This window comes from Hypomesus nipponensis, chromosome 27, assembly GCF_054491055.1.
Source record: "Hypomesus nipponensis isolate SF chromosome 27, ASM5449105v1, whole genome shotgun sequence".
Classification (NCBI taxonomy): Eukaryota; Metazoa; Chordata; class Actinopteri; order Osmeriformes; family Osmeridae; genus Hypomesus; species Hypomesus nipponensis.
The window spans coordinates 10,537,532-10,752,723 of record NC_140387.1 but is presented as its reverse complement, the minus strand read 5'-3'; the positions used below and the strand labels follow the sequence as shown (position 1 = coordinate 10,752,723).

Sequence of the window (215,192 nt, the reverse complement as noted above, 5' to 3'; positions counted from 1 at the left end):
ACCATTCTGTCAAAGGTTGTTCTGACTTTCAACAAAAGACCTTAGGGAAAGAATTAGGGAATAGTAGGCTACCTTGATGTAAACATTTAATCCCTAGAGATTAGTGTTTCCACAGACACAAACGTCTTGAGAGATTAGGTGAGAGATTTGGGATTTGTCACAGATAGTGTCTTATCCTGGTGGGAATAGAGCTGGTGAACTGTGTAAAAGTGATTTACCTCCTTTTTGCACTGGATTTTCTTTTTGCATGATATGACTGTACAACTGTGTCCAAGAGCACTTGCAATGGAATTGGAGAAGGTTATAGATTTGGCATTGTAACACTGTATGAAAAAGACCTTCTAAGACGCCAAAACTAAAATCACATTCAGCAAACCATTTTCCTGGTCACAATATTTTGGAAAAATGTTATGACCATCACTTACAACAGAGGTATTCCGGAATGCCAAAGTCTATCCCAAGGTTGTAACGGATTTAGTAATACAGATTTACAGACTTAGTTAAATCAGAGATAAATTGAAAGAGTGGTGGTTGAGATAGCTTTAAGAGGCTGTCAGCAGTTATAGAATGAAACATTTTAGAAGTGTGGGTTGCTTGTTAGTAAACATATTTTGACGTTGGTGTTTCCATTTCTTAATGGCACATGGTTGTGTATGTGTTCTCGTGGAGTACTTAACCAAATTATTTATTGATTAAAGAACATGCCTGTCTGAGGTTTAATCACGCTAATGTCATAGGGCATGTGGACGTCCCCAGAAATATTTACAGAATTGATGCATATCTCAAATAAATGGGTGCATTGTATACAATAAAGTACATCATACATTTGATCCGAAGGATAGATATTGACCTTTTATCACGTGACCACTGTTCATGAAGGAACCGTGTGAATGATGTTGAGGATACTGATAATATTGAGGATACTCATTTCAACACCTCTCAGTGACAGCAATTATGCAACACATTTTCATTGACTTTTCACAGCAGAAATTAGGTCAGCTGTAGCTGGTGGTTTGGGTTTTGGCACATTGCCATTTTGGCAAGTGGATTTCGATTTAAGGGCTAGAGGTCACTGCATTTCTGTTTAAAAAAAGATATCAAACTAAAAAAGTCTGAAATGTCTTTGTCAGCAGCAGCTCCCATCAGTATTTGTAAAGGTTATTCAGCAAAACAAGTTATTCAGTTAATGTTTTAACCTGCATGCTGTGAGAGAAGGTAGGAGAGACATTGTAAGAACCAACATGGCTGACAGTGAGAGGAGACAGCTGAAGTGGAAGTGTCATGTGTGGCCACGGAGGGACGTGCCAGATCAATGCAAGCCAGACCCGGGTAGGTTGTGTAGCTGAGCTGTGGCTCTCTAGCAGGTGGAAGGCAGTTTTGGAAGGATGGCCTCCAGGCATAAAGGCACCCTACTCATATGCAGCTGCCCAGGCTGAAGCTGTTGTGGTTGGGTGCAGGATATGTTACGGCCTGAGGCTGTCATGCCATGAGTTGAGGGCTGGGCAGAGGGGGTTTGAATGATGAACCACTATAGTATGTACCATCAGGCCCCCCTACAATTATATCTTGAATCACAACAGAGAATCTAATTTAAATTGAGAACAAGGCCTTGAAGCAATGGGAGAGGAGCTGCAAAGGGGTAACCCTAACCCCCCAAAAGGCAATACCGTATTTCTTTGAATAAACGCTGCAGCGTTTATTAAATAACGTTCATTTTTGGTGCAGCGTTTATTCGAGGAAATACGGTATGTGGATTAAGATGAGGATTATGATTTACATACATAAAACATAAACGTTTGGCAAGGGAACTATTAATAAATTGGCTGCTAATGGCTTTAATCCTTTTTGCCCTATATTTACCTGAAATTCAACGTTTAGATACCCCTTTACAGCCTGTTTTGCAGTAATCCAGGATTAGACTATTGGACTATGTTCAAATGTTTTTTTAATTCACAGTAATGTTATTGTTCTATTGTTCTGTAACAGGAGTTCCAATTGTGTTCTTATTACAGATGTAACAGGAACAACAATAACTTATTTATCCTTGTGATTATGAAATGTAATTACAGAATGAAATAGTTTAAACGTTTTTTTTTTTTTTTACAACTGAACCAATATCACCACTTAACATTTAACACATTTCCGATTGAACTATTACTAAATATATGTTGTACTTTTTGTATTTATGAAAAAGGCTGAAAACGATATGATACTAAATTCTCTCACATGTATGTGTAGACTGAGTATGCAACTCCGCCCCCTCATGTAGTGGCTCACTCTAGCAAACAGCGGGCTTCAGTTGGACCATGCTTGCTTTTTCCATCACAGTATAGTCATCTTAAATGTTAATTCTAATCTGCTCTCGCCCTTTGAAGCTTTCGTATTATCTTGACCTTTACCAAAATGAGGACCCACCTAGTCTCTGGACAGAGTTCTTTTACTATTTCAGTTGTTTGTGGAATTTTTGCGTCCTTTTCCATCTCTCCGTATGTAGGTTTCTGTGGGCTGACATGTAGCCCCTCTCTCATGGCTCCGGTGCAGGAGTTAGTGCACCAGTCGACAGTAGTGTTTGAGGGAAAGCTCCATGAAGAGGGGCGAAAACTTCGAAATCAACGCGCTCGTTCGAAAAGGAACGAAAGCGAGGTCCAGATAATAGAAAAACAAGTACATTTTCCGACAGAATCGGTGTCAAACAGGACTTCAGAGTCGGAACGTTACCAGTTTAGGATAAAGGTCCACCAGATTTGGGAAATGAAAGCAGCTGGACTCGAGAAGAATTCTATTGTTTATATTGTGTTGAACAGAAGAGAGAACTGTTTGGCGTTGTTGAACAAAGAGACTAGGTATATTTTCTTCCTGGAACCCACAAATGACACCTTCATTTTCAACGCGAGGTTCCCACCTGTCGAGACGCGCCGAGCGGTTCGAAGGGATGTCAGCAAAGTGCTCTGCAAGGATTGTGGTAAGTGGAAGACTGAACTTTCTTGCGCAGTGTCAAACGGTGTCCTACTGTCACGGTAATGTCTGTCTCAGAGCTTAATACACGTGGCCATGCACCATAGTCTTCTCAATACCACACATACAGTATAGCCTACATATATCCGTTCAAAAAGAAAACGTTGATATCTGTTAACAACTGTTTACATAGACGTATGACAACCTAATGTCGACTGAGTTCTAAAAACACGTAGGCGTGAAGAAAATAGTTAGTGCTGCTAGTATCTTGTTTGCGTCATAACAGTTCAATCAGTAATTGGAATGTAGCCATGAACAATCTGTGTTGTTAAAGGCTTTCCCTAGCAATGATGTCACTCGCTTGTAAATGCGTAGATTAGGTGTGAATTGACTGTGACCGTCCGGCTCACCCTGACGTCCGTGGGAGCTATCTTCTGCTGTGGTGCTGAATTTGATTGTTGAGAAATACTTGCATTGCAGTAGTTTGTTTGTTGACTGCATCTAGTTTGAATTTTTTCCTATAAAATAGCCGATAATTAACTATGATAAAGACATGTCAGAGGTCTTCTCGTTATTCCTTAATCACACGTTAGTTCACTTATTCTTTTTCAAGTAAACAACTTTACACAGCTCATCTTTTACACATACTGTACTGTATATTGCCATGACACAGGAATGATAGACATTTGAGAGTATGGTTGAGATATAATCCTTTTGGGTTGGCAGCATACCCAGGGGACATGCACTAATGTCATCAGATTCACATGGATTACCCAAATCTCTTGCGGAGAAAATGCACTCACTATTCATGAATTTGGCAGTCATTCGTAATACAACATTATCAAGAAGCTAGTGAATGAAACAAATCCACTTCTCTTGTAATATTTCACAATAATGTCTGAGCCTCGCTCCAAATGCTTTTGTGAGATCTAAATATTATTTATTAATTGATTATATCAGTCAATATATGCCGTCCTTTATAAAAAAATGTTTTGCATCCCTTTCTCAAAATATATTAACTCACCCTTTTTTTGATTGGGCATTCTTTGTTTGGATTTGGACCTGGTTCTTTGCTGCCAAATCAAATCCCTAATTTCAAAATAGGATATTGCTTCATGCTGTATGAGCACACAAATAATGCTGTAAGGAGCTTTTTGGGGTCCATAATGTTCAATGTTGCTTTTTTTTTCCCTCTCCTAGAATCATTACAATTGCTCAAAAATACACAAGGGTATGGTCTAAAGCAGGGGTTCCCAATCCTGGTCCTCGGGCCTCCCTGTCCTGCCTGTTTTAGATGTTTCCCTGCTCCAACACACCTGATTCCAATGAATGGGTCGTTATCTAGTTATGCAGAAACATGCTAACGACTACTCATTTGAATCAGGTGTGTTGGAACAAGGAAACATCTAACACATGCAGGGCAGGGAGGCCCGAGGACCAGGATTGGGAACCCTTGGTCTAAAGCATTCCTATCAGAGTACCATTCATTTTGTTGTAGCTTTATTACTGGAGGAGTGACTCTTTGCATTTGAGGTTCATTCAAGGTGCGGGACAGTAATGTAGTTAATCTTGAGAAGCAGAATAAACCTACCAATCTTGTGTCTACCCCAGACTTATAACCCCTTGTCTAATGGACAGTCGATTAACTGTAAATCTTTTTAGAATACATTTATATGGTTTATATGACCAGACATGGGCAATGAGGCAATTAGATACATTTATTAATTAGTCAAGTTAAAGTGTGGTAATTCAGTAAATGGTTCCTATAGCTCACAAAGCCCCATCAACCCCACCACTGTAGCACTTCCAGGGTCAGTGCTCCTCATGCATTTACTTTGAGGGACGGATCTACCTCCTCCATCTTGAGCCAGCCTGGGGGTAGGTGTTATACCGATGATGTGAGTGGTCATACCGGACAGAAGGGACAGAAGTCACTTTAGGTACTAATAGGTTTTTGGGTGGAGAGAGTTTGTAATGAAACAACCTCTTGTTCCAAGCCTGGTCAGAAAAATTAAAAAGGGAGGGAATAACATAGGATGGCTTCAAGAAATAAGTGTTGTCTCCTTTAGCTGACTTCAAGTCTGCATGTTTCATTCCATATTTCAAATTGTTTTTCAAAAAAAGAGTGGTGGATAGAAACATATCAAACATATGGGCTACCTGTGTTTTGAGGCAGAACATTTTTTTCGATGTAAGGATCAACATGAAAACCTAATGTTATATGTTTATAGAACGAAACTGGGATGGAAAAACACTTTGTAATGGCAGTCTCAGACTACAAAAGGCTCAGATAAAAAACTCATTGTGTTGATCAGCGTCCAATGTTTTTGTTGGTGTTGTTGTTTTTTTTTTGTTGAAAAAGGCATACAAATGAGGTCTTATTGCATCTTCTGGGACTGAATAGTTCAGTGAAAGTGACGAAGGTTCAGAAGGTTTTTACATAATTAGCATAATTAATATGGTTTCGTTTTTTATGGTTAAATAATGTTTGTGAACTGAATAATCTTAGTGACCAGTAACTCCCTTGGAACTAACAAAAACTAACATTTCATTTTATATATCATTTTATTAGACTGATAATAGGATAATTCTTCTGTAACTCTGTAAATATAACTCTACCCCTGGGTGGCATGCTTTCTTACATAAAGGTAAGGTAAACTATTTTAGCATTACAATATAGTTTAAATTATGTTCCTTCAAACAATGTGGGAAAATAGGAATCTCGTTGTTTAGTCAGCGGCAATAATATCACAGGCTTAGAAAATATTGTGCTACATTATAGCTGTTGTTTATTACAGACTTTTGATAGATTGACTTTGCAATAAACCTGTCAACTTCTCACATAATTATGGAAGACATTCCATGTGAACATTTAACCTCTGCATGGGTATAAAGGCTATAAAATGTATGTTTACCTGTGATGTGTGATTGTCTGCTGTTCTGAATTTACATTTAATGTATTTCAACACATAATTCTTAACATTTTATTATAAACTCACAAACCTAATGTGACAAAAAAACAAACAAGATCCTACGTAGAGATGATCATAGACAGTTATAATTTGGGTTCAGAGACAGGAAGTAAGAAGCTTTTGTACTCAACTCAAATGTGGGATTTGTTTTTACGCTATCGATAACAGTTTCCGTAGACAGTTATAATCCAATGTTCTTGGCTAGATTATCCAACATTTACAGAGCACAGTACATCAGGGACGAGGATGGACAAGGCCACATTACCTTGGCGAGATATGCACATGAAGGAAATTAATAATGTGAGTGTTTCCAATCCAATATATTATTTTAGAAATGGGTTTGGATCATATTTTTAAGATCATTGATGAGATCATCTTTTTGTAGATGATCCCAATTTGTTAAAATGAATGATACATTGCTTTTATGATGCGCACATAACTAGATGATGTGGAGGTTGAAAAGTACTTTTGAGAATTTCAATGGTGATCTGAGAAATATTGGTATCAATGCCGCTGAGAAGAACTGTCATTATTAGCTGCATCACGGGCACTACTGTCAGCGTCTATCGTTTGAGTTTAAAATGTTCAACCTGAGTGAGAAATTCACATGACGCTGTGTTGCAAAAGCTTATCGATGTTGAGACGTCACTGATGTTTTAGAAGAAATGGAGGGCAAGATTATTGTAGCTGTCTGGGCATCTTCTGCTATATGACATTACTTTATATTAGTGGTGGGCATAGATTAATTTTATTAATCTCACTGTAATCTTGGCGTTAATCTAGATTAATCTAGATTAAAATGGCTCATTTGAATTCCGCCGAAGGCATTCAGAATATGTGTGCTACCCAAATAATGACTAAAAGTAAGTCTTTGAGGGCGGGTTCTCAAGCCAGGTGGCGCATTTAGACCAGGGGCTTATCTCCAAAATACATCCCAAACTGCTTGAGAAAGATGTTTTACTATGATAATTGGTGATGAAAATCAATTATGTTCAATAAGATGTAGCCTACTTGTCTTTATTAACTGTTTATTAGATTAGTTAGCTTGGCTGATAGAGCTGTGCTGACAGGCTTGCCTCGGTTGCACTCAAACATCGTAGTTTGACGACGCATCTTCCGCATTAGCTAAGGGATGCTTTGCGTTTAGGTGGTATTTGAGACTGGAAGAACTCCTACATTAAACTAATTACGCAAAAAAATACATTTTCCCTGAAGCAAACCAGGCGGCTTTATAGCTGCATCCATGTTAGCACGTCACGTTTGATGTGATAATTTCATACTCAAGGCATACACACAGGTTCGAAGACTCGTTCTCGCCCCCTACAGTGCAATTCGGCTAGGTATACATCCGCGCTAAAATATCAAGGTGAAAGTTATCATGGCTTGCGTATTATAGACCCAGCTCCCAACCCAACTTTGAGAATAGATTAACGGTGATATTTTTTTAACGCCCGATAAGAGTCTCACATTAACGCAGCACGTTAACGCCAATAACGGCCCAACACTAATTTATATTTGTTTATAGTAGTCATTTTGGACATGGTTGACGCAGAAAAAAAACGTTAGCTCTTCCTACGTTTCTGAAGCACAAATAAACACAAATGTTCCCGCGGTCCATTTGCTTTCCTTACGGTATGAACACAGCCTGACTCAGCAACTGCATCACAGGCACTGTGCACTGTCTATAGTTCCAGGAATCTGTGTCTGACAGGAATCTTAATCACTGACAACTTGCATCATGGGCACTGGGCACTAGTTTGGAAACCATTGTACATTACATTTGAAAAACTCTGTTATATGAGAACTATTTGGATCCCTTGCTTAACCTTAACTTAGTTCTGTTATGTAATCGTTACATATCTGGCACACAAGCCAGATATGTAAACACACCTTGTATTTGAAACACACATTTCAAATACAGGAACTGGTTACATTACAAAATCTTTAATCCTGTGCACCATGGTTTAGGCAGGAGGATTCAGTATAGTATTTACTTGATACTTTATTGCACACGATAAAATACATGATTGTAATACTTGATTTGGCATAATGGTTGTGCTTGCATCGGCTCCCTGCCGCACCCAACGGAGACACCGTCTCGAGCAGCGACGCATTCCCACCTATGAAAGGAACACAGAACCAAGGGTGGAGGACGGGTAGGCGGAGGCAGCAGGATGACTGACGTCTGTGTTGCACTGCAATGCATATGCCGGGATACCCTGCTATATACTCCGTCCTATTAGGAAGGTGTTCCCTGCAGTGTGATATGACGCGTTGCTAGTGACGCGCTTTATCTCGCGTCCCCTGTATGAACCAGCTCTGCATGTTTTTATGTGGACAGTTTTCCTGATGGACATGCCTTCAGTCTTTTGTTATTTTACACTACTGTACCACAATGTCCTATTAATTTATGGTATATAAAGAATGTATTTTATATACATTTTATTTTAACTACTTTTTGCCGTATTATTATTTATTTTTTTGCCGTATTTTTATTATATTTAAATGATAATCTGTTGATTTGGGATACATTTTAAGGATGCAATATTATTGTAGGCAAATAAGGCAAATGTAGAGGTAACATGTTTTGGCCTACTTTATTGCTTTAGTCTGTGCCCTATTCTGCTTATTAGAGGGCTTAAGCTGTGGAAAGGTATACATCTACACTCCATACTTATCTGGGAATAGTAGCTTCTGCGTAGTTAGCTAAAATATGTAAATATGTAAGTGTTAAAGTCTGAAATGTCCATACTGGTAAAATGCCTTTTTACCCTGAGAATAGTAGAAAATAGAATGTTTTGTAGTATTTCATTTGTCACTCAAATAAGTTCTGTGATTTTTGGAAACGGAAGTGGCAATTTGCCGAAAAGAAAAATTCAGATTAAAACCAATGAGCTATGTATTTTTGAATTGATTCATGAAAAGTCCCTGTGTTGATGTGGATCAGATTAAATGTTTAAACTTGGAACTATGAAGAATGGTGCTCATCCAAAACATTTAGCCAGTGAAGCCATAACAAAAGAGGGGAGCAGATGAACATCTTTGTCAGAGTTGATACGCAGGGGTGTAATGCTGGAAAGGTCCTGCATGTGATGCGTGAGAGATCATTATACAACCCAGGGTCACATTTTTGCTCTACACAAGGTTCTTTATGAGAAGAAATATTTCACACCAATTACTCCCACAAAGTGCACCTGTCAGGGTGTTGAACTAGGGACTGAGGAGCTCTAATAAGGAGATATTTTACTACTCTCCTTGTCAGTGTTCCGTAAGGTACTTGACTTTTTATCATTCTAATGGTACTGCTATTAAAAAATGGAAACTTCTTGTAAGTTGCCATGGCATTATTCTGACAGCCATAAAGTTACAATGTAGAACTGGCCACAACAATTGTTTGTCACCTTATCGTTTTTTTTCTTTTCGTCATTAGGCACTGAATTTAAGAGACTTGGTGTGTTTTGAAGAAAGTACATTATTTGGTAAGGTGACTTAACACAAACAGGTTTTGACAGTTTTTATTCCAAACGCTAGTAAAGTCACTGGTCATCTTCTGAGGAAGCCACTCATAAAAGGGCCTGTCAAAGCTCCTCAGCCATGTAGAACTCTGTCTGTAACCCTTAACTGTAGGGAACTCTGAGCTTTAACTCTGGGCTGTAGGGAAATCTGAGCTATATCTCTGTACTGTAGAGAACTCTGAGTTTAACTCTGGACTTTAATTCTGGACAGCAGCTCAGAACAGAGGACGTTCTGTACTTTGAGGAGCTGACAGTTGAAACAGCATCGAGACACCTGTCCATCTTTGGCACATGCAGATTGCCTGATGATTTCTTCAGCTGTGCACAAGAAACCAGCTTGGTGTTCCCCTTTGCTTTTTACGCCAAGATATTGAGCAACTTTTCAGCCAGGAAGAGAGAAAAGCATAGTCAGGATGATTGATTAAAGACACAAACAGTGACCTTAAACCTCACCACTGGATTACAATGACTGTACATTTGCAAAATGATCTTGCCGGACTGATACAGTTGTCTGTAGGTGTGCCTGAGATACACCCTTAGTGAGGGTATGCAAAGCACATCTAGTTTATTGTCTAATGATCAGGTGACAAGACTTTTGTCAGACCATGACAGTCATCAGACCAGAACGCTGACTAAAGAAACATGCAAGGCTTTGGAAGTGAAATGTGCAGCACTAGTGTTACTTGACTGGTAACCCGTTCAGTCAGGATGTCTTTGTACATTACTGGAACATCTGTCATCCCTTTTGCATTTTTCAAGTTTTCACCTCATCGTTAGGAGTAGGAAAACCAGGAGAGGTATCATGTACAGTTGTATTTCCCCCAACTCTTCTTCCAAGCAGGAGGGCCCAACAGATAATCTGGGAGGTAAACCTCCTGACCTTGAGGGGAATTTGTATTAGCTCCGGCACACCCCTTGGCAGCTGCGCCACATGTACAGGGTAGGACGCTTGCCTTTTGTTTTTCAAAGCACTCAACATAAAACATGAACGAAGCTGGCAGACACACGCACAGCAGCTGGCTAAGAGATCAAAGCCATGCCAAACATACTGCAGATGTATTTTTCTTGTATTCATTGTTTTCTCAAAGGAATATGGTGGGGGGTGAGGTTAGCTGCAGATTAGTGGTGTCTTGTGCATGTGAAAAGTGTTTGAGTGTGTGAGTCAGTGCATCACAACATTTTTACTAATTTGGTTGGGTACAAATCCATTAGGTGATTGTGTGGGGAAATTTAACTCAACAAATAAACTAGTTATTAATAACGGTATTTCTATATTAAAGAATATATTGCTAAGGGAAACTATCAATTTATATTGGATTTAAGGCAAAAGCCAATAACAGTCAGGATAATCGAAGAGGGTGTCATAGTCTCGCTGTTCCTCAGTATGGATGACACAAGTTTCTTTTGTGCTATGGTAAGCCCATGTTTCACACAGTCTATCTGGGCTCAGTTCTCTGATCCTGTGTCACCAGGGAGTTCCTCTTTTCCTGGCTACTACTCTGCAGTAGAGGGAAACCCAGTCAGGGGTTTTGAGAGAGCTGCCAGGAGTTCTGGGGCAGGGGAGGGGGTGCTGCTCCCTCTTTGTGCTCACTCAGCGTGCTTAGTGATGAAGGTCCAGCTACCTTCTGCAGCACCCACCACCACCAATGGTGCATTTGATTGAAAATGTAAGTGTGCGTGTGCTGGTTGAGTTGTAATACATTTACATTTATTCATTTAGCAGACGCTTTTATCCAAAGCGACTTCCAAGAGAGCTTTACATAGGTCACTGATAGTAACAACAAGATAGCCCCAAAAACATTGCGGGTAGCCAAAACATGAAGCACACATTGTGAACAACCAAAATAAGTGCCAAAGGGAAGAACCATAAGAGCATGTAGTTAAACAAGTTACAATTAAACAACATGGATCGCTGTAAGTGCAAGTGTACCTGTAGAAAAGCATGCAACAGTAAAAAAGATTTCACAGCGAGTACAACAATTTAAATCAGTTACCACTAACCAACAAGAGCAACAGTCTAAGCAAGAGTCATTGTGATCCACGAGGAAACTAGTATTGGGTTCAGCAAACCACTCCTAAGTACCGTTGTACTCCCGGAACAAGTGCGTCTTGAGCCTTCTCTTGAAGGTGGAGAGACAGTCTGTGTCTCTGATAGAGGTGGGGAGTTGATTCCACCACTGGGGGGCCAGACAGGAGAAGAGCTTGTGTTTGGACCGGGCGGTCTTAAGCAGTGGGACCACCAGGCGGTTGTCTGAAGACTGTAGGTGGTGGGTGGGGGTGTAAGGCTGCAGGAGAGACTTGATGTAGTCGGGTGCAGTCCCGTTCACTGCTCGGAAGGTCAGTACCAGGGTGTTGAATCTGATGCGGGCCGTGATGGGTAGCCAGTGTAGGGAGATGAGGAGCGGGGCAACGGGGGAGCGTCTGGGTAGATTGTAGACCAGGCATGCCGCTGCGTTCTGAATTCTCTGAAGAGGGCGGGTTGCGTATGCTGGGAGACCGGCGAGCAGCGAGTTGCCAGTCCAACTTGGAGAGGACAAGTGCTTGGACTTGCAGCTGGGTGGAGTGCTCAGACAGGTATCTCCCGATCTTCCGGATGTTGTAGAGGGTGAATCTATACGACCGGGAGACTGCAGCAATGTGGGCTGTGAGGGAGAGCTCGTCATCCATGGTAACCCCAAGGTTCCTGGCAGAGGATGAAGGGGTCACCTTTGCAGATCTAAGGGTGATTGAGAGATTTTGGGAGATGGAGGGTTTGGCCGGGATGATGTGAAGTTCTGTTTTGGCAAGATTCCGCTAGAGGTGTTGCTTGGTCATCCAGGCGGAGATATCTGTGAGGCAGGCCTCAATCCTAGCTGAGATCCCCGGATCGGTCTGGGGGAATGACAGGTACAGCTGCGTGTCGTCAGCATAGCAGTGGTTGGAGAAGCCATGGGAGGTGATGATTGGTCCAAGTGAGGTGGTGTACGGAGAGAAGAGGAGGGGTCCAAGGACGGAGCCCTGTGGGACACCCGTGGAGAGCTGGCGAGGGCCTGACAGTTTGCCTCCCCAGGAGACCTGGTAGGATCTTCCCGACAGGTAAGATGAGATCCACTGGAGGGCAGTGCCAGTGATGCCCATCTCAGAAAGTCTGGAGAGCAGGATCTGGTGGTTAACCGTATCAAACGCTGCAGAAAGGTCCAGCAGAATGACGACGGATGACTTTGAAGCCGCTCTGGCAGACTGGAGGGCAGTGGTGACTGACAGGAGGGCAGTCTCTGTGGAGTGGCCAGTCTTGAAGCCTGATTGGTTGGGGTCAAGTAGGTTGTTCTGAGAGAGAAAGTTTGACAGTTGGGTAGATACAGCACGTTCAATTGTTTTTGAAAAGAAGGGTAACAATGATACTGGTCTCTAGTTCTGGAGGACGGCAGGGTTAAGGGAGGGTTTTTTGAGTAGAGGGGTAACTCTGGCCTGTTTGAAGGCAGAGGGGAAGGTGCCAGAGGTAAGAGAGGAGTTTAGGACATGGAGAAGAAAAGTTATGATGGAGGGGGAGATTGGTTGAAAGAGAGGGGAAGGCATAAGATCAAGGGGACAGGAGGTGGGGCGATGAGAGAGAATGAGGTCAGAGACCTCTGCCTTGGACAGGGGAGAGAAAGAGTTTAGACATTTAGTTGGGTCAGTCATGGAAGGTGGGAGGGTAGGAAAGGTGGATTTAGGGAACCGACTGCTAATGTCGGCAACTTTTTTCTCAAAGAAGGAGGAGAAGTCGTCTGCTGTCAGGGTGGGGGGTGGGGGAGGTGGGTTAAGAAGGATGGAGAAGGTAGAGAAAAGTTTGTGGGGGTTTGAAGCACAGTTAATTTGTTCAGAAAGTAGTGGGTTTTAGCACCAGTTATGTGAGCAGAGAAGGATTTAAGGAGGGAGTGATACTTATCAAGGTGCAGACCGTCTTTGGACTTGCGCCATCTCCTCTCAGCTACCGGAAGGATGGCCCGATCTTCACGTATAACATCCGTAAGCCACGGGCAGGAGGGAGAAGATCGTGCAGGCCTGGTTGACAGGGGACAGAGAGAGTCAAGTGATGCAGTTAAATTGGTTAGCAGGGTGTTGGTGGCAGTGTTAGTGGGGTGGGACGAGAACTCGTCAATGGGAGGGAGAGAGGCTGTTACAATAGAGGAGAAATGGGAGGGGGAAAGGGAGCGGAGGTTGCGCCAGAAAGTTACGAGGGGAAGGGAGGTAGCAGGAGTTGGAGGGAGAGAGTGTAATACTGTATTTACATTTGGCCTTGTGTTCTAGTGACAACAAATATTTTCACTTTATATAATATATACAGTATACAGGTTGATAGGGATCACTTACTGATAGTATTATTGATAATAACACTCAATACAGTAAATCTCAGTATACCAAATATCTGGCTTTAAGTGTGTGGCTTTGTGTTCACCAAAAGTAGATCATAAAATATGTGGCAACACTTTATAAGGTTACATTAACAATAATGGAACTAAATAGCAATACCTTAAAGTCCCCCAACATGATTAATTTAAAATAGTTTTCCCCCCATAAAAATAATTTAAAAACTCATAAAAGTGTCTGGAAGCACATTTACTCTTTCTTCCTCATTGACAAATTCTGAATTATATGATTATACAAATGCATGGCCCAAAACCGCTGCATGCACTAGGTTGACCAGTGAAAGAGCAGACGAGTGGTTAGATATATGACGAGTGATTGGCTCGAATTTGTGACTACAAAAATCTCATTTACATTGGACTGTTTCTATCACAGAAAGTGCACAGCAGACTTCCACCTTCAGTAGAGGATTGTGAACAAACCTCGCTGGTGACCAACTTTGCACCGATACAATTCAGTTTAGTCAAGGTCAGACATTTTAGGGCACATAAATATAAGAAACAAAAAAAAAATCTGTGCACCGGGGATCTTTAATTAAAAACATTGTAGGTACATAGGAATGTAATGAAATGTTATTAAGTTTTAGCTGTTGTGTTACCAATCCACATCCATTTACTCCTGTATAGCCCAACCTACCACATACCAAATTTCACTTTTGAAATAGCTTTTACTGCTCAACTATAATGAAGTGTTGATACATAGCAGTACCTACGGAACTACAATGTTAATAGGTATTGCTATGTTGCATAGTAGTTAATGTAACCTAATATAAAGTATTGCCCAATCTGTGACAGTATGCGGTCAAGTAAGGACCTCTCGCTTTTCATTCTTTCACTGTGCATAGTTTCAGATAACAGAATGAATGGCAATGGTGGTAGACTTTATTGTACCAAATGTCTCATCAGCGTGCAAAACCACATCCTTCAATGTTTCTAACATGGCAGTATCTCCACTACCTGCTGTCTCTTTTCACACTCTCCCCCCTATTTTGACGATCTGAAACGCAAGTATCAAAACGCAAAGCGCAAGGAACTTTGTGGGCGTGACTTCAGCTTGGTTGTTATTTTGCCGGCGGGATAAATGACTTTGCGCAAATCTAAAAAGGGTTGGTCTGAAGTAGCTACATTACTAATGGGTGTGGTTTGGGCGTAACGTGCAATAAACCAATCAGAGCATCATCTCACATTCCCTTCAAGAGCAGCGCTTGTTCCATAGCGAATTGCTATTATAACGGCGGATTTGCCAGGCGCACGCCAGAGGTTCACAGCCGAGGAGATCGACGTTGTCGTCAGGGCCGTAAAAGATAGAGAAGTGACATTGTATGAGAAAGGCAGAGCAGTTTTCTCATTGCACTAAATTGCCCACTTATGCTACTCATTCAAATTATTATTCTTATTTTTACATATATTTAATTTTTTTAAATTGTTATATTTTAAAATAGTTTAGTTCTTAGAATTAGTTTAAGTAATGTACTTAATTTATACCAGCATATGTTTATTGTTTGCACCTTCCTACCACAGCAAATCGCGTATTTGTGTAACATAAGCTTCATGGCGAATAAACCGAATTCTGATTCTGATGGGCATGGGAGAAGAAACCTAACCAAATTAGCTTCGGTTAAACAGTCATGGGAGGAAATTGCTACCGTTGTTACAAATGAAGTTCACATACATAGAAATTTCTTATGAAAATATTTTATATAATCATTGAAGAAATGTAACACGCCATAAATCAAAACAAAGTAACTTAGCTTCGCAGAAAGAAGACCCTGGCTTCGCCAGCAGTGCGCACGGACCAAGCTTGCCCCCTTAAAATAGCATCTGAATATTACGCCATTGACTTTAAACCACGTTTTTCCCGGTCAGTGGCGGAATTGTTTTTCGGAAACTGCAAAATAGCACCAGGGAACGTTTGCGCCGGAACACGCCTCCTTTTTCGCTGAACCGCCCACGGGAGCGCAAAGTCATTTCGACGTGCGTCTGTGGAGGGAAAAGTCGGCTTTGCGTCGAGTGCAAACTTGGAATGACACTTGCGTTGTTGACTAAGTCAATTGCGCTGGGTGCAAGATAGGGCCCTCTGACTCCGTATAAGATGTCATGTTCTCGATATCAGAGATTTAGAAATGGCCATTTATCACTCAGAGTAGGGCTTTATTCCTGACTCCGTTCATGTTAATATTTTTAAAAAGTGATTTAAAAAGGCTGTCAGTTAACCAGATATTCGTGCGGGCCCGAAACGCTGCCCCCTCATTTACTACACACTAAATGTTAACAAATATATTTTTTAGACTGCTACACATGTTATACATCATTGGAAAGCTACGATTATTGTGTTTCCATTTAAATAAACCAATTCAAGATTAACTCGCAACAGCAAGTACCGTCAACGTTTTTGTCCGGTGACCGTCCAGTTACCTTCTAAAGCCAACTAGGTCTGTGCGTCCTGCCCCCCCCCCCCCACACACACACACACACACACTCGTTCTTAACCAATATCTCAAACTGGCTTCGTCTGGCTCTGATATAAGCTTGTTAGCCTTGTAGCTTAGCGCTAGCTGTAAATGGCAATACCCCATTTGTTATGTTTTGGTGGAGCCTTCAAAATAAAAGTCGATTGCGCAATATGGTTGACAGAATCAGTGCCAATCCTGGGAATCAGATAAAGCACTCCAATGTGTTCAAGCTTCAGTTTTTGTGTTTCAGTAATACTAATGTGGGATTTAGCTATTATATATGATAGTTCTAAGTACCACCTTTCATTAGAGATAACAATTATACCTTTTTATCCTAAGAATTTGACCTTGGTTACAAGGGTCATTCTGGAGTCTCCAAAAGGCCCTTTTAGAAAACGCCTGGATGTAATCTTATAAAAACGTGTCAAATATGAATATATTGTGGTATTATGTTTGACTTTTGATTTGAATTGGGTAAGGCTTCAACCTGTGGTCCAATTCTGTCTTCCACCTATAGGCCTCTTCAGGCCTCTGTTTACAAAACAAAATCTAGGCGGACTTAGAAACTTTCAATTTCATTGTGTTCAAGCCTCTATTACTCAACACCAGTAGGACTGACAGGGGTCCTAGTCTCTTTCAAAAGAGACCATTTACATGCATGTACTCCAAATGGTTCAAGAACAGCTTTTAATTTACTTTGGGCATGCTGTTTAGGCGTTTTTAGGCACATTTAACAGTCTCCCAGAAAAGGTTAACAGGGCCCAAAATAGAAGACTCAACAGTGCTAAATTGTATTCGTATTACTGTATTAGTTTCATCAGATAATTTAAAAGTAGTCAGTATATCCCGAATCAGAAACTGATTCAATATGCAGGTGCACTACTGTGAACAGATTCTCTTTTTTATGATGAATTGGCCAGGTCATTTACAAATAGATGTTGTCAATTTATGGTCTACAAATTGTTTCTGGCCTTACCTCAGATTACGTTTGGTAATCAACAGCACTGGTAGGAATCAAAGTGTCATGCAACAGTTACCAAAAGGTTAATGACACATAAATAAATGGTCTGTTTTTTCATAGACCACGTTTGACATATCAGTGCAATGTTAAATCCCAAAGGGATTGAATTGCCCTTAATTTGATCCCAGCTGAATATGAAATCCACAGTTCATTTAACCTTAAAATCAGGCTCATTCCTTCAAATTGGGGGGTATGTGTGGGCATTTCATGCTGTGACCATGTTTCCAGGTCAACGGCCATCATCTGGAGGCAGTTAAGTGTGCGTTCTATCTCCAAGAGGCAGATGGCTCCTGACAAAGGTTGAAATACAAACCCCTCCATGTAGAGCAATCACAATGTATTTCACGATGCATTTGTCAATGTAAGGCAAGGTATGTCCAGGAATAGCATGAGCAGGAAACACCAAAGTTTGATTCAATGTTACAAGGCACATGCTCGTTGTTCAGGTTATAGAAAGTTACTTAGTAACAAGATCAATTCCTTGGTCCTTACTGTTATGTTGCTAATTCATTGCCAGTGCACTTTACAGTTGTCTTCCTCTGGTGTCATCCACAGCTCCCTTTGACAGTCAGCCATTATTTTTGCCATCCCAGACCCTCATCTAGGCAGGAGGGTTGTTAAGTTCTCTGACAGCCTTGGGGCCTAAGCTTTCTATGCTGCCAAAGTGGACTGGAGAATATTCTCAACTGCTTTGAAGTACTCAAAACTGTTTGCTTATTAATTAACTAGCGTGCAGTGCAGAAGCGTGTACTCTTCATTACTGTTTCCTGTCTGGGCATTACGCAGTAGTTTTGATGGGATGGAATGACTAATGTTACTGCAATGCAACAATAAGTTGTTTTGCCTGGCCTTCATGTGTTAGATAACATTGTTTGTGTATAATATGCAGTGTTGAATTCATATGAATAGGTCACCCTCTAGTGGAAGTCTAGTCTTATATTCACCATGTGCTACTGATAAGGATTACACTGGATCACACAAACAGACAATCTAGTTACGCTTTTGTTTTGTTTAATATGTTTTTTTTGTTTGTTTCATTGCCGTTTCATTGCCGTCTTCTAGTTCACTTGAATTTACTGTCAGAACAGGCTAGTCGGTACTTAAGACTCCTTAAGATTTCACTCAATGTCTTATTGTTGAACTGAGCTTATGACATGAATGTGGCACCTCAATTCACAAATTACAATTTGTTCTGATGTGCCCTGGAATATGGGTAAGATTTTGATAGGATCCAGCTGTTGAAGACTTTTCTCTAATACCCAATTGCTCTGAAAGTGCCAAGTCAATTAAAGGAATTGTTAAGATTAGTTCTAGACAAGTTAAAGACAAAATCAATGTATTTATTACACATATATAAGGTGCAGGTGTATGTTACACTCAAGTTGGGTATCACAGAAGACTGGACAATGAATACAGAAAATCAAGAGAGTATATGGTATCACAATATGGGAGGACACAAAATGATTAACATAGCCTTTGCAGGCACTGAAATAGGACACTGTATGCTAGATAGCTTTTGATTAGGTCTTTAGATAGGGCTCCCAGAAATTGCCTTGTCATTCCTTCTATTTTCCTCGTTCAAAGTTGCATGGCATTATCCACTTTGGAAATATTGTGACCTCTGACTTGCCTTAGTGACACAGGCCTTTCTATAGTCACACCTTACAAAGACCCAACTTATGGCTATGCAGGCATAATTAAACAGAATAATATCATTTTATCAATGATACAAGAAACATAATTAATAGATCGGCATATTTCTCTCCTGGACATAACCAAAGGTTATGTTCTCATGAGCTTAATATTGCAAGGTATAGATCAAACATAGTTTATTATATTCAGAATTTTTTTTACAGTATAGAAATAGGAGTCAGTCACCAGGGAGTCAGGGTCAGAGCTGTTAGGGAATCGGGCTAGTAATCTGAAGGTCGCCAGTTCGATTTGCGTTTAAAAAAAAATGACATTGTGTCCTTGGGCAAGGCACTTCACCCTACTTGCCTCGGGGGGAATGTCCCTGTACTTACTGTAAGTCGCTCTGGATAAGAGCGTCTGCTAAATGACTAAATATAAATATATAATATAAATATAAATAATAGAGTAATAATTTTCTTTAATTGTTGTTAACTGATCAGTGGTTTAAGGACAGACCTCTTCACTGTCTAAACAAAACTTAACTAACTCTATTATCATACCAGTATGCCTGTCATTGATTAGTTTTGAAAGAGTTACTAACTTTAAACTCCTAGACCACATACAACTAAATTATTATAAATGATGGTTATTATATTTTCATTGAGAAACAGTACATAGCTCTTTTGGCTACAGCAGTATTTCACCAGCAGATTGCTTGAGACTTTTACTAATCATTTAAAAAGTGTTATCTTTTGGAATAAAGGTTTGGAAGTAGAGATTTAGGTGATAACATACAATTGACTGTGAGCTGTCTTGTATGGAAAAAAGGTTTATCAAATGTAGACATATTGCACTTAACATTAATAGTACACAAGTGAGGCAGATTCTGTTATTTTCATAGACGTAATGCATATGTAATTTCCACATTCACAAACTCTTCAACAAAGTAAGCAAATTTGCAAAGTAACCGCTTCAAAATGGTTTTAGGACTTAAAGCACTTCAAATCTGTTTACAAGTTTGAAACTATTCAATTGCCACCCAACAAGAGGGATCTTCCTGTTCTAAAGAGGTTTTTCTCTGACTCAGTGCACTCCCCACATTCAGTAATAATTTAGTTTACTATTCCAAAATGCAAACTCAGTTGGTAGTTATGTTGCTTTTATATAAAACAAAATTCAGTTCTAATTGAATTTGTTTTCTTGAACTGGAGTTAGTCAAAATCTTTGACAGCTTTACCTCCCTTACAATAAAACGGATGTATGGATGGTTACACAATCAACTATGTTACGTAAGGCAACTGGCCCTTCTTGTTGTTTACTAGGGGTTTTCTATTAATGTCATCCTTTGTAAACGACAAAGGATTCTTGGATGAAGGCAATATAGTTCAATTGACCTGTGGTCACAGTGATGCTTCAAGAACACCTCACAGTCACCTCAGTCATCATGTAGCTGTTGCCAGCCGGCAGCTTACTACCCTACAGGAATAAAGTGGATGATTGGTGGACAATAGAGGGTGTTGGTTCCTCCATTCTGCATGGCACTAGGTATTCTGCATTCAGCATGGAACTAGGCTCAGTGTCAATGGCTGTTCAAAGAGGTGGTAGTACTAACTCCAGGATGCGTGAGTGCACTAGCATTGATGTATACCCCAGGGGTTACTAGTAGGACCTACTTATTTTACCTCTAAGGTTTATACAAAAGCATGGTGTTTACAGTAGAAGCAGTGTAATCCTATTTTACATAGCTGGATGCTTTCCTCATTGAGTGAACCAGCACTGCCAGGGAAACTTGCCACCATTAGCAAGGCTTTGATGTGGCTTTTAGGCTTATTATCCAGGACCACCCTGCACCAAATGTGAGAATGATTTTATTCACCATATCGATTTCAGCTCTCCATTAGAGACAAACACCCCAAGTGAATCTATTAGCATGATGACATTTTGCTGTCTGAAAATGTTGGGTACCACATGGTGCTAACAAAGGTTTTGTATCCACTGACAGCTTTTCAGCAGTTGTAGTACATGTTGATAATGGGTCATGACCAAATTCTGTGGATATCCCGACAATACAACAGCAGGAAGTTAAATCAGGAGTTCTCATACTGTAAGTCTTGCATGTTACTTCATTACTATGCAGCGGAATACAGTACTGCATCAAACCATTGCACTGGATAACTTTGTTCCAAAATCTAAACTAGAGAGGGTACAATTTATGGGGAAATTGTGAGGTGTGCTTGCATCCTTTGCAGATGGGTCCAATTTTTTACTTACATGTTAAGTAATATCATTTTAATAAGTATGCATACTTATTATTTATGAAGATTGCGTAAATTAAAAAGCTTTGTTGCTGCTCATTTACACTTTACACCAAAATAATAAGAGTGATAGAAGGTAGTATAATAATAATAAGAGTGATATAGGTGTAGAATGAGATTCTTATTATACCCTGCAAAAGGGAACGGTGATAGGCTGGTGGTGGCAGCCTCACATAGTTGAAACAGTTGTATGAAAACGAAGAATTTGCAATCCTGTGTAAAAATGTATAAGTCCTATTTGACTTAAACTTCCCCTTAAGTTTTTCCCTTTTAGTGATATTTTTCAGCATAAAAATTGCATTCAGTCATTAATCAAGAACCCACTTTGAAACAAGCTGATTCTAACAACATTGTCACTTGCAGTATCTCAGCCGGAATATCAACATTATCATCTGCAAACTGAAAATATGCCTTCAAAAACGTAAAAAAGCTTGACATTTATTTAGGGAAAACTGGCTAATATAACAAGTTTACTGGAAGCAATCCTTGACAGTAACAACATCCCTGGTCTGAAGACTCGGCACTCATGTGACTGGTTATCCGCTCTGTAAGTAGGGAAAAGCGCATTCAACTTTGACAGCTTCTCTAAAACTCCCTACCTATCAACCTCTCTCAATCCTGGTCATTGATCCAGGTCCTTGGGCCCACTGTAGCCTTGCATGTTTTTAGGCGTTTATCTGCTCCAAATGACTGGGTTGTCAAATCAAAAGTTGGAAGCAAGATACCACTAATGTGTGTCCTTTGTGCACCTCCCCCCACCTGTCATTGAAGGTCAGTCACTGCTGCTGTTGCTAGCCAGCCTTCAAATAAAAATGTTAGTGAAACAAAAAGAAAATGCCACGCAGCAGATAGAAAATTGAGAAAAACAAAGATCACTATCCATTACAATATCTATAAAGATGCATTAACCACTACAACAAAACCAAGGAAGGAAATAATATTTTTCCAACATTATTACAGAAAATGCCAGAAATTCCAGAGTTCTTTTCTCCACCATTGACCAGCTGCTAAACATTGTCCCTGCCCCCTCCCTCTTTCCTCAGCAGTTACATGTGAAGAGCTTGCTCTGTTCTTCAAGAACAAAATAACTTGGATCAGAGCTAGTATCATTACTAGTGGAGGTGAAACTGACATCAGTAGATCCTGCAACATAACCATGAGCACATTTACATGTATCACACTAAGTGAACTTTCCAAAATGGTCAGCGAATGTAACTCCACAACCTCAGATATTGATCCAATACCCACAACATTCTTTAAGCAAGTGTTTGATGGTGTCTCAGGTCCGGTGCTAAAGATTATAAACACATCCCTTAGAACTGCCATTTTCCCAGATGCCTTCAAAACAGCTGTTGTAAAGCCCCTATTGAAGAAACCCAAATTGGATAACAGTATACTAGCAAATTACAGACTAGGCTTTGGGACAAAGGTTAAGAAACGGTTGACATTTCAAGGTGAAATTGCATGAAATTGTGCATGGTATTTCAGAATGTCATCTTGTTTAACTAAACAGATAATCAAAAGGATGACAGGCCAAAAGATAATGGCTGGATTCCAACCTACTACCTTATACTTTACAGGTCACCATCCCAGCCCATTGAGCCATTCTCAGTGTTGAATAGTGTCATGTTCAGTAAGTGTATTAAAAAGTATGCTGTTTCTCCTGTGGTAAGCGTTGTTAGATTCAGCCAAATTTGAAACTGCTTGTACATTTCCTATGAGAATGGGACAACGGGATGACTGGGTTGCTGCTGTAAAGAATAACTTACTTAAAAAAAAAAAAGGTTTAAAGGTTGTTTGGAGTGCCATAACTTGTCATGGAAGGGAATTTCAAATCATTCCTAGTATCAGTGGGGATGTGTTCTGGCTTAGGTTACTGAAATGAATTTGTGCAACAGACAAGGGATCCACCTGAACAATCAATTTACTTCATTAGAGATAACCATTAGAGACCACTTAGATAACCACTTTTCTGACGAAGGTAACCTTTGCTTACCAGCACAACATCTCAGCCAAATGAGATAACCATTACCCTTTGCTTACCAGCACAACATCTCAGCCAAATGAGCCATTCTCAGGCATGGAATACACAAAGTTCAACAACTGGATAATTAAAAAAACTGTTTCTCCAAAAGCGAGCATTGTCAGAAAAGGTCCAACTTCAAAAAGCTGTAATTCAGTCATATTTTGACATATCAAGGTGATTGATATGTCAAAATGGCGATGATTACATGACATGCTCATGTTGACATTATGAAAGTTTCGTCTCCATACATTAAACCGTCGCAGAGACAAGGCCTCACGTCCGCTTTGGTGTGCTCTTTGTCAAAATTGTTTGCACGTTATTTGTGAACGGTTTGACTTATCGATAAAATTCTAAAGATGGGGTGGAAATGCCATCACTTCCCTTTAGGAATCGTAAATATAGCTGCAAGCAGCAATGAAGGGGCCAAGCAGAATTCAATATGGAAATTCAGTAGCTAAAGAAGCAAAGCAAAACTTTTCATAAAAACATTCATGTCATTTTGAGACAAAATGCACTGGCTAGATGTAGCAGCATTATATCTACAAAGCACAATAAATCTGACTTTCTTGAGTATAGATGCCCTGAGAATTAAACATTATCGTTAGCATTATGATTATACTGCTAGACAGCTACTGTGGCATACTTGGCTTCGCTAAACACATAATCAGAGATCACTTCATGCTTGACGTCTGAGACTGGATTTGATCCTAGGACCTTACATTGCAAAGGAGCCCGTCTTATCCCAGTGAGATATTCTCGCTGATAGTAAATGCAGTGTTCGGTTACTTTATAAAGAAAAGAAAGAAAAGGAACGCTTCTGTTGCGAGCGTTGTCAGATTTGACCCAAGTATAAACAGATGTAAGTCAGTCATATTTTGACATGTCACGGTGATTGTGGTAGGAAGATGATTAGATGACATGCTTGTGATGACATTCTCAAAGATTTTTCATCGGCATGGTCTGAAGATTATCTGATTTTCATGAATATCGGAGCAACGGCCTAGGAGAAGCAAATGACGGAAAAACCTTGGGGATGACAATGACGCCATAGGGTTCAGTCGAATCGTCTGCATCTACGGAATCCAATGAAACCTCACTTAAGAAAAACGGTCTCATGGTTCAATACTTGTGGGCGTAAACACACCTCCAACTTTGACGCCTTGCTGGCGCTATAGTGCTTCAGGGACTGACATGAACGATAATCAGGAGACCGTTCCAAATCAATGTGCCAAATTTCAAAACTTTGCACCAATCGGTTCTATGGGCCAATCGGTTCTATGACAATTAAATGTTATTGTTACTATTATGATTATACTGCTTGAAAGGTACTTTGGCATACATGGCTTCGCTAAACAGACAATCCAGTGTCACCACATGCTTGATGACTGTGGCTGGATTTGATCCTACGACCTTGCCTTTCAAAAGAGCACGTCTTATCCCAGTGAGCTATTCTCACTGCTGGCAAATCCTGTGTTTGGTTACTTTATAAAAAAATGGAAGCCGTTTCTCCCGTGGCGAGCTTTGACCCAAGACTAAACTACTGTAATTCAGTCATAGCCAACAGGACCACATCATCCGCAAAAAGCAGCAACCCGATCCTGAGGTCACCAAACCGGACCCCCTCAACGCCCGGCTGCGCCTAGAAATTCTGTCCATATAAGTAATGAACAGAATCGGTGACAAAGGGCAACCCTGGCGGAGTCCAACCCTCACCGGAAACAAGTTCAACTTACTACCGGCAATGCGGACCAAACTCTGGCACCGGTCGTACAGGGACCGGACAGCCCCGATCAGGGAATCCGGTACCCCGTACTCTCGGAGCACCCCCCACATGAGCCCCCGAGGGACACGGTTAAACGCCTTTTCTAAATCCACAAAACATGTATAGACTGGTTGGGCGAACTCCCATGTACCCTCCAGGACTCCGCGGAGGGTATAGACCTGGTCCACTGTTCCACGGCCAGGACGAAAACCACATTGCTCCTCCTGAATCAGAGGTTTGACAATCCGACGGACCCTCCTCTCCAGGACCCCTGAATAGACTTTCCCAGGGAAGCTGAGGAGTGTGACCCCCCTAAAGTTGGAGCACACCCTCCGGTCCCCCTTTTTAAAGAGGGGAACCACCACCCCGGTCTGCCAGTCCAGAGGCACTGTCCCCGATGTCCACGCGATGTTGCAGAGTCGTGTCAACCAAGACAGCCTTACAACATCCAGAGCCTGAAGGAACTCCGGGCGAACCTCATCCACCCCAGGGGCCCTGCCACCGCGGAGCTTTTCAACCACCTCGGCGACCTCAGCCCCAGAGATAGAAGGGCCCCCCCCGATGTCCTCAGACTCTGCCTCCACGTCGGAAAGCGTGTGGGTGGAATTAAGGAGGTCTTTGAAGTATTCCTTCCACCGATCCAGGACGTCCCCCGTCGAGGTCAGCAGCGCACCATCCCCACCGTATACAGTGTTGACAGAGCACTGCTTCCCCCTCCTGAGTCACCGGATGGTGGTCCAGAACCTTTTTGTCCGTTCGGAAGTCATTCTCCATGGCCTCGCTGAACTCCTCCCATGCCCGGGTTTTTGCCTCTGCGACCGCCAAAGTCCACGTGCGACAGGAGCAGCATCCACCGGATGACGACAGGACTTTGGTAGGGTCAAATCCACACAGTCAATTTATAAACTGGAAAAAAAAACTATAATCTGCACATAGCAAACAGTAACAGAGTTCAACATTATTTATAAACTCAAATGTATACAAATATCACTCAATCTTTCATCTTCTCTAATTGTATCCCTTCCCATAACATAACGCTGCAACATAGCGACTACAAAATGCGTCTGGTTCTCTCATTTACTGTTGCTAATTCGCACATTTCTTTCATTATGAACATGCTAGTATATATTCTTACAAAGCAAAACATACCCCAAGAAAAAGAAGAAATAGAGTAATATATTTCTTTACAATAGGTACACATTCTAGCAGCACAATCTCACCACGTGTTGTCTGGCACGTTCCACTTTACCTAAATTTATTTTTACCATTTCAATAAAACACAAAACTATAAACTTTACATATCAGCGTATTGTCTCCGATTAGTTTTAAACTCATATTTTATCTAATATATTCGGTTTCAACTAAAAACAATAGATTTATATTATTCAAATTTTGACCATGGCAAAGCTACAACATATCACCACAATGTCACGTTAAAAAGAAAACTTATGGGAGACACCGGATGAGAGAAACAAAACATAATGTAGCTTCCAAAACTTATATAATTACTTATTTGTTAGCAAATGAAAATAACAAAAATATATCAATATGATTATTCTTTGAATTAATTATTTTATTTTCAGCTTCTGAATGCGTGTTGACAACTCTGCTCGTTCTTATCAAATGCTCTTTTTCTGTGCTCTAGAACTCTCCCAACCTAGACACACTGCTACATCATCCACTAATGGATATAAAGGAGAATTGCACCAGCGTATTGTTTCAACCAGAGCTATATAAAAAAAAGACACGCTTTGGCCAGGCCAACACGTGATCATGTGGTTCAGCTCGCTGTTGTTCCAAAAAACCCACTACTGTCAACCTTTTTGAATGGTTTTTGAATACCCTGGCCAATGGAAGTCGCTTTCTCAGGCAAATGACGAATGAAACAGGCTTGGTAAAAGAAATCCGAGATTATGGCTATCTTCAGCAGGCTCGTATCAACAAAAAGCAGTCCTCCCTGAAGTTTTTGGTGTAGAATGTAGTGAAATACAACATTGTGAACACACTCACTGCCAGTGAGCGACCCGAGTCTGACTCTGAAGCTAACGTCAAAAACAGTGAAACGGGGAACCAAGTTATGGCTGCCGCCTAAAGGCCGATTTATACTTCTGCGTCTCCGTTAACGGACAGACGCACGCACAGAGTCGGACGGATTGGTTGAATTTATACTACTCCGACGGCTCTGCGTGCTGAAAGCAATTCACCACCAGTAGATGGTGCTGCACTGCAATGCTTGCTAGGTTATCGAAAAGTTGGAGCAAATTTACAAATTAGCCACTTCATCAATAAAATAAGCACATTCTTAGCAACTACACTGCCCATTTCTCGTCACATTTTAATTCAGATGCTGATGAATTGTAAAAACTTATGTTAGCCACGGCAACCCCGCCCCTGACGCAAGCGGTTCTTAATACGGACCAATCACAGCCAAGGGGTATCCGTAAAAAGACGCACGGAGAGACGGATAGGCACTAAAATCAGGAGGTACACGCAGAGCTCTGCGAGGGCTCTGCGAGGACACGCAGAGGGCGTTTCTTGACGGAAAGGGCGTTCCCCGTGTGCGTATGCGTAAAAAGGCAGAAGTATAAATCAGCCTTAAGACTATGCGGGCGACGCATTCTCACTCAAATTTCAAGACTTTCGTGACCCAAATTCAAATTCTGATGCGATAAATCAATGGGGAATCGCTTTCTCTCTTAACCTATTGAGGAGTGAGTTCTAAATATTACAGACGCTTCCACGAGAGTGAGTTATTTTTCCAAAACGGAAGCTAGCTAGCTTTAGTTAGCTTCCGTTACCTAGCAACCTAGCATAATACTTGCTACTACCTGCTAGTGTTACTTGTTAGCCTCCTAATTGTACATTTTGAAACCATACTATAGCGTTTGTCAAATATCTTTAGTCTATCGGAAAATAGTCGGTTGGAATGTTCAGAATCACACGTGTGATGGTACTCTGTGGGGCCCGCTTTCGAACGATCACATGTGTGACGCTAGTAATTAACAGGTTAAAGGCTTTTTGGTGCAGAATTCATGGAGATGAAATGATCAACTTCACCAAAACAGAGGAAAAAAGCTAGCTACTTCAAAATCGGTTAAACAGACATGTTTGAGTGGCACATAACGTTAAGTAACATAACATTTTATTTTGTTTGAGGTTTAACTTGTCCAGATGGGCAAGTACATTTATCTTCCACTTGGCCTTCGAAAAAAAAACCTGAAATGGGACTTGTTAAACAAGTTTTTTTTACAATTTACCACGTTAACTACATTTATATTTGTCGTGAATAGAGTTTGGTGAATAGAACAGAATAGACAAGGCAACCAATTGCATTCAATAAAACATTTTATTATACAATACATTCAGTGAGAGGGTCAAGTTTGTTTTTAGTGAGTGGACCTGAATTTCCTGCCGAGCGTTGAGAGCTAGCTGATCTTAACCTGCAATTCATTGTTGCTAGCTCAGGGTTTCCCGCAGCACTTTTCAATTAAGGCGGCTGCCTAGGCAACAAACGCCTGCCGCCTTAACAACGTCGTTTTTTTAAAATTGCGATATGCGCCGTTGTCCTGTTTTCTCCTTTCCATTCCAAACTGTGACCAATGCAAGTCTCCCTTCTCTGCAGAACGCATCGGAGGAAAAACGTTTGCATACAGTACACCAACATAGATTCAGTGCTGTAACAAGTGTGAAAGCAGTTTATTGAAGAATGTTATATATTGAATATAATCTGGTATGAAGGACCTAACCAATCAATCATACACCACACATCCTCTTTTCGTGAATGGAAGGCATGTCTGTTTTGCTACAATGAACCAGCCTGGATTAGTGTAGTCTGGTAGGGTAGTGAATAAATGAGTGAGTGAGTGTGTGTGCATGTTGGATGTGTGTGGATGTTGGATGTGTGTGTGCTCAGAGCGCTGGAGTTTGAACTGGATCTTTGTTGGCTCCTAATCCTGCACACACACATATGTCAGGGAGCATCAGAGATGACAAGTGGATGGAAAGTCCCTTTATCATATTTCCAACAACCAGTAGGAGTTTCAACTGTGTACAAATGTTTAACCCAAACAGCTGGCATCTGTTTAGCAAGCCTCCCAGTGGCCTTGAGTTTTCAGAGCCAACACCGGACGTTTCTAGAAACTTTATGAAATGCCATTTCCCAAATGGCCCTGTGAGTAAGTTTGGGGTCATGTAAAGCCTGGGGTTGAGATTGTTGAATACATTTTTGTTCATGAGATGTGGTCAGTGTAGGAGCCCAAGCCTGAGGTGCTACAGAAGCTGAAAGGGAAGAAAAAGAATGGGGTAGTAAAATAGAGAGATAGAGGAAGAGGGAAGAACCGAGATGGGGGGGAAAAGATAGACCTGAGTGGAGGGAGGAAACTGCTGAGCTAAATTGACAGTGGCAGCTGGTGGACCCCTCTCCATTTCCTACTTACAGAGGAGTCTATTGTCCATGGTGGCCTTTCCCTGCCAGGGCATTCCCGACTTCAACTCCACTCACATCTGAAACACACACTGAAGCTGGGGCTGTGTGCTGATGTTAGCGTCTATGCTGGCTTATCGGTTCTGATAAGGCCATAAAAAGTGAAAACATATGTATGGAAATAAGTCTGAAAAAGGTTATCAGTGATCAATAAACACAGTACCACTCCACGCATACTGTATATAGACTATGGATTGTGTTGCATTTTGTATGGAGACCCTATTACTTAGCCCCTGTGTGTAGGTGCTGCAGGTCCACTAGATGTCAGTGTTGCATTCCTGTAAGAGACAAAGTAAAGGACGGAAGCTTCCTGCACCTATAGATGACTGACTCACAGAGACCATAATTACACCCCCCCCAAAAATGAATTTCCCCTTGCACAGTGCATTGTGTCGTATCTATTTTCCGAATGAACCTGCCAAACTTCTATAACCTCTTCTCCACAGTTCCACAGATTACAGCCAAGCAACGTGGGTGTAAGCAAAGCCCTTTGTCTGCCTCCCCTGGCCAACATAATAACACTGTAGTCCCTATCAAAGAGAGGGAGATAGAGTGCATGGAACAATAATAATGTAGGAGCTGGCGGTCAGTGTGATAAAGCCAGGGTTGGCAGCTGTTTCCCCTGCTGGCCCACAAAACCTAGACACTCCCACAGATGTGCCAGGGCTAGGCTAATCGGTTGAGACGAGGGAGGAGAAGGAGGAAGAGGTGAAGGAGACCATCAGTTTGTCAGGTAACTCCCTGTTGAAGCTTGGTTCACTCACTGTCACTCAAAGCTGAAGGTGGCAGCCTAGGCTGTTGGAGAGAAGGGGAGAGGGAAGGGGTTAACACAACCATAAAGAGTGAAAGGAGGAGAGAGAGGGAAAGGGAAACACTTTGGATTTACACCATCAATTTGGACAACAAAAGAATGCAAGACGTAGACCCGCATGATTCATCATGTCCTTATCTTTCCACGTAACATGCCCATATTTGGCTGATGACTTTCCCTCTGTTAACTTCCGATGGGCATGCAATAACATATAAGAGTGCTGGTATGGTGAAAATAGTGATATGACACAGTGCTGTTGGTCTGTATTTTGGTTGTGGTAGAATTTCTAAATCACACAACAAAAAAATATTTACTAAAGGCCTTGAATCAAACTTATGTAATTTTCACTGTATGTTAATTCTGCATGAAGGGCTGTACAGTAGCTTACATTTTACAGATATAAAAATAACTTATACGGCCCCAGAAGTGATTTTCTCCACAACACTTCCATACATATTCTTTATAAAATGTGATGCACAAGCTACACAATCGCCCAATTAGGAAATCTGTAAGATATAAAGGTCTGACTAGCTTGTTGAGAGTAAAAACAATGATATTGTACCTTGTTGTGTATTGATGTTAATTTAAGTTTGTTCCCTCGGGGCATCCGTAATGCCCACTGTTAACCCGCGTTGAATGCTGGGTATCTTTATCCTTAAAAACTTACAGTAAAGAATACACGTTATTTCCATCACGATCTCCTGTCCGATCAGTACTTAGTTGTATGAGCATTGAGTGTGCTACACAACATACCTGGTTTCAGCTGGCATGTTTACTTAGATAAACCCTTTTCCTCATAAGACTTACATTCTCAAGTTTGGTTAAAGCATAAGTAAAGTGACCTAGTTTATTTATCTCACTAGAACTTGTGGCTAACACATTGTACCACTGTGATACAAATTTTTGTACAAAGATCAGAAATTAAGTTGGACACTTGTGAGGTCGATTGTGTAACTTTGCATTGACATCATTGAGAAATTGCCATCTTCTCAAAGTGTATCTATGTTGTGTAAAGAGATAACGCTGTGGATGTATGCATCAGGCACACCATCTTTATACACAGTTAAGTTTACTCATCTGATAATATTTATTTATGCTGCGTACGATATCTATTCAGTGCAGATGTCAGAAAGCCGCTCCATCACTTAAAACATACTGCTTCATGCTATGTTCAACAAGCTTCACCATTGTATACATTCGTTGTATACATTACGTCAAAGTGATGGACTCAAGCACAAATTCAATAGAAAGACCCCCAAAAATTGGTGTGTCAAAATAACTAAATATAGCATCTTGAATCTTCTTACTCTATTGCATAACCACACGTAGGTTATTTTACAAAAAGCTTACTTTATTGAGGTCTATATTTGCTGCACTTGAGTGAGTACTATAAATATTGTTCCATCCTAGAAGCCCTTAGGTGTTACGTCCAGTTTGTGGAAAAATTCAATCTTTACAGTTCGGCCCTTCTCAATGTGTGTGGCACGTGAGACTAACAGTTGGAGCTGTTGGGTGCAGTCACACTACAATGATATGCTATAGAAAACGTCTAATGGACGAAAGAATGTGAGCTCCTAGGGAGCCTAAAAAGGGTTTAAACTGGCATGTATACCATCGAGTGGAAGAAAAGTAAGCTTTTATCAACAACGTTTTCCCCATCTGTGCACAACAGCTGTTAAAAGGTTGCTCTGCGTAGGAGCAAGGCTGAGCAAGCGGGGAACACTCCAGTAGACTAGCCGGTCATCAGCTTTTGTACACACATAGCTCATTAAATCAATCTGTTTGTGTATGTTGCTGACTCGCTGCATGGAAAAATATTCCATAGACAAACCCTATTGGAGCGAACTTCTCTGGAGTTGCCTCAAGATCCCGTTTTGAAAAGTGGAAAGCAATATGTACGGCCTGTGACATGGGCATGTTAAATACCTCTGTCTGACAAATTTTTCATCCCTGCTCTCCCCTTACAAAAAGCCACAAACTATCTTTGAATCTTGTTGATAAGACTCTACTTTTTATGCAATGGAGTACTAGAAGGTTTGTACTGTATTTCTAGTTTGTAAAAGAGTGCAGCTGCATTAGTCCATTGAAACCATACTCAACACTGTATGTGGGGTGTTATGGATGAACCAATAAAACAGTCGATAATCAATTATCATCTATGAAATAGCATTAATGCCTGAATTTTTTGCTGTTGCTGTTTGTCTTAGAACCAGTTTGAACCAACGCTACATCTGAGTAACGATAATCCTAAAGACAGCAGCATTGTACGTATACTTAAATAATCGTATTAAAAAGTTTGTTCCTATTGTGATACACAATTCCATCGTTGCTGCTTTCATGTAACCCCCTATTAACACCAGACGTGTCTGTGGCACATTGCGACTGTTGGAGATGATTGCGGCTGACTGCGGCCACTCTAGTCAATGGTGCAGTTCACACCAGATGTGCCACGTTTCAGAAGCGTGCAGTTCACCCAGACACAGGCCTCCACGCAGCTTCGCGAGAGTTAGGTAGGTAGCTTTTCTATTTTGACGGAGGTCGTCTCCAAGCCATAAGGTAAAATACAAAATAATTCCATGAAGCAAGTTTACCAAATAAACGGGAAATTAACTGACATGCCTGGCTTGTGCATTTTACATTTAAGATGTTCAGCTAATTTAATTTCTCTATTCAAAATTCGGTAACATTCAAGTTTGTAATGTACCTTGATTTCATTTTTCCAATAGGTATTATATTCATTACGATTACTATCAAGATGTCTGAGTTTTGTTAATGAACATAATCACCCGTATTAATTTAATGTTTTATTGCTTATTGTTCTAAGGGGTCAATCTCTGTGTTCCTCCTTTTGTTTAAAAAGGTCTTATGATGGAGGCATTCAGGGTCACTTTGTGTAAAGTGAATACTAAATTGAATGTCTTTTTTCTATGGAGAGTGGGACTTTTCCAATTTCTATTTTACTTGCAAGATTTGGGCCATTTCTGGGTAGAAATACAGTCTTGCAAAATTCTAAATGTAACATTTCAGTTGGACTTTTGTCCCACATGCTATGGGAAGCAGTGGAGGGCCGTCAGAGCCAGCAAGATCTTCTCTGCTGGCCTAAACATAATCAGAAAAGTTTTTTTTGAGGGAGAATATGGAAATACAATTATTTAAAAAAATTGAGGTTATATATTTTTTCTTCATAATTTCTTTATGTCATTCAATAAATACACTATCATAAATAACAACAAATTAAAATAAATACAAATTATTCTCCACAGTCTGTTCTCTTCATGTCTTATTATATCCACTTGGTTGCTGACAGTGTTGTATATTATGGTAGAGTTTTCATCCAATCATATTTCAGCTAGCTGTGTTCTATGAAACTTGTAAACTTGTTTTAGGTTCTATGAAATCTGCCTGAGGCCTTCAGAATCAACAGAGCAGGCTCCCGTGCACTGCAAGTGAACGGAGACAGTCAGTTGCGATAGCCAATCAGATGTCAAGCCTGCGACACCAAGGCCAGCTAGAAGGTCTTACGCTGACTTGACATGTACGTGTCCTGTTATTGGATAAGCACTCTTGAGAGCCTGAGAGAGGGCAATCCGTTAGCGGGAGAGATAAATAACGTGGCGCATTGGCACAACTGTCTGAAGTGACTTCAGTTACAGCTGCGCTAACATGTTCAATTGTTTTGCTGTCACATATTCTCAAAAAGAAATGCAAATAATCTGTTTACTTTGATTTTCGATGAATAGTTTGTTTCATTATTGTCTCGTTGGTGACATATGAAATGGCGACAATGCGTTTATTTTTGTTTTGTTTATTATTTATTTATTATTATTATTTATTATCTTTATTTTACAAACTTGTTTAAGCTCACATAGCATACTTTTGGTGGACAAACTTTGTTGACTCATCTCTTAAAATCATCTTTTATTTCTGAGTTTTGACAGTATCCGTGATCTTAGTTTCCTACTCTTAATTGTGAATGCAAGCTTATTAATTTTAAATGCTCCGGAAATGTGTTGCTCGACTAGCCTATATTAGGTGATGTAATGTGTAAGTGTGATTCTGTATGGATTCTTGAGCCATGGTGTCATATTGATGGTATTATGAGGTGTATTAATTTAGGTAGGACTTAGTATGACGTCACTGAAGGCATAGGTGTGAAATGCACGCCCGCCACTGATGTGAAGTGTAAAGGGCCCCCCAAATTTCAATGCCATAGAGCATGATTGGTTTTAGGATTTAGTCAAATATTTTTGTAAAAATTCTGAGGGAAGAGTTATATTTACTTATAGATTTCTTAATTGCAGAGAATGCTTTTCCTGCTTTGTCTGCTAGCGTTTTAACAGCTTTGTCACATCGCCCCGAGGAGCTTACATTCAGTCCCATGTAAGGATAAGATGAGGTGTGATTGAAAGTCTCTCCTCCTGGGGTGAATTGGTCCTGACTTGCTTTGGATTTAGATTTTTGTAGAAAAATCTGTATATTTGTTTTGTATATGTTCACTGACAGTGCCCATTCCTTACAATGTTTGTGTAGTATTGACAAGCTGTGTTTTAATCCCTGTTCTGTCCCTGAAATTAGAACAAGATCATCAGCATACATAAGAAACTTGATTTATTTGCCTCTAAGTGTAGTCGACGGCATGCAGACCCATCGAGCACAGTGGCTCATTCATATGTTAAATACTGTTTATTTTCTTTGTATATTGTGTTGAATATGTCCTAAACTTTCCCTCCTATTCCACTTTGCAGAAGTTTAAAGAACATTCCCTCATGCCAAATTGAATCAAAGGCTTTCTCAAAGTCTATGAAACAGGCAAATACTTTTTCTTTCTTGATTTGGTGGACATGTCTTTTGATCAAAGGTATGACTGTGGTCAGTTATTCTGTATTTAGGGAGGAATCCAATTTGGCTTTTGCTTAAGGTTTTATGTTCATTGAGAAAGGTCAGTATTCTGGCATTAAGAATGCAGAAGAACATTTTTTCCCAATGTTGCTACTTATACAGATGCCTCTATAATTATTGGTATTGAGCCGGTCCCCGTGTTTAAATATTGGTCGTGGCGGTATCCCCCACTCATTGCCAGATTAAATATCTTTAAAATAACCTCTCTTAGCTTTAGGCTGCTGGGTTTGATCATTTCAGTTTGTATACTGTCCGCCGGTCCACATGCTTGATCTATTTTGAGGGTCTTTATTCTGTTATTTAGTCCTGAAATAGTAATGGGTTAGTCCAATAGATTTTTATGGTTTTTCACTTTTGATTCAAAGTTTTCTATTTGTTTTATTACTGTTTGGTTGGAATTTAGTTATTTTTTGAGATTTTTCAAAATGTTGTTTCTAGACTGTGTGACATTGGAGCTTGTCCTATGGATGAAATAGTTCCCAGAATGTGTTATTGTCACAGTGTTTCCTCTATGTTGATTTCTGCCGCCACGGTTTCAGAAATAGGGCCGTACAAAAGGCCGTCTATCAGCAGGGTGCATGTCGGAGAATAGCACGAACACGCGCTTCACACCGTGAGCGGGCACGTGCCCCATTTGGCTTTAAAGGGAGAGAAAGAGAAAAGAGACTGCCGCTGTCCGGAAGGTTAACTAGCCAGTTGAGATTGCATGTGGGCGTCTTTGAGAACTTCAAGTCGTATAACTTCTGTTGTCAGTTCATTTAAGCCTGTTATTGTATTTGTCTATAGTTACATTTACATTCATGCATTTAGCAGACGCTTTTATCCAAAGCAACTTACAAGAGAGAGCTTTACAAAAGAGCATAGGTCACTGATCATAACAACGAGGTAGTCCCAAACATTGCAAGCAGCCAAAACATGAGGTTGCAGGAGAGACTTGATGTAGTTGGGTTTAGTCCCGTTCACTGCTCGGAAGGTCAGTACCAGGGTCTTGAATCTGATACGGGCGTTGATGGGTAGCCAGTGGAGAGAAATGAGGAGCGGGGTAACATGGGAGCGTCTGGGTAGATTGTAGACCAGACGGCACATGCCGTCTGATCTACACAGTTGCACATGCTGGGAGACCAGCGAGCAGCGAGTTGCAGTAGTCCAACTTGGAGAGGACCAGTGCTTGGACTAGCAGCTGGGTGGAGTGCTCAGACAGGTATCGCCTGATCTTCCGAATGTTGTATAGGGTGAATCTACACGACCGGGAGACTGCAGCAATGTGGGCCGTGAGGGAGAGATCGTCATCCATGAAAACCCCAAGGTTCCTGGCAGAGGATGAAGGGGTCACCGTCGCAGGGTGATTGACAGATCGTGGGAGATGGAGGGTTTAGCCGGGATGATGATAAGTTCTGTTTTGGGGAGGTTAAGCTGGAGGTGGTGCTTGGTCATCCAGGCTGAGATGTCTGTGAGGCAGGCCTCAATCCTAGCTGAGATCCGCGGATCAGTCGGGGGGAATGACAGGTACAGCTGCGTGTCGTCAGTGTAGTAGTGGTAGGAGAAGCCATGGGAGGTGATGATTGGTCTAAGTGAGGTGGTGTACAGAGAGAAAAGGAGGGGTCCAAGGACGGAAGACTGTGGGACACCAGTGGAGAGCTGGCGAGGGCCTGACAGTTTGCCTCCCCAGGAGACCTGGTAGGATCTTCCCGACAGGTAGGATGAGATCCACTGGAGTGCAGTGCCAGTGATGCCCATCTCAGAAAGTCTGGAGAGCAGGATCTGGTGGTTAACCATATCAAACGCTGCAGAAAGGTCCAGCAGAATGATGACGGATGACCTGGAAGCCGTCTGGCAGACTGGAGGGCAGTGGTGACTGAAAGGAGGGCAGTCTCTGTGGAGTGGCCAGTCTTGAAGCCCAATTGGTTGGGGTCAAGCAGGTTGTTTTGAGAGAGAAAGTTTGACAGTTGGTTAGATACACTACGTTCAATTGTTTTTGAAAAGAAGGGTAACAGTGATACCGGTCTGTAGTTCTGGAGGACAGCAGGGTCCTTGAAAATTTAAATTAAGTTAACTGGTGATTTTTCGTTGTTTGTATTTTTCACCTGCTAGCTAAATTGCACTTGGCTGTTGATTCGACAGCGATTATTGAACGCCCTTGTTTGTATTTTAGGTGCCTTATTATGCTGAAGTAGTTACACTGCATGAAGATAATGTAATTAATACCGGGTTTATTGTTATTATTTGCTACAGAATGCTTAGCCTATGTCAAGAACAAATTAAGCAGACAGTTAAAACACGTGTTGGCTGGGGGTGGGGGGTTGTTCGGACAGACCTGTGCCACTGTTTCCTAGCAGAAACACTGTCAATTGCTTCCTTCATCATTTGAAGTTCATGGGTCATATGATTTTTTAAAATATGTGTCTGTAGTTGTATACATTGGTGTAGGGTTTGTTGATAGTGAAGACATGTTTCCTGAGGTCTGTTCCATAAAACAAGTTTATAGAATAAGCCAGACTTATGTCAGTTAGTCGGACTAATTTCAAGTTCATTCGGTTCCATAAAGCTAGCTCAACGTAGTTCGAACTCAGTTACTATGGTAACTTATGCTTCAAAATTAGTCTGGTCCATGTCAGGCTAATTGTCAGGCTTAGACCGTGTTCTTGCTTAACCAGACGTTCCTGTAACACTGACCCAACGTGAAAAAACTATGATTTACCACAGACATTCTCATTTTGTAATTCTCATCAGTTTAATATGTAGGCTACATTTATAGAAAATCAACTTGGCTTCCGGTTGACACACCAACACGATGGCAGGTTAGAGAAAGCTCTATCAATTGAAAGTGTACAGTGATTTCAAATTAATAAGTGAAAGGGGTGAGCAATGTCTACTAGGTAAAAAAACAGCAATTAGGGATGCACGACGAAACAGAACAGAGTTGTAGCTGTTCCCCTACAAACAATGGCGGCCACGATAGCGATCGAATACCTCAGGAAGACACAGTCGACCTGACCTTGATTCTTAAAGAGTTGAGAGATTTTTGACGGGATAATAAGGCTCAACCTGAGGGCGTCAAAGACAAAATAACGAAAGTTAATACTAGACTGGAGGAGGCTGAAGGGCGAATTGTGAATGCTGAAGAAAGGATTCAGAACACCAAGGATATCCCCAGATAGCACACATATGTCTTGCCGACGTATCGTAAAGACATTGTTTGCACATCGGCAAGACGTCACCGAGACGTCGGCAATTGATCAAAACCGACCTCCAGACGATGTCTGGAAGATGGATCAAAACTGTACCAACCGGCCGTTCTACAGATATTTCCTCTTAACTCTACATTTATTTATTTAATTCAGATCTCTCAGACAGCAAATATTTCACAATCAGAAATGCAATCACTTAGCAAATGAACATACAATGGGCTATTAGTAGTAGCTAGCTACTTTATTCAACCTGGATTTTCTGTGTGTGGGTAGCCTGGCTGCCAGCCCAACTTATCCCCGCCCACAAAAAAATGTGGTCGGGAAGTTGGGTCTGAGGGGGCTCGTTTGGGGGAAAACTATGTCCGAGCAGAAGCTGTTCGGACCAATAAAATTGTCAGGTCGGGCTTTATACGATAATGGACAGATGATCAACAGTAGAGTAATCAACCATGTCACCAAAGAGCGCTTGGGTTGAATTCGTTTTCAACAAACAACATATTACGTTGCTCTGATTGATTGTAGGTCTATCCAATTGAGCGAAGAGGCATTTGTTTTACGAGTTCGGTTGAAACATGCCCCATAGTCGCAGCCAGAGAATGTCTAATAAAGGGAGAACTCCCACTCTCGGGAAACTTCCGGGTTCTGAACTGGTTGCAGTTCCACTCAAGTTCCATATGAGGGCGCTAACGGTTGAGTGCAGAATGAATGGTCTATGGAGCTATACCCCTCAAAATCCACTTTTCTCAGGATATCATTTTTGGTCTAGTAATTTGAATTCTGAATTTGAAAGGGGAGGCAAAAAAAAACACACTGCTGGGTGTTAGATTTTTTTAAATGTATTAGCCTATGTGTATGTAGGCCTAGGATACTTATTACAATTCAACACTTTGACATACCATGTATAGTCTATGTTTATTTTGCTAGGAGCTACATTTTTGTTAAATGTCTTACCAGTGTGTCGAACGAGCCAAGCCTGTTGGGGTCCCTTTGCGCTAGCTCTGTAGCATAAACTTCACTCAAACCTAGCTCATTACAGTAACTTTTTACATTGTTGTAGGCATAAGCTACTTATTGCAAAACGTTTTGATATTTTTCTACTTTCATTTACTTACCTAACAACGACTGATCCTTCTTTGTGAATATAAATGACGGTTTAAAAAGTAAACCCCTCACACTCGCAAATCTCTGTCTCTAGATATGCTTGCAATACAACACAAAATGAGCATCATCATAAGAGATAGCCTTTGAGTACACTTTATTCTAGAGCTATTACCACTGACTCAATGATGCCACATGAAATAGCAGTGGTCTTCCTCAAGCCTGTCAGCACAGATAATGGACTTCAATACGATTTACAAATTGTTTAGTGCTGTCAAACGATTAAAATATTTAATTACGATTTATCGCATTAATGTCATAGTTAACTCGTAATTAATTGCACATTTGTATCTATTTTCAATGCCCATTGATTTCTTTTTGTCCCATTATTTTTTATATATTTTCTTGTCACCATGGAAAAGTGGATCGGATTGCTTAGTGCAAATGTTTTTGCAATCGCCCGGCTTTGACAAGGGGCCGGAGAATTCGCATCAGCTGTGTGCTTGGCCATCAAGTGGTATTTCAGACTGGACGTGCTGCGATGATAGCTCAGTTCACAACGACAAAACACACACATCAATTTGGTCTTGTCAATGGAACCATTTGGAAACTTTTTAAAAGTAAATTTTCTATTCAGAATTTTGCCATCCATTTTGGCGTCTCGCGCTCGCCATCCACTCAAAAGGTAACATTAGCCTACTACTCTTTAGCCGGCTCGCAAGCCCAAACAAGTGTGTGCGGTGTGCCTGTTGTTTTGTTTTCGGTCTAGGTAGATCCGGTGTTTTTCTAACGTGACTAGTTGCTGCAACAGCATATGAAAAAACTACAAAGTTTACTTGGCCAATAATAACGTTAATCACGCGATAAAAAAATTGACCCGTTAAAATGGCTTTGCGTTAACGCCATTAATAACATGTTAAACTGACAGCATTAAAATAGTTATAAAAAGACACAGTTCAAAGACTGTTGAATACACTGGTAAAAATGTATCAAACTAGATTACAACTGGTAATAGTAAATGCCAGGACAAATAACTCCAATGTATTTCTTTATGTTGGCATTTCAGTTCTGTATGAGATTGGAGATTAAATTATATGAGATGTACTCTACATTTACTTTATATTTTGTCAACATATTTCATTTATATACAAAGCAGTACACTGGACACAGCTCCTTGGCAACATTCCTATGATGGAATTCAGTTTAGATGGATTCAATGTATAAACACCACTTTTTTTGACAAAACTTCCTGAGGGTGCTTCGGGTGAAGATGGAAACCATCACATATACCTTTTGTTCTAGAAAACTTTGGGTTTGGTACAGTACTGGATGGTATGTATATGCTGAGTGTAAGAGTAAGAAGATGGGATGGAAAACGACAATACAATATAATACAGACAGTACAGTCTCATCTCCTGAGGTCTTTGAATAAATTAAGTATAGAACTCAACTTGTAGATGAAATATCATCTTAAAAAATCTTTCCACTTTGACTATAACTTTCATTCTTCACAACAACCATAAATTCTACGTGAGGCTTTTTGACTGGCAGTGTACTGCAGTATACTGGCTTTGTAGAAACATTTCCTAATATGAAGAAAGACTTATTGAGGGGGGTTTAGGGTGAGTGGGTTTATTTGAAAGCCGTATCCTGTTGTGTGTCACAGGACAGAGCGGAGGCGGACTAGTGACTTACCAATTTTTCTACCCACCCTAAGGACACACAGGTGGTAGATGGAAATCTATGGAACCTTCCTGGTATTTACTCATGCCATAGTGCCATGTTTCGAAATGCAACCATATTTTGAGTCTACATTCATTAGATTTTGGTGTTTTATATCTCTATCTAGCCTAAGAGTACTTGCTTAATATTTGTATAATGTGTTGTCTTGGAGTACTTTTAAAAAAACTGAATTCTAGCACTACAAATGGTGCCATACGGTACATCTAGTTACCTTGGCCACACAATATTTTACCATAATGGCTTAATAACGGTCAACTAAATGTTATTATTTTGAAACTTTAAAATCACACATACATGAATCTAAAAGAACAGCACAGTAAGTTTGAACACATGCTTGTGGCCTTAGTTTATTATGGCAGCACATTTAATTGAGTATACAATTATTTCTTATTTGACGTGTGATCAACCAGATGTATGTAACCTATCCTTTAAAGCTCTGTAACTATTGACATCAAGAAACTTATGTATAATAGCAAATATAATATGTTTTGTTACAGTTCTGTGATCATAATGTAGTGGTCTCCTGGGTTACTCACTGTGATAAGATGTTATTATGGGAATGTGCCTTTGCACACTGCATTGTTGGAGAAGTTCTGTCCTGCAATACTACACATTGTATACAGTGTTTGAGGATTCTGCATATCCTGTGCACATTTATTGCTTTGGTTAAAATTGAAAACTAGCGACTTTCTCGCTAGATCTGGTGACTTTCCAAACCCTCCTGGCGACTTTTATTGTCAAAAGCGACTGGCGAGAAATCTAGCGACTTTTTCCGGTGTTGTTGGAGACCTGCTGGTGTTTTGGAAACTTTGACATGAAAGCACGGATAGTCGCAGTACGATCCACAACGAACAGCGGGTGCTGCCGTGAGCTCCTTCGCCATCCCAAAGCACTCGCAGGCGGCCAGCATCGCACAGCAGCAGACCCACACAATCCGCATCCAGACAGCAATTGAAACATGCATGCGCTTCAGTATATTTTTACTCACTTTGTAGGTCCCAAGCCCGGTTAAAAGAGGAGGGTAATAAGTAAAGGGTTGGAAGTAGAGCGCAATTCCACCCCACATAGCAGTCTTTTGTTTTAAAATGATTAAATTGATTAGTTTATGTCTAATGTGGGTATAGACAAAGCATTAAAGTTATTTTGAGATTTGATGGCTTTTGTCAAAGCCAAAACTTGTAAATAAAACTCAACAATCAACAGAAGAAAATGTATTTGTAGTTCTTAACATATTTAGGGTGTTTTTACCCACATTTTGTCTCCAACAATGCTATTTCTCTCTCCCACACAGCAGCCGTAAAAAAATATTCAAATTAGGAGATGATGTCATTAAGCGGCTTTTAGGATAGCCAATAGCTACTTTCCTTACTGAGGAGTTGGCAACACTGGTCGTGGCTTCTTATCCAATGACTTAATGTGTAGCAGCCTGTGGAAACCCGTCAGATGAAAATTGAGATTTTTGATGTTTTGTATAGTTAACACCCTAAACTTAATTGTAATGTACAAATAGTATATGATTACTTATGAAAAACTGTTAATTTCAATGGTTTTTGGACATGTTAACGAGTAAGATTTTCAAGCCATGTCAAATTGAATTACGAAACGGAGTGGAGTGGAATCCGGAGTGGAATGCGAGTGCAGAATGAATGGAAGTCTATGGAGCGGTACCCCTCAAAATCCACTTTTCTCAGGATATAATTTTTTGTCCAGTAATTTGAATTCTGAATTTGAAAGGGGAGGCCAAAAAAATACACACTGCCGGGTTTTAGATTTTTTGAAAGTCGCCTTTCTGTTCTAAAAAGCTTTTGAAAATGTCATTGACGTCATACACATCGTACGACCAGAGCTACTGCTTGACGGCAAGCTCTGGTCACTTACTTTTTTCTCTCAGGGCATCAACAACACAGCTGACAGGTTAGGCTCTCCCTGTCAATACACATGCTTGAAAGAGTTTTGGCTTGCTAATGTTGTTGCTAATGCTCCGACATTCTGATTCCGCTTCGGATGCCATCAAGTGGGAGCTCTGGTCGTATCAGTCCTTTACTAACCAATCAGCATTCAGTAACAGAATGCTAGCGTGTTATGGGCAACAACGACTCACCATGTAAGAAATCAAAAGGACATAAGTACTCGTTCATTCAATTTTCGACCTATAATCCATGTTGAACATGCACAAACTACAATCAAATCGGAGATTTTTCAACGACAATCAGGCGAAAGAGACAAATTTAGCCGTTTAGCTCCATAGACTCCCATTCAACATGCACTCGCTCGCGATCACTCCCAGTGGAACTCTGGTGGAACTGCAGCCAAATTCGGTACAATGGGGTTTAATAGGGAGTGGCAAGGCTCTCCTTAAACAGGCTCTGGTTATACTCAGATTTACAAACACAAAGCTCCCATTTTGGTGGGGTGTGGTTTATTGACCTTACTCTGCCCCGCCCACTTTTTTCATATGTTCGCACGTCTGTTGTATTGGCATTTCCTGTTTACCGGGGATATCATTCAATGCAATGGAGAACAGCCGAGAAGTCCCGCTGCTAAAATATTAAATAATTAGGTCGATTTGTGCCAGATTCGCTATGTTCTTGTGCTACAACAAGTCAGCAATACACAAGTTCACTGGATGGCTGGAAAACGACTTGGATGGATGGCTTGAAAACGAGTGTTTATATAATTTGTTTGCCCGTCAGATTGCTGCCCTGCGCTCTGCTGTGCTGTGATAAGTTACATTAGCCACAAACTAGGGAGGACAATAAAACGCGTCATTTTTGTGACAAACATAAGATGTTCTAACGATTTCACTGCAGGGCATATGCATATGCTATTCTTTGTTTCGAAAACTTAGGTCCTCTAGAATTCAGTCCTATTTGAGATTTCCCCGCAAAACCAACCAGCTAACATTGTTAGCAGTAGAACGTTAGCTTCTTGTTTATCTACTTGAGGCTCTAGTTTTTACATCAGGTCTCTGCTATTAGCCATATTCTGCAAATGTATGAGTGACAAATTACACAAATTATGCTGTAATAATAAATAGTAACAACTTTTTCATTGTGGGTCTTTCGTACAAGCTTTATACAACGTGTTAAATGTTACATGATATAGGGTGTGCACTAGTAATCTTCCGTCCTATCTACTGGCAATAGAAAGACTATAATTTGAATGCTGCATTTTTTCAAAAGCTTACATTACATTTAGATGCACTGCAGCAGTTGTTTTGCTCACAGCCATGCCCATACATTTGGTTAGGGATGGGTATCGGGAACCGGTTCTTGTTTAACCCTTTGACACGTAAGAACATACCGGTATGTCCAGTCCTGGCTGGTCCCTGGAGCGTACGGACATACCCGTATGTTTAGAACGTGTCCTTAGAATGTCCAGTTTGGCTTATTACGTAACAATAAACTCTTCAAAATTAGACGTGTTCCGCTGAACTATCCGGCTGACCCTTACTACAAAAGTCCCACCGGCATCAATACTAATATTACTGGTACAGCCACAGCAACATCCCACAACTTTCTACATCGAGTGCGCGTTACTGTTTCGCGCTGTGCATCAGTGCAGGTTTATAGCCTATTGGTGATTGACCACATTATGAAAATTGCACATTTTGTGGGTATTTGGGTGGCTCTGAGAAGAGCCTTTGTGTTGTTTTGTAAGCCACAGGCTTCCAGGACGGTTCGCAGGCTGACAAGGACATTCTCGAGGAACAGCTCGTTCCCCCTACGGTTCAGATGAACCCCGTCCCTCCTAAAAACGTCCTAGTCATGGCGGATGTTGCTGTTGGCGACTCCAACTCTGCCCATGAAGCCGGCCACTCCGGCATTCACGAACCGCCTTGACCTCTCAATGCCATAGGCACTGTGGCCCCTCGCAAGGCTCCGGTACACTCTCCGCTGGATGATATCGGAGAACAGCACCATGGTGTCGGGGAACATCCAGTGGATACAGTCGAGGTCTCGCCTAATGCTGCGCAAAAGGCTACACCCCGACTGCGACCCGAGATTGTTCCCCCGAGATGGATAACCATCACGGCAGGTGCTGGCCCCGACGTCCGGCGAAGAAGCTTTTTGAAGCTAATTTATTGTAATCTGTACAACTTCCGTATAAAAATATTTAGCAGGCGCTCTTATCCAGAGCGACTTACAGTAAGTACAGGGACATTCTCCCCGAGGCAAGTAGGGTGAAGTGCGTTGCCCAAGGACACACCGTCATTTGGCTCGGTGGGGAATTGATCCGGCAACCTTCTGATTACTAGCCCGACTCCCTCACCACTCCGCCATCTGACTCCCGAGAATATGCAGATGGACGCGCCTATCGTGACTTGCGGAATAAGGTGAATAGAAAATGGGTAGCATATTAATCTCGATGGACTTGCAGATCCGTTGGGTAATTTTCTCTGCTCATTGTGCATCACAGCTCCTCCGTGCTAACACCGAGAGCAGGAAGCACTGCCACTAACCAGGGTCGGATGTACGTTCTTCAAGTAGTACATCTTTTGAGTCGTGGAGGAGTTGTATGTATACTCAGCTTTGCAGTGTTGGCAGTGAACAAAGTCATTTTAAGTCAAAATGGTCTCACGCTACACTTCGCCCTGACCTCTTCATGTTTACTTTTGAAATACATGGAAACTCGCCGGTAACTGAGTAGGCCTGTGGCGTTTTTTTCCAAACATTGGCTTTGTTTGGTAAAATGTTTAATTGCTGCCACATAGCGAAATCCATTGCATTCCTTCAAGACTTATGCCCATCCCTACTGCATACCAAAAAATATCAATATAATAATGTAATATTCCTTTACTAGTTGACACTCAGTGCTGGGGTGTTTTCCCACAACAAAGATATTTGGTGTAGCAGTATTTAGTTGTGTGAAATTAAATCAAATGTGAAAAGTAGGCTGCGCTAAAGTTTGGGCACCCTAATCATTTATTTGATTTGAATACCTCTGCCGACTAAATGCTGATTAACTGCAACACATAATTAGTCTGATTAACTCGTTAAGCCTTCAATTACATAGAAAGGTGCATTCAATCATTACAAAAAAGGTATTTCAGTTAGCCAATAGCAAGTTGTGCTTCTCTTTGATTCTCCTCTGAACAGTGGCAAAATGGGGGCATCAAAACCGCTATCGAATGATCTAAAAACAAAGATTGTTCAGCAGTAGTGTTTAGGGGAAGGCTACAAAAAGTTATCCCGGAGGTTTCAGCTATCGGTTTCCACTGTGAGGAATGTCATTAAGAAATGGAAGGCATCAGGCACAGTTCTTGTTAAGGCCAGAAGTGGCAGGCCAGGAAAAATAACAAAGAGGCAAAGGCGAAGAATGATCAGAATGGTCAAGGACAACCCTCAAACCACCTCCAAAGACCTGCAAGGGCATCTTGCTGCAGATGGTGTCACTGTGCATTGCTCGACGATTCAGCGCACATTGCACAGAGAACAGGTGTATGGGAGAGGGATGCAGAAGAAGCCTTTTATGCACACATAAAAGGCTTCCCACACCACCGGCAAATCAATAGCTTTTTGAAGCTAATTTATTGTAATCTGTACAACGCGACAAACAGGCTCGCTTGAGGTTTGTCAAACTACATTTGAACAACCCAGGCTCATTTGGAACAAAGTGCTGTGGACTGATGAGACAAAGATAGTTATTTGGAGGCGTTACTTATGGAGGCAAAAGAACACAGCATTCCAAGAAAAACACTTGCTGTCCACAGTAAAATTTGGTGGGGGGTCCATCATGCTGTGGGGCTGTGTGGCTTGTGCAGGAACTGGGAATCTAGTTAAAGTTGAGGGTCGCATGGATTCAACTCAGTACCAGCAAATTCTGGACAATAATGTTCAAGAATCTGTAACAAAGCTGAAGTTACGGCGGAGTGAGGCCAACAGTTTATAGATGAAAGGAAGAGATGATCAGGGGTGCCCAAACTTTTGCATATGACTGTACATGGTTTTGTTTGTAAATTACATTTAGTTTGATACCAAGATTTACTAACTTATGTCTAAGTTAGTAAATCTTTTAAAAATCTATCAAATACCGTATAAAAGAATAGCACACATTATCACACACCAATTCCTATCATCCTTGTAGTGTCCATGAACAGTGTGCTCCTTGAGAAATGTTTGTTCATCCATAAAGGTCAGTTTGGGGTAAATCCTTTTCTCCCGAGTACATCTTGGTTAGAAGGGAAAAAGGCTGAGGCATGTTGGCCTCCAGGTTTCCTCCAGATAGTCTAGTGTCAACCCTTTGAAGCTCCTCCAGAGAGATAAGACATGATATAATGCAAAGTTAAGGGACATTTGGTGATGGAGTCAGCAGCATACCGTGTTTTACTGAGGTATGCATTGTGTTGTCTGGTGACTGTGCTACAAAACTGAAACTTGCAAAATTACACTTTGCACAGTTCTTAAGATAATCGTGGGATCCTCGTTGCCCTAAAATCCTTCTATTTAAAACCTCACACACACAGACATACGGACAAATATTTCTTGCATTATTAAAGAGATGAAGTATAGTGTTACCTTGTCATTGCACTCTATCACTGTTTAATTACTTGTGTACTTATATTTTGTTGTTTTTGTAGTTTCCCTCCTTGTAGTTTCACTTACACTTCTAGATGACCCCTGAGATGCATTTGGTGGACAGTTTAGCTTGCTGTTGTGCTGCCACAAAATGAGAACAGTTCAATCATGAGGTGTAAAATTAATAGATACTTGAATTAAACATACCTCATCTGTGGTAAAAATAATTTTGCTGATGTAATCTGTATGAAAGTTTGGGTCACTCCTCACAGAAATCTTTTCGTAGTTTGTGAAAGCTTTTCACTTGTTTCTCACTTACCGGGTGGGTACTTGTATCATTGTTACTGGTGGTTGTTGTCAGGCATAAAACCTTTTAAAAAGACATTGAAATGTATGGTTTGGAGGAATGCATATCCATAAGTTTTATCACAGGTGGAACATTTGGATGTTGCATATGGACATACAAAGAGGCTTTTATGTTAGATGTTTTTTTCTTTTATACTGTGTTTACCAAACAAACCATAACAAACTTCCCTCTTGAGAAGGCACCATGAAAACACTTCATGGCAAGAAGTACACATATCATTGCAGACATCTGGATCATAACGGAGAAACAGAGTAGGAGCACTTTGATGATTCAGCTGCTTGCTGAACACACCAAAGCATTAGTGCTGTGTTTATGCCATGTCAACCTCAATCGACTTATAATTGGGGGCTAGCAGCGAAGCTGCAAAGCCACCTATTGTGTTTCAACCTTTTCTTATTATTATTCGGTGGGCTTGCCTTTGATTGGGCTAGAAAATGATCACTTCTAGTAAACTTGTTATATAAGCCAGTTTTCCAGAAACACATTTCAACCTTATTTAAGTTTTTGGTGGCATATTTTCAGTTTGCGGATAGGTACTGTTTGAATCCCAATTCCAGCTAAGAAAGCCTACTACCATTGACAACGTTGTTAGAATCAGCTTGTTACAAAGGGAGTTCTTTATTAATGAAATGCAATATGAGTAAATGCTTAAAAATGTAACTAGAAGGAAAAAACATGAGGGGGAGTTTAAGTCATAATATAAGGACAATTTAATTTACACAAGATTGCCCAATTTCTTTTTTTAATTTAAATTCTTTGAGGCTGCCACATAGCCTATCACCATTCCCTCTTGCACTAAGGTAAATGAGAAGAGAACATTTTCATTCTACACTTCACTCTTAGTATTTTGAAGTGTAAATGAGCAGCAACAAATGTTTTGTAATCTGTGAAATCTTCATAAATAATAAGTATGCATACTTATTTAAAATATACTGAAACATCAGTTATACAATTTAAGTAAGTCATGAAAATTCTCAGAATTATTGGATGTTTGATATTATTTTAAACGAAAGGTTTGGAGGGGATATAGTAAAAAAAAAAAAAAAAAAGAAGCTGAAACTGACGCAAACATACCTCACAATTTCCCCAGAAATTGTACACTCTAGCTACGCGTCATCTTCTTCTTCTCTGATTGGAGTCTATAGCAGCCCGTAGAACTATATGGTAAAAAGTTGTGAAATTGGTAGGGTTGGGTATTGATTGGATTTTTACGACTCCAATGCCGAACCGGTACTTTTAAAACGATACCGATTCCTAAAAGATTCCTATCAAAAATGACATCAAAGAAAGGTTCTTTTATAGAGTTGTTTTTTATTGAAAATTATTTAAATGTAACAATATATTAACGTTTTAAAGTAGCCTTCTTCCGTATTTTTTGGAAAATAAGCCACATCGTGTATAAGCCGCACCCCCCCAGAATGAACACTTTGTGTTTGTAAATCGAAGTATAAGCCACACTGGAATATAAGCCGCACTTCGAAAGCAAACAACGTTGCCGTTGCGCCAGCTAACGTTGAGCAGACCAATGGACTGGCCTTTTTAAGTCGGACTATGAACTTGACTCTGCGTCTTTGCGCATGCTTGAGATCCTGCCGCCCTCCCTCCCAGGTCGTGACCTGGAAGTCGAAAAGACAATAAGTTGTCGCTGCCGTGAGCCGGCCCGGCAGAAACAAACAACGCAAGCCAATAGCGCTGTTTAGTACTCCTATTGTCATCATGCATGAAATGTAGAGGGACGTAGCTTCACCTTGCTCTCCGTTCGCTGTCTTTCTCGAAATGCTGATGTTGTTGTTGTTGGAAGTGGTGAAGAGGTCAAGCGGAAAGGGCTGTATCACCACTAGTTGTAATGAAAACAGCGCCACGTATCGTACTGGGATGTGACATCCTTTCGGCCAGTGATTTAGTTTATTCACTGCCATATTGGGATAATAGCAGTTGCCCCAAAAATTTGCATAATCCAAATAAAGCTAGATTCGAATTGATACCATCATGTAAACGGAGTGACTGTCGCAGCGGACAGCTTAGAGAGCCCCTTTAACGAGACAACATTCCCAATGAAGGTGAACACTCAGCGGTGTTTCCCACAGATTAGAAAGTTATTTGTGGAGGGGGGGGGGGGGGGCGTTGTTTAATGTCAGAAGGGGGGGTTCAAAATAATTCCTTCGTTAATAATATAATATTTTGTTATATATAATATAATAATTCGTTACACAGAACTTTATCATATTAAATATGAATCCAAAATGATTCACACCTTCATAAAATTAACAACAACAAACAAATAATTTCTGCATATGCTAGTAGCAACGCTAGTGCTAAATAACTATTTAACTGGTCGGCTAAATGACATAGGCTAAGTAGCTGGCTCCTGAGACTTCTCACCAACAGAATGAAGGGAAACCTTCGATTAAGACGTCATGTTCGTAGGTAGGCTACCTAGCGAAAAGTACCCTCAACTTTCCTAGACCTTTAGATACGGCACTAATGCTGAAGGCTCGCTGATATAGCTGTCTGTCTTACTAGAACGGCGTATATGCATCGTTGCTAACTTGTAAGACACGTGAGTGACAAAGATACGGAGGGAGAGCAGGGAAAGGAAATGCAGCTGAACGAATACGCTGCGTGATTTAACCTAAAGTGTTTAAAAGTAATAATAATTCCGAAACGCAATATGTGGCGGCTGGTGTTGATTCTGTGGCGCCACAGTGTATATGTGTGGGCAACACTGCTCAGATTATCTAAACTATACACCATAGCATTACACGTATCAAAACAGAACAAACACAACAATAGAACTCCAAACAATGCTTAATTAACTAAGCTAATGCCTTTAACTTAGTAGCTTTTTAGCCTTCCCCAGGGCATTCTGGGTGCAAGATTATAGGCGATCTTACAGCATTGTGTAACACACTTTGGTTGTGGACAGTATGTCCAGAAATAAATCCAAGTCGCTCATTTAGTGGCAGAATCCATTGTTATGTCTACAAAATTATTTTAGATATAGTATAAGTTTAGCTCGCTTGCAAATCCTGAGGATAGCCTACTGTAGCAAACCTTTATGTGACAACGGACAAGGATGTTTTGTCCCTCGGGAGTTGACATAGGCTTGATGCTGAAAGTATTATGTGAAATCAGTGTGAAATCAGTGAGGGCTGTTGGAAAGGCCATGTCAAGAAGAGCAGTGGTAAAACACAAGTTATGAAAAGAGACTGCGTCCATGTCTTATTGTCCACACCATCATATACAATTATATCCAAAACACTTACAAAGAGCTTGGTTACACTAGCAAAGTTGAATTAGTAATGTTGTTAGCGATGCTAGCGTTATTTTGCTAGCTAGCCTACAATATTTCACTGGGTCTTGCAGCTGTTTGATTAACTGAAATTATTATTAAATGTTATGTTTTACTAGCCATTTGCCTACTTTGGTGTAACTGAGTAACTTAGTGTAACTGAGACAACACAGTAAATAATTCCTTTTTCAAGTCCCCGTTCAAGTGTTGAGCAAAACTGGACTATAAGCCGCACAAGCACAAGAAAACAGTAAAATCGGAGTACATGCCGTGGCTTATTTTCCAAAAATTACGGTAAATATATAATAATTAAACCTAAATCACCTAACACACAACTACAATAATTTAAAAATAAATGACATTTACACTATTAACAAGTAACAACAAAATAAATGTTGAGCTGGTATGCTAACTAAACCAGCTTCAAACTTTAGCTGTTCTTTTGCAGAGAAATTACCATGTTTGCCTTCTCTGGCAAGATAGACACCTCCTGACTTATGGCATATCCTGCACAGGATATGTCTCAGATGGTGTCAAAGAGGCATGTACATACAGGTATGAGTTTGAAAGGGCAGACAAATTGGGGAGGCTGTCCCGTGACCAGGACTGATGTCCGCAAGCTGTTGAACACGGTGCATCCCTCTGTTTTAAGAAGTGTCCTGTGTGTCGCCACATGTTTCAAAACATTTGACGTGCCATCCCCTTTTGAAACATTTGTTGCATTTTGCAATGTCGGAATCTTTGGCTGTGAAATACAGCCACACTTTCGACCACTTCGCTTTAGGCATTTTAAATGCACTAAAAGCTAGACTACTAACGATAGACTAGCAGAGCAAGTGTAATATGTTTACTAGCGATCATGTGCAGTGAATAGTTAATTTGCTTTTATCTCCGTTTTGATGAGCCCAGAGAGAAAATATGGCTTTTTAAAAGTAGCCTACATTTACAATAGCTAGCTAACGGTCGACTACAGAGAAAGTGTGATATTTTTACGTTCGTTTTGGGCACGACAGAGGGAATATTTGAAAAATATTTCAGTCGACTCATTAAGTGGAACCGAAATGTGCATTCTAATGCTGTCAGATTCCTACCAGTTGCATAGGAACCGGTTCCATAGTGGAACCGGGTTGTGGTACCTAACCCTACTCATTGGGGACAGTGCCCTCATCCTATTTACTCAGTTACATGTGTCCCATTGGACCACTCTAGTGCCACCAACGGGTCAAAGTTGGAGGTGCGTTAACAGACATAACTTGTGAACCGTAAGCCCAATTTTCTAAAATCCTGGATCAAGACAAGTTCAACGCAGTCTTTGGCATCAGTTTCCGGTTATATACATTGTCCGCCATTTTTACATTTTCAAAAAACACCTTAAAACCTATGCATTTAACAATTCAGAAGGGTCTCAGAAGGGTTTTATTACGTTTATTAGTTGTATTATTGTTTTATAGATGGTTTTGATTCCTGCAAAGACTGCGGCTTGCGTTTGACTCGTATTATTGTTATTTATATTGGGAAACCACAAAGACTGTGGCTCAAGATACCTCAAAGACTGTGGCTCGAGACACCACAAAGACTGCGGCTTGTAATCAAAAGGCTTGAGTTCTGGTTCTGGACTGCTCTGCAAAAGGCCTGAGATTGAGTGTTTTGGATTTGAATTAGTTACATTATATTTTGACATTTTAATTTATATTTGGAAACCACAAAGACTGTGGCTCTAGATACCGCAATGACTGCCTCGAGATACCGCAAATACTGCTGCTTGGTTGTTCTGGATTACCCCAAAACTGCGGCCTGTTTTCAGAAGGGTTCATTTTAAATTACTTTTATTACTTATATATTTTTTTGATTTTATGTAAAGTATGGATGGAGATTTTAAGTGATTTCACTATTCGAATAGTATCCAAAATTATTTTCGAATATCCGGATAATCTATTTTGTTAATGTGGTTCCGTTATGTAATTAGCCTGACGTGACGCAAAGCATACAGTAAACACATAAACCACTACACATACTGGCAATAATTGGGACTGTTAAGATATTAGATTAAATAAGGGTTGAATAAAGAAAACAAATGAAAGATCAATTTATTAACATGACGAAAAGACAATGAACTTGAAAAAACGCTGCGTCTTCAGACGTAGGCTCTTAATTTGGCGGAGAAGCGATTAGCCTATTATTATGTGAAATAAAAAGTAGGCTACATTGGACTAAATTAAACACATTGGGTAGGCTATCCTCGATGAAAACGAAAGACACACATGGAGAACTATTGCATATTAACTTGGATATTAACTTGGAACCGGAATCCTATAGGATACGGTGCGCCACCACACAATGCAAACATAAACAGCCGATTACGCTAGCTATACATGGCTACTGGTAAGAAAATAAATATTTTTTATTTAGCATTTTTATTCAGGAGAATTAGCATGTAAACATGCTCAGGGGAGAGGCGAGTACGGAGTCGATTTACGAGCAGGCCGGCGTAGAAAAGACTGCAGGACCTGAGGTTGCTGCGAGGTACTGCTTAGCCAGGACACTATGCTTCTTGTTGCGCCAAATGAAATTAAAGTAGACTCGCAGCAGTACACAGGCGTAGCCTACCTTTTTTGATGGTTTTCATCATTTTCTAACGTCACAACTATTAGAATTCACAACACGACGGTTTTTCAATAAAATGTTTTTTTTTGTTTTTTAATTACCCTCAGAAGTATTCGAAAAAAGTATTCGAATACTAACTTACTTTAAGATATCCGGATATTCGATTAACCACGCCCATCCCTAATGTAAAGCACTTTGAGCTGCAATTCTTCTATGAAATGTGCTATATGAATAAAGTCTTATTATTATTATTTTGAATGTTAAGGAAATAATTTTTTACTACTTTTCCTTCCATTTTTGTCCGAGCTTACCCAAAATTGGCACAGATTATCTTCAGAAAAAGCCTCACATGAATCATCAACACATGGGTTTTTTTGGGCAGCAAAGCAACCAAACATCTTTTGCAGAGAAAATCTTTTTGTAAAGCTCTCTCTTGGAAGTCGCTTTGGATAAAAGCGTCTGCTAAATGCATAAATGCAAACAAGAATTTGGGTTATATCTCAGCAACTCTTTGAGAAATCAATACCACACTTGGTACCTCGACTCGGAACCCTCTTCTGAGGATGTCATGTGACCACTGGGAGGGTCTGTTGGAAGCAAAAATGCTTATTGGCCAACAACTGTTGATTTGTCTGCCTTAATTAAGTGATTCCCCTTGTCTCCTGATATCATGGGAGATCCAATGTCTGACAAATGTTACCAGCCGAATTGATGCGGTTGCCATTTTGAATTCTTGAAATAACGTTTTTATGCTTGGCCCCCTCATTGCTGCTTGCAGCTATATTATTTACAATGAGATACTTTAATAGTAGTCTTTGTGTTTTAGTGATTTTGGGTTAGGGATAGCCTTTAATGGGGAAACAACACATCTTCGACACTTATGTTTTGATTTAAACTTCCATAGAACATTCAAATGAACCTAAAGCTACTGTACTTCTGCAATATCATTATTTACATTACGTCATTTAGCAGACGCTCTTATCCAGAGCGATTTAAATGAATATTTAAATGAAAACATTTGAAGGTTGATTAATAATTGTAACAAGTTTGAGGAGATAAGTTAGTTCATTCCACTAGTCATGATTGCTTTATCACCGCAATACAAATGTAACCCTTCTGTCATTGACCAGAGGTCCTGAGACGACCCGATGTTCCTCCAGTAACGCGTTACTGTAATCCGATTACTTTTTTCAAGTAACGAGTAAAGTAAGGCATTACAATTGCAAAAACCGTAATTAGAATACATTTACTTTCCCACAAGCAGGCTGCGTTACCAAACTGTGATTTTGTTTGTGAGAGTGTCTCATAACCAGTTTTGGGTAACGTTACTTTTTAAAGTAACTAATTACAGTTATCTTCCTTGTAAAGTATCTAGTTACGTTACTTAGTTACTTGCTGTAAGGCGTTAAGTTACTTTTGCATTACATTAGGAAAAGTATTTTATTTCTTAGACAATTCACCTTGGTCACTCTTATGCCCAGAAGGCACATTTAATTGGTTGACCTCAGCAATAGCATATATTGTACTGAATATTCAGTGTTACTCACATATAACATGATCAATCCTCATTATATAGCAAGATGGATCAAGGTAATAATCCACCATAATGAAAAGCAATATTTGCATGAAGTTATTGAATCAAGAAACTCTTTAATGAATAAACAATGTTGTAAAATGCCAGGCAGAAGTCTAGTAGTTAGCTAGCTCTACAATTTACCAGGACTAGGTTTGAATCTAGGAGCAAAACGAAGCTAAGCTACAGTTAGGTATATGGTAGCAAAATGGTGTTCATTTATGTACTGAACCAGACTATTATACTTACTGTAATATAATCTTAAACCTAAACCACTGAACGATAGAGCAACACATCACACAAGCTTGAGTTCAATACATTATTTAATGGGACATTACGTAGGCCTGTACATGCAAGTCTTAAATAACTATTTAGCTGCAGGGCTCCATGACGCTGGGTAAATTGGGGTTGTGAGACTGCTCACCAAAAGAACGAATGGGAACCCACTAAGGGTGGGCGATATGGCCAAAATCTTCTATCACGGTATGCGTAATTTGATATCACGGTTACGGTATATATCACGGTATAGTAATTGTTCTGTAAATTAAGAAATTGTACCGTACTTCATCATCGCACTCGATTATTTATTACAAACAAAAACAACTGCCTCACATGAGACAACACTCGAATTAAAACCAAAAGACAAAAAAGTTATGAGTACGAGCGTTACAATTGGCTGATGCGCAGTCATGCCATCCGCGTGGTGACCTACTCACAGCTCAATGCGGATCCGTAATGCCCTCCGATGAAAATTATAAAATGAGCGAAAGCGAGTTTTACTATCCATATAACTTAACGTTGATACGTTTCGGCGTATCAACGTCGTTAAAGCTCGGTCAATACGTTAAAGCCTCAGTTTGATATTTCCCGGCATGACCTCACTCTCAGTTAGTAGTAGTTAGCCTTCACTAGTCATCCTAGATCAAGAATGCTAGCAACGCCACCAGTGTAATTTTACAATAATAATTTTACAGCACGAGACATAACTTGAACAATAAATCGAATTGGTTACCTGCAGAATGGGTCCTCAAATATAATTAATTAGCATCGGCTTGAATGTGGTCCGCTTAGACAAAATACACTCCACATCAAAAATTCTGTCAGACCAACGCAAATGTGCTTCAAGGTAAAACGAAAATAGCAAATCAAATACAAGTTCAACTACAATTCTTAATATCGTAAGAATGCGATTTATATGATGGCTTATATACAATACAACAACCAGACATTTAATTGACACGTGTAATACAAAAATATAGTTTAAGAGTATACCGCGGTTGAAACGGTATGGCCAAATCTCTCCCGGTAGACACATTTCTACCATCGCACGGTATATACCGTCATACCGCCCAGCCCTAGAACCCACCTGTCTTGCCGATTAAGACGTTTTCGTAGGTACCTAGCGAAAAGTTTCCTCAACTTTCCTAGACTTTTAGCAACATGCTGAGGGCTCCCAACTAAAAGACTAAATTAAGTAACGCGTTACTTGTTTGAACAAGGAACTAGTAACGGATTCATCCAATTAAATAAGTAACGCATTAAGTTACTCATTACCTAACAAAAGTAGTCTGACTATTGTAACGCGTTACACCCAACACTGCTCATGACAATCACGTATGAGCGGTGCAACGTTGGTGTGTGTGTAGATCAACTAGAGACAACATGGAGAGAGCAGTACCATGCTGTTTAATGCCGGCAAGTACCAACATTACTTTGAGTTTGACTCTGTAAAAAGTGACAAAAACAGTAGCATCCGCTGTACACTGCGTCTGAGCAAGCACCTAGCAAGCCGGAACAGGAATTTGAAACTCGTTGAGAAACCCCGCTGACATGACCGCTGCGACTACCACACCCTGGCAAACCTCTGACGGACCCTCTCCTGCTAAACAGGTGAAAATAGACTTAAGCGTGACAGGACTTAGTGCCGCTGAACTGAAGAAGCTTGTCGCTGGCTATATTGTCGAGGACATATTGCCCATTTCCACTGGAGACTGAATCATTCCGACGCATCGTAGAAAAAGACGCAGATGACCGTACTGTAGTCAGACTTTGAATGTGGGAAGAACATTACTCGTAATATTTATATATTTGGTTTTCCTCATACACGTTTTTTTCATTCAATTTCATGATCATCATGAAGATTACATCCAGCAGTGTTATTTGCGCTTGTACTGAGTGATAATTGTTCCATAAAAACCTTGTACAATCCAACAACATTTTTAAATCAAAATTCAGCGCTTCCTCACCATCAGATTGTCCACTACGGGAGTGCAGGAGGGGGGGATTCCCCAACTGCATGGAATACAGGATAACATCACATATCCTACCTTTAGATAACTGCAAAACACTGTGTATAACTAAATATATTTATTTAATACTGTGCAAATATCCTCATATGTCAAAAACTGGAAATACAATAGTTAAGCTCCCGTGCAATCACACTCTACGTCCTCGTTATCAGTCCAGACTTTAATAGACTACTGTTCATAACAAAAAGCTTTTGTTATCTCGACTCAGGGTATTGTCTGGCACAGTTGAAGCCAATTGCACAGTTTTTTTTTATTGGTGATCCACCGGCCACCAAATAATGTGGTTTTCGGGCCTCCAACAATAGGCTAACAGTGTTTGAGAACTTTCGCTTTTTAGTTTTTTTGGTCGCCATGATTCACTGTGAAGAACAATCGCATGCCAGGATCATGAGATACTAGATTAGCATTCATGAAGTACTTTGCATTGACCATTTATGGTTAAAAATGGGCGTTAAGGGAGGGGTAACATGCTGATTCACGTACACACATTTGTGGGTAATCTGTGATTTATAAAGGGAACATTGCGTACAGGTGTGCGTACGCACGGTTTTATAAATTGGATTTGTGTGTGTACGCCATTTTAGGCTTTTGGGCGTACGTACACTTTTAGTAAGAATCCTACGCAGAGTTTTGTAAATGAGACCCCAGGACTCGACTAAGCACTTCTGAAAATCGACCAATAGAAATTTTCAACATTTTTCTATAAATGTCACGTTTTTCATCAAACCATTTTGTGGGATGTTTTACCTCACTGTTTTAAGAGATAAAATGAAAGAAATACATACGAAAGAAGGGAGATTGACTACTAGACAAACATAAAAGTACAAACATTTTCCCGATCTGACTGAATGTAGCTGCTGGACATTCCAGATTCAGCCGCTATAAAATAAGCTATTACTAATTACCTCATGTCACCAGTCCTGTTGTTACCGAATGCCGATGTAATACAAAATGCCTAATTGTAATAGATAACAAATTATAACCAATGTACTACAAATTAAAAATATTGTTTGTTTAACATGCAAATCAGCGCGCTATTCATGCCTGAAAAAGTGCAGCATGCGAACTTATGTAGAAGCCGAGTGGGGAACAGTGCAACAGAGAAAAATTGTGTTGTCTTGGCCGGAGAAGATAATGTCATTCGATTTGGATGTGATTCTTATAATAGGCATATTCATTTTTCAACCCAGCACGTGTTAGCATGTGCGAAGTAGGCCAACTTATGTTTTTCAGGTGGTAGGTTACATATTCAATGTCCAACTATGAAAAATAAACAGTTGTTGGCAGAGTTTGCATTCAACGTTTTTTGAGTCACCTTTGTAAATCCAAATCCGGTTCTGCAATCAATGACTCCTTTAAAGTAACTAATTACTTTTGAAAATAAGTAGTCAATAAAGTAACTGGATTACTTTCTTAGATAAGTAATCAGGAGCTAATTACTATTTGCAGCTAATATAAGTAACTTGACCAACACTGCTCCAGTCAGTGGGTATGGCTGAATAACATCCTGGAGGTACATGTGGCTGCAGCCTTGGTAATGGTCAGCATCCAGTGGAGAAACCTCAGTAAGGGGATTGTAAGTGGTTAGAATTATTTATATGCAGTTTAACATTTTCTAAAAGTTTAATTTTCTACATTTTATATTTAAAACTGTTATGTTTACCCTATGCACCTTCCTGCCATTGTAAATTCCTTGTTTGTGCAAACTTACAAAAAAGCTGTATAAAAAAAGCAAAAATAGCGAATGAAACTGATTCTGATTGGGTCACTTGAAGATTAGGAGCTGCATTTTGGATGACCTGAAGAGGGGGATAGCTGATTGAGAGCAGTGTATTCCAGAGTTTTTAAAGGAACGCTAGGAGAGGAGGAAAGGACACCATCAACCACAGTGAATAGGGTGATGGTTGTGCTAGTTAAGAGACAGGAGAACAGAGAGCATCGAGATACAGTGATGAAAGAAGTTCCTGGGGGTTATTCCAGGTAGAGGGTTCAACAAACTCTGATCCTAACCCTGAACTTTGAGTTGATTTACTTTGAAATGGAAATTTCAGAAAACTCAGTTCCAGAACAGCTCATATGATTGAGTAAATTCAACTCGGAGTACAGAAACTCTGAGTTTAGCGCGTGCATGAATACTACCAAAAGCCAACGTCTATGGAGCTCCGATACTAGGATTCACCATGGCAACCAACAACAAAAAACATTGTCCTACTTCACCACACTTTAGCTTTATTTCATGTTTATGGTCAATCTGACCACATATTCCGGAAAAAAGGAGTGGGAGACAGTTGCTGCCGAGTCAATGCATGTATTTGAATAGAGTAGCCAGTCCATACATTGAACATTTAACCCCACTGTCCGTTAATATTACAGGAGAAAAACTGACGGACTTAATAAAATAGCATGTTCAATGTTATATTACATATAAAAACATACTACGAACAGGTAATGCATATTTTGCTTATACGCTTGGGATTGTAGCCTCAACTGACAACAGGGCATGGATGCTGTATAGGCCTACAGCGAGATGTTAATTTAATGGCAGGTGAATTATACATGTGGAACTGTGAAATGTAATGTAATCTCATGTATTCCCAGTTACAAGTAAATGAGTTGTACAAACTGCATCTCGTGAAAAAAGTGTCAAAAAGTGACCAAGAGATGGTGTAGGCCTATTTAGGGTAGAAGAATAAAGGCTATTATTGAAAGAGATTTACTGGAACACCAGTTACAGGAGGATGCATGGTCACAGGTGATGTATAATCGTAGGAACAATAACCTATATGAATATTAATTGTTGAATTTTCGGAATTTCTATTTTGACCAAGATATGGTGTACTTGAAGAAAGGCTGATCTTGTAAGGCTATCAACCTGCCCATCATATGGTAAAATATGGAGTTACTGGATGGAGTCTCAACTTGATGGCTTTCATACATCATTGTGTAACTTAGAGCATTGCTAGTCATGTTGTTAAGTAAGGGTCAATATTGTGGTGTGATTGTAGTTGTTCTTGGGTATAAAATGAATTGTGAAGCATTATTCTGTGGATTCTTGATCTCCTGAGACCTTTTCCTCAGCTCTGGCTTGTCCTACTCCTTCCTCATCTCTTGCTTTCTATCTCTGGTTTACAATAATCATGGTAGAGTAGGTAAGAGTTAACCTTCATTGATTTCATTCATTTGCAATATGATTAAATGATTATGTTATTTAATCTTACTTTGACCATTCTTGATCTAATTTAACCCATAGTCAAATAACTGTAATTCCATTGGTAGGTATTGGCATTATTTGCTTAATGTTAATACACTGTTCAGTTTCCCGTCTTCCTTCAAACCATAGGGGAATTAGTTTTGGTTGTTTGGCCAATATTGACCCCCTACAATCTTGAAATATATTTGCTGAAACACCAGTTACAGGACGGTACACGGTGAATCATGTCAATTGTAGGAACGATAGCCATTAAAAATACTCATTAGATTTCTATTTGGAGGCAATGAAGATGACCAAATACCAAATACAATTTCAATTATTTGTCTTTATTTCAGTGCCAAAAAGCATTTGGTCAGTTCTGAGTGTAACATTAGCGATGAAGGCCCAACGGCTTAGAATGTTGCTAAAATAAATTACAGATTGTGACGGGAAACGGTTACGTTAACTTAGGTATTCATCAGGGAATTAAAGCACATCAAATTGCAGTCTTAAAATCATCTCCCAGCGTATAACTAAGCAAATTACATTTTGTTCGAGATCGCTCTGAAACGCAGAGTTTGGCATGGAAAACCTACTAGCGAGCAGGTTGGTTTCACAGAGTAAGTTAACATGGAAACTTACCAAAAGGTTTCGTTACTTCTCTTTCTGGAACGGAAACCTTGGAGTTGGCCTCTTTTCAGGGTTAAACAACTCAAAGTTTTCACTAAACCTGCTACCTGGAATACCCCCCAGGGTAGGCTAATCACATAACGTTTACTGTCTGTTATAGCCTAATTGAATGCATTTAGACATGGCTATTAAACGTCATAAAATGCACGTATAGGCCTATAGGCTAAGGCAGTGGTTCTCAACTGGGGGTACGCATACCCCTGGGGGTACGTGAAGGCAGTCCAGGTGGTACGTGAGATTTTTAAAGATTAGCATCCATTCAAAAATCCTTAAAAAAATTGTTATTATATGGCTCTTCAAAATGTTCCAAAAAGTTCTGTTGATTTGTATGGGCCATATTTAGGTTAAACATCTGCGTTTGCAGGTCTGTAATTTCTTGATATTCCTCGCTGCAAAAAGTTTATGACCGCTGTCATTGGCAACAGGTTTTGTGCTTCTAATTCATGCTCGTATTAACTATTGATCTTCCGAACTAGCATCACGTCCAACTCAGAATGTGCATGCATTAGCAGGGCAGGGCAGCCGTGGTGGCGTGTACGAGGGCCGGTTCTGGTGGGCGGGACTGGATCAAAGTCCAGGGCCTATTTTTACTCCCACGTATACGTAAACCACCTACGTGGATGCGGGGGTCGCTAGTCACTGGCACCATTATTTTAGGGATCGTGGCCTGAAATGTTTGAGAACCCCTGCTCTAGGTGGCAGAATGGCCGCGGGAACTAGGGGTGCTGACGGTGCTGCAGCAGCCCCAGACAGCACGAGCATTTAAATTGATATGACTTAAAAATCCACCACTGTGGCACAGCTCTGCAGTAGCGGACTGGCCATCGGGAGCACCGGGAGAAGAATAACGATGGAAAACGAGGATAAGAAACGTAGGGTGGGCCTGAAAAATTATGAGAGAAAGAAATCACCTTCACTGGACAAGGTTTTACCAATTAAAAAACGGTTATGTTTATTTTACATAAAGCTCAACTATTTTGCGCTCATATAAAGGCCAAAAATGTTGGCTCGCGCGTTACGCGTGCTTGCATTAAGGATATAACTCTCAAACTTGCATCACATCAAACACTGAATATGCTTGCATTAGCAGGGCAGCTGTGGTGGCGTATATGGGGGCCAGTTCTGGTGGGCCGGTCTGGATCAAAGTCCAGGGCCTATTTTTACGTCGCTGCAGCCCCGCAACATTAAGCCAAATAGTTCGCCAAAGACGTTGAACTTCATAGACTTAGCATTATTTAGGCTTCAAATCAGCTGACGTCGCTAAGCAACAGAGTATGCTGGGGTTGAAAAGTTACCGGACTACTTGCGGAGTGCTACGAAATACGTGAATCCGAGGCAAAAAGGCCACTTCCCTTGACAGCGGTCAAATATGCATAGCAACGGTCAAATATTAGAAAATTGTTCACCGCAGAACGTTGGGAAGCCCCATTCAAGAGAATGGAGCATTCTACAGCATTAAGAACAGCCGTGTAATAAGACATAATAAAGTTTAGCTATAGCTGTGGCATTGAAGACAGTACTGTAACCTACTACACTGCCAGTGGGCGAGCCGAGTCTGTGACTCTGTGGCTAACGTCAAAACAAGACGCAGTCTCACTCAAATTCCAAGTTTTACACAAATAACAAACTATGCTGACCCGCTGGCTGTCTTTGCAATCGCCATATCTTTAAAACACTGCTGTCCATTTATATGTAGAATTGACCCTGGTACGAAATTAAGAAAGTACTCACCAGACGCAGATCAACAGTTGACTGAGTTGACACCACTGTTGTTGCTGCTGCAATCGTCAATGGAGGCTGACAGGCTCTCACGTAGCAAACAAATCAACGTTTTTCCAGCAATCTATATACAAATCTCACCACCTGGCTGTTTTCACAATAGTCATATCGTCATAACATTTCCCTCTTTCAGTTTTTTCGTGTAGAATTGAACTATAAAATTAGCTACAAAAAATACTACTATGAGTCTTTCTAGCATGGCTGCCGCCTAAAAGACGAGGCGGTCTCACGGGCGACCTGCACTCGCTCAAATTTCAAAGACTGTCACGACCTAAATCAAAAATGCGAGATTGCAGTTCCACTCGAAATCGCTTTCTCTACAAAGCCAAATGGTTGTGATTTTTGGGGGGTGGTATTTTTCACTCGTAGTCCAAGCTCCAATTTGCGAGCTAGAAAGTCTCTATCACGTTGTATCCATGAGTCGTTGCTAACGTGTGTTGACGTGGTGACATAGCTTGCACAGATTACCCTTCGTCGACAAAAGGCACTTTGTCGCCACAAAAACGTTGTAACCTCCTAAACTGTGCAAAGGAACGTAAATCCAAATACAAGCAACTCAATCGCGACCAAGACGAAACGTTTGACACCTAGGTTGTCTATGTAGTCCAAATATTGACAAAGTTTTAGGGGGGCAAAAAGAATAATAATAAATATGTGAGATAACAATGGTTTCTGCTCCCCGAAGGCAAGCACACCCCAATGAACACTACATTTTGTATTGCTTGAGGGAGGCTGAGGTGCAAAGAGAGAGAAAATAAGATGGCAATTTGCTGTTTCATTGTCTTTTGCAGGAGCAAATACATCTAGAAACCCACCCATAAGTTGTGCCTGTTCATGCCCTGAACACATCTGTTACAATGGCATAGCGCTGTGTATTAGGGCCTACATCTTTTTTTCAATTAAAAATGCTCTGCGCTGGTTCGGGGGTACTTGGCTGAAAAAATATTTCACAAGGGGTCCATCACTGAAAAAAGGTTGAGAACCACTGGGCTAAGGCAGCAGCCAGGTTAGATATTGAAAACTATGTGCAGGATGTAGTCGGAAAATAGCTAAAGCTAGATAGGCTCCCATTGTTTGGCAAACTTTACCAAAAATATCTTCCCCTGTTGTAGTGCCTTGGAGACTTTGTAGGGCTGCTAGCTCCTTGAATATTTCAAAGTTTGAGCCAACTCCGCGAAGAAAAATGAGCAGCTGTGCTGTGTCCTGCACGTCATTGCTCTTATCCAGTGCCATTGCAAACACATCGAATTATTTAACTTTCTCTTTCAGCTGGGCATATACGTTACACCCCATTTCTTCGATTCGTCTGGTGATTGTACTTGAGGACAGACTCACCACATTTAAGACGTCTTTCTTATCAGTTTAGGTACCTGAAAGCTAGCTCGAACCGATGACTGGTTCAACTGGGTTTGGCGTATTAAACGTATTCTGCTGAGCTAATAGTCCACTTTTTAGCTTCGACACTTTGTCTGCTCTCATTTGGCCTTGTAAACTTGCATACTTGTCTCTGTGGCGGGTTTCATAGTGTCGGCGCAGATTATATTCTTTGAAAACATACACGGTTTCTTGACAAATGAGACAAACAGCCATTTCTTTGCATTGAACAAAAAAATAATCACTTGTCCACCCTTGGTTAAACACCCTGCATTCTGAATCTACCTTTCTTTTTGCTAACCGTTTGGCCATTTTGTGAATTTTCTTGCTGGCTTGCGTGCATCTGCTCGATCACAATCACGATGTTGAATGTACCATTCTGTTGGTGTGTGAATCTAACAAATAATTAGTTTACCTTAATAATAATAGTTAATAACAAAGGGACATTTTAATAGGTAATAACTAAGGGACATTTTTGTTTGAGAGCCAACCTTCATGATCAAATACAGATATGATATGATTAAAACAAAAGAGTCTCTGGCAGTGTTCAGAGGGCTGGTCCAAATGCGTTGGCGGGCCCCGCGGGCCGTAGTTTGGGGACCCCTGGGCGAAACGTTAAGCTAGCATAACTAGCTAACAAAAATAAAATTTAACATTCACCAATCAATTCACAATGTGTAATAAGCAGTGTTGGGAAAGTTCACTTTCTACAAGAACTAATTCAGTTCATAGTTCATAATTTTGAATTATAAACTAAGTTCAAAGCTCCAAAAATGAACTAGTTCAGTTTTTTTTTTTCAACATGAGGCTGCAATACCACTCTCGGCCTCTACGCAACTTTGGCATTCTCACACTTGCCAGGCATTGACAGTAGACGAAACACATGCAGTGATTGTTAACTGTGTGTTTTTTGCCTGGAAGTCTCTAGAAATCTGGAACCTTATTAAACAAAATGAAAAAGAGTGAACGTGCCATTCACAGCAACCAGAATGAATGCGTCCACAGTATCATTCATTAGGCAGTAATACAGTAGGCTACGTTCAGTTCACTAAAACACTTATAATAAGTAGCCTACATTTCCCAGCGCATCGCTAAGCTCAAAAATCATTTAGCCTGACAATAGGTCGGTTAAGGGGACGGTTGGTAAGATCTGCACTCAGGCCCGTCAAGTCATTAGGTGTGTTTGACTTCATGCCGCAACAGCGGCGCCGACAGACGGCTGCAGCCGGCTGCCTTGAAGCTGAGAATGACATTGGCTACTTCAAGTCAGCCGGGCTGCAGGCGATGCCGGCGCTGCATGTTGTCAAACACACCGATTGTTACGCCGCTGTCTGTGGCACGATTACACATTAATGTGCAGTTTTGAGTGTGACATTGTTTGGATGAGTGTTTCACGTTTAATAAGCCTGTAAAAATATAAACATGATCACTGTTAAGTGTGCTACAGTACGCAATAGGCCACTGGAGAAATATATATTATTGCGTTGAGCTACACTAAGTGACAGATTCATGGATCTCGCAAGCTGCCAGCGGGCGCCACCAATGGGCACTGTAGCCTACTAGAGGGGGGGGGGGGCGTCATAGCCAGGGCCGGATTAAGACATTTCAAAGCCTGGGGCTAATTACCAGAATGAGGCCCCTATTTCACCCCGACGCACATCAGTCAGTTTAAACATGTGACTCACCATCACCACATTAGTGATATTAAAAGGCCAGTTTTTGCTCATTCTCAATGCAAACTCATCAATGAGGTCTTCAAAGTCCAGTTGGCGCAGTATGTCATGCTCTATTGACTAGGGATGCACCGAATACGGGAGTCGGTTTTGGCCAAACCTTTGATTTTTTTCCCACCTAACTCGAACCCTACGCTTGCACTGTTGAAATAGTGACGCCGCCGTTGTCGAATATTTACTATTTTGTTAACATTTTAAATGCGTTAAGAACACGTTCATCTCAAAGACGAGTTTGTTCAGAATCAGCTACGTAGCAGGTCGACTGACTGATTTCCTTCTCATACAGTCCAGTAGCGTCACAGTGCATTTCCCTGTTGAAGCCCAGCTTCAATGGGCTGCTTTGAACAGTTTTTTACAGTGCTTCGAAACTATACGGTCATTAGATAAATGCTGCGATTATGTCCCGCCCACGGACGCTCAGTGTCTCTGGGGGTGAATGGAGGAGTGGGCTGGCCTGGACGCTGGGCTTCTGCTTGATGATTGGAGGGTCTGTCGAAACACAGCATCTCCTTTTGATTGACAGCCATTTAGTACTATAAAAAAAAATCGCCCCATTTGGCCCCACTCTCGTGCTTTCTTTGACCGGACATTTTCGCACATTATTTTTGTTTTCACTCTGAATGTTTTTAATGTTATGCACGGGGCCATTGACCCACTCAGCATCTGGCAACCTGAGGTCCCCCAGGTCGCGAGGCCCAGGGCTGCAGCCCCTAAAGCCCATTGCCTTAATCCGCCCCTGGTCATAGCTGAATACACAGCTATGACGATAATAAACATAGGCCAGCAAGGTTTGACAGTGAGACCACAAAAAATAGGCTTTTGAAGTAACTTGTGAGATGTGAACCATATTTTATTAACTTATTAAATTAACAGATCCATAATTTAGTCACTTTAAATTAAACAAATGTTCTGATACTCAAAAAGATATATTGGGGAAAAATAGATATAGTTAGGCCTATCGCGATAGTCAATATTAACTACTTACTAACCGAGAGTGAGGTCATGCCGGGAAATATCAAACTGAGGCTGGAACGTATCGACCGAGCGATAGCGAGGCTTCTTGATAGTGGCTTCTTCAACACTTCAAAACGAGAACAAGTGTAGCCTAGTGTCCGCTTCTAGCGCAGAAAACTCAAAATCAACGAACTAACATCTTAATCAGCGGCTGCATCACGGGCATGGGCACAGCATTAGTTGTGCCCATGCCCGTAAAAGCACAAGTGGCTAGGTCCCGACAAACACAGTAGCCTTCAGTCCAAAAACAGAGACAAAAAAGCGTGAAACAATACAAAACATTGATGCTGGCCTTAAATGGTGCGTTAGAACGTCACTCATTGACAATGGTAAAAAGTCAAAAACTTTTGGGAGAGAATCCTTCACACTGTGAAATATTTGCAAGACATTTGCGATGTGATAGTAGCTACACATTTAAGTCAAATTATATATTACGTACTGAAGCGTATTGAGTTTTTGACTTACTCCACTGCCACATTATCCAACTGCAGAATAGGCCACTTTTATAAAAACCAGCAGATCAATTCACGAGAGAAATGCTACATGATAAGCATAGTCATTGTCGTAGTCTGCCGGCTCATGTTCAAACAAGCAAAACTCATAACATCAAGTAAATAGAAGGCCACTCCTAACCACTAAGGGGAAGCAAGAAACATACTGCGTGATTTAAGAAGATCCATAGATTTACCATACTTTTGTACATTATGTATCTGTAGCATAGAATAAAAAACATTTACATTTAGTAGACGATCTTATCCAGAGCGACTTACAGTAAGTACAGGGACATTCTCCCCGAGGCAAGTAGGGTGAAGTGTCTTGCCCAAGGACACAACGTCATTTGGCACGGCCAGGAATCGAACCAACAACCTTCTGATTCATAGCCCAACTCCCTAACCGCTCAACCATCTGACCCACCTTCAGCCATCTGACCCACCTTAAAGCACTTAAGGATAGTGATCCTTAAAGGCAGGGTAGGTAATGTTGTTGAGAAGCACCTTTTGACATATTTGCTAAAAAAACTTCACGTCCTAATAGCAACAAATACATCTAACGGTTCCGACAGTAAAATAAAATAAATCAGATATCTGTGGGCGTCGCAGGACTGTAATAAACATGACCAATCATTAAGGACCAGCATTAATGATTGAACGGCATTTAGACCAAATGCAATGGTTGGACAGGCTACTTGTCTGTCTGCCTCCCGGCAGTAGTCAGACAGCTCGTTCATGTGCTTTGGAAAAGTGGCTTTAAAGGGAGGGGATGGTTATTTTGGTTTGAATCCTTTCAACTCGAGCTAAAATTGCTAGGTTTGTAAAGCTTGCAACACCTATTCTGCATTAAAAACCAAATACAGTACAATAGATGTTCACTTGTTTTAATGTATCCAATGTGTACTGTGTACTATGGATTCATGTGTCATGCTATACCCATCTTTATCCCTATCTCCAACTTAATTATCCAATTCATCGATCAATAAAAACTTAAAAGCTCACTAGTCTCTGGCTCTTGTCTGGCTCAAAGTCTTTTTGTGTGTAGGCGTTGTGTTTATCTCTGACGACACACACACACACACGGAAAAACTGTATTTCTCAGAAAAGGCACTTAGGAAACCTGGGGTCTGCTAAAGTGCCTTGACCTCACCACTGTAAACAATTTGGACAAACCAAATCAATTTTACTATAGCGTAGGTGAGTAAGACCAATCATTTACACAGACGTCACTGTTTTTGGGAGATGACAGGAAAGAACAGCTCACTTGTCCCCTCTGACACCTTACTTAAATAAAAATTTGAATGTCTCACACCAGGATTTGTAATCTTTTTACTGGAGTACTGTGACTGTGTATATGTTTGTACGTTGGAATCTTGCTTTTCCGCTGTAACACTATGCACCATAGTTCATGTAGCTGGTGTGGATCGGTTAAACTCACTCTTCAGCAGTGGTGGCTGTTAGCAAAAAAGACATGGGTGGACAGAAGGAAAACCGAACCATTGCGTAATCTTATTTTACAATAGTTTGCTACTTGTCTCTACTTTCTTATGTTCAAGTTATTTTATGTTCTTATTTTCAAATGTAGCAAGAATTCAACTAGCAACCTAATGCAAACTTACTATACAACTAAGGCAAGGTAATGCACCCGAAGTTTATCCCCATCTTTCCAATGGAACAAACATCATATAATCATATATCATATTAAAACACAGGAGAAATATATATAATATATATATATACCCAGCACCCAGTACATTACAGTGGCCCTTTTAGACAGGGCCCTTCTGTTTTAAAAGGAAAAACAAAATCCACGAAAATCTGGAATTATTAAAAACACATTTAAAAAAATATATAAATCAAGTGTGTTATGAGTTTTTCTGCCTGTGGGAGGGTTCCACTCACTTTACATGTTCTGAGATTATCTTCATAGCTGGCCTGTTGTTGAATCCAGTATTCCAAGAGGTGTGGAGTCAGATGGCTGAGCGGTTAGCAAATCGGGCTATTAATGAGAAGGTTGCCGGTTCGATTCCCGGCCATGCAGGATGACGTTGTGTCCTTGGACAAGGCACTTCACCCTACTTGCCTCTGGGGAATGTCCCTGTACTTACTGTAAGTCACTCTGGTTAAGAGCGTCTACTAAATGACTAAATGTAAATGTAAGAGCAAGAGAGAAGTAAAAGCTGCCTGTCTTTGGATCTTGGAAGGTCAGTAGAAGTCTAGTCAGTAAAATATCAACACAAGTCAAGCTTTGGTAATTTAATAGTAATTTTAAAAAGCACTGAGGGTAAAAACTTAATTGAGCTATTCTTTGGAGTGAGCTACCAGTGAAGATTCTTTTCAAGAGATTTTATAATAGTCCAAACAATTACAAGGATTGCCAAGTTTCTCAGTCGATCTTGTCCGATTGTGTTCCTTGTGCTGAGTACAATATTAAGGTGATGTGCATAGCAATGCACAAAGACTGCACAGGGAGCAACAGCTCGCACCTTATGCTGGGGACACACTAAACCATTTTTGCTGATCTTATAAGATCTTCAAACTGTGAGAGACCACAAACATGAAAAAAAAAATCCTACATTTAGCCGTTTTGCTCCTACAGTGTGGTGTGCCATGATTTGACAAAGACAGAGCACCACACACAAACAGATTTCCAACCACTGTTCCAACTGTTAACACAAAAAATCTCGCAAAAACTGTTGAGTCTTCTCTGCTTGAGACTGGGGGGGCGTGTCGCCCTTAGGATCCCTAGCTCCGCCCCCTCGAATTTATTGAATTTAGCGACAACAGCAACACTAGCTAAATCAATTGCAGATATCAAAACCGACCTACCTGCAGTCTCTGAGTGATTTATGTGTTAATTACTTTGTCTTTGCATCATACCAGCTGAGTAACAGAATTCAACTGTCTGTGATTTGACGTAGATAGGTTGCTGTGACCAGGGCTGGCCCAAGCCTTTATGGGGTCTTAAGCAGAATTGATTTAGGGGCCCCCCTGTGACGCAAATATTATTGATTACTTTTAATGCTTGATTATTTGCACACTATTAATCTAATGCACTAATTAGCAATATTATTAGTTGTTGCTTACATGAGAACATTGATTTATTTCACTCTTATACAGTTTTTAATTTTTACAGAAGCAAACCCAGATTGGTCATGTGATGATTTGAACTTTAAGTATTCAAAGTCTTACAGTACTAAGTGGTGTACCTAATGTGGTGTACTCAAAAGTAGCTAAATAAACCAGACAATGCATCTATTGTACACAAGTTAACCACTTTAATAGCTTATGGTTTAAACTAGCAATGTGCAAAAGTGCAAAATATTCAACTCCAAATAACTTACAGTATTTTCTTATTTCTTACAAAACTGATTAGATACCTACAATATATACTGATCTGGGATTGTTGAAAACGGACCTGCTGTATTATCAACTGTAGCACTGGCACTTCTGGACAGAAGGCGTTGGTTGTGGTCCAGCTCCAAAATATTTCAACAGTGCTCCTAGGAAAGATTCATATGAGTACATAGTAGACGGATCAGAATATTCATTTAACAACATAAATGATTTTACACAGCAGCAAGCCATCTGTACACTTGAAAGCACAACTCTTAATCTATAACTAGCTTTGAGGCATAATGATATTGAAATATTCTAACAATGACCCCTAAAGGGTAGGATCTATGCAAGCTACACTAGACTAGCTTTGTTAGCGAGCTTTACTGTCAACTAGCCACTTTACGTTAGCTCACAACATAGCCTAGTTAGCAAACCTACCTTATAGCAAAGTTCAATGGCAATCAACATTTATTTTGAAATGTATTTAGCTAGAATGCATTCGCCTAGGTAAATCCACCTAGGTGAATGCATACTAGCAAAAGAGTCTAGCTATTGTTATATTTTGTTAGCTAGCTAGTCTAAGTGTGACACTAAAATGATAGCTAGCTAGCTCTAGCTAACGTTGAAGGCTTGCTTGACGCATGTATCTCAAGACAGGAAATGTTTATGGTTAAAAACAAATTAATCATGCAAAGATACCTTGATCTTGATGTTTGCACCAGAGGAATGTCTTTTTTTTGTGACATTGCTTTTTGCCGTGTCAGATTGCGATTGCCGACTGATCTTTTCTGTTCTTGAACAATCGACAACGTTGTTGCTGTATGAGTGCTGACAAAGGCAGGCCCCCAAGATAATTTATTAAAACAGTAGTAGTAGGCTATTATCTTCCTTGCCAGCCGGTAAACATAATATTGAGTTTATTGCACATTTGGATAATTACCATTAACATAATAAAACTTTAAAATTAAGCTGTAACTTAAAGTGCTCTTGGGGGCCCCCCTGATGGTCATGGGGCCCCAAGCAGCCGCTTAGTTCGCTTATGCCTTGGGCCGGTCCTGAGTCAGAGGTGCGCTGAGAAGAAAGAGAACAAGAGACTGACAAAACCCTTTCGCATTCCCTAATGAGTATCTTTCTGAAAGACGTAGGTTCTTAGCAGAAGGAATTACGTATATTGCCAGCTTCTTGAGCCGTATATGTTGCCAATGCGACACATTGAAGCTGTGCACTCACAGTCCCACAGACTGACTGCATAGCGTTTCGTTGTTTCGCTCTGGGTACTTTTATAGTGTGGGTGATGCAGATAACCAATAACTCGGTCTGCTGCGCAATTTGCTACCGATTTTCTTTAATGGCTGTTGCCACCATATTCCGATTAATGGAGTAATGTAAAAGAGATATCCAAAGTGCCCTTTGTAAAAACTTTGGACGAATATGTTGACAAAATGAAACAAGGTTTTTCACTCAATGTTCTGATTTCCGTTCTGGAAATGTATGCAAATGATATCCTATTTTACAACTTAATAATTTGCTTATTTATACATTTACAGGAAACTAGTAATGAAAACAATATTTGACCTACTATTAGTTATCAACTGGGCAGGTTTCATGTTGATATATTATCCCTATTCACTGGGATGTCTCCCCTTAACCCATTCTGTTGTCCTTGGGTTGCTTTGAGCCATTTTCTAATCATTTCCATATCAGAATTTTTTTTTTTCAACCAAAACCTTTCAAACCAAAAATAACAATGGGTATCTGTACAAAGCTCTTCACAAGTGATACATAAATGATAATTTCACTACTTTCATTGAATTTTGATGTTTCATTCACTTTTATAGCATTTTTCAAAAATAATAAATATGACATTGAAAGAGATGAGTGGTGAAAACCCCCAGAAAAGATTCAAAAGGCACAATAAGAAAGCCACATAAAGGTATATAAAGAGCAAAACATTGAGTTTAACAAATACATCCTCAAGTATTCTCCCTTCCCTAGGAACACAGAAAAATATGTCAGTGTAACTAAGTTTAGTGTCATTCATTCAGTCATGGTCTATCTCTTCTCATATTCCAGTTTTTCCGTCTCCAGCCTTGTTTTTTTTATTTATTAAAAGCCTCTTATAATCGAGCTCCAGGGTTTTTTAATACAGGGCCCTCACATTGTCTGCTCCAACCTGAAACATAATGACCAGTCGCCACTGCATAGCAACCATGGTAAACATTTCCAGCTTTCAGTTTCAATATGGAGGAGTAACTAATTGCTTGTGTTGCAGCATATCCAGTCCTGTACGATGCGTCTCTGACAAAAAGAATGAGGCCTGGCGCAGGGTTGCCGACGTTGTCGGTGCTCTTGGTGTTTTTTTTTTTCAATCAATCAATCAATCAACCTTTATTTATAAAGCACATTTAACACAATACAAATTTATCCAAAGTGCTGTACATAGTGCATTGTAAAACTACACTATAAAATAACAATTAAAAGTTTCCAAAAGCTAAAGAATAAACATTTGTTTTAAGAGTAGATTTAAAAATATCCAATGAAGGAGCAGACCTCACATGGTCCGATCAACATTTAATTTGTAGCAACATCGTGACACATTTAAAAGCAAGTGTTCTGAGTTCAAGATCTGAGGGCCCTTGCAGGACAGTATGACACAGTGAGATCACAAATATACGTGGGTGCACAGCCAGACAACGCCTTATAAACAAACATAAGGATCTTAAAATCAGCTCTAAACTTAATGGGAAGCCAGTGAAGGGATGCCAAAACAGGAGAAATATGATCCCTCTGTCTAGACCCAGTTAAAAGTATTGCAGTTGCATTTTGAACAACTTGTAATCGAGATAGTGTAGAATGAGAAACTTCTAAATCTTTGCTTGAAAGAAGATTTTTCTACTTTGTAATTGATCTTAAATGGAAAAAGCTTCCTTTAATAACAGCACTAATTTGTTTGTCAAAAAATAGTGAAGAGTCAAAGATCACTCCAAGGTTTTTGATTTTTTTGCATACTTTTGTTGAAAGAGGGCCTAACTGGGATTTCAGAGCAGGAGTGGAATCTACCGGGCAACCCAGAATTAAAACCTCAGTTTTATCCTCATTTAACTGCTGAAAGTATATTGAATAACACATCAAATGAAGCAGTGTTGTCAAGCCTTACTGGAAGGTAAAGCTGAGAATCATCTGCAGTCATATGAAATGTTATGCTTCTGAAAAATGAGGGCCATGGGGAGCATATAAAGGGAAAACAATAAAGGTCCCAAAATAGATCCCTGGGGCACGCTAAACAGAGCAGGCGCAGATGACGAGGAAAAATTTCCTAAATTTACAGAAAAAGTCCTCTTTTCGAGGTAGGAAGCAAACCATTGTAATACTGTGCCCCTGACACCCACCATGTATTCTAGCCGTTCAAGAAGAATGTTGTGGTATCAAATGCAGCGCTCAGGTCTAACAAAACCAGCACAACACAAGAACCTGAATCTAAAGCAAGCAAGATATCATTCGTAACACTCAACAGAGTTGACTCAGTGCTATGTAATTACCTAAAGCCAGATTGGAACTTGTCCAAGATATTAAAGGAATTCAAATAAAACTGGTGCTGTGAAAAAACGACTTTCTCTAAAAGCTTAGAAATAAAAGGCAGTTTAGAGATCGGTCGATAATTACTGCACATTTCTGGATCAAGTTGAGGTTTCTTTAACATAGGGAAATTAAATTAGATCTATCCTTCTTTACTGCCGCTTGATAGTTGAACAGACTTAAATCTCAAAAGAAACCTGTAGCCTATCTTTTTTCCACTTGCGTTCCGCTTTTCGACACTCTTGTCTGAAACCGCGGGTGACATCATTTAACCACGGCTGACCAGCAACCTTCATCTTTTTACACTTAAGCGGAGCAACAGCGTCCATAGATATAGCAGGGGTGTCAAACTCCGGTCCTCAAGGGCCGCTGTCCTGCATGTTTTAGATATTTCCCTGCTCCAACACACCTGATTCAATTAAATGGGTTGTTATAACGACCATTCATTCCAATCAGGTGAGCTGGATCAGGGAACCATCTAAAGCATGCAGGACAGCAGCCCTTGAGGACCGGAGTTTGACACATATGATATAGAGGATGCGTTATAAAATATCTCAGCCAGTCAAGCATTCAGTATCCATTATTAAAATGTGAAGAAAAATGTTCAGAAAACAAATTTGCAGTGTTTTAATGAATAGCTTGAGAGATACCTGAAGGCTGAGGGCAAGTAGAAGACGGGAGAAAGCACTCAGATTCAAACAAAATAGGATAATGGTCAGAGACACATGCATCAATAACCTCAAGATTTGAAGAAAAAAAACATGAGACAGTACCAAATCTAGTGTGTGACCCAAATTGTGAGTTGGACCACATACAGATTGTACAAAGTTCAGAGACTCTAGAATAGTTACAAATTCTTTGACCAACATTTCAGAAGGGCAGCAGAGATGAATGTTAAAATCCCAAAGAACCAATAGTCTATCAGCCCGAGTCACCAGATCAGAGAGAAAATCTGAAGATTGTTGAATAAAATCCTTATTGCATTTAGGGGGTCTGTAAATCAGAGCACATAGCGTTAGACCATTTAATTCAACCTTCATTAATTGGACTTCAAAACTGGAAAATTGTCCGTGGGCACTGACTTGCATTTGAAACAGTTTTTATAAATGTTTGCAACTCCACCACCATGTCCAGAGGCTCGTGGAGAATTGAAAAAAGCACAGTCAGGGGGAGCAATCTCAGCAAGAGGCATCAAATCACGCTGTTTTAACCAGGTCTCAGTCACAGTCACTCACGGCAGAGTGAGATGTAAACAAGTCATTTAAAATGAAAGATTTGTTCGATATTGACCTTACATTTATTCATTTAGCAGACAGTTTTATACAAAGCGAATTCCAAGAGACAGCTTTACAAAGTGCAGAGGTCACTGATAATAACAACAAGATAGCCCCAAAAACATTGTGGGTAGCCAAAACATGAAGTGCACATTGTGAACAATGTGTTACAATTAAACAACATGAATCGCTATAAGTGCAAATATACCTGTAGAAAAACAAGCAACAGTAAAAAAGATTTCACAGCGAGTACAACAATTTAAATCAGTTACCACTAACCAACAAGAGCAACAAGTTTCAAAGCTAGAGTCATTGTGATCTTTGAGGAAACTAACATTGGGTCCAGCAAACCATTCCTAAGTACCGTTGTACTCCCGGAACAAGGGCGTCTTGAGCCTTTTCTTGAAGGTGGGGTGTCTCTGATGGAGGTGGGGAGTTGATTCCACCACTGGGGGGCCAGACAGGAGAAGAGCTTGTGTTAGGACGGGCGGTCTTGAGCGGTGGGACCACCAGGCGGTTGTCTGAAGAAGACCGTAGGTGACGGGTGGGGGTGTAAGGCTGCAGGAGAGACTTGATGTAATCGGGTGCAGTCTCGTTAACTGCTCGGAAGGTCAGTACTCGGATCTTGAATCTGATGCGGGCCGTGATGGGTAGCCAGTGGAGGGAGATGAGGAGTGGGGAAACATGGGAGTGTCTGGTTAGATCGTAGACCAGGCGGGCTGCTGCGTTCTGAATCCTCTGAAGAGGGCGAGTTGCACATGCTGGGAGACTGGCGAGCAGCGAGTTGCAGTACTCCAACTTGGAGAGGACAAGTGCTTGGACTAGCAGCTGGGTGGAGTGCTCAGACAGGTATCTCTTGATCTTCCAGATGTTGTAGAGGGTGAATCTACACGACCTGGGGGGTATTTGTCGTAGCTCGCTAAGTGGTTTAATTTTCAGGCTAAGAAAAAAAACGCCCCTTTTTTTGGTTCATGGAAGCAACTTTCGATAAATCACCATAGTAACATATCAATTAGCACTAACCTGCTCCAGAGCAGGCTAACGGTAAGTGTAGCTGGATAAGCTTGCCACACCCCCGGAAAATAATTGGCAGCTCCCTTTTTGAGAGACCCAGTTGACCAAGGAGATATATTCTAGTTCGATTAGATTTCATACCGATTCCTCGCAATAAGAGTTCTTCGCAATCGCCAAGATCCTTTATTTCACACGGATGAGTTCTTGTTTGAGCGATATCGATTCAGCCGAAAATGACTCATTTATTTGCAAGACCTTCTCGGGCCGTACATTGCAAATATCACACGTCGCAGCAAGCTTTATGAGCTTATACTGCTGTATGTGAATATGTAACGCTATGTTTTAAGAAAGGTTGTGTCTTATCTGTGTGCCTGTACTTTTTATGTTTCACTGTGGGAGAGTGGGAAACATATCGATTCCTTTTTATGTCTTAACATGTGAAGAAATTGACAATAAAGCTACTTGAAACTTTTACTGTGCTTCAGATTCTATGCATAGCCTAGTTTTTGCGTCAGGTACATTTTTATACAGTAGGCCTATAGGCGATGCAGAAAACATTGGCAAAGCCGCAGCATGCGTTGCTGTAAGAAAAGTGTAGGCTATTGGCGCTTAAACAGCTGAGGAATCAACTATTCACTGGCCATGTCCCAGTCAATGAAATCAAAGAGGGATTTACACATAGGCCTACATGCATATACACATTTATAGTACATGATATAAGCGCTTTCTGTAGGCCTATGTATATCCTCATAAGTGTCTATGAATTTGTATCAATTAGATACAAATTCATCTTTGGCCTTGTTTTTATACTTATTCTGAAAGAGTTTATATCATTATTTTCGCTAGCAAGATCTCATTTGATGATTAATTTCCATTAAGCCTACTGCCAGCAGGCACATTTAAAGAAATGTGATCTGATTGATTGGGGGTAATAAGGCACTAAAGATGAGCCTATACATTTTACCAAAATACGCATTTAGTTTATCGAAATTTTTTTTGCCAAGCTGCCTGTCTTGCTATGGCAGCGGTGGCGGTATTTGACTTAGACATTATAATATGCTATATTGTCTTCGTAGAGACTCATTATAATAGTTTGCTCAGGTGGCGAGAATATCACCGCTCTCTCTTTCGTCTTTTCCGCCATCATACCATTAGAAAATCACGGTTTTGGTGATCGACCTTTCTTGCCTTTTGAAATAGGACGTGCTCGTGCACTTGCCCTGATAAGTTTAGCACTCTGAAATTAACCACATGATTTGAATGCGGATCAGCCGTCGACGAACCGATATTTGCGGTTCTCAGTTAGCTCGCTAATGTTAACGGGCTAAAGGGACAATTGATTAACTTAGCTTCAACCCTTACGACGAACGGGCCCCAGGAGACTGCAGCAATGTAGGCTGTGAGAGAGAGCTTGTCATCCAAGGTAACCCCAAGGTTCCTGGCAGAGGATAAAGGTGTCGCAGATCGCAGGGTGATTGAGAAATCGTGGGAGATGGAGGGTTTGGCCGGGAAATAACTATAATAGTATAACTATAAAACTATAATAGTTGGTTTATTTCAGACAAACAACTTAGTTTCATACAGTTGAGCTAACAAACAAAAGCATATTTACATCAGTCTGAAACAGGTGTAGGCTGAAGCTCATGCTTATAATACCTACCCTTTATGAATACATCTCATATCTTAAAAATAAATAAAAATAATTATTGTCTTACATCATTATGTTGACAATCAGATCTGGACAGCATACAACAAAAAACATTAATATTCTTATGCAATAGAGTTGCACAGTCCAAATACATCAAAAGCAGCTTGTTCATCTATCACTCTTTAAATTGTTTCATATAATTTCATTGCATTATTTTTTAAATAGTTTCTTTAACTTACTAAAGGTCCCACATATTTTTTGTTCTGCATGACAGCTGTTCCATAAATGTACACCTATAACGGATATACAATGGTATTTAGCATTGGTCCTCACTTTGTTCTTTTTGAATATTCAAGATCCCCTTAAGTCATGTTGGCATTCTCTTTCTGTGAACAACCCTTGGATACTTTCTGGCAACTGATGTTTTTTTGCTTTGTATATGATATATATATGTACGTTTTAATGTGTTACATTTATTTATTTATCCTTACATTTATTTATTTATCCTTACATTTATCCACGGTGTAACTTGCTGCAGCAAAATAAATCCATTGTCTGCGTCACAAAGTCGGGGCTGATTTAAGCCTTTGATTGGTGAATGAACAGTATTACACACCAGGCAGGCTCAACCAGTCGATCAAGCTCTCTTTGATTTCGAGGGATCCTCTATCGCCTCACTCTGCAGCTGCTAGGGGTGTGCGATACTGCAAAATGTGGTATTGATCCGATACCAAGGAATAAATAGGGGCCATACGGCGCCCTTGCCAATACCAATATTGCTGATTTGCAATATTACTTTTTACTTAGAAAAGCACTTTATCTACTTTCGTGTGGAAGGCGCAATGCCTCATAATTTATGAAGTGAATGCAACATCAATATGAAAATTTGAATTAAAATGTTAAATTTGATTTTTCATGATGATCATTTAATGATTTTTCCTTTAATTACTTGTTCATGATTATGATCATAATAAAACACAGGACAAAGAGTTTTGTCAAAATACTGTTAGTGTGTGCACGTACACACCGGCAACAACTCACAGCCTAGCAGAGGAGGGGCAAAGTGAGCTTGAGCGAAGTTAGACATGTTTGCACAAGTTACAACCACTATGATGTAAAGGGAATTGTGTACTGAATGTAGAGAACAGAAATTGAAACTTAAGTATCGATGTTATCACGCCAGTATCAATCAATAGGCTACTGATACCAACGTTAGTATCGATATTATCGGTCTTGAAATCGATTTGCCCACCCCTATGCTGTACCAGCTCGCCAAGGATCGTGAACACATTTTCATTGATCTGTCTGTGTCAGTCAGGGCCGCCGATATCATTGCTATAATTTCAGCAAAGCTCTCAATATGATGTAAAAAAAAAAGTTAATTGGCATTTACCTCCATCTCTTCAGCTACTGACAACATTTCGACCACTGTAGCATTCAATATTTCATTAATTGAATCCGCACTAGGGGCTGCCATCTTGAATGAGTCAAAAGCAGTCGATTCAAGTTGAACCACCAATCAGAGGCATTAACCCACCCCCTGACTTGGTGACGGCGGACAACGGATTTATTTTGCTGCAGCAAGTTACACCGTGGATAAATGTAAGGATAAATAAATAAATGTAAGGATAAATAAATAAATGTAAGTATAAAAGAATAAATATGAACACATTAAAATGTAAATATATATACATACACACAAATACATGTAATATTTATATATTTAGTGTCTCATTTAATTTGTAATTTATATATTTTGTATGTCAATTAGGCATTTCATTATATCATTAGTCATTTATTTAAGCTTTGTGTTATATAATTATTTATTTATCCAAGTATTTATTTATTTAGTGTTGGCCCCTATAATCCTCCATACTTAACGCTTAAGAGCTTCTTAACGAATCTGGGAAACACGGCCATTTACATTTTAGTCATTTAACAGACGCTCTTATCCAGAGCAACTTACAGTAAGTACAGGGACATTCCCCCGAGGCAAGTAGGGTGAAGTGCCTTGCCGAAGGACACAATGTCATATCGCACGGCCGGGAATATAACCGGCAACCTTCTGATTACTAGCCCGATTCCCTAACCTCTCAGCCACCTGACTCCCTGCAGGCATAATGTACAATTTTCCCCGTTAATGTACAATTTTCCTCACCTGGAGAAGCCGGCTATGCTCCTTTTTGCTCCTAGATTCAGACCTGACCCCCGGACCGGTAAGGAAGTTGAGATAACCACTAGAATACCGCTGTGGAATCGCAGGATCTAACCAGTCGAAGGGCGTACACAAATACAGGGTGTTGATATCACAGCTTGGAAACATAGCTTGATACATGTTACCACCCTGTCCTTTACCTGTGGCGTTTCTACAGCTGTCTTTACGTTTTAGGTTGCTAGCTATCTCCCATAAGTTAACAAGCTACTAAACTGATGTTCTACTAAAGGTAATCGCGCACAGATTTGTGATATTGTGAAGTTTGTGACTGTGGCTAGCTAGTTAGCCACCGTTGTCTCCTCAAAAATGTAATAAAAGGGCCTAAACTGGTCAACGGAACCTTCCATCCGATACAAGCAAAGCTTTCGGGACCAAGACAGAAATGTTTACACCGACATTATCTATGTAGTGCAAAAATCTACTGAGTTTTTAGGATGAGGGGAAAACATTTATTAATAAATATAAATGAGAGAGAATATAGGTTGGGCCTTGCCAAGGACAAGCACACCCAAGCATGTAATTGTTCCATGTTCTGGTGTTCTTCTATAGTTTCACATGATAAATTGAGATATGTCATACATTTTCACAAATTAATAAAGTTAATTAATAAAACCATTTGATTGAAGTAAAGATTAAGCTGATGAATCATATTTTATTTTGCATGGAGTTGAATTAGACGCTGTTGTAGAAACTATTTTAAGCCAGCATAGATGATTACAGTATGTCTTTGGTTTGTACTGTCAGTGTGTACAGTACAGCCAACTATATTCTCACGATCAGCTGTCTCCTACTTTCTCCTACTGTCAATACTTCTAAACTTCTAAAATCACATTCCAAACGAAGGGTAGGAGGGAGGGAACCTGTAGCATTACCAGTAACAGGCCATTCATGCAACTCCCACTGTCGAAACTCCACCATCAATAGAGGACCGAGCCATTTCAAACAGTAACTGTATGCAGCATTCTCCTGCTTGTAAATATAGCGTCACAATGAAGATCAAGTATTTGACAAACTAAGAGGGTGAAGATTTACGTATCAGATTTTGCATTTATTTGAATTCAATTCAGATTATAGTTTCTGACATGAAAAGCGTGTAAATCTTTCTAATTTCTGTCAAAATTATTTTGTGGAGGTGGCTCACGTCAACAGGGGCTTTAGCAAAAACTGAAACAAAGTCTGGTCTAGGATTGCCACTAAGAAACAGACATTGTCTTGCCGCACTAGCAGTTGACAGACTCAACAAATTGCACAATACAGAATGTTTTTAGCAGTATTTGATGTGCTCTGCTTTAAACCAAATTAAATATTTTTTATGGAATTCACATTGTATGTATTAAGATTGAGGACTACTGTAATCTAGTTTTAGTACAGTATAAAAAATATATTGTACATAGGTGTGTTGCTTCTCTCATTGTATAGACTTCTTATGCTATCTGTGTGCCACTTATCTCTAAACTTGGTGAACCAGAATCTTTCTGTCACACAAGCAGATGCCTGTATAACAGTAGACCTACAGTAGTTTACATTTTCACATTAGGAAATGTCATCAACCGGGATGTTTATTTATCTATAATTCCAGGGATCTATGTGTCAGTGTGTGTGTCTGTGGCTCGATTATCTGGTGATCTGGGTATTGTATGAAGTTGAAATTTGACAGGTGTCTTTCCCAGGTCCCAAGGACATGCAATATTGCATGTGCTATTTTAGGCTGTGTGTTTCAAGAAAAATAAATAGGCCTTTAAACATGTAAACATGTTGGCTGTCAGGTTGAACTGCAGGAAGCAATGGAGCCATGGATCTAAACCGCCAACGGGCATAGCACATAACACAAATTGAGCCTACTCTATTGGCAATGTGCATGGGGTTATGCAAACTGTCGGCGTTGCAGAATGCACCTTTTTTGTGAATGCCCACGAACTCCAAAAACATGAACTTGGAATCAACTATCTGCATAATCACTTTCGGCATCATGGGTACACGTACTGCAGTAATAAGCTTGTACAAGATTGGTGGTAAAGCCAATGTCCCTCACCTTGTCCTCCAATGCTCTCCTTCTAACTTGCAAAATGTCATGAAGACGTACATGGATTACAGAATGTGTATTGACAAGTCAACCGAACTAGCCTGCTGGTGACAGGCCCGGGGTGGGTAATCGGGAGAGTTCCGGCTGGGCCGCTTCACTTTTGGGCCGGGTCAAAGATTTTTTGTTGTTGACATTTGTCACGTTAGTATTATCTTCTCTTAAAGTAGGCTACACACGTTCCGCATTCTGACACCTCGGCCTCTGCATGGGTTGTACCATGTGAGGGAGTTCTCCCCTCCCAAATAGAGTTGGTTGGGTCCATAGCCCCGTCTTTTCCAAAAGGTTTTCTCAGATAGGCAATCGATAGCTGGGCCGGGGGGCCTTACCGTAACGATACACGTCAGCGAGGATGGATGGGAGCAAGGCCGGAGTGATGGCATCACTAGACAAGGTTTTACCCACTGAAAAACGTCTGTTTATTTTACGTAAAGCTCATTCCAACTATTTTGCGCTCAAATAATGGCCAAAAATGTTTGCTCGAGCGCTGTGCGTGCTCGCATTACGTGTGGAAGTCCCTATCTTGCATCACATCAACCATACATCCTGGGTTTGGGCTAAGCCCAGAATGTTTACAAAGTCTGGCTCCGTGCCTGATTAACACTCGGATCGTTAGCAGTCTCAAAAATGGTATCAATATAAAAAATTATACGATTCCTTTCTGTAATCATGATACCCCCCAGAAAAGTTAACTGCACCCCCAGTTAAAGCAGGCGGCATCCGGCCCTGTTTGGTATACAAACAAAAGTGGGCCGGTCTTGGGCCTGAAACTCCCGGCCTGAAAAGTGGACCCACTCCGGCCCTGACTAGTGACATGACTTGTTTGCAATTGGTGTTTACAATTGTTGAACAATATGGAGAAATGTCTTATTAGAGTTGTTGGTGGTTATAATGCTGCATTTACTTTAAATTTGAAGCAGTCATTATTAATACTTTTTACACATTCATTGACGATGTTGAAAGATGACGCTTGACAGGTTAAATTATATCAGTGTTAGTTGATGCTTTGTATGCCTGTATTCAGCTTGTTTAGATTTGTTTTTGTCCTAGTTGTTGTGGAATCAAACTTTTCAGTAGACGTAAATTTGTTTTATTCAGAATCAGAATTCGGTTAATTTACCATGTATGTTACACGAACACAGAATTTACTGTGGCAGGAAGGTGCAAACAATAAACATATACGGGTCTTAAATTAAGTTTAAAAAGTACAATGGTTTAACTATAAGAATTCGAATGAGCAGTATGATTGGCAAATTCCGAGCAAAAACTGACTTTTTATAATTGTTTTATCAAGTAATAGCAATTCGTTTTTCCAATACAACCGCAAAAAGTTGTCAGTGAGTCAGTATTATGGTTCCCAGACCCCTACCGATTGAGAAGCCTAAACGACCACTGGCTCTTGCACGTGCACGTGACAGGCGCACTGAGAAATGTTTGAAGGAGAATTTAAGTCATGTCCACACTTGACAGGTTTGGTTTTAAAACGAACACTGGTGCGATTAGTTAGTGCTGTCATGCGAACGCTGGAGCGCGGACCAAGACCTCTCGAAAAGTAGGTCTCGGTCCGCTTCCAAACGCTGTCGATTGATGTGAACGCAACACGGACCAAAAACGTCTAAACGGACCAATAATAACATTTGACGTCAGAAGATACAACCCATTAGAGCGGTAACAAAATGAACAGAGGAACGTGGACCAAAGAGGAGGTAAAACTCCTTAACATTTGATCCGAGTCGTACGACAAAGACATGCTGAAGAGTTCCAAATGTTCAGTGATAGTTTTAAAAACTGTCCAATCTGGTTGCAACCTTATCCATATGCCTTTTGTTTAGGTTCGGTGGTAAAAATGCCACGCTAAACGAACCAGGACTAATGTTTATTTTTTGGTCCGGACCAGGACAACCAAGAGAACACGACGTCGTCACACGCTCCTCCCATAATAATTTTTTCTATAAAGATAGGCTATAAGACATCTCTGGAACCCGGTATTGGACAGTTGAGTTGACTGACGTTACACACGTCCACAAGTTCTTAGAGGACTTTGATTTCATTATCCCTTTCGGGTGGCTGCTAGTCGAGGAGAATCAGTTTTTAAAGCACTTGATTAGCCTTCACGTAATTAAGAAATGTCTGACAAAACGCCTAAGGACAGACAGAAAGGTGACAAAAACAAAAAGAAATCAACGGATGCTGTACCAGGTAGGACGAATTATTACCTGAATTATTATATTTTGACTAAACATGTGACCTGTTGCTCTTTACTTTTAATTGTTAATTTATAATAGGCTACGATGACCCCCCCAAAACAGACGTCACCTGTTCCTTTATTGATATGCTACAGGTGTACTTAGCAGGTTTAGAGTGAAAACGTTGCATGGCTATGCCTCTGAACTTCCCTAATCAATGCTTGATAAAAAAAAAAGATAGCTTCAGTCACATACTGTACAGGTTTATATCCGATAACTTTTGAGTCCTTCAGTTTTATATGGTTATTTGTGTGGGGAATGTAGCTCATCACAAACGCATGGCGTATCTCAGCGTTGCTGAAGAAAGCTAGCTAGGCCATAGGCCTACTAGTCAAACACGTGAGTAAACTCGTAACTCTCCATTTATTTACCATTCTTTTTTGCTCAGTTTTTTTGTTTCCTTACATAAACAAAGCAGTTGTGGATAGCATTAAACGAGTATACAAATGAAATTCCTAATATTTCCGATTACCTGTAGTTTCAACACAATTTCTGACAGTAGGCTAAATAATATCACTTAAAATATTTGGTGGTGGATTTCCAAGTGAGTTAATCTATTAAATAATTTTTAATGGGGCTATACATTTACATTTGTGCATTTAGCAGACCCTTTTATCCAATGCGACTTCCAAGACAGAGCTTTACAAAAAAGCATAGGTCACTGATCATAACAACGAGGTGGTCCCAAACATTGCAAGCAGCCAAAACATGAAGCATACATTGTGAAAAAACTAAACAAGTGTCAAAGGGAAGACCCATAAGAGAGATAAAACAACATGAACCACAAAAAGTGCAAGACTGTACCTGTAGAAGAACAATCAACAGTAAAATATTTCACAGCGAGTACAAGACTTACCTTCGTTATAACTAACCTACAAGAGCAACAAGTCACTCAATAAGAGTTTACCAACATAGTACAATCTCAAAGTTGATCTCACTTTGCTTTGATTCATTTTTGTTGAATTCCCTGCTTGTGCCAGCTGCATTTGAGGCATTATCCATTGGTGACAGATAAAGAAAGATTAGGGGGTTTAGGTTAACTTCCTATTTGATAGGTGTTAGTTCAGTCTAAGCATTGCAGGACAACATTTGGTTATCAAGGGGTTCCTAAACCCTTTTACTGTGTATTTTATTAGGAGGAATATAATGTTCCATACATGCATTTAAAGTGGGAGGTGAGGTCAATATAGTTTAAAATGTTTGTCTTTACTAAAAATCATGGACAGTTTGGCTGTGCTTTGATATACTGTATTTGCTGCTCGTGCTACAACTTAATAGGGCCTATATTAAGTTGCCGTCTAAGATGCACAAATGAAAAATATTGTATTGTCATACTCGTTTATTCTCATGCCAAAGCTCATCTCTTAATGCACATGATGAACAAGACAAGGCAAGACTAGGTTACGGGTGTACATCACAGAAAAAAGGCATGCTCTCAAACAATCTTCAAATGATGGACAAAGGCCTAAATCCATGTCCTATCTTACTGTGTGGGATAATTCTTGGCTCAACCCAAATGCCTTTTTAAGTCCACAACATCTGCCATGGCTTTTTAAGGAGGATTTGGGAACTATAATTATAGAGAGAGGGGAAAGAGAACTGGAAAAATGATTTTCCAAAACTAGTCAGTGGATAATTTTGTATGAAATTCTTAATATTCTTCAACCCTAAGCATTAGATAATCCAGTTAATTTAGTTTGGTTTGCAATGTCGACTCTAAGCCGTTTACATTTGTGGGTTTAAACAAGCAGAGTTCCCTAAATGGTGCTCCTAGATTACATAGAGAAACAGCTGGAATGGGAGCCCAAGCCTCAGCTGTGTGAGAAAACCAAAAAGATTGGATTTAACGCCTCCCATTTGTATGGGAAATACTGTACATGTTCAATGATTTGTCTTTACATTAAGACATGTTCCAGGGATTGGGGTATTAAGATATTTTATTTTCATGTGGTATTTAAACATGGATTACTTTTCAACTACTGTGACTGATAGTAGGACAGATGCGGGCATGCAGTTTGTTTTCAGTTATGGATTCATTTCTTTGCATCCAAATGTGTTTTATTTAAATAAACAATACAACATTTGTATCAATATCCATTTGATATTTTATAAATAATACAATATTTTATAAAAGCTGCAAGTTACAAAGCTACCTGCTAAAAAGCAAGATTGAACTTAATCCACTTACTTCTGGTATTACTCTATCATGGTGAATACTTATAAATAGCATATCAATATACAAACAACATAACTTCAGGGTTTGACAAAACAAATTCTCATTTAGGTCTGTTTAAGACTATTACTGTACTGCTAACCCTAACCCTAAGACCATTGCTAGGTTGTGACCATATGCCACAAAAAACTGAAAACTCTGACCTACTCTCTATAAGCAGTTAATAGAGAGAAAACGTACTAGAACTTGCGTACAGTTATGTATATTCTGTGATCATATTTTCTTTAGAAATGTATGGAGACACCAATCTGTTCTCTCAGGCTTAAAGTACTGTACAGACATAGAGTGAAGTAGAAAAGTATTGCCATTGTTACAGAGCTTTGTCTCGAGATCTTCAGTGGTCAACAGTGTTGGGTGTAACGCATTACAATAACGCGTTACAGTAGTCAGACTACTTTTGTTAGGTAACAAGTAACTTAATGCGTTACTTATTTAATTGAATGCATCTGTTACTAGTTCCTTGTTCAAACAAGTAACGTGTTACTTAATTAAGTCTTTTGGTCGAGAGCACTCAGCATGTAGCTAAAAGTCCAGGAAAGTTAAGGCTACTTTTCGCTAGGTACCTACGAAAACGTCTTAATCTGCTAGACAGGTGGGTTCCCCTCTGTTCTTTTGGTGCGCAGTCTCACGAGACCAATTTACCCGGCGTCATGGAGCCGACCAGCTAAATCGTTATTTAAGACTTGCATGTAGAGGCGTACGCAATGTCACATTAAATAATTTATTGAACTCAAGCTTGTGTGATGTGTTGCTGTATCGTTCAGTGGTTTCGGTTTAGGATTATATTACAGTAAGTAAAATAGTCCGGTTCAGTACATAAGTGAACACCATTTTGCTACCATATACCTAGCTATGGCTTAGCTTTGTTTTGCTCCTCAATTCAAACCTAGCCCTTGTAGAGCGAGCTAACTACTAGACTTCTGCCTGACATTTTACAACATTATTTATTGATTAAGGAGTTTCTTGATTGAAGAACATGCAAATATTGCTTTTCATTATAGTGGATTATTACCTTGATCCGTCTTGCTGTATAATGAGGATTGATCGAGTGGCACTGAATATTCAGTACAATATGTGCTAATGCTGAGGTCAACCCATTAAATGTGCCTTCTGGGCATAAGTGACCGAGGTGAATTGTCTTAGAAATAAAATACTTTTCTTAATGCAACGCAAAAGTAACTTAACGCCTTACTCTCTACAGCAAGTAACTAAGTACCGTAACTAGTTACTTTACAAGGAATGTAACTAGTAACTGTAATTAGTTACTTTACAAAGTAACGTTACCCAACACCGGTGGTCAAGAATGGAAACAAGAGAAGTGCTTAAAACTAAAGTAACACCCTCATGCTGCCAGGTATTTTTTTCCCTCCATTACTAAACAAATCAGTCTTCATCCTTATTAGATGAAATATTTTCTTTAAAAGGAAAGGTTCCGAACTAACCCAACCCGTTTGGGTTGGGTTACTTTTCCCCAGTGATGAATGAGAGTGAAAGTAACTGCTAAGGCGAAAGCAGTAAAAAAAAAAAAAAAAAAAATGTTGCCAGTTAACAAATGAAAGAAAACATGCACAGTCCCTGATTCACTTATGGGAACCCTTCCCTGGAGCTTTACCCAATTCAGGTATGGTGAGCTCTTGGATTGAGCAACAGTTGGTTAATGACAGTCCCACCCAGAAATGAGAGAATCTGATCCGACCTGAGAACACCACAGGGCTGGGACTGTAGAGCTCCAGGGAGAGTGGTGCAAAGTAGTACATTTGTACATATAAACACCTGGGGGTTCTCCTCATTGATCAAGCTTGGTCATAGATTTTCCCAAAATCTTCCAAAAGAACTTGCATGTGAATGCAACAGTTCTGTTGTCAGGCAGTACGTTCATGTGTTTTGTGGCAGTGTCTTTGAAGGGAGGGAGTGGGATATTATGGTTTGAATCGTTTGGAATAGAAGCTAAAATACCTAGCTTCGCAAACTTACCTACACCATCTTTAAGTTCTGCAGATTAGGATCATTGTGGTGCCCAGCTGGATCCATTGGCTTCTTGATGCTAAGTAGTCCTTTACACCACATTACAATGAAATCATCTTAGAGAGTAGTCTATCTGGTGATATTGAGCGCAGTGGTTAACTCTGTGGTGGTGTTTAAGTCTGAATTTGATGTTCCTGTGGAATGCTATTATGTCATGACTGAATTGCTTGGCTAACAATGTTGAATACCTTACACCTGCTCAAATATTGACACAGCTCCCTTGCAAATGAAGGGATGTAGTATGGTGCTCTATGTCTCTTCATTCATGATAGTCAGGAGTATGCACACAGTTAAGGTTTTGGGTTGTGGGTTATCTGACAGTCTTGTACCTTGAGAGGTGGCAAAGGTAATTGTACTGTATGATAGTAGTAGTATAATGTTAATAAAAAATAATTATTAATGGCAAATTAGATATGACTTGATAGGTGTTTTGGAAATGTATCATCATACTTTATTAAGATATAGTATTACAATTCTCATACACAACACACACACACAGCTAGGTGGTTGCCAATGGATTATCTGCGAGAAACGTCAAGAGGATGAATTTCCAAACTATGACTCAAACCCAGATACTGGCATTTAGTTTCATTATATTTTCTTCATTTTTCCAGAGTTAATAGTTGGACTGCAGTCTGATGTATGATTGGCAGGGTTAGAAGTACAGTTTATTCTGGTCATAGGGCGTATGACTCTTTCATTCATACTTCTCATGGAATTCATATTTTTTACCAAACAGGCAAACCAATGTTTTGGGTTGACAAAATGGCACAAATAACAATGTCAGTTGTTTCTGGGGCTTAATTGTGATAGTCAGTCCTGGTTGCAGTGTTATGTGGAACAAGCCTTTTAAAGTCTCTGAGCCACACTCAAAAGCACCAACATCAGTGTTTCCCATACATAAATGTATTTGTGGTGGCCTGCTGCTGCAAAAAATGACCGCCACAAATGTATTAACTTATTATTATTATTTAGTGGTGGGCAGTTATCGGTGTTAACGTGCTGCGTTAATGTGAGACACCTATCGGGCGATTAAAAAAAAAAATATCGCCGTTAATCTATTCTCAAAGTTGGGTTGGGAGCTGGTTCTATACTACGCAAGCAATGATGACTTTCACCTTGATATTTTAGCGCGGATGTATACCTAGGCGAATTGCACTATAGGGGGCGAGAACGAGTCTTTGAACCTGTGTGTATGCCTTGTGTATGAAATTACTAGGGCTGTCCCCAACTACGATTTTCTTTGGTCGACCAAGACTCAACAAAAACGACCAAAAATCAACTAATCGAACTTTGAAACGCTTTAAAACAAAACAAAACAAAAAACGTACTAACATTTTCGCGATCTGACTCAATGGCTGCTGGACATTGCAGATTCAGCCGCTAATAGCCTACTAATAATAAGACTTGTATCACCAGTCCTGTTGTAACCGAATGCCAATGGTATTTAGTATCTCTTACAATGTACTACAAATTCAAAATATTGTTTGTTTCAACATGCAAATCATGAGAGCTCGCTTATCACTGCCTGAACTTGCAGTATGCGAACTTGCGTAGAAGCTGAGTGGGGAACGTTGCAACAGAGAAATATGTTGTTGTCTTGGCCGGAGAAGATAATGTCATTCGATTTGGATGTGATTCTTATAATAGGCATATTTATTTTTCAACCCAGGGCGTTAGCATGAGCGAAGTAGGGCTAGACCAACTTCAGGTGGTAGGCTACATCATATTCGACATCATATTTGCCGTGTGCAAAATACCAAACCAAAACAAAGCGCATATTAACAAAAGGGAAAACAGTAACACCTTTTCTTTTAAATTATATATTTTTAGAGTTTGATTATTTGTCTGAAATAATATAATCTACAATTTCTGTTGAACATTTCGTTAATTCAGCAATGATGACACAAGCAAGAATCTCACATGATCTCACACTGCCATAAGGCAACTCGACTAAAAAAATCTTAGTCGACCAAGAGCATATCGACCAGAAAATCGAATAGTCGACTAAGTGGGGACAGCCCTAGAAATTACCACATCAAACGTGACGTGCTAACATGGATGAAGCTATGAAGCCGCCGGGTTTGCTTCAGGGAAAATGTATAAGCTTCCCAATGGAAACCTCGACAAGACTAAGGTTGTTCGCACCTTGTGTGATGCGGAATTAGTTTACTGTACGAGTTCTTCTAGTCTCAAATACCAACTAAACGCAAAGCATCCCTTACCTAATGCGGAAGATGCCGGGCCAAGCACTGATGTAGCGCAGGGGAAGAGTCGTCATCAAACTACTATGTCTGAGTGCAACCGAGGCAAGCCCGTCAGCACAGCTCTATCAGCCAAGTAATCTAATCTCAACTAATCTCCTCACTCACCTAGTTTGAGAAACCCCTTCTCAAAGACTTACTTTTAGTCATTATTTGGGTAGCACACATTCTGAATGCCTTCCGTGGAATTCAAATGAGCCATTTTAATCTAGATTAATTCCAAGATTAGTGAGATTAATCTAGATTAAAAAAAAATATATATGATTATATATTTTTTACTGTAACATGGCAAAAAAACATGCACGCTCTGAAGCAATGCGCGGGACGAGCTGCTTTTTCAGAGAATCGGCAAGAGAATAAATCTGGAGTTTACGAACGTTTAGTGTCATGATTATCTGCACAAATGTGTCCAAAACGTATACATTCCGTTAAATATAATAATATTCATAGTTAAATACATTCGGCGGTTATAACAAAATGAGTGCAACGTAACGTTTATATTACATAAAGCTCCCAAAACGATTTAGAGCGCAAATTAATGCAAATACATTTTTTGCGCGCTCGCATTACTTGTTGAAGTCCATATCTACATTCACATCTTACCGATACTAGAACATAGGCTTGGGCTGAGCCCTACATTTTTACAACAATTCTTTACTACCTACCGCCACAAATAAACTCCTCAAAAAAAGTTTGGAAACATTATTTTGGTTGATTATTCCCCCCCTTCAATAATACCAATTGGTATTAGGGCTGGGCGATTTGGGTAAAAAATTATGATTATATATATTTATATTTCCATTCGATAATGATAATTATGATAATAGACCACAGATCTCTCTTCAACTTTTTCCCTACACTCGGCATAAAGTTTAGGGAGCGCGGTGGGAGAGAAATGTTTGCGGCCAGGGAGCACGTACCTGGGGTCAAGTAACTTAAGCTTTTTAAAAACTTGCTTTTTATCAATACCATTGTTGCAAACTCACACTTTCTGCATGTTCCAACGAGTGATTTCACTTCAGGTGGTAAAAAAGTTTTGTCGTATTGCCAGACTTGGTAGCCATCGGTTTGTTTACCACACAATTTGCACCCAACGTTGCTCTGTTGTTTGTCGAATTTCAAAAAGCCAAACCACTTCCAAATAACTGAAGAAGACAAACCCTTTTTAGCTATTATTTCTTCATTGGAAGTTGCTTTCTCGCCATGACTAACGTTCCACGGTTAACATTAGCTACTCCACTCGAGGTGCTCAGTCATAATATTTTAGTGAGCGTAGGCTACCATTTCTCCGCAACTTCCTGCTGCATCACAGAAATTAAATGGACTGCTGTTCCTAATTATTCTCTATCAACATTATCGATACTATTGAAAATTAATTAATGTTATGACATCTTTGTTGAGGGAAATCATTACTTTGATAAATTGATAAAAAAAAGAAAGAAATCACAACTAACAATGGAACTGCTTGTTTTATAGCGGAGCCCAAGCTTAAGGAGATGAAGAATATTGAGGTGGTGGAGGGAAGGAAGACTTTCCTGAAGTGTGAGCTTACAGCAGGGAATCCCATGCCAAAAGTCAGGTGGTTCAAAGATGGAAAGGAGTTCACCAACGGTGACAACAAGCAAGACATTAAAGTTCGAAAAAGGAGAAGGTAAGTCCTCCCAGTCCTTCCCACTTAAACATGAGACAATAGATAAACTTCTACTTTGGAAATAGCATTTTTTTTTCTTCATGGAAACAGTTTTCTTGCACACACACAGCGCATGAGTTATTTGCACGGTTTTGTGTCATGCAAAGGTGACATGAATGTTATTTACATCTACATCCACTCTTTTTTTCCAAAATGGCTCTGGTAGCATCAGATAGACTTGGTAACAGTACACATTCCCCAACTATCTAACTACTAACTTACTACCATATGGTTGTTTATGTAAGTAGGATTGGCAAGCACATACCGTGAAGCCAAAAACTAAACAAGGTTCATGAACTGTAAATGGGTCTGTAGGATATTTATTAATTTGGGACATTGTTTGTTTATTGAGTAAACTTGTTTGATTATGAACATAGTTTTATTCATAGTGGAGTGTGATCCTATGAAGTCAGTGCATTTGTAAAATAATTAGATACTTTAAAGTGCCTATAGGAAATCATCATACTCCTTTGAAATAGTCTTACAACCTGAAGTCTTACAACCTGAAATCAAAACCCTCAAATCAATTTTGTTCCAGCTTTTACACATTCTGCCTTAAAACATTTAAGTAACATAAAAAGGCAACACTTCAGAAACGTAAAAATGAATTACACGTTAATTACAGTTGGAAAAGTGATCTGTCCCATGATTTAATACTTCATAGACCCAGATTTTTCTTTAATTACAGCCATCAGTCTGTTTGGATGTCTCTATTAGCTTTGCACACCTAGATTGGGAAGTATTTGACAATTTTTCCTTGCAGAAGTGTTCTAGTTCAGTCAGATTTTGTGGTGAGTGGTGATTGAAATGTATTATTATTGACTGCTGTCTTCAAGTTCATCCACAGATTTTCAATTGGATTTAGGTCACCTTCCTATCCTTAAGCCACTGCATAGTTTGTTTGGGCGGTGTGTTTAGGGTCATTGTCCAACTGGAAGGTGAACCACCTTCCCATCTTCAACTGTCTTGTAGTGTTTTGCAGGTTGTCCTCAAGAATTTGAGTGTACTTGGCAGTATACATTTTTCCTTCAATCCTGACCAATTGCCCTGTCCCTGCTGAGTAGAAACACCCCCAAAACATAATGCTGCCATCACCATGCTTCACAGTTGGTATGGTGTGTTTAGGGTATTTCGCTTTCGCCAAACATAACGCTTGCAGTTCAGTCCAAAAAGTTAAATCTCTGTCTCATTTGACCATAAAAACCTTTTGCCACATGGCAGTAGAATCTTGCATTTTATTAGGTATTTTGCAAAGTGCAAACTAGACTCTTTGTGGCCCTTTTTCAGAAGAGGCTTCTTTCTTGCCACCCTGCCATGCAGGCCAGCTCTGTGAGATTGGTCGGTCTGTGCATGTGACAACAGTCTAAGCCATAATTTCATAATTAGTTTCATAATTAGAAAACTGCTCCATCAAGCGAGTTTACTGAATAAACCAGGGTAATGTCAGTTAGACTCATTTCCAGTTCTTTCGCTTCCACAAAGCCAGCTCAACTGAGTTTATCTCAGTTACTATGGCAACTTATGCGGCAAAACTAGCCTGGTCCGGGGCAGGACACCTGTCAGACTTAGCCTGTGTTGTTGCCTAACCAGACTTTCCTGTAACAGTGATTCAATGGGAAAACGATGATTTACCATGTACATTCTTTTTTTATTATTAATTTTTTAGCATCACTTCAATATGTAGGCTACATTTATAGAAAATCTACTGAAATACATATGCTACAACATTTAGCCTAATGCATTAAACAATTATTTCAGAATGATACAAACCTACATAGCCTACGTTAAACGTATGGCTGTATAGTAGTTTGTGATTTCAAATGTTTAGGCCTATATCTCAATCTAAATTATCAGAGTATAATTATCATAGCAACGTAATTGTTAACAGTAGCCTACAATTGCAAAACAAACCTAAATCCATACATCTATCCTCCATTTTCCTGACAAAAAAAACAAAATGTTAAGCTACTGGATAATGTATTTATTAAAGTAGGCTATTTATTTAAAACAATGTCAAAAAAGTCAATTTAGGTGTGTTTAGAGGGTGTCAGTTGTTTTAATCGATGAAGGAAAGGTCTATAAAAAGGACTTCGACCTACGTAGCCTATCGTTCATGTCAATCATGGCGCAGCCTTTTATTTTTATGAAGTGGTGGATGAGGGAGCTGTCGTAGTTCACGGCTTAAGGGGAATGTACTTTCTGGATGAAGTCACGTTGCTGTGAACATTGCGTTTTGCCGTGGAGGATCAATATGATCCATGTTCTACCTCTCTAGCTGCTTAAGAATAAGTTGCACCCGCAATTAATTATAATTATTATTATAATTAGTGGGATTGCGTGAACTAGAATGGGCCTTTATGGAACTGCTTTTAGCCCTGGTTAATTCAAGTCAGGTTTGTGATTTTAAAGTCCAGCTTTTTTGAGCGTTTTTTTTTCATGGAACAGGCCTCAGGTGTGTTGGAGCATGGAAACATCTAAGGCTACATTTGAAAACAGCGTTTTCGCTGTCTGTCCACACTGGCGTTTTCCAAAAGTTGCTCATCCACACAGAAACGTAAAGTGAAACTTAAGATGCTTCAACGTGTTATTTTCAATTGTGTTTTCAAAAAAGCGCAGTTTTCGCGGCAAAAATGGCCCAAAAAACTAGGAATTTAACAAATTAAATTGTAATAATTGTTCAGGTTATTATTATCACTTAGGTGTTGGGTTATAATGTGTAAATACAGCTGGCAAAAGTTTGATTTTAATAAAATAATTTCCACGGTGTAATGTGACAAAAGGTAAGGAATTTGATAGGGTTTAATGATTTTCTAAAGGCACTGTATGTATATTTCACTAGTGTTTTCACTGCAGAGAAATCCAGTTCCAGTTGGGTTCTACAGTGGCTCTCGTGTTTTAATTAAGTGCAGATGTGTTAAATGTTGAAAGTGGTACAATGCCAGTGGTTTGCATGTTCAACGTTTTTTTTGTGTTAACCTACAGAGGTAAAGTGTCTGAGCTCCACATCAAGAAGGCCACAGAAGTGCATGCAGGCCCATACATTTGTGAAGCCAGCAACAACTTGGGAAAAGCAAGAATCGTTGGCAACTTGACAGTGATCCACGGTAAGACAGAGAGCGGTAGTTTCGTACGACCTTATAGGTTATGATGTTGCTTGACTGACAGCTGACTTCTGGTCTTATGTAATCATGGCTTTTTGTGGCGGCAGGGCTTTCTTAGTGAATTGGTGGTGAGATTTCCCACCTAAGAGCCACACTGTGTAAACTGTGCGAAAAGGAATAACTTTAGTATGCAACCAAATGTGACATGATTTGGTGATAAGGTGCAATTGTCGGCATTCCGATTTTTCCGCTAGGAAATTTTACTTTTTTACAGCTTTTATTTTAAAACAGCATGTTTAGGATCACTAAATACTCTAAGTTGTTCTTGTTTACTTCCAGTGTAGTTGTGGGGGCGTCATGCCTGATGTGATTTGATTTACATCACAGTGCATCCGGTTTTCCTTACGCTACTTTTAGCGTGGATAAATGGTCAATGGTGGCCTAATGATCACTAGATGGAGCTTCTGGCCAAGGCAAGGTTGGAAACTGAAGTGGCCTTCGGCAATCATTCATTCCTCCTAATCACCCTATTGAATTCAATAGTATGAACCTGCAGAGCCGGAGACCTGCAGTTTCAGGACCACAGTTCTAGGACCCTGACAGCGCCACCTAGCGAATTGGAAGGCAGTGTCACTAGATGGCGACAATATATTCGAATGGTTTGCGAGGCAAAAAACAAGGAAAACGGCATATGTGATGATGTTTGATGACACCATTTTATAGAAAGGTATAATATTTGTAAATATTTTCTGATAACATAGAAAGGCATAATATTTGAAAACATGTTCGGATAACAAATATTGGATAATTAAAGAAATTAAAATCACATAAAATTTGAAACAAATGTACATATTTCATAGATGTCAAGATTCAGTGTAATTTTATAAAATAAAGTAAGCAAATTAAGGAAGATAAAATAGTCTAAAGACAATTTGGAAAATATATCAATGTAATAAATGAAGTAGGCCTAAGCAAATGAAGGAAGCTAAAATAGCCCCCCCAAAAAGGTGGAAAATACATCAATGTAGACAGATATGAGATGGAGTGGCGTTAAAGGTTTTCTGGGGCTACAGAGAACCAATGTACACCCTGCAACATGAGCCTTAAGGATTGGGGCAACTTTGCAGATACTCTGAACTCGTTCTAGAGTTGCTTTGATGGGCTTAACTTCACCAAAGAGCCAGTCAACAAAGCATTATGTCCTGATAACATCAGAAATAACAAGCTCCTGGAAACCTGCTACAAACAACTGGCCCTGTCCTCTGTGAACTGTTCAACTGGTCCTTGGAAGAACACACAGTTCCAGCTCTTTGGAAGACCTCTGCCATCTGCCTTGTTCCAAAGAAGAGCAAACCCAGACTTCCAAATTACTTCCAACATGTAGCTCTTACATCAGTGGTGATGAAGAGTTTTGAATGTCTGATACTTTAGTAACTACAAGAGACAATCCAGAACCTGGCAGATCATCTCCAGTTTGCCTACATGAATTTGTAGAAGTCTCGATGATGCTGCCGTTACTTTCCTGCATCATGCACTCCCATCTGGAAAAACTAGAAGTACATGCTAGGCTCATGTTTGTGGAATATCTCTAGTGCCTTTAACAGAATTTAACCACATCTGTTGGGATTACAACTACTAAACATGAGTTAATCATTGATTCATACTGCAGATAATTAAATTCCACACACACACAGGGTTCTGTCAAAATACTTGCAACTTTGCAATGTACGTAATCTGTGATTCGTTTAATTATTTTATTCTATGCTCTATTATACATAAATATCAAAGTTATCTGAGGAAATACAAGTTTAACTCTAATCTGTTATACTTTAATTTATTTAATATCATCAAGAAAACGTTTTTTTTGAGTGATGTGGGATGGTTGTGCTGCGGAGGATCCACCGCTTCCTTCTCTGCTGCTGGTGGTGAACTTCTATGCTGGATGGGCTGCATGAAAATGCTTCCTTTGGTGTGGATGGGCATGCTAGATGATTGTTTTGCATTGTCCCATTTGTTACGTAGCGCTGTCAGATAAAACGAGGGTCATAGAACTGCGGTCCTGAAACTGCAGCTCCACGGCTCTCCGGGGTCTCCGGCTCTGCAGGTTCACCCTTCTCAGTAAATTGGCAGATTTGGCCTTGAGTCAAATACTTTTAATATATAGTGTTTCACAAGTAGTTTTGTCAACATTCAAGCATGCCTTCTGCATGTTTGGCTTACATTTTTGTAATGCATTTGTTTTACCCTACATCCACAGAGTTAATAGAATGAATAGGCTAGTCTCGGGCATTGTGCACAGGATTAATTTATTTGTTTGATCTGGTAAACCGTGAATACATGTTTAAGGCTGTTCCCTTCAAGGTACGTCTAAAGTCAAGTTACCGTCAACATTCCAAGCATTCCAATGCTTTTCACCACCTCAAGAATAGGCCTACATTTCTTTTAGCTTTCTAAGTTGTTGTAGAATACTTATTTACTCATTTGTACCTCTTGATCTTTCAGAAATGCATTTATTTATTTGTGGTCCGCGTATATGATTGCTGGTAATGTCATAACAAAAGAATTACACAGGGAGGCAAACAGCGCGCTTTTCGGCGCCTCCCGCTTTTTTCACGTCAGTTTGGGTGACTTACGTGAATCGTGTAGATCCAAATACTTTTTTTTTGGGGGGGGGGGGGGGTCTGGGGGGTTGGCTGATTATAATTGCACCAAAAGTAATTCTGGATTGCCTCCACCAAACAAGTAAATAGGAAATAAGCAAATCAGCAGTAGTCTATTACCGCAAGCATGAACCAGTAGTGTTTCTTCTTGCTGCGTATCTTTTACTGTGCGGTGGGTACTCAATAAACGGACTCCGATCCGGACCGCAATACATAGACGCAATTCATTGGTGCGTGATTTTGTGCTATAGCCTATATTTTTTTCCTACTAGATGTGCTTTATATCTTCCGTGTCCAATCTAAAGCTCCAATCAGGAGTTGTAATAACTGTAATCACCATGACAACTCACTCACTCAACGTTGGTCGCAACCTCTGTGGGTAACGCAGGTTGTGTGTGTCATTCGCAACAATGCAGGCTAATCGATTTGCTAACGGTAGCTAGCCTACCTGTTTCTTCCTTAGCAAAAATCATGGCGTGACAAAACCCAGCGAAAAGTTGATCGAAAAATCGCAAATTTCAGACAGAATGGACTGACAAGTACGCATTTGTGTTGCCAGTGGGGAGCACAAAACCGATGTGTTTAATCTGCAATGAGACGGTTTCCCTTGTCAAAAGTGGTAGTGCTAACGTGAAATGTCACTATGACACAAAGCATAGACACTTTTAACAAAATTACCCCCAGAACTCTGTCTATGGGAGAAAGATGCCCAGGGGCACGGGCACTGTGCCCTCCTAAACCTAAGTCAATTTTGAATGTGAGTCAATGGGAGAGGTATGGGCCAGAGAAATAAACCATGGTCCGTTCCGGACCCTGGACTGAATGGAAATTTGGTGAGTGGACCTTTTTGAGTTTCTAATTGAGTACCCCGTTTTTATTAAGAAGGTGACCGAAGCATACGCACCTTGTGGCAAGTAGAACAAACTACCTCTCAAAAGTAATAACCTACAGGCCTTGTCCTCCATTGATCTTGTGGTGAGGGGCCATTCCCAGGCTGTTACTCAGCTGAAGGAGCTGGCTAGGATAATCAACATTTAGTGCCCTTAGAGGTGGCCAGGAATAAGAGGAAGAAGGAGTAAAACCAGAAGAAGTGGTAGATAATTTAAAGGTCACATGACATGAAAACTTAACTTTAGGAGGTTATTTAACATTAATAGTTCCCCTAGCCTTCCTTTGGTCCCCCAGTGGCTAGAATTTTCTATAGGTGTAAACCAAGCCCTGGGTGTTATTCTCCGCCTTTGAGAAAATGAAGGCTTGAACGCTCTGTTTGAAAATCTGCTCCTTGTGACGTCGCAAGGAGCCAGGCTACCGCCCTTCTCTCTGCTTTGCCCGCCCAGATAATCTGGCCCGCCCATGAAAAACTGAGCTACGATCGTGCGAAGGCAAGTTTGATATCGTTTTTTCCTGGAGAGACATCATGGCTAGCAAACGAACAAAGCATAACAGTTTCTCAGCATAACAGTTGCTCAGTGTTTGGATGTACAAATATAAACAAAAGTATTTTTTTATTGTTCCTTCATCCAAGCCTCTGCACAACCAGTATCTTAACTTTATTTTCACTGGAAATGCGCTGACACAACTTCCCAAAGTTTTGTATGTCTGCGCCAAACATTTCAGCCACTACTGTTTCCTCAACTTGAGCCAACACAAAGCTGGCCTTGCTGAAATATCCGCCTTTCCCCTCATTTAAATTATTATGAGTGTGCACCTCTGCAAACCAGGGTGATCAGTAGAGAATGGGCAAATTCAAAGCATCTTACAGCAACGGGGCTACGAGCCAGCTGAGTTACTGTCGCTAATGTAAAGGTAGATGGCATCAAGTGTGTGTGTTTGTGTGTGAATACAAACGCTGTAACGCGAGTGTTGTACACTTCTTTGTTATTTGGATAACCGTTCTGCTGTTGGTGTTATGGCTCGCGATATCCGCCTTTTCCTCATTGAAATGATTGAGTGTGCACCTCTGCAAACCAGGGTGGTCAGATGAGAATGTCTAAATTTGAGTTATCTTACAGCAACGGGGACTACGAGCCATTGCGATACATCCATTGTAAACATTAGCGCATGTTGCCGCCCCTCTCCTCCTCATAGCATTTAAAGCTACAGAAACAGCGCGTTTTGAGGGAAGTTAATTTAGGGACTGCTCGTCGTGGCTGTAATTATGCACCAAGGCTGAATTTCGGGAAAGATACTTCAGATACAGTAATAGCAGAGCCTGTATTTTTTTTGCCTCTCCTTTTGAATTCAGAATTCAAATTACTAGACAAAAAATTATATCCTGAGAAAAGTGGATTTTGAGGGGTATAGCTCCATAGACCTCCATTCATTCTGCACTCGACCGTTAGCACCCTCAAATGGAACTTGAGTGGAACTGCAACCAGTTCAGAACCCGGAAGTTTCTCGAGAATGGCAGTTCTCCTTATATAAGACATTCTCTGGTAATAGGGAACCACTAAGGCCTATTTAAAAGCATCCAAAAACGGCATATCATGTGACATTTAATGAGTTTATGTCTCGGAATAAAAAATGAAATTGAATATTACAAATTAGTTAATAAATTTTGCCTTTTAGAATGTAATTTTACTCTGTGCATATAGGGGTGGGCTGTCAGGGGGTTAGTGGCAATGTAAGTATATGGATATTTGCCACGGGACGAGGGCTTCAGTTCCCTCTCTCTTTTTTGACCATACATGTGTTTGCATCCCTGATTACACGTACCTGTCTACATTCAAATGGCTATGTCGTGAAGCAAATGCACTTAATATAATTCAGGTAAATAGTTTTCATCATTTTGCATAGGCTATACATATTTTGCGATACATATAAAATCTGATTTAGGTCAAAACCGTCTGAATTACATACATTCTGCAAGGGAGCCCTTGCGACACCTACTGATAGAAAAGTGAATTACAGCCTTGAAAGGCAGGGAAAAAATGGCCAAATGCACAGCCAGCAGCAATTGAACAGAAACAGGAGGAAAATGGCTATAAACTTGCTGTTAGCGGTTTGATTTAGAAAAATATATATCCTGGGTGATATAACACAAATATTTAGGATAAGTCAAGAAAGCAGAATCCTGAAATTTGATTGAGTGTGAAGATATTTTTTTTCTTTCAGTGAGAAATGACTGGTGCTCTGCGCTTCAAATGATTAACACAAAACAATCAAACCCTGTCTGAAGGTGTGAAAAGGTCTAGAATCTTTCAAGTGGGATTTCTTTGCTAGAGCATTCCAGGTTAACCAACATTCGGATATGCGTATCTTCAAATATTTTCAGATTTCAATGTATGACACACCTTTGAAAGCGTACAATCTGCACTTTCACAATCTGTTGAACTGAAAAATTACCTTTGCCAACAACGGCCCCTTTTCACCAGAGCGTGTCACAAATGTCCTTCTGCTATTAGCCATGAAGTGATTTATCACTGTGCCTGCTTATGGATTTTTCACTACAGGTAAGTTTGAACCTGCAGAAGTTGGAATTTGCAACACTGTGCCATACCTAAATCCTTGCAACATACAGGAAGTCTGAAGTAAAAAAAAAAAAGAAAAATATAGAACTATGCAGAATATGGCTTAACTTTCCAAAAATATATATCGCAAAATTATATGTTTTGCCCTTGAGCACCTAATTGTGCTTTGTTTGCTCTCACTGTGCTGCTATTGTCATGAGCCTTTTAGCCAAAAATTCTGATTGTGATCAACAACAAATTAAAAAAACTAGCTTTTTTATATCCCATACAGGTAAATGCTCCTTCCCTGGCTGTTCAGTCTCCAGTTGTAGCAGTGATCAGTATGCCAGTTAAAACCTAAGGCAATTTGTTTACCTTTTTCAATTAGTGAGTAGTATTTATTTGAATGGCTGCCAAGATGGCGAAAGAGATGTTGTCCCCCTCTTTTCCCTGGCATTTCTGTTGCAAGGACAGACAAATCCTGAAGCTCTTGCTTCAGGGTTGGCCAGCGTGGCACTGGACTCCCCTGATATCGGACTGGCCACCCCAGGTGCCACCCCAAAATGTCATTCGCTATCCCTGGCAATTGAATGCTGATTGCCATTTAATTTATCTTGTTAAAAGCGTTTCTTTTGACATCTGGCAGCGCATTTTTTCAATCGAGGATATTTCCACAGTTCACCAGTCAGTCACAAATCACTACGCCAGCGTCTGATACAACGCCAGCGACGGAAAACAAGAGCATCATATTACAGTTATCGTTTTAAAGTTTAGCAATGGTGTTGAGGCTTCCTGAACGAAAGGTTCAGTTGAGTTGCGTTGCTGGGCCGCAGAGCCATAGAAAAAGATGCATATTGGCAATTTGGTTACATAACAGATTCAGATAAGAGAAATATGTCCCTGTTTTTGTTTAGCACTTAGGACTATAGTAGGCCTAGCTAACAGTGCAGTACCTACTTGGTGTAGTTTAAAACAACAACAGTATTTAGCCATTTGAAATCTATTGTAATTACCTGGTCAGAAAGCAACAATCGTCCAGGCAGAAGATAAATTCTGGAATTGACATTTATTAACCACACGGTACACAAGCACAGTACACGGTACACTGTTTGGCCCTAGCGCACAAACAATGCTGTCTTTTGCGAAACCTAGACGTAACAGAAAGAACAGACGCTAAACCTGGTCTTAACTTCGAATCCTCCATCCCCCCTGCCCAACCACCCTCCATGCCCCTTTGCCATCCACCAGGATGCCTGGCATCCAACATTCTGGGCATTCCTGTGATTAGCAGACAGCAGGTTGATTGGCATGTCGGACCCCTCAAACACTACTGGTTAACAACCAACACACGTCTTGCGGTGTGGGTCGCTACACTATTTTTTCTCTTTAATTGATAAGATTCCTTGATGAGATGCCTTATCAATCTATTAACGTTACAAAAGGTTAACACTGCAGCCAGATAGACCCTGTTTGCTATCGTATAATGCATGTTTGACATAACATATTTCAGTGTAGGGCTAGCCATGATCTAGTAGTTGATTGAAGATAATAATGGGAATATGTTTAAGATTGGACTCAAATGTGGGTAATTGGATGTGTAGGCCTACATGTTATTTTTGATTCGGGTTCACTTCAAACATTAAAAGAAAGGGTGAGATAGCAGACTTCTTCAAAAAGCTGAGCAAGCAGCATCAGGTGGAAATAGACCCCAGTCCTTGAACCACCCCAAGACCTCAGAGCAGCTCCCTCCCCAAAGCTACAGGCACCAGGTCAGAGCATCCTAGGCATTCAGTCTCATGCAAAGTTTAGCTTGTGTTTGTAGGCCACACATGTAAGCCTACACACGTTTTTTTTCTTCTTTCAGATTAAGCCTCACTTTAAAATGTTGGTTGTTGATTCATGAATGTTCTTGTTTTGATGGCTGTGGCATTTTTTGTGTGAGTGTACACTAATAGTTATGGTTTAATGTAAAAAAAGGATCTAACCCAGTTATACCCAGATTATACAGTATATTCATGAAAACAGAGTGACCAAAGTCTCTCCAGTTTGTGAGTAGCCTACAGCACAGTGTGTGTAAGAAAGACATTTGTTGCAATTCAGATGTAGAGACACAGTCTATTCATAGTAAATGTAGAATTTGATTAAAGTAACCCTAGTGGATCATACTAGGCCACACTTAAGAACACAGGCTTAAGTGATTTTTATTTACATTTCTCATAAGCATTAGTATATGAATAATTTACACTGCTTGGATGCCAGGTTAAGGTTACACACACATTTTCAGTCTAGGTCTGTGGACCCCCTGAAGTAGCCTTGGCCACCCCATATATAAAAGTCTGGTTCGGCCCCTGGTCAAGTTGTCTTTTTGATTCAATGTCTGTACCCATACTATCTTGTCACATAAAGCTATTAAGACGTTGAGTCAGTTAGTTGTTTAGATAAAGAGAATAAAATATATAATGACATGTGTTCATGGTTTATACATGTAATTGTGAGAACTTAATAGGCTGCATAGGTTTAAATAATACCTACAGGCACAGAGTTGGCAGCCTATGAGTGTATCAAATTGTGCAAAGAACACTGTATTAAGAAAGATTACATGGTTCCACTCTTCCTTTTGGCAAATTTTCCTTGCCAGCAGTTTTAGCCATGGCTGTGCCTGCTGAAAGCAACACTTACTTGAATCAAAAGTTACTGCAGCAGCTTTTCTGCTAAGCTTCAAATCCTGTGATTCATAGTACAGATCCTGTCTTATGGTTATGTGGTGCATTGTTACATTTATTAACTGTTGTCTCCATTTAAAGTTCTCAACCATCAGAGGAATTGTTAAATAATGTGACTTTTTTATAGGGTTGGAGATTAACAGGTATCTTTACTTTGTTACAGCCCCTAGGCCCTGGGGGCTTGTAGCAACCGATAATGTAATAATGGCCAATAATGTAATAACGACCAGTAACGTAATAATTTAAATGTAATAAAACCAATAACGTAATACATTTCTAATAATGAAATAAAGTTCCTGTGCCAATAACGTAATAACCTTTTGCCAATAATGTAATAATTTATTACGTTATTAACTACTTACTAACTGAGAGTGAGGTCATGCCGGGAAATATCAAACTGAGGCTTTGCCGAACGGTCGAGGTTAGTAAGTAGTTTATTATATGGCATTTTTAGCTTCTTTTCATTTTGTAAACGAAAATAAATGGTACCTCTAGGCTAATTGTAGCTAGCTCTCAAGTCTTCTCACGGTGTGTTTCATGTGTTGCCTAGCAACTCATTACTTGTGATAGAAAGCGGACAACTTGGTTCTGCTAAAATGGCTTTCATTTCAACACAAAATAACGACACAAGTGATTCAAAGTCTTCATCCTCACTTTCGATGACAAATCTTTTCAGCATCATCTGGATAGTAAAACTCAGCAGCTGACTCGTCGATATCGCTCATTTTGAAGCTGACGTCAGAGGGCAATACAGATCCATATTGACCGGCGAGGATGGCAATACGCGGCTGGCATAAGAAAGCTTGTACCGTCGTTGCCATATAATAATAGCTGGTTATTACGTTATTGGCCTTGCATTAACAAAAACTTTTGAAAATCTAATAACTGAGCCAATAATGTAATAACTGAGGTATAACTTTATTTTATCTTGTGTGAGAAAGTGTCACTCTTAGCCTTAAAATTGTATCTGGCAACATATGCTTAAATATCCGACCTTACAGATACCCCTCCACCATCAAACCTCCCTCCACAGGAGGCCTTAAAGGAGCAATTAAGAGTCCATTTGGATTTATATCTCACTCTTAGGGTTCCCTTATAGTACACCGACCTACTTTCTCCAGTATACATCCTTAATTTTAAACTGCCCTATGGCTACATGACTGAGAAGAATCCATGCCCTCATCCAGCAGCTGTCCTTACTAAATAAGTATTTTAAACGCATGCTAAGGCTGCTGTGGTGTCCAGCAGCCTTGTAGATCTTCATAATATTAATTGAAAAGTCATTTTCTTTATCCACTCTTTTCCAAGGCCTCATATGGAGGGGGGTTTGAGGGTGGAGGGGTATCTGTAAAGTCGGATATTTAAGCATCTGTTGCAAGATGCAATATTAAGGCTAAGAGTGACACTTTTGCTCCAGAAATTGAAGATCAAATAAAGTGATACCTCAGTTATTACATTATTGGCTCAGTTATTACATTTTTTTGTTTTTTTTAATGCAAGGCCAATAACGTAATAACCAGCCATTATCGTAATAACTTATTATGTTATTGGCAAAAGGTTATACGTTATTGGCTAAGGAACTTTATTACGTTATTGGTTTTATTACATTGAAATTATTACATTATTGGCTGTCATTACATTATTGGCCGTTATTACATTATCTGTTGCTACAGGGCCTAACTAGCTATTACCCATCTCCAGTGCTTAATTTGTAAAGTGTGAGGTCCCATAGCGCAGGGGGGGGGGGGTGGGGGGGTGGATCTGGTGACTCAAAATGGGGGTTGGAGGTAATGGAACAAAAAAAAAGATGTATGTGGCCTCCCCCCCCCCCAAAAAAAAAGGCATTTGAAAGGGCAGCTGTTCCTAAAATGCATGAAACCAGCAAGCATATTTAAGATAGTTGTTTTTCCAGTTCAGAGGGACGTTATTAGTTGGCATTTAGTAGTATTTGCGCAACTCTGTTTTATTTCAGAAGCCATTTACTGTATGAGTATAGAAAATAAAAGTCAAATAAATAGATTGTAGTGGACTGGGAAGTACAGTGATCCAAAGTGTTGCATTCAGTAGCGGAGGGAGGGTGGGGGCGGGGGCGCCAAAAACCCCACCCAAGGGGGCCCCGATCTGTTTTTTTTCTTCATAATTTCTCTTTGGCAACAAAACATTGATTGTATGTATGGCAGACAATTTTACTAAATATATATAGGCCGAAACATTTGTCACCCTGATGCTGCTCGGAAAGTTAGACCGCTTGCGGAGTTCTATTTGGAGGATCTGTCTTCAGACAACCGCCTGGTGGTCCCACCGCTCAAGACCTCCCGGTCCCAACACAAGCTCTTGTCCTGCCTGGCCCCCCAGTGGTGGAATCAACTCCCCACCTCCATCAGAGACACAGATAGTCTCTCCACCTTCAAGAGAAGGCTCAAGACGCACTTGTTCGGGAGTAAAGCGGTACTTAGGCACCCAATGCTTGTTTCCTCAAGGATCACAATGACTCTTGCTTAGACTGTTGCTCTTGTTGGTTAGTGGTAGCTGATTTAAACTGTTGTATTCTATTTTAGTTAATCCTATTTTTATTGCTTTCCTACAGGTACACTTGCACTTATAGATTCTTGTTGTTTAAATTGTAACTTGCTTAACTACATGCTCTTATGGTTTCTTCCCTTTAGCACTTACTTTTTTCTTACCCGCAATGCTTTGGGGCTATCTTGTTGTTATTATCAGTGACCTATGCACTTTGTAAAGCTCTCTCTTGGAAGTCGCTTTGGATAAAAGCGTCTGCTAAATGAATACATGTAAATGTCTAAGGCTGATGATGTGGTTGACGAATTTGTTACATTTCGTCGGCTATTATGTACCGTGAGCTGAGCATGGAAAAACATGAACTAAACACACACAGCATCCTACCATTTCTCATTGACAACGACATGGACCGTGCTTTCCCCAAGCTTTCCATTCTCTATTGCATTTACTTGCAGTGGCAGAGAGGACTTTCAGCCGTCTGAAATTGATAACGAGTTTCTTGCAGTCAAGAATGGGAGAGGAGCGCCTGTCCAACTTAGTGCTGCTGTGCATCGAGAGGGACATCGAGATTGACATTAACAAAGTAATCGCCAGATTTGCTAATGATAAGAACAGACAGATGATGATTTAAATAGGCAAGGGCATTTGTTGTGTCGTATGTCTGCATAGCCTATATTCTGCCTTTGTAAAACTAAAGTTAAATAGTGTGTTTGTGTTTCGACCTGTGTTTAGGCTATGAGTTTGCTGGTTTTGAATATCCCAATACATGTCAGTTTGGAAACTAGAATGATTATAGTCTAATGGAATTTTAGTTCAATTGTAGCATGCCGGCTGTAGGTGGCCTACTGCACGCGTCACGCGTCATCGGAGCTTGGTTCACGCGTATAGCTCGACCCAAATTGTTGTTGAAAGAATTGTTATATAGGCCTATGTTTGTTTATTATAAGTTGTCACTCTTAGAATGACTATAGGCTACTGTCTTTAACTTCATTTTGGGGGGCTTATGACCTCTTCATTGAATTTGAATATAATGTATTTGGTAAATGGATAGATCATTAAACCCACTGTATGCATGGATTTGCGTAGGCCCACAGTATGTGAGAGATTCTAATGAATGCTGAATGCGAGCCTATTCTTGCCTACATTTTGTTCGCACATTATGGGCTATGATGACTGAACACATTTATTATAGGCTAATATGTGCTGTTCACAATAGAGGTTGCCATTGGTTACTTTTTATTGTTGTATTTTATTGCACTGCAAAATATTAACGGGGCCCCCCAATCCGTTTCCGCCCCCCCTGAGACACAACCCTTGCTCCACCCCTGGTTGCATTAGAAAAAGCATTGTGACGGATATATATAAATGTACAATAGTTCTTTGTGCACAATCCACTTTGATTGGAGGTCCTTAGGTACCAAGACAATGTGGTACCATATTTCATAAGAATGAAAAAGGCTTCTTCTGTTTGGCACCTTGATGCTTTCCGTACTACTGCTACTACTGCAGTGTAGTAATGGAGTTGCATTCTGAAAGGTGGTCAGTGGCAAGGCAACAATGGTGACTGTGGATAACCTTGACATGCACAGCAACATTGTGTGTTAATCATAGAGAACCACTATATACAGGGAGACCTAGAGGAAAAAGCAAAATGCAGTCAACCCAATCCCCTATATCGTATCTCGGCATGGCCATTTTGTTATTTTAGTGTATTTTCCGTTCACTGAATAAACATGGCCATACATCCTCCTCTATTAGGTCATAATGAATATGCAGACCTTGATTAGACACTCCATTGATTTGTGGTATTTATGTCTGAGTGGTTTCCCCCTAGGTTCACCATTAAAGTGGCCTTTTTTTGCAACTTGAAACCTTAGGGTATCATTATCCCATCCAAGCATTATGCCTCAGATTGAGCTATTCATTTGTTTACCCTTAAAGGAAGTCATCTGTTAGTTCTTCCCTGGATCCAATGACCCGTATTAGCAAATTCTAGTAGAGAATTGATTAGGTTTTATTAGAATGGCACCCTAACCCTCCTTTTATGACTCATTAAAGACATTTCCAAAATAAAAATGTTATGAATATAACTACTTATCTTATTTTGTTGACCAATTATTGACACTTGCATACATTGAAGGACTGATTTGTGGCGCAATACAGTATGTCATCCAAGTCATAATAGATACAGAAGTGAAAGTGCATCCCAAAAAAAGGTGCAACAGTTTTGAACACTGATCAAATGGATAGCTATTGATTTAGAAATTTAAAAAGCCTTTTTCTGGCCAGAGGCTTGGGTGATGGAGAGTGAGGAAATGGATTCACTGTTGTCCTAGCAATCTGACATTGCAATCGAAGTAAAATGGATGACTCAAATTTGGCCAGCAAGAATTTGCCTGGCCATATTTCTTGTAAGCATATTTTGGATCCTGATATGGTTCATGTCAGTGTTCAACCCATATGATTTTGTACTGTATATTCATTCTTGTGGACTGGAAAGGCTAATTTTATTTACCTAAGAGGTCTTAACATGCAAGGGCAGGAACAATGACAGAAGCCAGGGTTTCCCGCAGCACTTTTCAGTTAAGGCGGCCGCCTAAGCAACACATGCCTGCTGCCTTAACTACGTCTTATGTTTTTAAATAGCGATATCCGCCGTTGTCCTGTTATCTCCCTTCCATTCCAAACCGTGACCTGCGAGGGCCAGATCATTTTTCCTTTCTTTAATGTGGGGCCGGGTTGGTCTGTAACAGAAAATGACATGGGCCAGAGTAACTACCAGTATCATTGTGGAGACCGTAGTTTGGGGACCCCTGATCTAGACTGTTGGATGACGGGATGAAATTCATCCATCTACAACTCTCTCTAGCTGTGGTCTCACTAGATAATGTAATTTAATCATGTAAATTATCAATAACCTGAGTCCAGGAGATTGCCGCTCCACATATCTAGCAGACCAGGGAGTAAGTCCAACATGATAAACAGAAGGTAAGTTGATCAGGGAAGTACAGCTTCTACATTTGCTACCAATACTCTCTTAAGGTTGGTCTTTTTGGAGTTACAGTATTTGCTATGTGTTCTTGATTAGTTTCGTCGAATGACTTTGTGCTCATCCAAAAAAAGCTTCCAATTATGACTGCTATTAAAAGGAACAAAGTTAATGGAAGAATGTATTTGGCATTCTTGTTTTGATCTGTTTTCAAAATATGCCCATATATCCACCATGGGAGGAAGTCTTTGAAGATTTGAATCCCACTAGCATCCCTTGAATCCATTGTTCTTTTGTTCTGATGTTGTGTCCAGAAGCATTCTGTTTTCATCTGGCTATCTACATTTTCAATAAATTAGTTCACATTATCCAGATCTACCGTGTATACTTTAAATATGCAGATACCAATTGATATGTGAAACTTTGATGATAGGATTTTTCTGTAAATAAAAACTGAAAGAAAATGTTCTTCAAACATGACATGCCAGTAGAAAGCATTTGCTTGCTGTTCTCCAATTAAATGAGAGTAAAGACGGATGTCAAAAGCTACACAATCACAGAAATTATGGTACCAGTTTAGCACACTACAGTTCTGTTGAAGTTAAAGGTCACATGACATGAAAACTTCACTTTAGGACAAGGCTCTTCAATAGGCGGCCTGCGGGCCAAATCCGGCCCCTGAGCTGCTTTGGACTGGCCCCCGGAGTGTGCTCCGGGAACCTCATTCAGTTTGTGAAAAAATAGAATAATAATAGGTGCGTTCAACTTCATGCAGCGCCGGCGTCGCCTGCAGACCGGCTGACTTGAAGCAGCCAATGGCATTCTCAGCTTCAAATCAGACGGCTGCAGCATGAAGTCGAACACGCCTAATAGTAATCACTCGTGACCAGGCCGGACTTGGGCTTGACTGGGCTACAGCCCATGGGCCCCGCCCTAGGGGCCCCCGCCCGTTTACGTGCAGTGGAGTACTGAGCAATTAGCCAGAAAGCTAAGTTATGCTAGCAAGATTCATACCCTTACAAAAAAGAAGTATACTTCAAGTTTATTTTGTAAGTATACTTAGTATAAAAAGTATACTATTGTCATGTCACTTAAAGTATACTAGCAGTGTACTTATTTATATACTTTTTTTGTACTAAGTAAACTGAATTGGCCCACTTTTTAGGTCATTTAGTACACTTTAAAGCACACTTATAGTGTATTTCAAGGTTTACTTTTGAATACTGCAAAGTAGCCTGTGTAGTGCACGTTTAGTTCATCAAGTATACTTCCTAAAGTACTTCAAAATACACCTTGGAATACTCTAAAATATCCTGTGGAGTGCACTTTAAGTTTATGAAGTATACTTCCTAAAGACCCTGAAAGTATACTTTGCAATACTTTCAAGTGCACTTTCATTTAATGTAAGTACGTCAAGAAGTAAACTTCTAAATTTAATTTAACTATTACTTACTAATGTATTAAAATGTTTAGGGGCCCCTCAAATGACTCAGATCTTGAGTCACGTGGTGAAAACGGGGCCTTTGGAACATTTCACTGCAGATTTTTAGCTGAAAGAAGCTATTCACTGTGTAAGCATTAACGTTTCAAAAATCCAGCTGTTCTTATGAAATGTAACAGTAATTTAACTCATGGTTACAATGGTAAACCAACACAACAATGACAATTACCACACAACAAAACACTACATTAGCAGACACATTTAAAAAACGAAATTCATGAAGTTACATTTGTATTTCGAACAAACGGCAAACTTATCAGCAAATTTTACCACTATTTAGGTAAGGGGGATTTCAGCAATCCTCTGGCCCCTGACTTTGCCTCAGTTTCAAGAACCAGCCCCAGCTCCAAACTAATTGAAGAGCCCTGCTCAAGGAGGTTATTTAACATTAATAGTTCCCCTAGCCTGTCTTTGGTCCCCCAGTGGCTAGAAATGTCGATAGGTGTAAAACGCTTGGTTTGAAAATCTCCTCCTTGTGACATCACAACACAACTTCCCAAAGTTTTGTATGTCTGCGCCAAACATTTCAGCCACGTCTGTTTCTTCAACTTGAGCTAATACAAAGTTGGCCTTGCTGAAATTAAATTCTGGATCAGTACTAACTCTCCTTGGTCCAGCTACACACCTCGGACAAGTAAGTTAACTAAAGCTATATCATTTTGTTGCTTTACTCTATAAGGTTACCGATCTTGCTACCCTTAGAATGTGGCTGTAACATTAGCTCTGCAGCTAACAGCTGAGTTACTGTTGCTAATGTAAAGGTATATAACATCAAGTATGTGTGAATACACATGCTGTAACGCGAGTGTTGTACTCTTTTTTTGTTATTTGGATAACTATTCTGCTGTTTATGGTGCGCGCAATATCCGCCTTTCCCCTCATTAAATGACTGTGTTTACTTCTGCAAACCAGGGTGATCAGATCAGATCAGGCATCTTACAGCAACGGGGCTACGAGCCATTGTTTACATCCATTGTAAACATTAGCGCATGGTGCCGCCTCTCTCCTCCTCATTTGTGGGACTGCTCGTAGTGGCTGTAATTAAGCACCAAGGCTGAATTTCGGGAAAGAAACGTCAAATACAATATTAGGGGACCAGTAAGGCCTTTATAAAAGCATCCATAAATAGCATATCATGTGACCTTTAAAGCAGACTACCATCCTTTGTTCCCCTCTTTCAATGTGTTACGTTTTGACTCTGGAAAGAAAGTGAAAGAGGAAGAAACATGTCTTAAGAGTAGGCATGCGTAAATCTAAGCATCTGCATGGCCGGTACTTAAAATGGAGCTCCTAGCTTTCTCTGCATTCTAAAGTCACGCCAAATGCTTCAGACTGGGTAAGAACTTGAAACCAGAAGCCAAGAAGTACTTTACAGTACCTCACAAAGCTGTATAAGAAATTAAAGCACAGAAAATACCATCAAAGACATTTTCACAATGTCCCCTGCCAGCACATTTCCTAGCTGTCCCAAGAACAGAAATAGGATGTGTAAAGGTCAGGAAATTGTTTGAAAGGAATTTTGTGAAGCAGAGAAGCTTGTTTAGTGTGGAAGAGGGTCATTGGCCCTACTCCTTTAATAATGCCAAATAGTCTGTAGACAATTAGCCTTCCATTTTCACAATACTCTTTTCATCAGCCTTTGATCAGACTCTGAGAATATAATCAGAAATTGTACCTTAGACTTTGATTGTGAAGGAGATGCATGACTCAATAGCTGAACCGATGATAAATGTTATCAAGTTTATATTTCAACAATAAAGTTAAAATTCTGGTGTTTTAATATCACAGAGGCAGGCGTTTTTCTATTTTCTCATAGTTTGCAACCAAGGTATAAAATCTCAATGACTTTGGAAAGCTTATGCTTTCTTTGCTTGGCTGTTGTTCAGTAGGCATAAGGTTAAGGTTTTTAAGGTTTAAACCATCCCTCAGTGTGCTTGTCGTGGAACTTGCATTATCTAATTGCCTTGCATCTCCAGTTTGACCATAAAAAATCTGCTACACTCGAGACACACACCCAAATACATAAAAGCATAGACACTTACACATTTCTTAAGATAAATTTAGGTAAATAACATTTTTCCCACCAAAGTAATTGCATTCACTGCAATCCTAAGCTCTGAGAGGCAAGCAGACACTTCCTATTCAATATTAAACAAACATTGTATTGCATTAAGTTTCTCATCTCAGTCTGCAAGCATAATAAGAACAGCTATTGGCTCCCCCACTCCTCCTTCAGGCATAAATTCAGGAGCATTAGCATGACGCATAGAGACACTGCATTGTACTGGAGCTGTCCCATAGAACAGTGCTGAATCACTCGGCTTGCCCCTCCTCTCCTCTCTCTCTTCTTTTACAGTCCTTCAGGAACTCCTTGAAAAATGATATGGCGGGCTCGTGGCACTAATTATATTGGGAGTTCTCTCTCACAGAGAGAGTGGGCGAAAACATCTTAATACTATCGCTTGTAAATAACAACTCTGTATACCTCGTCAAAGTGATCAGATGGAGCTTCCCACAGACAGTTCTATCCCCTCGTGATACATTCCAGCCTCTATCTGGATAACTCAACAGACTCTGGGTACAGAAGGTTCCCTCTAACCTAACCTAACACCAACTGTCCCTGGCAACAATGCTATTTAATTTGGGTGGGGGGAGAGGGGGTTGAAAATGGCTAGTATATATTACTCTAAAAGCCCCCTCTGTGGCAGTGTCAGCAGACATGTCCACATTATTTAATTTAAGCACTCGCCTTCCCACATCCAAGTGCTGTACTGTAAATAAACGTTTTGCTTAGCTGTTTTTGGCATGAAAATCACCTCATCTTCTAATGCACTGGTAACCTTCCTACTGCCAATAGGCAGCTACCAAGGCTGCCTTTAAAGTCAACGCTGGAATTTTTCTAGGTCAGACCCATCTCTTGCTCCCCTCCAACCATAAATAATGAATTGAACTTCCTGTAAACTGCTGCATGTGAAAGGAAATTAATTTATTCACATTCATCTTGCAGAATAATAACCATGGGGCGAGCATGTATTCTTTCGTCCTGGATTGAAACAACTTTTCTACTTCAATAATTCTACTTTTTATTGGGAAAGGAGAGATTATTGATACTATAGCTGTGAATGTTTTGTCTGGAGAGAATGTTGGATTGTTAGTGTGAATATTGAAAAATGATTCACAGGATGTTGCAAGCATGGCTCAACTTATCTTATCCTTCTGCGTATGTGTGACAATTTACGTAAAAGTGATTTTTATTTAAGAACCTTTGCTGTCTTAAATTGTATGTACCATATATGTATTTTAACTACATTGGCCATGTACAAAGGCTATTGACCCAAATGGTAGCAGATGGCCGTATCACTAGGCCAGGCAATATCTCTGACCTTAAATAGGCTGTATATCAGAAATCAATTAATCTTGACTGAAATTCTGTCAAGGTAATTTCCACAAAGGAGTTCCTAAACCTTTTTACCTCGTAGCTAAACCTGTATTGCCGTAAAACAGGTTTTGTTCTGAAAATGTGAGTACTGTTCTTTTTCTACCCTTCAAATTAGACATTTTTATGTCAGTTAACTTTTCTAGGGCTGTCCCCGACTAAGATTTTCTTTGGTCCACCAAGACTCAACTAAACAGTTCTGAAAATCGACTAATCTAAATTTGAAACACTTTTTTTTCTATAAATGTCACAGTGTTTTTCATCAAACCATTTAGTGTGATGTTTTACCTCACTGCTTTAAGAGATAATCTGACATACATGCATAAGAAGGGAGATTGACATCTAGACAAACATAAATGTTGAAACATTTTCCCTAACTGACTCAATGTAGCTGCTGGACATTTTTGACCAATTTGCTATTAGGCTACTAATTGTTAAGCCCCAAAGCCTCGTGTCACCAGTCCTGTTGTTACTGAATGCCGATATAATTTAAAAAATGCCTGGTTATTATTTATTATCCCTTACAATGTAAAATATTGTTTGTTTAACATGCAAATCATCAAGAGTGGGGACGGTGCAACAGAGAAATATTTTGTTGTTGGAGAAGATAATGTCATTCGATTTGGATGTGATATCTTTAACCTAGATTATAAAAATTGTAAACTTCAAGTTAAGGCATAAACCTGCAATCTTGCTTCATGTCTTTGTTTATACACAAGCATATAGAACTAGCTATTTGGCTAATAAGAGTCTAACAATTTAGCAAATCCAAAAAACATCTCAAATCGAAAACTAGGCTGTTGTTCAAAATAAAATGCAGATGGTTAGACCTACAGTAGCACAACATAAGCAGACATAGCCTAAAACTTTCATTCCCAAAACATAAAAATCCTAGCAAAAAGGATGCAAAAAACTAAACAATACACAGATTAACGAAAGGGAAAACGGTAACACCAGCAGCTCGACTAAAAAGATTCTTAGTCGACCAAGAGCATATTGACCAAACGATGGACTAGTCGACTGAATGGGGACACCCCTACTTACTTTTCTTGATTGTTTAAAATAAACTGGAGCTTCCTGAGATTCCCCCGACAATGAAGGGTGCGCTAAAAATAAAATGCATTATGGCTTTAATGTCTATTATTGGGTCTTTTAACATTCAGTATAAATAAGATTCTGGATCAAATTTAGCTTTAAATGAACTCAATATGCCATGTTGTTCATCCATTGGCATATAGACCAGACCAAGAGGATGAGTAAAATCACAAGAAGCCCTTGCCAATAGATGCCATTACCGATATTAATTCCTTCTGAAGATTGAAAAGGGTCATCTATGTGTCAATAGGAAGTGTGACATTGACCTGACCTTTCTGACCGCTCTTCTACTGTTTAAGCCCCTCCCACACCTCTGGCCTCTCCTTTTTAGATGGCAGTCTATGGATTGTCTCCCCAGCCTATTAGCCCTGGGGGTAGGGGCTTAACAGCTCACAGGAGGGATTTCTTCCTGTGTATCTGTCTCACTCAGGACCTGTTAGGAGATTGTGTTTTAAAGCCAGCCATGTGGATTTTGTGGCCAATAAACCCATCTTCTATTTCATTGTGGCAGAAACCACATTTCCATCCAAGAAGAAATACACTAGTGATATGTGACAAACAAATCAAGATTTTAAATTCAGGTATTCAGTAAATTGAATCTTCATTGTGGAAACATTGTGTGTTTGGTAAATGTCTTTCCGTTATAAAATTACTTGCTTTTGTGTGTCCAAAGATTAGTGAGAAATTGTGGTTGCGATCAATACTCAAACTTGAAATACAGTAGAATTGATTCACATTGAGTCCTCCTCTGAAGTAATTTCCCATGAAACGTTTGAATTGTAACTTATCAATAATAACAATGTCTAATCTCCTCTAGCCGCACCGACCAAATGGATCTTGCTGATTTAAAAGCGGCGCTTGGATTCCCACTTAGAGACTTTAAATGCTAAATCATTTTGGATAAAAGACTCTTCCAAGCACAATCCCTGTTTAGACTGGATCAAGGGCTGGATTGTCAGAGATGTTACCTTTTCAATCGGCAAGGCATAAACATAAATGTCAATTCATTCAGTGACAAAGGAAAATCATCGCACCAGTTGTGATTTTGCCTCTACTGAATTGTCAATTAACTGATTAAACCGTATCTCAGGGTGATAATTATTGTAACTAGATAATGATGCCACTACAACGTCCTACTTGCTTTCCCTTTAATAGAAAGTGTGTCTTCAGCCAACATTGTCAATTAACTCTGCATAATGTGTATAGAGCATGTATCAATTTCCATTATAACCCACTGGCTTTGCTTATGGCAATATATATATTTTTAAAAAGGACATTCATTTTCACCCATTTGTAACATGAAGGCTTGGATTAAGTAAAATATTGTTTGCTTTTCAATAGGATGTTAAGACTTCTTCTCACTCTTCATACACTTTAAGGAGTCTGTTACTCATCCAATATTTATGTTTAGTCGATGGTGCTTCTGGACAGCCTTTACAGTTTCTCTCTTTCTTTAGTCAGCGCCACATAACACAACAGTACGTGTGATTTTAAAAGCAATTTAAAGAGACAGACATAACATGTACAAGCTTAACTGTTGGATGTGAATGTCTACACACAACCAAGTTAAAAACAAGCTTTTTTAATGGGAGATTGGTTATGCAGTAGTTGTACAAAAATGTTAACTATGGTTTTTCATACATCTCTTTCAATGAATGGAGATGTATAAGTGGAACCGTAAAACAATAGCTCAATCCTCTTTAGACGGCTCATATGTCTGTTTCACTGGCTCCCACCCCTTGACAAAAACACACCCTTTTTGTATTTGCATAATCAATGGTCCAGTGAGTGAGCAAGAGAGTGGGAGAAGAAAGAGAGAGGCCGAGCCGTCTGCTCGCCTGTGATTCGTTGCCAGTCCACCTAATTGGATCAAGAATGAACTTGCTTAGCTGTGTGCTTTTGTGTTCAGACTGGGAGCAGCCGGGGAAGAGAGCATGGACATGCCAAATGGTGCGTAAAGAGTGTCATTGAGAAAGACCTAGGGAGAAGCAGATAAAGACAGTGGAGTAAAGAAAGCTAAAGGGAAGAGGAGGGGCGTGTTAGAGAAGGGGGGGAAAAAGGGGGAGGATCCTGACTTTGTTCTTCCGTGTTGTTGCGAGCGTCTCGTCTCTCTCTCTTTCTGCGCTAATGATCCGGCACTGTTGAGAGGAAGGGCACCTGCAGCTCCCAGATGATTCAGCCTCTCCTGGCTACCTCTTACGTTACACATACAGACAGCATGTCGCTCTTGCCACTGCAGTGCCTGCCTGCTCTGTCCCCATTTCTGCCTCTAATGCAGCTGCAACTTGCCCATCGCCTTCTCACGACAATCCACTCAGCTCTCCAAGTCCTCAGGTGAGTGAGCACACTATTGCCAATTCCACCCTGGGACCACAACTAAACTGGACCATGAAAGATAATTAAAAGGAGAAGGAACACTTAATATTACTGGTTACGTTTTTCATTCTTCCCTGGGCTCAAAATTATATGTTGTTTTCCCGGACTTGGTTTCTTCTTGTTTCATATTCGAATTCTGAGGGGGAACGTGTCATACACGGAAGTCTTGTATGTTGGCTTTCCACGCATCCGTTGACAAGGTTATCGCACTCCGCCCTGGAGAGTATCCTCCTTCCCGTTTCCCTCCCCCGACCAACAACCACACTGCGATCTGATAATGGAGAATATGCTTTACAAAACCTGCAGCAGTGTAATGCTTTGAGTTACGAGTCCAGGAGTCCAGAAAGCCTGCATCCGAGAGCAAGAGGGTGAAGGATGACTGAAGGAGTGGAGGATTCCTCCTCTGGGCTGGTCATTCCACCAGGAGCAGCGTCTCTAAGTGGCTCCACTGCCATTGATCCTGGACGAGTTCCCCAGGAGACGCCAGAGGAGGCGGTGGCAGGTGGCGAGGCTGTTGATGAGGGCGGAGAAAGAAACATAGATGGTGTAGATGGTGGCAACACAGAAAGAAGGGGGCCCCTGGGATTGCTTGGCCTGGCGGGGTCCTGCTGTGTGTGTGTAGAGATGGAACAGTTGCGCAGTTGCCTGCATTCTGAGAAGATCTGCATCCTTCCCATCCTGGCCTGCCTCCTGAGCCTGGTTCTCTGCACCGCTGGCCTAAAGTGGGTATTTGTGGACAAGATATTTGAATACGAGCCACCCACACACCTGGATCCCAAACGTATGGGACAGGACCCCATCATTTTTGCTGACCCAACGCAAGGATTCCCTGTGTCCTTGCCCCACCCATCCTCTACCCCAGGTCCAACCACAACCTTTACGACCACAGGACAACCTGAGGTCTTAGTAGAGGGGAAACCTACAGGAGTACCCTTTCTACACAAGTTTTCCCAGGTGACCCCTACCTCTGCATTGATGTATCACACTAACCTGCCTATACAGACTGAGACCCTTACCACCCCAAAACCAGTGAAAAAGGGAGCACCAACCTCTAACCATCAACCCACTTTGGAATCTAATGACATTATGCCTAAGCTTTGTAAGTATGACCCACTTAGTATTTCTTGACAAACGTATTGGATTCTTATTTGGATGAGGTTATATTTTATTTTCCCAACTTGGGTAAATTGGTTTTCTGTAATGGGATTAAGGCCTTAATTCATTAATTAAGTTGATTAAGCCTAACACTTTGATTCTGAAATTGTTATTAAATAGAATACATTGAATGCATTTTTTTACATTTTGAAATGTGTGGTAGGAGACTATTTACAAAATAAATTGACAAAAAAATTGACAAATAAATTCATTAACAAAAGACAACAAAAGTCTTTGTTACGAAGAAAAATATTGCTGTCAGATATGTACATTATAATTAATTAAATATAATTTAATCAGCATTAACAATAACATAGAAAACAGATGAGCAAATGCCTGTGATTGTATTTTATGAAATAATAGAATAGTTCTCTGAAGCTTTTAAGAATGTCTTATCCTCCTTATACTTTGTTCAACAACTTGCTGAGAAATAGTTCTGGTGCTGAGGTCTCTTGTTTGCAAGTCACAGCATGTCTGCTTTCTAAGTGTAGCACAAGTGGCCGTGACAAATCCTCTCAAGAATTACTATCCTCCCTCCAAGAGCAGGAAATGGCAACTCCCTTTCAAAACCACCACAGGCTATAGCTACCCCGCAAAATGTACAAACATCACTAATGAATAAACATATCCCTACAATCAGTCACCAACATTTTACATCCACAGCAAGTAACATATTTTCCCTCGCACGTATTTTTTTTTTTTACTGTAGTTGTAGCATGCATACATTTGTCAGTAAGTTGGAGATGGCCTGCCGATTCATGCATCCCAAGGGTCATTTCCAACCAGGCATTTCCTGTCAGATGAAAATATGAAAATCGATAGCTGATGATAGACTTCCTAAAGCTAACTGCTGTGGTGCTGGAAGACTTCCTTCTTGGATTGAGCTCCATTTCAAGGTCAGAGACTGCTCTACGCTAATTGATTTCCCCCATCCCTGAGCTATGGAGAAAGACAATACCAGCAATGATATCTGCTTTCTAACTGCTTTCCACCATGACTTTCAGAGCTTCCACAGTCATATCGGCTGCCAGCATCTGTACTAAATTAGTTGTTTTCAAGAACTGGATGCTTATACTTTTGCAGGCTTTACCATTTCATGTGAATTGCCATCAGTTGTCTACCACGGCAGTTGTCTTCAGCAGAGAACTTGCATTTCAAGTTGTGGCATAGGCCAACTATGTTTGAATAAAATCATATATCATTACTTACTTGGTCAGTTGTTTCGTCCTAAATTGGGAAATGGAATTAGTTGGTAATTTTAGATCAGATCAATACCCAGAGAGCAGGTCAGCTGTCTAGCCTGGAAGCAAAATGAAAATGATAGTAGTATATAGATATTAACTGTCAATACTTTTTATGTATAAAAGTGCATGAGAACAGGTTATTTCATTTGAAATGTCTTTTAACAGAGAACCTATGGCCTGATCAGACATAACTTTATGACCACCTGCCTAATATTGTGTAGGTCCCCCTTTTGCCACTAAATGTCTGAAGGTGTGCTGTGGTATCTGGCAGCAAGACATTAGCAGCAGATTCTCCAAGTCCTGTAAGTTGAATTCGTTGAACAAGTTGAAGGGGCTGGGATGGGTTCACATGATGCCGTGGAGGCACATGAAAAATTGGGGATTGTAAAAATAAAATAAAATGAAATGCGGATCTGAACGTCAATCTGCACTCCATTGGATTATAAAAAGAACACCTGCAGATATAAACTTTGCAGAGTGCTGGGTTCTACATTTACATGTAGTCATTTAGCAGACGCTCTTATCCAGAGCGACAGGAACATTCCCCCCGAGGCAAGTTGGGTGAAATGCCTTGCCCAAGGACACAACGTAATTTAGCACGGCCGGGAATTGAACCAGCGACCTTCTGATTACTAGCCCGATTCCCTAACCACTCAGCCACCTGACTCCCTAGTGGAGGGGGGGGGGGGGGGGGGTCCCTAGTAGGGTTCTCAAGATATTTGTAGGAAACTAAACACAAGACACACAGACAGACACAGAGGTTCCGGGCATTATTAGATAGATACCGTAAACAACCATTTGATTTTCTTGTTGGATTTGTGTAGACCTGAATATAAATATTCCCAGCAATCAATCAATCAAAGATTTATTGTCGCATACACCAAATTGCTTCAGTGCAGCGAAATTCTTAAAACTTGTCCAGCAACATCTACCCAGTAGACAGTAGATACAGATAACAAAGGAACATAGTAGCATATACCAAAAATAACATTTAACACTATAATATATAACACTATAACATATAACATTAACAAGTAACAACAACACAAGAAGAGCTAGCAACAGTTTAAGATGTGAAGAAGTGAGGAATGTTAAATTAGATAAAAAATCTACTTTATGTTCAATGGTCTTATCAATAATCTCTTCCTAACAGCAACACAGCAGAAATGTATCTCACACAAACCTTATGAATTATTCCCCAAAGACCCCCAGAGGTTATCTAAGACATTACAGTAGAAAATATTTGGTTAGAAGCCGTCTTGTCGCAACACAACAAGAATAATCGTGCTTATGTGCTTTTGGTAAGCATTCCATAGTAGATTCTGATTTGCACTTTTATCTAGGGACTCATTCACAGCATTTACATGGATTCGAATTACTGGCTTATTTGGACTAAAATAGAATTATCAGTTTCTTGTAAACCTTTGTTTAAATAATTGAAGTCCGACTACAATCCGATCGACACCCAGAGATAATTTGATTCGAGTTGGTTGATAACTCGGACATCGCATGCTTGTAAACGGTGAATTGGACTATGAACTGGACTCGGCGTCTTTGCGCATGCTTGAGTTGTCGCTGCCAGGAGCCGGCCCGGCAGAAACAAACAACGCGAGCCAATAGCGCCGTTTGCATTTGCAGTACTCCTATTGTCATCATGCACGAAATGTAGAGGGACGTAGCTTCACCCTGCTCTCCGTTCGCCGTCTTTCTCGAAATGTAGATTTTGTTGTTGTTGGTGACAAAGTCAAGCGGAAAGGGTTGTATCACCACTAATTAAATGTTAGTTGTAATGAAAACAGCGCCACGTATCGTACTGGGATATGACATGCTTTCGGCCAATGATTCAGTTTATTCACTGCCATATATATTCGGATAAAAGCAGTTGCCCCAAAAATGTGCACTATCTGAATAAAGCTAGATTCGAATTGATACCATCATGTAAACGCAGTGACTTAGGACAACCTAAAAATGTCACAATACAGAGATTTACCAGTTTACAGTGTGGGATACATGCAGGCCCATTGGGATCTGAGGCCTGTTCCATAAAGCAAGTTTACCGAATAAGCCTATGAGGCCTATGACATAAGGCTTGTGTCAGTTAGTCAGACTAATTTCTGGTTCATTGCTTCGATAAAGACAGCTCAACATAGTTAAAACTCAGTTACTATAGCAAATTAGGCAGCGAAACTAACCACGTACATTCTTTTTTTGCATTTGTTTTACTATCAGTTCAATATGCACTCTACATTTATAGAAAATCAATTTAAATACATAGGCTGCAACATTTAGCCTAATGCACTAAACAATGATGAACAATGATTTCAGAATGATACAAAGGTAGTTGTATGGTAGTTTGTGATTTCAAATATTTAGGTATCAGGCATAGGCCTATATCTCAATCTAAATGATCCGAGTATAATTATCATAGCTACATAATTGTAAACAGTAACGTACAATTGCAAAACAAACCTAAATCCATCTATCCATCTATCCTTCATTTTCCCCAACACAAAAACCATGTTAAAGGTTAGGCTACTGGATAATGTATCATAGTAGGCTCTTTATTTAAAACAATGTCAAACTAGAGAGGATACAATTTCTGGGGAAATTGTGGGTGCTTGCGTTGGTTGCAGATGGGTATGTTTCCAGGCTGTGAATATCAACACCCTGTATTTTTGTACGCCCTTTGACTGGTTAGCTCCTGCGATTCCCACACAGCAGAAGTCTAGGAGTTAGCTATCTCTACAATTTCCTGGGGCTAGGTCTGAATCTAGCAGCAAAACAGAGCACAGCTGCCAGCTGTAGGTAGGCAGGTAGCAACGCTAGTGCTAAATAACTTGAAACTAAAGGAATTAAACTCGCGTAATGCTTTTCAATAAAAAATGAAAGAGCTATAAACAGATTCCTTAAAACAGATTCCTTAAAATTTAAATGTTTTTAATGTACCTGGCTACGACACTAACTCCTATATTTTGTCTACTTTTGTATTTGTGTAACTATATTTGTATGTATGCTGCTGGCTATCTTGGCCAGGTCTCCCTTGAAAAATAGATTCTTAAAAAGGTTATACAAATTATAATAATATTAATAAATAACAATTTAGCTGGTTGGCTCCATGACGCCGACTAAATGTGTGCTGACTTTGCGACTTTAGGCTAGCACTGAGGTCCCTTGGTGCACACAAAGCAGTTTTTGCCACAAAAACTTAATTCAAGCCTAAACTGTGCAACGGAACGTAAATCCCAATAGAAGCAATGCAGTCGGTACCAAGACAAACATTTTGACACCGGTGGCTGAGCGGGTAGAACATCGGGCTAGTAATCTGAAGGTTGCCAGTTTGATTCCCGGCCGGTGCACATGACGTTGTGCCTTGCCTCGGGGAGAATGTCCCTGTACTTACTGTAAGTCGCTCTGGATAAGAAAAGTCAATTTAGGTGTGTTTAGACGGTGTCAGTTTTTTTTTATCAATGAAGTAAAGGTCTATAAAAAATCATGGCTTGTCATTTTATTTTTATTAAGTGGTGGAAGAGGGAGCTGTCATAGTACGCGGCTTAAAGGGAACGTTCTTTCTGGAATAAGTCACGTAGCCATGAACATTGCGTTTTGCTGTGGTGGATTGATATGATCCATGTTCTACCTCTCGGGCTGCTTAAGAATAGGGTGCACGTGCAATTATCTTAACTTCTTGAATTAGTTGGATTGCGTGAACTAGAATTGGCCTTTATGGAACCGCTTTAGCCCCTGGTACAAACCTTAATTTTTGTGTCTACAGTTGGAACTACAGTTTACGTATTACAATAGTATTCTTTTTTTTTAATACAAATTTATGTTGGATTTGAATGAAATCACTTATGATACCGGAAAGAAGTTAACATTTGCCTGTGTAGTTATCTTTATATAGTTTGTCTCAGTTATTGAAAATGCTTGAACAAAAATGCTTTCCACCTTAATATCAAAGTAAATCATGTGAGATATTCCCAAAGCTGCTATTTATAGCTGTATAGATATCCAAGGGAGCCTTTTCATTTATTCTGCTTTACAGGAGCCTGAGACGTTTATTTACATGCTAATCAGTGCATTGTTGTGATGTCTGATTAAATTACATGCAAAAAGGATCTGACATTTACCAGAGGAAGACTATGAACTTTTTAGGTATGCACTGACAAGGTCTGGGTGTAGATCATCTTTTACAACCGCTTCCAGAGGCCTGACTATAGCTCATCTCCCTCAGGGGCCAACAGCACAGCTCTGGTTACTTTAATGGCCTATAAAGGCCTCCATTCTGTATGTGTGATCCTGCAGCAGCCATTCTCATCTGTATTTCAGGTGATATTCTCCATTGACAATGTCAGCAAGCCTCCTTCTGCAGATCTAATTGGATGTCACAGTCAGAATGTATATTGTGTAGTTGGATATCAAGGAAATTACTTACAAAGAGATGCGTTCTGTAACTATGTTTTACAACCTAGTGACTTCTACTACATTTTGCTTCAGTTCCCTACATTTACATTTAGTCATTTAGCAGACGCTCTTATCCAGAGCGTCTTACAATAAGTACAGGGACATTCCCCCGAGGCAAGAAGAGTGAAGTGCCTTGCCCAAGGACACAATGTAATTTGGCATCGAACTGGCAACCTTCATATTACTAGCCAGATACCCTTACCACTCAGCCACCTATAGGGACTATTTCCCTATAAAGTGACAAGCAAATACAACAAAGTTTCCAAAAAGGCTTTACTCTCTTTGTGTCGAAGAAACTTGGAGATTATGATGGCAGGTCACAGTGGTGTGGATTACAGATGTTTTGGGTCATATTATGACATTTCTTATGAAACACAATATCATTCAGAACCATACAGTACCTGGACATTTATTTTGGATATAATTACATTAATTCACTTTATTGCTGTTGAAAGTGCATCCACTTTGGTATTTAAAGTCCATTACCTAATTATGTGCCATCTGATGGCTTCCTCAGCTGAACCAGAGGTACTATAAGATATACTATAAGATATAGCTTTCAGTTTTGATATACTATGACCAAGACAACTTAAGGAATATGAAACCTTTTTTACCACAATGTTGCCAGATAAAGACAAATGGCTCAGGTGTGAAATGCCACAGTAAGCAATCTGCTTCAGAAGCACACTCTGCCTGACTATCCTCAGGGACATGGCTATAGTGGCTCTTGAAGGTGTGGTCCTGTCACAAAGAGAGATGGCTGCATGGTATTTTTGCACCGTTTCATTCAGCAGCCATTTGTTATATTGGACTTAAGCCAACAGCACAGAGTATGATGTCAGTTTCATTATGCTTCAAAATGTCCGCACGAGAGTCCCATTGCACCCAATGTACCACACTTAACTTGTGTTCGTCCACAAGATATTGTTGGTAATTATCAAACTCCATGCATGAAATAGACACATCTACTACACTGTACTGTAGCCTAGCCTCAACTGATGCCCACAGAAAATGTAATCTGGCAAATCCAAAATCTTAATACATTTGCCTTTGCTGTATCAAAACCATTCAGATACATAAAAATGGCAATCTGTGTAAAAAAGATTGTTGCAAGTCTCAAGGAATGTAGGAAAATATATTTCTTTACTTCAGTCTTTAGCCAAGTCTTCACTTCCTTTTGACAATAGCTTTCTGTTCACTCTGGGTTTGTTTACACGATTAGTTGATTAATGATATGTAGGGACTGCCTTGCATATTATGCTAACTCAGTGTTTCCCATATGTTGATTTTGTCGTGGCGATCCGCCACGGCTAAATTTCTGCCGCCACGGTATCAGAAATAGGGCTGTACAAGATTTTAGGCCGTCTATCAGTAGTGTTTTTTAGAGTGCATGTCGGAGAATAGCAAGGACACGCGCTTCACAGCGCAGTTGAGATTGCGTGTGTGCGTCCTTGAGAACTGTAAGTTGTATAACTTATGTTTCAGTTAATTAAAGCCTGTTATTGTATTAGTCTACAGTTATTGCAAATTTAAGTTAACTGGTGATTTTTGTTGTTTGTATTTTTACCCTGCTAGCATAATTGCATGCCTGTTGATTCAACAGCGATTGCTGCCCTTGCTCACGTTTGTATTTTAGGTGCATTATTATGCTGAAGTACTTTAAATTAATAGTGGGTATATTGTTATTATTTGCTACAGAATGCTTAGCCTATCAAGATCAAATGAAGCCGACAGTGTACATTCTTTCGAGTACCTCGATAGGCTAGGCTACTGACCATTTACAATAAGTTGTTACGTCAATTATTAATTGGCAACATATTTCTGCCATTTAGAACATACTTTAAGTAGCCTAACTGTATTGCTTTACGGAAAATAGGACAAAAATATATGCAATATTACATTTGTTATTAGACTATTACATTAACTTACTCCAAAATATAGGGTTAGAACTTTATTTCGGCCAGGGGGGGGGGGGGGGGGTCGGACAGACCTCCTAAAAGACCTAAAAATCCTAGGGGAAACACTGTAACTACAAAAACAGTTACAAGTAACCCAACAATTTAAACAATGTAATGGTATTCAGAAGAAAGCATATCCCAGTACTATCTTGAATGCTTCTTAAGTCTCTCATCTAGAGTCCAAGTCGAGTCAGAAGTAAATGAATAAGAATCCCAGACTCAAGTGTCCATCTCTGGTATGCAGTGCCATTGGGAGTAACAGTATTAGTGAAAATAGGTAGACATTAAAACCACCAGAGGAATCAATTGGTTTAGCATCACTAGCTTTGGTACAATTGGTTAAGTATACTTGGTGGGACCTGTCTAGATGTTTCAGTGATGCAACACATTTTGACATACCATTTTATTGGTCTCTTTTATGTAATGGCCTATACACGGTAAATGTTTCCCCTTGTTTGTCAATGTAGAATTGCTGCATAGAGCAGATGACTAAGGACAAACCGTCAAGGTTAATTCTGTGTCGATGTGTGACATCGTGTGGATGTGTGGTTAATATTATTTATTTACTATTATAATCTGGAACGTTACCGGTAATGATCAAAGCAAGCACATGTCCCCTCTTTTAGGGTATAGGTTTGATTTAGCCTTTGTTTACTATTGTAATTCTTTATACTTGTTCAGAGCACCTTTTATGAAAATAACATTCTGAAAAGATGTTAATTTAAGCTTCAAGTATCACTTAATGTAGGCATATGAAAGGCTAGACTAGTCTACTTAAAGTTACTTAATTATTTATAGGGAAAAAATCTGATTTGCCTAAATCAATTTCTGACACTTAGTTAATATGTAAGATCAGCTCCAATTATATGGTTACACTGTAAAGAGAATTTCACTGCATGATTAGGATTAATTACAATACATGCTGTACATACACAAATTAAAGGTGCTCTTCCTTTCTTTTCAGAATCAGAAAGGGTTTTAATTGCCATGAATGTTTGCACAGGAACAAGGGATTTGCTATGGCAGGAAGGTGCATACATTAAACATATAGGAATCTTAAAAATTTAAATATGAGATCTAAATATACTTAAGGTACATAGAATAGCAATACTTAGAATTAAAATAAAATATACAATAAAATATAAAGTTACCATAATTTACAATATAAAAATACAAATATTACAAAAAATACAAATGGTACAAAAGATACAAATGGTGTATTGTAGTGCAAATTGCAATGTGTTTAAAGACATTAAAATCATTTAAAGTCAGTGTGAACCCTTGGCCTTGTTGAAGAGGCCAACAGCGGATGGGAAGAAACTTTTTTGTGGTATTGGTCCTGATGGACCGCAGCCTTCTGCCGAGCGGAGTGACTGAAACAGAGTGTGTCCAGGGTGGGAGGAGTCGGCCACAATCTTCCTTGCTCGCCTCAAGGTCCTCGAGATGTGTAGGTCCTCCAGGGTAGGCAGATTGCCTTCTCAGCAGCACGGATGATACGCCACAGTCTGCTCTTGTCTTTGGCAGTGGCAGCAGCGTACCAGATGGGGATGGAGGAGGTGAGGATCAGAATCAGAATGGAATTTATTCGCCATGAAAGTTTGCACAGACAAGGAATTTACTTTGGCAAGAAGGTGCATACAATAAATATATAGGAACCAAAAATGTAAATATGTGGACTATCTATACTAAGGGTACATAGTAGTGCTGTCAAACGATTAAAATATTTAATCGCGATTAATCGCATTAATGTCATAGTTAACTCGCGATTAATCACAATTAATCGCACATTTTTATCTATTCTAAATGTCCCTGATTTCTTTTTGTCCCATTCTTTTTTCAAATTGTAATGCTCTTATCAACATAGAAAAGTGGTTCGGATTGCTTTGTGCAAATATTTTTTTTATTGAAAACAACATTGCAATCGCCTGGCTTTGACGAGGGGGCGGAGAATTCGCATCAGCTGTGTGCTTGGCCATCAAGTGGTATTTCAGACTGGACGTGCTGCGATGATAGCTCAGTTTACAACGACAAAACACACAGATCGCTGGTCTTGTCAATAGAACCATTTGGCAACTTTTTAAAAGTAAACTTTCCATTAAGAATCTTATTGGCATCCATTTCGGCATCTCGCGCTCGCCATCCACTCAAAACGTAACGTTAGCCTACTACCAGAGAATGTCTAATATCCGTAAACAGGCTCTGCTACTACTCTTTAGCCGGCTCGCAAGCCAAACAGGTGTGTGGCGTGCCTGTTGTTTTTTTTCCGGTCTAGCTAGATCCGGTGTGGTGTTGTAGTTTTTCTAACGTCGGTAGTTGTTGCAACAGCATGTAAAAAAAAACTACAAAGTTTGCTCGGCCAAAAAGAGCGTTAATCGCGCGATAAAATAATTGACGCCGTTAATTTGGGTTTGCGTTAACGCCGTTAATAACGCGTTAAACTGACAGCACTAGTACATAGGGTACATAAACTAACAGACCTAATTGGAATTTGAATTAAATAAAATTTACAATAAAATAGAATAAAAGTTGTCATAAAATAAAATATAAGTTGCCAATTACAAGGATGGACTCAATGATGACTGTGTAGAAGTGCACCACCATTGTCTTTGGCAGGTTGAATTTCTTCAGCTGCCGTAGGAAGTACATCCTCTGTTGTGCTTTCTTGGTGAGAGAGCGGATGTTCAGTTCACTATCCTAGGAGAGGATAGTGAATCCAAGGTGATCCTAGGAGAGGATAGTGCCCAGGAAGCTGAAAGACTCCACAGTGTTGACTGGGGAGTCGCACAGGGTGATGGGGATGAGTGGGGCTGTATTCTTCCTGAAGTCTTGAGAGCGTTGAGCTCTTAAGTTTTTCTGGCTGCACCAGGTCACGAGGTTGTCAGCTTCCCATCTATAATCAGACTTGTCTCCACCAGAGATGAGCCCAATGAGGGTGGTATTGTCTGCAAACTTCAGGAGTTTGACGGACGGATAACTGGAAGTGCAGCTGTTGGTGTACAGGGAGAAGAGCAGAGGAGAAAGGACACAGCCCTGAGGTGATCCGGTGCTGATGGACCGGGAGTCAGAGACTTGTGTACCCAGCTAAACACACTGCTTCCTGTCAAACAGGAAGTCTGTGATCCACCTGCAGGTGGAATCAGGCACGTTCAGCTGGGAGAGCTTGTCCTGAAGCAGGGTGGGGATGATGGTATTGAAGGCAGAGCTGAAGTCCACAAACAGGATCCTGGCGTAGGATGCTGGGGAGTCCAGGTGCTGTAGGGTAAAGTGGGCCATGTTAACTGCATCGTCCACAGACCTGTTGGCTCTGTAGGCAAACTGCAGGGGGTCCAGTAGAGGGTCTGTGATTTGGGATTTAAGGTGTGCCGGCACCAGGTGCTCGAAAGACTTCTTTACCGCAGAGGTCAGGGCAACAGGTCTGTAGTCATTAAGTCCTGTTGGCCTTGGCTTTTTGGGCACAGGGATGATGGTGGAGGACTTGAGACAGGCTGGCACATGGCATGTCTCCAGGGAGGTGCTAAAGATGTAGGTGAACACCGGAGACAGCTGGTCTGCACAGTGCTTGAGGGTGGCAGGGGAGACAGCGTCCGGCCCAGCTGCTTTGCGTGGGTTCTGCCTCTTGAAAAGTCTGTTAACTTCACCCTCCTGAATGGAGAGTGTCATCACTGTGTTGATGGGGGGCGGGGGGAGGAGGGAAGGGAGGAGGGAAGGGATGGTTCCGGACAGTCCAATTGTCTTTCAAATCGACAGTATAACTCATTCAGGTTGTTGGCCAGGCGAGAGTCGTGCTGCTCGGGGGACCGCATGGTATGCTTTTCTGATTGTAGAGTTTACGGATCTAAATGATCATTTATGTCCAAAATACTGGAGAAGGTGGTTCTTTTTTCAGCTCTCCTTTTCTTAGTGAGAATGTTGTGTTGGACAACTTTCAGTCAGGTTTCAGAGCACACCATAGCACAGAAACAGCACTGCTTAACCGTTGTGTTCTCTTCTGGTCATTCTGACCCATCAGTCATTGTGACCCACCGTCGTTTGCAACAACTTTACCGCATACAAAAACAAAGTGAAGCGTTTTCTTTTAACCGCTGGGCTGTCTCAGACCCCCCACAATGCGAAAGTTAAAATATATTTTTTTTCATTTGCTTTTGTTTTGGTTAAATTTGGATAAACACAACAATGGTTCGTTATGAACCTTTTGGTCATGTGACCCGAAGGCAGCACAAGGGTTATGGTACTGAATGATTTGTTGTTCGGTGATTCTGGGAATTGTGCAGTTTTAATATTACTTGACCTCAGTGCTGCTTTTGATACGGTTGATCATGCTATCCTCCTGCATCGTCTACAGCAATGGGCTGGTATCCAGGCTGTGGCTCTACAGTGGTTCCATTCTTATTTGAAAGATCAAACCTTTTCTGTCAATATTGGAAATATTTCTTCCTCTTCGGCAGGGTTTACATGTTGAGTACATCAAGGTTCAATCCTGGGTCCAATTCTATTTTCTTTGTATATGCTCCTTCTGGGCTCCATTCTCCGTAAACATAACATAGCATATCACTGTTATGCTAATGATACACAGTTATACTTACCGTTAAAACCAGGTGATACCAACTCTCTGGTGTCATTTTTTGATTGCCTTAAAGATGTCAAGAGCTGGATGGCTAAAACTTTCTCCAACTTAATGAGAGTAAGACGGAGGTGATTCTGTTTGGTACTCCCAAATCAACGTTTTATCTATAAAAAAAAAATGGGCCCTTTGACCACCAATGTGCACACCCATGCCAGAAATGTGGGTATTATCTTTGATTCAGAACTAAAATTTGACAAACAAATTAATTCTGTTGTCAAAAGTAGTTTCTTTCATTTAAGGACTATTGCAAAACTAAAATTGTTCCTCTCTTTCAAGAACTTGGAGATTGTTATTCATGCACTTATATAATCTAGAATTGATTACTGTAATTCTCTGTATCATGGCATTTGTTAATTATCATTATCACGCCTGCAGCTTGTCCAGAATGCGGCTGCTAGAATGTTGACTGTGACCAGGAAGAGGGACCATATCTCCCTGATATTGGCCTCTCTTCACTGGTTGCCAGTCAAATATAGAATTGATTTTAAGGTGTTGTTACTTGTTTTTAAAGCTTTACATGGATTGGCTCTATTGTATATCTCAGACCTTCTTATGCTGTATTAGGGCTGGGCAATAAATCGATTAAAAAAAAATATTGAAGTAATGACTTCTCTCAATAAAGATATTGTAACATTAATTCATTTTCAATAATATCGATATTGTCGATAGAGAATAATAATGAACAGCAGTCTATTTAAGTTTTGTGATGCAGCAGGATGTTGCGGAGAAATGGTAGCCTACGCTCACTAAAATATACTAGTACTGAGCACCTCGAGTGGAATAGCTAATGTTAACCGCGCAAATTAGTCTTATTGCCGAAAACAGTGGCAGCGATAGCCATGGCGAGGGAGCAACTTCCAATTCCAATGAAGAAATTATTGATAAAAAGGGTTTCTCTTCTTTAGTTATTGGGAGGTTGTTTGGCTTTTTAACCTACGGTCTCGGTTAACACATGTTAACACATGTTTTAACACATTTCTGCTTACAAAGGTGTTTGTAGATCTGTCAAAGTCCATATATATATATTTTTTTTAATATAACACAACAACACGTAGGAAAATCCCGACAAATCTGGAGCAGACGCCATGTTGTCAACATCTCCAAGGCAACCGCTTGCTGGGTCCGTAAATCGTTTGCGGACCTCTGGAGAGGTTTGCAAACGTTTTTTCTGACTTCTTAGAACGTCTCTGGACCAATAAGAACAGCGTAAGAACAGTTATAATACTAGTAAACAGCAAATGTTTACTCCTCGACAGGTCTGCAAACGCCTTTGTAAACCGATATCTTAGGTCGAGGTTTTCAAACATTGTTTTAACAAATCGAGGTGACAAAGCGTTTGCTGACCTGTCGAAGAGTAAACATTTGGTTTCTTATATACTACAACAATACTTGGGAAGATCCCAATCAAACACGTCGAATCTGGAGCAGACACCATGTTGTCAGAGCAATCAGCTGCACTTGCACTGGTGACGTCACTACATCTCCAAGGCAACATATCAACAACTGGAGTTTCAATAACAAATACTTTATTTCGTGAACAGAACAACTCTTTGGTTGGTTAAAAACGTTTATTTACCTCTGCGAACATTTGGGAGGTCAATAAACTGATTTATTAACTTTTGAGAACGTCTTCTGGACCAATAGGAACAGCGTATTGGTACAATTATCACACTAGTATATAAGAAACCTTTTTTACCACCTGAAGCAAAGTCACTCGTTGGAACATGCAGAAAGTGTGAGTTTGCGCCAAGGTATTGATGGGTGGGCTATTGATAAAAAGCAAGGTTTAAAAAATGTATGTTACTTGAGCCCAGGTACGTGGTCCCTGGCCGCAAACATTTCTCTCACACCGCGCTGCCAAATCTTTATGCCGAGTGTAGGGAAAAAGTTGAGGAAGAGACTTATTTTGCTGCTACTACTACGGATCTGTGGTCTATCCTCTTAATTATCGTTATCGAATGTAAATATAAATATCTATATTGATAATTTTTTACCCATATCACCCAGCCCTATGCTGTATCACACTTCCAGTCCCCTTAGATCATCAAACCAGTCCCTTTTAGCCACTCCACAGACTTGGATGAAAACAAAAGGTGATTGTGCCTTTTCAGCTGTAGCCCCTACTCTGAATAAACTCGAAATAAACTGCCAATTTTTATCAGGTAATTCCCCACCACCGAGACATTTAAGTCTCGTCTTTAAACATATTTTTATTCTTTGGCTTCCGAGTCAGTTTACGGTCACTTGTGCTCACTGTAATTATGTTGTCTGTTGTTTTTATTTATTGTTGTTCTGGCATATTTGTTGATTTTGTAAAACACTTTGGTCGGCATCGGCTGTTTTTAAATGTGCTCTATAAATAAAACTGACTTGACTACAGTAGCAGTGATCCAAAGAGTTCCCTTCTCTAGTAGGGCATTTGATGAATTGTCTGTAGTTGGGGAGTTCATGGGTGAGATTGCCTTTGTTTAAGTTGCCTAGCACATTAACCAAGGAATCTGGATTTGCATGCTCCACACTCAATATCTGGCTGGCGAGCGCACGTTGAGCCTTGTTGATGCTAGTCTGCAGAGGCATGTAGACGCCTACCAGAATGAGTGACGCAAACTTGCGTGGCGAGTAAAAAGGTCTACAGTTAATAAAAAATGATTCCAGATCAGGAGAACAGTGCTGCATAATTACTGTCACCTCTACAAACAGCCACTGTTAGTGTAAAAACAAATACCACCGCCTTTCGTTTTGCTAGAAAGCACGATCTGCGAGTCACGATCAGCTCTCAGCAGTTTAAAATCTGCTAGCTGTAGCGCAGAGTTCGGGATCAGTTCACTCAGCCATGTCTCCGTAAAGCTCAAAACGGAAGATAAATGATAGTCTTTCCACACCAGTAGCTGAAGTTCGTCCAGTTTGTGGCTCAGCGAACCTACGTTGGAGAGAAATATCCCGCTATAACGCTGCATGTTCCCCACGCCGACGAAGACGCACCAGAGCTCCGGCTCGTTCACCTCTCCTACGACGCTTCGCTGCTAGGACAAAGCTGAGGGTTGCTTTGACTATAATGCCCCCTTATTCTGCCGCTGGAAGCAGAAAAGTGGTAAATAAATCCACAGGAGTTGTAGTCCTGATGTTTAGAAGTACTTCTCGTTAGAAAAGTATATGCTTTACAGTTTTACCATCTATTAAGGAGTATTGACTCCTTATGCAAATTGTGTGGCAAAACAAGTGTGTACATCAGGGGTCCCCAAACTTTTTTCTGCGAGGGGCAGATAATTTTTCTTTCTTTAATGTGGGTCTGGGTCAGTCTGTAACAGAAAATGACATGGGCCGGATTAACTACCAGTATTTTTGTGGAGATTTTATTATGATTTTAAATGTATTTATTATGCTAGATTTGTTTATTTTGTCATGCACCATACATTCGTACATATCAATTGGTATATAGCCTATTAAAAGAGCATTATTACTATCGTAATGACCTTTCTTCATATTCATTGCTATTGAAATCAAAAGATTTACTTACGTATGCAAAAATAATCAGTATGAACTTTTTATTTTTTTATGTCTCTGGCATTGTTCAGAGGCCCGGTCCAAATGCGTGCGACCTATTGGGCCCACGGGCCGTAGTTTGGGGACCGCTGGTGTACATTTTGTGTAGTAGTCAAACTGTATAGCAAGTTGTCATGTATTCATTTCTACATCCTCAGTCATCATTTTTTGTGCCCCACTTGTAGGGTTTATATATCTTGTATTTGTGCATCAAAAAGGCAATTGTCTGATTGTTTCAATAACAATGTATATTTAGTTGTTGTTAGTGAAGTCAAGGTCCTCTTTGCGTGCGTCATAAGTCAAGCATCATACCCTATGTTTATGGAAAGGCCAAATCGTTTTTTGGCCATATATTTGCAAGTTCAACCTATCCCAGTATCCCACTCTATTTACCAGTCGATATACGTTCCTACCCTTACCTACGGTCACGAACTGTGGGTAGTGACTGAAAGAACGAGATCGCGAATACAAGCGGCCGAAATGAGCTTTCTCCGCAGGGTGTCCGGGCTCTCCCTTAGAGAAAGGGTGAGAAGCTCGGTCATCCGGGAGGGGCTCAGAGTAGAACCGCTGCTCCTCCGCGTCGAGAGGAGCCAGCTGAGGTGGCTCGGGCATCTGATCAGGATGCCTCCCTGGTGAGGTGTTCTGGGCACGTCCAACTGGGAAGAGGCCCCGGGGAAGACCCAGGACACGCTGGAGGGACTATGTCTCTCGGCTGCCTTGGGAACGCCTCGGGGTCCCCCAGGAAGAGCTGGTGGAAGTGGCCGGGGAGAGGGAAGTCTGAACCTCCCTGCTTAGGTCGCTGCCCCCGCGACCCGACCCCCGGATAAGCGGCAGACGACGAATCCTCCCTCTTACCTCACGTGGTTCTTAACCCTGTCCTCAGTGAACCCCTGTCCTGCATGTTTTAGATGTTTCCCTGCTCCAACACACCTGATTCAAATGCATGTTCGTTACCAGGCTTCTACAGAGCTAGATAACAGCCCTTTAATTTGAATCAGGTGTGTTGGAGCAGGGAAACATCTAAAACATGCAGGACAGGGGTTTACTGAGGACAGGGTTAAGAACCACTGCTTTAGAGGAAGTGTAAGCCAGCGGTGTCCAACTCCGGTCCTCGAGAGCCGCTGTTCTGCATGTTTTAGATGTTTCCTTGCTCGAACACACCCGATTCAATTAAATAGGTTGTTATAACAACCATTCATTAGAATCAGGTGAGCTGGATAAGGGTATGCCTTGTTTTGGCGTTTTAGGTGAATTTGACAGGATTCTTAAGAGGTTAATTAACTGAAAAAAACTGCCTACAATGGGGTCTAGAAATTTGGAGATTTTGAGTTGAGGGAAAGACTAAGGGTTTGATTCAACACAAAAGAGCCAAACAAATCTATCAATGGTTCAGGTTCCCGTATTTGGTCCTTTCTGGTAAATACGATTTATCATGGAGAGTAGGATGGATAGCCAGTTCTGTCAGTCAACAGTGTTTTTTAAAGGGGTCATTGCCTGTTTTTTGGGGTAGTATTTCACACTGTTCCTTAAGGTCTCCGAATAGGGTATGTAACTTTGGTTGGGCTGAAAATGGCCCGGGTGCTGTTTTATGCCCCCTGGTGCTTCCTGTGATATTGTCATGGGAAAACCCCTATCTTTTCTCCTTTACTAGTATGCTCATGAATATATAGATGAGCTGTCCGCTGATTGGTTGGTTTTCTACGAGTGAAGCTGCGGAGCAAAAACGTAACGCGGCCAACAGCACTCACTGAAACATCGAAGGTGGAGGCTAAATAAAAACGTGCAAATAAATCTATTGTGGCTCCACTACACGGTTTTCAACAGATTGACTAGATATCATTTGAAATTATGACGTTGGTTGTTTCCACTTCTGTTGTCGAAGCAACGGGATTGACTTCAAGCCCTCGCCCCTTGGCTTGAAGCAACGGCCCCGGTGGATGTAGGTGGTATTGCATTTCCGATTTGCTACCCGACTCGTCCTGTCGTTTTTATTCTATTAACTCTAGTCAACATATCTAAAACTATCTAACCCCATCATTTTTTTTCAATTCTCGAACCTGGCTCATACTACTAGCTTTTTCATAGAATAATTTTTTCAAAAAAAGTTTGAAACCAATCCGAAATGGGTAAACTAGCACCCCATTTATTTGCTTACGTCAAGAAAAGTTGCCTGGAAACGTTTTCGCGGATACGAACAGGGGACGAGCACGAAAGGGAACATCAGCAAATCTCTGATTTACCTGAGCTGAATGAGAAGAACATGGAGAAATTACTTGATAATCTAAAGTTGCCTGCCTTTATTGTAGCACGTTTTACAAATGGTTGCATACATGACGGTTGTTTGTTGAGTTTATTTCCGTTAATTTAAAGCAGATTGAACCATTTTATAGGCTAATGAACGCCATTATGCTCATGGCATGACAAAAGTAATTATAGCCTAATGTAATTAGTTATAATATCGTGGCATGTTACTTTAGCTTGTTTTGCTGTCCGTGCTAGAACAATGACGGAGCCAGATATTCAAGTTTATAGTTTCTTTAATCCGACACAATACTTAAGCAGTCAAACAAAAAACACGAAGCAAATAGAACAACGTATAGGCAGTGCACATATAGCTAATACTACAGTACTAATAGTATTAATTTTCGTTAAGTTCATGTATCTGCTTCTTGATCGGACCACATTTTGACAGATTTCTGCAATGCCTTAGCTCCAGCTCACAAGCTCGCGACTGGTTTGAAGTATGACATGTACAGCTAGTTGCAAGCATGCACGAGTTTCGGAGCTAGGAACAAGCTTCTGCGCAAGACCGGACAAGTGGGTCTGGAAAGATGGCGTGGTCCATTTGGCGCTCTCGCTTGCCTCACTGAGCACTTTTCATAGAAATGAATGGGGACGCCATCTTGGAAGACAGAAGTAGCTGTCTCTAGTTATATTAACTCTATGATCGACTTAGGTGGGTAACGTTACAGTTTAGCACCCAAACTATATTGTGACCCAACTCAGCTTCAGTAAGCTAGATATCTTGCTAAAAATAAAATACAAAATAACCTGGCAAAGATCTGGACAAAGATGCATCGTGAATTGTAGATTTACATGACAACATGGGTTATTTATCCAAATGAAACACAGTCAGGAACATAAAATAACACGTTAGCCCCAATGCCAATAAACTCACACATTCTACCTATGCTCTTACGTTAGCAAGCTAAACTAGTTTTCATACAGTCTAGGTGTTTTCATTATCTAGCTGTTCTTGCATTCCTTGCAAATCAGCATTAATAAAAATCAAATGAGCTAGAGTCTAGCTGGGATCTTCTCACAGAAAACATCAGTCATGCTCGTCGAGTGTCCCGTAGGGTTCCTTGGGAAGTAGTTATGTGTCGTTCGTTTGACGATTTGTTCATTTTGAATGAATCCTTACAAGGACTCGGGAGTAAAGAGTCCTCTCAAAGAGTGATTCGTTCATTTTCTTGTGGTAGCCCATCGGGACTGTTGCATAGGCCCTCCAAGTAAACAGAAATGATTTGTTAATTTCACGACTCGGTCTTCGGGTACAAGTCCTTGGATCATTTTTCACGTGACCTGCATAGGCTCTGTACTGGTAGCTTGAGGAAACAAACGATTCGTTCATTTCCCGACTCGGTCTTTCTACGATTCTTTGGATAATTTTTCACGTGACCCGCATTTTTTAGTAGAGCAAACATTTTCCTCATTCCGTTTCGTGTGGCAGCTGTTTTAGTAAGATGTGAATGATACTCCCTCAAGTCATCATGCTGACTGGTTTTGTTATTTTCACTTTACACTTAACTTACAATTTAGTGCAGTGTAATTGTTTACTGTGATAATTAAATGCTAGTGTGATAATAAATGACCAAATCATACAAACTGTCATGATACATTATTTTAATGGAGGAATTTCTTTTAAAATAGTATCTGCTGATGCACATGTACTAACCTACATGAGAATATCATACATGTTTGCAGTGGACGTATAGCCCCCCTTCCCCCCCTGTTGAAATAAAGGAATGACTCGAGAAAAAATGTGTTATGCATTTTATTGAACGAGATTCTAAGAACCGAATCAGTAAAATGAACCAAACTTCCCATCACTATTGGGAAGATTATGAAAAGTGTCAGCATTCCCAGTACAGCCTGGAACACTGCATTTACGATGGTCCATTTTCAATATACTTTAAAACTTCAAAACTTTCTCCTTTGTTGTTCGCGTGGAAGTACACAGAGCAGCGCGCAGCCAAACTAGTGTCTGAGATCCTGGGCCAGAACTGGTCTGTATGTCAATTTTGGGGTCTGACAAAGGGGAAGAAATATTTGTGACGTCACAAATACAGCTTTTTCAAAACCTATCATTTAACAGCTGCAGTTTCAAGTTGTGAGATTTAGATAGGAAAGAGATGTCAATGGACTTTGAGGTTCACTGTATGTCCATTTTACCCAACGAACTGTCGTTGTTCAACTATGAGAAGGTAAAATCAATGACCCCTTTAAAGTTTCCAACCATTGATTAGTCTGTAACTCTAAAAATGATACTGATACTGGTACTGGTAATGATGAAGAAAGTGTTTTATCCATCTCTTCATTAACGGAGTGACTAAGTTCAGTTGAGTTCTGGGTTTTATAAGTATTAGCAATCTGCAAATTAGAGAGTTTAACAAACACCTCAACATAAAAATGACCAGTTCTGACACAACAGTGCTTGCAAAGTCTTTCTGAGGCATGAAGGTCAGAGAATGGTGTTTATAGTTAATCAAGAAAAACAAAGATAACATACAGCCAATGGGTGTTTGTTATTATAGGAAGGCGGATATTACATCATAGAACTGAGCAGGTGCTGAGGCGAAAATTACAACCCAAATTTTTACCTGAAAGATTCAGGGCTTTTCAGAAACCATAGGCTATTTTTCCCACCCTTGCAGAAACCTAGATTTATGAAGTGACAGATCTTTCTTTTTTACCTTGCTTTTTCAGTTCCTCCTGGCATCTTTTTCCCATCCATTTAATTATTTTCGCATCAGCTTAATCTTGCTAACTTCCTCCACAACAATAAATGATGGTTTAGGGTTGTTTCCATGAAAACAACGTACACGCCCTTGTGTTTGAGAAAGAGAGCATGCGCAACAAATGAAAACTGCACTTTTTAATGCTGATTATGCGCTTATTTAAATTAAAACCTAGTGTAATGCCCAGTATACCCAGGTTTCCCTCACTAGAGAGGCACTGAGAATTAGTATAAAAATATAGATTTTATTATAAGGCTCAATAGTAGATTGGGTATTTAACAACAGCGTTTAACCACTCTAGGAAACAGTGACATAGACAACATCTAGGAAACATAAACAATTCAAAATAAGAAAAGGCAGCAATACAACACATATAGCAACCATACATACATACAACATTTTTAAGACACGCTAAAAAGACTTAAACTTACATGACAAACAATGTTGCCAGCGTGCACCTTAAGTACGGATGTGACCCTACAAGCTCACACCCAGTTATATGGGCACAAGCCCTAGGTGTGGCCTTACCGTCACACCTTCTGGAGCCACACCAATATCACACTAGTGTAGCCTATTAGCTTACTTATCAGTCACACAGTAACTTAACAAACTTAACGCATATCATTTTATTCAATGTGTGAAAAAACAAAGAGAAAGCAGGTGATCTGCTGGACAAATTTATGAGCGGGCAGAGCGGCCCACCGGGAATTTTCCCGATTCTCTTGGTGGCCACTCCGGGCCTGAATACTATTACTAAATGAGCAATATTTTAGGGGGTGCTATCGGGGTGCTTTGGTCTTTCTTGGGGGTGCTGAAGCACCTGCTAGCCCCTGGGGAACGTGCCCCAGTATAAATCTCAATTTTGAGTTTTAACAATTTACTTTATCAGTCAGTGCATTCATTTAGATTGATAATTCCGGAAAAAAACACAGTATCCCAGGGTTCCACAATTAGATTTTCAGAAGGGCCAAATTTGGTCAGGCATGCCAAGCCAAGGGCCAACATGTTATGTTTTTTTTGCCGACTGTTCTATGCACGGATCTTAGTTCTATTACGATTTTATAATTAGTAGTGGTGTTAGGAGTCACACGAGAAAAAAAATGACTCTTTAAACACAATTAGTCCAAAACCGACTATTCAATTATGAAATGCCCCTGGAGCATATTCTGTGCAAACAGTCAGCAAACAAAAAGTCCAGTAACCACAACAGACAGCTGTTTAATGTTGTTCCGGTCAGAGGACGAGTCTATTGCTCGTGCTTCTGTTTTCCTCAAATTGGTGAATAGACTGGAAAAACACTCCTCCCTTAAAACTTCGACTCTTCCGGTTGCCGAATTAGCCAACAGCGGAACTTGCTTCAACAGCTGAACAATTTAACACCAAAAAAAGATCTTGGTTTAAAATTTAGGCAGCCATGTCAACAGTTTGACCACTTTTCAAGATATACCTTGTTTATTTAACCACAATTTTAGGTTTGGTTCTGATGGCTTGTCACATCAGTGTTTTTTGTTGTTTTATGCTTAGGTGACAAGAATAGTAATAGGAGGATTTTATTTTTTATTGCAATACTTTAAATTAGCCTGGCTCTGCCCTCCTATGTACTTCTGCTCAATTTTCATTTAGCTTCTGTACTAGGTCTGGGATTTCAGCATATTAGTCGGATTTTTCAAATCAACTTTTTACCGGTCCAGTCAGCGAACTGTGGGAGTGGCTGAAAACAGTAGTTTTTGTTTGAGTTGTAGTTCAGAAATGGCGGCGGGGGAAAGATGCGAGTGAAGCCATTTGGTACGCTGTGGCAACGCTGCCAAATATCCAAAAGTTAAAGCCGGAGCAAGAACAATCTTTACTGAGTTTTGTTGGTGGCCATGATGTTGTTGCTCTCCTCCCCACGGGGTTCGGGAAAAGTTTGATTTTCCAGCTAGCTCCGTTAGTGGTGTAGGAGTTGGCTAAGGCGGACGCTAGCGATATGTTATGGCGGATACAGAGTGGCTCTGGGCAGATCCAATAGTTTTAAACTTCAGTACCCACCTTCAAGGAAGTTAACGCTTGTCAATGGAGCAATCCCAGACTCTGTACAAATTAAATGTACGAGAGTCTGGTTATGACCAGGCTAACTCTAAATATACTGCTACTAAAATATATTGTGCATGTTGATTTTATATTTACTCGCAGGGAGGCGTTTCCTCATCTCAGCGTTTACACTCTAGTGTTGCCAATTCAGCAACTTTGTTGCTAGACTAATAGCGACTTTTCACCTGTCCTTGCAACAAAAAATCTAATCTAGTGACTAGCAACAAATCTGGCGACTTTCTGTGAACCGTAATTCACAAGCGTGTATTGAACCATGGATGTTGTACCGAACAGTTCAATATTAGATTGAGAATTGTGGCATCCCTAGTAGGAACGCAAGTACACACACACACCCAAAAATATATTAAGCTATTTTAAGCTATATATATATATATATAGCTGATTGTAATTAACATAAGCACATAGAAAATTAAATTTCTTCCACAGTAACCAGTAAAGAAATTATTTCTCCTGATGCTGCTTTTCTCTGGCTTTCGGTTTTCAAATTTCCATTACTCTTCTTCTACTAAATCCTATACAAATCTGTCATGTTGGGGAGGCCTCTTTATGTTGAAGGAGCAACCAGTAGTCTCCAGGGCTAGTTCAGTATAAAGACAACAATGAGGTTGGCTGGTCTCGCTAATGACTCAACAGCTTGCTGGGAAAGAGCACACACCCAGAGGCGTCCACACACTGGCTGCTAAGTCGATTTGGTGGACGCAGTGTTGCCACAGCAGTAGTCTCCGCCTCAACCAGAGCCTTTACAAACCCAGGGTTGATGGCACTTCAGAACGTTTCTTGAATGTACTATTGCCAAGAATTTGGTCAAATATATACTATGCAAGTAGTATTGTATAACCATTTCTTAATTTAATCAGGGACATTAATAATACAAATATCTCAGGTGTGGGGGGGAAAGCGGGGGGGGGGATCACCAGCTGTGTTCAGGCTGCTCATCTCTGTTCACATACCATGACCGGACATGAACAAAAGACAGAATGAGAGTAATTAGCCAATTGCATGACAGTGCTGATTAAAACAGATGCTCCCCATGGCTAGCACCCTGTTAGTTTGAGTAAGCCTGGAGTAGCCCACACAGGAAGTGGGCGGAAACAATGAACATCCTCTCTACTTTCCAGCAGAGCTGATAAGCATGTAATCTGGTGCTCAGGGAATGATATCTGCTATTATTTAAGGGCCTTCTGTGTACATGTCCTACCAGTGTAAAGTAGTGTTGGCTTTTTTGAGATGAGTTTTGGACCCTAGGCAGATTGTCATTCCTCTAGTAAATAAAACAGACGACCATCTCTAAATAGGATTGATAATGAAAATTAAAGAAAAAGAAAGGCAACAGGATGATGGAAAAAAGATGGTGTAGACAGCTCTCAAACAAGCAACCTCATATTAACAGACTTACTTAATTAACATTCACTGATAGTCTAATCCCTCCTGACTTACATCGTTTTTATAAGAAGACGTAGACTCATTGTCCAGACCCAAATAAACATCTCAACTGTACGTCTAATAGATGTCCATCATTTCCACTCTTGGAAAAAAAATCGGGCTGTAAAGCTAACACAAGGGGGGTGATATGGGGTGTGTTGTATCTGAAAAATTGAATCAAGTTGTTGATTCGATGATGCAGGATTTTGTTGACAGCTATTAAAACAGTAAGTAGTACAGTACTCAGGGTATTTGTTTTGTCTAATTTATGTCCCTTGTTTCTGTGCTGTTGTGAAATTTGCCAGTACATTGACCATTAAAACAGTGAGTAGGATCGTGACTGCAATTCACAGCTCAGGGCTTCCTTAACATTGCAACTTCCTCTGCAGTATTGTGTCTCCTCTTCTGCCAATAACTGACATGGTACACTCCTTGCTCCACCCAAGAGAGTTGCAAGGATTATGTAGATCTCTTGACTTGTTGCTAACTACACATTATCGCCAAACTTCAGCATACCACCCCCTACCCCCTCATTGCGTCCCCAGAGATTGTGTTTGAGGGCACCAGCAATCGTTGTTGCATAGACTCCTGTCAGACCAGATGTTGGTTACACTCCCCTGTTGACATTGGCCTAGGCTTGTTGGATGTTATTCATCCGACAGATTGGGCTCCATGGCCTCTGTGTGGGGACTAGAGCAGACAGAGAAACACCTGGCCTCACCACTCCCTCACCTGGCCTCACCACTCCCTCACCTGGCCTCACCACTCCCTCACCTGGCCTCACCACTCCCTCACCTGGCCTCACCACTCCCTCACCTGGCCTCACCACTCCCTCACCTGGCCTCACCACTCCCTCACCTGGCCTCACCACTCCCTCACCTGGCCTCACCACTCCCTCACCTGGCCTCACCACTCCCTCATCAGGAGGCACACACACCATGCTTCATAAACACACACACAATTAATCGGGTAGCACTAGGGGGCCAGGGGCCCGTTCTCTGCATGTCGCTTATTACATCCGAGATCACTTGACACATCCAAAATGACATCATCTTGCTAATCATGATCTGGCTAATTCGGTTCTTCGAACACCCATGTTGTTTATAATTAGTATAGCTGGATTGAGTTATGCTTTGGCCTAAAAGGGGGCATGTATCAATAGTAGAAACCTTGATCAGCAACACTGCTATTGGCTGCTCACATAAGTCTATGGCTGCTCACCTTGGCCAAAAAGTGCACCCTATTTTTTCCACAACAGAGCCAACAGAGCAACAGCTTGCTTGAAGGTTACTCCAAATTTGAAGATTTAATCAGAACGCCAGGGAACGCCTTAAAGTCTGCAAAGTCCAAGAAAGTGCTGGCAAAAAGTAGCAGACCAATTTAAATGTATAGTAGTGACCACGTTGGATGTTTTATCACTAATTACAGTAGGCTAGGCCAATGTTTTTGTATGTTCATACTTTGTTCATCTTTAATGTCATATAATGTGTTTTCAACAAATTTATGATGTAGATGACACCCTCATGAAAAAACCGATAGTCTATCTCTCAAAAGTATAGGCTAGTAGCATATTGCGCTGTGCTCAAGGATTTATCTATCACGCAATGAGCAATTAATTTGGTTTCATGTTAAATTTGCTAATTATTCTTGCACCTTCTGCCACAGGTTGTTGTCGTAAAAACGGACAAGACATTGCTGTGACAGACTTCCTGTATCACCTCTGCTTATAAAGTCGCAATCAAATCTTGTTTACATAAAATAAGCCTGCTCCCGAGCAGGTTTAAGTTAAAGGACTTGTTGCTATGACAGCAAGTCCAGAATGAGCTTCGAAGAACCGAACAATCCAAGATAATGACAAATCGTCAACAATCAAATCCAGCTAACTGAGTTAGCAACGTACGGAGAACGGGCCCCAGGTCACCAGGGTAGGATGTGGCCTTGCTTCAAAAACACATGCAGGGAATTTTACTTAACACAGATGTGACATGTGATATGAGCGTTATAAACGTAGGCTTCCATATTAAGGAAAGTTACAATTAATCAATTGAACAGCACCCTTAACAGGATATTAAATAGAATATTGATTTGGCTGATTTTGTTTTGTTGTGAATAGAGAAACAGGATGGTGTTGGTTGAACACTGGGGCAATATGAAAATAAATTCCCATGTAAAGATGCATACATTTCCTTTTTATTCCCTAACAACCCTAATGGCCCATCCTTGTTTAAAGTCATTTTATCGCTGTAGTAACCTGCTCTTTGGAAAGTTAAAGGAACGCTGTGCCAATTATTTATCCATGGTGCATAGCCAGTTTTTTATATTTATTATGCTGTATCTAAGGGTTTTAGATTACCATTTTCCAGAGATGAGATTGTAAATTAGCCTGGCTGCCAGCCCAACTTCTCCCCGCCCACAAAAAAATTTGGTCGGGAAGTTGGGTCTGGAGGATCTCGTATTGGGAAACAACTACAGAAAACCAGAATCTGGGCGTACCAATGAAATTGCCAGGGCGGGCTTTATACGATGATGGACAGATGATCAACAGTAACGTAATCATCCACGTCACAAAAGAGCGCTTAAGTTGAATTTGTTTTGAACAAACAGCATATTACGTTGCTCTGATTGGTTGTAGGTCTATCCAATTGAGCGAAGAGGCATTTGTTTTCCAGGCTCGTTTGAAACACGCCCCGTAGTCAAAGCCCAACGGAGAGTTCTCAGACTCATATTCTGACTAGAATTATGAGTATGACAATGTCAGGCTAATTGTAAATAGCGTTAAGGAGAGAATTACCACCAGATTTGTTAAAGATGCTGTAAAGCAAATTTCATGATTTGCTTCTCAGTACATTATATACGTGTGAAATGCTTTGCTGAAAGCATGAGCAAAGCGCAAACGTTTTGTTGCACTGAAATGTGGAGTTAGACCGTTGAACCGTTTCTCACCCGTTTTCAGCTCAGGTTTTGTATAGGCGGGGCAAAACGCAACCTATCTACGTCACAGCCACCTATCTACATCAGATCACTGCATGGCTCCTCCTCTCCCCTGCCGTAGCGTCCATTATCCGGGTCGTAGTTACTTGAGAGAGGCAGCGCCTTCCACGCAGGGGGTTGAGCTTCACCCCCCCTTCCCCCAGTATCAAGCAGAGAAGACCGATGATTTTCTTACGATTTCAAAGCCTAATTTAACATACTTGTCGTGTTACTTTTTCATTCAATTTTGGATGGGTAGTTAACAACACATTCTTCTGTGGTGTGATCATTCTCATCAAACATATTTTCAGCATCTTTACATTGTGTCACATTCTCTGAACCTGCCTCCATACATGTTTATGGTGGCCACCCTCTATCTTATCGTGTCCTGTCCACACGCTGATGGGTTATTATAAGACCAAAAAGTCGGTTGGTGCAGTGCATTATAGTCTGCCCTTGACCACTCTCAGGGAAAACTGCCTTCACAGACAGTTGACAGTGGTACTGCTGGGGTTTGCAAAAATCTGTTGGCCGGAGTAGAAACGGGATGAGACTACTGGTTGGCTCGGCACCATCATGCAGTGTCTCCGCCTTCCGGGGTTTTGGGTTTCTTATTCACAAGCAAAAAAAAAGAGAAAGAAATGGAACTAAATCGATCTTCTGCTGTCTGCTTACTTCCATCAAGCACAATAAAAAAGTGCAGCTCAGCTTTGCAGCATTGTAACAGAAAACCTCTTTGCATCTTTAAATATAGCACCCCCTCCCTTTCATCTCTCATTAAGCCACCACTGCAATGTGCACATTATTGAAACATATTAATAACACCAATATTGGAACAAATTCCAAATCATGTATCACAAACCAAGCCACAATGAGACATTATACTGTAATAAGGTAGGTAGACTTGTGCACTGCTTGTCACACTTGAATACATTCAGCCGTTAAATGCATTTAAGATACCAAAGCTGACGTGATTGAATCAATCACAGTCAAATGGGCCTTGTATTGATAGCTTGGGGACGTTTGAAAGGTCCCAAATAAAATAATATTATACTTACTATATTATACTGAATATAGTATTCTCGTATCTGTGTGTATGGTGATGCTTTCCTTTGTACTTGTACAATAAGGAGTTTGAGTTTTGATTGATTGATCTAGCTCCTATCCCAACTTGCTATTGATGTAATGGTGCCACAACAAATTATTATATTTTGGAAACAGAAGCAATCTGTTGTATTGTCAATTATTCAGCCTTTGTCAGTTATCTACTAAGGAACGGCGGTATGACCCAGTGATTAATATGCATTTAGTTGAAAGTAAATGTATTGTGGTACATGGGATTACCTGAGTCTCTGACCTTTCAAGTCATTGCTTTACTTCAACAATAATCTATGAGCAAATTTAATTGTCTGTCAGGAAGGAGACAGACACAGCACTATACTGGAATTTAGCTAAATTACTGATGGCCTTAAAAGGTTACATTTGTACACGGGTCACGTTCCTAATAATATTGCAAATGGTGATAAAGAGAAGAAAATACGTCAGCAAGGAAAGAGTTTTTAACAAGGGGGAAATATGTGTGGCTATGTTCACTCTGTTGTGGTAGAGTTGATTTAAAAAATACATTTAAGACGACGATTAGTATGTAAAGGCACATTCCCCCAGCCCTTGTAGTACTGAACAAAAGGTTCTGGGAAAGAAATGAGCAGACATTTGATTCACAGACAACATGTAGGCATTTCTTAAGCAGCTAATCACAGAATCGCAGAGTGCTTGTTGTCACAGACACAATTCCAAGCTGGCAGGTGTCTTGATTGCTTTTGTATATTTGTTTTAGTGCAAGCATAAACAAAATCTGAGAGTCTCAGGCTCTCACATATGCCATGCTGCATTTCCGATGCGCAAGACTTGATGCCAGAAGTGACTTTCGGATGAGGGATAGGGTAAAAGTGCTTATTTAGAAATGTTTATGAGCTTCCCTCAGACTGCAGACTGAGGAGTATAGGTCCTGGTGGAAGGCATTAGATACAGCACTCCAAAGAACTCCTTAGAGCCAGAGCTATTGATACCCTTGGCCAGAGTCAGGCTGAGCTCCTGGGATGGACAGGAAAAGGGAAATGCATCTCAACGTTTCCAGACTTTTTAGAAACCTCACAGGTGAGCTATCATGCTCTTAAGGATTGCACATTATGAATTTACTTTTTAAACCATTTAAGATTTGACTTGGATTAGAAATTAGTTTCTCTTGACATTAAGCTGTGGTTTCTTTATTAGCTTCTATCTGATAGCTACTCTTGCAGAGTAATGTCTTTGTGTTGTTGATTTTTAGGATTTCTCAACTATATTGCATGTTTATGCTTGTTAAAAATAATTATTTGTATGCATTACTGAAAATGTTTTTGCTTTTTCTTTTCTGATCAACTTTGTGACAGGGTAGTTAAATAGAGGTACACCGTCAGTGATTGTAGTTTAGTCATTACATTGTTTCTTTATTGCATTTTTAGCTCTGTACTGTGCCCATCATTTATAGTATCACTGTTGTTACCATTAAGAATTCAGCACCGCAGCCCTCAGGGGTATACTGCATTCCATTTCCTCAATGCTAATCACTTCTCCCGGTGTCTCCCTGCAGCTGCCACCAGCACCACCCCTGCAGCAAAGACCTCCAGTCATGTGACTCGTTGCAGCGACAGCCATCAGAACTACTGCGTGAATGGAGGCGAGTGCTTCACCCTGGAGGTCATCCCTGGAAGCACAAAGTTCCTCTGCAGGTAGGGCATGGTTATCAGTGCTTTCCTCCCACATTACTCAGTATGATTGGATACTATGGTGAATAACTATTTAACTGACATGGCAATATAGTGTTGTTATAATCAAACTTATCACTTTGATTTGGACAGCAGCCTTGTCTGTGTCCACTCCTTTATGTGTTATCATAAATGTTTTATGGTGCCAACTGTAGAGCACGAGAATGGTATTTTTCTGTTACAATGGGGGCTTCAAAGTTATCATAAAGTGGTATCTATCCGTTTTGGATGTTGTTCTGCCTCCTTGAAATCAAAACCTTAGAGCTTTGATTCCATTAGGCCTCTAGTAGCTAATTTTAGAACTAATTTACAAGTTTTGTGGGGAGAATTGAACCTGGCAACATCAAACAACTTCTCCATCAGGATATCACAGGGAAGTTGGAGATGCTTTAAAGCTGAGTTGTTCACGGAACGGTTTGAATAAATCATTTAACAATCAAAATGACCTGGGCCTGGATTGAGCAATACAAATGTACTAAGGGTGCCTAATGTGCTAGATTTCCATATTTTTGACCAACCAGAGGGTAGTTGACAAATGCTGTGTGATGCTAGCTCAGCTAAGTAGGTGAAGAGATGGAAAACTGGAAAAGGTGGGGGTCCCTCACTGCGTGGACCTCAGCCTACTGCATTATTAAAGCCTCCTCCTCACCACCACAGCTCACCCACTGTGCTCCAGTTTAGTAACTAACCCCAGCAACCTGGCCAATGTTGTATTTATGAGATTTCTGTCCTTTGTACTTTGAACTGCAAGAACATACAACAACTTAGTTGACATGGATGACATTTGAATGATTTTTCACTACATATATTTGCTGTTGATGGTGCAGTTCAACTTTGTTAGGAATAAGAAGGACAATGATTTGAAGGTAGAATGAGGTGGATGTGCGTTTCCTGGTGCTGACAGCCCTCTGTGGCTTTAGCCCTTGTGCCAGTCTCTGAAGAGCTTGAGTGCCTCTACAGAGCTCACACAAGTGGGAAAATAGGCTGCACCAGCAAACATGTATTTAAATTACAGTTCATTTAGCAAATGCTTTTATCCACAGCAATTGACAGAACATAATAACATTACAGGAGCTTCAAATGAAAGATTGGTGGCGTATATTTTCATCAATATTGTTGTCTGTATTCCCCATCATTCATCAAATATATTATTTATGAAGAAATCACATTTGAAACGGAATCGTGAACGAAGAGGATTCCAATGATGCTGCATAGTGATGCTGCATTGTCTCATGACAGGGATGTTCATCAAGCCTTGCTTTTTCATAGCATCTTTTGGAGCAAATGCATGACACAGAAAATAACTCCGTAACTCCTCCCTCTGAGTAGCTGCCGCAAGCTTTGACATTGCCAAGGATACACTTTGGCCGGGAGCCATCCAATACATAGACTCTCACCGTCCACTGGGAGATTTAATTTTGTCTAAAATACTTCAGTGACTTAGCACAAAAAAGCTGCTGTCCCTATGAGGTTTTATTCCCTTTCAGTAAGTGCAATGCAGCACGCAGTCATGTAAAGGGAGGACAAGATAGACAAAAAACATGTTCACATGTCCATTATATATTCTCAGGGAAAAAATCAGTTGGAAAAACAGAATTCTGTTCAGTGGCAGCCAGACTGACTCAAGTCCCCATAGCCAGAGCAGGAGTTTCTCCTACAATGATAGACGATGCTTCTGCCTCGTAAATGTATTATAAATGTATTGAATGTATTGCAAACTCGATTGCAAAATGATTCTGTTTCTCATTGATTTCCATTCAGATTTTCGGAAATAAAGCCACTGTTTATAACCCGCTTTTAATTGTTCTTGTGGTGTGAGGCTTATATTTCGAAGCGGCTTATAGAACGTTTATATAACAAAACAGGCTTCAAAATGACTTATTTTTTCTGAAAAAAGCACTGCCTTCAGCGCCTTTTGAACGCCTTTTCAGAAAAGAGCTGGGTGACGTCAAGCGCCTTTCTAACGAGAATTTTGTAACCTAAACGGGAATCATATAGTCCAGCGATACATTATTATCCATTATTTTCCATTGGTTACTTATCGACAGCTAGCTACTTTGGCCAATAAAATGCAATTACTTGCTTTAGCTTTGGCGTTTGAGGAGCCATAGCCTGGTAACTAACTACTAGGGAAGGTACACGCGTACCCTACTCTCCTCATCCTGTTCAGCTGTCAAAAAGGCGCTTGACGTCACCCAGCGCTTTTCTGAAAAGTTGAGAAAATTTAACTCAAAAAGGCGTCAGGCTCAGCGCTTTTTTAGAAGGCGTCCGCCTTTTTCCTTTTCCCATAGAGTTGCATGTAAAAAGGCTCTGAAGGCAGCGCTTTTTTCAAAACAAATAAATCAAGTGTGAACACGGCCTAAGGGATAATGCCTGTCGAGGTGTCCAATATCACCTGATAATAGACGATGCAGAGGTGGAGTCCATTAACAGTTGGTATTGGACACTTTGTCGGGCATTATCCCGCTTATACCATGGTCACTTGCCAGCATAATTTTTTTTTTACAAACACTAATTTATGTTTTCAGGCGTTTTGCAATAGAAATCTAACGTTTTTTTTACGTTAACTCTGATAATTCTAGTCCGCTCAGCTCATAGAACCAACACCGGCTTTCCTTTTGGCTGAGCTATTAGCCAGAAAGCTGACGTTACGCTAGCAAGATTCAAAGGCAGTAACATTGTGTACGGTTGACAAACAGTAGCTAGAATTTGACAGTATGTTTGAGAAGAAGATTTGCTATCTATCGAGCCCTGTCTTTGTCCCCAAATAAAATCAAGATTTTTAAGAAGAAAATAATCGTCCATGTGTATCAAATCAAATGTATTTGTATAGCCCTTTTTACACGCAAGCATGTCACAGAGGGCTTCACATACGCCCATAGAACTGCCCCTCAACCAACCTAAACCTTCAAGGAAGACGAGGAAAAACTCCCAACGTGAGAAAAAATAGAAGAAACCTTGGGACGAGCAATTCAGAGAGGGATCCCCGCCAGAGACGGTTAGTAAGAGAGAGGAGCAGAACACAAGTGTAGAGTTGGCCGCAGCCTGTCTGAAGTAGATTGACTAGCGAGGTGAAAAGCGAATGGGATAACAGATGAGCAGTTACGTGACACTGACACAGTACATTCAGAAAATATTTCAAATATGTTAAAATAAATATTGAAGTCACTCATTGTTGTAAATACAAGTTAGCTTGTTAAAGTCTTTCAAAATTGTAAATGGAGGCTTTGACTCCGTCCCTGTTGTTATGGTTACTTATTTCAGACACTTTGTGTAGCCATCGCAATAATTTAGAACGGTGAAAAGACAGGTTTGCTGCAATGACTTAGTAGGTGTCCGTTGTCACCCGATAATGGACACCCCTGCAGCCAATCAGAATCGAGTATTCACCCAGACCATGGTATAATTAAGCAATAAGGTACGAGAGGCAGTACTTAATCGTCAATAAAGAACGTGTTCAAGGGTGTTGTTAGGCAAACCCTGGAACATGTACTTTATTATGTTAGCTAATTTAGCCCGGAAGCTAACTAAAGCTAGCTAGCTACCGTGACGCTTTGGGGACCGTCGGAAATACATTAACTTTCGTTTTCGAAGTTTGTTGCAATGGCATGCTGTAAGATCGCCTATACTCGTGCATTGCTTGGTATCATTGTTCCCGTATCAAGTGCGTCATATATTACAGTGCAGTTTATACTCAGATTTACAAACACAAAGCTCCAATTCAGGTGGGGTGCTGTTTATAGAAAATGTCTTATTTTCTGAAAAAATAAAATATTGAGTAACATTTAAGAGCATTGGAACAATAATATTCTTGCTACATTCCTCCATTATAGATCAGAGCCATAACTATGTTTATAACAGAGATTGGCTTCCTGATGTGTAAGTCAATTTACAACCAGCCGAACAGCTAGCCAATCTATGTAAAAAATAAATTAAAAAGCCTTTTTAAATGTTTTATTGATCTCTTCTAAGATCAATGGGCCAGCCAACTGCTGAGACCCTGTAAAAGGCACAGCTGGGCTGGGCAGTGATGCCCCTGCTTCTCACCTCACAGTCTCTAACTTCTGCAGTGCTTAACTCTGCCTCCTGCTCTGTCATCAGTCACCAGATGCCCAGCTGAAAAGGCATGTCTTGGCCCCCTGGCCCCCTCATCCTAAGACTTGCTAAAACAAAGGCATATTTATTTCCCAAAAAACAAGCAGTGGCACCATGTTTCTCCTTTTTAAATTACCCAACCCTCCAGAGTTTTCTATTCTAATGAAAGACCAACAGTAAATAGTTGGATGTGTGAAGCGCGTCCACTTCATAGACATTGCATCATGTACAATATGGTACTGTCCATGTCTTACTGATACCTAAATTCCATAACAGATAACTCTTCAGTAATCGGGAGATCTCTTAAGGTTAGTCAGAAACATTGGCAGTTGGCAGTTGCAAGTATTTTGTACAAATTTAGTTAACAACTTAAAGGTAAGTGGAAAAATATAATATAGATCAGTGTAGTCATCATCACTTCACATACATTTGTGAATTTGTGTGTGTCCTGTGTTTCTGTCCGTGTTGTGCATCTCACTCCTTCTCTGCCCCCACCCCTCTCAGGTGCAAGACTGACTACACTGGGAAACGATGTGAAGAAAATGTCCCTGTGAGAGTCATAAACCCAAAACGTATGTGCACAAAACTGAACCCAACCCCACGTGTTATCGCTGGTGTTTCATCCCCGTTCCAAAGTTCCAATCGCTGTCTCTACCAGAGCCAATTCATCTGTCCCAACAATTTGTTGTGGACAGGTGTGTGAGTATGTGGTATAAAGACCTCCTTTGTTCTAATCAGTACACATACACGTACCAGGATCTTCATCTGCTTATGAATGATGCCTTTTCTAAATGTATCAAAAGCCATTGATAATCGGGCAAATGTTGCTGCATGCACAGCAACTCTAATCTCCCTTCCTGGAATCAGAACACAGAGCAAAGCATTGGTTGAAAAAGGCCTGTGTGGGCATTGATTGGGACTTCTCTCTTGGATGGTACCTTTATGTGCTCACAAACATGCTGTGAGTAATGTTTATGGGACATACTGGTCTCTGGGTGGGCCTCCCTGATAACACCAGTGATGGGCGTTGTGGGTCTATGCGAACTGTGGTGTAAACTCACTTTTCTTCTCTCCTCTCTCTTCTCTCTGTGACTTTTTTGTTTCCTTCTTAGGTGCCCAAATGAATTTACTGGTGATCGCTGCCAAAACTACGTAATGGCCAGCTTTTACAGTACGTCTATTTCCTCTTCCTGTCTGTGCTTGGATTGAAGCATGCTCAATCAGCGCTACTTCCTGTTGCTTTGATCTCCTGTCAGATTTGAGACAGAATAGGTTTTTTGCATTTTCTTAATTGTAATGTATGTATCCCATACCTATTTCTCGCATGTTCAAAATGTTGCCTTGTTTCTTTTAGTTGTATGTTAAAGCAGTACAGTTTGTCAAATATGATTATTGCATAACATTCTGTGCAATGTTGGATTAGTTGCTGATAGATTTATGGAGCAGTAATTGGGTAAATGGCCCTGAAAGGCAAAAACACGCCTGTGAAGTAAGGTCATAGTGGATTTTAGATGTGCTGTAAAACCTGAACAGACCCTGTTAAAATGACCTCTTTGATGTGAGGGAAAACACAAGGAGAGGTGAATTGCAACCGCTCAGGCACTTTATGACCTTGACATGCACTAACCTTCCAGTTCAGTTACCTCAATTACCATAGGTTACTTGTCACAAAAGAGGCAAACAACTACACATCTCTGAAGCAGAACCGGGCAGAGAAAATACTCGAACACTTACAACAGACTAACTCAGAGTTGTATTTTTTGTTCTCTCCACATTGGTAGCATTTGAGAAAGTAATCAAAAGAGTGCAGTCACTATCTGCTCCTCTCATTGCTGCTGGCTAGTACTCCCCCCTAAGTCTCTTTTATCTCCTTGGGAACAATCACCCTGTCCATGAACCACTAGAATTGCAGGAATGGCGTAGTGCCAGCAACACATCAGAAGGCTGTTCAGCAGCAAGGTAGCAAGGGTTGTAGGGATATAGACAGAAAGACGGAAAGGACAGCCGCAGTACTGTCCTTGATACTTTATAAATACACTCCATAACACAAAGTGGGAGGGGTGATAATAATACTGGAATGTCCTGCTCAATGGTTGCCAAAACTGGGGGATTTTTTTCAACGTTTGGGCTGGGAACGCAACTGAGGGTCATAGAGGACAGATGTGAAGACCACTGTATCAGCAGTTCAGAGGCGCTCAAAGGACCATTATTTACATCTCACTGACATGAGAAGCCTCTGTATGAGTATGACAATGATAATGAGTATTGTTGGTTAAGACCAAAAGGCTTTTTTCAGAATTGTATTTGTCCATAATATTTGTCTGCATGAGAAGTCATTTGATTATCCTTTGATTGACTTTCCAGTTGATCCTTGATCCTCACTGAGCCCACTAAAACTCAGTGGTCATATGACAGAAACTTACAACAGGGCTTAGTTTTCTACTTTATCAGATCAGTCAGAGTTTGACCTGGAGGCAGGGTTATGAAGTTAATCATGAGCATGCATCCTATGCTCTTGCCCGAGATGAGTCTGCAAAAGCAAAATGCACAGCAAAATCTCACAAATCAAATGAGGTGTACATGGTGTTAAGCGTAATAGTAACATAAATGTATGATTACGACCTCGCAGACATATTAATGGCTTAATTCATTCCTCTTTTTTTCTCCATTTGAAAATTAGATCAATGGGACACAACATAGAGTTGTTTGTTTGCTAATACAATACGTGTTATCTATTTAAAAGTATGTTTTCCTTTTTTGTTTATTCCTCTAAACATATTTAACAGGCATGGCCGAGTAATGACATGAGAATTTGGTATGACAGAAATGTTGACTTTGATCTTAGATTTGCATTAGTGTATGTTAAAAATAAAAAATGCATGACACCTAACAGCATGCTTGTATAGGAGGTGTCGACGTCCTGTAGAGTTTACTTTAAAGTATCTAGTGCCCTAATCCTGCCTGACCGACCATGTAGTAGCCTAGGAATGGCCTGACTTTTGATAATGCAAGGACAGTGGTGTTAGCATGCGCATGTGTAACCTCCTGTATTTCGTCTGCGTTGTGTATGGTTTTCTTTCTCAAGAAGTCAGGAGATGTGCGTCCAGGTCGCCAATTTTATTCACCTGGCACAAATTACAACAAGTTGGGACTTCGTAGTGCAGCAGCGTGGATCACAACATTCTATGCTAATGTGGGGGGAGATTAAATCTTAGCTATCCACACGTGTTAGTTTGAACTTCGATGATATATACATTACGATGTGCATAATTACTAAAACAAAATATTTATATAAGGACAGAATGTGGAACACCTTTTCATAATCAGTATGAATTTAGGACGTTCAATATTTGCATCTTAAGACAATAGTGTAGGAGCTATCTTAGCACACAACTCACCGTGACTCATCCTCTGAACTCTGAGGAGAGCCACTCGGTTCAACATACATTATGGCTCATGCGCATGCTCAGTGTGGTTTAATAGCACAAAAGGTTTGCAAGTGGAACAAACCAAATCTTCACTGTTACATTCCCCCCCTCTTAATTCCACTTGCACATAAAAAATGAATCATCCACACCCCTGCATAGGACAATCCCCAATAACAACAAAGCTTGTAACACGAAAAACAAGTGCAGGTACCAACAGTAGGATTAACACATCCCATAACACCACCTCTTCAGGCCATCACATCATATACAACACATTCAGGAATTGAAATAGGCATCCCCCTGCATACCTCTGTCAACCAAAAGGCTGACTAAAAAAAGACCTCACTAGAGTCGCGCTATACACAAACTCTACAATGAAGACCTATAAAGTGCCATTTACACTTTACACTTCCAATTCACCAACATACACATAGAGTGCACCATATCAAAACCACCAAAATAACAGGCCACAATATAAAAAAAATAAAAATAAATAAAGGACAGGAAGTAGGAAGAGTGTACCCTAACCAATAGTTCTGACACTAAGAACTGAACTGGCCCATTTCCTGAGCCTTTGTGTTTTTGAATTGGTCTGGGCTGACATGTTGTTAATGAGCCTATTAACAGGCCTGATGATACAACCTACCCTGGACCTACGTGTAGAAGTGTTAGAAAGGTGCTGGGCCTGTGCAGGATCAAGAGGACCTAAAGGCTCAGTGTGTACGTGTGGTGCAGCAGGGCTCAGACTGTCAACATCATGGGCAGTAGCACAGGTCTCCCGATCCTGCTCAGGACCGGTAACTACATCACTGTAGGGCACAGACTCATGGTCGGCTGTCAGCTCAGTCATCTCGTCATCCTGCAAGTGGGCATTGTCGTCAGGGCCTTCAAGTGAGCGATCCGGCTCCTCGACAGAGATCTGGGACACCCACTAGTGCGGACAGTCCTGTCGACGCACTCATCAGTGTCATCATCGCGTTCAACACTGCAGGTAGAGACCAAAGAGACACTCCCATCCTCTGTTTTGGGTATGACAGGGAGAAATTGACACACAGGAGCATGTTACGGTGGACCACTTTGGTCTATCCTTTCCTTGGGTTGAGTATTTTGAAGATGTGAGTCTTTGGGTCACAGTCCGTTACAGTGTATATGACGTTCTTCCATTTGTCTGCCAACTTCTTCCGGCCTCTCTCGCCCTTGTTAGCAAGCAGCACTCTGTCGCCGCACACAATCTGGCCACCCTTCACTCGCCGGTTGTAGACTCGAGCTTGGTGTCTCTGCTCTCTGCTAGTATTCTTCTCAACGAGCAGTATCGCCTCACGAAGATCCTTCTGGAGTGAGTCAACAAACTTTCGGTAAGGACCATTACCGTCTTCCTTCAGCACAGACTTGAACATCGCATCTACAGGAAGCCGTGGGATGCGGCCAACATGAGGTAGAATGGGGCAAAGCCGGTTGTTTCGTTAATAGTGCTGTTGTACATAAAGGTCAAAGTGTGCAACATCTGGGGCCAAGACTGTTTCTCTCTGGGCGGGAGCACTCTGATCATGTTACCGAGGGTATGGTTAAACCGCTCGACAAGACCATTGCCCCTAGGGTGGTAGGCAGTTGTGTGGGACTTCCTCACACCCGAGATCTGGAGGAGGGCGGCGATCAAATCACTCTCAAAGTTCGCACCCTGGTCAGAGTAAATGCGCTCAGGAAAGCCATAGAAGCAGAAAAAATGGTCCCATAACTTCCGAGCAACATGTTTCGCCGTCTGGTCTGGGCAGCAGAACGCGTGGGACAGCTTTGTGTAGTGGTCGGTCACCACCAAGACGTCGATTGCCCTGCCCTTTGCATCCTCCGCAGTCCAAAAATCGATGCAAACCAGTTCTAGGGGCGCAGTTGTTTTCACGCTCTCTAGAGGAGCTCCGCCGTCAGGCTCTGGTGTTTTGCTCATCACACATCTGGTGCAGCACTTCACGTGGTGGGCCACATCACGCTCCATGCTTGCCCAGTAAGTTGCTTTGAGCCCTATTCAAAGTCTTGCTCGCAAAGGCTATGGGGCGGGCCCGATAAGCCATCAGTGGAGGCATCAGTGGATAGAATAAAAGGCTTAGAAAAATCAGGGTGTGCTAGTATGACATTTCCGAGCAGGGCACTTTGAAGTTTCTGCAAGGCCTGTTCACAGTCGGGTGTCCAGTCAGTAGGTGTCAGTTGTCTTGACACAGGGACTTTTTTCCTCTTGCCCCCTCTGGTTGCCCTGAACTGCTTGCTCCCAGCAACAAGGTTGAAAAGTGGCTTAGCTAAGGTGGAGCAATTCTCAATGAAGCGCTGATACCACATAACTAGCCCTAAAAATGACTGTATCTTTTTTGCATCAGGAGTCAACCCACCCGCTCTCATAAGATCTGCTCTGGTTACACTAGTGACTGCCTCCACCTTGGACGGGTCAGTAGAGATACCTTGGCTGTTTATGACATGCCCAAGAAAACGCACAGAGCGCCTGAGGAGGAAACATTTTTTAGGGGCGAGCTTTAGATTGTGTAAACGCAGTCTCTGGAAAATCATTTCAATACGTTCTAAAAGCAAGTTCCTCACTTGGAGCAAATATCATGAGGTCATCAAGATAGCAAAGCAAGCTCATGAAGTTCTGGTGACCGAAGATTTTCAACATCATCCTCATGAAACTTGCAGGGCTGTTCGAGAGACCCTGAGGGAGTCTATTGTACTCATGGAGTCCGATAGGAGAGGAAAAAGCGGTGTACTTTTTATTGTCCTCATGGAGAGGAATGTTATAAAAACCTGAGGTGAGGTCCATTGTGCAAAAAAAAACATTGCCACCTAAAGCAGCAAGACAGTCTTCTTGGTGGGGCAGTGGGTGTGCGTATTTGACTGTGCGGGCGTTCAGCCACCGAAAAAATCTGTGCACAGCCTCAGATTGCTATTTTTCTTCCACACAAGAACCAGTGGGGATGCATATTCACTTGCAGATTTTCTAATAATCCCTCTTTCTTCCATCTCATTCAAGACAACACGAAGCTTCTGGTAATCTGCGGGAGCAACTCGTATTTATGGCACCCTGAACGGCATTGTCGTCCATCAAATGGATGCGGTCTACAAAATCTCTCACCTCACCACAGTCTAAGCTGTGCTTGGAAAAAATGTCAGAATAAGCCTAGGCAAGTTTGCACATTTCAGCCTTCCAACTGAGTCAATATCCAGCCGCAACGTGTCAGAGAACCTGGAACCTGTGTGTTGTTCAGTGTTGGGTGTACTGTAATTAAATTACTTATCCAATGAAAAGGTAAAGTAAGGGATTACTGTTCATTTATAGGTAATTTAATTACAGTTACTTGTAATGTACTTGCGTTACATACCTACTGTAAATTAGTCAAACAGTTTCTGTATAAATCAATATTGAATTAAAATCTAAATGTATTGTTTTAGGGTAGAAGTGAATGCTGCCTCTTTAAAATCGTTAGCTGTACTGCAGTTGCATGGGAGACGCGAGTTTTTGCTGCATAAGCGCGGGCTCTAGCGGTTTGAAGTGGAAGAGTTTGGACTCGGCTGAAGGAAGAAGCTTTAGCTGTTTTACCAAATGGAAATATTCTAAGTACTTTATCTTTTTGTCACAGCTTAACAAGAACATTAATGTCAAGTGCAAGCTATGTCCTGGGGAGAAAAAACGATACGCGGCTGCGGCTAGCACAAGTAACCTACTAAAGCACCTTACAAGGCAGCATCGACGAACATTTTGAGTGATCCATGTTCATCAGAATCAGAAAGGGTTTTAATCGCCATGAAAGTTTGCATAGACTAGGAATATACTTTGGCATCGACAGATAACACCTCAGCAACACCTGTTAAGCAGGCAAAACTTGAATTGAAATTGCCATTGCAGTATGTGTTTGAAGGTGAGCTTAAAAAAATTATTGCAAACTAGATTGCAGGAAGAGATACTGCTGCGTAGTGTAGAATCCTGGGATGTCATGTTTAACTTAAAGTTAAGCTTTTGTGTTATGCACATATTGTTTGGTAACTAAAGATTAAAGAAGGTTACATGTGTTACTAAAATGTTACGTATTAGTAGGCTATGTTTTAAAAAGGTAAAAGGCTAAGTTTGACTTGTATTTAATTATTGAAAGACTTTCCTTTCTGTTCTGTCTATCCAGTCAAGGTTTATAGGGATTGTAAGAAGTAATGCATTACATTACTTATTGAGTAATTAAATTACTTTTCAGACAGAGTAATTAGTAAAGTAATTTAAATACAATATTGATGAAGTAATTAGTAATTAGTAATAAATTACTTTTTTGAAGTAACTTACTCAACACTGGTGTTGTTGTCAACGCGCTGGCCATTGGACACAAGGTGGGACAGCCCATCGTCTTGCATATCTTCCAAAGCTAAACAGGCATGGACGTCTGCCACCTTCGCATTTCCTCTAAGAAAAACAGTCTTTTCAGTTGGATTCATTATTTTCAGAGGCACCCAGCCATCACCCCATAAAGGAGTCACAACCTGTCCCACAAGGATGTTTCTCGGGACTGACCGTGATGTGGTTGGCTCAACTATGACTGTAGAGCCGGGTGGGCCACGTGAGTTTGCTGGCAGTTTGCCCCAGACCAAATGCTCATGGCCCGGCAGAAGAGTAACGGCTTGGTGGAGCTTTACCGTGCCTATCTTGTCGGAGGGTACTTCACCCTGCCACTGGCGTACGCCAGCATGGCAACAAAGTCATCTTGGTCGCCTCTGACACCAGAGCTGCCTTGTGTGAAGACTACTTTCCAGTACACGTCGCTTTCTTTGAGCTTATGGGTCAAGAATTAATCACATTTGTGCCAACAATCAAATCATCAATCTGTCCGGGCACCACGAGTGTGGGCACAATGACGGCACATCCATACAGGTTAAGCCGGAGGTCACATACTCTCTTTGGATAGACAAGTTTTCCTCCACAACCCACCAAAACAATGTCGGTGTTAGGTTCCACATCGCTATCCAATGAGCCGGCATCAGTTAATTTTCTCTCAATGTCTTCACTAATGGTGCACGTCATAGACCCAGTATCAAGCATGCTCTCACAGTAACCGATTCTTTAATAACAACGGGGGTATAAAACAAACTATCACTCGTGAGTAGACGTGATGTATTCTGCATGATAACTGTGGCGGTGCCAGGCAAAGACTGCCTAACAGATTCAAACACGACCTTCAAGTCAACAGGGTGTGCGAGGGATGCATTAGAAATGCCTACACTGCCCCTCCCCGAATGCAGGCTATCTAGTTTAACAGGGGGGGCGGTGAGGGCTCATTGGCGGGGAGTGGCTGGAGAGCAGAGGGACAGGACTGTTTCAGGTGACCAGGCTGGTGACAGGCAAAGCACAGACGGTGGGTTGGCAGTGTTCGAGGGCGGAGTGTGTGCCCTCACTACACAAGCGGCATCTGTCACGACCCTTCCTAGTGTGGTGCGGAGCACCTGATGAGTTAGAGGCACGCAGGGCATTGACACTTTCAAGAACTTTGCTGAGCATGTCAGCCATCCTGTCTACACTGGTCTGTGAAGTGGGTACAGACTCATCTAGATACGGGGCTGTTCTAGTTTTTGTTTAAAGGACTGCAGTGTACAATCCAGACTGTAGTCACTGTGACTCTCTTTACTGTCAAGCATTAATCTTGCATTCTGCCTGGGCAAGTGACTGACCTCAGTGCGCTTGTTCCTCAGTTCACACTGATGCTCATCAATCCTTTCCTGGACCTCCTTAGCCGTCCACTGTTCAACAAGCCTACTCCTGAACACCATGGCAAGGGACTGATCCGGCCATTATATGTGTTAGGAGCGAATGCTTGTGTGCCTACATCTCTGTCCGACATTAAACGGGCCGTGACAGTGTCACCAATGTGTTTGCCTAACTCAGATCAAAACACCTAAGAGCTTCAGTGTGTTCTCTGTCTCAGAAGATAAACTTATAGGGGTGGATGTTAGGGGAGCTGGGCAACTATCAGAGAATAATTCACTACTTCCACATGCACCCATGCACATCCATGGGGCCAGGTGGCACCGCTGACTGCCCCGGATAACGTGGCTGAAACCTCCCACGACTCATCCCAGGAGCAAAAAATGCCCTCCCTGCACCCATAAAATCAGTTGCTCTACAACACCCTTAAACCCCTCGACCTCCCAATAGGGTGGTGGAAATAAGTATTATCCATCACTAAAGACAAGCAAAGACAAAAAAAAATGCATAGACAAAAACACTGTGGCCAAAAATAATAACCAAACTCCACTTGAAATATGAAGCTATAATTGACAGTCCAAAGTTCACTGCACAACAAAACTCCAACACTAAGTTTTCATCAGATCTATGTTATAGAAAGGTGAGCAAAAGAAAACAAGATGCTAGTTGCGCCGTCAACATCAAAATTTCTAGTTCGCTAGTAGCCCACCAATTCCCGTTAGCTTAACTGCACAGCCTGCTAAGGGTGATTGAAAACCAGCTTGCTTCGGACTCCAGCGACGTCGGACGAACCAGAGCCTGTTTTAGGAAAGCCTTGCCACTCCCTATTAAGCCCCATTCCACCAGAATTACACTGGGGGTGATCGCGAGCGAGTGCATGTTGAATGGGAGTCTATGGAGCTAAACGGCTAAATTAGTCTCTTTCGCCTGATTCTCGTTGAGAAATCTCAGATTTGATTGTAGTTTTTGCATGTTCAACATGGATTATAGGTCGAAAGTTGAATGAACGAGTACTTATGTCCTTTTGATTTCTTACAGGGTGAGTCGTTGTTGCCCATAACACGCTAGCATTCTGCTAATGAATGCTGATTGGTTAGTGAAGGACTGATACGACCAGAGCTCCCGCTTGATGGCATCCAAAGCGGAATCAAAATGTCAGAGCATTAGCAACATTAGCAACAACATTAGCAAGCCAAAACTCTTTCTAGCATGTGTATTGACAGGGAGAGCCTAACCTGTCAGCTGTGTTGTCGATGCCCTGAGAGAAAAAAGTAAGTGACCAGAGCTTGCCGTAAAGCAATAGGTCTGGTCGTACAATGTGTATGACGTCAATGACATTTTCAAAGGATTTTTAGAACACAAAGGCGACTTTAAAACAATCTAACAGCCAGCCGTGTGTATTTTTTTGCCTCCCCATTCAAATTCAGAATTCAAATTACTAGACAAAAAATTATATCCTGAGAAAAGTGGATTTTGAGGGGTACCGCTCCATAGACCTCCATTCATTCTGCACTCGCTCGTTAGCGCCCTCACATGGAACTTCAACCAATTCAGAACCCAGAAGTTTCCCGAGAGTGGCAGTTCTCTCTATATTAGACATTCTCTGGACGAACCAAATCATTGCAATGTCCCACGAAGATCAGTAGGCGCTGATGTGAAGAAGTATCCGGGTCACGGCACCATTGTAACCCCCTGTATTTCGTCTGCGCTGTGTATGGTTTTCTTTCTCAAGAAGTCAGGAGCGTTCAGTGTGCCAATTTTATTCACCTGGCACAAATAACAACAAATTGGGACTTAATAGTTCAGCAGCGTGAATCACAACATTCTAGTTGTGACTCATCCTCTGAACTTTGACCGTCAATTCAAGTTGAATTACAAAATACAATATCGATAGAAATTACAATATATAATAGAAATGTTGAAAGACAATACAAAACATGTACCTGGCACAAATTACAACAAGTTGGGACTTCGTAGTGCAGCAGCGTGAATCACAACATTCTATGCTGTAAGAGGGAGATGACATGTTAGCTATCCACACGTGTTAGTTTGAACTTCGATGATATATACATTACGATGTGCATAATTACTAAAACAAACTATTTATATAAGGACAGAATGTGGAACACCTTTTCATAATCAGTATGAATTTAGGACGTTCAATATTTGCATCTTAAGACAATAGTGTAGGAGCTCTCTTTGCACACAAAGAGACTCTTTGAACTCTGAGGAGAGCCACTCCGTTCAACATACATTATGGCTCATGCGCATGCTCAGTGTGGTTTAATAGCACAAAAAGTTTGCAAGTGGATCAAAACCAAATCTTCACTGTTACACATGCCACTGCACCAAGCAAGCTCCTTGCAGTAGTGCTTTGGGGGTGGATACATTGTAATGCATTGTTATAGATTTGTGTATTTGACAACTTTTATAATTGTGGTTTAAATCACACAGAAGTTATGACCGTAGACCATAGTAGAAAAATTACAGTTTTACAAAATACAGTTTGACCTTAACTACCTTGTTTCTTCTAGGGACATTCTTGTTCAGAAAGTAGTTGATATTGCATAAGCACCATTCAATTGTTTCTCATTCCATTCTCTTCCTTAGACACTGAGTAGCTATTCTGGTGAGAAATACTGTAGTTCTGAATAACATATCATCTGAAAATACTCTTTCTTTCTTTTTATCACCTTTCTGCACTGGCAGAACATCTTGGGATTGAATTTATGGGTATGAATTGCTCCTTCCTCCTTCCTATTTTGAAGATGTAGGATTAGAAGCTTGAGCCTCCCCATCTACTCTGGCCAATTTCCTAATGCAAATGAAGGGATCATACAGCCATAGCATAACACATTTATTACACATTTATAATTTATACTTTATTTGAATGTCATTCCCGATGATTTAATTGCTGCCCTATGTACAAAGTATTGCTCCTCACCTGACATATATTTAAAATCTTTAGAGTAAGATTTGTGTAAGCGTATTGGCACATTGGCCTTTACACACAAGCTACAGGCGCTGGTCGAAGACTAGGTCCTGTAATAAACACTTGTAACACTTAAGAGACACTTTCACTTTCCCATCAGAGAACAGTATTCTGTATCTCACATGACGCAAAGCTGGTGATAGTGTGGTTATGCTGTATGTTCAGATCCCTTCAGTTCTTGCTTTGCCTTTTACCTTTGCATCTCTCATCCCCTCTGTTTCAACCAGCATTTCGCATGTTATGCTGGACACTGTCAACCTCTCCACTCCACTCTGATTTCATCATGATTTTGTTTGTGTTTCAATGTGGCTCTTTGGTTCTCGCGTCATCTCATGGTTTGCCCCTTGTCTGGTCAGTGATGGCAGTGTTTTTGTTGTGTATCTTTTAAAAGATGATGATTAACCATGAACAATTAACATGTTTTCATTGAGAAGAATTACTGTTGGTAGCATTGTTTGTTCACAGGATACGTGACACACGACTAGTAAATGGCAATCATTTCCTATTCATAATTGAAGAAATGTATGAAGGATTCATTCCAACTTCCACCATTATCATTTTTACAATAGGATTAATAAGCAGCACCGCCTAATATGTCCCTCTCACAATTGTGACTCAGGTGTTGGGGCCCAGTTAACAAACAATATACCAATATAAGACTATTAACCTTACGTAGAAGTTATTTTAACTGTCTAATAACTGCCAGTTTTATAGAACAACACCTGTTTTATGGGTGACATGGTCTGGTTAAAATGCATTGCAAGAGGATGCATTTTCTGTAATTTGCCTCATCATGATTACTGATCCTGACCTTGAACTAACGCTTCCTCCCAGTCAACCTGGACTCAGCAGAACTGTCTCCTCCGATCAATGTATTCGATTTCCTATGTCTGTGTAACAACCAATCCCTGACTAAAATTATGTTACATCTGGTGTTGTTTGTAACTGTAAATGTTTAAACTGTATCTAAACCGTTGTTTGTCTCTGTTGGATTTTTGGAATTAGTGGTCCATGTGGGTACATCTGCATGTTGTGGAGTTTTAAGAATGCATTGTCCTCTTTTCCAGAAGCTGAGGAGCTGTATCAGAAACGTGTATTAACTATAACAGGAATCTGCATTGCACTCCTAGTGGTTGGAATCATGTGTGTGGTTGCCTACTGCAAAACAAAGTAATTTATGTTTTATGCTAATACATACAAATAAAAAAGATTTAATAAAAAAAAGGAAACATTTCTTAGCTGATTACAAAAAAAATGTTTTTTTTAGTCAGCACATTCTAATATTTTCTTACGGAACATGGTGTTCCAGTAGATTGTGGATTGGTTGAATGCAGTCTGTCTCACCATGCAGTCTTCTTTTCATGCACAGAAAGCAGAGGAAAAAGCTCCATGATCGTTTGAGGCAAAGCTTACGAAATGATAGAAACAGCATGGCCAATGGACCTCAAATACCTAACACTCCTCTTGAAAATGTTCAGCTTGTAAATGTAAGTCTAATTTTTGTTGGTTAGGTCATACCTTACCATATCCGCTGTGATGCTAACCTAATTTGTGTTGCAAAAGCTGCTAACAGAAGAATTCCCTGGAACATCCCTGGTGTCTCTCCTTCTCTTTTTAGCAGTACATGTCAAAAAAAGCAATGCCTGCGCATAATGTAATCGAAAAGGAAACCGAAACATCCTTCTCCACAAGCCAATATACTTCATCAGCTCATCAATCAACAATGGTCACTCACACCACCAGTCAAAGGTAAACAAATACTTAAAATAAGATTTTATATTTTTATTATGTTGTCCTTTTTGATAGTCAACTGCTTTAAGAAAAGGATGAGCCTTGGCTCAGAAGTGGTTCTGTTCATGTCCCTAAGATAAAGGACCATTTACAATATAGGATGATCTTTTATTTCCTTTTGTGTCAGATCTGTCAGAACACATTATTGCTTTTTTAATTTTTATTTAAAGCTCTTGCTTTTAATCTTAGCTTTTTACCTCAATTTATAATCAAATGAATCGATGCTGGGGTCTACATGGCCAGTGCATCCAGAAAGTACTTACAGCGCTTCACTTTTTCCTCATTTTGTTATGTTACAGCCTTATTCCAAAATGTATTAAATTGTTCACACAATACCCCATAATGACAAAGTGAAAAAGTTTGTTTCATATTTATTATAGATTTACAAAAATTAAGAATGAAAAAATAACATGTACATAAGCATTCAACCTTTGCTCAATACTTTGTTACAGCACATTTGGCAACCATTACAGCCTCATGTCTTTTTAAGTACAATGCTACAAGCATGGCACACCAATTTTGGGCAGTTTCTCCCTCCCTTTTGGCAAACTCCAAGCGGGTTGTCATGTGCCTTTTACTGAGGAGTGGCTTCTGATTGGTGAAGTGCTGCAGAGATTATTAAACAAACCTCTTTCACTTTGTCATTTTGGGATATTGTGTTGAATTTTGAGGAACATTTTTTGTATCCATTTTGGAAGTCTGTAACATAACAAAATGTGGAAAATCTGATGTGCTATATGTTTACCAAGAGAAAGCACACATTTTCTTTGTGTACAACTTTTATCACTGTCTGGGCCCAGTAACCATTTAAGAGAACCCATTCCCCTTTGGACTGTGTCTGCAGCTGGAGTAATGGCCAAAGCGGGAGTGTTCTCTCCGACAGTCGCGCCATCTTAGTGATGTCATCGGTCGAGAGCAGTCTGCACGCTACACCCAGCCGCCGGGGTCGTCTGAATGCCACGGGCGGCGCCAGAGACCTGAGTGCCTACCTAAAGAACTTGAGACACTCTCCGGGCTCCTGCAGAGACTCACCATACAGCGAGAGGTAGTAGAACACTAATGGTGTCACGCCCTTATCTACAACAGTCTTTTCCTCAAGCAAGTACAGTACAAGGGGTGTTAAGATGATTAATTAGCTGTCAGACACGTAGATTAACGCATCAAAGCCTTTGCTTCTCTTGGTGTCCATTTTAAAAGAAAGTTTACTCAATTCATTTTTACTTTCCATTGACAAATTACACTTGTGAGTGTAAAATAATGGGTATGCTATTTCATTTGGACTGAACCGAAAATGCCAATCTGTTCACATCGAAGGACATGCCGATAAAATGACCTTGATAAATATTACCAAAAAATGGGGGCTCACTGGACTAATGTGTGCACCATGTAGGCTGAGGCCTTACTGCGGTGGCCTGGGTAAGAATCTGGCCCAGGACCTTTACTGTGTGTCATCCCCTTTCTCTTCCTACATTGTCTGTCCTCTCCAAACACTAGCTCTGTCAGATTTTTGTGGGGGGAGGTCTGTCCAAACTCCCCCCCCCCCCCCAGCCTAAACAAAGTCTTAACCCTATATTTTGGAGCAGGTTCATGTAATAGTATAATAGCTAATGTAATATTGCACATCTTTTTGTCCTATTTCCCCTAAAGAAATAAAGTTAGCCCACTTTAAGACACCTCACACTCATAAAGTATGTTGTAAATGGCATAAATGCTGCCAATTAATAATTGACGTAAAAATTTATTGTAAATGGTCAGTGGCCTAGCCTATCGAGATAGGTCACTCGGAAGCATGTACACTGTCTGCTTCATTTTATCTTTATAGGCTAAGCATTCTGTAGCAAATAATAACAATATACCCACTATTTATTCATTAAAACTACTTCAGCATAATAATGCACCTACAATTCAAACGTGAGCAACGGCAACAATCGCTATCGAATCCACAGACGTGCAATTTTGCTTCCAGGGGAAGGAAACATACAACGAAAATCACCAGTTAACATAATTTAAATTAGCAAGAACTATAGACTAAAACAATAACAGGCTTAAATGAACTGACAACATAAGTTATACGATTTACAGTTCTCAAGGACGCACACACGCAATCTCAACGGCGCTGTGAAGCGCGTGTCCGTGCCATTCTCCGACATGCACTCTAACAGTCAAGGCAGATAGATGGACTAAAATGTTGTACAGCCCTATTTCTGATACAGTGTCGGCAGAAATGTAGCCGTGGCAGGCCAAATCAACATAGCGGAAACACTGAGTACATATTTCGTCAAGACACCCACCCCTTGATCCTCGGCTTGAGGTAAAGGCCCCGGTGGATCTTGGATTGGATTGCATTTCCGATTTAGTACCTGGCACATTCTGGCGATTTTATTCTACTAACTCAGGTCAACATATCCAAAACTATCTCCTCCCCAAAAAAACAAATCTGTTCTTGAACCTGGTTCGAACTACGAGCTTTGTCATAGAAGAATTAATTAATTCTGCAGATTAATGCTGAGTTTCAAACCAATCCGAAATAGTAAACTAGCACCCCGTTTATTTTCTTACGTCAAGAAGAGTTGCCTGGAAAGCTTGCGGGTACGAACAGGGCACAAGCACAAAAGGGAACATTAGCTTATCACTGATTTACCTGGCACAGACACAGGCGCCAAGCACAGGGAGAAAGGTCTTGATAATCTACAGTTGTCTGCCCTGCAGTAGCCAGTTTTGCACACATATATGAAAGTTGTTTATAGAGTTTATTCCCATTATTTTAAAGCAGATTTAAACATTTTGTAATGAACGTTGCAAAATGTAACGTTCATTACACGTTGTGTAACGTTAAAAACCGGATGAGCCGGAAGTTCAAAGTCTGTTTCTCGCTCTTGCTTGCTTCACTGTGTCACTGAGAACTTCCCATGGAAATTAACAGGGCACCATCTTGAAAGAGCTACTTTGCTTGGCCTACCTTTATATAGATCTATGATTTTGCCACATAAACTTGAATGCAATTGGGAATGAGACTCATTTTGACGCACATTATTAGTATATGTGCACGTGCTGATAATATGTCAGATAACAGTAGTGTAAGGCTCAATCCCAATACTACCCCTTACCCCTACCCCTTACCCCTAGCCCTTAGTTTACCCCTAGCCCTTGGCCCTTGAAACTGAGGGGTGAGGACTACATATCCCTAAGAAATGGGACGCCACTTGGTTACGGGTACGTCATCTAGCACGTATCGATATCTCCAAAGCAAGTAGTGTTATGCACTGATTTAAAACGAAATTCGCTGCTAATGGAGTTTACTTAAAACTGTAGACATGCTAGTCAGAGAAATGCGGGACTTTTGTGAAAATCAGCACTGTAACATTAGCGTAGGAAACAGCGATTTCTAGAAATGTTTGAATTAGGAAAATGGTTGCAAACATATGTACAGGACTGTGTATATCACAAAACAAGACTGTCATAATTTTTAATCGATTAATTAAGCCAAAAATATTACATTTATCTGACTCTCTGGATGATCTGGCCGCCATTGTTGCCTGTCGTGCAGTATTCACATAGCCCTAGGTTTCAAGTAAGCTCCCGATCTTACTTGGTTTTAAGGGGTGTATACCCCTTAGTCTTAGCCCTACCCCTAGTTCAAAAAGAGTATTGGAACACCACAAGCTCTCACGTGAACGAGCAAAAGTTAGGGCTAGGAGTAAGGGGGAGAATGGGGTTTCAAATCTAAGCTGTACAGCTGGTAGTAAGCATGCTAATTCACCTTCTGGTTTTAGAGTTTTGGAAAATACTTCTAAAACTGTAAATAGAGCATTATTATTAATGTATATTGTGATAATTATGAACAGTAATCAATAGTAAACAACAAAGGGATAAAATGTTTTACCATATCTCCCAGACCTAGCACATTGTTCAAATGACTCAAATGGCTGGCCTAAATTAGGAAAATGCGCAACTACACTTTAACTTGAGAGTTTTAGCTGGTCCAAAAGCACTGAACAAATACCTTAATGGCAATGAATGGTGGAAAATGTCAGAAAAAAGATTACATTGGAAAATCATGAATACACTAGTGCTTTCATACATAGCATCTAGACTAACATTAGACATAACAATTGTTACTAACATTAGATAGAACAATTGTTTTAATTAATTACTTGAAACCTTAAAATAAATAATAATATATATAAACCAGTGTTTCCCATACATTGATTTATTTGTGGCGGCCCGCCACAATAAAAAATTAGCCACCATTTTTTTTTTAATTATATTATTTATTTTTCTGTTTAACATTGCAACAAAATAATTCATTGTAGAGGTGCGCGCAGCTCATTGATTATTCGCCCTTTCTTGCCCCGCTTGCGTTCTCTCTCTCTCACTACAACGGACCCATCTGTGAATAGCCCCCTGTCTCCGTGCACGCTCCGAATCCCCGGCTTTTTCCCCTCAGAGATTTGGCCGGAGAATCAATCCAGAGTTTACGAACGGTTAGGCCAGTGCTTGAAGTGGGAAAAAATTTGACGCCACCACAGCTGCCCTGCTAATGCATGCATAAGCTGTGTTTGATGTGATGCTAGTTCGGGAGCTCAATACTTCATGCGAGCGTGCGTAGTGTGCAAGCCAACTTTTTTGTCCTTTATTTGAGAGCAAAATAGTTTGTTGAGCTTTGTATAAAATAAACTTTGTCGTTTTAAATTGGTAAAACCTTGTCTAGTGAAGGTGATGTTTTTTTGTCTCAATTTTTCAGCCCCACCCTACATGTCTTAGCTTGGTTTTCCATCGTTATTCTTCGCCAGTCCTCTTCTTCTAGTGCCTTTCTGAAGCCAGGCTAACATAATGACTTACAAACAAAACTTGTTTAGTTTCTAGGTTTGAAAGCAGCAGTGAAAAATCAGTTTTACTCAAGCATCACCTTTTACTCTTACCGGTACTCTTAAAGGCAGCAATATGCTACTCCGACTCCGTTTACGGATGGGCGGGCGGACGGATACGAACAGATATGGACGGATAGACTTTGTTTATGGTTTTCCGTAGACTGTGGATGCTAACAACAATTCCCCGCCAGAAGAGTAGGTGGCGCAACGGTTTTTTGTCAAAGACGACCTTAGGAAACCGTCTTTGTGTGGAAGTTGTCGTCGAGTGTATATTTACTTTGGTTATCGAGAAGTCGAAGCAAATTGACAAATTAGCCGTTTCATCAATAAAATACACACATGTTCAGCAACTACACTTCCCATTTCTCGTCACATTTTAATTCAGATGTTGATTTACATTTACCTTATGGCTTCGACGCAACCTCCGTCAAAAACAGAAAAGATACCTATCTCATGTGAAGCTGCGCGGAGTGTCGCGTCTAGGATGCTTCTGGCTAACATGGCGTGTCTGGTGTGAACTGCACCATTGACTATAGTGGCCGCAATCAGCAGCAATCAGCTCAGACATGCAACCGACATTGGGACATTGGGATTGGGCCTTAGTATCATAATTTTCTTCACAAATGTGTACAAAACTGATACATTGAATTAAATATTATAATATTCATGGTTAAACACATTTGGCAACTCACAATATGAGTCCAATGTAATGTTTAGATTACATAAAGCTCAATAAAAAAATGGCGCCCAAATTAATGCAAAAAAGTGTGCTGTGCGCAAGCATTACTTGTTGAAGACCATATCTACACTTAAATCAAAACAACACTAGGGCCTATGTTTGGGATAAACCCCTAATGTTGTAACGTCTGGCTCAGCCCCTGCCTACCACTACAAATAAAATCTAATTCTGTGGGAAACACTGTAAACCTTTCTGGTTTCATATTTTGCAGATACATCTCAGCCATGACGAGCCCAAACTGTTCGCCTCCGGTGGATATTGCATCCCCTGTTACCCCAGGGTCTCCTCCCTCCGAGGTGTCAGCACCCTTGTCCAGCCTGGCTACCTCTGTTCCCTCTGTGGCAGTCAGCCCCTCAGGCGAGGAGGAACGCCCCCTGCTTTTTGCCACCCCTCCAAGACCTAAAGAAAATTTGACACATGAAAACCACAATCAATACAAGAGGATCTCTGCTCACTATAACCACGGCCATGAGACCCACAGCCCCCCACCCAGGATTGTTGAGCATAATAAATATGAGTCCACACAGGAGCATGAGAACGCCACCATTAACACGGCCTCTTTTCCTGCGCAGAGTATTCCCAAGAAACTGGAAAAAACCAACAACAACAACGGCCAGAGAGCAAAAAGAACATTGGCCAATGGCCACGTGGACCACAAAATGGAGTCCAACAGCAGCAGTTGTGGTAGTTCAGAAAGCGAGACAGAGGATGATCGTGTGGGAGAAGACACACCCTTCCTGAGCATACAGATCCCTGTGGCTGTGACTCTGGATACTGCCCTCAGGCCCACAGACAGCAGCAGGACTAACCCAGCCCTACAACTTTCCCCACAGGATGACCTGCAAGCCAGATTGTCCTGTGTCATCGTAAACCAAGATCCAATTGCTGTGTGAAGTGAAAATTAAATATGGCTTAGAAATACTTAAATAGATCAAAGGAATACAGAGTCACTACTATACCTTTATTTTCTATCAATTAAGTAGGGAGAAATCATTTTAAAAATGAATAAAAACTGTTATTTTAGCGATGTAGTGAATAAGGTTTTATAAAAAAATATATAAAATTAACAAATTTGTTCACATCATGGAAGAGTGCCATACACATAGTATGTAGAAATGGGTCACAGTATTTCATTGGATACAATTATCGGTGCCTTTAATTTCTGTATGGTATGCTTAAGGGAACTGCATCACTGGGCCATATATTCATGACTTTCATCTTCCACTTGACATTTCTACTAGACTCCACCAGCACTATGCATTTATTAAAATGACCCACAGTCGAAAAGATAGTACTCATGGTAAAATCCTGTCAGAAATATGAATCTTTATCAAGTATTGCAGGTGAAGAAGTTAAGAAAGTTTATTGCTTGCGGCCGGCTTGCAGGGAGACAAAATAATTGTGATACAAAGTTGTCTGTTAGCTTGTGTGCTAGCTAACCATTTAAACGAAACCACTTTCCAGTCATTGGTTCATACACAGGCGTGCAAGTGTCACATGGCTCTCCTTTCCTTAGGTGTGTTCGACTTCATGCAGTACCGGCGGCACCGACAGCCGGCTGCCTTGAAGATGAAAATGCCACTGGTGTCATTTCTCTCCTATCTCCTTTAAACACACACTCACAAACATACTCTAGTCTTAGTCTTAATCACATGTTCACCCTCCCCCAGGTCAACTAAGATAAGAGTCCAGTGTGTTTACGTAAGCCTAGAGTTAACTTAAGAGTAGCTTCTCTCTACACATGGAATGTTGAACACAGTATCATTCTTATACAGGATAAAAGGTTACATCTTCAACTTTTCTGACAGATCCATACAACAATATATTCTGGAATCTATGTCAATTCTTATTTGTTTTCAGTTATGTGGAATTCATCAGCGTATAACTTAGTGTTTACCTCTCAAAGTGAAAAGAAATGCTGATGTTGCTACAATAGTTCTTGAATAGGATAATAAAGAGGATAAGTACAGACTTTCCTGATGGATTTGGATCACACTATTGTCTCAAGGCCGTCAGTGTAAAATACCATCAAGTGGTGTTTGATCCTTTTTTTCCACACTAGAAGCACCATATTAAATGCCATTAGTTGCCACTAGATAATCTATATTTAAGTCTAAATAGAAGGGAAATGATGAATGAACAATATGAATATATGGCTCACTTTGTCAACATCTATGGGTTCGTAAGTAATGCATTGTGGGGATTGAAGATACAGTATAGAACCATTTTAGGATACAATACAGGTAGTAAAAGTCTTTAGTGTTTATAGTTGTCTGTTAAGTTAAGCATATTTGTCTTTCCAGATTTCACGTTACAATGTCCAAAGTGTTCTTTTTGTGTTTGTACGCATTTTGTTTAGCCACGTTTGTGTAAAAGTTATATGTATAATATCCTAAACATTTACCTGTTTTGCTTCCATATTTTATATCCCAAGGATACGTCAAGTCATAGAATACATGAATAACTCAGACTGTCACTGTTGATTGATAACCACAATAAATATGGACAAAACACGTTTTCTTTCCAAACATAATTTTTTGTGGCATTACAACCAATATATTACACTGGTTAAAAAAAACATACTAATTTGAATCAGACTCTGTCCCAGACTTCTCATTGCCAGGCATTTTTTGCCCCTTAAGTTTTACAATGGCCCAAAGGAAATTAAGAACAATTTTGTATTTGTTATTTATTTATTTATTGTTTATTTATTTTGTGGGCCTTATGTTGTCATTTAATTATAGAGTGTCATTTAAATGTGCTGTGTTTTTCTGTCCCAATTTGCCTTTATATGCTCTTGTCTTCTGTGTGGGGTCAACTACGCTACCTTTGGTAACCAAATCTGTTATTCAACACTATAAATAATTGGAATAATTATAACATGCATACATACAAATTAAAAACTAGTGTAATTATTACTACTGATTATTTAGTTGACTAGTAACTAGAATATATTGTGTCAAGCTTTAGCCTGGCATACCCCATGATGCATTGCTTTAAAACCAAGGTGTGTCTTCAATTTCTGTAAATACTTAATGAAAACCTTGAGTACTTTTGTTTTTTTATTTGAAATATTAAATCAATGTTTTGTGCTTGAGCTTCACCTCAGCCTTTGCCAAAACCTACACCATACAGTTTCCTTTTCAGCACGTATAGGTCTCAAAAACATTGTGACTTCAAGATGAAAATTGTGCTGATACTGTACAGTACCCCAGTATGAAAACAGTAACAAAAAAAGGTCAAATAAAGGTGATTACAACATTTTTGTTTATCAATTTGTTAGCCATTGTCAGAATAGCTGGGTGAGCACAGATGGGTATAATCAAGGCCGGAGTAACTATTAGGGCATGGGAACTTTTTTCAAAAAACGGACACATGGGAACGCCCTCGTCTCCGTGGAACGCCCTCTACGAGCTCTCCGTCAGCCCTCGGAGAGCTTCGGAGAGCTTGATGTGCACCTTCTGAATTTTCTTAAGGCCGATTTATACTTCTCCGACTCCATTACGGACAGACGCATGCACGGAGTCGGACAGATTGGTTGAATTTATACTACTCCAACGGCTCTGCGTGCTGAAAGCAATTCACCGCCAGAACAGTAGGTGGCGCTGCACTGCGATGCTACCAGGTTATCGAAAAGTCGGAGTAAATGTACAAATTAGCTGTTTCATCAATAAAATAAGCACATTTTCAGCAACTACACAGCCCATTTCTCCTCACATTTTAATTCAGATGCTGATTTACATGTACTGTTTAACTGAAATATGAATTGTTGTAAAAACAACAATGGCGGTCAAAGGATTCTGTTCTCTTGTTGGTCACAGCCGTCCCTTCCCCTGACGCAAGCGGTTCTTAATACGGACCAATCACAGCCAAGAGAACGCAAGCGGTTCTTAATACGGACCAATCACAGCCAAAGGGTATCCATAAAATGACGGACAGACGGATAGTCAGGAAAATCAGGAGGTGCACGTAGAGCTCTCCGAGGGGCTCGGAGAGGGCGTTCCTCGTCGGAAAGGGCGTTCCCTGTGTGCGTGTCCGTAAAAACGCATTAGTATAAATTGGCCTTAACTATCCGTCTTAATTTCGGAGAGCTATGGAGACCCCGTTGGCTGTGATTGGTCAGTATTAAGAACCACTTGCGTCAGGGACGGGGGCGGGGTTGCCGTGATAAACAGGACGAATAGAATCCTTTGACCGCCGTTGCTGTAAGTTTTTACAATTCATATTTCAGCTAAACAGTACATGTATTTTATTGATGAAACGGTTAATTTGTACATTTGCTCCACCTTCTCGGTAACCTAGGTAAATAGAAATACTCTACAACGTCTTACAAAAAAACGTTGCGCCACCTACTCTTCTGGCGGTGAATTGTTTTCAGCACCCACAGCCTACGGGGAACCATAAACGCAGTCTATCCGTCCGTATCCGTGCGTATCCGTGCGCCCGCCCATCCGTAAACGGAGATTCAGAAGCATATTTCGGCCTTAAGGGGCCCTGGACAATGTCAACTGAAAGGTTATATCACGTTATGAATGCAGTCCTAACTTTCCTTAATGTGAGTACTTTCCTGCAAATCCTTCTATCAAAATATTATATTAAATCAGGTCAAAAACACTGTTTGTGTAGTCTAGTAGCCAGTGCCGCTGCTCCCATAACACGCCCTACGTGCTGTGCGTAGGGCACCAACCCTGAGGGGGCACCAACCCTGAGGGGGCACCAAAAAATAGCCAGCTGAAAAATCATCATAGTACTTATACTATGTCGATACTTATGTCGATATTATTTTTGTATAGAAATATTAGGCACGTATATTACAAAACAGGCAGAACAAGAGATATTTAAATCCTAAAAAAAGTTACGATGGTAAAAAGTTACGAAAAAAACCAAAACAACAAACCAACAAAAATAAATACACACTCAACTTCCCAAGCTCGCTGTGGGTGCCCTTCCCTATCTCAGTGGCCTGACGAACTTTGACAGTAGGCTAGGTCAACTTTTCTTAAATGGGCTTAAAAAGATAAGTCAGGGGAGCCTAAAAAGAAAGAGACTGCGAGATGATGCCCGTGCATCACTTTCAGGTAAGTCCATGTTTAATCATTGTTAAATACGGGAAATGTGCTGCTAATTTAATGGTTAGCCTATGCATACACCCAGGGGTGCAGATGGAATTTTTGAACTGGGGGGGACCAAGCTACATTTGCCCTGGGGGGGATCAGCAACATTTGCTGATCTAAGCAGGATGTAAATGATTACAAATATAACAATGTGTATGAACACGGAAGTATACACACTTAAACAGATTTAAATAAATACAAATAAGTATAGCCTACATACCATGAAATGTTTTTTCCAATAATAAACAAAATTGATTTAAAAAAAAATCCCTCTGCTGCCAAACAAATTTACTCTCTAGAAGCAGACTTGGTAGGTCCCAAAAACATCTCTCCTCCTTTCATTTCCCTGAAGATATTGCTGGGCAATATCTTGTCTGTCCAGTTTCTCAAGTAGGCTACGTCTTGGTGAATATGGCACACAGCAATGCCGTTGAGCTTTTTTTGTGTCATGGTTGATCGCAACCATGTTTTCAATCTGCGGAACGCACTGAAACTGCGCTCTGCCTCCGCGGAAGATATGGGCACCACCATCAGAAACCTTACTGGTGCCTCAACCTGCTAATACATGCAAACATCGTTACACACGCTAATGCACGCTAACATTGCCTTTATTGCGCAGTTATTAACTGACGCTTGTGGCCTTACGTAAGGAGAGTGGTGGGGACAGATCGGGGTCACTAGAAATCTGAGGGGACATGTCCCCCCCGTCCCCAGTGCCATCTGCACGCATGCATACACCTCAAACTTGCTGACGTTATTGCTAATGTTAGCACACTCAAATATGTTTTAACTTAGGGGCAAGCTAAATTGAGATTTTACTGTTAAACATTATTTATGAATTTTACAAGCAACTGACGCCAGCTAGCTGTTACTTTACATTCTAGGATGCTTTTATATCCGATTTATCAAACTGTTTTTAAATTAGTTATAAAGGCGGAGAGCTCCTTAACTGCACACTTTCAGTTTATAATGTTTATAATTTGAAAAACCAGGCAAGAAACGCAAGGTACGTGGGGCTGGAAAATTAACAGACAAAAAGACATCACCTTCTCTCGACAAGATTTTCAATAAAGCTCAAAAAACGATTTTCCGCTTAAATAAATGCCCAAAAAATTCGCTCGCGCAGTTTGCCCACTCGCATAGTGTCAAGTTATCAGGGGATTCTTAGTTTCTGCCCAAACTTGAAAAGGGCCTTGGACATCAACAGGGTTAAAAATGGAAACAACTCAGGCGGTTTCTTCATTCTTCCTCTATTTATTTAAATGAGTCATACATTTTCAGTGCGCCACACCTTTTCAGGTTGAAAACCTTTACAAGAAACAAACACAACAGATTCAGCACTCATAAGTCTCACGAGATGGTTTCACCAAACAACACACTTCACACAAACACTACTCCTACTCTACAATAAACATGCCATTACATGAACTAACGAGCACACAGCAGTCAGATATCAATTACTAACTAAACCCACCTAAGCACACTTTCACAATAGCTTATCATTAAAAACATCAACAGATAACAGTATCAACCCATTGTCCTACCAGTAGCATCCCTGGAAATGACCAGCAAGCCAAGTCCCAAATTCACCAACCGTCACCAAGCGCTTTACCAACCTCACACACACTACTTGTGCTTAAGTACCCTGCACTTCCTATTTCCTGGCATGAGGACCACTTCCTGTTTCAGAATAAAAGTTGTAGAACAAAAGTCTCTTCCCAGTTACGATCTGACACCACACCTCCCACTTGAGCTCCTGGTGCCAGACCCAAGGAGGTCACGTCACTCTTCTCTGGAGCGCGCCGACCTTCTCTTCATTGCTCCTCCACTGGAATCAACACAACAAGACGCCTGACGTCTCTGTGTAGGATTGAAGCAGGAATCTTGTTGGAAAGCTTCCTCACCGCTGAGGTTCTCCCACCATGTTCTTCACGGGATGGGCTCTTGACTGGACAACTGGGAAACGTTATGACTTTGACGTCTCTTACGACTCCTTTCTCGTCAGGAAACGCACTGATCACCCTGCCTAATTTGAACTGACCTCTTAAGGCGTTCTGATCCGCAAGCCAAACAACGTCTCCTTCTGCAACATTCCTCTCCTTTGTGTGTCACTTGCTCCTTTCGGGAGATTCGGGCTTGCCAATTGACACCACTTCTTCCAGAACTTATTCACCTCCGACTGGATCACTCTCAGCCTTTTGTAGGGGTAACCCTCAAACTGGAAATCTCCTGGGTCTCCTCTTAAACTCGCCCGCCCCAGCAGGAGAGAGTTTGGAGTGATATACTCCACACAATCCTCTTGACCTTGTGCTCTCGCATCCACAGGCCTCTCATTGGCCAGATTGGCCGCCATATACACAAAGGTCTGGAATTCTCCCCACGTGAAGACTCTATCGCCACCTACGTTCAGGAGGGCTCTCCTTACAGTCCGCACTGCCGCTTCAGCTGTTCTATTTCTATGAGGTGCGTCGGCAGGATGGATCTTCCAAGACCATTTTGTGCCATTCTTGGCCACCTTTCCCTCCACCCCTGACTTTTCCAGATTCTCCAGGAACCGATAGAGGTCTCCAAGGGCAGGCTTGGCCCCGACAAAGTTGGTGCCTTGGTCAGACCATACCTTGCTGGGGTGTCCCCTCAGTGATGTCAATCGTTGATAAGTTAGCAGAAATCCTTCTGCAGACATGTCACTGACAATGTCAGCATGAACGGCTCTGGATGCCATGCAACTGAACACGACACCCCACACCTTCAGCCTCACTCTCTTCCTCACCTCACCTTTCACTTCATATGGCCCAAATAAGTCCACGGCAGTGAACTGAAATGGAGCTGCTGGCACGGTTCGCTCAGGTGGTAGGTCGCTCATTATTTGCTGACACCATTTTGCTTTCACTTTCCTGCAGATAACGCAATGGTCCACTACTTTGACAAACCTTCTTCCCTTAACCACCCAGGCTCTTCTCATCCTCAACAGTGTACCCGCTATACCCTCATGATTGACATTGTGAGCCTCTCGTGCGAGCAATGTAGAAATCCACGCGTCTTGAAGGAGAATAGGCACTAAGGATTTGTCTTCTCTGAAGACCTGAATCCTGCCGCCGCAGAGAAGGAGTCCATCTTTGTGCCTAACCACTACTAACCGGTTGAGGGTAGTGTCAGGGAAATGTTGCGCCTTCTTGAGCTGCCAAGCAGAGAGTTCTGAAAGCATACTCGCAGTCTTCAACATTGAGCACAAGAGTTTTAGATTCTTCTTTTGAGGGTGATGCCTCCCACTTTGATTTCTTTCCGGTCTGGTCTTTAAGGCCTAGCCAGCTATCAGCAGCCTGTCTTAACCAAGCAACAACATTCACCAGCCTGGACAAGCAGCCAAATCTCCTCACCTCCAAAAGATTTTTGACGGCTGAGCTGGAAAGTGCTACTCTCAGCGCAACGTCACCCTGTCTCATTTCTGGATCAGTTTCCGAGTCTTCAACTTTGTGTGCGTTCCTGGGCGGTGACCCCTCGGCATCTTTTCACTTGACCTCTTGTCATTACTGCTGAAAAGCCCTTACTCTGCATCTTACCGATGCTGTCCCTGGCGTCAGTTATCACTTCCTCAGCTGACTTTATTGGCCATTCTTTTAATGGCCTCCTCAAAAACTCCGGTCCACTTTGCCATGTCTCTTGCAGATCCTTCAGAGCAGCTCCCCTCATAATGATGTTGGCTATATTGAGGCTCCCTGGGACCCACCACCAGTCTTCAACTGATGTAGACTTTTGGATTTCTCCTATCCTTTTGGCAAAGAATGTCTGGTAGCCATAGCTGTCTCGCTTAATGGCTTCCAATATGGTCTGACTATCAACTAAATGAAACCAGCGCTCTACATCCATCCGGCCATGCCTTTCCATGTACTTTCTCAGTCTGGCCGCAAACACAGCACCACAGACCTCAGCCTTGACTGCATCTCCTTTCTGGTCCAGTGGCGTCAACTTGGCCTTGGATTCCAGAAGTCTCACGTCTATGCCTTTATCCGTTTCCCATGTAAGGTATAGAACAGCTCCGTAGGACTTGTCACTGCCGTCTGAGAAAGTAATAGCCCACGGTTTTCCCCTCCACTTGTCCCAGCTGCGCATACTCTTCAAACAGCTTGATGGCCTCCTCTCTGAGGCCGTCGGACAGTGGTTTGTCCCAGGTATTTTGGGCGAGATTTCCGCTTGGGGGACTCCTGGGGCCGGTTGCACAAAACACCTTAAGTTTTTTCCTTAAGTATGACACTTAAGGGTAAATTTCTCCTTAGCTAAGGGATTTACTTAAGGGGGTTGCACAGAATCCCTTAAATGATTTCCTTAGCTAAGGTGAAACGTTAAGGGATTTACTACATTTAACGTGATTTTACAGCAGTAAAATTCGACCGTTTCCACGGTGACCGCATTGTTTGGTTGTATCTAGTGCGTCACCTTCATAGCTAGAGCTAGCTAGTAGTAGCTAGCTTATACACCTACGAAAATAAGGCAAGAAAACCCAATTGGGCAGAGGAGGAAAATATTGTGCTTCTACAGGGATACAAAAAAGAAAGCGCATACAAAAACGTAAATTTGATCCACAAATAACTTCAAACAAAAAACGTTTTTTGTAAACGTACGATGGTAGGACGAAATTGCATCGAAATTGCATCAAAAATAAACCTCAATAAGTTTGGTGAAGCGGTCAATTCAAGAAATAAAACATATATGCTAGAGCTAGCTATGATAACTTGACTTATGTCCAAATAAGAGATAACCAATTTCAGGAGGGAGTCCAATAAAACAGGAGATATCAACTTTACTCATAGCATAGGTCTTGTTGCTACTCAGTAGCCTAACGTTTTTAAAAAGTGAGCGCTAGCCTACAGTACTTCTTAGGTAACTAGATCAAAATGAGATCAACAATTACACTGCATTTACCGGAATGAGTCTATACTATATATTATAGCTACTTTATTTACAGCAGTAGCCGACACATAAATAGTAGCTATTCATGTTTATACTGCAGCACAGTAGCTTAACAGAGTGCCATAGGTGTGGGATGGGTTTATTTATCTCCATAAACGCAGCCATGTTGGGGTAAAGAATAAGTCAGAGGTACCTTAAGTTTTCTTCCTTACTTTGTTTGCTAAGGTCTTTCGTGCAACGCTCCTTAAGGGATTCCTTAAGTATAAGACAAAGTTAAGGAGAAAACCTTAAATACTTCAGGGAACATTTAAGGAAACGTTAAGGAAAGTACTTAAGGGTGCTTTGTGCAACCGATTATATTTTAAGGAAACCTTAACTCTGTCTTTAAGGAAAATCTTAACTTAAGGTGCTTTGTGCAACCAGCCCCTGGAATGCTTTCCTAACGAGTATGGCACCTTTCTGCTTCAGTGGTGTGACAAGTCCAATAGGATCATAGAGCCCAGCAACCTGACTTAGCAGTAATCTTCTGGTGAGAGGATCGGGTGTTTTTGATCTCACCTCCTCCATCAATAGGTCTTGGCCTGTTCTCATCTTTCCTCTCCGTTTGGAGAAATTGATCGAAGCCATCAGGTAGAGCTTGTCCTCCTCTACTACATATCCAATACCTAACGCCTTATTGTCCTCATCTTTCAACTGATTTGGAAGGACAAATGTTTTGTGCGTTTCAGAGGGCGTCCTCGTTGTGGGATCTTCTACTCCCCTTTCCTGCCTCCCACTTTGCATAGACTGGATCCATGGCATCAGAGAAAATCCACCTGCTTGCAGAATCTCCTCAACCTCCTTGGTCACTTCGCTCAGTCTGTTTGCATTATTGTGGGATGTTAGGACATCATCCATGTAGCTGTCTTCCTCCAGTACCCTCCGTGCCTCCTCCAGGTGAGAAAACTTGGTGAGCCTTGCAGTTTCTCGCATAGCCAGCTGTGCTATGCATCCAGTAGGCCTGTCACTTATATTCACCCTTGTGATGACATACTCCCCTATCTTTTCATCTTGCCGGTCCCTCCAAAGGAATCTGTGAATATGCATCTCGCGTTCCTCCAGCCACACAGAGTTGTACATCTTCCCGACATCTCCTAAGGCTGCATGCACTCCTTTCTTAAACCTTAGCAGGACGGCCCTGATGGGGTTCAAGACATCCGGCCCTTTGAGCAACAAGTCGTTCATGCTCACTCCTCTGAACCTCTGACTGCTGTTCCACACAAGTCACACTGGAGTAGTGACTGAGTGGGGATTTGGTGCTACTAGATGACTCACATACCAAACTGGTCCCCTCCAGTCTTCAGCCATCTTCTTTGTGAGTCTCTTTGCAGCTCCACGCCCAACCATCTCGTGGACTTGAGCAGTGTAAGCAGCAAACCACTCTGGTTCCTTACTGAGCCTTTTCTCAGTTTCTCAGAAGGTGGCCTCAACTCCACTCTGGTTGTTAGGAAGGCACGCAGGATCCATCATCCAAGGATACCTTGCATCCCAGTGTGGATACTTGCTGTGTTCATCCTCCATGATGTACGTCAGGCCATCTTTTATTATCTCAAATTCTCTTTCCTCTGCTAAGGTCATCTCCTTTCCTCCAGGCTGGCAGTTCCCACAACGGCATCCACCTCATCTTGGCTCGCAGGCCGCACCAATGCTATCCCATTTCCACCACTCAAGGAAGTCACGGTGAGTCGCTGCTGTATGCCTAGCCCCAATGATGGGGTCTTGCTTATGAACTGTCTTGGTTATGAAGGGGACCTCAGCAGGGATCTCCTCATATTTGATGGCAGCTGTTCTCATAGAACGAGCAAAATGTGCCTTCGACTTGTGTGCCGTCATGTCTACTCGCTAAAAAAAGATCGGGTGTGCTCCGCCCACTGTCTTTCCAAGAGGGCTCTCCCACAACCTTCACCCTCTGTGGGGCAAGTCTCCCCTCTCCGTGACTTATGAGCAACTCAATCTGCTCAGGTCTCCTCAACTCATCAAGTTCAACTTCTGGGAAGAATCTCCTCAGCTCTTCAGGCCTGACAGGTTGGTGAACTTTGGCGATGTCCTTCAGCCCATAGCAGATTAGTTCATGGGCCCTCTCAGTTCCCTTGGAGGTTTTGATTCAAACCCTGAGGAGGTATCTTCTTGTGGCTACTTTGGTTGTCATTCCACCCACTCCATGCACCACAAGTGTGATCTTCTCACTCCTAAGATTCAATCTGCTGGCTGCTTTATGAGTAATATAATTGGTGTCTGAAGCCAGGTCCACAAGGGCTCCGATTTTTTGACCTGCATTAGCGGTCACCTCCATTAACATCATAATGACGGGAAGTTCTCTCCAACCACTTTCTTTGAGGAGGCTCACCTGGTTTTTGGCTGGACAGCTGACCTTTGACGAGTTATTGGTGAAGGCCTTCCTGCACTTCTCAGCTAACTCAGGGGTAAGTTCACTCAATAATCTCTTCTGTTCCTCAGTTAAGCCATCTTTGTCTCTGTCATTTGTCTGAGGTTTCTCAAGTTCACGTCTCTTGCTGTTCCCTCTTGGACCGATAAAGAAGTGGTGATCTGAGGAGCCTCTCTTTTTGCAGTCTACATTCCCGCACAGGTAAGTGTCTCTACAGCCGTCATCATACTTATGACACCCTAAGCACTTCCTGCACGCACCAATCCTTTCCACAGCAGCTTCCTTTTCTGACAACTTCAGACCCCTGAACTTCTTGCAGAAGAAAATCCTGTCCTTATGTTTCTCATCTCCACAGATAATGTATCCCTCCTCAGCATCCTCTTTCTTTGTGGCTTGAGTTGAGGCATATTTCTTGTTAAATGTCCTTTCTGCTTTGTCTGAACTCTCTGGCTTGTCTGTGATTTGTAGGTGCTCTAGCCTCTCGAAGATCTCCTCTTGCTTCTTCAGAAAAGCTAATAGCATGTCGAAGTGCTTATCTTCAGTGACATCATTGCTAGGATCCACCATGAACATCAGCCAGTCCGTCTTCAAACCCTCAGGAAGCTTGCTCTCTAAGGACCTCACCACCAGTGGGTTTTTGATGGCGCCGGTACTTCCTAGGTCTGTGAGGTCAGCGAGAGCTTTTCCAATGGTCTGAATAAGGTCTACTACTTTCCTCGGCTGATTTCCTCTGACTGGCTGAATCTTCTCAAGCTCATCAACAATTTCTAGAGCAATGGCACATTTGTTACCATACCTATTTGCCAGCACTCTGAAGACATCATCAGCTGTGCTATAAGTTGACAAGCTAGGATCCTTTAGGATCTTTCACAATCTTTTCTTCCACACTATCAAGAAGCTGAATCTTTTTCACCTCTGGCGAACCGGTTGGCTCTCCCTGCTTCTGAAGGCTTTCCCAGTCTGTCCTCCAGCGGTGGAAGTCTCTTTTGCAGCCGATAAACGTGGGCAGTTTGGTTGGCTTAATCCTTACTGCTGGTATTGTCGGTCCAGTGTGTTCTTGTTTCATGCCAGTACCTTGCTTCTCCACAGCTATTCTCCGTGCTCTGGCAAACTCACCTTTCCTCATGTCTAGCTCATTGTAAGCTACTCTCAGCTCCCTGCTTCGCTTTTGAAAGTCTCTTTCCTCTGCTGCAGGAATCCATGACTCCCAGGCTGCGAATGCGTCAAATGTTTCTTTGATCAACTTTCCCACTACAGTATGATGGATTTCAAATCCTTCACAGTTGCTGCCTTCCACAGGTAGTCCATATGTACGCTTACAGGCTTTTTCTGCTTCTTCAAAAGCAGCCTCCAGCATCTCTGATCCATATCTGCTCCAGAGGTTGCTTTGAACAATCTGCTTTACGTCATTGAACTTTTGCTCACATTCACTGACATATTTACTTAGGCCTGCATCTTGCTCCAGACTTAGCACATCATCTTCACCATCTTCTTTGGCCGCTAGCTCTGCTTCGAAACCAGTCCTATAGTCCTCGTTGGCCTCAATAACTTTCCTAGAATCGGCAGAGAGCTTTGCAAATTCTTGTCTGAGTTCCAAATCAGTTAAATAGCCTGCTTTCCGACTGAGATAGTTCCTGTATTTCTTCAGCTGCCATCTTGAACGTGTTGATTTATTTCCTCTTAAATAGCCTTGCTGTCTAGCGATTCTCGTCTGCATCCACACTCTGGACTCACTGAAGCCGTTACTCTTCTAGTCTTGATGCAGCTCTTTGGTCCTAAATCAGTGTTGGTTTTCAACTGTCAAGTTATCAGGGGATTCTTAGTTTCTGCCCAAACTTGAAAAGGGCCTTGGACATCAACAGGGTTAAAAATGGAAACAACTCAGGCAGTTTGTTCATTCTTCTTCTATCTACTTAAATGAGTCATTAATTTTCAGTGCGCCACACCTTTTCAGGTTGAAAACCTTTACAAGAAACAAACACAACAGATTCAGCACTCACAAGTCTCACGAGATGGTTTTACCAAACAACACACTTCACACAAACACTACTCCCACTTTACAATAAACATGCCATTACATGAACTAACGAGCACACAGCAGTCAGATATCAATTACTAACTAAACCCACCTAAGCACACTTTCACAATAGCTTATCATTAAAAACATCAACAGATAACAGTATCAACCCATTGTCCTACCAGTAGCATCCCTGGAAATGCCCAGCAAGCCAAGTCCCAAATTCACCAACCGTTAGCAGTCACCATGCGCTTTACCAACCTCACACACACTACCTGTGCTTAAGTACCCTGTACTTCCTATTTCCTGGCATGAGGACCACTTCCTGTTTCAGAATAAATGTTGTAGAACTAAAGTCCCTTCCCATTTACAATCAATTTTTTTTTTGGGGGGGGGGGGGGTTGCTCTTGAGCCTTGTTGCCCAGAGCACAGAAAATTGTTAATCCTGCCCTGGGTATAATGGGCTCTATGTACGCTAGACTGTTACGTCACGTCCGTCTTTCAAAAAGCCAAATAATACGGTTCAGAGTGTTCCGGTTTACTTCCTAGTTACTCCCCCATCCTCTCCCTCATTCTCCTCCTCCTCGTCCTCCACCAGTTCGTCCGGAATCAACACCTGCAACATGAACGAGAGAGGGTACAATTTCTGGGGAAATTGTAGGGTGTGCTTGCTTGCTTCAGATGCAGGTGGGTCCGTTTTCCCTTTTGTGATATTTTCAAGCATTTAGCCTACTCATATTGCATAATTCATTAAGAACCCCCTTTGAAACAAGGAACCCCCTTTGAAACAAGCTACTGTAACAACGTTGTCACTGGCAGTATTTCAGATGGAATTGAGATTCAAATAGTACCGTCTGCTAACTGAAAATAAGCCCCCCAAAACGTAAATAAGTTTGATATTCATATAGGGGGACATGGCTAATTCAAAAGCAGTTTGCTAGGGGCACGCTAGCTGCCGTCGCTATCCACACTCCACTGATTGTTTGAAAGCACAGGAAATTAGAACGTTTCTTTTGTAAGGGATAATGTATAGTAGACCCAACAGGGCGAACAGCATGTGTCGCCCTGAAGGGGCTTATTTCCCCGATAATGACCGGCGTTCTATACCTTATCCCGCTTATTACACGGCTACTTGCCAACAAAAATAACTTAACAAAGTGTGTATTTTTACAATGTATTTGTTACCATTCGTATTGTTGATCAGCAGAGAAATAGTTCGCCAAAGACGTTGAACTTCATAGACTTTGAACACTATTTAGGCTTCAAATCAGCTGACGTCGCTAAGCAACAGAGTACGCTGGGCAGAGAATGTCTAATATAGAGAGAACTGCCACTCTCGGGAACTTCTGGGTTCTGAACTGGTTGAAGTTCCATGTGAGGGCGCTAACGAGCGAGTGCAGAATGAATGGAGGTCTATGGAGCGGTACCCCTCAAAATCCACTTTTCTCAGGATATCATTTTTTTTCTAGTAATTTGAATTCTGAATTCGAAAGGGGAGGCAAAAAAAATACACACTGCTGGCTGTTGGATTGTTTTAAAGTCGCCTTTCTGTTCTAAAAAGCTTTTGAAAATGTCATTGACGTCATACACATCGTACGACCAGAGCGACTGCTTTACGGCAAACTCTGGTCACTTACTTTTTTCTCTCAGGGCATCGACAACACAGCTGACAGGTTAGGCTCTCCCTGTCAATACACATGCTTAAAAGAGTTTTGGCTTGCTAATGTTGTTGCTAATGTTTCTAATGCTCTGACATTCTGATTCCGCTTTGGATGCCATCAAGCGGGAGCTCTGGTCGTATCAGTCCTTCACTAACCAATCAGCATTCATTAGCAGAATACTAGCGTGTTATGGGCAACAACGACTCACCCTGTAAGAAATCAAAAGGACATAAGTACTCGTTCATTCAACTTTCGACCTATAATCCATGTTGAACATGCAAAAACTACAATGAAATCTGAGATTTCTCAACGACAATCAGACGAAAGAGACACTTTTAGCCGTTTAGCTCCATAGACTATCGTTCAACATGCACTCGCTCGCGATCACCCCCAGTGGAACTCTGGTGGAACTGAAGCCAATTTCGGTACAATGGGGCTTAATAGGGAGTGGCAAGGCTCTCCTTAAACAGGCTCTGACGCTGACTTGCGGAGTGCTACGAAAGACGTGAATCCGAGGCAAAAAGGCCACTTCCCTTGACAGTGGTCAAATGTGCATAGCAACGGTCAAATATGAGAAAATTGTTCACCGCAGAACGTTGGGAAGCCCCATTCAAGTGAATGGAGCATTCTACAGCATTAAGAACAGCCGTGTAATAAGACATAACAAAGTTTAGCCATAGCTGTGGCATTGAAGACAGTACTGTAGCCTACTACTACACACTGCCAGTGGGCGGTCAAATTCCAAGTTTTACAACAACACTGTTGTTGCTGCCGCAATCGTCAATGGAGGCTGACGGGGCTCTCACGTAGCAAACAAATCAAAGTTTTTATAGCAACCTACATTAAAATCTCACCACCTGGCAGTTTTTTTTTCACAGTAGTCATATCGTCATAACATTTCCCTCTTTCTGTTTTTTCGTGTAAAATTGAACTATAAAATTAGCTACGAAAATACTACTATGACGCTTTCTAGTGTAGCCGGTGTGTGGTGAAACTCACTCCTCAAGTATGTAACAGGCCACCCACGTCAGCGAATTGCTAGCTTTTTGTTGGCGTAGTTGGTAGTGGTGGCACTTGGGAAGTCAGAGGTGGTGAGTTCGACTCCCGGTGGGAGCAGACGGTTGCCTGTATACCTCTGACGGAACTTGCAAGACCACGTCTGTTACAGTGGTGTCGTGACCCGGATCACTAGGTTAGCATCAGCTAGCCGGCCGGAGTGAGTTTGAGGGGTGAATGTAGCCGGTGTGTGGTGAAACTAACTCCTCAAGTATGTAACAGGCCACCCGCGTCAGCAAATTGCTAGCTTTTTGTTGGCGTAGTTGGTAGTGGTGGCGCTTGGGAAGTCAGAGGTGGTGAGTTTGACTCCTGGTGGGAGCGGACGGTTGCCTGTATACCTCTGACGGAACTTGCAAGACGACATCTGTTACACTAGCATGGCTGCCGCCTAAAAGAGTAGGCGGTCTCACGGGCGACCTGCACTCGCTCAAATTTCAAAGACTTTCACAACCTAAATCAAAAATCCGAGATCGCAGTTCCACTCAAAATCGTGACTTTTTGGGGGTGGTATTTTTCACTTGTAATCCAATCTCCAATTTGTGAGCTAGAGAGTCTCTATCACGTTGTATTCATGCGTCGTTGCTAACATGTGTTGACGTGGTGACGTAGCTAGCACAGAGTTACCCTTCGTCGACTAAAGGCACTTTTTGCCACAAAAACGTTGTAACCTCCTAAACTGTGCAACGGCACCTAAATCCCAATACAAGCAACTCAATCGAGACCAAGACAAACATTTTGACACAGGCGTTGTCTATATCGTCCAAATATTAACAAAGTTTTAGGGGGGCGAAAATAAACAATAAATAATAACTAGAAAAGGCTGTTCCTGCGAAACAGCAGTGAGAATGCTGAAAACCTGAATGGGGATAGCTGTCCATGCTAAAAAAGCTGTTTTTTTTTTTAAATACAGAAAGTTATTAGCTGAAGCTTCAAAGCGCCCGAAAGGTATTTTAAATAAGGGCTAGAGCTGGATGAAGGTATAAAAACAAGCGGAGCTGGTTCATGAAGGAGGACGCGAGACATAGCGCGTCACTAGCAACGCGTCATATTACGCTGCAGGGCACTCCCTCCCTAATAGGGCGGGGTATAAAGCAGGGTTATCTTGGCACATGCATCGCTAATGCGACATAGACATCAGTCTTCCTGCTGAGTGTGTCATGTCGTGTCCTTCTGGGTCTGAATTGGAGGAGTTCCATGGGGATCCGTTCGTTGACGGTGGACCTCGCGCGGACGCGGAATTCCCTCCAGCTGGAGGGTCCAAACCCCGTCGAAGTTCCCGTTTGGCGGTGAGGCAACCGGTCCCGATCAAGGAATGGCCTGTTCCTCGACTTCTTTCCGGGTACTACGAAAAGGGCCTTAGTCCTCCGGTTGGTCTGTCTCATGAGGATTTATACCTCCATTTCATGGACGTGTGCGAGGAGGGAGCCGAGGTTCCCATTCCCCGCAAAAGTCTGGGGAAGAGCAAGCGAGGTTCCGCCGCGGGTGCCGGCCTGGCCAAGAAGCCCAGAGCAGGGTCCTCAGGAGGCCCGGTTGTGCTGCCGCCAGACCCCGTGCTGCATTCTGCTCCCGAGCTGCAGCCCAATCCCGTGCTGGCGGCGCTGATCGATCTGCGGAGCACGCTCACTGCCATGGATGCCCGTATCCAGCACCTCGAGGGGGCCGGGGTCTTGGGTGCAGCTCCCGTTGCCGCGGCGGCGAGTGTGCTTGCTGCGCAGGAGTTCCGGCCTTTGTACACCTTGGCCAGCACGGTGCCAGCCGCTGCCTCTGGGGCCTCCTTTCTGCCTCCGTCTGCTGCCGTTCCGGCGGGTCTCCGCGAGCAGATCCTGTCAGGTAAAGACGTGAACCTGGTGAAGATATTGCTGTGTGGGCCTGAGTCGGTCGAAAGCCGTCTGGTCGATTGCGGGAACGTGGCTGTGTTTCTGCAGGACGCCGATCCCCGTCTGACTAAGACGCTCACGATGTCCAAATTCGTTGCTTTTGTTTTTTTTTGCGACGTCATGTGCGAGGGGTTCCCCGGGAGGCGAGTCGAGCTGGACACCTACCTAGCCATCATTGCTGACCTGTCGCTCTCCTATGGGGGAGCGCTGTTCTATGAATATCATAAGGGTTTCACCGCCAAGGCAGCCCTGTACGTTCAGCGGTTTAATCTGCGTCTGGACTGGTCTGTGCTAGATCTAGAGCTGGTTAGCCGCACATTCACCGGACTTTGTCCCCTGTCATGTGTGGTGTGTGGGTCATTCTCCCATCCTACGGGGCTTTGCCCTCTCACGGTGCCTTCTAAAATGGGAGATTCTTCCCGTGATGTGAAACCTGGGTCCAGTGGCACGGAGCGTCCTTCCTTCAAACGCCAGGTGGTTAATGCTGGTTCCGCTCCTCCCGTGTGCATGTATTTCAATGAGGGGGTCTGTACCCATCTTAATTGTCGATTTCTTCATGTCTGCAGTCAGTGCTCGGACGCCCATCCGAGGTCGACCTACCCGCGTCGGTTCCGACCGGCGGGCAAGGCCATGAAATAAATAATATCCTTCTACCCCCGTTGACATTGTTCGTCTGTCTGAAGCTTTGAGTGGTCACCCCAACCGACGTTTCGTGAAATACCTCCTCACCGGGTTGCGGGAGGGGTTTATGGCTGGGGTGGAAAGTGTGCCCACTGTCACTCGTGTGTAATAACTTGCAATCGGCGCTCAGGGAGCCTGACGTGGTCGATGCGTTACTTGCTAAAGAAACCAGCAAGGGGTATTTGTTGGGGCCGTTCGGGGAGTCGCCGTTTCCCGTGTTTCGCGTCAGTCCCATTGGCGTGGCTACCCGCAACTATTCCGGGAAAAAGTGCCTGATCGTGGACCTGTCCGCTCCACACGATACTCAGATCCCTAACAGCCTGATTCCGCTGGAGCCGTTTTCTCTGTATTTCACTAACATCGATCAGGCGATTTGGTTAATCAAACAGGCAGGCGTGGGCGCCTGGCTCGGGGAGGCCGATATCACCGACGCGTTCAAAGTGATGCCCCTTCACCCGTCGCAGTGGCACCTGTTCGGCATTAAATGGCGGTCGCAAATGTATTTTTACGCTCGCCTGGCTTTCGGCTGCCGCAGCAGCCCGCGCATTTTTGACACCCTGTCCAAGGCGCTGTGTTGGGTTTTGCTGAACGTGCACAGGCTGCCGTTTGTCCTGCACCTGCTGGACAACTTCCTGGTGGTCGATTTTCCGTTTTCGCCACCGGCTCGGTGCATCTCGGTGGTGAGGGCAACTTTTGGGCAATTGGGCGTGCTGCTCTCGGAGGAGAAGATGCAGGGGCCTCTCACGTCCATCGAGTTTTTGGGCATTCAGTTGGACAGCCTGTTGATGTGTGCGTCTCTTCCGGCGGAGAAGCTCGTACGGGTGCGCGCTGTTCTGGCTTCGGTGGCTGCGTCGGTTTCGATGACTAAACGTGATCTTTTGTCGTTGCTCGGGCACCTGAATTTTGCTATGCGCATTATTCCCCACGGACGGTCGTTTGTTTCCCGTCTGCTAGGCGTGGCTAAGTCTGTTCCGGCGCTGCACTACGTTGTGCGTTTGGATGAGGGTTGCCAGTCCGATTTGCGTTTTTGGGCCGTGCTTTGCGAGCATTGGAACGGTTTGTCGTTTTTTTACAACGACGAGGAGGAGACCTCCAGCGCCCTATTGTTCTACACCGATGCGGCGTCGTCCGTTGGGTTTGTTTCAGCGAGTGGTGGCCCGTTGAACTGGAGATTCTGGCGCTCGATTGCAAATCCACAACATTGTACGAACTGTACCCTATCGTTGTAGCGTGTCTTTTGTGGGGTAAACACTGGTGTAGGAAGAGGATTGTGGTGTTCTGTGATAACGAGGGCACGGTGAACATCATCAACAAAGGTAGATCTTCCATGGCATTGATAAACAAATTAGTGAGGCGTCTGACCTGGACATGCATCATAGGCATCTTCGTGTTGCGGGCCGCATACATTCCTTGGTTACTCAACAATGTGGCTGATGCTCTGTCACGTTTTCGATTTCAGGAGTTCCGGGCACTATGTCCGGAGGCGGAGCCGGGCGGCCTGGTGTGCCCAGCGTTTCAGGAGACACTGTTAGATTAAGCAAGACGCTAGAAGGCTACATGACGGTCGCCGCTCGCCGCTCGATACCCGCGAGCAGGCTTAGGCAAGGGCACATTAAAATCTTTTGATTGTGCTTGGTTGTATTACTGTTCTTTCTGCCGCGCACTCAGTACGCCCCATCACCCGGTGAGCCTGCTTGTCGTATGCGCATATATCGTTCACTGCTTCACCTCCCGAAAGCTCCAGCCGTCGACGATCAAGGCAGCGGTGGCCGGCATTCAGTTCCATCTCAGATGTCTGGACCCGTCTGTGCAGAGCCTGTTGGGGAACCCGTCGGTTCGGCTGCATTCAACGGGTTGCGGAAAGAGCGACCGCAAGGCAATGACAGGCGACTTCCCATAACCCTTCCTGTAATTCATCACTTGGTGTCGGCTTTGCGGGCGGGTTGTTTTAACGCTCCCACTGATGTCATGTTGGAAGCTGTGTGTCTCATGGCTTTTTATGGGTTCATGCGGTGCGACAAATTCACTTGTCGGTCAAGCACATATCAAATCATGCACAATCTCACCCTCGGCGATTTATGGGATGCTGGGAAAGCCATGACCCGTTACTGGTTCACTGGGAGGCTCGGAATCCTGTGCCGGCGCTGTGGTCTGGACCCAAAGCTGTACATGGCGCACTTGTTCCAAATCGGTGCGGCTACATCAGCGTCTCAAGTGGTCTCAGCCTCAACGCTGAAAGCGATGGGTCGTTGGTCATCTGCAAGTGTTCAGTTGTGAGGCCGTACCTCAGTTGGTATGTCCGAGGCTGGGCTTTCGTTGGTAAGTAGAGGCCGTGCCTCCGTTGGTAAGTAGAGGCCGTGCCTCAGTTGGTATTTCGTGGCCGTGCCTCAGTTGGTATGTCGAGGCCGTGCCTCTGTTGGTATGTCGAGGCCGTGCCTCAGTTGGGATGTCGGGGCCGTGCCTCAGTTAGTATGAATAGGCAGTGCCTCAGTTGGTATGTGGAGGTGTGCCTCAGTCGGTACCCCTTCAACTTATTCAATTCAGTCACTAGACGCATAAGGGGTACCGGTGCGCTGAGATACAATGCTGAAGGTATGTATGGGTAACAGACGTTCATTTCCACCATATCTACAGGGGCACCACCTACACACAGTAATGTCTCATGGTCTCGTCTGGCATGTGGTTTTGTGTTGGGGAATGCGTCGCTGCTCTCTGCTCGGAGGTCCAGAGGTGTCTCGTTGGATGCGGCAGGGAGCGATGCGAGCAGAACCACAATGCCAAATCAAATCAAATGTACAATCATGTATTGTATAGTGTGCAATAAAGTACTAGTAAGACATACTGAGTCCTCCTGCCTGAAACAAGCGGAGCTGGTTCATGAAGGAGGACGCGAGACATAGCGCGTCACTAGCAATGCGTCATATTACGCTGCAGGGCACTTCCTCCCTAATAGGGCGGGGTATAAAGCGGGGTTATCCTGGCACATGCATCGCTAATGCGATATAGACATCGGTCTTCCTGCTGCCGCCGCCTCCCCGGCCTCCTCCCTTGGTTCTGTTTTCTGTTGCAGGGGGAATGCGTCGCTGCTCTCTGCTCGGAGGTCTAGACGGTGTCTCGTTGGATGCGGCAGGGAGCGATGCGAGCAGAACCACAATGCCAAATCAAATCAAATGTACAATCATGTATTGTATAGTGTGCAATAAAGTATTAGTAAGACATACTGAGTCCTCCTGCCTGAACCATAGAAAAGAGAAGAAAAATGCAAAAAGATGACGGCAGAAAAGTACAGAAAAAATAAAAATGCAAAAAAAAGTGAAAAAAAATCAGAATGAAGAGAAACAATGCATAATGATTTGAAGATTTTGCAGAAAATTATTTGCTGGAGTTTCAAAAGGCCTGAAATGTATGTTAAAAAGGACCTGCAGCAAGATAAAGGAAGAAAAGTACAGAAAAGAGAAGAAACCTGGAGCAAGATGAAGGCAGAAAACAGAAGAAAAGAAGAACAAAAATGCAAAACAAAAAGGGGAAAATTTCAGAAAGATGAGCTGCAGCGAACAAAGGGAGTGGCTGAGAATGATGACGTTAATGTCATGCACTAGTTTGAGTAGTTCAGTAATGGCGGCAGAGAAAGATGCAAGCAAAGTTATTCTGCGGTTGTGGCAATGCTGCCGAATATCCATAAGTTAAAGCCGGAGCAAGAACATTCCTTGCTGAGTTTTGTAGGTGGCCATGATGTTGGAGCCCTCCTCCCCAACGGGGTTCGGGAAAAGTTAGATTTTCCTGCTACGGCAGCTAACTCCGTTACAGTAGTGGTGAAGGAGTTGGCTAAGACAAACGCATGCGATTGGTATGGGCAGATCCAATAGTTTTAAACTTCAACAGAGGAACCGCCTTCAAGGAAGTTAACACTTGTCAATGGGGCAATCCCAGGCCCCCTGTACAAATGAAATGTACGAGGGTCTGGTTAGGACCAGGCTACACCCAATCCTGTTCAAACACTTAATTTAAGATTACATCAAAATAATAATTCATAATGTAGGGTTGCCGATTTTGTCGTTGTCCCTGATGAGTTTTTTATACGTAAATAACTAGATCATCCTACGTCTAACCAGCGGATCATTTCTTGAAAGTGTGTCAAAGTGGTATGTATTAACACCGTAGGCTTGAATAATAACCGAAGGCGTGAAGCAATGGAAGATTTCCTACATAAGCTAGATCTAATACTTTAAATTGAAAACGGAGAAGATATTTAGAGTAAAGACAAGTTACTTTACATCTGTGTTCAATATTGTCAATTAAAAGTAAAAACTTTTCAGTTACGAAGCGTTTGTTCGTAAGATTAACGCCAGCTGCAGCAAACACTTACCCCAACCCTGGGATTGGCTGTTCGTGATGGTCAGCTATGACAGTCGAGCCTCGATTTTTGCACATTTGTCAAACTTGCTAAAATAAAAACGATCTAGCTAGATTATGTACACTTTAAGCTCAATGCATATACCTTGTTTGGCCAATTTGGTCGATTGTGGAAATAAAGTCGAACCATTTTTAGTTATGGAGAGCCATCGCGCTAGCTCAATTATGAGAAATGTAGCTGGAATCCACACCTCAAACAAGTTAACCTAGACACAAAACTGTACATCAAATCCAAAAATAAGGATATTTTCCGAGACCCAAGACTCTGCCAAAACCAGAGATGTCCTTTATATGTCTGTGCGGTCAGAAATACGACTCTACCGGCAGTTTTTAAATCGTCTTCCTTTCGGCCTTCTCTGACAAATTTTACCCACCTCTCTATTGAAGTTAGTGAGAGAATTTGAAAGGTTGCTCTCGCTTCAAGACTCAAAGCTGAAAATCTGTAAATGTGAGCTTTTTAGTAGTTACATTGGCTGAAAGAGGACCAATTTTCCTACATTTTAAGGTATAACTTGTTTCTGTAAGTTAAACTATATGTATTAATATATTTTTTATGATTTGAAAGGATTTACTATTACTTTTAATGGGAGACTAATTTGCACAAAAACCTTAATTCTTTAAAAAGTATAAAAGTGAGAAATACCAAAAGTCATAGCCAACATCTTCTGAAAGAGCTGAACGTTTTGATTCCAAAATTCATTGAATTCAATGAATGTTCATTGAATGGCTTCAGGAATCGTTCAGTAATCACATTAACAGGAATAAGTGAATTTTTGATGTTGTTTAGCAAAGTGTTAAAGTTAAATGCCGTTTAGTGAAGTGTTTAGTATTTGTAAAGCTCACTACGTGATCACGCTTGGCGTGCCTGATGGTCATGTGATCAGCTTGGAGGAAAGGCACAGAACGCCTGCACGTTTGTGAATACAATATGTGTTCATGTGAGAAAGGAAGTAAATTGTTGTGATGATGATCTTACAACAGTGGCGGGCCGTGCATTTCACGCCTAGGCCTTCAGTGACATCATACTTAGTCTTACCTAAACTAATACACCTCACAATAGTATCAATTTGACACCACAGCTGGAGAATCCATACAGAATCACACTTACACATTACATCACCTTAATATAGGCTAGTCGAGCAACACTTAATTTCCGGAGCATTGAAAATCAAAAAGCTCGCATTCACAATTAAGAGTAGGAAACTAAGATCACGGATACTGTCAAAACTCAAAAATAAAAGGCGATTATAAGAGATGAGTCAACAAAGTTTGTCCACTAAAGTCCACCAAAAGTACGCTATGTGAGCTTAAACAAGTTTGTCCAATAAACTGCGCATTATCGCCGTTTCACATAAGTCACCAACGAGACGATAATGAAACAAACTATTCATTGAAAATCAAAGTATTTGCATCTGTTTTTGAGAATATTTGAAACAATTGAACATGTTGGAGCAGCTGTGACCTGTGAGTGAAGTCATTAAAAATACAAAATTAAATGCTTGCACTTACCAACACGGATCTTCTCCACATCACCTATTTGAAAATAAAATCCATCCTCCTTTCTTTTTTCAAAAAAACTTCAATGGCTCTGCTGTACAGTTTATCTGTGCGTTTCAGTTCCATCAAAAGGTCCTTTTCTATGGACGTGGAGGCTAATGCTGAGAGTCGTGTCTGTCCGGTCGTGTTTCTGGCATAAGTTTTAATTTGCTTTTATGCTGAGAATGACCGCTCAACAGAAGCAGTGGACACAGGGATAGTCACAGCCAAACAGGCCAGTGCATAAAGTTGGCCCATACTCTCACTCAGATTTTTGCTCCAAAGAAAATGATGGAGATCAGCGGGACTTTTCCCTTCGAAATCAGTCATGGCATACATCACAGTCAGTTCTGTTTTAAGTCGGGGAAGGTCAAACGGTGTTCCGTGGCTCTGTGTTAGGCTGGAGAAAGCTGTTTGCGGGAATTTTTTCCTGTATGTCTGAAAGTGTTGGGGGTCGAGAAGGGAAAGAAACATCAACATTTTGTGGTTGTGAAATCGATTCCGTATCTGGGAAAGAATATTGTCCAGAATGCTGATGTGAAGTTGTTGGTAGTGTGCACGCAGGTCGCCTTGCGCCGCGCCCTGACCTCTGTGCCAGCTTGGACCACCCGAGATGCTCACTGTTTCTTCATATATCTCACAAAATTTGCCCCTAGCTCGCTCAACTGTGTCACAAAACTCGTTCACCCTTGCCATGCAGAATTGTACATCCAATGATTTTGTCTGCAGTATTCCAAAAAGCACATCAGCATACTCAAAAATCCCATTGAATGTGTTAAGCAAAAAACAAAACTCAAAATCATCCAGACGTGCATTAAATCCATCTGCACAAAGCACAGTGTCCTCGTCATACTCATCATGGTGTTCCAAGATGTGATCAAACAACTCCTTCAACGCAACTCTCTTCTCAAAGACTGCATTCACCGATCTTGATGTATATTGCCACCGCGTTGGCGCAACGTGAGGAAGACGCCGTTTGCACAAGTCATCCAGTAATCGAGTGCGTTTCGGGGATCTGGAGGAGAACGCAGCTAGGCCATTCAGGTTGGCAAAAAAGACCTTGCACTGTTTGAGCTTTGAGGCCCCTTGAGTCAGAACTAAATTAAGACAATATGCATAACAGTGAATGAATAAGGCCATAGGTGCCCTCTCCTTAACTTTGGCCTGCACTCCATTTAGTCCAGATGCCATTACTGCTGCACCATCGTAACACTGTGCCACAACTTTGTCCAGACAACATTCATATTCTTCGAAGAAATTGAAAATAAGAGCGGTAAGATCATCAGCCCGCTTGCCACTGGTTACATCTACATATTTGACAAAACGCTCCTTGACACCAGTGGCCGTCACATAGCGCAGGACGAGTGCGAGCTGTGCCATGTTACCCAGGTCTGTGGTTTCGTCAACCATCACAGCTACAAAAGGGGCCTCTTTGATCTCCATTTTGATCTCCTCTCCCATCACTTCAGCAATAGCATAAATGAGGTCGTTTTGTATTTTGCCTGATGTCCCAGTAAACACCCTGTTAGTGGACAGGTGGTAATGCAAGTCTGGGTCATGTTCAGCAAGAAAAGAAAGAAGCTCCACATAGTTACTGTTAAGGAATATGTGTCGCTGGGTAGTGGAGAATAATACAAGGTTAAACATCGGACCAGGTTACTTGTAGTTTAATATAAGTAATGATGCAATCACAAGATACACAATGAAAACAACACACCAGGATGTTCGTAATCCAATACAATGAATCAGATGATGCAATCGTAGCCTCACAGAAACAGAGTCTCAGAATAGAACAAACGAAGGCCTTCATTTAGAAAGTGGTCGTGACAGAGATCAGAGAGAGTTCTGCCCAGTCCAAGTTCTGTCTCCCTGTCCTCGGGAGACAGGTCTTTAACCCCCCAGAGAGGGAGTGCCTTTGATGGGTGATTGGCCAGAAGACCATAGGGTGGGGATGTGATAGTCCAATTAAATGTCCAGGGCGTTCACGGTGGCACAGGGTGGGCAGTCCACAGATCTGGTGATGTTGGAGGGGGAGGGGGCGGGGAAGACCCACAGGTCTCCTCAGGGAGGGGGCAGACAAGACCCACAGGTCTGAGGTAATCTCAGGGAAGGGGGGGGGGCTCCAGGGAAGGGAGTAGATCGCCCCAAGGTCCTGATGGCGTACAGGGAGATGGGAGCTGCGCCTCCAAGAAAGAGGGGGGTGAGGCAGACCAGGCCAGGGTCGATGATGCATGGGGAAAGGTGAGGCAGGGTCTCTCCAAAGGTATGCAGGAGGGATAGGGTCGATGAGGTATGGGGAAGGGTGGGGCAGGGTTTCCATGGAAAGGGGGCCTTAAACAGAATATCCAAAGGTGCTCAGACCAGCTGGTCTAAGCCGTCCTTAAACGAAGAAGAGTTACAGTCCCAGCATCACCTTATCTCTCAAGTTGACACTTTTACTCCCCATAGCTGAGAAGCCCTATTGTACTCGCACCAGTCTCTGAGCGGCCCAAACTCTCCTCCTGTCTGACCTTGACGTGTTTGCACACTCCAGTGTTACTTAGACGCACACATTCCAATCTCAGCCAGGCCTCACTTGCACAGAAATGCATCCTGTTGCATGATCTCATTAGTTCTCTGTTAATTCAATTGATTATAATTGGGTACATGTTTTAGTAGTAAGCATTACGTGACAAATGGGTGTACATACATATATGAGGTATCGATTTGTATAGCAGCATCGATTAGCAGTATGTTATCATTCCTTCACATTACCTCTATTTGAGGACTGGGGGGTTTCATCGTGTCCCCTAAATGATAGTTCCTGTTTTCCCAGAAACATGACACAATCCATCAGCCTTTTCAGTATCTCCCTGTTTTTTCCACCCTTTCATTGTGGAGCTTCGTTTCCTTGCACACCTGTTCGCTGAGTTGCAGATCCACTCGGGTGTCACCAAACGTTTTTAAATGCACCATAGCTTGTAAGTGCCCAATCGTGCTTTGATGTCTTGTTGCAGCCTTGGTCAAACAAGCTAAGTTGGCAAATCCAGTGTGGCTCCAAACACCAAATCGATCAGTTCCAAGCAACAAGCATTCCCAGCAGTATAATTTGCAGCGTTTCTCTGAAGCTGTGAGCCACACCTCAAGACTTACAAGGTAAACACAACTAGAACAAATGTTCAGCTACTGCATCTTATATGCAGGATATGGGTAAATGAGGGTTTATTGAATATGGAAATGTGATTGTAAAAATAGAGAAGGTGAAAATACTGAACTGAAGAAATGTGGAATAATATGTTGTTCATACTGAAGAAAGTTAACTGTGTCATAACTGAGGTTAAGTGGTTGTTTAAAATAAAGACATGTACGCAAGAGCTGTGTAGAGTACAGACACGACTCCCCGTTCTCTTCATTTATTCTGTCCGTTCATTCTCTCCTGTATTCACAGGTCACAGTAATCTGCCAGTCAGGCCTCCTGAGCCGAGGTCTGCAACATTAACAGCATTCTCACAATAATAATATATATGTGAGATAACAATGGTTTGTGCTCGCCGAAGGCAAGCACCCCCAATTAGCTACAGTAAGACAGCCGATCAAATGCAAAGAACATTAAGTGGAAGTGTTTTTTATCCATATAATGCTCCTGGAGTTATTTTTAGGACCGTAACATCAGGAACAACAACAGGGAAAGCTTCCCTGACCTTCAGTATCCAGATATTTCAACATCCTCTACTCATCGTGAACATTTGTCCGGCGTAGCAACAGTAACTAGAGATCATCATGGCTCGTAGACCCATTGCTGTAAAATGCCTCAAATTTGCCCATTCTCATCTGATAACCCTGGTTTGCAGAGCTGTATACTCAGTCATTTCAATGTGGGGAAATGCGGATATCCATAACACCAACAGCAGAATGTTATCCACATAACAACGAAGCGTACAACAATGTGTTACAGAATGTGTATTCACACACATACTTGATGCTATCTACCTTTACATTAGCGACAGTACCTCAGCTGATAGCTGCAGAGCTAATGTTACAGACAGATTCTAAGGGTAGCAAGCTAGGTAACCATATCGTAAGAAACAAAACGATATAGCGTTAGTCGACTTACATGTCTGAGGTTTGTAGCTGGACCAAGGAGTACTGATCCAGAATTTAATTTCAGTCAGTCACCAAGCAGTATTGGCTCAAGTTAAGGAAACAGTGGTGGATTGAAATGTTTGGCGCAGTATGCAAAACTTTGAGAGGTTGTGTCGGCGCATTTCCAGCGAAAATGTGCAGAGGCTCTGTCAGGCCAAATAGTGTCCTAGGGCCAAATACTGTCCTACCTGACATCACAATGCCGTTCCCGTTGCTATGCCGACCTTAAATTCCTGAGATATCTATCCCTAGCAGGATACTGTCATGGTTGCTATACTGGTTAGCTAGGAAGTTTTGTATTTAGGCTTATTTAAACCAGTTTATTCTACTCTACGATTTAAAGTTTCCACTCGTTCGACATTCCCGAGACAGCAACGCGCGCAGGTAGAATACTATACGTGTTGCCTTCCTGGTTTGTTAAAATTGATCCTAATTGATGCTTTTTTTCGACAAAAACAACTAGCTAGCACTAGCTATCGAAGGAGTGAAAACATCAAACCGTAGAGTAAAATAAACTGGGTTAAATAAGCCTATATACAAAACATCCTACCTAGTAACCAGTATAGCAACCATGACAGTTTCCTGCTAGCACGCGTAGCTATCTCAGGAATTTAAGGTCGGCATTGCGACGGACGCGTCCTTGCTTCGGAATGGCATTGTGACGTCAGGTAGGACACTATTTGGCCAAGGACACTATTTGGCCTGACAGCTCCTTGTGACGTCACAAGCAGCAGATTTTCAAACAGAGCGTTTGAGCCTTCATTTTCTCAAAGGCGGAGAAGAACCCAGGGCTTGGTTTACACCTATCAAAAATTCTAGCTACTGGGGAACCAAAGACAGGCTGGGGGAACTCATATTAAAGTTAAATAACCTCCTAAAGTGAAGTTTTTATGTTTGCCTTTAAACCAAATTACTCTAAATTAGCCAACTACACAAAAAACACAATAACAAAGAACTATACTATCAACACAAAAACTTAAGTTGAAAATATATTTTCATGAATGATTATCAAACGTTATTATAGCTATGAATGAAGGATGCGGGATCCAAAAGTTTTGCTGTCTCTCAGCGACGTCTTCACTCAACAACAGGGTTCACGTCAAGAGTGTTGACATCCGCAAGAGATGTGCTGAAATAGTAAGTAAGACTTTATTTATATAGCACATTTCATACAAGAATTGTTGCTCAAGGTGCTTTACATAAAATCAATAAAAACAATAATACAAGTGATAAAAGTAATAATTAAAATAGCAACAATAGTATAAAAGTAGTAAAACCCTTCTGAGATAAAATTACTTAAATGCTTCAGTAAAAAGGTAGGTTTTAAGCTGTCTTTTAAAAATGTCTAGCGTGTTAGCTTCCCTAATATTTATGGGTAATTTGTTCCATAGTTTTGGGGCGTAATTAGCAAAAGCCAAATCACCAATCTTCTTAAGACTGCTTCTGTTGACCTCTAATAGGCCTGCATTTGATGGTCTCAGTGTTCTAGCTGGTGTGTAGTTTATAAGGGAGTTGGCAATGTAGCTAGGTCCTTGTCCGTGTAGAGCTTTGTATGTGAGGAAAAGGACCTTAAAGTCAATTCTGAAGGTAATGGGGAGCCAGCATAAAGTAGCTAGGACAGGACTAATGTGTTCTCTCCTTTTAGTTTTGGTTAATAATCTAGCTGTAGAATTTTGAATGAGCTGTAGTCTTTCAGTGGTTTTCTTGGGAAGACCAGTGAAAAGTGCATTACAGTAGTCCAGCCGGCTGGATATAAAAGCATGAATTAACTTCTCTGCATCATTTTGGTGTATGAATGGTCGTACCTTTGCTATATTCCTCAGGTGAAAGAAAGCTGTTTTGGTCACTTGATTTATATCCAGGATTACACAGAGACTCGTCACCTCTGGTTTAAGACAGGGGGTTAAGCCTCCTAGATTCATAGTGAGTATCTCTCTTTTGGATTTGGGGCCACATAGTAGGCCTTCGGTTTTGTCTTCATTTAATTTAAGAAAGTTATCATTCATCCATTTGTTTATTGCCAACAGGCAGTTGGTAATGGAATTGATGGCCGTTGCATCATTGGGTTCAGTGGATATATATAGTTGTGTGTCATCTGCATAGCTATGGAAATCTATGTTATGTTCTCTGATTATGTCGCCGAGTGGTAACATATAAAGAGAAAAAAGTAATGGACCGAAGCAGATTCCTTGAGCAACCCCATAGCAGTTCTCATGTTTCTTGGACCTATGGTCTCCTAAACTAACATAAAACTTCCTTCCTGTGATATATGATTTTATCCAGTTCAATACACTATTCATGAACCCAATAAGCTTTTCCAGTCTATTGATTAGGATGTCGTGATCAATGATATCAAATGCAGCACTGAGATCTAGCAGGATAAGGATAGAGACTTTATTTGCATCAGAGTTTAGTCTGAGGTCGCTAATTATTTTGGTGAGAGCAGTTTCAGTACTGTGATATTTCCTGAAACCTGACTGCGAGACATCCAGGATGTTATTTTCTTCAAGAAAATAATTTAATTGGACTAAAACTATCTTTTCCAGTACTTTACTAATAAATGGAAGGTTTGATATTGGTCTGTAATTTGCAAGTAGACTGTTATCCTATTTGGGTTTCTTTAATAGGGGCTTTACAACAGCTGTTTTGAAGGCATCTGGGAAGACGCCAGTTCTAAGGGATGTGTTTATTATCTCTTGCACCGGACCTGAGACACTATCAAACACTCGATTAAAGAATGTTGTGGGTATAGGATCAATATCTGAGGTTGTGGAGTTACTTTCGCTGACAATTTTGGAAAGTTCACTAAGTGTGATACAGGTAAATGTGCTCATGGTTATGTTGCAGAATCTACTGATGTCAGTTTCGACCCCACCATTAATAATACTAGCTCTGATCAAAGTTATTTTGTTCTGGAAGAACAAAGCAAGCTCTTCACATTTAACTGTTGAGGAAAGAGGGGGGGGGGGGGGGGCAGGGACAGTGTTTAGCAGCTGGTCAATGGTGGAGAAAAGAACTCCGGCATTTCTGGCATTTTCTGTAATAATGTTGGAGAAATATTCTCTCCTTGCTAGACGGATGGTTTTGTTATAGGTGGTTAGTGTATCTTTGTAGATATTGTAGTGGATAGTGATCTTTATTTTCCTCCATTTTCTCTCTGCTGCACACCATTTTCTTTTTGTTTCACTAACATTTTTATTTCTCAGCCATGGCGAGGTTCTGCATGTGCACTTCTTTTTGGTTTTCAGTGGTGCAACAGAGTCTAACACAGATAATAGTGCATCATTGAGGTTCTCTACCATTTCATTCAGAGAGCAATCATGATTAGTTGGCTCATACAGAGCAAATTGTTCAGAAAATTTCATCATAGCTGTATCGTCTAAATTCCTTTTTTGGACTAAGAATCTTTTTGTGTTTTTTGTTAGGATAATTTACACATTAAAAAGTATATAATGATGGTCTGAGAGGCGTAGATCAGTTATTGAAATATTATTGATATTTAGTCCAGTTGTTATTACTAGATCTAGTGTGTTTCCGTGCCGGTGTGTTGGGTCTGTTATGTGTTGAGTTAGATTGAGACTGTCTAGGAGATTTAAGAGCTCAATAGTTCTTGGGTCTGCTTTTTTATTTACTTGGATATTTAAGTCTCCGTTTAAAACGACTTTGTTATATTTAGTCATTTAGCAGACGCTCTTATCCAGAGCGACTTACAGTAAGTACAGGGACATTCCCCCCTAGGCAAGTAGGGTGAAGTGCCTTGCCCAAGGACACAACGTCATTTTTGCACAGCCGGGAATCGAACCAGTGACCTTCTGATTACTAACCCGATTCCCTAACCGCTCAGCCATCTGACTCCCCATATCTAGTGACACATAGTGATAATAGTTCAGAGAATTCTTGTATGAATATTGGCGAGTGCTTGGGTGGCGGATATATAATAACAAAAAGTATTGATTCGGTTTGGAGCTCTATAGCAAGATATTCATATAATGTGAATTCACCTAGCTCAGTGATTTTAGAGGTTTAAAACAGTTTAGAGGAGAAAATAGCTGCAACTCCTCCACCTTTTTTTGATTTCCTAGAAATTTGGTGAAAGCTGTAATCGGGCGGACATGCTTCTATCAGAGTTGCTGTTGCCATGTCATTGTTTAGCCAGGTTTCTGTTAGACAGATGCAGTCTAAGTTGTTTTCTTTGACCAGATCATTAACTAGAAATGTTTTGTTATTTAGTGATCTAACATTTAGAATGGCCAGTTTCATCTGTGGGGTATTAACAGATAAAACAGGGGTTGATAAATCTGTTGCAAGAATATGGATAGTTCTGTGACTTCTAACACTAGTTTCAGGTTTGTAACCATGCACTTTACCGTGACATTTTCTGTTTGTGATGATGACCGGTATGTCTAAGGAAATAGCATGGTGGCTGTCCTAGCGTAGCTTTTCTTTGGGAAAGATGTTCCATCACAAGGGAATTCATCAGGGGGGTGCAGAACTGTGCAGGGCCCATGTCCTTGCAGTATGCTGTTTGAATGTTCTGTTCCATGGGAGTTTGTTTGGGATGCGTAAGTCAGCTTAGACACAACAGGGATAGGGAGAGAAACTTGATTTGTGGTCAGGAGCATGTGACTGACGCTTGCTGTTTGTAGTCGAGATCCTCTACGGTTTGGGTGGAGTCCGCCAGCTTGAAAACGATCTGCACAGTTCCAGAACACATTGAAATTATCGATAAATCTCAGTTTGTTTGCCAGACAGACAGATGCCAACCATGTTTTGAAAGATAGTAGTCGACTGAAGGCTTCTTTTCCTCTGCGAAAGCATGCAATATTATTTTTTTGTCTTTCCCAGTTTAACATGTGCTGTCATGGCATCTCCGATCAAGATAGTGGCCATCTGTGGTGTTGTGTTTGCATTTTCTAACGTTTGCCTTATCAGTAGCTGCGGAGCCAGTTCTTAGCTTATTTGGGTTAGCAATGATAGGACCTTGTGCTAGACTAAGGTTAGCCACTGTGTCAGTGCCAGTAGTAGATTCTTTAGTGCTAGCAGCGTTAGCTCTTCTAAGTGCTGATGGGCCATGGGTAGTCTTAGCATACCTTGGATCTTGATAATCCTGTGGTATTGTTGTCTGATTAGGCTTGATAGGGGGTCGAACAGCGCCCGAATGGTCCGAGAGGGGCTTGGAGTGAAATGGGGGACTCCCGGTCGCAGCAGATGATGTTGTGTTGGATTTGCATGTGTGTAGTAACTACCATCATGGTGTGTCAGCGATCTGGGCCCTTCATGTTTGTTAGCTGCGTGGCTAGCACTCCTGTGCCTCTTCGCCTTGGATTCCACACACAAGGGAAAGAGAGTTCCCAGTGGTTCGAATCTGTTTCTGATGTGGGAAGAGTTTCTGCCTCGCTTTTTATCCTTGGTGACAGTCCCATCTCCGATGAAGGTAGAAGCGGCGCTGGGCCTCTTTGGTTTAGCGCCAAGAACAGGCCATGACTCATCCGGTCCACCAAAATAGGCTAGTATGGAACATTTCTAGAGACGCAGCTGGTGCTTGGATAGGCTGGATCCAGCTTAGATGTTTTGTTTCAGTGATGGTACATCCCCAAATTATGTATTACCACAATATATAATGTAACAGAGTTAGGTAGACCAGGATAGTTGTTTGGCTATCGATTTTTACGTTTTTTAAAAGCAATTTATGCTTTTGCATAAGTAGCCTACTATTTACTACAAGCTTCGATACCCAAATAAATGTCCTGGTGCACGTAACTCTGTCAGTCACGTAACTCTTGCATTTTGTACTTCTGTCAATCAAATTGTTATTTCTTGTTAGTTACTGCATCCATTCTGTGACAATGGTAGTAACAGTACCAACCATTTCCGTTTTGAGTTAATATAGTGTGTTTTTGAGTTAATGTAATGTTGTTTCCCATTTGGGGGAGCGTACCTTTGTATTGGGGGGAGGTGAGCGAGTCATCCTATTTCGGGGGAGTTGACCCGTATTCGGGGGGAGTGTTTTCATTTGGGGGATGCTTTCATGTTAGTGGGTGTCATTTGCACTTCAAGGCCACCGTAGTTTTTACCGTTAAATGTCATGCAATCATCTTATACAGGGCTGTAACATGTATGTACTCTTACTTTAGTATTTCTGACTAATAGTAACACTTCTGGTCACATATTATTGTTGAACGATCGTGTAGGCTTGCAACGAGTATGTATGTGTGCGTGGCGCGGTGCTGACCAGCGTTGTGATCAACCCTCTTATGGAACGCCAACTGAGCCAAAACATCTGAATTGTGTACAGACGTGACATTTTTAATTGACGTCTGTACACGGCCGTTTTTAACGTCTGAACACGTTTTGACGTCTATACACGTTTAAAATTGGGTGCTACCACTTCATTTGTTTCTGAGGGAAACCCAGATAACGATCATTGCAAGAGAAAAAACCTGTCCACACTCAACCAATCTTGATTGAATTAAGGTTAAGAAATAGACTAATATAAATTGGCAGTGCCATTATCAACAACTGTAGGTTATTTTGTAAGCTACTGAAAAAATAATTAAGTTTGTATATCATATTCACATTTCGAAAAAGGTATACATTTAAGTTTGCTAAAATGCCCACTAGATGGCAGTGTAAGAGCACAAATAGTAAGGGCAGAGCCTCCGGTCATGTGATTGGTATACCCAAGGATAAATTCTGTAACAGCAAATCCTCGGGGTTCCCTCCACACATCATGATTTCTGAGTGGCTCTAAAGTTCTTCCAAGCAAGTTCGGTCACTCTTAACACACCTCACATCAAGGAAAAATCTGATAAAATAATCTGTAGATAATCGGGACATAACCTAGGATTGTCGTGACATTACCTAGGATTGTCGGAAAGGGGAAATCGGCCCAAAATCAGCAAAATCAGAGCATGAGCATACAACAGAAGTGTAAATTAGTGGAGCAAGGAACAGAGTGTCAATAATTAAACCTGAGCAAGGAGCGCACATTATTAATGGCCCAGTTTCCCAGGCATGGATTAAACCTGTACTCCTAGTCCAAAAGTAAGAGAAAAATGGCTAGGCTTAATCCATGCCTGGGAAACTGGGCCATATAGGCTGTAAGAACAAATACATTATGTAACAAATGTAAACAGATTTAATCTCCATGCCGCTATGTTGCATTGGCTGAGCAGCAACTTTGGCCAGATATCTGGGGCATTCCTTTGCCTATTAGGTAGGCTATTGAATGTTTGAATCCCCTCTGACTATACATGGGGCATAGCGCACACATTTCTTTTTTTACTCACACTTTGGTGGTTGTAAAGTTTCAGCATAATACTTTTTCATGCCAAAACTAATCTTTAATAAATGTGTATATGACCTTTCATCAATTGTTTACAATCTCCTTGCATGGCCTGCGCTTGGAGTCATTATAGGCTATGGTTGCATTCATCTCTGTTCCCCAGTCGAGGTGCATCATTTTCGTAAAATGAATGACACTGAATAGTTTGCCATGAAATGCTTGTCTTGTTGGCTAGAAAAACAAATTGTTGGCCTCTGTGTTGGCTACAGTCACATATATGTATGCATAAAGTTGAACATGGTGTGTCTGAAATGTCTAAAGTCGGCCCATTTAGATTATGTAGGCCTAGCTTAATATTCTAACCCAAGGGGGTTGAATGTATTTTGTTCTGTGTAAATTTATGGATTTCAAAGTGGTGATACTCACCTTCAAATTTCTGATTGGCTGTTCCGTTGGGAGGGCTGAATATTGTTTGTCATACATGTATCCTATTTTCATAGTTACATAATGCAATAACATTAAACACACACAATTGTATTTGGTCTGCTCATGTTTATTACATTGACATGATTGACAATGTGATTACAACAGTTAAATGATGTGTGTGTGCACTGTATTTAAGACAGGACCTGTTTAGGAACATCAGTTCTCAAACTGTCTCTATCTCCACCCAAAGAATTTGAGTGTTGCCTAAGGTGTTCCAACTGTTCGTCACTAGGTTGAAATTGGTTTAGGGGAGCCACAACTCTTGATAGCCAGTCAAAGGCAAGTGCAGCCGCCCCCTGGTCGGCCACCCCCTGGAACTGGCTGCTCATTTGCTCCAAATATACTTTGGATACCAGTGTGATGTTGCAACTGTTGTGTCAGATAACCTTGCACAAAAATTTGATATGGTGACATGTATCTGGCAGTCCTCAGTGATTCCATTGATTGCAAAACAATCCAAGGTCATGTTTTATATACAAGGCAGGAAAACAAAGGGAAGAGCCCAAAGATGCATTTCGTGGTCGGCAATAATGATTCCTTCATTTTATATATACATATGTAAACAAGGAGTGGTGTACATCTTTTTCAAGTCTTATTGTCAGGTACACTGAACACCACACAGTCAAACTGGGCACCGACATTTTTGGAACAAGACATTGTAAAGCAACCTGGCATAAGAAATACTTGGATCACATCTATGATAAGCTAAAATAAATGATAATAAATTATAAATCTCCTAAATATACATAGTATACATAGTATACATACATACATAGTATACAATATACTAGACCTCAAATACATAATGACCTACACTAACCTAAGACAAGTGAGGTACAGTTAGTGCAATATTGCTGATAGTGCAACCAGTAGCTGAAAGTGCAACCAGTAACTGAAAGTGACAGTGTGTAAAGTGACAAGTGAGAAATGCATCAATGTAAAGTGGCTGGTGAGAAATGTCAATGTAAATGTTCATTCAGAAGCCTGCTGGACCTAGGATAGAAACTGTTGTCCAGTCTGCGTGTGCAAGACCGAATGCTTCGGTATCACCTGCCAGAAGGCAGTGGGGTAAAGACTGATAGATGGGTGGTAGCAGTTCCTGCCAGCTTTCCTGAGGCATCGTGTGTGGTAGGTGTCCTGTAGGGGTTGGAGCATCCTGACGATGATAAACTCAGCAGACCTGACCACACTATGTAGGATCTTGCGTTTTTTTTGTCACGCCTCTCCAGGCATCGCCCCACAGTCTTTCAATGCATTGATTATGAGTGCTCATCCTTCTTAAAGCACTCCCTCTGGTTGATCCTCGGAAGACATCCATGAAGAGCAAATGGCGTAGTTTTCCCCTCCATAGTCTCATCTGACACTAGATGGGACACCAAACTGGGCGACTGCTTCCGGATACAGGTCCATTACAATGTGACTTCTGTTGTTGTTAGAAGCCTTCAGGAAAACCACCAGTCGGCTGAACCCATCGATTCCTCCATGGATTACAATCCTCTACCTAAGAGATGAATGAAGAAAAAATAAAAGATTTCACTTGCACATCTTATTTTACAAAAAACAAAAAAATATATATGATAATAGAAAGAAAAGTCCTAACCTTTATTGCATTCATGTGAAGCTGAAAATCTTATTTTCAATTCAAAACTCATAAAATAACAGCTTGTCATTGGCTAGGGACGCAGTTGGGGCAAATGAACAAATCAAAGTAAAACAAGCCACTTACTTTACAATCTTGTGGTTGCCATCAAGATGCCACAGCGAATTTGGCGATATGTTCTCGCGATATGTTCTCCTCCGAAGCCTGTGGGACATACTCCGAATAGCAGCACCTTCAGATCAAGTGCATCATCTGGTCTGTGTAGCGACCTCTAAAAGATACATTTGTACTGTCTATGGAAGACAATGTGTACATATAAGAACTTAGATACATTTTTTACATCCATCCCTAGTAGTAACTCTTAACAAAACAATGTGTTTCAGGAACAGTGACAAGGCAGCTGTGTGGTACATGCACATGACAGTTTTTTCTCCAAAGATATGGGATATGAAAGAGTTATCACAGTATATGGATTTCTTTATGAAATGTATAGAAAGGGTAAGTGTTTAATGTGTTTTGTAAAGAAAAACAAAATGGTGTATGGCTCAGTGAGAAAGAGGTTACATTCTTCAGATCTCTGCTGAACTAGTCCTTCAATTGACACCAGGGTCGGACTGGGACTAAAAAATAGCCCTGGTTAGAACAACAATCAGTTAAGTATATTCAATAATGACAATCAATTCAACAAACTAATTTCCATATAATAACCCTGTTAACAGACTGACTCTTGTGTACAGTTGCAGTGCTGCACCTGTCAGTCTCTCCACTGGACCCTTTTCCCTTTTGTTCAGGCGACGCCGGTGTTGTCGCCCAACTGGTGATCTTCCTCCATCACCAGATTTGTCACAAATTCACAAACATGTTACTGGCGATTTTCAAGTCGGATCTCATATTTGCTGCGGCGAATATGAAAGTATGAACGTATAGGCTACGTGCGCACTACATTACATCCATTCACGACAAAATAAATGGAGACAAAATAAAACATTTGCATGCTCGCATGAAGTGGGATTCGATCGCACTAGAGCAAAAACTCATTCGTCGTGGCAGTCCGTTGCCTTACACTGAGAGCTATTTACAGTGCCGCTGCTAGCCATTTTGGTGCCCTAAGCATAATTCCTTTATGATGCCCCCCCCCCCCCCCACCCTCCGAAAAAAAACGATTGTTTTTGCCAGTTTAACTTTTTATTACTATACATATACCTCAATACCAATAGCCTAACACAACAGCAGCATCACAATGTAACACCTATTGAGAGGTGGTGGTTCTCTGCTGTGTATCTGTCCATAAACAGCTGGTTGAGGGTGGTTGATCAGGGCTTGGCAGGGACGGACTGGGAGTAAAAATAGGCCCTGGACTTTGATCCAGAACCGGCCCCCCAGAACCGGCCCGTATACGCCACCACAGCTGCCCTGCCAATCAGTGTTGCC

General features: G+C 41.1%; 1 protein-coding gene across 5 annotated transcripts; it reads left to right on the top strand.

Annotated features, from left to right (window-relative positions):
* Positions 1-2,382: 2,382 nt before the first annotated feature.
* Positions 2,383-177,841, top strand: nrg1 (neuregulin 1). 5 transcript variants are annotated; one of them, XM_084693499.1, is made up of 11 exons: positions 2,383-2,962; positions 93,583-93,757; positions 96,779-96,900; positions 150,768-150,906; positions 156,150-156,208; positions 166,897-166,920; positions 168,247-168,349; positions 168,549-168,666; positions 168,801-168,928; positions 169,815-170,015; positions 174,792-177,841. In XM_084693499.1, the coding sequence occupies exons 1-11, from the start codon at positions 2,404-2,406 to the stop codon at positions 175,471-175,473; spliced, it is 2,310 nt and encodes a 769-aa protein (XP_084549625.1). In that variant the 5' UTR covers positions 2,383-2,403; the 3' UTR covers positions 175,474-177,841. The 5 variants fall into 5 exon arrangements, with proteins under 5 accessions (XP_084549625.1, XP_084549624.1, XP_084549627.1 ...); XM_084693498.1 differs by having other exon boundaries at positions 168,798-168,928; XM_084693502.1 differs by lacking the exon at positions 2,383-2,962 and adding an exon at positions 84,860-85,537 and having other exon boundaries at positions 168,798-168,928.
* Positions 177,842-215,192: the final 37,351 nt, after the last annotated feature.

What these genes read in the sequence shown, in the direction of transcription:
- nrg1 (XM_084693498.1), top strand. Translation starts at nt 2,404, where the DNA reads ATGAGGACCCACCTAGTCTCTGGACAGAGTTCTTTTACTATTTCAGTT. An exon ending in TCTTGGGATTGAATTTATGG is followed by an intron (nt 166,921 to 168,246) that starts GTATGAATTGCT and finishes CCTCTTTTCCAG; the next exon opens with AAGCTGAGGAGCTGTATCAG. An exon ending in GTTGCCTACTGCAAAACAAA is followed by an intron (nt 168,350 to 168,548) that starts GTAATTTATGTT and finishes TTTCATGCACAG; the next exon opens with AAAGCAGAGGAAAAAGCTCC.